A 272238-nucleotide genomic window follows, 5' to 3' on the forward strand; every position below is an offset into this window, starting at 1 on the left:
TTAACAGCTAGCACTTTTAAAAGAGCAGTTCTGGTCAACTTCAAAGGGTACTGGGGTACATACAGGTAGAGCCCCCTGCATCTGCTGAACTGGTGATGAAGACTTTGTTTCAAAACATTTGGTTGTGTTATGATATTCATCTATCAATCACTTTGGTTATGCTGAGATGAATAATTGATTGGCTTGCATTATCTATTCCTACAAGATTGAACTATCACACATATTAAGATTACATGTTTTTATTTTATTTCCCAGTTTGCTGTGGCAGCTGTATAAGTACTTGTTGGAATATAAATTCTTGTTATGGATTGCACTGTGGACAGTTCTTAAGAAGAAGGAAGGCAAAGATGATCTGTTCCATCTTCTTTTGCTGAGTGTGAATACCTTGTGATCACAAGCTAGAACAGTGAGGATCTTGGGGGCCCAGTTGTTCTTATTGGCTTAGAGTGCCTCTGGAAACAGGCCTCTTAGCACTATCACACTAAAGATAGTGTCCAGCTGTTTTGTATTTTTGACCATAATTTTTTTTCTGGTTAAGAAGTAAAAAGCAGTGAGAAAACATGAGACGGTTCTAATTTCAAGACAACGTCATCTGGACTTTCAGTAAATTTCCACACATGAGGCAACAGGATACTTGCCTTCTAAAAGTCTCACCTGGAAGCATCCTTAAGTTTTTAGTTCAAGTGGAGTGAGAACCCTGCAAGTGTTCTGATGTCATATCCCTGATGATCTCACACTAGACCAGTGATTCTCAAACTTGAGTCCTCAGATGTTCTTGAACTGCAACTCCCAGAAATCCTGGCAAGCACAGCTAGTGGTGAAGGCTTTTGCAGCACAAGAACATCTGGGGACCCCAGTTTGAGAACCACTGCACTAGATCAGAATACACTGACGAAGTGTTCACATGAATCTTGATTGCTAGTAGGAACTGGAATGAGGTACAAAGGCTTCTGTAGGCAAATCTCTTCTGCTTTACACAATGGAAATATGTTTTGTGTGTTGCCTTGATTCTCTTCACCAGCAAAAAGCCAGCATAGAAAGAAAGAAAGAAAGAAAGAAAGAAAGAAAGAAAGAAAACTTCTTTCTCACCTTCAGTCCCTCGAATATCAAATGCTTTTGTCTTTTGTTGCAGATAGTACTGTCCAGACAGTAACATAAAGGACAATGACAGCTGTTTTTTATTTTTAACATCTAGCTTTATGCCCTACTTGTGAATGAATTCCCCATTCTTAGGATGTGACTGTTGGTTAGGCATAATTAATAGCCTCTTTGAAAAGTGTTTCATTGATGAAAAAGACTGCACTGTACACAGAACTCTTTCATTATATTACAGCCACCTCCCTCCTGTATAACCTGCATTAGAATGCTGTAGCAGTTGCTACACCACCTGTACTGAGACTCTTCCTCTCCCTATCAGCATTTATTTGTTTAAACCCCTTGTATAATTTCACAATTTCTTGTACAATTCTAACACTAGTCTTCATATGGATGATAAAAAGTATTCCATATCAAACGCTAAGTTGTGCAATGCTTCAACATAAAGGAAAGCCTTATTTTTAAGTAAGTAAGTAAGTAAGTAAGTAAGTAAGTAAACAAACAAACAAACAAACAAACAAACAAACAAACAAACAAACAAACCATTTATAACAGTATGTGTTCTGTGAGGGTTGCTATAAAAAAGATAAGGGAAACTGTGCATCAGAATGATGTCTAAGTTCATATAATGACTTGTGCTTTTTTGGGAATGTCTACTGCTCAGAAACATTTGTTTTGAGATAAATTATATGTTCGAAACTAAACTTCAATGGATAAGATGAAACTTAATCCTATAATGGTCCAGCCACAGCGGGCAATATTACTAATCAAAAGGCTCTGTGGAGTATCTACCTTTTCCTCCTTATTCAGTATTTTGTGCTACAAAAAACATGCAAAAAATAGTGGGAAAGCCTAGAATGTGTGAGTCCCCTGCAAAAGTCTGTGAATGAGACAGAATGAATGCAGAATAAAACCTTTATCTGGAGGTACCATAGATAAATGTATACATAGAATTGCAGCTGTAGTCTGGTATAAACACCTCCATCCTCACCTCCCCCCTATAGTCACTAATTAGAATGATCATACTTTAGGATGGCTTTCAGATTAATGAGGTGAGTTACATATCTTTGCCTATTCATTTTCTCACACCAGTACTTGGAAAAGTTACTTTTTTCCTTTTCAATATGGTGATTTATTGTGTTTTTGAAAGCTATCTTGGGTCGTTTTGTTGGGAGAAAGGTACAAAGAAAATGGATGAAATGTATTCAAATGATTACATTGCCTGCAAAAATTGGTGCAAATTGAGATTTTATAATTTTATTACTTTTATAAACAGAAGCTTTATTAATACACACTATGCCTTTAGTTTTAAGATAGGGGTCAGCTGAAGACATCTGCACGGTTTCCTCTTGCTTTGCTTTCTGTTCGCCCATGTCTGCTTGGAAGGGCTCTTTGAAGGTCCCCTTTCCTTCCAGGGAATATATATCTTGTCTCTTTTCCTTCATAGCTTCTTGGCCGGTTTAAAACAGATCGCTGTCTTCAGGTAGGTGAAAGAAAGAAAGCCAAAACCGACAGCGTCATCCACTTCTGTCGGGAAGCAGCAAGGCTAGGCAAGCTTCCGGAAACGCTCTTGCCAGACAAAATCAGGAGCTAGCTCCCAACTTCAAATGTCCCCCCCAGGTTGCACACTGTGTCAAGGGAGGTGGGTAATGATAAGCTCGGGGATGTTACTTTTTGGGACTACGACTCCCAGAATACAATTCCGCCCCTCCCCCAGCAGCCTCTCTGACCATGCGGGGATGCTAGCAGTTTGAAGTTCTGGGAACAAACAGGTCGTGATGCCAGCAATGCCACCCGTCAAAGAGGGACGGTGGTGTGACGATCTGCAGGAAACTTTGACTCTCCGAGGATGGTCTCCACTTGCTTGTTTATGGCAAGGGGCTCAGCTTTCAAACGTTCACTTCGTGCCTTGTACCCTCCTCCCGCTCCATTGGCCCTCCCCACACCTTCAATTAATTCTAGTTACAAAGTACTGCCTTTATTGTACCATGGAGCCGAGGGCTCCCCCTCCCGTGGGAAAAGTCACACCTCCTTAACAGCTTCTGATACCATGCAAATGAAGGAGAAGTCCAGGAAACGCTTTCATGTGGGACCTGTCCAGCCCACTGGCCCATTAATTACACACGTTTCATTTGTTTGAGAGCAATGCCAGTTGGGGGTGGGAGGGCAAGCCAGGCAGGGAAGTCCTCGACTTTGCTGATGGTTTCGGCTGGCTTTTCTGAAGACCCTCCTCTCACACACCCTTTTTGAAGCTAAGATGGAACTCTGCAAAAAAAAAAAAAAAAAAAAATCCCTAATAGAAAGGCCAAATATTAATTCTCTCTCTCCATTAACCTGCATCAAAGTGGCCCAGCTCATGGACCCTGGTCCTTATATTGGCAGCTGCTGAATGCTCCCAACATGTGCCCTCAGCACCTGTCAAGACAGGGCCGCCAACCTGTTCTCACAAATGATCTCCACTGCCATTACGATGGCTGCTCTGGAAATGTAGGCAAAAGGAGCAAGCCACTCCGCCTGAAATGGACAACAGCTGATGAACAGAAAACCACAAGCCACCTCCAATGGCACCTATTTTTTCAGGATGGCTCCAAGTTGTGGAGCCATCCTGAAGCCATCTTTTAAGAAGTCACTTTCAGGGAAAAGAAAGGAATTGGGCCAAAACCTGGAAATGTTACCTTTTTTGGACCAGTAGGTACTGAATTTCCTAGCCAGCATTGCCAATGGCTGTGCTGACTAAAGAATGCTTGATGTCATTCAGAATGGGAACATTTTCAAGCTCTAAATTTAGCTTTAAATGGACTTCATCAAACTTTTAATACCCCATATGATTGCATCCAGATTAGACTATTATCCATGTGTGGACATTTATTCACAAATGTGCAATTTTGTGAAGAAAGTCCAGGTGGCATCATTCTCCATTTGAAATTCCCCTGTATTTCCTCATCAACCCTTCTGTATTTTTACCTCTAAGGGAAAAAAAACAATGAGGATGAAAAGGAAGAGTAAAGCTTCCTTTAAGCCCTGACTAGCCCAGTCCAAGATCCCCTGCTATTACTGTAATTTCATAACCCAGTCCAAATTCCCCCATGTCCTTTGGATTCAATATCTGGAAATACTATTGTGCACTACAACTGCCAGAATCCCCCCATCAGCCTTGCTAGGAGCCGTTCTGGCCAGAGGATTCTGGGAGTTGTAGTCTCAGAAAACAATATTCTGTTACCAATATACTGCAAGGAACATTAGGAAGAGGCATTCTGTGGCTGAACACTGTATCATTGGTGTGTTGCTGTCCCCAGGGGTGGAGTGAGAGGTTACTAGGACAGCTGCGACAAGCCTGGTCTGCTTCTTGGTGCACTAGTGAGTCAAGTAGTGAAAATTTAGATCAGTGGGAGAAAAGGTATCCCAATGTGTGAATCCAAAGTCTGCATTTAGAGAAGTTCCTTTGTTGTACTGAAGCTGTCAGAATCCTACCAGCCAACAGGACCCTTGGGGTTGTAGCTATTCTGGAGCCACAAGATTAAAGAAAATGAACAGTTTAACCAAGGCTAGTCATTTCTATGCTCACAATCACTCTCAAGGTCTGTTCCTTGGCATACACAAACGAAAAGAAAGAGCAAGTAGCAACAGGATGCCTGGAGGCATTCGGGATGCACCTTGGTTCTTCTCTGGAAGGGTTTGGACCACCTGGCCAGGCTGCAAAACTCAGCAGCCCATGGGACCGGACACTACACATTGGAAATGCTTGTGTCAGACTACACAAGGTTGTTATTTTCCACTTTGCCTTCTCTGCTTTTCCCACATCATAGCCTAGTGTATTGTTCTCCCTTCCGCCTTTCTCGCCTGCTTAGCTCCTTCAAAGTAAAAATGACCTGATATATATTTAGATCCCTTTCCCCTTTTTGCAGGAGGAGCTATTCAAAACTGGGGGTTTGACTGATGGGGGGGGAGGTGAAACATGTGGGTGTTTTCACAGCCACTTTGTAACATGCTTCCAGTGCAAATTAAAAGTGCCATGCCACCATAATCTAATTAATTAGCATGAATCACACCTTCTTCTCACTGTGATAAAGGCTAAGATGAAGTGAGAGGAAGCTGGGCTTCCTCCCTTCCAAGCAGTCAATTTGCTTGTCGGGCAATAGAGTTGCAATTCCCACTTCTTTGTTATATAGAGTCCAGAGGTCCTCCCTGCAGGTTGCACTTCCATAACAGGACTTTGTACTTTTTCCTGAAAAATGATTTCTTCCCATCCCCAACTCCAATTAGTGCCTCAGTTGCCACAGTGACTCCCAGTTTCAGGAGTGCTGCAGACCTGCGCTCTTGGTAGTGCTTCCCAGCGTAGTGTTGTGTTCCCCTTCAAATGTAATCATTCCTCGCTGGTATTCTCTGCCTGTGCTGGACTACCATTTCTACTGCCCCATTGGGAATGATGGCGGTTGTCGTCCCGCATATCTGGAGAATGCCTGACGTTCAGGAATGCTGTTCTACATTATATCATCAGTAAGAATGGTTCTGCTCCATTTATAAACAAGTGTGAGATGAAGGTTCTTTACCTTCTGTAGTTTCAAGAAAGAATTACCACTTCTTCACCTTCGTTCATGCAGAACTATGTGTCACAACCCAACATGAATTACCAACACTGATAGACGATCCTATACAGTAGCTAGTCCAAACTAAGAGTAGAACTATTGAATTAATTGTTATGTGCCAGCAACTTGCTTCCAGGTTATGGCCCCCCAACAGATCTTTTGAGGTATGTGTGATGTTCAAGGAGTAGTTTGCCATTGACGTCCCACATGTAAGTTTTAATGGCAGAGTGGGAATTTGAACTCAGGCCTGCTGAGTCCTAGTCCTAGTGCTATTACTGTAATTTCATTGCTATAACAGATTGGGTTTCTATTGAATCAATTGCTGAATGCAGTCCCAAAGACTTACATTGGAAGTGGCTCTCAAGAGGTTCTCTCATGACAAATCATTTCCTAAACCGGATTTGTCAGTATGTCCCAGTAGGCTTTTCCTACTAAGCATATCCTCAGGCAGAAGAAAGGGGAGTACTCCAGGTAGCAGGCTTTGAGTTACATGGAAGGGTGGCAAATTGATAACAATTTACTTATAATTGTGATTATATTTGTTGTACTTTTTCTTTCCAGGAATAGAAAGAGCCCTTGTGGAATTTTCAGCTCAATATGCCAAAATAATTTGGCTGGTTTCAGTTAGTATGCAGCTTAAATTGGATGTTTAGAATGCCATTTGCTGTATCACCTCAGGCAGCAACTTGTTTTCAAATGGTGCTCTAGTGACTTACAAAGAGTGTTGTGAGTATTTTGCACTGCTTCCCTGGGAAGCAAGGGCAAAAGGCCTGAGGGCAAGCAGGGGATGCTAGCTTCCAGTATTAAAGAAGATGGTTTTGGTTTAGGCAGAAGCTAGGGTAGTAGGAGGTAAGGGCTGTATCACCTCTATAGAGGCCTAGATAGCTGTACTAGTAAGCAGATAAAAACTTTTTTATTTAAATTGTTAAGTTTCTTTAAAGTCAGATGTTGCTTTGTATTCCCGGATATCTTAATCAATCACTATCAATTACAGACTTCTGTGAGCAATAATGAAAAATGAAAAAAGTAATTCTGTAGTAGCTTTGAGATGGCCAGATTTATTTTAGCAGGAACATTGATGGGTTGTGATCCACTTTCTCCATTCACTATGTTTGAAAGTACATGCTGGTCATCACAGCTTAATGTGTTTGAGATCTGTGTGAAGATCATGTTGATTTATGAGCTGTTTGGGCACTGGATATATGTCGTATTTGCCAGCCACCTGGCAAAGAGGTGAAACCAGCAGAGGTAGAATACCTAGAACATTCCCCATCCAGATGCCTAGGCCAGGAACAACACCAGAGCTGGAGAGAGTTACATTTTTGGGTGACTCCCTTAACCCCTGAGCCAGGAATCTGAGAGTTATAGCCCTCAAAATAATTTCTCCAGCCTCTGGCCAATGATGAAAAAGTTCCCAATACATTTTCATAAATTTTATTTTGAACTTTAGGCAAAATTACACACACAGTAATTGAAAATTATTTGAGGTGATTCTGGGGACAAGTACGGGACCCAGAAGGGGAGAGATGCATTCTTTACCACTCTTTTAACAATCCACAGTAAAGCAATCACATACAGGGATTCATCTTTCATCTTTAAGGCATGGGTTTGCCGCTTACAGTCCACATAAAGTGACACCCAACTGGGAGAGAGAGACCGTTTGCTAATAGCTTGTGAACTTCCCTTTATTGCCCCTTATCAATGCCTTGCCTGCTAATTTCAACACAAGGTGAATTGCTGAAGCACCCGGGTCTCTGTGAAGCAACCCCTTAAAATCAGTAGTTACCACAATTAACAACCAGTTTGGCTTCAGTTCGGCCTGTTAACTATCAGGCCATCAAGAGCTGGTAATGATTGATTCCTCGGCACTTGCAGGCCAAAGACCTGGGACATGAAACTACTGTACTTTAGGCTGCTCCTCTGTGAAGGGCAGTTGGCTCAAAGATAAACATTGCAGGGCTGGGGGGCTGGGGGGGGCATAAGCGATTACATGAGGATCAAAATGTTACCTGACCATCCAAAATCACCTTGGGTGAACCCAGAAAAATGTGTAAGTCTTCTGTTGCCGTTTCTGGCTGTCCAGGGATCCCCACCACCCACTCTACTGCACAACTTTGGAGACGTCCTTTTACGAGTTTTCATTCCGTCACCTTTTTCCCCTCATGATTTTTACCACTAGTTAACAACTCCTCCCTCTGCTCCCCCCCTCCCCTGCTATTGCTGCTGTTCAGTGATTTCTGCTCACTGTATTCGTGTAAGCCTTTCATGCTTCTACTATTCGGGGCATTTCAATGGCTTTAAACAATCATTTAAACTGTTGGCTGCATGTTATAGGGAATGCTGTTGTTGAGTGAGAAAAACAACCTGTTCGTTTTGAAAAAAATTACAATCAAAATTCAACATCTGTCTGCAACAGAAAAATCCTGCAAGTCAGTAAAACACAAACTTGGGCGGCGGTGGTTAGTTCGCTGAATGAACATTACACTGGACAGGGCCAAAGAGACTGGAGATTGGAATGACCCACTGCTGTGTGCTGGCACAGAAACCCCAGAAGGAAGATACCATTCCATTGATTCATTTATTATGCTCATTTTCCCCCTTTCCTTCCAGAAGCTCAAGATATTGTATGATTCCTCACCCTCTTTTATCCCCATGAAAACATCTGTGGGTTCAGTTAGGCCAGAGTGCAGTACTGGCTGGGGAATTCTGGGCACTGCACTCCAAAGCAGTAATGTTTTCAAGCTCCGGGAGAGACTGAGAGAAAGATTGGGATAAAATAGGGTCCTTTGGTGAGGTCCAGGGATGATTAGAGGTTTGAACCCAGGTTTCCCCAATCCGAATCCAACAATCTAATCATCATTCTGCCATATTGGCTCTCAATTTACATTGCAGTGTGATGTTGGGCTGTTGCGGGGTAAAAAAAAAATCCCTCCAGTTTTGCAAGGCATACGGTTTCTACATACATTTGGAAAAACCTGGAAATGGTCAGATGTCTGGTTCAGCTGAATGCTGATGAAGCGTGAATGTTTCTCCAGTCTTTGTACTTCTGGGATCTGCAAATCTAGGCAGTGCTCTTAAAAGCTGTAGTGGTCATGTAGCTTTCTAAACTCTGAGAAACAATATGAAATAATACACAACAATATCACAGTCTTACGCTTACACATACAGTCCAACACCTACCCGCTAACTGAAGATTTTGTTGATTTGGCTTTGTAATGACTTCCACTGGTACTTTCCCTCAGCCACTGGCCGATTGAGTGGGGTTTTTAAGCAAATTGTTGTGCCTTCCTGCTTTTTTTTTTTTTTGGTGTTGTTTTTGTTTATGGTTTTTTACTATGGTGTTTCTTTGATCCTTTTTGGAATTTGCATGCTTATTGTTTTTAGCCTTAAAATTGTCTTTTTAACTATGTAAGCTGTCTTGGGTCCTTTTTAAGGAGAAAGGTGGGGTAAAAATGTTTTAAATAAATAAATCCTTTTTTTCCCCATTTGAGGTCTCACTTTTTATACAGTGATTGCATAAAAGGGATCTATCAATAAACTTGCCTTAACTTACAAAATTTAGATTGAATTTGTCCAAACTTTGTCAACCACTGAAAACATGAAAGAAGACAGAGCAACAGTTTAACAAACAATAAATATACTCTATGTCCCAGGCTATTCCTTGTATGAAAGCTACAGCTTCAGCCTTGCATTGTTCATACCTGGACATGCTATGGGAGGGGTGAGGGAATACAACATTGTGACTGAAAACAGGCAAAGATTCCTGAAGATCTTAAGAATAAATGTGATTGTAGGATAAGGTTATTTATATTCCAAAGTGTGTCTTGATCCAAGTGATGCAGAGATATTGGAAGAAATGAGTTCTATTCTGTATTTAAACATACAATGCTTCTTTTAACATTCCAAAACAAAAGAAGGTGGATGAAGGTAGCGACAAGTCTTCTGGTCAGCAGTTAATCTGTCCAAACCTGTTTCTTTTTCCTGGTCTCAAGCTCCACATTGTATTTTACAGAGTGACTGCTTAGCTCTCCAGCATTGTTTCTGGGACTTAAAGGCTTTCCCTTACACATATGATCAAAGCTGTTGGTTCAAGCTGTAGCATGTAAAAGAGAGGAATGAAGCTGACACCTGCTTGAAAACATTTAGAAGACTCAGGGGGATGCACTACATTGGTGAAATATCCTCAACTTTGTGTGTATTAGCGCACAAACTCGAACAGAGAAATTCTAAGAGATAAAAGATGCTTAGGGTGATCTGGACAAATCCAACAATTTTGTCTTGTCTCATGCATTGCATGTCCCAAATACTGTTTTTGTGAGTAAAATGTGAAGATACAGAACTCTGTCTGGGAGAGGGGGAGCAGGGATAAAGCTGTTATACAGTTAGTGGCTTTATTTTGGGGTCAGAAACGTTGCATATCTGAGGGCTGTTTTACACATTACATGGCAACAAACCCAACAAGAGACTTACAGCCAGTCCTGGCTCCCTTAAAAGTCCACTGTATAAACAACATGTTCCAAACATGTGCTAGCACATTCACATGTTGTATTGTTAAGTCAGAATGTAAATCCTCATAGATATGCAACTAATAAATTGATATGTGTAAAGTGACTCCAACTTTCTGTATTTCTAATGCAATGTATCTGATGTTCTGGATACTAAATGGAATTCATTCCACAGCTGATCCTATTGGATTCCAATTTTCAACTTGTGCTCAGAAAGCTGTGTCTTGACTGCAGCAATATGGCTGAGAAACTTGCGCTAAATGGAATTATTGGGAACAAATTCCTTTTAGTTGAATTGGACTTGCCTCTAAGTACACCTGTTTGATATCAGGATGGACTAATAAGAACTGTATATCTTCTACAATGTCTAATTAGAGCCATTTACAGACAGTCTCACATGAACATTGTGCCCATAGTTTGTCATTCAAAAAAAGCAGCTTTTGTGTGAATTAATGTCACGGTCACATATCAGTCTTGATAAATTATGCAGTGTAACAAATGTAAAAGGAATGCATAATCAGAAAACAACATGAGAAATCTACAGGTTTCCAAAAAATGAGTTACTTTTTTGGACTACAAACCCCAAGATCCTTGGGAGCTATAGTCCACAACAGCAATTTTCCAAGCTCTGTATTGAACTAATCTCTTCCCCTGCTCCTCTTCTAAGAACTGGCTTCCTAGAAAAGGGGAATGTAGAACTGGATGGTATCCATTTGGATTTCGGCAAAATACTTGATAGTGCAACAGAAAATATTGCTCAATTTAAAAAAAATGTTTTGCTAAGAGGCAAACTTTCTCGTATAAGAAATCAGCTGAGTCTCTTGAGGGATCAGTCTTTGGGTCTGTTATAGTCAGTAATAATATTCTGGGGGAGGAAAGTGGGTTGATGAAATCTGCAGATAACTAGAAAGCTTTGCTATGCATGTAGGGGATGACCAGGAAATTATGCAGTATGTATCAGATGATCTCACAGAACTGGAGAAACAAAAATGGAATGCCATTAGGGGGGAAAAAGAGCCAGGTGTCAACACCTGGTGGTGGTGGAGGTGCATCAGCTAAAAACGGTGGAGGAGAAAAATGATTTTGTGGGGACTAGTTGTCCAGATGATTTCTACGAAGAGGCAAGCATGGCTGCAAAAGGGACAGACCAGATTCCTTTTGGGGTCTATGGAGTCCTTTTGGTTATAAAGGATGAATTCAAGGAGCAAACAAGGGGAAGTCAATACCTCATAAGAAGAATGTTAGTGTTTTTTTTAAAAAAAACACCTTTTACTCTTATGATTCTTCTTTCCTGTCCAAAATGGGATACAGAAATTCCGTGGCTGAGATCCTGTTGTGCTGCCAGGCAAAAGATGTAACTTTTGGAGTGGAATTGCCTCACGTTTAGATATCTCTGTAGGCATTGTCTGTTGCATGCCTGAACAACATTCTGTGGCTTATTGGTAGCCTCCCTAGAGTGTCCTAGGCACCTTAAAGGCTAGCAAGATTTATTTGGCATAAGCTTTCACAACTTGCAGTACATCTTTTTCAAAGCTTGGGCAAATATCTCCCACTGAACTTCTGCTGAGAGACCTTGGGAATGTGTTGCTTGCATGAGTGTTGTCATTGTGAAAACAGTGATCTGTGTGGGGGGAAAAACAACTCCTCTCCACTTGCACAATGCAGTTGTGTAAATATAGTACAATGCAGGCCATGGAGCACATCTGAAGAAGCTGGTCAGATTCTATAAATGCTTATTATCAAATAAAGCTTGTTAGCCTTTAAGTTGCTGCAAGAGTCTTCCTTGGTTTTGCTACCACATGCTAACATGGCTACCCTGTTGGATTTGTACACCTCTACTATCCAGACTAAAAACACCCATTCTAACACAACTTTCTAATCACATTGAAGGCAGTATTCTCCTCCGCTCATCTTTCTTCTCAGTTCAGTGCTGAGAGATCCTTTGATCTTAGGTAGCTCATGAAATTACAATCCCCCCCTGCTGAAATTAAACAAGAAGATAAGATGTTGTCATTATATTATTAGAGTAATACAAAAGATCATTTAGTTATTTAGATCAGAAAGGGGTACAAGAACTGATATCTAAAAATTAGACATTAATACTTATGGATTAAAAATAGAAAACAAGGGAATTGATGGCTAGAGTCATGTTATTTATGGTCACAGTTGTAACAAAACTGAGGTAAATATCAGTGGCAAATCTAGCAAATTGAGGGGTCAATGTAGGCATTTGTAGTGATACAAAGAGCAAAAGCCTATGCTCACTTTTTAATTTGCAGCAATTTGCTACTGGCATGTATCTCATTGCTTTAAACTGGTGTGACAATGCAGTCAGATTCCAGCTGATACGTTTGGAATAACTTCCTAAAATTTAATCACATTAGTCTATGGCAGCAAAATCAACAGAGTCTTGTGTTCCAGAACCTCTTACATTTATGTAAACCTGGAGATCACAGTTGTGAGAATTCTGTCTTCTGTGAACTGAAATGACCAGCTTTTTTCTTTTGAATAAAAATTATTTTTTTAAAAAACTGAAATGAACATGTTTATTTTTCTCTTTTTAAATAAATTTAGTAAAGTTCATCTGAGAGAATCTTTCAATATGCGTGCTTGTACTAATTGTTAGAACTAGTATGGTACAGAGAGAAAAAGATAACTGAATTTAGAATAAACAGAAGTAGATTTTGTAGGTTTGTCCTTGGATAACATTATATCTAATCTATGCTCAATATTTCCAGTCTTTTTGATGCCTTTTCCAGTTGCGCCCTCTCACTTCATCTGTAAGAATTAAATAGATTTATAATAATCTGGAATAGAAAATGTGGATACTTTTGAAGATCTTTTACATATATTGGGGTACTGTATATCCAAAGTTTTGTCTGCCTACTTGGCAATTGAATTCCCCCTGCCAGTGGAATGATTTCCTATCTTTCATGTAGTCTCTTGGTCTCCCCCCAAATCTGCTTCAAAGAATTGGAAGACCCTCCAGAACAAATTTGGAGCCCATGCAATAGGAAGTAATGGAAGGCGAAATCCTACTCTGTACAGTATATGGAATTCTGCTCTTGTGATGTTGGATGTTAGCTATTATAATTGCACCATTTGTCATACTAGATTGTGGAAACAATATGCCTATGTATCTGCTCAACTAGGAACAATTTATTTGTTCCCCCCCCAAAAAAACCCCCACACCTGAATCAAAATGCAGATTAGTAAAATCTACAATAACTCACCACACTAGATGGAATCTAGTTTGTTACAGGATATTGTACAATTGTGCTGACATAGCATTGCTGGGTGTGATGACCAAGCAAACCTTGACTGTACAATTGGCCATGCAGTTCCTGTTAAATGGATTCATAGTTAGCACTTCCACCTTGGCACTCTTGTAGCTTCCAGGGTCATAATACTGAGTTACACCTGTGTTGCTATGCAACAGGATTCTGGCTTCCTTGTCTTCATCCTAACTCATATTGAAATAATGAGGTAACATTTCCAACTGCCTGAAAGCAGAGCATATAACAGAACCCAAGCACTGTAAAATTGCCTGTAAGCAGTAGTTCTATAATGAAGTTGTCTGTTGTAAAATGCAATAAGATGTCAGAGTATAATCACAGTAAACTAGGCTACTTTTATAGCACTTCAATCTGGATGTTGTATGATTTCCAACAAAACAGGGATACTGGGGTTGTTCTGGCTCTCATCTTAGTCTAAGAGATGTCACCATTTTATTCAACACGTAGTCGGTTTACAAAGCATATTGCTAGGCTTTTGCACTGTTCTGCTAGCATGAGTCTGCAATTGTTTGGCTTCAGTGGTCTTTTTATCAGTTTGTAGAATGCACTAAAGTGAATGCAATGGTTTACAGAGCTCCACTGCACAAGAAACAGCAGTAAAAGCAGGGAATGTAGGTGCTGTAAAGAAGACAAGAATCTTGGGACGAGCTGAACTAACTTCCAAAGACTGGACATCAGTTTTCAACCCCTTCCATGATTAACTGATCTAATAAGGGATCTGCCATTCAGAACAGGGAACTTAGCATCCTCTAGCAGCAGTTGTTAAATACTGTACCACTGGCACAAATTCCAGAGAAGGAGAGAGACAGCATGGGTAAGATGATATGACCTCTGCAGGTAAGAGTTTGCAAGCGTCTTAGTTTCAAAGAGATCTGTGAACCAGCAAAGAATGCAAACCCTCGCCATAGTAGTCTGTCCAATAAAAAGTATCGCTTTCCATCCTTTGTATCTTGAAGTTCCACTGACCAAGTGGAAGCACCCTGAACGAAAGAGAATAGTTCGAGAAAGAGAGGAGGCAGAACCAGCAAACCTGGCTTCAAGAGGCTAGGCAGCCTTCAAGTTCGTAGCTGCATCAAGCTAATTACATTCAAATTTGGAAATAAAATAACATAAAAGTATCTGAAATGTATTTCATGTTGAGACCATGCAGGAACAATGACCTTCTTTTTAAATTCATGTGATAACTGGTAACCTTGTTATTTCCCCCCTCCATTATATTAATGTTTACCTATCAATCTTATGCATTCAATTTGTATTTTCGGCCCTCTTCCCTACCCCACCAAATCATAGAAAATCTGTTATAAAAGGATATACAGAATAGCTGTGCCATGTATTTTGATGGGCGATGCTAGGAGGTGCCCATGTAGAAGCACCCTTTCAATTATGGCAACCTTTTTCTGACTTGTCCTACGTCTGTCCTATATCTGGAGTCCTGTGTTCCCAAGCTGCACACTTGCAAACTTTCCTTGCTATGTAGAAGAGGTTCTGATGCCTCTATATGAATATATTTAAATTAACATATATCCTATAGGACTGCTAAACTTAATAAATGAGCTGTGGAAATATGGAACTTATTGCCTGCTTCATAAGTTCTTCAAGTTAATCTCACATCTTGATTTTTTTTAAAAATAATGCTTCGATTACTATTCTTTTGTGCTGTTATGCTTGTTTGTATCTTCTTACCTGAGATGCCAAATACTATTTTATGATTGATTTAACCTATGTTCATGCATATAACCTGATCCGCTACAAAGCAATAAAGAATTCGTATTTTAAAAACCACACCATATACTCATGTTCATTTCTTTCAGTGTGGCAAATTATGAATTTTATTTTATTTTTTATTTTATTTATTTATTTATTTATTTATTTATTTATTTATTTATTTATTTATTTATTTATTTATTTATTTATTTATTTATTTATTTATTTATTTAATTTATACCCCGCTTATCTGGCCCACCAGGCTGTTGTGCCTCTGAATACTCTGCAAAAAGGAGAAAATCAAAGGACAATGATTTCCCCCAGCATAGGAATGCAATAACATACTGGGGTGGAGAGTGGGCCATCTTTCACCTGTTGAATTTCTCCTTGTCACATATCTGTGAAGGATACAGGAATCCTACAGAGGAAGGGTGGAGTTCTCTCTAAGAATGTGTGAGCCACTCTTAAGATCAGTGTGTCAATTTATTTAAATGCATGCACATTCAAACTTTGCCCACCAGTACAGAAATTAGTATCAAGTTCTCTGTACTGACGTCTAATATATTTATAATCTCAACAAACAATAGAGTAATAACTTCAGGCCAGACAGGCCCCTCGAGAACAGATTATATTTAAATTTTATATATACCTATTTATGTCTATCTAGGGACGTGGTGGCGCTGCGTGCTAAACCGCAGAAGCCTGTGCTGCAGGGTCAGAAGATCAAGCAGTCGTAAGATCGAATCCACGCGACGGAGTGAGCACCCGTCACTTGTCCCAGCTCCCGCCAACCTAGCGGTTCGAAAGCATGCAAATGCAAGTAGATAAATAGGGACCACCTCGGTGGGAAGGTAACAGCGTTCCGTGTCTAAGTCGCACTGGCCATGTGACCACAGAAGATTGTCTTTGGACAAAACGCTGGCTCTATGGCTTGGAAACGGGGATGAGCACCGTCCCCTACAGTCGAACACGACTAGACAAAAATTGTCAAGGGGAACCTTTACCTTTACCTTTATGTCTATCTAGAAAATAAAATATGCTTCATGGCAGTTCTTCATAGCAATAAATCTTTGATTTCTTCAGAATGTATGTGTATGAGGGAGAGTGTGAGCAAGCATATGCAGTACACACACATGCAGTCTAATCAGAGTTCCTCAGTTTTGGCTGGTGCTAAGAAGTAGCAGAAAAGGCCTAGTGAGCCTGGTGACTTTTAACTAAAAACCATTTTTTGTATATACAGCTGCGGTGAAATAGTGGGGAGCAAGCACAGCATGAAAAATTCAGCTGAAAGATCAGAAATTGGGCTAAACTCTCCTGGTAGTTTGCAAATTCCTGTAAGTGATAAACCTGGAGATTGAGCTACTGAAAACTAGATGCCTCTAGTGGGGTTCTTTAGGAACAATCTGAAGATAGAAATTAGGAATCAGCACCAAACATTCTTGAAACTCAGAGGTTCTGGGAATTTGCCACCAGGAGGCTATGGGTGAAGGGAATGTACTACTAAGTGGATGAAGGATTGTTCCCCCTCTTTCTTCAAACCACAATAGTGAATCTAACCCACTAAGGAATAACAAGGACAATGGGTTTGTCCACTTCACTTGTGCTCTGGCATCCAAGGGGACTTTGTCATTAGTTTGCTTAGTTAAAAAAAAAAAAGATAGCGATCTGCTGATGAGTAGGTGGCTATCTGTAGGTCTACTTTCTGAGGCACTAACACTGCTTTGTGCTTGTCCTTTTGCTGTGTGTTTTCCGAAGTTACTGCTTTTTTTTAAAAAAAGGATCCTGTTCCCCATTCCAGGTCTATGGGTGCATAATATGAATAACTTTCTTCACCATATAAGACCACTACACTTTGCAGAGGCAATTTTTTGGTAGGGAAAAGCTTGTACAATTCAGCCGTCTTGGGTCCCACTTGTCAGGAGAAAGGTGGCCTATAAAACAGACAGGCAGACAGGCAGACAGATATTTTAAAGGATATTTTCAAAAACTTTCTTGTGAAGCCAAAATGTTTTTCTCCATCTGTTCTAAGCCTCTTAGCCTACTGTTCTCTATATGTGGAGTGCTTTCGGATGTTACACAATGTCCCTTACCCACTGACAGAATTTGACAGGGGGTCTAGACATCATTGTCATCTTCCATTTGCAACCTTCATGTGTTTTTCTTCATCTTTCCTCTCACTACAGAAGAAGCTTGAGGGGTGGAGGGATCAATATCGGATGTGTTTGTTTTGCTCATCTTTGTGTTGTAACATTCCCCCCTTTCACTTGAAGGCTTTTATATACTCCTAGAAACCCAGCTCTCATTTTATTTTTGGATAATAGGAAGGTTGGCAATCTATTGTGAACATTGGGATAAGTTTTGGAATGAAAATGTAATTTTGAGGTGTTTCCTCCACCCCCACTTATTTCACCTACCCTTTGGAAGGACTACTTTTTATTGAATGTGGAACTTCCTTATATGGGAGGCTAGGCTGCTTCCCTCTCTGATGTTGCAAAGACCTTTCCCTTCAGACTGGCCTTTGACAAAGGCTGCAGACAACAGAGATTTGAATGGGGGATGATGCTCTCTCTTTCTACTCTTGGTTTAAAATAGTTTTGAGCTAGTAATCATAACATTAATAGTAACAATAGTATTGATTGCTAGTATTCTTTAATTACATTTCAAATTTTCCTGTATTTTCAGTTGCACTACAATCATTTTATAAGTTGCCTTGGATCCCTGCACTAGATCAAAGGTGGGCAAAGAATGAAATTATATTAAATGAATGCATAAATAAAAATCCATCTTTCTTTGAAGCCAATCGATCTTGAGTTTTAAAATTTACTTGGGGAATCATTGCCTGTTTTTATGGACATGACAGAAGATTTGATGCTAAAGCTGTTTTTCCTCTTTCTTCAAATCCCATGCCATGTTGTACAAACCCTCATGCTACTGTTCCTTCTCTCGCTGCCTGTATATGCTGGAAACTTCCATTTTGGATGCACCTGTAGACAGGGAATTCAGTGAGATGAGGAACTCATTCCTATGACAAATAATCAGAAGTATCAGCTGCAGTCATCCTTAGAATTAATCACACTTTGGAAAATTTACTGTTTTGGACTACAACTCCCCAAACCCCTTAGTCAGCATGGATGATCCCAGAAACCCCTAAAAGTGACTTTTTCAAGCTTTCATTATTTTGCACAGAATTGGAAGGTGGTGGCGAATCATGTATGGGAAATGAGAGCATTGTCTATTGGATAAAGAGAGGAGCCAATCATATTCGTATTTTGTGTTCTTTGCCAGCAGAGGGAGCACTGCATCATTGACAAACCTCATTATCCAAACCAAAGCTTATGATAAAACTGGAAAGTAAAAGCTGACAATGGAACACCTAGACTGTTAGTAGAAGACCACCATAAAAACCCTTGGGTTTCTGCTGTGCACTATTGAACTAAAGAACAATGGGGCACAAGGTTGAATATGCACAAAGAAGTAATATGTAGAGTGTGAACCACAATCGATAGAACAGAAAGCCAATCCATCATCAGTTCCTGCATTTGCCTTAGAATAACCCTAAAGTGCCCTAACTCCATAGAGACTTCCAAGAAACCACCAAGTTCAAAGATCAATGGGTCATTTAAAAAGACACAAACAAACATTGTGAAAAAGGGAAAAAGCAACAGCAAAGCTATAACAGATGCAGATTAATTTCCATTGCTTTAGGGTAGTGCTGTCCAACAGCCTTTGGTACACATTATTAGCAGTTTCCCCTTCCACCACCGCTATTTTTGAACTGTATAGACCATATCTTACCTAAGTATCCAGAATGACGAGATTAAAGACCAGCGCTGTTAGAAACCAATCTGGATGGATTTGCCCCCTATTCTGTTCCCACATCATCTCAGGTTTGAATTTGGTGTATTCTTGTGCCAAATTTAGGGTTGTTTTAGACTAGAGTGGAGGGCTGAGCAATTCTGGATTTATTACAAGTCAAATGTTATTCCATTTGCTACTTCAGACTTAAACTCAATTTTAGAAATTAGAACAGACAAATAAAAACCATGCAAGGGTGCATACAGCCTACTCAGGCTTCTCATGGGCTGTACTGCTTATGAGATACTGGGAATTGTAAATAAAAATATTTCCCAAACTCTGTCCTTCAGTGTCTTGAGTTTTGCTGACAGGACTCATCCATAGAGCAGGATGGTCTCTAGTTGTCTTTGTGTTCTTCTGAGTGATTTTGGTGATTGTTGTTGTTGCAGATTTGAAAAGATCATCTTGATATTTGTGCCCACACACAGATGATGTACTGAGAGGCACTAGTTTGCTATGGTACCACCTGTCCAAACATGGAATTGCTTCCTGATTTTCACTCTCAACATGGATTGCTCTTCCCTTTTGCCTTTCTTCCCTTCCCTTCCTCTGTCTACTTCATTCTCTCGTACCTTTCCTTGTTTTATTAGTCCACACAGCATGGTGGGGTGGAGAATGGCCAGCATAAAAATGTGCATACAGAAATATCATCAAATATTGTGTGTGTGTGTGTGTGTGTGTGTGTGTGTGTGTGTGTGTGTGTGTGTGTGTGTGTGTGTGTGTGTGTGTGTGTGTGTGTGTGTGTGTGTGTGTGTGTGTGTGTGTTTTTTCAGAGAGGATAGTCTCCCAGTTTGTGCTTTCAGCTATTTGTCTTCTAGGTCCTCAACAACTGGTACAGTGCTGTTTTGGACTGGCTTATCTCCTGAAAGCACAGTGCAGTCTCTTTTGTATTTTCCTCCCTTCTCTGTAAAACAGGTGCAGGAGCTGTATTGGTGCTCAAATAAAAAGAGAAAAATTTTGCTGTCTAGTCACATTCCAAGTTCCATCATGATACTGTATTGTTCAATGTGAAAACAGGTATGGGGACTGAGCGCTTGGATTTGATCATCAACTGATTACATGCACTAGCTTTAATTACAGTATCTCAGTCTTTGGAGCAATATAGTCTGTCCCACCTCCCATATACTGATGTTTGAATTGGAAACATACATGGCTTATTTGGTATATTAACTGTTAAGATCTTGTGTGTTGCTGCGTTCTTATTATAGAACTGCAATATTTACTGATCTCTTTTTATTGGTATTTTTTATATTATTACTAGACTTATTGTTATATTGGATTGTTGGGATAAGGATAAGGTTTGTATTGTAAATTGGTTTGGGCTTTCCTGGGGAAAATATGCTGTGTGAAGGGCACTAGGAGCTGGTGACTCTGATCTTGTGGCAGCAGGGAATCCATTTTGAGTTTCATTCCAATTGCTGAACTGTATCCTCTGATATCCTGAGAAATCTATATATGGGACAGGAAGCAACAGTAAAAAAAAAAAGACCCTGATTTTGGGAAAGTGTGAAGGCAAGAGGAGAAGGGGAGAAGGGGACAGAGATAGTTGGATGAGATGGTTGGACAGAGCCACCAAAGTTGCCAACATGAGTTTGACCGAACTCCGGGAGGCAGTGGAAGACAGGAAGGCCTGGCGTGCTCTGGTCCATGGTGTCACGACGAGTTGGATAACAAAATCCTCAGAATATATTCAGCATCTTGGATAGTTTCTTTAAAGTTTGGACTAAACCTTGGAGCCATCTATGGTGAGTGTTGATTGGGAACCTACTATATTTAGTCACATCAGCATATCATTTGACCCTTGTTTCCTGATCAATCTCCCCCTAAATATGTAAATAAAATATCAACAAGATATAGTCACTCAAAGGGACAATCCTGCCTGTTTCACTCTGATAGGCTGGACATTCATAGTTTCTCAAGTACTATGATTGTGGTTTATGATATCATAATATTAGCTTGTCCTGATGATAACAGTATGGGAAAACCAAGGCAGAATGTGGAAAAGTTGTTAGGGCTAAAATTCCCAGAAATTGCATCTGCATAATGAATGGCTATGCTGCATGGTCATAGAGTTATAATCCAAAACAAAATAACTCTTTGAAACTCTTCTTAAGTGCCATCCAATAAGTTCCAACCTAAAGAATGCCCAGTAGGGTTTCAGAGGTATGTGAGACAAGCATTTTAGAGGTGCTTTTATCACCCCCACTGCCCAGTGAGTTCCCATGGCCAAGTATTGATTTAAATCAAAGGCTTCTGAGTCCCAATTTAACTCTCTATTCACTACACTTACACTGGGTCTGTTGAAACTCTTAGTCAAGGACAATTACTTTTTAGAATAACAGATAGTTCAGTCTGAAATGCTAAAAAACAAAGACTAAAGGTACCAATATATTCAGATTTTTAAAAACAAAAAGCGGCATCAACATGTTACTTCATTCATTTGCTAATAAATAAATAATAAAAGTAAGTCCTCTTTATGTACTATAAGACAATATATCATTTGATGACATGGCCTGCCTCTTGTTTCAAATACAGGAAAAACTATCTCTGGAAGGTATGTGTGATCTGTGAGACAGACAAAGAGTAAGTGCCAGATGAGAGAGGCTCACTAAACTTTCTCTGTTATCTGTTTTCTTTTTTCTTCCCCTATTTATACCCTAAATATTTCTCACATTTTATTATATGTTTTAGAAGCAATTCTGTCATTAAAGAGGAAGATAGAAAGTACAGTATTGCTGGAATCACAGACCTGCAAGGATAGACAGAAGTGCTTTAAGAGATAATAATCTCATCCGTCCCAAATTTTACTCCACAATTAAGATTAGTTATACTGTGTTATTCTTAGGAGATATTTTTTTCACACTTCAATTCCAGTTCACTTCTGTATGTAAAACCTGGGGTGGGAGATGTCACATCTTGTCCTTTGCCGCAGGTAGCGACGTCTCTTGGCCTGTCCATGCTCCATTTAAATGAACTATGAAGCCCTTCTCTGTAGAAAAAACTTTGTGTTTGCATCTAAGACCTTTCTGCTGCCTTCTGCCTATGATTTCTCATTGCTAATTCAGGATAACTATGATGCAAACATGTGCTTTTTACAAGACAGTAATCAAACAGCTTCATTTTAATTATGGATTGCAAACATTTTTATATCATTTTTTTAGCCCGAAGTTAATGAATTAATAGTCCCATGTGCTGATTAACCATGTAAGGCTGCTAGTCATTATTACAAAGGCGTGAAATTCAGCCAGGCAGTATGGAAAGCGGCAGACGGATAATTTTCCATCCTGACTTTTGAAAGGGAGGTTCACTTTCTTCAAGATAAGATGAGCTGAAGTGAGCTGGAATGCCTCACTAACCTCCTGAGTCCATCATAGTGATAACAGCTGTTGTGCTGGAAATCTAATGCCAAGGAAAGAGTTAAATGCTGGCCAATGGGCAATATCAGTGACATGCTTCTGAACTGAGCATGCTCCTGGAGTGAGACTGTGGACTGGTGTTCCTCAATGAATAGGGGCCACTCCAAGGGAGTTTTCCCTTGAATAGAATGGGGTCAGGGAGCCGCTTTGGGGAACAATGGTTACCACCGGCAAGCTGAATTTCTTACAATCACACACCATACCCCCTGATCAAATAGCTCCTTTGTCAGCCTGATATAAAAACATGTCATACAATGATGATCTGGAAGAATGACATGGGCTCGCCTTTCATGGAGATCAGAAGGGCTTGTTGTGGACAAAAGGGAGCCCCTGTCAGAGTCAAGAAAAGGGGGGAAAGAAACAGAGAATAAAAGCGGAGTGAGTGGAAACAAATAGTAACAGCAACAGCAGCATCGGAGGCAGCGGCAACAACAACAAGAGAAAAAAGGAATGGGTTGGGAAGCCGTGTCCTGATGGTTTTGCTGCAAGGTGCTCTTGAGGATTGTGGGAAGCACCTCAACAGTCCTACCAAATTTGCCTTGGTGTAAATGCAAGATCCCAGTGGCTCTGTCCTTGGGATTCCATTGTCATTCTGCACTGGGACAGAAGAAATTGCTGGATGGGGAAAAGGTCAACGGGCCCAGCAGGCCTGCCCCATCCTGATTTTTAAACTCTGGATGTTCACAAATCTAGTAAACAGCGTTCAAAAAGGAACAATGAGAAAATATGAGAAAAAAGTGAGAAAAAGATTGGAGAATGAGAAAAGAGGGGGGGGGGAAGCAGAAATCCACATAAGGAAGAATGTATATTGCTAGGATAAAAAATAAACAAATATTTCAAAGACCACTATTAAATACAAATGAATAAAATTAATTTGGGGGGGGAGTGGATAGTGAAGCAAACAAGTGGGTAAGAAACCATGGAAGCTCCATTGCAGGAATCTTTAAACAATGTAAGTTAGATGGCAATAGAGGGTACAAATTAATTAGAACAAGTTGGGAGTGACCATATAAACCTACTGGTTACATATATTGTTTCTTTGCGCTTTGTACAATATCTGGTCGTTATAATTCAAAATCTTGTGGCTATGTAGAGAGTTTGTTCTTCCCTTTAAAGCAAAGACATATTTGTTACCTTGTCACAGTCTAATTGCATGGTTTCCCTTGGCCAGCATAATCGCAGAGGTCAATTCAATTCTCTTTTTATCTTTTTAAACTTTTTTTTTTTTTTTTGCAAATACAAGGAAGAGAGAAAAAGAACGGGGGAGAATGGAAGAAGAAGAAAAAGCCAGTACATGATTACATTACTGAGGCCTGAACAATCATGAATTAAGTTTATAGACTGAAGCAAGTGTCCAAGAAATGTCCACATGAGGAAGACCATTCTATAGGATATATAGTCTAATGTAGATAGAACAGTGAGATCTCCTTGAATGATAGCTGAAGAATACTCGCGTACCTTTCCAAGCTTATGAAGCCTAAGTCACTTTGCACGTACAAGGGCTCAAGAAAATCTCTTTACGCTATCTCTTTATTATACACCACATTTTAGGAATGTAATTTAGCTATGCATTAACATCAAATATTTTTCCTAAAAAATTAGCATGAAGATCAGAACTAGTCTAACAAAGACTGATGCTTGGAGAAGAATGATGTACCAGCTGATGATGAGAAATACTTCTATGGCAGACCTTGAAGAACTCCTCTCAGTCAGAGTAGTCTTGTCAGATCCTTAAGAGGATGCCTCAGGAGTTCTATATATCTCTGTAGGACTCAGGTATCCTCTTAAGGATCTGACAGTCCGGGCTACATGGAGGAACATCTGAAGGTCTAATAGAAAGCAATGTCTTATTTTGTCCCAGTATCTACACTCTTCTTCTCATATCCACCCATACCTGTGATGCTACTCTCTCCCTTACATTCTACTATGATTCCTACGTCTATCAAACTATGCTGCCTTTTCTTTACTATCCATGCAGTGCTAAGATAGTAAAGATGTGCAAAAATATTTCTTAGAGCTGTCTCATGATTGTAGAATGTTTATCAAATGAAGACCCACCTATCTGGATTAACAAAACATTTTAAATTGGAGATTTTTTGTGGGGGGAGCTGTTTTCATAGTATGTTATTGGCTCTTTAGCTCTACTAATGTAACTGGATGTTGTATGGTGGTTGTGCTTACAGTGCTAAGATTTTAGAATGTGGCAGACTAGGAAGTATTGGGTGAATAGAAAATAACAAGACAAACCTTTTTAAGACAGTCTTACTTCAAAGACTTTCCAAGGTCTTTATCAAAAGGAGAAGGGTCCAAATAATAGTTACCTGCTGTGAACTGTAACAAAACTTTTCTTTGCATGTTAAAAGAAGAGATTAGCAAAAAGAAATGACTAGCATCACAGGTATCATGTTACTAAGTTATACCTAGCTGCAGGCGGACAAATTCCTTCATTTCCAAATTAGCACAGACATAATGACATTGGTTGTGTTTCAGTTTCTACAGCCTGAGGATGTATACAAGATCCTTAACAGCAGAAGGTCAACCATGTGCATGTTGGATTTTTGCCCTTCCTAGCTGATTAAGGCAGCCAGGAGAGGTCTGATGAAGTGGTTGCAGAGTGGTAAATGCATCTTTGAGAACATGGTGTTATACCAGGTAGCCCTAAGGTTGATTTTGTAAGTAAAAAAACCCTCCCTAGATCTCACCATGATGAATAATTTCCCACTAAGCTCCAAGATGCCATTCTTGGGCAAAGTTCTTGCAATGAGAGCTCCAGTGGTTCTTGAACAAAATGGGTCATCTAGGACCATTTCAATCCTGCTTCAAGCCTGGGTTTGAAATTGAGACAGCTTTGGTCACTCTGGTAGAGAATATATACTAGGGATTAAACAGGGGAGCATAAACTTGTTGGCTTTGTTGGAACTCTACGTGACCTTTGATACCACTAACCATGCTATTCTTCTCGATGACATGACAGGGATGAGCTCGGCAGATCATCTCTGCGAATTGTTCTGATCCCTTCTTGAGGTTCAATTCTAGGAGATAATGCAAGAGATTCTTGTGCCATGAAAATCAGAATGACAGTCAGCTCAACTTTGCACCTGGATGTTCAGGTGACAGCTATAACCAGGTCCCTTAGAGCAGTGCAATTGCATTTATTTTTGATATCTGGCCGTGGTGATATACAGTCAACCCTTGACTTACAAACTTAATCCGTTCTGGAAGAAGGTTTGTAGGTCAAAAAGTTTGTAAGTCAAATCAGCATTTCCCATAGGAATGCATTGAAAACCAATTAATCCGTTCCGACTGTTTTTGGTTCTTAGGTCGAGGGATGGTAAACCCCCCCCCCCAGCATGGCACAGAACCCAGCAACCATTCCTCCAGCACAAAAAGACTCTGGATCCACATTTTAAGCACAGGCACAGACAATTTAAAACAATGCAAGACCCATAAGAGCATGGAAACATAACCCCCCACAGCAAGGCATAGCAATCCAGCAACCATTCCTCCAGCACAAAAATGCCTGCCTTCCTGAACAAACAGCACATGCACTCAAAGAATATTTTAACCACAGGTACAGACATTTTAAAACACTGCAAGACCCCCCCACCTAGCCCTACCCCCCACCAAACTGCAAAAACCCTGTACAGTACATACAGTAAAGTAAAAATATACAGTGTACTCACCCAGAAGAGGCAGTCGTTCTGCTTAAAAAAGAATGTCAAAAAGCAAAAATTCAAAAAATAGCCAATTAATAAAAATACAGTCCAGGCAATACCAGGCAGTCTGAAGACTGTCTCCCAATCCACTCTCTAAATGCTGGGAAGAGCAAGGAAGCAGACAGGCACCCTCTTCACTGGCCAACGGTTAACTGAAAGTTCAAATTTCGCACTTTCCCCACCTCCCACGCATTTTTTCAGTTCCTAACTGAAATCTAAGTTCGCAAGTCAAGTCAATATTTTCCTATGACAGTGGTTCATAAGTCAAAATGGTCGTAACTGAGGCTGTTCATAAGTCAAGGGTTGACTGTACACCTTAGTTATAGTCTATCCTGATTGGATTACTGCAATGAGGTCAGCTTGGAAATATCTTTGCAGAGACTTTAGAAATTGCAGTTCATCCAGAATGTGGCAGTATTCACTCTACAAAGGCTGGTCTGGTTACTGATCTGTTTTCAAATTCAAAATATTGAACACCATGTAGCTTAGACTGAAAGACACCTTAGGAATGTTTTCCTCCTCTATCAGCAAGGTCATGCTCTCAGATCTGAAAGAGATCCTTCTCTGTCTTGCAGTTATGGCAGAAAGATAATGCCTGGGCACCAAAGCAAGGGTCTTCTCAGTAACCACACCTAAAATGTCCACATCTTTGCCCAGCTGGGTGGAGTAGCGCCTTCTTTGACAACATTTTGTTGCATGGCAAAGACCTTCCTTGTTACATGAATTCAACTGATGCTTGATTATACTGATTTGGTTTAACTATACCATGGTTTTGTGATTTTACTGCATCTTCTGTAAACCTCATAGCATTTCATGCAGAGTTCAGAAAGCTGCTTTTTTGGATTACAGCTCCCAGGATTCCTTATCTGGTGGTGGTGGGATTGTAGGAGTAGTGCCCATGATGGCTGGGGGATTCCAAGAGTTGTTATAAGGTGGTGGCTGGAGTTGCATGATTCCACGCAGTGCATAGATTCCATTTGTTTATTCCAATGAACAAATAAAGCTGGAACTAAACTTCATGTCTCTTTCACCGAGAGTCAACTGTCCCCACAGTGGTGGTTAATCTGGAACTAACCACAGTGTAGGATATCATATTTTACCCATATTGTCCAAATAACATGTCTTTTAAAGATGTAGTCGTTAACAGTTGCATTTTCCTAGCATTTTGAGTGACCGTGGAAAGCCTTAATGTAACATGTTAAACTGTTTACTTTATATGGTGGTGTGTCATTGCGGTGGTTAAATGAACTCAAATAATGGCATGAGCCACAATAACAATACATGTGAGTTTAAATGTTGGCAGTACCAAACTACTTAAGTCAAAATTTAGATCCCCTCCCATTAAACCAAGGATGTTTCAGCAACGATGGTAAGACCAAATATTAGTTGTGTAGTGGACTCTTAAGCATGTTTATACCAATGACAAACCCTCACTGGGGCTGTACTCCCTATTAAGTATTGTTTCAACTGGGCTGTTAGACTACAACACTACACCCAGTTGCATTCTCTGTTTGTTTTTTGTTTTTGTTTTTTGGGTAGTAACTCTGAAACTAATTTTCTGGTAACTGTGATTTGCGGGTCCCATACCACAATAGGTGCCTTGGTGTCATGTATTATATTGATGCAAAAGCACCTAGATACCATGGTGATGAGTACATTAGAAATCCTTAAAACAGCTGCATTCTGATTCTATAAATGGCACCCATCCATGCACACTCTGGGCATTTTGAACTGATGGGGCACTTGAGCCCCATGAAAAAGACCCCGTGTTTTTACAAGAAACAGAAGCTGCTGGACACTTCATTGCTATGGGGATATAACTAAACTGGGCTTGTTTAAGGCAGAGGGCATAAACTAAGAGGAACAACAACAACAACAAAAGACACAAGGGAAGGGGACCGAAAAAGGGAGCTGCATTGATTTCAGTCTGTTCAGGTCTAGCTGGAAAACACAATACAGTGAAACGGTCCCTTGATCGGCAAGTCTCTTTAGTGAGGTTTTTCCCAGGGTTTGAAGTGGAATGGGGAGGGATGGTGAGAGAGAGAGAGAGAGAGAGAGAGAGAGAGAGAGAGGTGTACCTCTTAGACGGAAAGTCATACCTTTCTTCTGGAAAGGGACATTTACATCAGTCTCCTAACATTAAAGGTGCTGCCCCAGGTTGTAATTCAGCAGGGGGCAGGGTAAGCAAAGATCTCCATCTTTTCTTTTTGCACGTAGTGCATACATCTTTGTCAAGATCTGATGCCTGTGATCAAAGTTACCTTGACCCATTAGAGTCCTATAATTGTGGCCATGGATATGCAGGACATATACAGGTGGGGGTGGGTGGGGTGGATTGTGAAGGCAATTTTTGGATCAGTAATTAAATTTTGTCTTGAGCCTGTACATTTGTCTCCAATTACAATGCCTCTGTTTCCTTTGTTTCTCTTTACAATGGTATTTCTTTTGTCTTTTTGTTCAAAGGGTGAAAAGTTGGTTATTGTCGGCAGTGCAATACTGCCAACAATATTTGTACAGTACTTGCACCTGGATGTAATGCTATTGGTGCTGGATTTGTATAATCACAAACACAGAACTATGGAAAATGTACACGTTTTGTTCATCCAGAAAAGTCCAACACTCAGTAAAAAGCTTTCTTCAATAATTATAGAAGAAACATTGGTTTCAAGGAGACACAACTTTAGTATTGTGGAATTCCATCCCATGGTAATAATTCCTACAGCTTCTTCTCTTCTTTGGTGAAGCTTTACAACTTGCCCTTCTGTTTTCCTCCTTCCTCGTTTCCCACCTCAAGCCTTGCTTCTTCATTGAAGGTTATGCATGAAGCCATCTAGAATCCATCTACTGTGAGCATTTGTTCAATATTCCTTGTAGCCATGATACTGGTACTGCATCCAGGTGTCCACATAACACTGAGCTGACACTGGGGTCTATTGTTTAGTTTAAACTTGTACAGTATATGGGTTATATTAGTGTAGAGTCTTTTTGCTTCATCTATGTTAATATTCTGTAATATGTTATTTATAGTCATTATATTTTTATTGTAAGATTGTAAAGGAGTTTTGTAACTGTTTCGCTTAGGGGCCTTTCTATTTTGTAGTGTTTCTTCTGCTTCTCAGGGGCTGGTTGTTTTTTTCCATCTATTTATTTATCTATTCCTTTATTTATTTATTTTTGAGGACTAGACTTGTTCCCTGTTGGATGCAGTAGTAATGGGGAGAGGGAAATACAGTGCTGGGGGATAGCTGGCATTGTAGGACAGCCCACCCTCAATATCTGCTATCAATTCTGAGCTCTAGCTTTCCCTCCTCCCATCATGTATGAGGTCACAAGTGCAGTCTAATTCCTTCTGCTCTGACCCTTTTGTTATTGAATGCCAAGTTGGTCCAGAATAAATCCCAGCTGATCTATGATCTAATTGTGGATGCAAGACCTGACCTGGTGTGTATAATGGAGATCTGTATGGGTTGAAGGTGAGGTTGCTCTCCCTCAAATTTGCCCCTACGTATTCCATCCAACATCAGGGCAGAGTGGAAGGACAGGGAGGAGGTGTAACCACTGTGTTCCAAAATTCCATCAAGGCTAGCAGAATTGCCACTTTGGCTTGTGCTGGGTTGGAGTGCCTCTACCAGCCTGTGGGCCAAGGGAACAGAATGGGGATAGCACTGGTGTATCATTCTCCCCACAACCCCATGCTCTCCCTACTGAGGCTGATGGAGTCTATCTTTACTGCCCTGTAATGCTTCTCTAAGCTTCTACTCCTGGGGGACTTCAACATACATGCACGCTGGTGATCCAGCCTCAGACTTCATGGATACTATGACTTCCATGGGGCTATCTCAATTTGTAACTGGCCCTACACATGCTGTGGGTCATATACATGATCTGATATTTCTAGCTGGCTGAGGTGAGGAAGATCTGAGGGTTTCAGGTTCAACATATTCTGCTCTGTCATGGTCAGATCATTATTTGCTGAAATTTACAATAATGAACATCCCCATCCCCTAATCTGGGGAGATGGGACCTTCTAGGATGGTACGCCCATGGAGGCTATTGGATCCAGTGAGATTCTAAGATGCCTTGTGGGGGTTTCTGGCTGACATGGCTCATTGCTTGTGTTGAAACCTAGGTCACCAAATGGCATTCACCAACAGCCTGGGTGAATGACAGAATCTCACCCAAAAGCCTTCTTCATTTCAGGACTCACTCCTCACTTTGGTTCACAGATGAGCTGGAGTCCTTGAAACAAGTGAAGAGAAGGCTCGAGAATAGCTGGAGGAAAGCTCTTACAGATTTTTCTTGGCTTCAGTAAATAAGATGTCCAGCAAATATTGTATTGCAATTCAATATGCAAAAAAAGTTGACAATACCAGGTTGATAAGTGAGGCAGGTAACCCTCAGGTGGTGTTTTATTTGATGTTCTGCGACTTCACACGGGCTGGACATCATCTGGGTCCTCAACCAGATGTGGTGACCTGTAACTAGCTTGCAGCCTTTTTTTGATCCAAGATTGAGGCCATTCATAGGGACTGCATAGGGACGAGTCACATCAAGATGTCCAATGCACCATCTTGTCTGATTATAAAGGACTGATTTCAATATGTGTTACCTGATGATGTGGATGAGTCATAAGGGTTGTAAGTTGGAAGAGTTGTAAGTTGGATGAGTGGTAAGGTCACCACCTCTCAGTTAGACCCATGTTCCCCCTGCCTTTTGTAATCCGCCAAGGAGATAATGGTAGAATGGGCCAATCAGATCATAAATTACTCCTTATGAGTGGGATATATGCCCCCCCCCATTTGAAGGACACAATCATCCAGCTGATTCTTTAAAAGTCCAACTTGGCAATGGACAATTTAAACAACTTTTGTCCTGTCACCAACGTACTGTTCATGGAGAAACTGATTGAGAGGGTAGTAGCTGACCAGCTGCATACATTCTTGCAGGACACTGATATTCTTGATCCATTTCAGTTGGAGCTTAGGCTGCAGCTACACCATTAGGCTGAGATAGTTCTGCCCCCCCCCATAAAATTGCCTGTTAAGGGAGGATGACTGTGAGAGTGCAATCCTGTTGGTCTCCCTGGATTGCTCAGTGGCCTTTGATACCATTGACCATGGTATCCTTTTGGATCAGCTAGCAAGGTTGGAGACTGGAAGTTAGTGTCATGCTATCTCTGGTCCTTCCTTGAGAACTGTCTCCAGCTTGGAGATGCTGTTTCAACTCCATGGATTCTACAATGTGGAGTCCCACAGGAGTCAATCATCTCCTCAATGCTGTTCAACATCTAGTTTATTAGTTCTCTGGGAGAGGTATCTGGAGATTTGGAGGACATTGTCATCAATATGCTGATGACACACAGGTCTATCTCTCCTTTTCCTCTTTGGCAGGGGAAGCTGTGCAGACCCCAGAACATTGCCTGGACTTGGTTATGGACTGAATGACGGCAGACAGCTGAGGTTGAATCCTGACAAGATGGAGATCTTGTTGTTAGAAGGTGGCCTTGGTTGTCTGGAGGGGAGTCTTTGACTTGCTCTAGAAGGGGTTACACTCTCCCTGAAAATCAGGTTTGTGATTTGGGTGTGCTTCTGGACCTGGCCCTTTTGATGGAGAAACAGATCTCAGCTGTGGCCAGGTCTGCCTTCTTCCACCTTAGGCAGATTGCAAATCTGCAGCCTTATCTAGTTTGGAAGTCCCTGATAATGCTAGTTCAAACATTGTTAATGTTGAGGAATCCCCCTTTCCCTATACCTCATCCACACATCTCATTTCTTTATTTCTTATCCTCAATATACAGTACTTTGATGAGGTGATTATATTGTGTTGTTGTCCTCTGCTAACCCTTCCACTAGTCCTCTTGAATAGGAAAAGGTTGAATACAGATTATCACATATGTCGGTATGAATGTCATATCAAGTAAGTTATTGTTTTAAACACCATTCCTTTGCTCATCTTAAGTATTTTTTAAAAGGCAGGCTAAAAATGCAAAAAAAAAAAACCAACAACAACAACAAAAAAACCCAAACAAATATTATGTGTGCTAGAATTCATCTGTCTCTCTCTCTGTCTGTATATATATCTCTCTAATATAATGTATTAAGATGGGATCAAGAGTTATGAGCAAACTCTAATTTTTATTCAGTTAACACCAGAATGTAGTTTACTTGGAAACATGTTGAACACAAGAGTAGAAACTCCAACATGTTCTAGAGATTCAGGTAAGAAAGAGACCATAGGCAACTTGATGGTTTGACGTCGTGTAGGAGAGCTCTACACAGCCTTCAAGAATTTGGCACTTTCTCTCTTATATGAACATCTCTGTTCCAGCAGAGAGACTTCATGTAGTTGTGGATGGGCACGGGAAAGGGGCCTCATCAGCCTCTTCCAGAGTTTGTAATCTGCCATGCTGTGCACACATGCATGTCCACAGGTTATAGGAACTGCCTGTCCATACTCTAGGCAGCAGACGTTAAAGCCATCAGGAATGTTTAGAGTACTCACAGTCCCCAAGGAAAACATACTCCATTTAGGGATAAAGGTTCTTTTCTGATCTGATCTAAGCAAACAAACACACACAAACATTGATTATTTCTTCCATGGGAAGAAGAAAGCTGGATAAGGACTGCTAGTAATATATACAGGCAATTACTGAAAAATCAGACTAGCTTGAACAAATGCCAAAGACAAAGGCTATTTTCAAAGTAGATTCCACAATGAATTCATTTTTATTTATTTATTTATTTGATTTATATCCCGCCCATCTGGTCTGGTCGACCACTCTGGGCGGCTTCCAATAAGGTGTATATGATAAAACATAAGGATTTTACAAACAGTTAATTTTAATTCAGTTAATCATAGAGAAGAAATGCAGTTGATTTTGCTACTCCCCATTCCAAAATTATAACATGTCTAAGAATATATTGTTTTCCATAAAAAACAAACTTCACTTTGTCAAACTGCCAAGGAACATGGCTAAACCAAACTCCTTTTTTGACACCTGACATCTGAACATCACTTGTACAGACACGTTGCTGTTCATTTATATCCCAGTTTTTTTCATCAGAGAAACCCCAAAGTTGTTGTGCTCAAATATTGTTCATTTAACAGGTATAGGTTCCCCCCCTCCACTCCTGGAATTATTAACCTTATTATTATTTTTTTACATATTGCACGTGTATCCTATCTGATTTTCTGAACTATACAGACTTGCTTATGATAGTAAACAATTTAAACAAACAATAAACAATCAAATCTAGATAAAGTTAAATGCAAGATTAATGAATGTTCAAATTGGAAACCATGTGTTATAGTATCAGGGTTCAAGTTAAGAGCTAGCTTCCAATGGAGAGAGAGTAAAATAAAATTTTGAGTTCATATATTGAATCAATCAGTTTATAAAAGACAGAGATTGCACTATATACATTTACTAATAGTAAGTCACAATTGACTAACTGGGATTTTTTTCAGAGTAGATATGTATAGGACTGTACTGTTGGAAACTCTCAGCCTATCTGTCTGTCCCCCTCTCCCAAATGAATTTTAGTGAATGGAACACGTGTCAGCCTCCTTCACCAGTAAAAGTTATCTTGGAGAATAGACACAAGTGCACTGAGCAGAGAAAATACAGAAAATGCTAGCTTTCAGTGCCAAATCAATTCTTTGTTCCTCCTACAAATATTTGTCAATAAATCCTGCAACCCATAAGGTTGTTGCTTACAATTATACTTCTGTGTTTGAAGAAGTAGCGCCCAACAAAAGTATCCGAGACAAATAACAGTGAAAGGCCAGTAGCTTTTGGAAAGACAGAACAAAATCAGACTGTGGACTGTTTCTTTGACTCTTGCCTCTGTATAAATAAGAGGTAGGCTCAAGCAGTCTTTCTATGAAGTTCTAATTGTTCATGACAAAAGCTTTCGGCAAACCCCAAGGGGGAAAAAAGCCAAAGAAAAAAGAACCCATAAAGAATGTTTCACAGAAATGGGCCCCAATTCTGCTACTAAAGGAGTAGATGGGAGTTTTGCTATTGATTTCTAGAAAAGCAAGGTCAGGCTTCAAGTGTGAAAGGGGAAAAAAACCTTCTCCCAAAATAAATATCTTTGTAAGAGCCCACTAAAAAGACCCAGGATTCAAACACATTCCTTCTGGAGATCAAGGATGTCCGGCCTTTGAAGCCTGAAGGGTTGGGGCGTTTCGCAGTCTGTGTGGCAGTCACACTGTGGCATTAGAAATTGTGCATTTGGAATTGTAAAGCATTTTAAATGGAATCTTTCAGAATTCCACAGCTGGCTGGTGAGTGACAGCCTGATATAGCCTGGGGCAGGGAGAGAGAGAGATGACATGGCTTGGATTAAAGTTAAAATGATCCCCCTGTGAATAGATACTTAAGAACATTTTGGTAAAAAGAAACAATAAAACAAAATTCAATTAATGGGCAGAATTTAGGTTTGTGTTGTAATTAAGGTGCCCAATCTAGGAACAAACTAAGCTAGAAGGTTTGAATCAAAGCCAATGTTAATAACATAGACAATTTCCTGTGCAAATTTGCTTACTCAGACATAAGTACTGTTACAATCTCTTACATTTACTCCCAGGTAAGTCTATATAGGATTGTAGCCCTAAATAACAACAGTTAGGTTGCAATGCCATGCACGCTTACCCAGGACCACACTTACCAATGGTGTAGATATGTCTGGCTCATCCTTGCTCTGCTTGGTACCCTATCAGTTAAACTGGCTGGAGAGTCTGCATCTCAGAAGTCAGACTCATTCATATGGTTTTACTTGTACCATCATTTGGAACACCGTTTTAAGTGCACTGTATTTGGCAGACAAGGAGCATCAAACCACTGACAATCCAAGCTCATGCCCTTAAACTGTGTCTCCTCTTTGCTCCTCACCTTCAAAAGAAGTGAATGCCACTTGCCTATTATCACAAAGAGGTATATGGGGAAACGATCTGAGTAACTGGGCAGCTAAAGGTCCTGGGATGTGAGAAGTATTACTGAATCTTATCTCATATAGACTCTTGTACAAGACAAACAGAAAAAACTAGCAATATATTTTGTTAATCTAAATGCTGTCACTGCAGGAATATTACAGATTACAGATTTTGTGCATTTTTCATCACATGGCCAGAGTTCTACAGCCTTTTATTCTTGAAGCAATGAAATACAGTATAAGTAAATAATATATGTCTTGCCCTATTAAAACCTTTACATTTCTGTGCAGTTGTGCAGGATCTCTGCAGATCAGTTTCAACATCCACTCCACTTTTTTTGGTAGCAATAAATAATTATTTCCAATATCAGATGTGCCAAACAGCTTTGATACTCTGCTTTGTCTTGGCTTACTTCTGTGAAGAAATAAAACCTATGAAGCATGATTTAGAGAAGACTGCACCCCAAACTGAATGAAACCTTTTTGATCCCCCTTAATCCCTTGATAATTTTTTGTGCTTCTCTTCTAGAAAAGCAATTTTGCTAATCACCTTTGTGCCAATGCCTACATTCCTGACAATAGCGTGAACAACTTCCATCAAAGTCTTTGATGTGGGAAAGACACACACGCACGCTCTCTCTCTCACACACACATACACATATGCATGCGCGCGCGCATACACATAATCTGAAAACAATTCCATTCCTTGCCACTCAATGGAGAGCCTTTTACTTTAATAGAGAGCTGATTCTGTGGAAGTTTCTAATCCTTTCTGCCAAAGAAGAGAGTAAGAGAGAGAGAGAGAGAGAGAGACTAGGCCAGGTAGCCCACCTTATTCAGGAGTTAAAATAACATGGTTTTGCTCTCAGAGAAAATCAAAACAACTCAAGATCAAAACCAGATTCCTCCAACCCTAACGGGACAGCCTCTCTACTCAGATAACTCTTGATCTAAGTGTGTAACAAGTAACTGGCTTTAATCCCTCAAAGTGATGGCGTTACAGATAAGTACCTTGCTAGTATCAGAGGTGTCTTGAATTTCAGAAATATACAAAAGTGTTAGCTGGAAAGGAAAACAAAATAGAAAAATCTCATCCGCATGACCTGTGTCTTTTGCTGAAAAGGTACAAAGCTCTAGCAACATAAAAAGGAAGCTTTTGAAAAGGGGAATGGAGATAAAAACTTGCAGTTGAGCAAAAAAAAAAGGAGAGAGAGAATAGGTTGTTCTTGAACATCCTAGTATTTCACATGCCTTGCAGGTCATGTTGTGCAGTGTACTAAGGCAGTGTATTTATAAATGTTATGTAGACAGAGAAATACTATTATGTGTGCCTTTTCATGTACACTGTATTTAGAATTTTGAAGAAAAACACTCCTTGAACATGGTGTGGTCTTTACTTGATTGCACAACATAAGAAGCAGAATGAAGAAAAAAACACCCCACAAAGGAAACACCACAGAAGTATCTAAAGACAGAGACCGGAGAGGCAGGAAATAGATAACAAAGAATGTAAAGTTATTTATATAATATTTTTAACATGGGGGAAAGGGCAGCATATAAATAACAGGAACAAACAAACAAAGTCAAGGAGTGTATTCCAGAATTTGGAATTTTCATCACAGAGAATAAGCTACTTGCAGTTCTTATCCCACTATGGGGCATATAATAACAGAGTTAGATAGTTATGTGCTGTCAAGTTGGAACTGACTTATAATAACCCTAGTAGGGTTTTCAAGATAAATGAGATATTTATCAAATCATATAATTTAAAGAATGGTTTTTACTAGTTCTATTCCCCCAGTGAGCTTCTATGACCAAGTGCGGATTCAAATTCTGATCTCCTGAATCCCAATCCATCACACTATCCACTACACCATGTTGTTGTTGTTGTTTTAATTGTTTAGTCGTGTCCGACTCTTCATGACCCCATGGACCAGAGCACGGCAGGCCCTCCTACCCTCCACTGCCTCCCGTAGTTGTGTCAATTTCATGTTGGTTGCTTCACAGACACTGTCCAGCCATCTCATCCTCGGTCGTCCCCTTCTCCTCTTGCCGTCACATTTTCCTAACATCAAGGTCTTTTCCAAGCAGTCTTCTCATCAGATGGCCAAAGTACTGGAGCCTCAGCTTCAGGATCTGTCCTTCCAGTGAGCACTCAGGGTTGATTTCTTTTAGAGTAGATAGGTTTGTTCTCCTTGCAGTCCAGGGGACTCTCAAGAGCCTCCTCCAACACCACAATTCAAAGGCATCAATTTTTCAGTGGTCTGCTTTCTTTATGGTCCAGCTCTCACTTCCATATGTCACGACAGGAAAAACCATAGCTTTGACTATTTGGACTTTTGTTGGCAAGGTGATGTCTCTGCTCCTTAAGACGCTGTCAAGGTTTGCCATCGCTTTCCTCCCAAGAAGCAGGCGTCTTTTAATTTCGTGGCTGCTGTCTCCATCTGCAGTGATCATCGAGCCCAAGAAAGTAAAATCTGTCACTGCCTCCATATCTTCCCCTTCTATTTCCCAGGAGGTGATGTGACCAGTGGCCGTGATCTGACTTTTTTTAATGTTGAGTTTCAGGCCATTTTTTGCACTCTCTTTTTTCACCCTCATTACAAGGTTCTTTAATTCCTCCTCACTTTCTGCCATCAGAGTGGTATCATCTGCATATTGGAGGTTGTTGATATTTCTTCTGGCAATCTTGATTCCGGCTTGGGATTCCTCCAGTCCAGCCTTCTGCATGATGTATTCTGCATATAAGTTAAATAAGCCGAGCAACAATATACAGCCTTGTTGTACTCCTTTCCCAATTTTGAACCAATCAGTTGTTCAATATCCAGTTGCTTCCTGTCCCACATATAGGTTCCTCAGGAGATAGACAAGGTGGTCAGGCACTCCCATTTCTTTAAGGACTTGCGATAGTTTGTTGTGGTCCACACAGTCAAAGGCTTTTGCATAGTCAATGAAGCAGAAGTAGATATTTTTCTGGAACTCTCTGGGTTTTTCCATAATCCAGCGCATGTTAGCAATTTGGTCTCTAGTTCCTCTGCCCCTTCGGAATCCATCTTGTACTTCTGGGACTTCTCGGTCCACATACTGCTAAAGCCTACTTTGTAGGATTTTGAGCATAACCTTGCTAGCGTGTGAAATGAGTGCAATTGTATGGTAGTTGGAGCATTCTTTGGCACTGCCTTTCTTTGGGATTGGGATGTAGACTGATCTTTTCCAATCCCATGGCCACTGTTGAGTTTTTCAAACTCGCTGGCATATTGAATGTAGCACCTTAGCACTGTCATCTTTTAAGATTTTAAATAGTTGAACTGGAATGCCATCAGCTCTTCTGGCCTTGTTGTTAGCCAGGCTTTCTAAGGCCCACTTGACTTCACTCTCCAGGATGTCTGGCTCAAGGTCAGCAACCACATTATCTGGGTTGTCTGGGATATCCAAATCTTTCTGATATAATTCCTCTGTGTATTCTTGCACATCGACGTTATGTCTTCTGCTTCTGTTAGGTCCCTCCCATTTTTGTCCTTTATCATGTCCATCTTTGCACAAGATGTTCCTCTAATATCTCCAATTTTCCTGAAACAGATCTCTGGTTTTTCCTTTTCTATTATTTTCCTCTATTTCTTTGCATTGTTAATTTAAGAAGGCCCTCTTGTCTCTCCTTGCTATTCTCTGGAAGTCTGAATTCAAGTTTCTGTAACTGTCCCTATCTTTCTTGCATTTTGTTTCCCTTCTTTTCTCGGCTATTTCTAAGGCCTCGTTGGACAGCCACTTTGCTTTTTTGCATTTCCTATTCTTGGGATGGTTTTTGTTGCTGCCTCCTGTACAATATTATGAGCCTCTATCCAAAGTTCTTCAGGCACTCTGTCCACCAAATCTAGTTCCTTAAATTTGTTCTTCACTTCCACTATGTATTCATAAGGGATTTGGTTTAGATTATACCTGAGTAGCCCAGTGGTTTCCTACTCTCTTCAGTTTAAGCTTGAATTTGCTATGAGAAGCTGATGATCAGAGCCACAATCAGCTCCAGGTTTTGTTTTTGCTGACTGTATAGAGCTTCTCCATCTTTGGCTACAGAGAATATAATCAATCTGATTTCGATATTGCCCATCTGGTGATTTCCACGTATAGAGTCGCCTCTTGTGTTGTTGGAAAAGAGTCTTTGTGATGACCAGCTTGTTCTCTTGACAAAACTCTTTTAGCCTTTGCCCTGCTTTGTTTTGAACTCCAAGGCCAAACTTCCCTGTTCCTTTTATCTCTTGACTCCCTACTTTAGCATTCCAATCCCCTAGAATGAGAAGAACATTTTTCTTTGGTGTCAGTTCTAGAAGGTGTTGTAAGTCTTCATAGAATTGGTTAATTTCATCCTTTTCAGCATTGGTGGTTGGTGCATAAACTTGGATTACTGTGATGTTGAAAGGTCTGCCTTGGATTCTTATTGAAATCATTGTATCATTTTTGAGATTGTATCCCAGTACAGCTTTTCCCACTCTTTTGTTGACTATGAGGGCTACTCCATTTCTTCTACAGCACGGGGTCTCAAACTCATTTTACCTGGAAGCCACTGGAGACAGAGTCTAGCTGAGGCTGGGCCACATCAGATTTTCCGCCAAACGGAGCAAAAGCCCAAGGAAGACACCCAGGAGTTTCCTTAGCCCGGCTGGGGCTCCGAGGAGGAGGAGGAGGGGCATGCAAACTCTCGTCACTGACTATGAGGGCTACTCCATTCCTTCTACAGGCTTCTTGCCCACAATAGTACATATGGTAATCATCTGAATTGAATTCGCCCATTCCTGTCCATTTTAGTTCACTGACGCCCAGGATGTCAATGTTTATTCTTGCCATCTTCTGTTTGACCACATCCAGCTTACCAAGGTTCATAGATCTTACATTTTAGGTTCCTATGCAGTATTTTTCTTTGCAGCATTGGACTTTCTTTTCACTTCCAGGTGCGTCCACAGGTGAACAGCCTTTCAGCTTTGGCCCAACCACTTCATTAACTCTGGAGCTACTTGTACCTGTCCTCCGCTCTTCCTCAGTAGCATGTTGGGCACCTTCCGACCTGAGGGTCCCATCTTCCAGCGTCATATCTTTTAGCCTTTTATTTCTGTTCATGGGGATATTCTTGGCAAAGATACTGGAGTGGCGTTGCCAATTCCTACTCCAGGTGGATTGTGTTTAGTCGGAACTCTCCACTATGACCTGTCCGTCTTGGGTGGCCCTGCACGGCACAGCCCATAGCTTCTCTGAATTACTCAAGCCCCTTTGCCACGACAAGGCAGCAATCCATGAAGGGGGTCCATTACACCATACTGGATATGAATAATAACAAAACTATTACCTTATTATTGTGCCTTGGTGTGGAGTAACTTTGGTACTTTTCCACTGTTGTTTCTAATGCTTTCATTGTTTTTTATGATATTTTTAGCCATCTTGAGTGTTATTGTTACTGGAAAGAAGGGATTCAAATGTAAACAATCAATAAATTTAAGAAATAATGATAGTATGTAATTCTTTTTCTAGGTAGTGGTTACAGCCTCAGTAATGCTGAAAAACAGACATAATGTTTCAAGCACTATTCTATAAGCTATCACATATAGAGTTTTTTAAAAAATTGAATTATAATATAACCACTTTTGGACACAAACCTAATTAGACAAGATGGCTGAGGGCAGGCAGAACAGACTTTAAATCATCTGAGGCTGTGTTGAATCTAAATCTCTCTCAGTCAAGGCATACTGGAAATGACTCAGGACTACCCTGTGCTGTTTGATATATAATGGTTGTGAAACTTAGAGTTTTCTGAGAGGCTTCTGCCCATTCCAAATCCAACACAGCTAGTGTATCTTTGAGCTTGGATTGTGCTGCCTGTTGCTTTTGAAAATGGGAAATTAGAGTCACATTTAAACAACAGGATTATAACAGTAACTATTTTTTCTGAGTCTTATAATGTCAACTAATTATTTGCCAAGCAAAAGCAAAACGAAGAAGAAGAAGAAGAAGAACATTGTGGCATCTTAATTTAACGTAAGTTTTGCATGGACTTGTCCACGAAAGTTTACATTAAAATATAGCAGTCAGTCTTTTCTATCTGAGAGCGAGTAGTTATCAAAACACTCTTAACATGATCAGATAAATCTAACCCAATCAAACAAGGGGCAGAAATTTGATTTGTGATGACTACCTTCCACATTCCATTCCACCCTTGATATTTCATGTGCACTTTAGCCATGGGTAGAGTAATTAATTCAGTCTCTGTGATGGACAGCTCACATGTCACTCCGGTCCGTCAAATTAGAGTTCTGGTGTGGGAGCCTATGATAGGACAGGAGGGGTGGAACCAACGGAACTACAGGAAAAAAAGACAGTTTGGGACAGTTAGGGCAGTTGGAGAGTTAGAGAGAAGAGACAGAAATACATAGAGGGATTGAAAGCATTAAGATAGACAGGTTAGGATTAGGACAAGGACTTCCAAAGTTGGTGTATTTGAGAACTGAAGGAGTTAAAAGATAAAAAATTAAACTGAATATTGTAGCACAGTGATTAAAGTGAATCTATATAAGTAAACATATCTAAAGTCCAAAGAACGTTTAATGAATGAATAATACAAGACCATCCATGATTTTCCTTATGTGATTTACCTATTAACCTATAAATAAACATTGTTATATTTGACAGCATTGATCCATTATTCATATTTGGTACAGACAGGAGAATATCCTCTGATGGCAGCATAACAAGGAAGAAAACAAAAAGTCATGCCCAAAGGCGAACCTGGGTGTTAGGGAAAACAAACAGGGGAGCTGGGGGTGTGCGACAGCCCCTATCACTTTTATGGTTATTTGTTCATTTTTCATGATATCTTCCTGAGGGACAATATCAGAATGACACAAGGTTACCTGAGAGCATGAGTCTCTCAAAGCTAGATATTTCGTATTTTTTATATAAATAGTTTCTCCAGAGCAACAAAACAGCTCCTGGTTGCTTTCAATAAAATAACATTGTACCACATTTGCTAAAGGCAGCTGTTCTTCCTGGCTCTCTGTTCTAGCAGTCACTGCACCATTTTCAACTGCCTCAGCGTTCCTCTCTGCTGTTGTATACAGTACACTTTCTTCGGCAAGCTTCCCCTTCATTTTGTTGACTAAATTCTTTATTCTGATGTCTGACATTGAGAAATTAAGTGTCCTTTTTCTCCACACCCATAACAAGTTTTTGGGGCTCTTTGTTCAAAGAAAGGGGGCTTGTCTCCCTTCCCTTCACTGCTTTTATACCTCTGTTGATTTTGCCCTGAGGGTTTGCCCCTAAAATGGCTTCCAGTTGCCTGTTTGTTTCTGGGGTAATCCCTGGGCTCTTTCTTTCTATCCTCCCAACTTCTACCACCAAATTCTACCTCTGAAAATTTGGGGTTTTTGCTTGCTGTACTGTTTTAGGCTGTTTATCTCTGACCAAATATCTTAGTTCTCCAGGGAAAACAGAACAGAATTGTTCTAGTCCTATAATATTTTTCATATCCTCTAAAGTTTCAACATTAGCTTGTTCTAGCCATTTTTCCAAACATCTGACCAGATTTGCTCCTAACTGAGAATATGATTCCTCAGGTTTTTTTTCCCCAGTGCTCTAAATTTCCTTCTGAGATGCTCAGCATTGATTCCAAATCTTGCAAAAACCAATTTTCTGAATGCCTCAAATTCTCTTGCTTGATCTTGTGGCATTTGAGAATAAATCTGAGCTAGTTCCCCACTTATTTGCATTAGAATAACCATTTCCTCTTCTCCTCTCACGTTATAATCCCAGCATGCTCTCTCAAATAGGATTAAGAATGATTCGGGGCAATCACCCTTTCTAAATTGAGGGAATTTCTTAATGTTCACTTTTGAGATCCCCTCAGCCAAATGATTACCGTTGTTACAGTTTAGAGATGCCAATTCTAATCTTTTCATTTCTAATTGGTATTCCATTTCTTTTGCTCTCATTTCAGCTTCCGCTCTGAGCTGTAATTGTCTTTCCTCAGCTCTGGCTTTTTCCCTTTCCCTTTCAAAATCTAACTCCTTTTTTTGGCTTCAGCCTCAGCCCTAATCCTTATTTCTAACTGTCTGGCTTCCTCAGCTCTGCCTTTTTCTCTTAACTCTAATTCTTTTAATTTAAATTCCTGCTGCATCTTTCAAATTCTTGTGAGGTTAACCCAGTTTCTCCCCCTGAGGTTTCCTCCTGCTGCTCTATCATTTCAAGAGAGCTCTCCTCTTTGTGAGGTAAACTTTGCACATCAGATTCCTCCAGGGCTAACTTTTCCCCACTCTTAGAAGGCATGTTTCTATGTGTTTCTTTGGACAAGTTGGCTGGTGTTTTTTTTCAGAGGCAGCCAGGCAAGCCTCAGTTTAAAATCTTTTTTCCTTTTCTGTGTTAGAGAGAGATTGAGACACTGTAGCTCTCCTCCGGCAGCTTTGGTTGGCTACTTTATTTCTTTAGGCACCTAGCCTCTCTGTTCCTGTGTCTGAGACTCTGTTTCTTTTAGCCTCCAGACACCCAGTTGATTTAGAAATATTTTTCTTCTCTAAGCCTCAGTTATTTTCAGCCACCTCAGCTATTTCTCTTGACCCTGGCTTCCACTTAGGTCCTCCCAATGCTCCCTTTTCTCAGAGCTTTGGGATCTAAAGCTAGCCCCTAGGTCCTTCCTTTCTAAGCGTGAGGTAAACTTTTAAACCCAGACTTCTCTTCAGTCTTTTCCCTGCCTTAGCCTTTGCTAAGGTCTGTGATCTGGAGTCCCTCTCCAAGCTGCTCACCAAGAGCTCTAGGGTTCCCTACTCCCTCTCCACAGCCTTTGACTATGAGGTCCCTCAGACTCAGAAGACTTCTCTTCATGTAGGCTCACTGGAATTCCTTCATTTTGAATCCCACCACTGCTGCCACTTTTGTTGCGCACCCCCAGTGTCCTGTTTGTTTTCACACTCACAGGTCCACCTTCAGACACGACTTGTTCTTTTTACCCTTTTACGCTGCCACCAGAGGGTATTACCCTCACTGTACCAATTATGAATCTCAGATTATTGCTGCCAAATACAACAAGGTTTATTTATGGTTTGGTAGGTAAATCACAGAAGATAATCAAGGAGGTTTTTTAAATTATTCATTCAATAAATGTGGATTTGATTACATGTAAGCTTGCTTGTATTCCTTCACTTTAATCAAGGTCTCAATATATTCTGACTGTCTATGTAGTTCTTATTACTTTTAACTCTTGTATATTCTCTAACACACCAACTTGCCAATCTCTTGTCTAAACACTTCACAATCTTCTCCCTAACTGATTCTCTGTCTCCCACAGTTCTGTTGACTCCACCCCTCCTGTCCTGTCATAGGCTCCTGCACTAGAGCTCTAAAATGACTGACAGGAGTGATGTGTGGGCTATCCGCCACAGGGTTGCTGTAACCCAGTTCTGAATTAGCAACACACAGCAACAATTATTTGTTAAAAGTAACTTTCTAAGCCCTGTATCCATGTAACTAGATCACAGATGTGTGTGTGAGAGAGATATGCACTGCATTGTAAAATAAATGGAACATTTGTGCCTACAAAATAATCTGATTTATAGCACACCTTAACTTCCCAGTGGGGCTTATTAAGATCTCAAATCTCTTTGCAATATGTATTAGGAAATGAGAGTTATAAAGCTACATGAGGATGAGACCATAATGCTCAGAGTAAGACAAAGACACAGAAGCCAGAGGTATTCAATTTAGTTTTGCAGGAGTGGGAAGGCAATTTCTGAAAGGAAGGGAGCAAAGTAATGCAACAAGACACACACTGCCATAACCCCACACATTGGCTAACAGCGGAGGAGACAACAAGGGATGAGAGTGTTACAGGGAGACCTCAGCATGTCAGGGCATATCCTGACAGGCTGTGTAGTTCCCACTTACCCTGCATATCCTGTTGTTATGTTAGGTCACAAAGCCTGACACTTGAAGACCTTTCGTAAGAGTCCTATAGGGCTTTACAGACCTCCAGAAAAAAAGTAAGAAGCCTGTGTTTGTCACAACTGATATTATACCTGCTAGGTTTCTTTTTGAGTGATCCAGATACTGTAAATATTTTGCACATTGTACAATTAACTCTCTTATTTTAGTTTCTTGCCCCATGTAGACAAACTGATGTCCAGAAGAACCTTATATTTAACAAGCAGATGCAAGCAGATATATATATGTGTGTGTAATAGTATTTCCATCTATTGAATATCCAAAAATTGTAACTAGAAAAACTTAATGATAATTAATAAAGTGTTTCAAAATGAAGCAACAAGCACTTAAAAAGCATGAGGAAATTTATCTTTTCCTATGGGTGCCATAAGCTAGTTCTCAAAAATCCAGGCAAATTTATTTGCATATCAAGTCAACCTTTTTGCCATCCAGATATTTAACTGTAAAGGAAGCCACAACCTTAAGTTTGTAAGAGCTGGGTAGGGCTGTTAATGACATTTCGGAGGTCACTCATTCATGTAGTCGCCGTGATTCAGAGGCAACCTGAAAGCACATAAATAAAAATATCTGTGTTAAGATGTAAATTTATACACCATACAAATTGAAAGATATTTCCATACGATGCATATTAAACACATTAATTGTTGCTTTGTTTTCTTATTGTTTCAAATGTTGCATCATGTCCACAGTAGCAGCTGGTTTCAGAGAGCCAGTTTAGTGTAATGCTTAGATGGCTGGACTTTGAACAGGAAGACCTATATTCAATGTTTCTCAGGGAAACCTATTATACAGAGTTGATTCTGGAATAAATTGGGGAGATGGGAACCAGGTAAAGCAGCCACATATATTGTACCTGCTGCTTTTATGAGAGAAATCACAAGTAGGGAGGCTTTGTTGTTGTTTGGGGAAGAGAACACAATTTTGGTATTGTGTTCTCTTCTCCATTAAACAATAACAACAAAGCCTCCCTAATTGTGATTTCTCTCATAAAAGGAGCAGGTACATAAAAATAAGGAATAAAAACATTTTGCCAGTCATTTGGACTTCTGGTGATATTCTCATGAAATGACTCTAAAAAAAGCATCTCAGCATGACCCTTCAGGAGCTCAACAAAATCTGGGAATGTTCAGTGTCTTCTAAGATCCATGGAGTGTTGAATTTCCTTGTGAAAGTAAAGTGGAAAATAACAGGTGCAGGAAGAAAAGAATTTGGACTACTGTACTCAAGTCCCTTTCTTCTGGCTGGAACTCTTAACAGGTGCACTCCTGTTAAGAAAACCCAAAGGAAGCCATGTGGTCATTACACAATACAAGAGTAGAAGAATGTGAGATCTTTATTAGACCACTAATTGAAGTAAACAATTAATGCAATTTTTCATGGATTAAAAATCCTTTCTTCAGGCATGCACCAATGTGGACAGTGCAGAAAATTTTAATTGAATGTCCCAAAAATTCATGATGAAGCGTTAAGCCACACCCCCAAAGCTTCCCTGTAACCAGCTTAAAACTTACCTTAAGAAGATGCCTAGCAAACTTTTGCCGTAGAGTTTTCGGACATTCATTTGTAATTTTTCTGCACTGTCCACAAGTTACTGGTGCATGCTTGAAGAAGGTATTTTTAATCCACAAACACTTGCATTAATTGTTAAATTTTTAGTGGTCTAATAGAAGTGTCCATTCTTCTATGTTTATATCCTGTTAAGGACAGCACAATATTTTGATATTGTGCTCTCTTCCCCATTAAACAACAACAAAGCCTCCCTACTTGTGATTTCTCACATAAAAGCAAATAATTCACATTCAGCAGTTTCAGATGTTATATGTCACACCCACTCCCTACCTGAATTCTCATTGAATTTTACAATAATTATCTTCTGCTTTCGACTCTTCTACATTTTCCCACTGCTGCTGGGTTTCTTCTTTTGCTTACTGCAGAAAACCCTTTAAGGAGCAAAAATGTACAGTTGTGCCCCGCTTGACGATTACCCCACTTGACGCTGAAATTGCTTAACGATTCCTTTTTTGCGATCGCTATAGCAATTGCAAAATGGTGATTCAATGGTTTTTTTCATTTTACAATGATTGGTTCCCTGCTTTGGGAACCGTTTTTTTGCTGGACGATGATTGAAAATAGCTGATCAGCGGGTCACAAAATGGCTCCACGCTGTTTTCAGGACTGATTCTTCGCTTTACAGCCATTGCAAAATGGCTGCCCTATGGAGGATCTTCGCAAAACGAGCAGGCATTTCCCCCATTGAAACACGTTGAACTGGTTTTCAATGCATTTCAATGTTTTTTTTTTTTGTTTGACGACGATTTTGCTTAACACCGATTTGAATGAAACGGATTATCGGCGTCAAGTGAGGCACCACTGTATTTAGCTATGCATTGCATTCTGTCATATGAATCCTGCATGTGAAACATTCTTTGTCTCTCTGGAAATACAATACAATCCACCCTCAACTTAAAAACAGCTCTGATAGAAAAATATTGACTTGACTTGCAAACTTAGATTCAAGTTACGAACCGAAAAAATGCACAGGAGGTGGGGAAAGTGCAAAATTTGAACTTTCAGTTAACCGGTAGCCAGTGAAGAGGGTGCCTGTCTGCTTCCTCACTCTTCCCACCGTTTTGAGAGTGGATTTGGAGACAGTCTTCAGAATGCCTGATACTGCCTGGTATTGCCTGGTACAGTGCTGCACGGAATGTACCGGTATTTTCATTTTTTGGCTTTTTTTTTTTTTAAAAAATATTTTTCGATTTTTAAAAGGTGTTCCCTCCCTCCTTTCCTGTCCCCTTTCCCCCCAAAAGGTGCTTGTCTTGGCTTTAAAAGGTGCTTTTCAAGGTGTTCTGTTGAAAAGGTGTCTGTTCCCTCCTTCCCTCCCTCTTTTCTTTCTTTTTTTTTAAAACCCAAGTCATCTTAGGTTAAAAGGAAAAAAAAGAAAACATTTCTGCCCGTAGTGGTAGGAACGGATTAACCGGCTTTGCATTAGTTCCTATGGGAACTAATGAATCAAGTTACAAACCGCCCCTTCGACCTAAGAACCAAAAACAGCCGGAACTGATTAATTGGTTTTAAATGCATGCCTATTGGAAATGCTGATTCGACGTATGAACTTTTCGAGTTACAAACTTCCTTCCAGAACGGATTAAGTTTGTAAGTCGAGGGTTGACTGTATTGCAATCAGGCAGACCATCAGAGGCAAACTGTGCCTTTCTCCCTTGAAATTGGGGTAATCAGTACATAAGCCATGGGTACCTTTGGTGCCCATCTAAACTGATACAAATCCATTTCTCTGTCGAAATAGTTTACCTGTCCTTGTGTCTAGGCATAGCAAAATTTGATTCTTGCTCTCACTTATATCTATTAGTGCCTTTGCTCTCTGCAGAGAAGCCAATAGCAGCCAATGATTTCAATAAATCAATGCCATGCCATGTTGAGTACTTTGTAAATCTTTGTATAATAATAGGTTGAAATATTTTTCCATGTATAAGACTATAATTTTGTCTAAAATCTTTAGACTAAAAATTGAGGGTCGTCTTATACATGAAAGTAAGTTGAGGAGAGAACAGAAACAAGTGGAGGGGAAAGTAGGGATCAAAGCGATCCTGCAATGCTTTGATTCCTTTCCCCCTACACTTGCTAAGCCCCCACTTAGATTTCTTAAATTTGGATTAGAAAAGTGGGGGGGGGGGACGTCTTATACATGGGGGCATCTTATACACAGAAAAATATGGTACTTGCTACTTGGATGAGTAACAAAACCTTTCAACCTAATAAGGAAGAAGTCCAGTTGCCATGACTCAACTTCCAGATAACCTCATCTGGATGACTCAGAATCTTCACAGATATACTTGCTTTTGATTTGTGAAAGCTGGCTGGATAGCTCAGCGGCTTAGGTATCTGACTGCAGAGCCACAGAGATTGTGCCTCCTGGGAGAACAGCCAGCCAGTATAGTGATGGGCAAGCTGCACAGTACCAGGATGCCCCCAGAAGAGGGGAATGGTAGACCAATGTTGTGCATCCTCTACCAAGAAAATCCTGGGAAGTTGCAATCAACTTTATGGCACATGATTATTATTTTTTATTATTATTGGTTTCTGAACAGTAAATTTCACTAGTTTGATATTGTGGCAGCAAAAGCATATATACTGCAAACCTGTTCTTATGCCAGTCCTTATGTAGCTAACATAAGATGATTCACACACATGTATGAGATATCGAGAGGATTGGAACCTAATGTATGAGTGCAAAGGAATATGTGGAACTGTGTTTGTTTGCTAGAGGAAAAAACAGCATTCAAATTCTTTGACAGTGGAAGACCTTATAGAAATGGCTGGCAGGATCTATGAAGAGCCATATATTAATATATTTAGGCATGTCCTAGACCTGTCCCAGTCGGGCTTCAGGATGTGCCACGGTACAGAAACGGCATTGGTTGCCCTGGTAGATTACCTATCGAGGGAGGCTGACAGGGGGAAAACGTTTCTGTTGGTCCTCCTCGACATCTCAGCCGCCTTTGATACCGTCGACCATGGTATCCTCCTGAGGAGGCTCTCCGAGCTGGGAATTGATGGCCTGGCATTGGCCGCTTCTGATCCTACTTGGAGGACCGCCCTCAGAGAGTTCAGATTGGGGAAGGGATTTGGCCCCATGGAGCCTCAATTGCGGAGTTCCATAGGGCTCGACCCTCTCCCCAATGCTGTTTAATATCTATATGAGGCCGCTGGGTGAGGTTATCAGGGGGTGTGGAGCATCGTGCTATCAGTATGCTGATGACACTCAGCTCTACATATCCTTTTTTCCCCCAACTACAGCGGATGCTGTTCTGTCCCTTCAGTTCTGTCTGGAGTCTGTACAGTGGTGCCTCGCATAGCGAGGTTAATCCATTCCGGATTAACCCTCGCTATGTGAAAACATCGCTGAACGGATCAAGAAAACCCATTGGAACGCATTAAACATCGTTTAATGCGTTCCAAATGGGCCGAAAACTCACCATTCAGCGGTTTTCCTATGGCTGGCAGCCATTTTCGTGCCCTCCCCTTGCTTACCGAGGGCGCGAAAACGCTGCGCGCGGCCATTTCGGGGCTTCCGGTGGCCATTTTGGAGCTGCTGAACAGCTGATCCGCGGGGCGCAGAGCGAAGGTCAGTAAGCATAATGCTTACCGACCTTCGCTATGCAAGTTTCGCCCATTGGGGCCATCACTTTGCGATCGCAGTTGCAATCGAAAAAACCCCCTCGCTATGCGGATTCGTCGTTCTACGGTGTGCTCGTTAAGCGAGGCACCACTGTACTGCAATGGATGCAGGAAAACGGGCCGAGGCTGAACCCGGACAAGACGGAGGTCCTGAGGGTGGGTGGACCCACCTTCAGCGATTTGGGAAACTCCCTCTCTTTTGGGGGGGTGACTCTCACTGCAAAGAATGAGGTTCACAGCTTGGGGATACATCTGGACCCAGTGCTCATCATGGAAACTCAGGTGGCGTCAGTGGTCCACACCGCCTATTTCCATCTTTGGCGGATTGCCTGGCTGCGTCCCTTTCTTGACATGGTGGTACTCACCACCTTGGCCCATGTCCTCATAATCTTGAGATTAGACCACTGTAATGTGCTCTACATGCGGCTACCTTTGAGATTGATGCGGAAACTCCAAATGATGCAGAACGCAGTGGCCAGACTTAGTGGGGTTAGGAAACATCAACATATTACTCCCACTCTGGCTGCCCATTCGATTCCACGTTGATTTCAAAGTTTTAATGATCACATACAAAGCCCTAAACGGTTTAGGACTGCAATACTTTGCGGAACACCTCCTCGCACCTAGTTCTACTCCTACCACCCGATCTAGCCAGGAGGGGCGACTGAGGAGTCTAACATCGAGGGAGGCCTGGAAAAAAAAAGACACTGGGCCTTCTCAGCAGTGGCTGTGGAACAAACTCCGCCCCCCCCCGAGATCCGTTTGGCTCCCTCGCTGGGCATTTTTAAAAACCAACTCAAGACCTGGTTATATAGACAGGCCTTCCCTCCGGACATTATTTAACTTACAGTACCTCTTCTTTTCCTTATTTTTAACTACCGTCTATTGTATACATGTAAATGTTGAAAATTGTCAATGTATATTAACTGTTTTTACTCTGTGTTTTGTGAGCCGCCCAGAGTAGACTATGTCTAAATGGGTGGCATATATGCTTAATAAATAAATAAAAATAAAATAAAAATGTTTGCACCACATCATGTGCTTGTAAGTTTATGTACTATATTTCAGTAGGAAGCCAGTCGGAAAAATCAATCTTTAGCTTAGATTTCTCATGATCTTATAACTAATATTTATCTTGTACTGTATGTACACCCATTTTGCCATATTTTTTTTCCATGATGTACCAATATTTTGATTTTCATGGAGACCTCATGGATGGAAACAAATTCATCATTTTTTCACTTGCTCTATATAAGCATTTGCATTTCTTGGATGTTTGTGTTTGAGCAGACCATATTCCCTAAATATACAGAGAAGAGAATTAACCTGTGTGGTACTGGGCTTCATTACTACTACGTTTATTGACTCCATTTGTTGTGAATTTATGTATATACCACACAGGTTAATTCTTTTCTCATTCCACACTAACTTTTCTGTAATATTGAATTAATTAGTTAAAGAATAAGTATTTTTCACAGCTGCAATTCAAATACATTAAATTGTTAGAACTGGCTAAGTGAACACATACAGTATGTTAAGTCTCATTGATTCAGCAACTGGATTTAACCCATTGTCCAGTATCCTGTTGAGGATTCTGGCATGTTCAACTAATGATGTACAAGTGGTTGTGATATTTAATATCTGTTGCATGACTGGTTGTGCAAATGATTGAGCATTGCTGTTCCACAACCTGCTGTGCAAGATATCTTGCAAATAGTGCAACATCAGTTGTGCCAGCAAAATTTTTTAACAGGTTTCTGGCCTCAGTGTTCATAAAATGATGCCTCTGATCTAGGTGGGTAAGTTTCATTGTTGAAGCATTCGCATCACAAATTTCTGATGTCTGCTAAGTTTGTTTATTATGAATGTGTAGTGTTTTGACTATACTGTACATCAACTAAAACGTAGGCCATACATTATTGTAGGCTATCATTTTTAAAAACTCTCCACTAAATGGAACTGGGAATCTACACTCTGTGGACTCATGTGATCTGTGGAAATAATAGTATCTATTCTACTGGTTCCTTTGTTCATGTATGAGTAAGGCTGAGTGTGACAGAGGGTTTAACTTCTTTCACCTGGCAACTGTCTTAAACTTTAAGATGCAATGGGTTATTCTAATAGAGAGAGAATACATCTTCATTTCACAGAAGAGTCTCATGTTTCAGACTGTCAGAATTTCAGAAAGGTAAAAAAAAATGTAATAGGTCATCACTTTGTCAACTGATGCTTTTTGTAGCAGCAACAGCAAAAGTCAACACCGTTATCCTAACAAAAGTTTCATCTGTTGGGTTTTCTGTCCTTTAGTGATCTGCTTTTAATAAAATAACTTTCAGATCCAACTATAAATCGCTTGTGGTCTGAAAAACCTTACTGAGCAGTTGCTTCAATGAAAGTAAACATGGTAAGGATTGTGCTGTTAAAATATCAGAGCTGGAGGCAAGGTAACAAAATGATCAGAGCACTGTACCAGACTCGGACAATTTACTCATTGACACATTCTTTTAGTCTGACCGATATTACAAAGAATTGTTTGGAAAATAAAGAGGAGGAGCCATGAATTGTCCTGAACTAACCAGAGAAAAGGTGTGATATAAATTAATAAATACTTATAAGTATTTGATACTTCAAAGTACATACATTATTTTAAAAAATAGCAGTTAAACGGTTTTGCACTGAGTGTTGCCTTCAAAGGAACGTTTGCGGATCGTAACTTGCTGAGATGTCCTCTGTGGAGAGAAACCGACGTCCCTCCAGAGGGGACAGTTTCTTTCCCCCATCCTGATCTCCTCGCAGAACCGATGCATGCCTTCCCAAAGGCCGCTCTCCGGAGGGCGGGACGCGCCCATGTGACTGACCGACCGGGCGGGTGCGCAGGTCGGCGGGCAGGAAGAACGACTGCCCCCTGCGTAGCGGCGGCCTACCCGGGCCCAGTGGCGGCGGCTCTGTTGTTGAGTTTGTCGCTACCGGGCCCGGGCAGGCGAGGAGGGGTAGAGAGGGAGGTTGCCTCTCCATGGGGAGGCCGGGCAGCCCCCCGCAGGCCGAGACTCGCTGCCCGCTGTGGGCGCTGCCGGAGGAACTGCTGCTGCTCATCTGCTCGTACCTGGACGCGCGGGCCTTGGGCCGCTTGGGCCAGACCTGCCGCCGCCTTTGCCGCTTCACCTCCCGGGATGTGCTCTGGAGGCGCTTCGCCCGTTCCTGCCTCAATGCAGGCTTCAGCGCGCTCGGCGCCGACCTGTAAGCGCTCAGGGAAGGCGCGGTTGGGGAAAACGCGGGGCTTCGCGGCCTAGCCGGACGCTAAGAGTAACGTCACACCCGCCTCTGGAAGGAGGAGGAGGAGGCGGCGGCGAGAAAGAAAGGAGGGAGGGAGGGAAGAAGAGAGGGAAAGGTCCCTGTTGACTCCCTAGCTACCCGCCTGCCCGCCCGAGGAGTCTGCAGGGCCTCGCGGAGGGCGGAGATCGCAGCCTAGGGTCCCCAGTTAGTTCCAGGACCTGAATGAAGCCCAGTTCGTCTATCCCGGTACATTGTTAGCTAGGGGTTGAGAAAAGAGACCCATGACCCGATAAACTAGCATCAGAGCGACCTGTGTGTCTTTCCAGTGTTAGTCCACAGCTTTGGACCAGGCATTCAGCATGGGGGTTGTCTGTGCTTCCTTGTTGCTTCATATTGGTTTTCTCCTCTCCTTCGATTAAAAAGAGAGGACCATTTTTTGCTTTAAAAAAAAACTCGCATGTGTTCTCTCACTCCCTGCTTCGGTTCCCAGAGCCAAGGTGTGAACATTCATCTTGTAACCACAGGATGCTGTATTCTTGTGCAACCCTATGCACTTGTATGTCAAAGTTTGATCGAACTGGGTGTGAGTTAGTTTTGAGTAGTCAGCAGGGCCATGATAATGTTTTACTGATGTCCTCTGTACCAGTTGGCCTTACCACATTTAGTATATCCCATCATAAAACATGCTGGACTCTTGGTTTACATATTAATTGTATAACTTGAACTGCGGAATGTAGTTGCAAAGAAAATACAGTAAGCTAGAAGATGGAGTTGCTTTCACTGGTGTTGGTCCTTCATGTGCATGAATGGTCACATTTGTGATGTGGTGAGATATTAATTATTTGTTGCAACTGGCACATGTGGTGAAGTGAATTTTGTCCCAACCCTGGGGTTTTTTTTTTGGTTCCTGATGAAATAGCTAAAATCCTGTTGCACAACTACCCCTGCAGGATGTCTATGATGTCATCAGCAGAGGGCAATTTTTGGAAATAAAATACTTCCTTCTTTTGTCCTGCAGCTCCTCTGGCTCTCCTAATAATCTGTTTCATAGTTTAGAAGTTGTGGGAGCCAGGGGATAGGAGGAAGAAAATTACAGCTACTAGAATGTCATAACTGGTGAGATTGAATTTCTTTAATTCAGTTCCCATGGCATCCAAATAATAAAAAGGATTAGTTGGGAGCTGTGCACGTAGTGGGAAGCTTTTAATTCCTGCAAATTACTTCCTGCTGATTCCACTGGTTGCGTGGATAGGATTTCAGCCATTGTCTCACAAAAATGGCTTCATGGTGTAGCTCAAGTGTACTGGAACTTCCATCAGCCCAATCCAGCATAACCAGTAATGAGGAATGTTGGGAGTTTCAGGCCAACAACATCTGAAGGACAGTATTTTGACTACCCTGGTACAGCTTGATGCTGTAAAGATACAGCATAGGATCTCTGGTTTATATACTAGTTGGTTGACTGTGTGGTAGTGGCCCTGGAATAAATGGTAATTTCTTCAGATTTTTATTTTTAGTCACAGGTTTTAGCACCTATCAGGCTCAGAAGCTATTGGTTGTTGTGGGCTTTTCAGGCTCTTTGGCCGTGTTCTGAAGGTTGTTCTTCCTAACGTTTTGCCAGTCTGTGTGGCCAATATCTTCAGAGGACAGCACTCTGTGCTCTGGTGTGGTTTGCTTGGGAGTGGAGTGTTTATGGCTGTGAGATAGGCTTTTTTCTTTTCAGGAGATGGGTGATTAGTGTGTCTTGTTGTGGGTGTATTGTTGTGATAAGGAGGAGAGATTATCTGTCACTGTGATTGATGGGTGTCATTAGCTGGTCTTTTGTGTGTAGTGATCCCTGGTCCTTGTGGCTGGGTAGGGTTCGTTGACCTTTTGCACACTGTATTTTTCAGAGATGGGAGCCAAGTTTTGTTGAGTTTCAAACTTTCCTCTTTTTTGTTGAAGTTCTGCTGGTGCCTGTGGATTTCAATGGCTTCCCTGTGCAGTCTGACATAATGATTGCTGGTGTTGTCCAGTATTTCAGTATTTTGAAATAGAATTTCATGTCCAGCTTGTTTTAGGGCATGTTCAGCTACTGCAGATTTTTCTGGTTGGTGTAGTTTGCAGTGTCTCTCATGTTCTTTGATTCTGGTGTGGTTCCAATATATACCGGGCCACAACTGCAAGGTATCCGGTATGCTCCTGCAATGGTGAAGGGGTCCCTTCTGCCCTTTGGTGACTGTAACATTTGTTGTATTTTTGTGGTGGGCTTGAATACTGTTTGTAGGTTGTGTTTTTTCAAAAGTTTCCCCATGCGGTCCATGACCCCTTTAATGTATGGCTGAAATCAAAATTCATGAAAAATAATCCATATGCTCCTAAATTTCTGTTAATTTGGTAACAACACCAAAACTCATTACAAGTTGAAAATTCTACTGTAGCAAGTAAACCAAATACTATATGTAGTTATAACATGTTTAAATAGAAAGCACATTACCCTCCTTTAAATGGTATATCGGCACTGTCCGCCAGTGATTAAACAGTTTCTCACTTAATCAGGATTCAAAACTAGTTATGAATATTCTTAATGGAGAAAACTACTTAGCTGCTGGTCTAAACCGGAATCATAAGGACTGACATCATTAATCCAAGGTAGTTGCAAGCAGCAGTCTTTCCAATTGTACTCCCCTATGAGATCTTATAACTGGTGGTACCACAAATGGACCAAGCCTCATCTGCATATAAGTCTTTCCGGCAGTCCAGGGTATCTGTAAAGCTCTCCTCCAGCACCATATTTCAAATACAGTAAATCAATTTTCTTCCTATCAGCCTTTTTCACTCTCCATCTTTCACACTGGTTGTTGTCGTTCAGTCGTGTCTGACTCTTCGTGACCCCATGGACCAGAGCACGCCAGGCCCTCTATCTTCCACTGCCTCCCGTAGTTGTGTCAATTTCATGTTGGTTGCTTCGCGGACACTGTCCAGCCATCTCATCCTCTGTCGTCCCCTTCTCCTCTTGCCGTCACACTTTCCTAACATCAAGGTCTTTTCCAAGGAGTCTTCTCTTCTCATGAGATGGCCAAAGTACTGGAGCCTCAGCTTCAGGATCTGTCCTTCCAGTGAGTACTCAGGGTTGATTTCCTTTAGAATTGATAGGTTAGTTCTCCTTGCAGTCCAGGAGACTCTCAAGAGCCTCCTCCAGCACCACAATTCAAAGGCATCAATTCTTCGGCGGTCTGCTTTCTTTATGGTCCAGCTCTCACTTCCATACATCACGACAGGAAAAACCATAGCTTTGACTATTCGGACTTTTGTTGGCAAGGTGATGTCTCTGCTTTTTAGGATGCTGTCAAGGTTTGCCATCGCTTTCCTCGCAAGAAGGAGGCGTCTTTTAATTTCGTGGCTGCTGTCTCCATCTGCAGTGATCATGGAGCCCAAGAAAAGTAAAATCTGTCACTGCCTCCATATCTTCCCCTTCAATTTCCCAGGAGGTGATGAGACCAGTGGCCATGATCTTAGTTTTTTTGATGTTGAGTTTCAGGCCGTTTTTTGCACTCTCCTCTTTCACCCTCATTACAAGGTTTTTAATTCCTCCTCACTTTCTGCCACACTGGTACATACTCTGTTTTCCCGAAAATCAGACCTAACCTGAAAATAAGCGCTAGTATGATTTTTCAGGATGCTCATAATATAAGTACTACCCCCAAAATAAGCCCCGGTTAAGTGAAACCCCACTCTCCACCATTGTGTAGCAACCAGAAGATGACATGTCTGTATTTGAATCAATGTAGATTGTTGCACATGAAAAAAAATAAATCATCCCCTGCAAAAAAGCCCTAAGAAAAAATTAATATAAGACCCTGTCTTATTTTCGGGGAAACACGGTAGTAATTTTGAATGGAAGAATGATCTTCGCCTTGGTCTCCAGTGACACAGCCTTACACTTGATGATCTTTTCTAATTCTTTCATTGCTGCCCTTCTGAGTCTCAGTCTTCTGATTTCTTGGCTGCAATCTCCATTTGGATTGATGATTGAATCAATGTATATAAAATCTGTAACAATTTCAGATTCTTCATTGTCAGCATTAAAGTGTAGTTTCAGTACTCATAATTTTTGTCTTTTTAATGTTCAACTGCATGCGTCCTTTGTCACTTTTTTCTTTCATTTTCATTAGAAGTTGTTTCAAGTCATTGCTGCTTTCTGCCAGTAAGACAGTGTCATCTGCATATCTTAAATTATTGAGATTTGTTCCACCAATTTTCAGTCCTTCATCTAAATCTGGTCCAGCATTCTGTATGATATGTTCTGTTTATAGACTGAACAGCTACAGAGAAAAAAATGCACCTTTGTCTGATACTTTTGCCTATATGAGCAAATTACTCTGTCTCTCTATTTGTCCTTGCAGTAGCTTCTTGTGTGCTGACATACACCCAAGATTTAATGGATCTTCTGGAAGAGATCTCTTGTTTTTCCTCTTTTGTAGTTCTCTATTTTTTTTTTTTGCACTGGTCGTTATAATACAGTGGTGCCTCGACTTACGAATGTCCTGACATAACAACCGTTTCGAGTTACGACCAGCTCCGGCCACAAAAATTTGCTTCGTCTTGCAGCCGGAGCTTTGCGTTACAACCAAAAAAAGGCAGGGAATTCAAATTGCTAACCGTTGGTGGCGAATAGGCTGCATCTTTGTAGCTCTTTCACCCCAACGGTTAGAGTAAGTGCGATCAGAGGAGGCTTTGGACTGCCTGGAAAGGTAAGGTGATACTTTCTGTTTTAAAAAACTATTCTGGGTGGGTTTTGCAGCGTGGTTCTGGTCTGGGTGGTGGGATTATGTTTCTGTGCTGTGATGGGTCCTGGAGGGGTTGTTTTTTGTTTTTTTTCCACCGTTTCTGATGGGTCTTGTGGGGTTTGTTTGCTTTTTGGGTTTCCCCCCCTCATTTCCGATGCATCTTGGGGAGTTTGTTTGCTTTTGGTTTTTCCCCTTCAATTTCTGATGGGTCTTGTGGGGTTTGTTTGGCATTTCCGATGGGTTTTGTATGGTTTGCTTGCTTTTTGCTTTGCTTTTTATTTGCATTTCCGATGGGTCTTGCATGGTTTTCTTGCTTTCTGCTTTGCTTTTTCTGCATTTCTAAGGGGTCTTGCATGGTTTGCTTGCTTTCTGCTTTGCTTTTTCTGTATTTCCAAGGGGTCTTACATGGTTTGCTTGCTTTCTGCTTTGCTTTTTTTGTATTTCCGATGGGTCTTGCATGGTTTGTTTGTTTTCTGCTTTGCTTTTTCAGCATTTCCGATGGGTTTTGCACAGTTTGCTTACTTTCTGCTTTGCTTTTTCTGCATTTCTGATGGGTCTTGCACAGTTTGCTTGCTTTTTGCTTTGCTTTTTTTGCATACCTGAAGGGTCTTGCATGGTTTGTTTACTTTTCTTCCCCCTCCCTCGACCCGAACAGATTAATCGCATTTCTCATGGGTCTTGCAATGTTTTTGCTTTTTGTTGTTGTTGTTTTTGGTGATTTTTTTTGGCTGGAACGGATTAATTGCATTTCAATGCATTCCTATGGGAAATGGTGTTTTGACTTACGACCATTTCGAGTTACGACCGGAGTTCCGGAACCAATTAAGTTCGTAAATCAATGCACCATTGTAGTTCTCTTAATCTCTGTGTGAAAGATGCTGAAAACCTGCATTCAAGATTCTGAACCTGTTTCTGTCTCCTTGTACTTTCTCTTCTCACCTATCCTTCACAATTTCAGGCCTTTTCCCCATCATCCATTTACTACAAGAATTACTTTTCCCATTCTTCCCTAATAATATTTCAGTTTCAATCCACATTTTTTCTGGTTCTTGGTTAATTCAGTTTACAATACAGTAATAACTCAAAGCCAACATGAATTTGTCAAGAACAAATCCTGCCAAACTAATTTGATTTCGCTTTTTGAAAAGGTAACCTCCCTGATAGACAGAGGTAATGCTGTAGACATAGTATACCTTGACTTCAGCAAAGCTTTCGACAAAGTTCCCTGTGATATCCTGATTAGCAAGCTAACGAGGTGTGGGCTGGATAGATCAAGTGTCAGGTGGATATACAATTGGCTACAGAATTGTACTCAGATGGTGATGATTAATTTTATATTTATTTATTTATTTATTGGACTTATATACCGCCCCATAGCGCTACAAGCACTCTCCGGGCGGTTTACAATTTTAATTATACAGGCTACACATTGCCCCCCCAGCAAGCTGGGTACTCATTTTACCGACCTCGGAAGGATGGAAGGCTGAGTCAACCTTGAGCCGGCTACCTGGGATTTGAACCCCAGGTCGTGAGCACAGTCCTTCTTAATGGGTCCTTCTCTAACTGGGAGGCGTTTACAAGTGGGGAACCCCAAGGCGCAGTCCTGGGCCTGGTGCTCTTCAATATTTTTATTAATGACCTGGATGAGGGAGTTCAGGGAATGCTTGTCAAATTTGCAGATGATACCAAATTGGACGGAATAGCTAATACCCTAGAAGACAGAAACAAAATTAAAAATGACCTTGCAACACTGGGCCGAAAGCAACAGAATGAAATTCAACAGGGAAAAATGCAAAGTCCTGCACCTCGGAAAAAGAAACCAATTGCACAGTTACAAGATGGGGGATACCTGGCTCAGCAAAACTACGAGCAAGGAGGATCTTGGAATTGTAGATCACAAGCTAAATATGAGCAAACAGTGTGATGTGACTATCAAAAAGGCAAATGCTATTTTAGGCTGCATTAATAGAAGTATAGTTTCCAAATCCTGCGAGGTGCTAGTCCCCCTCTATTCAGCACTGGTTGGGCCTCACCTTGAGTATTGTGTCCAGTTCTGGACACCACACTTCGAAAAGGATGCTAACAAATTGGAACAAGTTCAGAGGAGGGTGACAAAGATGATCTGGGGGCTGGAAACTTAAATAATTACCTGGCAGATATGCTTTGATTGTATTCCTGCACTGAGCAGGGGGTTGGATTTGATGGCCTTGTACACCCCTTCCAACTTCACTTTTCTATGATTGTATGAATGCGTGCATAAAAGCTTTCCGTTTCATCTTCTTCATCATTTGTAGTGGGAGTCTAGACTTGAATGATGGTCATGTTGATAGTTTTCCATGGAGTTTGATATTTAATGAGATTTTGCAGCCTGTAACTGCCTGTGTTTCACCTTGCCTCAGTATTCTTCTGAGTTTGTCATTTCCAGATTAAAATACTCTGCAGTTGTCTGACTGACTGTTGCCTTTTCCAGTCCACATTAATGTGCTGACATCAAGCACTTTGATGTGAAAATGGTTCATTTGTTGCTTTACAGTTTCCAGTTTGCCTTGATTCATGCTTCTCATGTTCTATGTGGTTTCTTTAAGACTAGCAGATTTATTTCACTGTGAGCTTTCATGGATTATAGTTCTTCATTGTGTGTAGTACAGTGTTGAGATCACAGTTTTATATTTATTGTGTACACAGTTGATTAACTGTGCTTCTGATTAAGGATGAGCTCCAACCATTGTTTTGGTGGTTTGTGCTGGTTCATTTATTGGCTGAACACATGTTCTGTGCTTCAGAGTCCAGCCTCCTCCAGTGGGTGCTGACTCAGTTTGAAGCACTGATAAACGAACCAGCGTGAACCACTGAATTGACAGTGGGCAGTAGGCAGGGCTTCATTTAACTGGGGCTTATTTTTGGAATAGGGCTTATATTATGAGCATCCTGAAAAATCATACTAGGATTTATTTTCAGGTTAGGTCTTATTTTCAGGGAAACAAGGTATTTACTGTTGTTAGTTGCCTTGGTGGAATGGTGAAATACAAAATAATCAAACAGTATATTTGACTAGAAATTTAAAGTCTACCTTAGCCAAGGACTTCTAAGTGTCCTTGACTAAAGAATTGTTTAACTTTTTATTGTCTTTTGAAATGAGAATTATAACTCCTTATAATTTTATAGACTAGTTAGGTAGATGAATAAAACAAATTTATCTCAGTAGTAGATATTTTTACAGTATTTATATTAAATCATATCATATTCAATAAGACTAGGAACTTAGAACATTTCAAACACCTGCCTAAATATGTTTATTTTCCTGAAAGTCTTGGAGAAGTGCACAGTGGCTACAGGCCTTTTGGGATCTACTCAGCATATTTGCAAAGATGAAAAATGATTTCATAGTGTTGGGTTAAAGCATGAGCAATATGCCTGTGGTTTCCTGCCTTTTAAAATTGAAATTAATTGTGTGCTGTGAAATCAGTTCTGATTTATGGTGATCCTTTTCAGGGTTTTCTAGGTAGAGAGTACTCAGAATTGGTTTTCCGTTCCTTCTTCCTACCCTTTATATAACAATTAAAACTTCCTTTTCCTACTGAAGAATTTTTGTCTAACCATTGTCCTTTTGTGGCTGAAGGTTGTCTTTTTTGTGGTCATGCATTGATGGCTTCTGAGTTTTTAAAAATGTCAAAGAAAGAAGTTTTCTATTCTCCTTATCCTTTGAATTCCTTTGGCATTGATATAGAATGCTGTGTGCAGGTGTGTATTGATGATGGGCTACATCAGTCAAGGTATTGTATCTTTAGCATCATCTTGCATGAACCACAAAATGCTCAGAAAAATGGGGTGCACATCTTTTAATGTTCATACTAGTTTTGAATTTTCTATTAAATGTTAGTTTTACAGTGTTTGACTTAGAGCACCTGTGATCTAAGACCACTATGTTTAAGGCCAAGTTTTGGAATGATATTTGTTTTTGTTTTCAGAAATTAGCAAAATAGTTTGTTCTGTGGGTTTTGTGAATTGATAAAAACAGAGTTTAAAAGCGCAGGAAAGGTTGATCACCTGTAGGAACAGGAAATGGTCATTTGATGTTAATATAATTTGCCCAAATGTAAATTGCAGCAGGCGAATAAGCCTTATCTTACCATATGTGGTTTGTGTGTGCATGCAATTTCTGTTTTTTAAAAAAGTTGTCCTCCAGTAAAATAAGAAAAAACTCTTTTCAAATCTTGTACTCCTTATAGTTGTTTCTCTTGCTGTCACTAGCAACAAGATCTCTTTCTTCCATGAAGGCCAACACAGTCTTCGCTTTTGGGATTTAATGGCCAGCAATGTGGTGGTTAACTTAAACTCTGTTTTAGCCATTGTAAAGTTGTTTCTTGTCTTCCATCTGGCCAAATCCTCTCTTTTAAATGGGTGTGTTCCAAAATAAAATATATCATGTACTCCATAGAAAACTGTTGCTATAAGAACATAAGAAGAGCCCTGCTGGATCAGGCCAAGGGCCCATCAGGTTCAGCTTCCTGTATCTCACAGTAACCCCACCAGATTCCTTTGGAAGCACATGAGACAACTAGATACAGTACCTGTCTCCTGATACCTCTCCCCTGCACCTGGCTGCAAAAATGGCCAATGGTATTTAAGTCTGCATTAACAGAAGTATGGTCTCCAGATCCTGTGAGGTACAGTGGACCTTCTACTTACATACGGTTCCACTTACAGACTTTTCGAGTTACAAACTTCTCTGGCCGCAAAATTTAGGTTCAACTTACAGCCGGAGAATTGACCTACAGACCAGAAAAAAACCAAAATGGAACAAAAACGGCCAGTTACGGATTAATCGGTATTAAATGCATTGTAGGTCAATGGAGCCTCGACCTATAGACTTTTCGACCTGCAGCCACCGTTCCAATACGGATTAATTCTGTAAGTCGAGGGTCCACTTTACTAGCTTCTATTCGACACTGGTTAGGCCTCATCTAGAGTACTATATCCAGTTCTAGACACTGCTAAGAGGAATGCCACCTCACTGGAGCATGTTCAGAGGAGGGTAACAAAGATGATCAGTGAACTGGAAGCCAAGGCCTATGAGGAAAGACTGAAAGAACTGGACATGTTTAGCCTTGAGAAAAGAAGACTGTTTAGTCTTCTGACTGTGTTGCTCTCAGTTTAACTGATAGACTCAACCACCTTACCCTGTTAAGGGGTGTGTCCCAAGAAGGCTCTCTATATGTGTACATCAGCATAAAACTCCTTGGAATGGCAATGTTCCAACAAACCAATTAAAAAGTTCAAGTAAAAATATACTGGTTGCCCACCTCTCCCTATACCTAGGACCTATGGCTCTAAGTCAAACAGAGCGTTTTTCAAACCTGATCTAAATTTGTCCAGTTCTGGTCTCACATGAAGGTGCAGGGACAGAGAATTCCACAGCTTTGGAGCCTAGTGGGAAATGTCTGAAGCCTGGAATTTGCCATCTTAGCCCAAGTTTGAAAGTGAATGCCTTGATACTAACATGCTTTTCTGTATATACATTTCGTTATTTTGATGAGACTTGCCTGAAAGAGGAAGAGGTGTAACCAAAGTATCTAGCATTCAATTACAGTGGGGTCTTGACTTGAGAACTTAATCCGTATTGGAAGGCGTTTCTCAAGTCAAAAAGTTCTTAGGTCAAATCTTCATTTCCCATAGGAATGCATTGAAAACCATTTGATCCGTATCTGCTCTTTTCCGACCATAGAAACTAATGGGAAGCTGCTATTCTGCCTTCGACCACTAGAGGGGGATATTTTGTTTCTTTTTTTCTTAGGTCAAGAAAGGTTCAGGGAAGGCAGGGAAAATACAGTCCAGGCAGTACCAGGCAGTCTGAAGACTGTCTCCCAATCCACTCTCTAAACGCTGGGAGGAGTGAGGAAGCAGACAGGCACTCTTTTCACTGGCCAACAGTTAACTGAAAGTTCAAATTTTGCACTTTCCCTGCCTCCCACGTGGTTTTTTTTTCAGCTTGTAACTCAAATCTAAGTATGTAAGTCAAGTCAATATTTTCCTATGAGAGTGGTTCTTAAGTCAAAATGTTCTTAACTTGAGCCGTTCTTAAGTCAAGACCCCACTGTATCAGGCTGCATATGTTTTAAATTCCTCTTGGCATTATCCATGAACCCTTATGAAATCTCAATATTCCAGAATTTAAGTAATAGCTATGAAGTAAGATTTTAAAGTAAAGATTTATAAAGTAAGGAAATGATTGGGAGAGTATTTCCATTATGTGATGATAGTATCTGGTGATTGGCTTAGAAATAATAAAATAAATGAAAATAAATCTTCCACTTTACCCTCAAAACCTTTTAGGGCTATGTTGGACTATCCAAGAAGCTTATTTAAGACTCATACAGAATATATGTAGAAACAGAGGTGCTACTCACTAATCGTGCAGATTATGTACTATTTATATAATAATAATAGCTATGTTCCATCAAATACATTCCAGTTTAGCCGCAGTAACTTTGACTTAGGGGGTATTCCTCTTGGAGCTGAGTAAATTGGCCATCAGTAAAAACACATGCCCCCTCTTGGATGCACATCTTAACATGGTGAAAGGGCTTGTGTCAGGAAAGCTGAGATCTATACTGGGATCTAATGGTGAGATTCCATTATGAGTTTAGACTCCAAGGAGAGTCAGCCATGGAATCAACATTCCCTCTAGTTCTCCATAGCTCTCTGTGGAGGCTCTGCCTCCTGCGGGTAGAGTACCAGCAGGAAATGGGCGGATGCATTGGCTTGGCTGCACGTGCCTGAAGGAGCAGCACACTCCCGTGCACCCATGCAGCTTAGAGAGGGAATATTGCATGGATTGGTGAAAGTACCCAACCTGTGTAGGAATTAATGGTCACATTCAGCAGAAGAAAATTCATAGTTCTGGTGATAATGCACTGTGGAGAAACTCTTGACAAATAACTGCCAGCCAGCAGCAGTAGTGGAAGGTGACACTGGTAGAGGATCTTTTAAAGAGAGATGTTGGTTGCATTCCTGGACATTCCACAAACACATCGAGGACCTCATTAATGAGTAGCAATTTACCACGAAGAATTAGGAAAACTCTTACACAAGCACAAATCAGCAAGAGGATTTAGGATGCTATGTATTTTAGTATTGCCTGATTCGATGGTTTACCCTGACTGTGGGATATAAGGAAGGGTGGGATATAAAGATACAAATCAATTCTTGTAGCAGAGTATGTAGAATAATATTTAAGCTGACTCTAGGGCTTTTTGAGTTAAACTAGAAATTAATCATTGGCCCAAGATGGTCTTCTGAAACTCAATATTTAAAGGAGAAATACTTCCTCCTACTTTTATTAGATGTATTCCCATCTCCAGTATACAGCAAGAATAGGACTTAAAGCACAGAGACCACAAAATAATTCCCAAGGCACTCTTCTGATTGTGTATTTGTATGGGGAAGAGATTTCTAGTTGATGGGAAATGTGTGTTTTTGTTTAAAGTGGGTCACATGTCCAGGAATGCAGTCAACTTATAATGGTGACAAAGTGTGGAAAGGGAGGGCAACTGTGAAGGAAAAAAAAGAGCCTTAGGCAATGGAAAGAGACCTGGAAGCATTAGAGTCTGGCTAGGCCTCAGGGTTCTGCCATGCGTTAACAGCCACAAGAGACCTTTGTTTAAAGACAGATATATTTTCTCCTTTGCTGTCCTTTGTTAATTTTGAAAAAAACAATGATTGTTCTTGAGAGAAGAGATGGATGGGTAAGAGGGATGCTTATTTTCCTGGATTCACTTGTTTCTCCTTTCTTAGCAGTATATGTTTTCAGGTTGCTTTGCATTTTTATAGTTGTACATTTTACCTTGCCAGGGAAATCCCAGTTCTGCCTTTAATCAGAGAATAAGACTTTGGAATCTTAGCAGAGCAAACCTTCCTCCCCAAAAACTGTAGTTCTAAATAAACATATTGTAAGGAAGAAGTCCCACTGAATTCTCTTGAGGCTTAATTTCTCAGTCAACATCCATTGAATTGTGTAACAAGTGTCAAAACCTAATTAATGTGTCAAAACAAAATGAATGTTAAAACTTTTCTAGTCAACAATATTATGATGGGGGTTAATTGGCTTGTCTGAAATCCTATAATGTAAAATTATTATTATTTTATTTTTAAAAAACTGATTATTTGCAAGACAGTCCTGGATTAATCATTCTGGTTTGAAAAATGAAGAGTTTCACATCCACTACTGGCCAGTGATACCCCTCTGGTATAATTTCTTTTAGCACTGCTTGTTTCAAATCAGCCCTTTACTGGAGGTCTCTGCCCATTGTTTTAAATATCTTCTGTGCCTCATGGTTTCTTAGTACCATCTATGGTCTTATGAAAGGAGTTTTCTTCTTTGTCAGCCATCACAGCTAATGGGAACCGAACCATCTTCTATTCACTCTCATGTTTGATGGATGGATTTGTTAGCAAATTGCAGACTTCTTCCATTCACCTGACACTTTCTTGTTTAGGAATAACATCCTGTTCATGTTCTCCATTGCTGTCTGTAAGGATCACCTTACTATCATTACCCTTGTTTTTTGTTAGAGACAGAACTAGCCGCAGTCTTGCATTTCCAATGTGAGAAGAAATACAATGTTATGCAATAGAAAGACAGTTCATATAGGTATTTTTCCTTTTGCAGATAATCAAACACTGTCAAAGTCAAAGAGTTAGGTGTACTTCAGTGCCATAGGCTTTGATGCAACTTGAGTGCGCATAGTTGGCCTGGAATGCACTTCAGTTAAGTGCACAGGGCTTGGACATGCTGTTTGCTACTGTGCCTTTGCTTCAAGGAAGAAATAGACCATAAGGATTTTAACAAGAGAGTTTTTTTTTAACTTAACCTGCCTGTGTATCAGAATTGGTTTAGATTAGTATTTCCTTAATGTTGCTAATCTGGAAGACTTGGCAGTAAAAATGCTTTGGTTACCTCTAATATTTTTCTCTCTTCAAAGCCAACCTCATGGTGAATAATCTGATATATTTTGTATAGCAGCACCAAATATATGGTATAGAGTGACATAAGGGAAAACTGAAGTCTCTGCAGCATGTAGCTTACAATTAAAATTCAAACAGTAGAGGAGACCACAATTAGCAGAGAGGACAGGATAAAGAAAAGGTAACAAAAGTTGGACTTTGAACAAATACTGTACAGTTACACCTGTATAAGATATCCCAGGTTTGAAATTGAGCTCAGTTTGTTTGCTAAATAGTAAAAAGTGAATTGTTACCTTGTTTACTCAGAAATAGGGCTGCCTTTAAAAAATCCCTTTGGTACACATGCAAAAAGGGAGCATGGTGGCGCTGCGGGTTAAACCGCAAAGTCTCTGGGCTGCAAGGTCGAAAGATCAGCAGTTCGAATCCACGTGGCGGAGTGAGCTCCCATCGCTTGTCCCAGCTCCTGTCAACCTAGCAGTTTGAAAGCATATAAAAATGCGAGTAGATAAATAGGTACCACCACGATGGGAAGGTAACAAAATTCTGTGTTTAGTTGCTCTGGCTACGTGACCACGGAAACTGTTTACGGACAAACGCTGGCACTACGGCTCGGAAATGGGGATGAGCACCACCCCTTAGGGTCGGACATGACTGGACATTTGTCAAGGGGAACCTTACACATGCAAAACAGGGTGCTCAAAGGATGCAGATACAGTATGTACTTGCTTCAAAATGTCAGGAGAAAGTAGGATATGGTGAGCATGCAGGCTTGTGAAAGGGGAGGTGAAGCATTCAGTGCTCACCCAGCTATGGCACACTTATTATATGAGTGGAATATGACAAGACTGAATATTTATAAAGTACTGGACTGCCTGAAAAGTGGACATTTAGTAGTGAGTTTCTGATTTTGGCTAGCAGTGAAAATCTTAATGATTGGCATCACTAGTAACTCTTTGTCTGAAGCACCCCAGTGTGCACATGAATACTATGTGTGCTAGTGTTCTTGAGCTATAGATGCAGCAAATATAAGCAGAAAGGTTTGGGGACCACAAAGGGGGCAGGTACCATCTTTCTTCTTCTTGTAGGTTATGGGACACTGATGGAATCACAGGATTCCTATTTGTCATGCCTCATGGAGTTCTTCCCAACTCATTTTTCTCTGTTCACTTTTTGTCTGCAGAGTGGTTGTCATCCCGGTGAAGGAGAGGGTAAAGGTTTCTCAGAACTGGAGGCATGGTCGCTGTCGGAGAATCCCACTCCTCAGATGGAAACGCAAGCAAGTAGCCCTTTCTCTTTCCTTTAGCTCCTGGGTCTCCAGCTGAAGTTGTTTTTCTGCTTGAGGAGTTTATCCTATTCTTGGTCTCTGTTGGACTGTAATGTCTGTGGAGGACATTTTGGATGATGTTATTTGTACCCTGGTAGCATCTGCCAGTCCTGTAAAATGGACTGTTTTCCCCCCTCAGATTGTGTACAGCGTGACAGCTGAGAGAGCTGTTGGATACTGCTAATAATGAGCTGTCCCTCGTAAAGACTCAATTATTTTATGATTTTTTTAAAAAAAACAATAGTCTTTTCATTCTTATTCTTCTTATTCTGTGCTTTTCCACAATACTCCTTTATTGTCCTCCATTTGATTCTAAGTTTAATTTGCAAAAATATGAACACCAGCAAGGCTCCTAGCTTCCCCTTTAGCAGTGCCTGCTTTTGGATCACATCTTACTACAATATTTTGCAAATCTAGTCTACTGAGACTCATTTTCTTCCATGTCTCTAGCAAACGTAGGCATGCTCAGTCTCTGAAATATTCTCTTTAAATGTGCCAAACAAGGGCATAAGTACCTGCCTACAGGAAGACTGCCCCCTATCATGCATTGATTGGATAGGCGTTAGTACTGTGTAATCATAACATGCAGTTTACAAAGAGGTAAAAAGGGAAGATGGGATGTTCAAAACAACCAAGAATGCAGGGCTAGGACCTCTAGTATCTAATTAGGGGATGCTCAGGATTTAGTTTGACTCACGTTTTGATCTGAACATATTTGTCTAATGTGTGTTAGGGATGAGACTTCCATGTTTTAACAAACGAGAAAAACACGTAAGAGGCTCTTTTTTTCATTTTGATGTTCTTTTGTTGATTCTCAAAACAAAGCCTCACAAACATGAACATTTGATGTTAAGAGAAGAGAGCTACAAACAAAATTGTTCCCCCCGTTTCCCTTTTGGCTAACTTTTCTTTCATGCCTTGTTTGTCAAATTGCCTAGGAGATTTTTCTAATAGCATTGCAAAGACTGCTGTCAACAGCCAGCCAGGAGGGAATGAGTGGGAAATTTGAAGCTGTAAATTGTTGGAACCCAGTTGTAGTGCTCTTTCTTAGTTTTGCTCTTTCCTTGTGAGGGTGTGGTCTCCAAGTACCCTCCATATTCTGCTCTTAGCTGCTTGTGCCATTCTGTCTTGGAATTCCTCTCCTTTCTCCCCCTTCCCTCCATCGATTTTTGCCAATTATTTAACCTATTCCTTTAGGTTATAGTGGAATCTCTACTTACGAACGTCCCTACCTACGAACACTCCAACTTACGAACAGCTCCATTCGCAAAATTTTGCTTATATTTGTGAACGGAGCTTCAAGATACAAACAAAAAAAGGCAAGGGAAAAGGGCGGGAAATTTAAATTTGCTAACCATTGGTGGCGAAGAGGCTTTCGCCCCAATGGTTAGGAAAAGGGAGGCTCGGCCTCCCGGGGGTCCCCCACCGCCACGATTGCCGCCTTCAGAGGCCTTCCGGGGGACCCCCGCTGTCACAATCGCCACCATCGGAGACGTCCTGGGGCCTCCCCGCTGCTGCGATCACCGCCTTCAGAGGCCTCTGAGGGCTTCCCCGATGCAGGCTTTCCCGAGGTAGATCGGGCCTACTAGAGGAAGCCCTGGTCTACAAGGCTTCCCCTGGTAGGCTTGGTCTACCAGGGCTTCCCCGGTAGGCCCGGTCTACCTCAGGAAAGCCTGCATTGGGGTGGGGAAGCCCTTGGAGGCCTCCAAAGGCGGCGATCGCGGTGGCGGGAGACCCCCGGGAGGCTTCGGATGGGTAAGGTGCTGACACTGGGCAGCCTGCCTATGTCAGTATGCCTTTTTGGGATTACGGTGGTGCCTCGCTAGACAGTTACCCCACATTACAGTTTTTTCCCTAGACATTGGCTTTTTGCGATCGCTATAGCGATTCACAAAACAGTGATTCCTATGGGGGAATTTTGCTGGACAGTGTTTGGTCCCTGCTTCACAAACCAATTTTTGCTAGACGACAATTTTGACAGGTCCCTCCGCGCTCACAAAACAGGTGTTTTCAGGACCCAAGCTTCGCAAGACAGCAATATAACAGCTGATCGGCAGTTTGCAAAGGGGCTTTCTTATGGCTGATCATCGCTAGACAACGACGATTCTTCCCCATTGGAACGCATTAAACAGGTTTTAATGCATTCCAATGGGGAAATGCTTTTTGCTAGACAATGATTTCGCTAAACAGCGATTTCAGTGGAATGGATTATCATCATCTAGCAAGGCACCACTGTATTATTATTATTTTTAATTTGAGGATTTTTTGGAGGGGGGCATTTTTGTTCCTTCCATTTTTTGGATTAACTTTGCTGCCTGCTTTCTGCTGTGCTATTCAAGAGAGAAAGAGGAAGATCTCAAGTGGGATATCTTCTAATCATTTTGGTTTTGAGGAGGCGGTTTGATGGTATTTTTTGTCTTTAATTGCTTGCTTGCTTTTCTTAGTTTTTAAGAGAGGGGGCTGTTTATGTCTGAGTGTTTTATTTTGCTGTGTGTATGTGTGTGTGTGTGTATGAGAGAGAGAGAGATTTCCCTGTTTAATTGATCTTTAAGTTTTTAATATTTGGTTAATTTACAATGTATTTAATTTGTTAAGATTGTATATTTTAGTGTTCTTTTTGGAACTGTTTTATTTGGTGATGTTGGTCATTGCTTGTACTGTTGCCTGCTTTTGGAGAAGGCTAATTCTGTATTGCCCTGCCTCTACTCTTTGGGTTTGTTTTTGCATGTTTTTTAGGGCTTTTTGGGGGCTAGTGCCAAAAAACATGAATAGGGAAAAACAAAATGACCCAAAAGATATGGCCTTTTCACATAAAATGAACTGCCTTGCAAAATCATAACAAATGTATATGTTTAGAATGTAATACTTTGAAAGAAAATAAATTTTTAAATATATGTTGTGTTCAACAGTAGATCAAAATATGTATTTAAGAGTTTTCACACATTAGAAAAAAGTCAATTGATTTGATGAAACTGATTTTTGAATAAACACTTGGGAAAGTGACACAGAGCTAAAATAGATTGATTTGTTGTTTTTTAGTCATTAAGTCGTGTCCAACTATTCATGACCCAATGGACCAGAGCACTCCAGGCCCTTCTACCAATTACCAATTACCCTCCGACCTATACCAATTCCTGTTTCTAAAGTGTAAAAATATTTTATTTTCCAGTTTAATGCCTTGGATGCAATTAGATGGCAGCTACCTCTACCTGTCCCAGGCAGAAGACATCCATGTATATTGGCTCCATTCCAGTGGTACCAGCTTGCAACGCAGTCCTCAGACAGTATTTTCTGGCCATCAAGAGGATGTGTGCCGCTTTGTGATTGCTAATGGCCATGTTGTCAGTGGAGGAGGGTAAGCTTTTGTTGTAGTGAATGAGGATGGATGAGCTGGTTTATAGGTGCCCTTGAACAAGAGGTGGGAGAATTGACTTTCTGGAACTCAGACATTGTTTGATTTGCCTTTATGTTAGTAGGTTTCTGCTTGAGGAACATAGAGTAAATTGTTGGCAAAATGAAAGGGGAAAAAGAAAATGAAGAAAAGAGAAATGAAAAAAAAGTCAAAATAATGTGGTGCGTTAGCTGATTTCTTTCAGCATGAACTTTTATGAATCAAAATCCATTTCTTAAGGCACAAGGAGTGCAGATGGTATGGTTGATGGAGAGGATTTCAATCCACAACAGCTCACACTGAAATAAATCTGTTAGTTCTTTCTCCTTTTTTTCTTGCTTCTCTTTTAATTTTTGTAAATGTGCTAGGTCAAAGAAACAAGGCTAATTCTTTGGAAATAGGGGGAATTGGTCCCATGTGGTCAGGGTTGCATTCCTTTGTGTCCAAAATGTGTCTTGGCACAAAATCCAGCTTCCGTTGAACTTGAACTTTGATTTGCAAAAAGAATAGGTTTCATGGCTGCATAGCTTAGCTTGACAGTGGAAAGCAATGAATACGTTTGTTGTTTAGTCGTTAAGTCGTGTCCTACTCTTTGTCACCCCATAGATGAGAGCACGCCAGGCCCGCCTGTCTTCCACTGCCTCCCGGAGTTTGGTCAAATTCATGTTGTTAGCTTCGATGACACTGTCCAACCATCTCGTCCTCTGTCGTCCCCTTCTCCTCTTTCCTTCACACTTTCCTAACATCAGGGTCTTTTCCAGGGAGTCTTCTCTTCTCATGAGATGGCCAAACTATTGGAGCCTCAGCTTCAGGATCTGTCCTTCCAGTGAGCACTCAGGGTTGATTTCCTTCGAAATTGATAGGTTTGTTCTCTTTGCAGTCCAGGGGACTCTTAAGAGTCTCCTCCAGCACCACAGTTCAAAAGCATCAATTCTTCAGTGGTCAGCCTTCTTTATGGTCCAGCTCTCACTTCCATACATCACTACTGGTAAAACCATCGCTTTGACTATGTGGACCTTTGTTTGCAAGGTGATGTCTCTGCTTTTTAAGATGCTGTTGAGGTTTCTCATTGCTTTCCTCCCAAGAAGCAGGCATCTTAATTTTGTGGCTGCTGTCCCCATCTGCAATGATCATGGAGCCCAAGAAAATAAAATCTGTCACTGCCTCCATATCTTCCCCTTCTATTTGCCAGGAGGTGATGAGACCAGTGGCCATGATTTTAGTTTTTTTTTATGTTGAGCTTCAGGCCATTTTTGGCGCTCTCCTCTTTCACCCCAATTAAAAGGTTCTTTAATTCCTCCTCACTTTCTGCCATCAGAGTGGTATCATCTGCATATCGGAGGTTGTTGATATTTTTTCTTGCCAGAATGAGTACTACAGTCCCCTAATTCACAGATGGCTGAAACAGATTTTCAGAGCCTGGAAATACAGGTTAAATGACCTTCATAGCTCCTTAGCTGTTTTTGTTGTTAGCAAAGCATAATCATTTATGCAGAATAATAAAATGTAAAATAAATTACGCAGAAATAAATATTCTTCAAGTTTGGTGAATTTACATAACTTACCCAGATAGTGGAATCTGCTTTTTTTGTTGTAAAATTTGGATTATCTCAAGACACATATTTTTTTCTCTTTTTTCATCATGGAATATATATGGTCCTCCCCATGTTCATCCAGTTTCAAGATCATCCTCAAGGCTGTTGAACCAGATGCATGCATTTGCCAGGATCCGATGCTTTGAATCCATTCTTCCTGTTTAAATATAACTTTTGAAAGAAGCTGCACATGCCCTGTTTTGCACAATCTTCATTGGGAATTTATTGTAAAATTTACATTGAACTTGGAGAATCCTTAATTATTAATATCTTTGACATAGGAAATAAATGGCAAGTTTCATCTATGTGTGAGTTTCTATTATTGTTGCTGTGGCTAGGTTTTCTCAAAGTTTATTAGTTTTCATTTATTTTCACAGGTAAAAGTTGTCCTGGTTGTATGTGCTCAATTTTATGACGATGAAGTGTGGATATGTTAACTATGTTTAAAAATGGAAATTACTACTGTACTAGTATAATAACATAGCAAATTTAAAACAAAGAGAGCTTTTCATATATTGTTGAACTATAGGTTGTATAAGTCCATGCCACCATAACCACTGGCAAAAGATGCTTGGAGCTGTAATCTTAACATTTAAACGGCCATAGTTGCACAATCCTTAATTGGAATAATTGGAAGTGGAATTATGTAATTTGGCTCTTCCATAACAGAACACGTCCTGTTCAGATATGACTAGTTATCCTGCTGTATGCTGGTGCGTTATGTGTCTTACGTTGTTGTTCAGAAGATATGCACTTTTATGCATTGGGTTTACTTTCCAGAGACGGTGTTATTGCTCTTCATAAACTCAATGGCTCCTTAAGCTTCAAGTTCCTGGGGCATGAACAGGAAGTAAACTGTGTGGACTATCAAGGAGGCATTGTTGTCAGTGGTTCGCGAGATAGAACAGCAAAGGTGAGCTCATGTCTTGCTTCACAACTATGATTGGATGCAGAAAGAAATGTGGAAGATGGACAAGGAGAGCATTGTTCTCATTCCCCATTTTTTTGTTAGTTTTCTCTTATCAGTAGAAATGTGGCCTGTAAAGACTGATGGACAAACAGAAAGACATAACAAATCAAAACAAAAAACTGTTCAACTATATGCCAAATTCTGGATTATTCAAATTCTGTTTTATTCAAATTAATCCCAAATGTTTCAGTTATGTATCACAAAATTGACTGCCCATGGACTAGTTGCATTTATGTTGTGATGCAGATGTGATATAGGCTGAAATCTAGTAGCAAGCCACAACTAGATTATGCTTAATGAATCAGTGAGGATTTGATGAGTCACTTTTTTGGGTTTTTTATTGACTTACCATTGGGCTGGAAAATTTAGGACAGAACAAAATCATAGTACTCTGTAAGAGCCTGTTGACGTTATCCATTAAGTATTGTAGACATGGATATTTATTGGTTCTTCAGCTGCATATGCTGTAATGTGAGCCAAAAACCCATGGGGAGGTTGAGTATTTGTGTGGCTGCTCCATTCCCTCTTCCTTCTAAACTCCTAGATGGCTTATTGTTACTGGAATCTTTCAAATGCCAGGAGCACGTCACCTTTGGGGATGCTTAACATTGCATTCGGGCAGGCAGCTAACTCTTACAGACATCTTCAGCTCTGGGTGTTTTCAGAACCTTAAGCATGTGAAGAGCTATTCACCATTCCTCAAGCCGTTGGCCTCTCATAGCTGCATTTACAGCCACATTACTTCTCAAAGAACACTGGTAGTTTACAATACTTATGTGGAAGAAAAATGTATAGGAAGCAGTGCTCAGACCAGATATTTCTAGACCAGTGCAAGATCAGACATAGGCGCCAAAGACCAACAAGTTCTGAGTTTCAGGCTTGTCTACTAATGAATGATTTCTCACTCCCATTTAATTGTTTTCAGTACTTAATGAATGATCATTCAGTTGCTTTTCTGCCACAAGTGATGAGTGGTGTTTTCAGCATATCAGAGCTAATCTGGGCCACAGCTATCCCCTTAGTGACAAGAGGCTGTTCAATGATAGGGTCAGAGCTGCTGGTGGACTGTGACTTTAATCTCTGAAGAAAGACCAAAAGAATATGCATACGCAAGTTAGAGTTATAGCTTTCATTGTGGGAGGCATCTTTTCTTAAGAGTGTCAAAAGGAAAATGTGAAGTTCTTCCAGACATGTCAATTCATGTGTGATTCAGCTCAGAGATGGAGTACTAGGTTGCCTCTTCTGCAGAGTGTTCATATGCACATGAATCAGTTGGACTTGCAGCGCTGTAAAACAGACATGGAGAAAAAATATTTTTCGCAAGCTTTTATATTTGTGTCTATGTCTCTCTCTGTCTGTTTATCTATGTTTATGTGTATGTATATGTCTAGGGCCACACTTGGAAATATGAAAGGTTCTCCTGAAATATTTAGTGTGATGATAGGACAACTAACATATTGCACTGATCATCTTGTTGCCCTTCCTAATCTTGATTTAAAGTTTGGTGCAGCCATACCTTTTGGGCTGCTCTCCTGTTAGGAGTTGAGTGTTTTTTAATGCAGCAGTTGCCTCCCAACCAGCCAGACCAGTAATAGTTCATTGACAGGTTTCTTTTGGGATGTTGACCAAAGGATCCTCTGTCTCTTGGTATAACATTTTGCAAAAGATACATTTCTTCTTTCTACTGTTAACTGACTTTTAGCAGAATCCCTTTCAAACCATAATATCTTCAGATACTTTTTAAAAGGCTGGAATTTGAATTTCTGGGGATAATATAGAACTACAATTGAGCTTGGTGGCAGAGTCAGTGAAAGAAGAAATGCACAGACATGTTCCAACTCACAAAAACACGAATTTGTAACATAGTTAACTAGTAACAGAAATCTGTCCAGTCTGTTTGCTTTATGTGCATAAACTGCTTTTAATCTTTTGATATAAGTAAACAGTGATTTCATAAATAAATTTATTTTCTACTGGTGACTGGCTTGACATCATCACTCCATGTTTGTTTGTAGAGCAAAATCTGTGCCCCTCCCTCCATATTCCATTGTTGTTAAGTGCTACCACATCACATCTGATTGGTGGTCAACCTAATAGGGATTTCAAGGTATGTGAGATTGTCAAGGAGTGTTTTAACATTGATACTACTTCCATCAAATTTTCATGCCCAAGCAGGCATTTGAACCCAGGTCTCTTGAGTCCCAGTCAGACACACCATTCATGACACCACATTGACTCTCCAGAATTCTGTCCATGCAAACTACGGACATAATGGTTTGTTGTGGACACTTGTAGGTCACTAGGTAAGATTCCTGGTGAAAGCTGTGAAATACAAGAATAGCAAATTCCTTAAATCGTTGGAAATCCCTTTTTGATGGCTGCTGCTTTGAATGCTAGCTTCTGGGGGCCTATAATAGGTGTATCTGTCCTGCCATAGACAGTATTGGAGGCATCTCGTGACCTTGAAAACAAATGCCTCAAAGTCAAAGTAAATTGTGCTTTAGTTGAGTGCACTGTTACAACGGGTTTTTTTTTTTAAAAGCAGAAATGGAGTCTGGCTCACATAACACTTTTCCAGTCTGATCCTTATGAGCAGGGAATTGCTTTTATTTTTACCAAGTGACATTTTCCTTGTGTTGACTCCTAGGTGGAAGGGAATCCCTAGTAGATCTTTAATGGGAGCTATAAGTACATTGGGTGCTTTGGAAGGATAGTGAGTGTTGATTACAGCTGAGCTTTGAGTAGCTGCTAATGCACATTCCTCATTGATAGGCAACAGATAGCATGCTCCCAGCAATATTTTTAACCTGTATGAGATAGGGGTGCATTAAAAGAGCTCAGCTTTTCTGTTGCTTTTGCTGACACAAGGTGCCACATTCCCCACTGACACTGAATAGCTGGCAATCCTGAGCATTATCAACAAACAAACAAATGCAACCCTCCCAGCTTTGAATTCCCTTAAGTCATTGGTTGATAGCTCAGGAGGGAACTAGAGGCTTGCATCTTAAGGTTCACAAAATGGGAGATTAATTCATTGTAGTGTATGTGTGGATGAAAGAAGTGTTGGAATCTCAAAAGGCTTGAGCAACATGAGCTTAAACATAGTTATTAGTTTGGAAACAGATTTCTGAGAACACACAGGCAAGCTACTTTAGGCTGATAGTAAGCACTATGTATTGTTTTAGAGTAAGTGCTATTGGAGGATGAATCTGTATTAAGGGATTGATGCATATTTTAACTTTTGGTATGAAAAGTTACACTGCACAGGAAACAAACCCCGTTCTTTATGTGGTTCTGTTGTTTCAAATTGTGGAAGAAGGGTTTAGGAGTGTCTCATCAAATAAAGATGCACAGAGTCAAGCAGAGAGAAAATATGTATTTCTTCTGACACGTGCATGCTCAATATAACTTGAAAAGATACATTTCAAATGGGTATTCTCGGCCCCAGTTTGTGAACTGCAACTAATTTGGACAGACACTATTAGTAATCTTGCCTCTTTGTGTCACTGCTATGGATATATACATCTGTTGCTATGGATATATACAGTATTTTGTAGATATATATATTGCAAAAACCTTGCAATCAAAACACTGTACAGTGGTGCCCCGCTTGACGACGATAATGTGTTCCAGCAAAATTGCTGTTAAGCGAAATCGTCAAGCAAAAAAACCCCCACCCATTGAAATGCATTGAAAACTGGTCAATGCGTTCCAATGGGGGAAATACCTGATCGTGCAGTGAAGATCCTCCATAGGGCAGCCATTTTCCACTCCCTGTCTTGAGAAATGAGGTCAGCAAAATAGCGGGGAGCCATTTTGAGATCCGCCAATCAGCTGTTTTTAAATAGTTGTTAAGCGAAAAATCGGTTCCCGAAGCAGGGAACCGATCATTGTGAAGTGAAAAAAACCCATACAAACATCGTTAAAATACTCACTGTCAAGCGATTTTGTTGTCTAACGGGGTAATCGTCAAGTGGGGCACCACTGTACCTAGGCTGTGTGATTTGCAGTCATTCTGTTGATGTTAGATTGTGCACGAAAGGTATTAAGGGAGGATTATTTACAACTGCGATTAATATTAATATCTCCATTTTGTACCTTTAATACTGTTTTCATTCTTTTCCTTCTCTTTCTTTCCTAGGTTTGGACCCTGTCACCAGGTAGAGCTGGGCAGTGTCTGCACACAATACAGACTGAAGATCGGGTTTGGTCCATTGCCATTAGTCCATTATCAAGGTAACAAATGTCATCTTAAAGTTGTGTTTGATGTGGACATTTCGTGTTCAATTTATCTTTTTATAATTTGTAATTTTAAAAAAATGTTTTTTAAATTATTTTTTTAAAATGTAAAGTTTCCTGTTATGCATGCAGGCACTGGCAGGGTATAAGAGCAATTGAGACAGTAATCTTCTCTACTCAATCCATGATCCACTACTACAAGTTGGCAAGCATTCTGAATCTAAAAAGGAAACTTCTGAATTTGTGATGCATTGTGAGCTGTGTGAGGATTAGATAAAGTATTGCAAATCTTTAAAATGTTGAACCAAACTCAACGTTCAGTCTTTCTTCTCACTGGAAACTATTCAGAACCATCTTTTTTAAAATGCCTACTTCAGGAGCTGTCTTGTATTGATTTTTTTAAAAAAACTATGTAACTATAGGAGCAAATGAGCAGTGGAAGAAAGGAGGGCCTGCCATGCTCTGGTCCATGGGGTCACGAAGAGTCGGACACAACTAAATGACTAAACAACGACGATAGGAACAAATAATTTGTATATTTTAGGAAAAGGTCCATTCTTGCAGTTTGGAAGAAATATGTCATGAGAAATATATGTATGCATATGTAGCAGATCTAAGTGTAAAAAGGTATATCCTTATGGGTGTGTGTGTCAGTTTTCTTCATGTTCATTGACTTTGAATCTTCTGCTTGATCTTCTGCATAGAATTTTGCAGTAGGGCATTGCACACCTCAAAGCTACTTAACTGCAATTAATGGCCCGTGATTGAATTTAGGAAGAGTTGTGTCACTCATCACTAATGGCATCGCAGAGTGCAACCAGTTAGTGCTACTTGTGCAACCACATTGCGGTTGTGGTCTGTAGGATCTTACATTTTCTGAACTACATAATACTGTGCTTTGCTCAGAAAATGTAGATTAAATAAGGCTTACAGTGAAGTTTAACCCTCTCAGGTTGGTCATTTCAAAATTCTAGTAACATGGAAATTGCAAATGAGTGCTAATAAGACCACATGCAAGCCACTTCCTGTTGTGAAGTTAGTATGTGTGATAGCTTATGTAAATGTAAAAAAAATCCAGTATGTGAATAAAAACAAAGATACAACCAACAGCAAAGTATGTGCATAACAACTCCAGTATTAATATAGAAAATCCATAGATAAGTGAGATCTTCTAGTTAACTTGCAGCAATTTAATTAATAATAATAATAATAATAATAATAATAATAATAATAATAATAATAATAATAATAATAATAATAATAATAATAATAATAATAATAATAATAATAATAATAATATGCTGTCAAGTCAGTTCTGGCTTATGGTACCCCCTTTCAGGCTTTTCTAGGAAAAGAGTACTCAGAAGTGATTTACCATTCTCTTTTTCTAGGGGCACCCTGGGTCTGTGCAACTTGCCCAAGGCTACACAGGCTGGCTTTTCGGAGATGCACAGTGGGGAACTGAACTCCCAACCTATGGCTCCACAGCCAGATACATAACACATTGAGCTATACAGCCAGCTCACTGCGCTAACTCACTCAGCTGTCTAGTCATCAACTTATGGAGGGCTAGTGGCATAGGAGAAATTTGCCCCTTTTAGAGTTCCATGCTCTCATACCTCAGAGTTGTAACAAAGAGACCCAGTTTTTAAAACTTGAGACTATCCTCATAGCATTTGACCTCTGACTATTATAGATCCAGAGATTACCTGAAAAGTCATTCCATGTTGATGCATCTCCTGTATAAGAATTATTTGGGTAAGAGAACTGTAGTGTCTGTCCCCTGGCAGAACTTAAAGGATAAATAAAAGGATATTTTGTTTATACTGTACTGAAACTCAGTGTTTGATTCTCTTTTCGAATATTACATAACTTTTCTTGCAGTTGGTGTAAAATGTAAATTACATTTCTGCATTCTGTGGAGCACTCAGTTTCTTTAAATATGCTGAAAAGAGTTGCCTAAACACACAAGAATGTATTTTGGGCTCTTGGGAATCCATGTTTGTGTATTTAGATGCACAGCTATTGAAAAGGGATGGTACCTGGAGAAACTTTAACTGCCCTGATTGAATTATGACGTGTGTGTGCACATTATTGTTCTGCCAGTATTAAGAACTCAAAGTTTACAAATTTATTACTCTTATAGCTTCCTTAAAACTAAATTATCTAATTTTGAGCAGTATGTTGAAGGATTCTAAATAGTCTTATGTTTAGTATGTTTAAAGAACATACTGAATATTTATTTCAATATGTTTAATGAATTATAGCACATTGTAATAAGATAATTGTATTTTGAATATACTTATTTTCAGTTCTGAATTTTAGCAAGCTTTAAATGAAGAATTTTCCTGTAACAGACTTGCCTCAAAATTTGGAGCAAATCCTAACTTTTAAGAAGTTTTTGCAACCTTACAATAGATTGGTGGTGAAAATTCGAGAGTTTAAGTACCTTAGGTTATACATTTGGCCTGTTGCAGTGACTGGTGCTGATTCTCCTCTATCTTGGCCTTGTTGTTTTTCCCCAAATTACATCAGTGGTTTGAATTAGTGGGCACAAGAGAGAAGCTTTTTTGGCCTTCCACCTACTCAGTGTACATCATCTGACTTTCTTTTCTTGCTAGTGCTAACCAGTGGGCACAGCTGTTTGAAAGCACTTTTGCATTTTTTTAACCAATATAAAAGGACCTTCAGTTTGCTTGCTTAGAGCTCTTCCCCTTGTAGTTTTGGAGATATGCACTGGATGTGCTGCAGTGACTAGGAGAGCCCTTGTTTAATACACTGTTTTGTCCTTCTAAGTGATGACCTGCAGGGCTGGCCTCTTGTCAGAACACTGACTTCTCTCCCTGGAGTGAATGCACACTCTCTGTCACAATATTTACCTAGCGTCTTTTCCCCCCACTGGGTGATAAATGGAAGCTTGCAGAGTGGCTTCTCCATCAGCAACCAGGTTTGTATCATTCCCGTTTTACGAGACTGCTGATCCCACTGCATCTCTCTTTCTTCCCCACCCCCAAGTATTAGAGCCGATTAGCCACGTCATTAATTCTTCAATTTGACGGCTGATATAGCAAGGCCTGAAACACACTGCTGACCCCATATAATAGAACTTCAGCTCTTTAACATATTAATGATGGGAGAAGTTAATTAAAATTCCACAGAGTGAAGGTGTCAGCTAACCTATAAACCTGTCGCTTCCAAGAAAATGTTGCTGCGAACCTAGAAGAAATGGTCTGAGGGCAAGAGGGGGCATTTGCAAGTGCAGGATGAGATTCTCCGCCCACATCAAGCAAAACTGATAGTTTGATCTTTCTTTGAGCAGAGTTAGCTTCAAGGTGGCTCAGTATTGCCAATGTTGGGATCCTGTTCTCCTTTTGTTCTTAGCAGACAGTTTTAGGAGACTTCATTGTTGTCTTTCTAATGGAACAGAGCGCTGTAGTTCAGTAATATTTGCTAGCAAGATTCTCATTTTTTCCTTCACAATAAAATATATGTTTGGTCCATCGGGCTTTTCTTTTACAGTCTTCTTGAGGTTTTAGGGCTTGTGAAACAGTTGCCTCTCTCTGTTCAGTTAGGAGGTCTAGTATTTGTATACAGGAATTGTGAAAACAGGAGTGTGTCCTTATAATAATGAAATGTTTAAGACAAAAGTGTTTTCGGTCATGCGTTCTGCACTGATACCAGCACTGCCTCCTCTGAAAATTTGTTTTCTGTATGTTAAGCCCTTTCCTCCACTGAGTTAAATGACTCCTTCTATCCACTTTTATCTTCAGAATAGACCTGTGAGGTAGTTTAGGTAGTGTGAGAGCAGTGGCTTAGGAATAGTAATTGAATTGCATGGCTCAGTTGGCTACTAGAACTTAGATCTCTCTTGTCCCAATCCATCTCGGTAACTACTATGCTGCACTGGCCACTGAGCTGAGGCTGGAGATCCAGGCACTGAATCTGATGGGATTATATGTACATTTAACCTTCCATGTCCTGTACAGGATCATCTTTGCTTGTTCCTTGGCCTGCTTATGATAACCTGTTATCCAACTGATGACAAGGTGCATTTTTCTGTTCTGTGAAGGCTGTTTTGCATCATGGAAAGGTCTGCCATATACAGCAAGTAGAAGTGGCTGTTCTTTTAATCCCTTGTAGCCCACCCCATGTTTCTGTGGCACTGCTAAATACATAATGTCACTGTGATGATAGAAAAGTTTCTACCTGCTTCCTCTGCTTCTCTAGTGAAGGAACTTGAAGTGGTGCATGTGTTACATGAAGGGAGGTTTAACTTGTCACTGATGGTGGCAAATGCATTGTCAAGATCCCAGTCTGATTTGCAAGGCTGAGGTTCAGTTCGTAGTTTTTACTGTTCCCCAGAATGGACCTGTTGAACTTTGCAGGCTTGTTTTCTGCAGAACCTTGTTTAATTATTTATTGTCTCTGACAGCGTATTTTTTTCCATGAAAGGAACAAGATAGTTATAAATGTTTGCTTTTCCAATATTTCAAGCAGTATCTTTAGAATTTTGGCACTGTGGATTCTTAAACACTTCATGACACTGATTCTCCTTTTTTTAAAAAAAAAATCAGTACAAATACATGCACTTTTAATTATACCAACAAATTTGGCAAGTCAGAGGGGGAGGTTTCTTTAAGTAAAGTTCCCTCTCTTGGTTAATGTAGGAGAATTTTAAAGAGGAGATCGCTTTTTAAAGTACCTTAGTCTGGAAACTAGCTGCTCTATTAAGTTCTTCTTTTCAGTTCCATAAGTTTATCTGGAATAAAGAATTTTAGTTAGTTGCACAAGCAAAGGGACTTCTTAACTATGCAAGTGAAAAACTTACCTCTTCTAGCCTTTTACACAGGGAAGGAGAAAATGCCCATGTAGTTTCTTGTGTCACCTTGATTACAGTTCAGGGGTCCCACTGCCATAGAACTGTGGGTTTCCATTTCCAGTCACTGATCTTTTTCCTCTATTTTTCAAACTTCCAAAGAGAGAGAGAGAGATGAAGAAGGTAATTTTCCTGGGCCATGGCCACTGTTTACTTTTGCCTGGCTGTGCAGTATGCCTTTGTTTTTCCACCTTTGATCAGTGTTCTGCCAGCAGATAATTTAGCAATTGCATCCCAGGATGGAAGTGTGGAGTTAATGTTAAAATTAGTTTTTTTTTAAAAAAACTTCTAACTGATGAAGCAGGGACAGCAAGAGGGGAGGCAACAGGGTCATAAATTCTAGTGATGGTATATCTTCTTCTTCCAAAAGCAAAAGAAAAAAAAAGTAACTCTCTGATGTCCCTAGAGCACTTTCATTAACATTTAAATTGAGGGTTTGTTTTTCAGGGACTAGGCCTTTCATGGCCTGACTCGTGCAAGCTGCTGTACCAAGTCGGCTACAATGATAATCACTGCTTTTTTCCTCATCTTTTTTTGGGGAGGGCAGTGACCTGACAAATGTTCAAAGAGAATCCGCCACCAGTCTCTGCACAGGTACTGAGGCAGCAGGATGCGAACTTGTTTCCTACAATTAGAGAGTTCTCAGATATATATATATATTTTTTGGTCTCTTGCCTCTCCCTTCTACTCCCTTCAAAGACTTCTTTGGAGCCCTCTTGATATGTGATTGCCTCAGGTGCAACCAGCACTGGACACTACTTGTCCTTTAAACAAGTATCTGTAACGATGAAGGGTGTTTAAAGAAAGTGAAAAACAAGTTTTAATATTTTTCAACAATACTACTGACCTGTCTCTGTCTCACTTCTCTCTGACAGTAGTGCTACTTCGAAATTATTGTGTTGAAACTGTTGTGACAATGAACTTGTGAAGGTAGGAGGGCATTGTCTATTAAAGTGAGACGAAGAAATGAATGATATTTTAGTAATTCTTTAGTTTATTTCCAGGAGAGGACTAAAATTGTTATGGCTGGTGAAAAGTAACTCACAGGGTTTGCATTGGGATCATTTTAGAAGTAAGGTCTTGTCCAGATGATTGTGTAACATGGACCCCAGAAGATGGAGGCATGGATCCCATTTCATCAATGGGTTCACATCCTGCCCTACAACAAGTAGCTATCTGTCTGGTTAGCTTTTGCACCTGTAAAGTAAGAATTGCTCCCTCATAGGCTAAGAGCTCCTCAAAAGTTTACACATTTCAAGTGCTACATAACTGATTATTTTAGAAGACTTTAAAAAGAAAAATCCTGTTCTTTGAAGAGACTTTGGATTTTACATGTCTATTATGCATCTCAGAGCCATTTCACATGGGGGTGGTGAAAATCAAGGGGTCCACATAGAATCATAGAATAGTGAAGTTCGAAGGGGCCTACAAGGCCACCAAGTCCAACCCCCTGCTCAATGCATGAATACAAATCAAATGATGCCATATGTGGCTCCCCAGGCCAGATTTTTGTGTCCAAAGACTCCCAAAATGTTCCTTTATCTGTCGCCTCCCAGGGTAGTATGCTTTCCTCTGCTATATATATATATGTGGTGACATGGCTCCCAGGACTTTCTTGTGTTATCTGCAGGTATTGCAGATTTATTCAGGAAGTTTTCACTTGAACAAAGTATTGTCTGGTTTCTGACTGCTAGTTGATCCAGATGGAAGCCAAGAAATCTTAGTCCAAGTGAAGACATCAGTTAAACCATTGAAGGTAAAAAAAAAGTTCCTTCAGTTTTACATAAAAAGAAAGTCTATGAACAGACGTTGACCACCAAATATGTTTAAACACAGTGACAGCCATGTAGTTTTTATTGTTTTAGTGGTGGATTTTGACATATCCCCCCCTCCCCGTGTCTTTCTTTTTAGAGGCGGTAGTGCAGGGATGCAGCCCTTGGTTGCTAATCAGAGTGAAATTTGGTCTAGGTGAGATTCCTCACCGCTGCTGTAATAGAAGTAGCAGTATAGTGACAGGGCCAGAAGCTGCTTGAGGGGAGATAACTCTATGCACATCCCCCATGTGGATTTACAGCAGAAATATGGCAGAAGATTGCAGAAATAGTTGAATGCTAAGCTTTGAATATGGAACTGATTCTAGTGGAAGGCATGATGCAGCTCTATAAGATTTAGCATCTAACTTGTTTCTAAGCACAGCCTAGGTACTCTTCCAGGCTTTTGTGGCTATCTAATACCAATTGCCTTTTAAAGTAGCATCATTTAGTAAGCAGTGTAATGTGGCTGTACTGTTTTGGTAACCCACATGTTGTGTCAGTTCCAAGAAACCTGATCAGACGTGCAGACACTTACAGTAACAAGGAGGTGAAAGCTGCCAGCCTGTGTCCCTGCAGGTGCAAACTGGATTGAGTTGCAGGTCTGCCATTAAAACTATCCTGTCTGGTGATTAATGTAGGACACAGGGCACACAGTTTATTATTCTAGTATTGTGAAAAGCTATACCGAAAGGCTAAATCGGTCTTGCAAATCTCAGAATATTCCTGCTCTTTTCAGAGTACCAAATATTTGTCTTCCTGAGTAAGTCTTGATGAAGATCCTTGTCTTCATTTGGCTCTTGCTGCATTTAGTATTTGTTCCTCAACTTTAGCAATAGAAAACTGGGGTTGGCTTATATCAACTGCATGTTTGTAGCAGTTTTCCCAGGCTTACATGCTATTGCTTCTAGGCAGGTCTGCAGCCATGGATGGCCCACGATCATGTGGGAAGGAGGAGGGACATGAGGTGGTACTTTGCTGTGGACTTTATCATCCGTGAAGCTGCTCCTGCTCCTGGGAAAGGCAGTATTGCTGTAACATCTGCTCCACTCTGTTTGTGGCATGCCCCCATTTCCTTAAATGGTTTATGAAGGTCCAGTGAATCTTTGATTAGATGTAGGTCAAAATTTTCTACATAGTGCCCTTAGTAAGTGGGGATGATTGACAGATAGCCTTGGCAGAAAGGGCGGCCCATCCCTTTCATCTCCTCTAGTGTTGCTTAGAGACAACGGCCTCAGCATATTTTCCTTGTTGTTCCTTCTTTGAAAACAGCCTGGTATCTCTACTAGGTACCTGTGACATGGGGGTCTTGATTGGGGTCTCATAAAGGGCCTTGCCAGTGTGTCTAAAGGCCAAGAAGACAAAAGCGATCAGTGGGTGGGGGTCTCAGCTGACCGCCAAAGAAGGGAGGGGAGTGTCCTAGAGTCAGTGAAGGGAGAAGCAGCCCCTGTTGGGAGCTCTTCGAGAGGGGAGGGGGAGAGGAGTGGCCCATTTTTGTCCCAAACTCATCAAGCACATCTGCAGAATTGTCCCAGCTGCTGCCTCCCAGTTTCAAAAGAAAATGATCGTTTGATAAACCGGCATGATTTACCGCTTTCTCACAAGGGAGGGAGGCCCACCTTTGACCTCTATGATTTCACATCAGACCCAGCTTTTCTTTTCCTTTCCAGTTCTTGGAGAAACTTTGAAATGCATCCCTTGCTTTCTCTCTCTGTCCCTTCACTCTTCTCTGCCCCCTTTTTCTCTTGCTTTGTTGGGGGGGGGCAGGGACTGAACAGGGGTGAGGCTTTGGACTTTAGGCAAGTAATTAGTAAAATCTTCCTGCGGCACAATAAGTCCACAGCGCCCATCCTGTATATTCCCACCATTTACTTGCTTATGGGCATCCGGGAGAACAGGTGGCATTCTTACTCTAGCATATCTTGGGCTGGCACCCTCCGAGTCTCTGTGCCTGTTAACCATAGGAATGCAAATGAATATATTAAAATAGTTTCACACAATGCATGCATTTTCCAGTGGGAAAAGGCATTTCTTCGATGAAAGGCGGTGGGCCCCATTGGAACGCTTGTTCCCACTCGGGTGTTTGTTCACATGGACTAGATAGCAAAGGGGGTGGGTGGATTTCCCCTGAAAAGAGCGACCCTTTATGTTTCCTATCCATTCCCCATGATTTAGGGGAAAGTCTACATTGGGCTTTGGGAAAGAGATAATCTTCATTGCTTTGATGAATTTCCTTTTGGGCAAGAGGAAAAGGCAAATCAAAATAGTTAAAACAGTTCATAAAACTATAGTTTGGTGGGCACAACTGTCTAGTACTAAGACAGTTTGATATATCTTATGGTGGAGTTCTTGAACCTGAATAGCTTTTGATAGTCCAGGGCATATTAATAGGACAGGAAATCTGCTCAGACCTTTCCATACCCTTCAGAACTGTTCCTGGATGGTTTATGCAGCATGTATCCGCAAATATGTAGCAATCATGCATATGTATTGGTTGCTATAATAATTAAAATATACCTGCTCACAATGAACTTTTTGAACTACGTGGATTCAGATTTCAGATATGAACATAATGTTTCTGTTATCTTTAAACATCATTTAATACAAAGTGATTTTAAGGGAATTATAGCACTGCTGAAATTACCCGGTTTCCCCAAAAATAAGACCTAATCTGAAAATAAGCCCTAGTAAGATTTTAAGGATACTCGTAATATAAGCCCTAGCCCAAAAATAAGCCCCAGTTAAGTGAAACCCCACCCTCCACCATTGTGCAGCAACCAGAAGAAGGTGACATGACTGTATTTGAATAAATGTAGATTGTTGTGCATGAAAAAAGATAAAACATCTCCTGAAAATAAGCCCTAATGCATTTTTGGGAGCAAAAATTAATATAAGACCCTGTCTTATTTTCGGGGAAACATGGTAGTTTTCAAAAAACACAACGTTAGTGGGGTTTTTTCTACAACCAGTCCTTGTATGGGACTTCCTAAACATCTTAAATACAATCAACTTAATATGGCACTGGAAGTATTTGCTTTTAGACCTGGGTCGATTCAGCTATTTGCCTTATGTAGATGTGGATGTTCCTCTTGAGAGACTGCTTAGTTGACAGAGCGAAAATTAGAGCAAACACTGCTTGCTTGTTCCTAATTCGCTTACCATGTTTTTGCTGGCTGAAGAGAAACAGTTTGGGGTGAGTAAAGCTATTGGCATAGGACTGTATTTAACTTTCTTTGGACCTTGAAGAGAAACACTTCTGCAGAAAGGAAAACAGGATCGTAATTTAGAAACTTCTATAAAAGGGTATAGATGTGGTTTCTTTTTCCTTCAGTAAGTACATTTTTTTTTTTAAAAAACCACACACACATAGCCCTAGGCCAGTGGTGGCGAACCTTTTTGATCCCAAGTGCCCACACTGAAAAAAAAAACCACACCCCAACCCAGCGAGTGGCAGGTTGTGGCAGTGGAAGTGGCGGTGGAAGGGGGAATCCTGGGCATGGAGGTGCCTCCAGACCCCACTCTGGATCTACCTCCAGTCATGCCCAACCCCGCCACTGCCTATAGTTCAACCGTTCCCCGCCGCCAGTGCCAGCTGCTCCGCAACCTGGCTGCTCCGCATCCTCTTGGGGTGCTAGCACTGTGGCTGCAGCTGCCTCCTCAGGTTTGGCTGCCTGGGGTAGCGATCCAGTGAATTATGGCTTGCATGCCCACAAGGAGCGCTCTGCGTGCCATCTGTGCCATGCGTGCCATAGGTTCGCCATCACTGCCCTAGGCTGTAGTGGAATAGTGATGCAGCACATAAATTCTACATCGAAGTCTGAGACCGTGACAGAGCTTCTTGACCATGAGGAGTTTCCATGAGACCACCTTAGCATTCTTTAGTGTGAGGGTTAATATTTTGCCATGTCAGTTTCTTGTTCAGGTGGTATTATATTAAGCAATCCCACTGTCTGTCATACCATTTTGCAGTGCAGTGAATAACTGTGTGCCATCATCCCTTGTGTGTGTCCTTCTTAAGCTTATTCCAGTTTGTAAGTGTAAGAAGGACATATAACCATAGTATCTAATTTGTGTACTTACCTTGACACTCCAACTCTTGAAAAACATAGGCATGCTTGAAACTTCACATCTTAAAAAAAGAAAAAAAAATTGAGCAAGTAAATTAGCACAGTCTATTGTGTGTGCAGAATTTAGTTTTCTTCCCCCAAAATGTGATTATTTGATGAAAGATGATGAAAACTCTGTATATTATTGAAAGTATTGTTTTTTAAAAAAAATCTAATATTCAGGGTTAGCCTTCCCCAGAGTTAAGGTTTTCATACTGATATGCATATATCATAAAACAGAAAGGCTGACTTTTTCCTGAAGGAAGATCCCATAATATTTGGAAATATGTATGTTTTCATGTGACTGTTCAACTGAATCATACTGTCTTTTCTGCTCTGAAAAGTAGAGAAACTCTAGAGTAGCAACATTTTATTGTTATTGTTATTCTTAATGATAATTATGATTTTTCCCATTTTCTCCCCTCTGTCCCTCCATCAGGCAGGAGAAAAATAGCTTTGGGTTTTGTTCAGGACAGAGGTTAGAAAGGTTGCAGGGGGCACATAGCCCTCTCATAGGGGTGTCTTGTCAGGGCACAGCATGAAGGGCACAAACAGATCATAACCTTTAAATGAAAATGCAATGGAGGGGAGAGATGAAAGCATTGAAACAAATTAGATACATCTATAGGGGGTGCTCAACTGGAGAAAATTAGCATTTCTTCCTAATTGGAGTGCAGGGCATTCCATTACATGGATTCATTACCAGGGGGAGAGGTGCTCGGCCTCTTCACAGAATGGCTTTTAAAACAAAAAGGAAAAGAAAACCCATCCTTTTTTGTTTATATATCTATAAATGTTTTAAAATAATGGCTAGAAAGCTACAGAGATGATATCTGTCCTGTGTTCATAGATGTTTTCATCTGTGGAGACAAATCTGAACCTTCTATAAGTGTGGAAAGGAGATACTTATGTATTTTTCACATATAGCTTCTCATTCTGCTTGTATAGATGGATAGGTGTCCACATTAGTATAGTTGTTTATTTGTGGTCCAAATCAGTTTTATATGTATTTGGTCCTATATATGTCTGTGTTCCTCTTCTGTATGTTCAAGTGAATATAAAATACTTTATCCATTTCCCCCTTAAATACTTGGTTTTGTATGATTTTCTCCAAATATTAATTTTAGTATGCATTTTTGAGCAGAGAGTAGCCCTGAACAATTTGGAGAAGTGCACAGTGCTAGGGATAACTAACTTTCCAAACTGAATATTAGTGTGGGAAAGCACAAATTAGGTCAGGTCATTTAAAAAGGCAAACAGAAGAAAGTTCCTCAGCATCCCTTATTGACACTAGATTACCTTTGAGTGACAGCTGCTTGTTAAGTAAAGGGCATTTGAACAGGTAACAAATAGCAAGTATGAAAATGTTTGCTGCCAAATCTGCTATGTATTTAGAATGGTCTTGTATCTTCCACCTGTCTAAATACAGTTATCATATATCTGAAGTCCAGCAGAGTTATTGATTGCAAATACCCATTGTGCAGAACTGTTCTAAGTGTACATTTTAAGCTTTACAATGCAGAGTGGATGGTCAGTTTCCTGTACTGGTACACTTTTTCATCAGGAAGATGTTGTGTGGATTTTATATGCTAGCACATGTTAGGATGTGACCCGATTGAAAATGTCTTGTGTTTCCATTCCTTCTTCTTTTCTAGCACAGCTAAGGGAAGGGAATTAGAAGCTCTGATTTTGGCTAACCACAATTTGGTGTAGCATTAAAACCCTAAACTGTAGTTAATCTTAGTCTTAATGAATTGATTGTTTGAAGAAGAAAAAAAGCTTCATAACTAATGGTCTAATATTGGCTTGCAGAAACAAACCACCATTAAGATTAATAACAGTTATAAATATTTTAAATAAATAAAAATAACAAATTGCAGTTGACCAAATCAGCCAAAATGTCTGAACTTTTTCTCACAATTCTGTCACAGGACACCCAAGTCTCGCTTTGGCTTATTTTTGTTATGCCAAGCTATAGATTGGGGCAGGGAGCAGAAACCTAGTGCCCTAGCTATTCTGTAGCTGAACCCCCATACTTCCTGAACCCTAGGCATACTGTTTGGATTTGTGGATATTATACTTTAAAACATTTAGAGAGTATCAGGTGGCCCATTTGTGGTGTTGGGTAACTTCTCTGCTTGGTCTTCATCATCAGCAAAAACAATAAAATCAATGTAACATAAAAACATCTAGTAATCTTGTTCTACCATGTTCCATCTTATCAATAGAAATTGTATAATCTGTAAAATTCATTTTTCCCTTCTCCCAACATTGTCTCTTGCTGTCATTTTCTGTACCTTCATGGTAGTGGTTCAGTGTTTGAGAGAGAAAATAAAAAGTTCCAAGGGCAAGCTCAGGATTAGTTGCATAAACAGATACAATTAATGAGTCACAAAAACTGCTTTTTTAATCCCTGTTTTTAAATTGTGTCTGAAAAGGACCCACTAAAAGTCAAGTAAGCAGAGTTTCTTCTGTACTGGTTTAGTGTAATAAGAGAATACTTGATTCTGACTTAGATGAGAGGTGGTAAAATACAGTTAATGTTTACTCTGTGAGCCAGAAAGTCTTAAATTCAAATCTTACCTCAGCTATTAACTTGCTAGGTGGATTAAGCCAAGCTACCATTCCCTCAACTTCCCAGTGACAGTATGGGAGCAATAATGCTAGCTTACTGTAGAATTGTATTACTCTAAAATCGTAACTATTATTTAGACATGTGGAAATTTTAAAACTCATGCTTAAACCTGAGAAACTGGCCATTAAAAAAACACTATTGAATGGTGAGTCTGTAGTTCCGTTCATAGAGTTTGTCGATTATAATTTCAATGAATGTGTATCCTACTGTTCATTAGGAACAACCAAACAGGTTCATAAGGTAACATCAAAATACATTGAAGTAAAAGTAATAAGTGAAAACAATTATATAATGCAGGGTAGGATCCAATACTGGACTACTGATGGTGAAATGGTAGAATTAAGCAGTCTGCCTCCCCACTGCAGCCCTTCCCTTGCCCCCAAAACTGATTTACGGGATCTGAGAAACCCACTGGACTGAATTTTCAGGTGATAATGAGGGCTGCTAGGAGGAAGAGAAGAAAGAAAGATGTTCTATTGCAATGGTCACCATAACATTGGATTTAGCTTGTAATCCAAAAATAACTGAAGGTAGCTAGCAATACCAGCCGTCAGGAAAAGGACCAAGCAAAGAGATTATCAGCAGGAGCTCTCTACATTGCACAGCCCACCTGCATGTTGGATACCAGAATAGAGAAGGACAATGGAGACTATGAAATTCTTCCTTGTGGCCTCTCTGTATCACAGAAATGGGTTTTTAGTTATTTGCAGAGGCTTATTTAGGACATTCCAGAGCCGACCAAAGTTTTTGATGGGAAAACTACATCTCAAGCAGTCTAGCTCCTGTGTGTCTTGTCAGTTTCTCTTTTACTGGCACTGCCACAATATCATTTTGGTATATTTTCAGTTTGCCTTTTCATGTGCTGAGGAGCTTGCATTGAGATATCTCAATCTGTTAAAATCAGACACCTAGAGAAGCAAAGCCAGTTTTTCTACCAGTTCATTTCCCTCTTTTTATGTAGAAATTGTGGGGCCAGATGTGTATGTGTGTGCATACATGTATATAAATATGTCTTAGCATCCCCTTTGTCTAGTTAACAAACTCTTGCCCCCTTCACTGTTCTGTAAGGTGGCAATGGCAGACAAAGGGGATGCTAAGACATATTTATATAAATGTATATATGGAGCCATTGCCACCTTACATTGCCATCTTACAGGCACCGTATACTGCCATTGCCACTATATATTTATTTATTTAGCTTTTGCAGTTGTTAAAATATAAGTAAAGGAAGATTGTTCCATGGTTGATGGGTACATGCTGCCTAATTGGAAAGAGGGAGCCCATTTCCTCTAAGGAGCACAGGCTGTGCAAGGGTGATGAATGGGTTGGAGATTTATTAGTATATGGTTGGAGACTTAAAAACCAGCACCAGCAGCTTGTTTCTTTCAGAAAAGAAGCAGGATCCAGTGCCTGTTGCCCCTCCTTTATTCTAAAAAGAGGGTGAAGAAAGAAAAGAGGATAATTGGAAGGAGCTGCTTGTTTGAACATAACTGCAAGGTTACTTTAATTCTTGGACTCTCGTATTGTGAGACTGATTCTGAAATTTCAAAGTGAAGGGCATCTATTTGGTGTCACACCTGTTGCTTGCATTATAGTTTGTTTCCGAAAGTCCAACCATCTAGTAGCAGTAAAAGAAGCAAGCATCTGCCTCCAGCTTTCAATCTGTGTTTTTGTGATTTTTTCCCTTCTCTCCTCATAGACCAGCATCACACTAAATCATGATGTGTTTAGAAAAATTTGTTCTATGACTGAATTGAATGTCAGTGCTTTTCACATGTCTCCAAATCATTTGACTATACCAGTAATTATGGGATTGCCGCAGGCCATTCTGTTACTCTTCTAGGAAGGGAATCAGTTTCATAAACTTTATATTGTGGTGCACCAATCTTTTGCTCCTTGTTCTGAAACTCTGGTCTTATGCAGAATAGATTTTCTGGAGACTGGCTATAGAAGGATATGTTCTTCTTTTTTTTTTTTTTACTTATTTCTTATATAGCTTTGCCTCCAGAGAAAAGCAGTTTATTCAGAATTCACGAGGAATTGGAAAGATATTATTCATCTTTGCACACTTCTATACATTGCGTTTTTATCTTGTGTTTCCTGGGCCTTGGCAGTACACATAGCGAGACACTGTGAGGATTCAAATCTGTTTGGCTTCAGTAAAATTGCTATGTTGTCTACTTTTGACTGATACTTGTAATGATGTGTTGCTACTTGTTCTACAGTAATTGGATCTAGTTTATTTGTTAGTTGATTGTCAGATTTCTGTACTGTATTAGGAAAGAAAATAATAAGTTGATTAGCATAGATTGCATGTTGCTGAACACAATATTTTTCTGCCAAGATTCAGGCACATAGAGAATTTTAGTTATCACTGCCTGCTTGAACTGCTACAGATTTTTGTATCACACCTCACATAGCATTTTAGTTTAGAAGGGTCCATTATGTTTCAATTCTTCATTGTAAATAATTTGCATGGCACTTTGCAGGCTCATATCTGCTCTGACATGGATGCTGTAGTTCAGGGGCCCCCAACTCCCGGTCTGTGGCCTGGTGCTGGTCCATGGCCTGGGCCGGACCAGGCCGCAGGGACAGATCTCCCACCTGCCCCCACATGCACTCCCCCCCCCGCACAGCCCCTTCACACATGTGCAAGCGCCCCCACCCCTTCGCATTTGCACATGACTGTCCCCGAGCGCCCCTGCCCTTTGCACATGCGCATGAGTGTGTGCGTGCCCACACAAACGCCCCCGCTCTGCGCATGCGAGCACGCGTTGGGGGTGTCCCACCTTCCCCAATCGGTCTGCGAGGTGAAAACAGTTGGGGACCCCTGCTGTAGTTGATACATGTAACTGTGAATGTAACTTTGGCCTCTACTTGTCTTGTGTTAATGGATAAGTTCCACTTTTTAAAACCTGAAGATGTAGACATGACCCTTGGTGAAGTGAGAGCTACACACACCATTTTTGGACTCATCTTTTCTGGCATATAACAGCTGCCAGAGAAGGACTGGCTAAGTGAGTAGGAGTTGTGAGTGCCTCCCTGCAGCACAGAATGATCCTGGCATGCTTAAAGAAGGCAGTAGTAAGACTTGTTGAAAAAGCCCTCCTTGAATCTCATGGTCCCGAATAATTACCAGCCAGTATGTAGTGTTCCATTCTTGGGTGATGGATGTATTGGAGTGTGTTGTGGCTTCTCAGCTCCACAGGTTCCTGGCTGACTGGAACTGAAAAATTCATTTCAGTCTTGCCTCAGTCCTGGTTATGGGACTGACACTGCTTTAGTTGTCTTGATGGATGGCATGGATGGCCTATGGTGGGAACTTGACAGGGGAGTATATTCCCGTTGGTTCTGCTAAACCTCTCATCTGCTTCTGATACCATCAACCATGGTATCCATCTAGTCTGTCTCTCTAGAATGGGACTTGGAGGCACTATTTTACAGTGGCTTCAGTCCTTCCTGGAGGGGAGAAGCTGGTGCTAGGGAGTCCTATTTGACAACCTGAATGTTGGCATTCTGTGTTCCTCAATGTTCTGTTTTGTCCCCCATGCTGTTTAACATCCACATGAAACCATTGGGGGAGTTTGGAGGTTCAGTGCCATCAGTATGTAGATTATATCCAACTTTATGTCGTCTTTCCATCTAAATCCAAGGAAGCTGTTTTGGTTCTAAATCAGGGTCTTGTGTCAGTAATGGCCTTGATGGGGGTAAATAAACTGAAACTTAATCCAGACAAGAAAGAGATGCTCGTGGTCAGAACAGAAAATAGGGATTCAGTCTATGTTGGATAAGGGTTACATTCCTCCAGAAAACACAGGTGTGTAACTTGGGTGTGGTTCTGGATGCCCAGGTGTCGGCAGTGGCAAGGAGTCATTTGCACAGTTAAAACCAGTGCTCCAGTTGCACCTGTTCTTGGAGATGGCCACTGTGATACACGCCTTAGTTACGTCGTTGTTGGATTACTGTAACACACTCCATGTGGAAAGTGTTTGGAAACTTCAGTGGGTCTAAAATGTTGTAGCCAGAGTGCTCTGCATTCAAGGCAATTCCTGTAGCCTACTGTTCCTCATGATTTTTCCGTTCACATCTCTGATCAGACATGCAGAATATGAAAGTTTCATTACATGGTATGGGAACAAATTTCCATCATGTGCCAGGAGTAAATGCAATCGTGCACACCAAGGAATGCAAACCAGCATTTCATTAATGAGTAGGAAGTTCCCACCAAAACTTACACAGCTTTCCTTGTGAAAGCAAAAATCAGTGATAGAATTTTAGCCACTCTCACTGCAAAAGCATAATTTCTAAGCAGTTTGTTGGAATGTGCTGCTCATAAAACTGTGACATCCTTTTGGGACAGTTTTGTTTATTGATCGATTGACTGACTGACTGACTGACTGACTGATAGATAATATTTATACACCACCTTTCTCCTGAAAAGGACCCAAGGCAGCTTGCAAAAAATTAATAAATAAAAAATTAAACAATATTAAAAGCTAAGAAGAATAATTTATTGGACTATTTTAAAAGAATTAACCAACTATGCCATTAAAACTAGTAGATAAAAACAGTTCTAAAAACATATTTTAAACAATGAAAATACAACAGTCCCATTTTAAGAACCTCTTCCTAGGCAGCTAGTCACTAAGAAAAAGCCTGCCTGAAGTGGAAGGTCTTGTCCTGCTTGCAGAAAGGCAGCAAAGATGGAGCCAGCCTGGCCTCCCATAGGAAGGGAGAAGCAATAGAAAAGACCCTTTTTCTTGTCCCTGCCAAATGTGCCTGTGAGGCTGGTGGGATCAAGACAAAGGGTTCTCTTATGATCTTAAAACCCAGGGAGATGTAGTCTTTGAAATAGCTTGGACTGAAGCCATTTGGGCTTTATAAGTCATAACCAACACTTTGAATTGTGCCCAGAAATGGACCAGCAGCTGGTGGAGCAGGTATAATGGGAGTTATGTGATCCCTGTAACCAGCTTACTTAACATTATTTCAGGAATGGTCCTCTACCCCCCCTCCAAATCTTTTAAGGTATATAAAGTAAGTGACCATCAGTACTACACAAGATAGCAGATCTTGCATTGGTATAATATGGAGCTAGTTGGTTGGATAGCTCAGTTAGTTAAGTATCTGGTTGGGGGTTCAATTCTCCTCTGTGCTTCCAGAAAGAAGAGCCATCCTATGTGGCCTTGGGCAAGCTGCAGTGTCCCAGGATACCTCCAAAAGAAGGGCATAGTAAATGACTTCTGAGTATTCTCTACCTAGAAAATTCTGAAAAGGGTCACCAGACCTCAGAACTGACTTGACGGCACACAATTATTATTATCAATGAGTAGCTAGGGCACTGTGGCATGACTATACCCATTTTTAAACTACGGTAATACTGTAGTAATTTATTGCCGCAATTAGTGCTTTAGTTTTAAAAAAAACTTCAACAAGGAGTTTTTCCTTACTCAATAAGCAACTCCTTAATATACTGAGAATTTTATCTCCATGCACAGTTTTATCTGAATTCTTACTAGACAAGGTTATCTGAAAGATAAGATGAAGCGAGAAAGATCTTTTTAAAATGTAAAAATAAATAACTTCTTTGGGAATGAGAATCTAACCAAATGCTTGTTTATTTTGGTTAAACTGTTGCCCCGAAGAGGCTGAAGCAATGTTTGTGGCTTAAGGGGCCTTGGATCCTCACTTAATAATATACTTGGCCTGAATGGTACAAACCTTTTGGATCTGCTCATCTCTGGTTTTCTTCCTCCTTCTGCTGCACTAAAATAGAGCCAGTTGCACTTTTGTAATTGAAAACTCACCTGGGGTTTGTCCTTTGAAAACAAAACACTGTTGAATCTGATCCAGAGCTGTCCTATATTTCCTCACCTCCAAGAGGTACAGAAAAAGTGCACATACATTTAGATGGGTAAAGGCAGAGTAGGAGTTCTTTTTAGAACCTGCAGATAAAATTAGAAACTCTTACACTGTCTACCTAGTTTATGTAACCTTTTGAATATAACAATAACCAGTGCGGTACAGTGGATAGAATGATGGGACTGGAACTCAGGAGTCCTGGGTTTGAATCCCTGCTCAGCCATGGAAACTCACTGGAGGTATGAAATTGGTAAAACTACTCCTTAAATATCTCACTTACCTTGAAAGCCCTAAGTCAGTTCGGACTTGATAGCACATAACAATGAATGTAATGGTTATGCTATATAATGGCAATACCACGCTGGTCAAGATCCTGGAGCTTAGTAAATCACACTAGAGTAGGTCAGTTGATTCAGAGGGAATTTGGTGAGTCCTCTCCTCTGTTCCATTGATTCAAATTGGCCGGCTCTTACTGTGATTCACAAGTTAATGCTAGAGCAGGCCCTCTACAAATGAATGGAACTTACAGAGGAGTTGACTCACCAAATCCCCATTGCTTCAGTGGGCCTACTTTAGTGCATTTTGTTACTTTAAGCAGCAGGATTTTGGCCAGTGTTTAATAACTTGTATGTCCCATTCCACTTTCAATGGCTTAATGACTGTTAAATCCTGACCTTGTGAGGAGTAACTCAATACTGGGAAGAAATCACTAGCTGAACACCATTGATGGAGTGCTCCTGTCACTTCAGTCAGTTGTATAAGCCATTTTGCCTAGGAAAGATAGGTAAAGGTAAAGGTTCCCCTTGACATTTAGTCCAGTCGTGTCAGATGTTACCTGTCTGTCATGGGTTTGGAGGGAAAGTTCCATCCTATGGGGAGTGGAAGGCGGGACATCAGGAGGAGGGGCTGTACTGTATATATATGTGATGCCTGTGTGGTGAGAGAGAGACACTGTGAGACACTGGGATGTGACGAAGCAGCAGCTGGGAAGAAGAAGCTGTTGTGGGAGTCTGTGGGTCAGACAGGGTACTTCTGTGTGTCAGAGTACCAACCTGATAGGTTCAGGTGTCTGTTGGTTAGCCAGAACTGATAGGTTCAGGGTCTGTGCTTCAAGTTAAGGGTTCTGTGTGAACCAAACTGTATGCTTGTATGAGTGAGAATAAGCCACGTTACTTTATCTTATTCACCTGATTGTTTATTTTTCCATGTGTGTATTTAAATAAACCTTATTCCTTATTTGTTTGAAAATCCATCCCTGGTCTGTGTGACTTCTTAAAGGGAATGGTTGGTGGCAGCTTAGTGTAACTGTGTGACATATCCCAGTAGGTCTGGGTTTGTCACATTGATTGGTGTCCAGCGTGTGGGATACGACTGGTCCAGTTGTCCAGTGGTCCAGCAAAGCCTTGGCAAGTGTGCCCAGAGCAAGGGGGGTCTAGTCAGGGACAGTCTGAGGCGCGTAGGTAATCTTCTAGGTGTACCTCACGGGGAGGTGCGCTAGTAGAAGAACGTGCCAACTGGGGAGACTTAGATTAAGGTGCTCTGAGGCAGCCTAGTTTTGGCGGGAAAACGCTGAGGCAAAACTGCGTAGCAACAGCGAGCTAGCTTGCCAGCTGAGAGGCCCAGCAGAGGGGGGTAGGCTCTGACTCGATACTGTTGCAACTTTAGTGCTGAAGAACAGCAGCCTAGGGAGAGCTGGTTCTGAGGCAAGAAGGAAAAAAAGTGGTCGTTTTATTTTGAGGCTTGACTTTTTAAAGCAGCCTGTTCTGGGGGGGGGGATTATGCCCTTGACTCGAAGCCAAGTGGCAGACATGAGTGAAGTGAAAGACCCCCAGATTGACCAAGGTTCTGAGGATGAATTTGGCTCAGTGCAAGGTGACAGCACAGGAGAGCAAGACCCAGAACTCAGAAAATTGATCCTAGCCCAACAGCATGAACTGAGGGTGAGGGAAATGGAGGAAAGGTTAGAGAGAGCGAGAATGGAGAGGGAAGAAAGAATGGAGAGAGAGAGAATGGCGTTTGAATTAAGAAAACTGGAACTGATGAACCAGAACAATAATAATAATAGGGATTCTGAGGGAGGCCAATTGTCTAAGGCTGACCTGAAGAAATTCCCTGTGTACCACAAGGGAGATTGTCCTGAGGTGTTCTTTTCCTTAGTGGAAAGAGCGTTTGTGGACTTCTCAGTGAGGGAAACTGAGAAGATGACCATCATGCGGTCTTTAATCAGTGGTAGCCTGGCTGAGGTTTATGCCGAGATGCCTGAGGAACTGATGAAGGATTTTGTAGAGTTTAAAAAACTGGTGTTTGCCAGACATGGGATAAATGCAGAGCAGCTGAGACAAAAATTCAGGTCCCTCACTAAAAAACCAGAACAGACTTTTACCCAAGTGGGGGCCCAATTGGTGAGGCTGCTTGAGAAATGGCTATCGCAGGAGGGAATAGAGACCTATGAGCAGCTTAAAGACTTGATAGCCCTGGAACAGTTCTATTCAGTCCTGCAGGGGGAATTGAAATTCCAGGTGAGGGAAAGGAAACCGAAATCTGTGGCAGCAGCCGCAGAGATCGCAGATTTTATTTCCCAAATAAGAAAGCCCTTGGGTGAGGGGAAATCTGTAGGTAAACCCAAAGAAACCTACAGCAAGTACTCTCAGGGACCAGGGAAAAGCCAGCAAGGGGGAGGGGCCCATGGTGAAGGGAAGCCCTCAGACATGAAACAAAGACCTCAGATTTTGGAGGGAAAACCAAAACAAGATGAGAGAGAATCAAAATACACCAGAAAATGCTATTTCTGTCAGGGAAAGGGTCATCTAATCTCAGATTGTGAGAAATTAAAGCAGCTAAAAGGAATGGTGCCTCAGAATTCTAGTGGGACCAAGCCAAAAGCTGTGTTCTGTGTCCAGAAAGAGCAAGGCTCAGTCTCACTGAGGGAGCCGGTTGCCATGACTACTCAGTCTGGAACAGCTACCTCTGCTGATCAGGCTGAGGAAAATGGTCCTCTTATAGAGGTAAAGCGCTGCTTGCTGATAAAAACAGATTCTCAGTTGTTTGAGACAGCAGGGGTGGACGTAGGAATACTTGACCGTCAGTATAGGGGGCTGCGGGACACTTGTTCCCAGGTAACCCTGTGCCATCCAGATATTATTCCTAGGGAGTTTATAATCCCAAATGAGAGCATGAAGGTGGCAGGGATTGAGGGGCAGGTAATCTCCCTGCCAGTAGCAGAGGTACCTGTCAACTTTCAAGGCTGGAGGGGAGCTTGGCGGCTAGCGATTTCATCGACTCTGCCAGCAGCCGTGCTCGTGGGAAATGACCTGGCTGAACATGTGAAACGGGTGCTAGTGATTACACGCTCACAAACCACCACAGGGACAGTTCAGGGGGGTAATGATGAGCCAGAGACGGAAGCAGAGGGGAGTTCAGAAGCTGTGGTGGAAACCTTAACCACAGACAGCAGATTTGGACAGGAGCAAAAGGCAGACGCCACTCTCCAAAAATGTTTTGAACAGGTGACTGACGCCCAGCTAACACCTGAAACCCCAGTGAGATTTCTGGAGAAAAAGGGGATTTTATATAGAGAGACCCTGAGGAATATCTCAAAAGGGGGAGATGGGATCAGAAGTCAGCTGGTGGTACCTGAAAAGTATCGCCCCATGATCTTACAAAGGGGTCACTCTGACATGTCTGCTGCACACTTAGGGGTGAAAGGGCCCCTTGATTTGATCAAGCAAGATTGGGAGCAGATCACCCAGGATGACCCACAAGACGTTGTGACTTACATAGACACCTTAATGAATGACCTAAGGAGAAATCTAGAGCTGGCAGCAGAAAACCTGCAAGCTCAGAAGGTCAGACAGAAAACATGGTATGACCACAAAGCTAGAGAGAGGCACTTTGACCCAGGGGAGGAAGTGCTTTGGCTTAGGCCCTGCAGAGAGAATAAACTGCAGCTCAAATGGGCAGGACCATATAGGGTCATTTCCAAGATGTCAGACCTGAACTACCTAATAGAGCAGGAGGAGAACCAAGCAAGGAGGGTGGTTCATGTGAATGCCCTAAAACCCTACTACAGAGGGGAACAGAGGGTTCTATTCACGATAAAAGCAGCTGAGAGCAAGGAAGCTGAGTTACCCTTCTGGGAGGGTAGAGGGGAAGTAAAATACAACCCAGAGGAGGTAAAGATCAGTCCTGCACTCACCCAAGACCAGCAGCAAGAACTAGAAATGCTGCTTAGTAAATATCAACAGGTGTTTTCCAACAAGCCGGGGATAGTGAAGGGAGTGATGCATCGGATCCACACAGGGGATGCACCCCCGCAGGCAGTATCCCCATACCGAGTAACGGGACCCTATAGGGACAAGGTGCGGAAGGAGCTGGACGAGATGCTTAGGGAGAACATAATCGTCCCCTCTTCTAGTCCTTGGTCCTCTCCGATAGTCCTTGTGGACAAGCCTGATGGGAGCATTAGGTTTTGTGTTGATTACAGGAAATTAAACCGTGTAACCACTCCTGATGCCTACCCAATGCCCAGGCTAGACAACCTGATTGAAACCATAGGGGGTTGTCGGTTCATCTCATCATTGGACCTGGTAAAGGGATATTGGCAATTAAGAATTGATCCCAGGGATCAAGAAAAAACTGCCTTTTGCAGCCCTTTTGGTCTCTATGAGTTTCGAGTCCTGAGCTTTGGTCTCAGAAATGCACCAGCCACATTCCAAAGGCTGATGGACCAGACCTTGGCAGGGCTCAGTGACTTTACAGTGGCCTACATTGACGACATAGGGATCTTCAGTAATACCTGGGAAGATCACCTGATACACCTGGAGTTAGTGCTGCAGAGGTTAAGTGCAGCAGGGCTAACAGTAAAGGCCAGCAAGTGTCAGCTGGGTAGCCCAGAAATAAAATACTTGGGTCACATGGTAGGGGGAGGAATGATAAAACCCCTGGAGGCCAAAATAGAAGCTGTTCGTGATTGGCCTAGACCCAACACCAAGAAAAAGGTCAAATCATTTCTTGGGTTGGTGGGCTACTACAGAAAGTTCATCCCGAGGTTTAGCGAGATTGCGGCTCCGCTGACCGATCTGACGAAGAAGAAGGCTGATGACCGCATCCCGTGGACCAGCGACTGTGAGGCGGCGTTCCAGAGGTTGAAGGAGGCGTTAATCAACTATCCTGTCCTGCGGGCTCCAGACTTCGACCGGGAGTTCATCATCTACACCGATGCGTCTAACAGCGGCGTAGGAGCAGTTCTGTGCCAGGAGGATGAGAATGGTGACCAACATCCAGTGTCCTACCTGAGTAGGAAACTTCAAAAAGGTGAGAGACATTTGGCAACTGTGGAGAAGGAGTGTTTGGCCATAGTCTACGCGATCCAGAAGGCCAAGCCTTACATCTGGGGAAGACATTTTATTCTGTGTACTGACCATTCACCATTGCAATGGTTAAAGACAATGAAAACCCACAATAGCAAACTTATGAGGTGGGCTTTAAATCTACAGGACTATGACTTTGAAGTGAAGGTGGTCAGAGGGTCAGTGAACTGTGTTGCTGACGCCTTATCAAGAAGACCTGAAGAATGAAGACGGCGAAAGAACATGGACTATATGTATATAATGATGACAAAAAGTAAAATGTACCTGGTTTTGAATTGGTTTGTATGAATAAAGGTAAATTGATGTAATGTTAATGGTAAATGTTTAAATGCATAATTGCTATGGTTTAACTTAGAGTGTAAGGATGAGTAAGTATTATATGGTATGTATAACTGTTGTTGTGTATTTTATACAGGTTGTTTTTTTGGTGAAAAGCACGTTAGCTTTCCCCCTACAAAACAACTTATAAAGAGGGGAGGTGTTACATACAGCACTGATGTTACCTGTCTGTCATGGGTTTGGAGGGAAAGTTCCATCCTATGGGGAGTGGAAGGCGGGACATCAGGAGGAGGGGCTGTACTGTATATATATGTGATGCCTGTGTGGTGAGAGAGAGACACTGTGAGACACTGGGATGTGACGAAGCAGCAGCTGGGAAGAAGAAGCTGTTGTGGGAGTCTGTGGGTCAGACAGGGTACTTCTGTGTGTCAGAGTACCAACCTGATAGGTTCAGGTGTCTGTTGGTTAGCCAGAACTGATAGGTTCAGGGTCTGTGCTTCAAGTTAAGGGTTCTGTGTGAACCAAACTGTATGCTTGTATGAGTGAGAATAAGCCACGTTACTTTATCTTATTCACCTGATTGTTTATTTTTCCATGTGTGTATTTAAATAAACCTTATTCCTTATTTGTTTGAAAATCCATCCCTGGTCTGTGTGACTTCTTAAAGGGAATGGTTGGTGGCAGCTTAGTGTAACTGTGTGACATATCCCAGTAGGTCTGGGTTTGTCACACTGAACACCATTGATGGAGTGCTCCTGTCACTTCAGTCAGTTGTATAAGCCATTTTGCCTAGGAAAGATAGGTAAAGGTAAAGGTTCCCCTTGACATTTAGTCCAGTCGTGTCAGACTCCAGGGCGCAGTGCTCGTCTCAGTTTCCAAGCCGTAGAGCCAGCGTTTGTCCATAGACAGTTTCTGTGGTCACGTGGCCAGCGCGACTAGACATGGAATGCCATTTCCTCCCCACCGTGGTGGTACCTATTTATCTACTCGCATTTTTATATGGTTTCAAACTGCTAGGTTGGCAGGAGCTGGGACAAGCGATGGGAGCTCACTCAGTTGCGTGGATTCGATCTTATGACTGCTGGTCTTCTGACCTTGCAGCACAGAGGCTTCTGCGGTTTAACCCACAGCGCCACCACACCCCTAGGAAAGATAGCCCAGTACAAATTAAATTAAATTAAATTAAATTATTCATACTAAATGTATATGTGAGAATCAGTGGGGTGTAGTGGATAGAGAAGTGGAGTCCGGAGATATGGATTCAAATCCCTATTTAGCCATGAAAATTCACAAGGTGGTAATAGTGGTAGTGGTAAAACTACTTCTTAAATATCTCACATAGTTTAAAAATGCTATTGCGTTGAGTTCAGTTTTTAGGATCACCATAAATCAGATGTAACTTGATAGTGCGAAGGCTAATTATATACATCTTGCATATGAGGTTTTTTTTTAATATTTAGGTTTTACAAAGAACTTTAAGAACAAGTATTAGTATGACAGAAGAGAAGGAGATGGGCCAGTGTTAAAAGAAGTTATGGCAAGGTGATTATTAAGAGTAGGGCCAAGAAGGGGGATTGAAACCAAGAGGAAGGGGGACAAAGCTGAGCAGAACACTTGACATTCTTTCGTCTCATTACTGGAAATCTTGCTCTGAGTATTTGAATTTTTTTAAAGAATTGGCTGTATGTTTCTTTAGTATTGCTGCAAATAGGAGAATAGGAGAATAGGAGAAACATTTCTTTTAAAATCATGTCAAAATTACGAGTCTCAGTATGTTTAATTCCCTCATTTTGTTCCTTTATATTGGCTATAAGCTATAAATTACATATGCCCCAAACAGAGGCAAACTACCAAATTAGATTGCTGTGTTACACTTTCATATATTCATATATTTATATTCAAGGGAATATGAATCCAAAATTTCAGATTGAATTTGTGAGTGTGTTGCATTTTTTAAATAGTCAAACTATTCTTCTGCATGAATTGACTTCTGCTTGGAGTGCAAGATATGAATGAATGAATGAATGAATGAATGAATGAATGAATGAATGAATGAATTTGATCCATGTTGACTTGCAACTGGAAATAGTGGTCTGCTCCCCCCACTAGAATTAGTTTATTCTAAATCGTGCCTTGGAAGGACCAGGTAATTAATGCACCTTCATAGTGGAGACCAAGAATTCCCAGCAGAGCCCAGTTTCATTCCTTTTAATCTTTTGGAGTGGTGAGTAAGGGGAGTGTCTGGAGCTCAGCATAAAAGCCAGGAGAGACTGTGGTGCTACCTGTGCTTTGGCCTCTGCAGAGAGAGCTCTCTGGGTAAAGGTGCCGCTTCTCCTCACTCCCTTTCTCAAACTGGACCCCCAAGAAGCTTTTGTCTGCGTACTCCATGCACGTCTGGGCCTGCTATTCCCACATGGGGCACTCTCCCTTGGCAAAGTCCCACCATTCAGCAATGGTGGCTGAAAGAACCTGGGCTAATTATGCAGGGCTGGAAATTACCACTTTGCTGTGTGCTCCTGCTGCTGGGTCTGTTTGTTCATGAGCTGTGTTTAGTGGGAACAAAGCCCCCCCCCCCCCGCTGAGCAAGTCCAGACCCAAGTGTGAAGCTACAGGTAGAAGCTTAAAATAAAGGGGGTAATTACCAATGTCTCCAGGTGAAAGCCCCATTAAACTTCAATAGCCCAGTATAGCCTGGGGTGTGGAATAGGGGAGAATCCCTCTACCCAAATAAACGATCCCCCCCCAGGCAATTAAGGGAAAATAATTTCTCCCAGTGAAGGGAGTAGTGAGCTGCTGCTTAGGAATTGTGGCTTTTCTCTCTCCCTTGTTTGTCATTGGGTAGGGAAACAAAAATGCCTTCATTGAGTAGGGAGGGAAGATTCCCACATATAGACCCTAACCTCCCTTCTTGTTAATGACTTGAATGTACCTAGCAGGGAGCTAGGGAGAGAGAGAACAAATAACCCACAAAAAAGGAATAGTTGGAGCTTTACACCTGAGCAAGCTTTGAAAAAAAAAACTAGCCATGCTATTCATTGCCTCTGTAAGGTGCATGTGTGTGTGTGGGCAGTGGGACCCATCTGAGCAGTAGAACGGGAATTGTGTTCTTTGTCCATAAAACCATTGAAGCCTTGGAACAATTCGCATTCCCCTCTCTTGTCTACTGGGTAGCTGCTGGAACTGCTGTAAATGTGAGTGGAGACAAAGGATTTTTTGTGTGACATATTCAATCCTACCTAATGGCCAGAATGAACTTTTCTGTAACTTTTGCCACCGAGTGGAGAGCATGTCAGGCCGTCTATATTTTATCCAGACATTCCTTTCCTTCAGGTTTCCTTATAAACTGTGTATGGAGGAGTTGGTTTTTTGGGGTGGGGTGGGGGGGTTGGAGAGTACATGTGTAGTAAAAAAAAGATGACAACTCAGTCTTTGTAATTAAGGCTATAATGAAGACTGTTCGGTATTGTAGACTCTAATGGCCTGTTTCTCAGAAACTAACATGCAGACAGATATAAGAGTAGTATCTTGGACCATAGTTTGAAATTTCTGTAGTAGATAAGATGAGATACTGGACTGTCAGTATTTAGAATATTCTAACAATTTTGAACAATCATTCTTATAAAGGGGAATTATATCACTGGCCTCGCTTTCAGCAATCAGGCTTTTAACATATTTTCTCTCTGTTTTAATATGAGCAAGGTGCAAACACTTCTATGTATTCCTTCCTCATCTCACCATAATTGTGTTTATGTTGAGCTGCTTTGCTTCTGGAAATGACTGTACAGTATTTGAAGGCATCATGAATGGACATCAAGTTCATGCATACCCCTTTTGTCTCCTCCTCTGGTGCAGCCATGAGGAAATGTTATTATCAGCTTTTGTTTTAAACAAACTGTTTTTAATTTCATTTGAACCAGAGTAATTGTTAGCAGGTTTAAACCATTACTTATTTGAACAAATTAAAGCATAGCTTCTAAGTGACTGTACCAATTTGAACAAACAACTGTTAAAAAAACATAAACAGATCTTACAGATGGCTTTCTGTCTGCATTAGATAAAGGAGGAAACCAGGAGTCTGAACCTAAGATCAGGCCTAGCTACATTTAATTAAGTCAATGTCTGAACCCAAACCAGCCTACAAACAATGGCTTTTTGAAACCTGTCAAACTAGGATTGAGAGACGTGGTTTAAACTTGCTTACAAACCAGTGTTTCTGCTAACTGTGGTTTACTGTTGTTTCTGAACTCTCAGACCAAATTTAGGGCCATTCGTTCACTCAAGACATTGCTGCACTATAGAAATGGAAGTGAGTTTATAAAACTGAGTTCTAAACAGATGTGAAAGAAAAGCAGACAAGCTGTTTCCAATTACTGTATAGCTTTCTTACGTGTATGAAAGTTTAAACTAAAGTGTGGATTCTTAATTGTGGTTACCATAGCGCATAGTTTTGTATCACAGGACTAGAATGAATTTCTGTAGGCATGTATGGAAAATAGACCAGTATGTTTAATCCTACAACTCAAGAGTAAATGCAAGAGCACTGTGCAGTTTACTGTGATTTATCTTTTTTTTGGCAATTGAAATATGGTTTTCCAGCAACAATTTCTGAGTCTTTTATATGTTATTTTTTTTAAAGTCATAAGTTCAACAGGCAATAAGCTAGGGTGGTTTTTAAGAGATGTATGCATGCATCAGACTGTGTAAGGCCAGTTTGTTCTGGTTTTCCACCTCATTTATATCATTTTACTGCATAGAATTCAAACCTAGTCTCAGAATTGAATGCTCAAGTCTTCAAGATACTAAGTAAAAGCCTAGTTTCATGATATTTCTCCCATCCATTAATTCATTGGAAATGTATTTAAAATATTTTCTTTAGCCAAGCGGTAGGTTGCTGGCCCTTGCACAACAAACCACCTATAGTTTCTTAAGACTTTATTACTAAGTAAAAGGTCTGTAACAAAAATGGCTGTAGAAATGTGCTTATGTAAAATGACAGTTTTTATGCAAGGTCCCACAGTGGCCTTTACCAAGATTTAAACTTAGGTTGTTTGGGAATACAGTAGGATCCCCATTGCCGCAGGATCTGTATCCCTGGTTTCACTTAACCTGTGATTTATCATAGCTCTCTATACAACATATAAGAAGATGGGCCTTGTGGACTTTGTCCCACCTCCTTGTATGTTGTATATAGGGTTTGCTACGATCAGTGGTTTGAGGCGGTTGCAGTAGATCATGAAATGGATCCTCTGTGGATATGGATGTCCTACTGTACTAAAGCAGCTGCACAGAAAGACTTGGTTCAAAAGTAACACTAAACCATAGTTTAGTGCTAAGTCAAAGATTCCTATGCCTGCTCCAATCCTTGTTCTTTGCATGCTCTGCCTTTCTTTGGAGGTACTGTAATAGCTAACCATAGGTTGCCGTTATAACAAAACAGGGTAAAACAGGATTGCAAATACAATTGAAACCATGAATGCCAGATATGCAGTCCAATTATAGTTTTTGAAGTCATGGGCCAGGGCGTGGACTCACCTCCCTCTATTACCATCTCCACTCAAGAACTGGAGGTTGATCATGACTTTGTGTACCTTGGCTCAATGATTGGTGTCGAGCTGGATAAACACATTGGCAAAGCAGCTACCATGTTCTCTAGACTCACAAAGAGAGTATGGCTTAATAAGAAGCTGATGGCATATACCAAGATCCAGGTCTATAGAGCCTGTGTCCTGAGTACACTCCTGTACTGCAGTGAGTCCTGGACCCTTTGTGTATAGCAGGAGAGGAAGCTGAACACGTTCCATATGTGTTGTCTTGGATGCATTTTTGGTATCACCTGCCAGGACAAATTCACAAATAGAGTAGTCCTAGAACGAACTGGAATTTTTAGCATGTATACAATACTGAAACAGTGATGTCTGTGTTGGCTTGGGCATGTTGTGAGAATGACTGATGGCTGGATTCCAAAAGATCTCCTGTATGGAGAATTAGTGCAGGGAAATCACCCCAGAGGGAGACCATAGCTGTGATAGAAGGATATCTGCAAGCGGGATCTGAAGGGCTTAGGAATGGACCTCAACAGAAGGGACATCCTGACGTCTGAGCTTTCAGCCTGGAGGCAGGTGGTGCATCATGGCCTCTCCCATTTTGAAAAGACCCTTGTCCAGCAGGCCGAGGCAAAGAGGCAGTCCTGAAACCAGCAAAATCAGGGAGTTGGACAAAAGACAGACTGTATTTGTCTTCAGTGTGGAAGGGACTGTCACTCTCGAATTGGCCTTCTCAGCCTCACTAGACTCTGTTCCAAGTCCTCCATACAGAGCATGTTACCATAGTCTCTTGAGACTGAAGAATGCCTACACACACAGTCTGACAAACTATGGTTTGCCATTAAATAAAAATCTATATTATAGAGGATCAAAAAGATTCCGGGAAGGAATAACAGCAGATAATGCTGTATGTACATATTGTCCCAAATCATGGTTTGGCATTATGACTGAAATGGCTTGTTGTCTATACCTTGCAATTAAAAAAAACAAATAAAATAACTCAACTATAGACATCTGGATACTTTGGCCTCCATGACCCCATCTTGAACTGTTTGGGCCTCATGGCTAACTACAAGTGTTAGAATTAAAAGGATTGCTTGAGACCTATTGTTATTGATGACATATACAGTTGACATAACAAATTCTCTTGTTATGTAGCAAATGTTATACCTGTCCAGCATGCTGGCATCCTCTTCCCTCTTCCATGAAATGCTGAAGTAGGTAAAGGTGGTAGGAAAGCTAGTTATAGAAATGTCTGCCTGGAAATGTTTTAAGTATTCTAGCTGTACTGCCTGGGATTTTGTATACAAAAACAGACTAGAGCTTGATCTCCTGCATTTCTTACCAGACTAAATAATGGAGAAGGGAAAATACTTTGGAGGACTAATTTGAAAACATTATGTGGATGCTTATATGAACTGTTTCTGTCTGTTTGGGTTGTATTTTATATTCAGAAAACAGTTCTTGGCTTAGTAGAAGATATGGCATTTAGAACTTGCTGGATTTTTAAATAAGTTCAGAACTGGGAATTTACTTCTGCATTTAATTACTGTGATTTCTGTTCCTCAGGAATTGATTCTGTGATACTTAAAATCTGCACAACAGAAAATAGATTTAACAAAAAAAAAAAATCCAGCCATGGAGAGATCATCACACATTTCTCACCTTTGGACCCACATAAAAACCTAATGCGGTCTGCTTGATAAATGTGAGCAGTTTTTCTGACCCTGGATTCTGCTTGATCTGTTTAAAATAAGGCTAGACAAACATTTCATAACTTTTACCTTCTGATCCCCCCCCCCCGAATCTCTAGAAGTCAGGTCTAATTTTTAAGCATTTGAGTACTTGGTCTCCTCAGAGTCCCCCTCTCAAACTCTGTTTAAAAAGTTCTAGTGGGACAAATTCAATACATACCAATATTTGTATCAGAGGCAGAAGGTGATTATTTGGACCAGTAACTCATACTTTGAAAGAGTGAGGCAGCTGGGGCCTGAACCTCAGCCCTCAGTGTGAGGTATCTCTGTTCTAACCTCTCTTTAGAAATATGGCTTTTCCTACATCTCACAATGCTCTTCTCAGTGTGAAATGCAAATATCCACTTCCTATGGGCTAATTTTTCAACCAGGGTGGGAGACAGCACATACATGAATTATTGGTATCCTTCTGTGCCTCTGTTGTTGGTACTCCATACCAGGTCCTTCTGGGAGGGGGAATACTGTAAATCCTAGAAACAGACTATCTCCATGACCAACATTTGTTCTCTTCTAAACATTGAATGTATCCATGAGAGCACCTAGGGAGACCAGGCCAAGTCCTTCTGTAACTTCTCTGTGTACAATTTATGATGCATGCCTGAAGAGCATTTACTTTTAGGCTGACTGAGGTCTATGAAAATAGCACCATAGTGCTATTTAGATCTCTGTGTGTAAAGACTTTCAGAGAGCAGTGGCTAATAAGCTCATTGTCCATAGCTCTACTAATGCAATGGACTTGCCCATTTGCCTCCCCTTTTGAGAAATAAATTAACATTTAAAAACCCTCAGCACCTGAAGCTGCAGAGCCCAGTTAGTCTTCACTAGATAGTAAAAGGAGATGTAGTTTGGATTATGGAGTTCACTAGCAAAACTGGGGAAGATGAAGAATTGCATGGAAAGGAAAAGCCAAGGCAAGGGGGGGGGGCAGCATCTGGCTCTTCAGGTGTTGTCGGACAGCAATTCTCATCAGCTATAGCCAGCAACACAAGCAGTGAAGGATGATGGTAGTGGTAGTCAAACAGTATCTTGAGGGCTAAAGGTTATTCATCCTTTAGCAAAGGGCTTCAATTGCAAAATGTTGACAGAATAGCAGAGAAAGAGGAGTTGGAGCAAAAGTGAGTTAAACAGATTGAGGGCTACGGGCAGAGTTGAAAGATTCTGGAACAGAGCTGGGAAAGCAGTTAGGATTAAATTGAAACCAAGAATTAGCCCTGCTGGTCTCCGTTGGTTAGTACCTTTATTAGGGGCAACCAACATTCCACAAAAGTGTGCAGCCTTTTGAGTTCTCCAGAACTCAACAGGCTACGTATGAAAGCTATGATCTGGGGAAGGAAACAGAAAAGTCCAAAAATCTGGCCTATAGGAAATTTGGTTCTATAGGAAAATAGTCCGAAGATGGGAATTGCAGTCTGAATGATTCATTGATGTTGTAAACATAAGGTAACATCTGGCCATGAGTATTGGCATGAAGAGTCAATGATTGCACTCCATTTCTGTTTGTTAAATTTGTATCTCTGTCTTCCTCTTAGGAATTCAAAGTGATATGTTAGGTAGTATACGCTGCTGTCATATATGCACTGGCAACTAACCTCTAGATCAAATGGCTGTTTGCTCCATATCAGACTGAATCTGGTGACAACTCAATTGGTTAAAAATTCAGCACCGTGGCTGCACCATAGTTTGGACTTCCTTATACTGTATGGATGTTCAGTAGTGTTGGTATGGTGTGGGTCTAGGCTATCTTAAAAAGTATATTAAGATCTTTACTATGCATAAAGATCTTGCTTGTTTTCTTGTTATAAACAAGGCTGATGTCTAGCTGGAATGAGGCTTTCTTGGTTTGTTTGGAATCTTCTGTCTTGTGATGTCCAGCTCTTGTTCTGTTGCTGGTTTTTTAAAAGGAATCCCAGTGTTTTATTTCATCAGGCTTTGAAGGAACATGTCATTTTCATTCGGGTGTGTTGTGATGTGTTGATATTTTGATCTGCTGTTTATTTTATGTGGGTGGGGAGGACAGATTTTGCATGTATGAAAATTACCATTTTGTAGTGGAGAATTTGCATTTTATTTTAATTGGGGGAAGAGTCCATCAACCAGCAAAAGATATGGATCTGCATTCTGAAAGAGCATGCATTCTGAAAGTGAGTCTAGGGATTTCAGAATCCATCTCTAGGGATTTCAGCATTTATTAATATCAGGGCAGTTTAGAAAGGATGTGTCGGGTATTCTGTACATCTTGGTGTGAAAATTCTAAGGACTGTTTCATACATTTCACTCAGGGGTTGGGAGACTTATTTCAGCATTTCCAGCAGCATTAATTCAAGATGTGGGGCACCTCACCTACACTCCATCATTTCTTGTGGCTGTCTGGAGCTAGTATGGACAGCGTAATCATCCTGCATTTATCATTAGGGAAAATGGTAAAATGGTTTGCTGTTGCCTGAGGTACCTCTTATGCCACCATCTGTGTCCTACAGGAACCCTAGGGAGTCTTGACTTTTGGTCATAGGTTACTGCTTTATTTCATAAAAGGTTGGATTTCTTGCACAGTAAACCTTATCTATCCTGACTCGCATTAGTTTATTATCCTGGTTCTTGGGTCATTTGCTACCTCACTATTCTAATTGGACATGCCAGGAATCAGCCTGAGATCTTCTGTATGCAATCTTGTATTCTATTACAGTTCTCCCTTCAGCAACAACAATGCTTTGGCAGCACATATACAGAGTGATACAGAGAAGATTAGCATGGCCCCTGTACGACATGCAAATTTGTGAAGTGTTCCATATTTTTCAAGTGCTGGATAGCTCAGAGGTTTAGGTCTCCAGCTGCAGAGCCAAAGGTTGGGAGTTCGATTCCCCATTGGGCCTCCTTGACAGGGGCTGGACTCGATGATCCATAGGGCCCCTTCTGTCTCTGCAGTTCTAAAATGATGATGATGAAAAGAAGATGAAATAAGAACCGGGGTTAAGGGCAGCAGACCCCCGTGTAGTTCAAAATCCATATATAGTTCTTATGCCCTTCAAAACATAACTACAGTGCTTAAACAATTGATTTCCAGAGAGAGGAAGAGAGAGAGAGAACAGATTAGTTTACCATGTTAACTGTGCAGCATGTCCCAATACCCTCCCGAGCTGCCATGTAACACTACCATGCCAGAAGAGGTGGCTGCCTGGGCTACCGCCATTGGATCAGGCGCTGCAACACCACCACTAACAGGGGTCTCAGTAAGTCTCATACCCACCTTTCTCAGGCCACTTCCTGGAGACAAATAGTAACACTGAGTGACTGAGTGACTGAGTGACTGAGTGACTGACTGACTGACTGACTGACTGACTGACTGTATGTATGTATGTATGTATGTATGTATGTATGTATGTATGTATGTATGTATGTATGTATGTATGTATGTATTTATGTATGTATGTATGTATGTATGTATGTATGTATGTATGTATGTATGTATGTATGTTTCCCCCAAAATAAGACAGGGTCTTATATTAATTTTTGCTCCTTATTTTCATGGGATGTTTCAATTTTTTCCATGTACAACAATCTACATTTATTCAAATATAGTCATGACATCTTCTGGCGGCTGCACAATGGCGGAGGGCAGGGTTTCACTTAACTAGGGCTTATTTTGGGGTAGGGCTTATATGATGGGCATCTTGAAAAATCATACTAGGGTTTATTTTCAAGTTAGGTCATTTTCGGGAAACAGGGTCGGTCGGTCGGTCGGTCGGTCGGTCGGTCGGTCGGTCGGTCGGTCGGTCGGTCGGTCGGTCGGTCGGTCGGTCGGTCGGTCGGTCGGTCGGTCTGTCTGTCTGTCTTTATTTATTTATTTATTTATTTATTTATTTATTTATTTATTTATTTATTTATTTATAAAAATCTGCATATAAAATGTGCTGCTTGGACCTATGCAATTCAAGGTAGAAGTGTACTTTGCTATGATACAGTTTAAAATTAGTGAGTGTCACAAAAAGCACATATAATGACCAGTGTCTCATTTAAAACTTGCTTTGTGAACTGTCTTAAGCATGTGAAAGGGCTGTGTACCAACCAGAGCTCTTCCTGCTTAGTCCACAAATTGATGGAGTGTAAATATCACATATGTATCCATTAGTTTTTGTATGCGAGTGTATCCAAAGCAGGTGTTTGATAGATTTGCTGTATAACTAAAATAAAATAAAAATAGCTGGTGAGTGCAAATGCAAAGAAAACCTGGGATGCGTGTGTATGTATCTGTGTGTGCTTTAGCCTCCTTGTTCCAAAGTTTGCCTGCTGTTCTCCCTCTTTGTATTATCATTCCATGGGGTTGGGAATACCATGATTGCCTCCTAGTGTCTAGTTTGACTATTTGTTTGACTCCTGTCGGACTCTTATGTAATGTTTATGCATATAGCAGAATGATATAGACCCAGGAGCAGTGATATAGACCCAGGAGCATTAGAATGGACTGCAGTAGTTTAGGTTTGAAACAGGGTAGGGATTACATTTCTAAATACTTCAGATTCCTTACATATGGGAAAAAAATCCATTCTGACATGATGTGTCCTTTGTTTATATTTGTTGGTAGTGTATGTATGCATTTTAAAAAACAACCTGTATACTCTACTGGCAGCATGTCCATTCTATCCCTGTTAATTCTGACATGTCTGTATTTTGGGAAGGTGTTGTTTGTTGTAGCTGGTTAAAACTTAATTGTTATTTTATAAATAACACTGTTTCTGTGTTTACTGTAATTCTTTAGAGTCCATGTCTCATGCCTTCTTGCCATCTCTTACTGTTTTTTTTCAGTTCATGATCTTATGTGAGAATGTGGAAAGCTGGACTTGGTCAAAGGTAGCTAGATTGGTGACAGTTTCATTTGTCACATGTGTAAAGAAGTATTTTCAGGAAAATGAGCTTAGTTTTCTCACTGGTCAACCATCTTTGGGTATTTGTACATAGTTGGAAATGCTTCATGATTGTAGACACGGCTTGAGACCATCTGCTGTGAAGTGCCCACCTTTCTCCTGCTCTTTGCAATGTTGCTACTGTTGGGGGCCCTCCTCCCATCACGTTCCAGCAAGGGGGACGCTGCAAGTTTGTGTGACCTTAGCACTAAATTCAGACAGCAGGATTTACTTTCTATAATGATGTCAACTGATTAGGTTAGCGGGGCTGGTGCAGCCACGATAAGACGTGACATGTTCTAATGATTCACTTTAACAGGGGCACAGGAGCAGTGAGGAGGAAGAGGCAGGAAAAGCAGGGGGCCCATAGGTGCCGACAAAGACTTTGACCTTTGCTGCTATAATATCAGTGTTTCACAGGCCAGGCGGTTCGGTAACCCACTTCCAGACCATCAAAAATTGATTTAATTGCAATTTCCCCCCCAATTTGGAGCGCTGGAGCTTGACTAATTGGAGTAATAGAGAGTAATAAGGCTCTGATTAAAAAAAAGCTTTCCTCTGCCTCCTTTTGTATCCTGTGTCATTGCCTGTCAGAGGTCAGGGAGCTTGCATATTCTATTAGGCGGAGTTGCCTTCATTTGGACAAATTAGTTTACCCAACAGTAATTAAAATGCCAATGTGGGTCGGGAAGAGCTGAATGCAGTTGATGGGCACATTGGTGAAGGATTTGACAGCTTTGGTGGCCGCCCTTGCCAGAGCGTGTTGGTGTGGACTCAAAAGCTGCAGAGGTTTGGGTCTATGTGGCTAGCACAGCTCTGTGGTTGAAAGAAGCTCCAGCAAAATGACCTTCTCTTTGGTCTGTCTTCTCTACGTGCTCAGTTCGTCTTGTTTTTCCTTCATGACACTTGGGCTCATTCTTCCCTCATCTCCAGACTTTCTGTCCCAACCAGACTGCCCCCAGCTCCTCTGCTATATCCTGTAATTTCCCACTTGCAGTACTGGGAGTGGTGTCTTTGTTTCTCGGTTTGATGATTCTCCATGTAGAATAATTTCCAAAATGTGGTAATAACATCCAGTTTAAAGGCTATAGGAATGGGAGGAAAGGCAGAGATGCAAGCTTATATTTGTCAGCCAGATTCTGGAGTCCAGCATGTAAATAGTGGTGCTGGTCTCAAAGGAAGCTATTGGTTTATAGAGTAAATCTGGGTAACATGGAAAGGATAGAGAAAATGTTTAATTTGGTAAATCTGTAGGGAAGAGACATAACAGCACAATATACACTAGTTCTGAAATAAATGTCAGTCTGGAAGTCAGGTGTAACTATCTGCTGTGAGCATACTCTTTTGACGCTGCTTTAGTTTAAACTGATTTTGATATGTGATTGAGTCAGTGAAATTTTTCATGTTGCTATGCTTCAAATTTAGTTGTTGTACCTTCCAGCAGGCGAGGAATGCCTTCACTTGATAAAGCTGCTACGTACCAAACTGGATTATTTTAGTGCCATTCCAAAGTAATTTAAAGGTATGGTTGAGGTGTAGTATGCAAAGATATATGGCATGTAGCAGCTGCTTCATGTGAATAGCCTGACACAAGGCAGGAGTTTCCACACTTCTGGGCTTTGTCTGCATTAATGCTTAGAACAAGAGTGGGGAGTGTGTGGCCCTCCAGATGGTGTTGGGTTGCAACTTCCATCAGCTATAGTAATCAGAGCCAGTGGGATCATGGAAGTTATGGTTCATAGACATCAATACATCCATATCTTAGAAGAAATAGATGTAGCAACTCCCTTCTAGCAAGTGCTGAAAACATTTCACCTGCTTTTTTTTTTTGACAAATCTTGCGTACTTGTAGTATATTGCATATCTAGGATTATATATACGGAGTAGAATCCATTGGTGCTCTTGTTGCTGTTGGGTGCATAACCAGACACTTCATAAATTAGCTGCAAATTCCATGAACCTTATGTGAACACCAGTAGGATACTGGCTACTGTGTCAAAATGTCTCACCAGTGTATCAAGGTAGTCCAAATTCTGTGCTCAAAATTTCAGTATGTTTTCTTAAAAAATTCAAATTTAGATCTTCAGAGAATTTGTAATTGTTTGTCATGTGCTGGAGGACAATGGAGGGATGGGGGGGAGAGAGAGAGACAAAGAGAAGTAGCCGTAGGAATATGACGAACACTACTTTCACCATTTGAAGATTTCTATATTCAGTTTTTAGGCTGTGCCAAATATCTAATAAAACTCTTTGTCAACTCTTGGGATAGAACTACAGGTTCTAAAAATGAGGTTTCTAAAAATGAGCAGATTCCTGTGATTTCTTGTTTTAGTTATCAAATTTATGAGATTATCCACATGTATGATAATCATATAGATGTGCAGTTTATGTCCAGATCTTTTGTTTTCTTTTGGCTGATGCTAAGAGCCTTATATACTATTCATTTAATGACACATTTTTCTTTTCATTCCATTTAAACACTTCAAAAACTTTACTTTGTTCCATTCCTATCATAGTCCTGTATGGTCACTATTGTTTCATCACATTGTAGACAGGGCGGGAGCAGGTTGTGGCTGAGAAAAGTAGCTTACCAAAGATAGATACTGTAGTTGCTATTTAATGTTATGGCATGTGCTGTCAAGTTGGACCACCCTATAGTGATCCTAATAGGGCTTTCAAGGTAATGGAGATGATTAAGAATGGTTGTAACAGACCTTCCCTGTACTGAGTTTTGGTAACCAATAACGATGATGATGATGATGATGATGATGATGATGATGATGATGATGATGATGATGATGATGATGATGATGATGATGATGATGATGATAGTGTGCTGTCAAGTCAATACTGACTTTTGGTGACCCTTTCTAGGGTTTTCCAAGTAGAGAATAGACAGAAGTGGTTTGCCATTCCCTTTTTCTGGGGGCATCCTGGGACTCTGCAACTTGCTCATGACTACACAGGCTGGCTCTTCACCCAGAAGGCACAGTGGGGAATTGAACTCCCAACCTTCTGGCTCCACAGGCAGATACCTAGACCACTGAGCTATTGTGCTGCACAAAGTTATAATTCCTTTTTCTGCTAGTTCTTTATCCTGTAGGTTTCTTCTACAAAGAGGCGCCACACTCCTTTGTTAGAAAATGGAGCTTAATAATGGAGGTGCACCAGACTGCTACTCTGGAATGATGTTTCAGAAATTTAACCCTATAGATGTTCCCATTATTCCCCACAACAATAGTAGTAAAATCATTTTAATATTGAAATGACATAAAAAAATACTTCATTTTTTTGTTGTCAGCATTAGAAATATTCCAATTATAAGAACTACAGATTCTCTTCTTGAATAAGATGGCAGTTTGAATTGGTGAGTTAGGATCTAAGTAGCTGGAGGGAACTGATGCTAAGCTAAGGAAGAATTTGGAAGCTGACTGCAGAGAAATTTCTAATCCCTACCACAGACTGACGTGGAGGCTGTACAGGCAGAATGACAGGGATTAGTGCTGGTGGTCTCCACCTACTTCTCTTTTCCTATTGACATACCTTGATGCTAATTTGAACCTGTGCAGTCTCTGGAGGGATGCTGCATACCTTCTTCTGAAAGATGTGTGTGTGTGTCTATATAGAACAAGGGAGTGGGGGCAGAGAGAAAGAAAGAAAGAAAGAAAGAAAGAAAAATCTTAAAAACCCAATTGCCCACTTCAGTGATTTCCAAGCTGCTATTATGTTTCTAACCACGGTAATTGGCTTTACCATTTATTAATGGCTTATGGTAAAGTGAAGGGGGGTGGGAAGAGACAAAACCCAGCGTCAACCTTTGTAGTTCTGGGCTCCATTGACTGCAAGACTACTTGCTGACTTGGGAGTCACTTGATGTGCCGCTCTATACTTAAGAGCTCCTCCATATTCTGACATCTCATATTTCATATAGTTCATGAGGTATGGAGTGGATCCTTGTCTCTAGTATCAGGTAGGGAACCTGAGCATCCAGTTTGTTTGGGTAAGAGAACATGTTGCTGGTAAATGCATAGTCACAGGGAGAAATCAACCACCACCAGTTTTGCTGTTCCTCAGTTTTAAATTGACACAACTGAAAATAGCATATTGTGTTAAGAAATGTTCCATTAGCTAGAATTTTATTAGTTACACTAGAATTATGCCATTGGAAGAAATCCTAGCTGAAAATAGCAGCATGTTAAGAAGTCAGTATAGGTATTTGGAGTTGCCCAACCTTTGTGTGACTTGGTGCGCAACAACATGACTTCTTAACTTGTAGCAATTAACTGGCTCTCTTTTTCTCTCTCTCGGTTTGTTTATACGCTCATTTTAGAGCAGGCTGGATTGGACAAAATAGGGTCACTAGGATGTCTGGTATGCCATGTGTTCTGATCCTTACATCCATATGGCATATGTATCTTAAAAGATCCCTCTCCCCCAGCCCTTGGCTACTTTAAGGCCAGTTGCCAAGAGAGAGAGAGAGAGACAGGAATTTTCTGCTGTTAATTAATGATTATTGAATGAGCTTGACTGTCCAATAATTATGCTAATATTATAAATCTTACTATTGAAGCAGTATAAACCATTTTAAACAATGATGCAAATTAGAGGAAGTTTCAATATTGTTTGTGGCTGCATGGATAATCTTGATGGATTTTGCAGGCACTTGCTTCATCCATTGCTTCATCTAAAGAAAAAAAAGGGATATAATGATCAAATGTTCCTGTTGGCCCTTTGTGACATCTTGCATATCACATTTTTGTGTGAACAACTGATTTTATGATATTTGTGTTGTTATACTAGAGCCTATATAAACAGAGCACATGTGTTCCAGTGCCTTGGCTTAGATTGCTGAACCATCAGAGACATAACTCAGGCTGGGTGCTTTTACTTGCCTGTTGTGCTGGGGAAAGAGGACATAGAATCTCTGTGTAATGATCTCTCAAGTCCCAGCAACTGCCCTCTACCTAGTTCATCTCCTTTACTAATGATACAAGAAAGAAGTCTGATGTTTGTTTTCTCCTTTGACAGTTCATTTGTGACCGGAACAGCATGCTGTGGACATACCTCACCCTTGAGAATCTGGGATTTTGCAAGGTAAGCATCCCAACAGATGTAGTAGAGAGTGATAAATAAGAAAATCTGTGAATGAAAAGAATGCCTCTGGAAACCTGTGACTTGGCAGTCAATGTTTGCAAAATAAAAGTAGGTGAGACCTGAAATAATCTAGTTCAATTCTGTAAATGGAATGCCCAGTGTAAATCCTTAATTACTGAGGTGCTCTTAACATATCCACCTAATTTACTGAATAAATGTCTATATTGTCCTGGACAGTTTCCTCCACTGACTAGGTGTTCTTTGTAATTTAGAGATGTTTCCTAAATTTGACTCAAATACATCTTCTCACAACTTAAGCCTATTTTCTCTTTTGCTCTAATGGGAAGGAAGGCCAAATGACTTCATGGGTATCTTTGTCTTCCTCTCAAAGATCATGCAATGTAGTCATGGATTTTCTTAGCTGGAGATGTGAGTTGATTGTTCCTCTTTTGATATATGTGAGAACCTGATGGTTCTATCAGTCATTGGTGGTAATAATGGTCCAGTGTAACATAATTTGGGGGCCAAACTAGATTGTTGAAAAGGCTTAGACAAATAAAAGTTTTTCAACTGGTACTGAAAAGAGAATGAAGACTGCCTGGTGACTTTCCTTGGGGTAAAAATACCAAAAGTAAGGATCACAGATTAAAAGTCCTTGTGTTTGATTATTGCTTGTCCTACTTTAGATGGTGGAAGGACTTGAAACAGGAACTCAGACACTGATAATGTTCAGATCCATGTCAGTCTTCTTGCCTCAAGCGGTTTTGAACTTTATAGGGCTGTGCCTGGGAATTCTCTGTGGGAGAGTTTTGTAGAATTACAGAAGCCTACAAAGTTAGAGCAACAACATTGATTGAACTCTGGTCCGTTATTACTATTTCTGTTACATGCCTTGTGCATACATAAATGTACAAAATTATCCTGACATCAAAGAAATAGGGCCAATGGAGTGATAATTGAAAGAAACATGGTTCATCTTTATTAAGCCTGTTATCCAGTGAGACTTATAAGAAAGGAAATTCCAAGGAGATTATTATATCTTACAAAACCTTTCCATATATAGGGCGTGATTCGTTATTGTATAAAGGTCAAAATCCTCTTGTGTAGTTACACCAGCATAACACAAATAGCATAAATTTGGGAGGCTAATTCTCTCAAGTGAAGAAATCACCATAAGCATTCCCTGTTTGGTGTTGAGTCACACAACTCAGTGCACAACAGATAATATCTACAGTGTTGTTGTTGTTTTTACCTTGAGGCAATTTACTTCCTAAAGTTATGCCATTTAGTTAGGATGGCATAACTATGAAAGAGGATTTTGACCTGTGTTTATTTTCCTGAGAATGTGTATAATTTTGTGAAAACTTTCTTTTTCTAAGGAGACTTGCTTACCTTCAGTTGTTTTTGAACAGCTATAATCTCTCTCTCTCCTCACTCTTTCCCAACTATTGACTTGTCTCCTTCTCTGTAATTACTGATATGTAAAGGGTTGCCATCCTTAACTTTCTGTTCCTGCCAAAGTACAAGGCTGTTGGAATAATTTCATTAGCCAATGGTCTGATTTTTTCCCCTTGAAATAAGACTAGAGCAGGGGTGGCAAACCTTTGGCATTTCAGATGTTTTGGACTTCAACTCCCAGAATCCCTGGCCTGTATAGCGATGGATAAAGGACTGGAAGTCGTCGTCCAAAACATCTGGAGTGCCAAAGGTTCACCATCCCTGTACTAGAGTCTACATGCACCAACTTCTCATCTTTACTTATAACTCTACATATTTTGAATATACTGTATTGGCTGAAATTCTCTTGATTAGTATAGTAAGTTGTAACTAGAGAAAGACCATTCAATCAATGGGGAATTTGGTGAGTCAATTTCTTTGTAAGTTCCATTGATTCAATAGGCCTATTCTAATTGTGACTAACTATGCTAACCAGCAGGGTTTCATCTGTTATATTGTTTAGTTACTGGGCTGTTTAAATTGTAATTAATAAATAATTCAGATGTTTGGGGGACTTTTTTCCTTCTGTTAGCGTTACATTTCTTTGTAAAGTGTGAATGGACTGGGATGTGTAGGTTGGAGTCTAGTGCTGTCTGTGTAATATTACAATTTGTATGTGTGTGTGTTCTGTGCCATCAAGTCAGAACTGGCTTACAGCAACTCTAATAGGATTTTCAAGGTAAGTGAAATTTATCAGTTCCACTCCCCCAATGAGTTTCTGTGGCCAGCTAGGGATTCAAACCCTGTCTTCCAGAGTCCTAGCCCATCATTCTATCCACTGCACCACACCGTGAATCTCTTTGTATAGTGAACTATATTTTGAGTTTTAATAACTGACAAAATTTCTGTATTCTGCCAGGAAATTTTGCAGCAGTACTTGGATGTCCACAGAAAGCTTTCTGCATAGCAGTGTTCATATATGAGATTTTTATAATGTCTTGACAAATTGGTTTTATAATGATTTGACAAAATGGTTAGCTAATTGACAATCTCAGAGTTTGGAAGATTACATGTAATGTGGTTCCTGCCTTTAGACTAAAAGCTGAATGAAACTCAGTTTGGATTCACCTCTCTTACAGCCACACCCCTTCTTGTCAGTGAACTTGTCCTGGATTACCTCAAATAGAAGTAGCTCTCAGGAGCAAGTGGGTGTGGCTGTATCACCTTTCCCGCCTTTCCCAAGGAAGCCTCCAAAGATGATAAAGCTATGTATAAAATAGGATTAAGGTAATGAACAGGCAGGATGGAGTTTGATCTTTCAATAAGGCAAAAGCCTGACTGACAGGCAAAGCTAAAGCCTGGAGCCATGCAACCCATGAGATGCTACCTTACAGTGGCTGCTGAGTGTCACGGATTCCTCCCTTTTCACTTGTCACAGTGGAATGCAGTGTGCCACTGGGCTGTCCCTCCCATGCGTGGGCAGGAGTGGGCATTACACTGTTCAGGTGACTTACAGAAACATGTGAACTGGAAGTCCGTACTTGATGGGCCACTTTCAAATGAGAAGTAGGGATTGCAGATAATTGGGCAGTTACAGAAGTAAAGGATTAGAAAGAAGAGTGTGTGTGTGTGTGTGTGTGTGCCTGTGCATATACACTCACCTGTCTACACCATATACAGTTTATACTTTTCAAAATTCTTCCTGTGTTCCTTTCTTCACTCAAGAGTTAATGCACATTTTGTGTTCTCTTATGAGACCACCTTTCAGTCTTCATATTGTCCAGAGATGTCACTCCTGTGAATAGCAGTAAGCATTTGCCCCATACAGCTCTAAACCCAGTTACTGAACTCAGTTACTGAACTTTTATCTCCTTGCCTTTCAGTTGTTTTATCATGCAGTGGATGAGACAGGAACTAAGTCCTAACTAACTTAGCAATTCCCAGAATTAAAGCATTTGCAGGATCAAAGGGGAATATTATCTGACCACTTCCATATCTGGGGAACATTTAGACCAAAGTATTTTGTGTATGTCCTGGAGTAGACTCTTCAATGTTTTATTTCAAGACTTCATTCTTCTGGCTCATGTGCCAGGTATTTTCTGGTTCTCCCTTCTTTCTTACTTAGCTGATCTTTCCCACGCGTCTTATCCTTCAGCTCCCAAACCTTCTCTTCCTTTTTTCTTCTACTCCCTTAGCTCTTATGCGCTGTCACCTTTTAACACATTTCTCCTTATTTACTTTTTGTCATATGCCAGATACATAGTCCTGTTTGCATGTTAACGTTGGGATTTAGAAATGATAACTATTACATGGAACATGGGCATCTCCCTTGTGGAGATCGGTTTATTGTACCCACCTTCTGTGCTTTAGCAGTTTTATATTCCTGATACAAAAGTAATTTTGACCATATCAGTTGCTCTATTCAGAACATACATTATTCTACTTTCCCTGCAGAGGCTTGCAGGTTGTGCAGTGTGATCTAAATGCAGAATATTGGAGAAATCCAAGAACTGTAAGAAAGGCATATTTGAGGCATCAATAGGTCAATATACAGTACGTGTATGCATGCACACATACATACTTGTCTCATCTCCATATTTTCTCTCTTCCTCCTTTGGTCAAATGTTGGATGTACAGTTGGTTAGATAGATTGATGTCTCACTAATTCCATGATTGCTTTTGCTATTTACCTTTCACTTGAATCATGGTGGTCCTTTAGGTGCTATTTTCCCAGACAGACATTGAGTGTCCCCCTCCTTCTGATCCATTGGTTCCAGGAACTGAAGCATGCTGCGGAATTGCAGCAAACTTTGTGACTTTACTTGGTTAATAGTGGAATGACCTTTGCTTCTCATACCTTCTGTTTCTATCACTTTGGATGTGTGAAAAGCTGTGTTACACTGTTTGAACACCAAACACCAAAGAATCTTAAGTGAACTTACATGGACTCCTGGGGGATGGGAAACAGATGCTCTTTCTGAAAATTGCTATTTCCTTCCGTGTACACTTTACCATCTTTAGAGAAATGTGGAGCTTTGCTCAAGCTTTACTCTGCCAATATTTTGCCACTATCTTCTTAGGAAAACCTTTGCTATTGTTGCTTGATCAGAGTCCATTATACAGACAGTTTCTTGTCTGTTCAAAAGAAATAGAAAACAGGGAATCCACCCCACCCACCCAGTTTTGGAAAATGTGTTTAGATAGCTGTTTGTATTTGTATCAGATCTGTTTACATCCAGCCAGTCCATTGCTATGAGATTCCCAGATACTGCAGCAACTTTAGCATGTCTACACGAGATTAAGAAAGTTCTAATTATGTTACAGACAGAAAAATCCTGAAAAGGAGAACAACAACTATTGGGTACACTCAGTGTATTCTGGAAGAAAACAAACTAATAAGAGTGTCAATAATAAAAAATGTGGCTGGAAGAGAATAGAGTTCATGGATCTTGTTGCGTGTGATATAATAACACCTAGTGTTATATCAAGAAGTATAAGTTACAATAAAGTAAAATAAGAATATACATATTAATGATGGAGTTTTTGTGTTTTGTCTTCTTTCAAGTATTCTGTGATGGCAGAGCTGGCTTTTCCTGGTCACTGGACTGGATAGACCATTTTTCTGATCCTTGGAGGAATGTCATATGTTCTAACATGCACCTTGACCCCATAACTCAAGATAGACTCTGTGAACCCAAGGTTTTAGGTAAATTATTGTAAATTAGCTGTATTTAGATAAACAGTCATTCTCTTCCTCCTTTCTAGCTTTATCTTAAAAGTGTTTTGACCACTTTTTTTAAAAAAAGAGAGCCCTCTAATTTTTCTTCTTTAGTTCTCTATCTTAACTCTTTGAAATTGGCTTCATGCCATTTCTGACACCAAACCTACACCTTTGCCTTTCCCCACTTCTTATTCCTTTATAGCAACAGATGTTGAAATTTTGTATCCCTTTTATCTGCCCCCTTTTAACCTCTTCCTGTAATTAGGTTCCCCTTGTTAGCAGTACAAAGTGGGCTGATCTGCTACCTGCCCTGCCTTTTGAGCTATTGTGACTGAACACATGTGGTTTTGGGCTGTTTGAAAAAGTCTCTTCCCCTTTAGGTAATAGTGGTGGGTGGATGGATAAAGATTGTGACTTCTTTTTTGGGTTTGTGTGTGCTCTTTTTCTTTGTCAAAGGAGGAAGATGGGGATAGAGATCAACATAGGATGAGAAAGCCACAGACCTTTGCCTCTGATCTTCTTGGTATTTTCTCCCTTTTCACTTTGGTATCATTTCTTTCTCCTCCAGATAGATATTTTGGGAAAGTCCCTTTTGCTGTCTTTAGGAAATTGATCTAGTTCACATAAGTAGTTAGAAAATCTCTTTACGTTTTTGTGTATATGTGTGCACATACATGAATTAAGTATGAGCAACACACAAGACAAAAATGCTAACATGTTAAATGCATATGTGACTGCAGTTGGATGTTGTATGCACTTTCACAAAGGAGAATTCTTGAAAATATGTAACAGTAGAGACATCTCTGCTGTAAGAGATCTGCATGCTACACATAAATCTGGGAATTTTGCAGATCTCTGTATCAAAAGATGCACATGTTTGTCTTTTCTATGTCATGTCAAAAGCATGAAAAGATGTTGTATGGATCATGTAGTTTATCACCGTGTGGTGTAAAATGCAAAGGTGTTCTTAGGCAAGCTTCCAGTGTCGCTTGTATAAGACAATAAGGTACATTTCTTTATGTGAACAAGACTAGTTTTGTGGTTGTGACCCTTTTGATCTCATAACGTTAGGTGGGAACCTTGTGTCTTCAGCTGCTTCTTTCTATTTTTGATTTCTGCTCTGATCAGTTTAGGATTCCCTTTAAAAATGCCTCTGTTTAGCCTTCTTCAGATACAATACCCATTTAAAAACAAACAAACCTGAGATTACTACTACTCCTCTTTTTTCCCACCTCTTCAGACAGGCTTTTTCTCAGTAACTGGCTGCCTAAGAATTGGGAAGGAACATGGTGGTGCTACAAGTTAAACCGCAGAAACCTCTATGCTGCAAGGTCAGAAGACCAGCAGACATAAGATCGAATCCATGTGACGGAGTGCGCTCCTGTTGCTTGTCCCAGCTCCTGCCAACCTAGCAGTTTGAAAGCATGTAAAAATGCGAGTAGATAAATAGGGACCACCTCGGTGGGAAGGTAACAGCGTTCCGTGTCGAGTTGCGCTGGCCACGTGACCATGGAAACTGTCTTCGGACAAAATGCTAGCTCTGTGGCTTGAAAACGGAATGAGCACCATGCCCTAGATTTGGACACGACTAGACTAAATGTCAAGGGGAACCTTTACTTTAAGAATTGGAGGCTGCTTTAAAAAAGTTTTTAATAATCTGAGCTACCTTGGATCTTTTTGAGGAGAAAGGGTGAGCATAAATATATATTTAAAATAAATATTTTCTTTTTAGTGCAGAGAAAAAGGTATGGAGAAATTTGCCCAGTCTCACCACCATACCTGGAAAAAGGAAAAATTATCAGGCTGGATGAAATGAATTTATTTTTGCTTACAGTTCATTGTTTTGCTCTTTTATGTGTAGTTACATATAGTGTAGAACTGCATCCAGATCTCCATGCCTGTCTTCTTTAGAGGATAGAAGATAAAGGAATAAAGAAAGGTGACTAGAAATGAAAGCCACAGAAAGTAAAGAATGTTCTCAAAAGCTCTTGAGGCAAGGGAAAGTCCTCTCAGTTAACAGCAGGTCCAGAGCTGGCTAGATAGCTCAGTGAATTGGTTGCACAGCCAGAAGCTGGGAGTTCAAATCCCTGTGTGGCCTTGGGCAAGCTGTCCAGTCCCAGGTTGCCTCCAAAAGAAGGCAGTGGTAAACCACTTCTGAATTTCTCTACCTAGAGAACTCTCAAAATGGTCACCATCGGTCAGAACTGACTTGATGGCACATGTTTATTATATTATTATACAGAGCATGGTCTCCACTGACACTCAGTGAAATGAGAAACATGCAAGGTTGTATTTTCTAACATCCTTCCTCAAACATGCATTCAGAAAGCCTGAAGTCCCATGTTGTCTTGCAGAGCACTGTAGTCCTTCACTAATAGCTTGGTCAGGATACTTGCTGTCATTTCTGCAGTAGTAGAACTGTCAGTATTTGAAATTTTGTATTTCATAGGAATTTAAAAGGATTGTACAGGGGGAAAAAACCTTAAAAGTGTAGTTAATACTATAGCTTGGAACTGCTATTAGGAGTCATTTCATAGCACTTTAAAGTTTACTAAATCAGGCGGTGCATCATGGCCTCTCCCATTTTGAAGAGACACTTGTCCAGCAGGCCGAGGCAAAGAGGCAGTCCCGGAACCAGCAAAATCAGGGAGCTGGACAGGATGCAGATGGTATTTGTGGAAAGGATTGTCACTCTTGAATTGGCCTTCTCAGTCACACTAGACGCTGTTCCAAGTCCTCCATACAGAGCACATTACCATAGTCTCTCGAGACTGAAGGATGCCTAATCTAATCTAAAGTGTACCAAAACAATTGGCTATGGGGCGGATCAAGGTTGCAAAATTTGTAAACAGTTTTCTGCCAACTAAATGTTTATATATCTTTCATTGAAATTGAGCACCATCATTTGAGAAATGAAAAATCCTCAATATATAGGTTTTAAAACTTAGTGTTTTTGATAGAGGCAAAAAAAGGTTGCAGTTTTGTAAAGTTTAGGGATAGTCAAAATAAAGACCTTATGTGAATGAATGATTGCCATTTTATGGAAACTGAATAGGAACAAAATGAATGGAGATTTGTATTGGGCTAGAATACATTGAAATTCCTATAATTGAAAATCCTAAATTAGTGAAACAGAGATAAGAGGAAATTAACAATTGGTAAGAGTTATAAATATGAAGATGTAGGACACACAAAAACATGTGTCAGGGTATTCATTCATAACAAGATGGCTTCGTGTTATGCTGCACAAGCTGAATATCAACAGTGCTGATATAATGGGGCAGAGAAGCAACAATACCAGAAAATCAACAATGGATTTTTTTTTTACACAGACTTTAACAGTCAGGTTGGATGAGAGCTTTATTTAATTTTTTTTCTCTGTGTCTAAGTATGCCAAAAGGCTGATTAATGTGTTTTGGTTTCATAGATTTTTAATTTCAAGAACTTCAATATTTTGAGAGATCCATTCTCTTTTGCTCTTTAAAGCTGCCTTTATAGACTAAAGGCATTTGTATTTTAAGAATGTAATCTAAAATATTCTTTTTGATATTTTATTTTACAGTATTTATCCTCCCATGGTTTTGGCTGTATTTAGCTCCTGTATTTTAACAATTCAAGTATAATTTAAGTTCAGTTCTCATTCATGCCTACAGCTTTGTTCATAGTTGTAAGGATGATTTTTAAGCAACATACCCATTACTTCTCAGAAAGTTACAAGTTTTCAGTAACTTTTGGATTTTTTAATCTAGAATCTACATAAATAAATAAAGCTGGCTATATGGAGAATCTAAATTGCCTGGGATTGTTGCAACAATGAAAACACTTATATATTGATATTCAGATGAACAGTGATATGATTATCTGTGATTTTTTGATTTCATTCTGGGATTAACCCTTAATAGGGCTAAATGCCAACTGTAACCAACAGTAGGCTTCTTAGTTTTTCCCAGTGAGTTTATGTATCTCTGTAGGACCCATGGGGGAATCAAGCAACCTGTTTGGGTTGCTGACAGAGGTGAAGATTTCATTGAAGGCTTCTCTGTGCTTCTGCAGAAACCGTTAGATCATTAGTATTGTAGTGTCGACTTCCTCATCTTCACCCTGCTTCACCTCAAAGACTGACTTGTGTGTGAAGGCTTTCTTGCCTGATGATAGCCTGATAAGGGTCCACATTTCATTATTTTGTACTGCTTTTGTCTCTTTCTCTGTAACTCCTTTCCATCTGGCAGTTTCAACTAGTGGTATCTGTTATACAGTGGTGCCTTGACTTACAAACTTAATCCGTATTGGAACGGTGGCCATAAGTCAAAATATTCGTAAGTCAAAGCACCATTTCCTATAGGAATGAATTGAAAACTGATTTATCCGTTCCGGCTGTTTTTTTGTCCTTATGTCAAGGCATGGTTCGTATATCAAAGCAATAATTCCCATAGGAACTAATGCAAAGCTGGTTAATCTGTACTCTACCACTAGGGGGAGAATTTTTTTCTTTTCTTTTTTTTTCTTTTGACCTAAGATGAACTTCGGTCAGAAAAAGGGCAGGAAAGGAGGGAGGGGGGAAGGGAACACCTTCTAAACAGAACACCTTTAAAAACAAGCACATTTAAACCAAACCAAGCGCCTTTTAGGATAAAAAAAAAAGGGCTGGTAAGGAGAGAGGAAGAACACCTTTTAAACAGAACACCTTTAAAAACAAAACAAGCACCTTTTAGGTTTAAAAAAGGTTTAAAAAAGGATTGCACTAACAATCAGCAAGCATTCTTCCAGCACAGAACTCCTCATCACAAAAAGAGAGCTGGGAGTTGGGAGAGACTTGAGTCTACACACCATTTTAAAGCCTGCTTGCACCAACAATCAGCAACCATTATTCCAGCACAGAACTCCTCATGGGGGAGGGGGAGACTTGAGTCTAAACTGCATTTTACAGCCTGCTTGCATCAACAATCAGCAAGCATTATTCTAGCACAGAACTCCTCGTCACAAAAAGAGAGCAAAGAGAGAAGATGATTGGGGGGTGGAGAGAGAGACTTGAGTCTAAACTGCATTTTACAGCCTGCTTGCATCAACAGTCAGCAAGCATTATTCCAGCACAGAACTCCTCGTCACAAAAAGAGAGCATAGAGAGAAAGAGAGAAGACAATGGGGGGGGGGGGAGAGACTTGCATTTTAGACCCCAGCAACTAGCAAAAATGTTTGGAAAAGCATTTCCGATTTTAAAGGCAAATGACTACAATACACTCCATTTTAGACCCCAGCAGCTAGCAAAAACCTTTGCAAATTTTTTCCCCCAAGATGCAAAAAAACCTGTAGTAAATGCAGTGTACTCACCCAGAACAGGCAGTCTCTCTGTTTTAAAAAATAAAGTCAAAAATCCAAAAAAAAGAGAGCAAAAAATAAAGTCCATACAGTACAGTACTGTACCAGGCAGTACAGTACCAGGCAGTACAAGGCAGTCCGAAGTCTCTCTCCACACTCTCTAACTGCTGGAATGAGCGAGGTAGCATACAAGCAGCCTCTTCGCTGGCCAACGGTTAACTGAACGTTCAAATTTTGAGCTTTCCCCGCCTCCACTGCAATTTTTTTTCATTCATAAGTCAAAGCTCCATTCGTAACTCAAAGCAATATTTAGCGTCCGGAGCTGTTCGTAAGTCAAATTGTTTGTAGGTCAGGGTGTTCGTAAGTCACGGCACCACTGTATCTCCTTGAAGGTTGCTGACTCATTCATTAGTGTTGATCTTGTGAGGTAGGACAGCTATCCAGATTATAACATTTTGCTGGATTGTGATGAATGTCTGGGGACTGGATCTGTAATTTGGTGTGGCATTGATGCTCCTTCCAGCCCAATAGCCTCAACATCTCCATCTTTTCCCCCTTTTTATGGTGTACCACTTTATTCTTCTGTATCATCTTGTTCCTTCTCAGCTTGTGAAGGCCTTGGCTTTGCTGTGTCTAAGGGGAACTCAATGTATTGTCTTTGCACCTCTAAGTTATCTAACACAGTCCCTCTTTTGCTTTGTTCATTTAAGTGGACCACTTGTCTCGTGCTGACTTGATCTGTTCTCAAGTTCATTTATTTAAATCAGCTTGCTTGCAGAGGCAATCAAAATAGTCTGCTGTTCTAGAATCTCTTCTTCCTTTGGTATATGGCATAGACTATGCTTCCAAAAATTCTAATGTGCTGCATATTTGGCAAGCTGCTGTACCATAACAGAAATAGGGTCCTTAAGATGCCCTTGGTTGGCAACCTATTCTTGAGATACATTTCAGCCATGATTGCAGGGCAGTTCTGCATCTGCAAGCATGCAAATTCAGTATACCTCTTGAGCATCTTATGTACCTCACTCTTCTTCTTCAGTAGATAGGTGACATAACATCATTCACAAAGAATATATCTATTTTTCCTAATAATGGTACATCAAGTGGTCCACAACGGTCACTGTTAGAGATGAGATATTCTTGTGTCCCTGTGTTGGGAGGCAGGGAAGCACCGGCTGGGCTACTTCCACAAATGGTGTGACACAAACCTTGATGGCTGTGCACGTTGTGCGGGAAGCAGTAAGTGGACCAGCTGGTTCTGGGGGGAGGATCCATTTTCCCCAGGTACCTGTGGTGCTGATATTTGTATTCATATCCTGTATCTAGTCACTTCCCTTTCTCTGGTTATATTTGGAGAGATTAGTCTAACGTTAATGTTGGATATGCTTTCTAGAGGTAGGTGAATCATCAGTTTTGTTGTCTTTGTTTTGTGTTTGTGAGGGAACAGTGTGCAGGCATTTGTTGTGTTGTCAGACTCTCATAATTTGAATACATTTTATACTGTTGTATAGTGATGAACTGTTTGCCAAACTTTTCTTGTTCCCTTTGTTAACTGCTTCTTTATTATCTTCTTACCGTATGGTTATCTCCTCCTCCTCTTCTCCTAATGAAAGCTGGACATCATGCTGGCTATACTTTACTGTAGCTGCAGCATCTCTAAATACTGTAGTGATCTTGTGTTGCATCCAAAACAGTTTTCACAGTTCTTCAACCAGGAGGTTCTTCTTCCTATACTTCCACCACTTATTTTTCTCCAAATGATCAGCTCTATGAATCTTTGATTTTGTATTTACTTACATGACTGAAATATTTCAGTTTTATGTGTTTTATGTTTTCTTGGTCTTGGTAATTTCATAATCCGTACATTTCATATCACTTTTTAAAACATTTAATCTGAAAACAGAATTTATATTACCACTGTTTTTGAAACTATCTAGTAGTGTGTGGCCACAGAGGAAGTTAGAAGGATGAAGGATTAATTCTGAAGAGGAGACAGGGAATAGGAGTCAGCAGAAGGAAAAAGAGAATTAAAAGTGTTTTTGGACCAATTACTGAAACTGTACCTAAAGCCATAGTTACAAAAAGCGTTACCCCCTTCCATATAGACCAGAACTGTACAAATTGCAATTTTCAGCTAATCATGTTTAGTGCTCAAAGCATTCCAGATTGTATACTGCATGTGGATGAGTGTGCAGATTGCACACATTGTGCAACTTTCATGCTGTGCAATTTAAGTGCAATTTATACCTCAGTCCCAAGCACCTTCATTGAGATGCAGATTGTACTGATTTCAATAGAACATATTTCCAAGTAAATGTGGTTAAGACCAGAGCTTTCATGTGTTCTGGGTGGACCTGAGCTTCTTGTGTCCTTAACTGTTCTTACAGCATTAGGAATTCTTCTGATACAGGTAAAGCACAGCATTTATCTTTGCCTCTTTCTTGAACTCATGACTTTTGACCTCTTTTAGACTCTCTCCCCTCTGTTTGCATGGTATCTCTGCAATGTTCAGTAACAAAATCCTCCAGTATATCTTCTGCTCTGATCAGTTTCAAGCTCATGTGCTGTGAGACAGTTTTACTTTTCTCTAGGTGGCAAGAATCAGAAGACACGATAAAGAATTAAAGTACCTAAATTTGAGATGGGGACACACACAGCGTGCTCTCGTCCTCTCGTTTGGGCTAGCTCATTTAAACAGATGGCTTTGTTTTGATTAAGAATCTCCATTTTTCTCCACTCTTTCTTCTTCTTCTCTTTTTTTGTCTGATGGCTGAAGGAGACCTCCAAAGTGCTGTCTGTTCAAAAAGAAGCTATACAGTGGCTTATTCCCACACAACTCCCTGCCGGTTCTCCTTGCTGCTCCCCCCCCCCAATTTGAGAGAATGTCTCCCACCTTCAAGACATTCTTCACATTCTTTGCAGAGAAAGGGGGTTAAACGTCTGAATTTGGGGGTCACCATGTTATACAAATTGCAATCTAATCGTTTTTACAAGAACACACGTGTGCTAAGAAAAAGAACCCCGAACAAGAAAGACAAGGAGACAGACAGCTTGCTTTGTCCTTTCTCCCCCGAATGTTATGTGCCATTGTCATATTGTCGTGTCTCTCTCCCCTCTTTGCCTCTGGGAGAGAGAGAGATTTGGTTTGATAGTTAAATTGGCCCGTAAAGCAGAAGGGCTTGGTGCCATTTCTGTTTGTTTTCCCAAATAAAAGCCCCCGAGGGGTCTCTTTTGCACCGTTGTGGATTCATTTGAGGAAACTGGCTTTTTCCCATAGCTGCATGTCAGTTTATCCTCTGAACTTAACCTTATGACAACCCAGACAACAAAAACTTTCAGGGTCCCAGGGCCAGGAAAGGTAAAGAAATTGTATCTCTTTATTGGGCCCTTCAAAGTGTGTGTGGGCTAATTCAGAGTCACACACAAAACAAGAGCTTTTTCCATTGCTGCCACCACTCTCATTGCCACCCGGCTCCAGCTGGCAAAGGAGCATTTTAAATAAGGGGCAGTCCAGGGCTTCTAAGAAAACAAATCTGTCAGACGAAACTTGTTATTGTTGCACCCCAGAGTGACTTTCATTCTAGTTTATTCATATGTGGCCCAATAATACTTCCTGGTTCTTTATTGATAAACCCGTAGCTGTGAATTCATCAAATGAACAGACTGCTTATATATTTGCATTTGCTTCTTGCCTGGTACACACTTTATTCCTGTTATATTTATTACAGCATTATGAACAAATGATCACTCCGCTTTACACACTGGTGTGTATCAAGCTAGAGACATAGCTTTGAACGAAACTTTGGATGCCCTGGTCACTATAGATGCGGTTTTGCATGGTTTTTATTGATACCTTATGAATTGTAGTCCCATTTCAATGTTAAGCATCATTATCTTTGTGTTCAAAAAACTGTCTTGGGGAAGGAACCTTGTGAATTTAGTTTTTGTTAAAATTAAAACTACTGTACACATTTACTTTTGCTTCCCTAATTGGGAAGGCAGTGTTCATCAATAAGGATGGATTTCAGTGATTAGGTTAGGTCTGTGCTAATTCCCCCCCCCCCGTCATTGTGGATGATTGCAAGTGGATGATATACACATATAATATTATGAATGACTTTGCTTTAACATGTATCCATGTAAATAGAGGCATGTTTCATTTTCATGTAGAAACAGCTTAGGACAGTGAAGCATCTTCTTCTTGTGAAACCTGGCTGAGGGAGAATTACAGGGAAGCTTGAAGGTGTAGTGCAGTTAATTCACTTGGGTCAATTTGAGCAGGTAGAAAAAATCCAGGACTTGTCAGGATGTCCTTGCTCATACTTAAGGAAACAACTTTTCAGTTGTTCCTACTTTTGGAGAAGCCACCTAGAGTGGTCATTTGACCAGATAGGCAGGGTATAAATAAATTAAATAAATTAAATCAATCAATCAATCAATCAATCAATCAATCAATAAAGTGTTCTTTGCATCTTTGCAAGCAGGTCAGTGAGAGTCAGCATTTCATGGATTAAACTGGAGATTATAATGATTGCATGATCTTTGGAAAACCAAATCTGGATCTTTGAAGATCCACATTGAAACCCTCAATCAGTGCTGATACTGATAGTACCAAGTGTATGCATATCTGGCCTGCTTTCATTCATCCAGTCATCCAGTCATTTTATCTTTCAGTGAAGGAACACAAGGCCACTTACAAGATACAGAGGTGCCTTGACTTACAAACTTAATTGGTTCCGGAACTCTGGTAGTAAGTCGAAGCACCATTTCCCATAGGAATGCACTGAAATGCAATTAATACATTCCAGCCAAAGGGAAAAAAATCACAAAAAACCCAAACAAACACTGCAAGACCCATCGGAAATACGATTAATCCGTTGTGGCCGAGGGGGGTGGTGGAAGAAAAGAAAACAAACACTGCAAGACCCATCGGAAATGGGGGGAAAAAACACCAAAAAGCAAACAAACCCCACAAGATCCATTGGAAATTGGAAAAAACAACAACCAAAAAAACAAACCCTGCAAGACCCATCACAGCATAAAAACATAATCCCACCACCCAGCCCAGAACCACTCTGCAAAACCCACCCAGAACAGTTTTTAAAAAGTAGAAAGCAGCACCTTACCTTACCAGGTAGTCCGAAACCTCCTCCGATCGCACTCACTCTAACCATTGGGTCAAAAGAGCTACAAAGAAGCAGCCTCTTCCCCTACCACGGTTAGCAATTTGAATTCCCCGCCTTTTTTCCCTGCCCTTTTCTGTTCGTAACTGGAAGCTCCAGCTGCAAGTCGAAGCAAAATTTTGCAGCCGGAGCTGGTCGTAACTCGAAATGGTTGTATGTCAGGATGTTCATAAGTCAAGGCACCACTGTATTTAAGACACAAATAAAAAAAGATTTCTGTGAGCATGGTATGTCAAAAGAAAAATACTTTTACATTGTTGCTTTCTGGGAAGAGAAGGGGAAAAAGGCAAATTGACTGTTCGAACTCATATTTTCATAATTGTTTATAGCTATCCATATTTTAAGGTGAGATGATCCCATATAATTTGCATGCTGGTTATAAGCAAAAGATGAGCTAGTAATCATCAATTACTTTTATTTGTGCAGAGTTGCCTATGACTGACAAGTGGTCAAATACCCATCTTCAAATATTTGAAGTGCTGTCATGTGGAAGATAAAGTAAACTTTTTTTCAGAGAGTAGGACCTGATATAACAGATTCAAATTATAAGAAAGAAGATTTTGTCTAAAAGTTAGGAATAACGTCTTAACAGTAAGAGCTATTTAACAGTGGAAGGGACTAGCTGTAAAGGTGGTGCACTCCCCCTCATAGGTTTTTGAACCAAGGTTGGATGCCACCCTTGAACTCTGGATTTCTTCCTTTGGTGGAGTGAAACAGCTGGCAAAATCTTTCTTCTCAGATCACTATGTGTATTCAGCACTCCAAACTGTTGAGCAGGCAGTCTTCAGTTTAACAAGATGATGACTGTGCACTTGAAAGGGCCTTGGGTGGTAGCGAGAGGTACAGGAGCCTTTTTTCAACTTGTTGGTTGGTGTCCAAATGTCCTTATGTAGAGCTATGGACAGAAAGAACCTTTTAATGAAAAGTTTGTAGCAGATTGAACCCTAAACTCCTTGCTATGCGAGTTTTGGTAATAGCCAAATAGGACTGTGCGGTACCTCTTCATCCTCTATAGAGTTGGTAGGACAGCTAGATGGGAAAGGGAGGTGATGATGGAATGGACGAATTACTTGAACCAGGGAAAAGTTGCTGCCACATGCATACCTATGAGTAAGGGTTCTTCCTTGAATGGATTACTCAAACAAATAGTTAGGGAATAACTTATTACCTTGAACGAGTTCACATATCCAGGGCCAGGTGAACTACATCCAGGAGTGTTGAAGGAACTGGCTGGAGAACTGTCAAAACCACTGTCCATTTTTTCTTGAAATCGTGGGACATGGGTGAGGTACCAGATGATCAGATGAGGGCTAATATTGTCCCCATTTTCAAAAAGAGCAAAAAAAGGTGGACTCTGGGAACTACAGACCAGTCAGCCTGACATAAATTCCAGGGGAAATTCTGGAACAGATTATAACGTGGTCACTATGTAAGCATCTAGAAAACAATGCAGTAATAACTAGAAGCCAATATGGATTTGTCAAGAACAAATTCTGTCAGCTAATATGATTTCATTTTTTGATTGAGTACTGTAACCTCCCTAATAGAGGGAATGCTGTAGACATAGTATATCTTGACTTCAGCAACGCTTTTGACAAAGTATCCCATGATATTTTGATTAGCAAGCTAACTATGTGTGGACTCAATAGAAGAACTATGGACACACGATTGGCTACAGAATCGTACTTAGAGGGTGATGATTAATGCCTCCTTCTCAGACTGGGAGGAGGTAACAAGTGGAATACCCCAGGGCTCAGTCCTAGGCCCAGTGCTCTTCAACATTTTTATTAATGAACTGGATCAGGAGGTGCAGGGAATGCTTATCAAATTTGTAGTTGACACAAAATTGGGTAGAATAGCTAATACTCTAGAAGAGAGCATTTTTTTAAAAAAAATGATCTAGATATGCTTGAGCACTGGGCTGAAAAGAACAGAATGAAATTCAGCAGGGATAAATGCAAAGCACTGCACTTGGAATAAGAAACTAAACACACAGTTACAGTTATACCTAGCTCAGCAATACTATAGGTGAGAAGGATTTTGGAGTCATAAATCATAAGCCGAATATGAGCCAACAGTGTGATGTGGCTACAAAAAAGGCAAATGCTATTTTAGGCTGTACAGTATTAGTAGAAGTATAGTTTCCAAATCTCACGAGATACTCATTCCACTCTATTTGGCACTGTTTAGGCCTCATTTTTTCTCAGTCAACCCAGAGTGCAGGACATGCAACAATGGGCTCAAGTTACAGGAAGCCAGAATTTAGTTGAATATCAGGGAAAAAATCCTTATTGTTAGAGCAGTACGGCAATGGAACTAATTACCTTGGGAGGTGATGAGTGCTCCAACACTGAAGGCATTCAAGAGAAATTTAGAGAACCACCTGGCAGATATCCTTTGGTATGTATTTCTGCTCTGAGCAGGGGGTTGGACTCTATGGCCTTATAGGTCCCTTCCAAATTCACGATTCTATGATCCTTAACAGAATGAATTTATTTTTTTAAATAAATCAGACCCAGTTCTATTGGCTCCTATACCCAGCGTTTGTTTTTGCTCTACAGTATCTTAAGATCTTGTATGACAAATGGGTAAGAAGTCTGAAGAAAAGGTGCCTTCTGGTGCTGGCCAATTATGGTGTTGTTGTTAATCCTTCATTTTATTATTTTCAAAGTTCTTTGATTCTTTCATTTTTTTGAAAAAAAATGTTTTTTCAAAAGATGAGAGCGGTTATCCCTGCTGAATTTGAAACCAGGACTCAGCCTACATTACACAGGTGGGAAAGGGGTATAATTATTTAAAAGGTCAGGCATGGCTTGTCTTCAGTGCAAGGCGAGGGATTATAGAATTGTAACTTTTCATCTCATATAGAGGCCAGAGGCTTCTTTGTATGTAGTGGTTATATATATATATATTGGGACACTGATATGCTTGCTGGAGGAATCTCCATGCATCCACCATTTCTACCTTCTGTGGCGACACATTGAATGAAAGCAACACCTTTCTGTACTATCTATATGCAAATCAATTGCTACATGAAGCAGCAAGTCTACATGCATTCTTAAAACAGATGCCATACCATTGCTTGTTTATATGAAGAAGCTTGTAGAAGGTGTCTAGAACTTGTAAGTATTTGTAGCATCTGGGTGCTCTCTCTCTCTCTCTTCCTTGCCATGGAGATCCGTTAATTCCCCCACATCTCCAGTTGGCTAACTTCAAGCTTGCAGGGTCTACTTTGTGTTTTTGTGAGATTCACAAACTAGGGCCATGAGCAAATTAAAGGGGAAAGAAGTATTTTAATAAAATGTCAGGTGTGGGGCCATCTGCAAGGTAACCCACCATCTTTAAACACACCCTTTTGATCTCTTTCACTCTTTAGCCTATTTTGGTTAGTGTTGAATACTTCTTTGTTACAGCTTTACTTTTCTTTGTTCCCTTCCTTGTGATGTGTGGTATAGCGTATGGATAGTTGTAGTGGCCAGTTAGCTGAGAAGTTTGAGTTGAGCGTATGTATAGAATAGAGTCTTTTCTTGACTGAAGTGCATTGGCTTTAAGACATCTTTCTTTCTGTAATCCATGTGTGTTTTTTTGAGTGTGTGTGCGCGTGGGTGTAAACAAATAGTTGACAAATGTGAATAGCAGAGTAAACCCCATACAATATGAACAATAAAGATAATTCTATAGCAGGATGAAGCTGTAGTCTTTTTGCTGTTGCTGAGCTCTATGTCCTATCATCCACAGCCAACACAACAGATAGTCAAGGATGATGGACATTGTAATTCAACATCTGGAGGATGATGGGCTCTCTACCATTGTCCTGTACATTTTGCTACAGCTTCACCCTACTATAGAATTGTTTTTATTGGTCATACTGTATGAGGTTTACTCTGCTATTCACATTTGTCAACTACCTGTACAGGTATTTGTTTTAGTTTATGCAAGTGGGAAAGTTTCCTGATTGTATTCCTAAGAGAAGATAACTCTGATGCAGCCCAGTAATGATTCTGGAAACATTTCTGAAACAACTGTTTCCTGTCATAGAATCATAGAAAAGTGAAGTTATAAGGGGCATACAAGGCCATCAAGTCCAACCCCCTGTTCAATTCAGGAATCAAAGCATGTCTCCCAAGTGATTTTTTTTTTCTTAAATGCCTCTAGTGTTGGACCACTCACCAACTCCTGAGGTAGCTGGTTCCACTGTTGTATCGCTCTAACAGTTAAGAAGCTTTTCCTGATATTCAACTGAAATCTGGCTTCCTTTAACTTGAGCCCATTGCTGCGTGTCGTGCATGCTGGGATGATCGAGAACAGATCTCGCCCCTCCTCTGAGTGGTCCTAACCGACTAGATAGGCGGGATATAAATCAAATCAAATCAAATCAAATCAAATCAAATCAATAAATAAATAAATAAATAAATAAATAAATAAATAAATAAATAAATAAATAAATAAATAAATATGATAGCCTTTCAGATATTTGAAAAGTGCCATTCTATCACCCCTCAGTCTTCTTTTCTCAAGGCTAAACATGCCCAGTTCTTTCAGCCTTTCCTCACAGGGCTTGGTTTCCAGCCCCCTGATCATCCTTGTCACCTTCCTCTGAACTTATTCCAATTTCTTAGCATCCTTCTTGAAGTGTGGTGTTGAGAACTGGACACAATACTCAAGGTGAGATCTAACCAGTGCTGAATAGAGGGGGACTAGCACCTCGCGGGATTTGGAAACTATACTTCTATTAATGCAGCCTAAAATAGCATTTGCCTTTTTTTGTAGCCACATGACATTGTTTGCTCATATTTAGCTTGTGATCTATGACAATTCCAAGATCCTTATCGCTCATAGTTTTGCTGAGCCAGGTATCCCCCATCTTGTAACTGTGCGATTGGTTTCTTTTTCCGAGGAGCAGGACTTTGCACTTAATCCCTGCTGAATTTCATTCTGTTGCTTTCGGTCCAGTGCTCCATCCTATCAAGGTCATTTTAAATTTTGTTTCTGTCTTCTAGGGTATTAGCTATTCTGTCCAATTTCTATCATGTGCACATTTGACAAGCATTCCCTGAACTCCCTCATCCAGGTCATTAATAAAAATATTGAAGAGCACCAAGCCCAAGACTCAACTTTGGGGTACCCCCACTAGTTACCTCCTCCCAGTCTGAGAAGGACCCATTAATCATCATCCTCTGAGTATGATTCTGTAGCCAATTGTGTATCCACCTGACACTACCTATCCAGCCCACACTTAGTTACCTTGCTAATCAGGATGTCATGGGGCTCTTTCTGCAGCTGTAGTGCAGTTAATTCACTTGGGTCAATTTGAGCAGGTAGAAAAAATTCAGGACTTGTCAGGATGTCCTTGCTCATACTTAAGGAAACAACTTTTCAGTTGTTCCTACTTTTGGAGAAGCCACCTAGAGTGGTCATTTGACCAGATAGGCAGGGTATAAATAAATTAAATAAATTAAATAAATTAAATAAATTAAATAAATAAATAAATAAATAAATAAATAAATAAATAAATAAATAAATAAATAAATAAATAAATAAATAAATAAATAAATAAATAAATAAAGTGTTCTTTGCATCTTTGCAAGCAGGTCAGTGAGAGTCAGCATTTCATGGATTAAACTGGAGATTATAATGATTGCATGATCTTTGGAAAACAAAATCTGGATCTTTGAAGATCCACATTGAAACCCTCAATCAGTGCTGATACTGATAGTACCAAGTGTATGCATATCTGGCCTGCATTACTAGGCATGGCACTTATTGCTTCTACTGATTCCAAGCCCCTTCCAGTAACTACTAGCCATTGGAGGGCCTAGTTCTTGGCAAGGAGTCCTGCTTTCTCTAGCTGTGTGGGAGTCCTCCCTCTCACTTCTGTTCTGATCCTATCAATGTCTTCACCTTCTTGCGCAGGGTTTTATGAAGCAGGCAGACTGTCACACTCTTTCCTCCTAAGGGTTAATGTGTTAAGAGCTTGTCTAGCAATTCCTGCTTTGAGAAACACAATATAAGTGCAATAACACAGCACCCCTGGATTCAGGTTTTGGGGGCAGGGATGAGGATTAATTCCCGCACTTGATGTTAATGCTTGTCCGAGGAGTTTGCCTTGGGGGGAGTATTGCTAGGGCCGACTGGTCTTGTTAAATGGTTGCTAAGGCCCTGGCATTGTGGCCCAATGGAGTGGCCCACAGTCACGGTCACGGAGGGAATTACACAGCCACAAAGAAATTGTTATTCTCCGTAATCTGCTCTTTGGAGAGTGACTGGGGGAGATGGGCCGGCCCCAGCATGCCGCCGGTGCTGTGATCATGGAAGCGTGTTGGCTCTGGCCAGTGGGGCAGGGCTCACCTTCAGATCTGGGGGACACCAGTGATGCTGGTGCTAATCTGCTTTCTCAGCAATTTTGTTCCTCTGACACAACGGTGTTTACTTGTTTGAACATCTCCCGAGACTCTATTTTGCCTATTGTGTGGTCTTTATCCTCCCCACCCCCATGGGGCTTTAGCCCAGATTACAGATGGAATTAAGGCCTCTGGCTCGGGTGCCCCAGAAAGACTGATACGGGATCAAGGAGCAGAAAGTAACAAAATAACTGGAAGGCAGGGGGGGAGGTGCTAGTTGCTTTAGGGAGTGGAAGCCGTATTGTCGTCCCATGAAGCGAGAGCCAGTGCAAGAGTCTGAAAAGCAGGCGTTCAGTGCTTTGTGTCCAGTTCTGATTAGACCGTTAGGGAGGAGGAGAAGGGCTGGGAACATGTGGGTCTTTAGTGGCTGAATGGGCTTCATTGGTTGCTGTTGTCTGAGTGGTAGTGAGAACTGTGGCAGCCTGGCGTTCTCTTGTAAGGGAGTTGGGGGGGAGGGAGGACAGATGGGGTATGTTGACCCTCAATTAGGAGCATGTATTAATTAATCAGAGAGCTCTGGGCTAGACAACCTTGTAGTTGTAATGAAGGAAGGGGACTGCTTAATTCTCTTTATTCACAGTCTTTTATTCATTAGATTCTTTTGCTTTTCGTGCCCACTGTCTTTTGATAAAGTTTCTTTCTCATTCCATGCCTATTTGTGTCCTCTGTGCAGGAGTTCACAGCCTTTTTGGATATGAAGGCCACATATACATGTATGTTTGTGGATGCACACTCAATCTTAGTACACTCCCATCCCACTGGAGTCCCCACTGAGATCACCTGGTTCTACTGGTTGGATAAATAGCAGTTGAGGAAGCCAGGGACCATCCTTCCTACTCATCGACTGGGCTTTGGGGAGAATTGGGTGGGCTCCTGCCAGCCTTAGGTAGCAGCTACGTGCCTTAGGTTGCACACTCCTGCTCCATAGGGGAAAATGTTTATAATCTTTCTGGAAGCCATGGCTCTCCCCATTCCTGCAGTTAGTGGTATTTTTCTGTTAATGTAAGGTGGGCTGGGTTTTGGGGAAGGGTCTGGAAATTTCTACAACCATTGTGATTGGGTGTCTGCAAAAGCAGGCTAGATTGTCACTCTGGAGCCATGCAGATGTTGATGTACTGCAACTTCTGTCCCTCTGAGCCAGTGTAGTCAATTGAGAGAGGAGCTGAGTGTCTAAGAATATCTGGAGATTGTCCACCCCGTTCTAGAGTTAACTACTGTGTAGTCTGGTTCAAACAATGGGAAGGAATTCAGTTTCTCTTTCAGTCTTGGTTATGTGGGGCAAGAGATGCAGCTTAAATATACCTCTAAGACTCCTTTCAAGATGTAGGTATACCATTTTCCCTCTCCGTCCTAATAGCTAAGGAAGCTGGCTTGAAAGATAAGGAACTATAGGATCTCTTGCAGTGCAAGGAAGGTCTGAATAGTTCTCTTGAACGTGATCATTTGTAATGCATGGAGCTCACAGCTAAGCAGGCAAAGGTACACAGTTTTCAGTACTAAATGCAGTGATTAGTGCTGTAACCTTCTGAGCTACTTGTTAGCTAAGACCTCTGTCGTCCAAATTAATTTTGGGTATTTTTACATAGCCTACTGTTCTATGGCAATGGTTTAGCACATTGTAGCTGAACATAGCAGCAGAGTACAGTGGACCCTCGACTTACAGACGGCTCGACTTACAGACTTTTCGAGTTACAGACTTCCCTGGCTGCAAAATTTAGATTCGACTTGCAGCCAGATAATTGACTTACAGACCAGAAAAAAGCCAAAATGGAATAAAGATGGAACAAAAACGTCCAGTTACGGATTAATCGGTTTTCAATGCATTGTAGGTCAATGGAGATTCGACCTACAGACTTTTCGACCTGCAGCCACCGTTCCAATACGGATTAATTCCGTAAGTAGAGGGTCCACTGTACTTAGAAAATAGTGTTTTGTCTCAAAGAGAGAACTATACTTCAACCAATGTATTTGTCTCGTCTTCTCATTTTTAAAGTTACAACAACTATAATCTTCATAGTTCATGTGGCTTCTGTACCTAGTATGTGATTTATATGTAAGGATAAGTTATATCTGCTTTACAGAGAACACATGAATTCTTATTAATGCTAGAGAGAGAGAGAGATCTGAGTAATAGCTTTTATACTTTCAGTCCAGCATGTTTTTCACTGATCTATTCTTATGTTAAAAATGAAGCCTAATATGATACTGTGTGATTGTGAATATTAAACATCATTATGTAAGTCTGTGCTTGATCTCCTTTTCAGTGGACAGCTGGTCACTTGCCTTGGAACAGATTTTCATCGAGGAGCTGGAGTCCTGGATGTTTTCTATGAAACACCTTTCACCTTGCTGTCTTGTGGTTATGATACCTATATCCGATACTGGGACTTAAGGACAAGCACAAGGTTAGTCCTGGAGCTTGCTTATTTAAGTTGGCTGGAAAATGTCTCTTGCTAGCTTTATGGATGGTTTGTTTTGGTAATCAGAACTGGCTGTAAGAATTAGTGAACCAGTACCTGATGAACAGTTTTTTAAAGCTTTCTTGTTACTTTCTTTTCCCCCACCCTCAAGGGAATGTGTCAAGAAATGGGAAGAGCCACATGACAGTGCTCTGTACTGCATTAGGAGTGATGGAAATCACATGGTTGCCAGTGGCTCTTCTTACTATGGTGTGGTCCGTCTCTGGGATAAACGGCAAACCAGGTGCTTGCAGGTGAGTGAGTGAGTGAGTGAGTGAGTGAGTGAGTGAGTGAGTGTGTGTGTGTGTGTGTGTGTGTGTGTGTGTGAGAGAGAGAGAGAGAGAGAGAGAGAGAGAGAGAGAGACTTGCTTATTGCTGATTACTTGTGTCATATGGAAAGAAGTGGGTAGGGCTTCCTATTTTGGCTGGAGACCTTGCAGTTACAAACCCTAACATAATTTAGGTTGTTGAAAAGATATATTTTTGGGAAGGGATGAATATATGTAACTTCAGCTCCAGAAGGGTGAAATACAAATGTAAGTACCACCTGGTTCCCATCCTTACAGGGCCAAAACAAGGTTTTGGATGTACCTTATTGTTGTGTTTCCATGATAGAGAATTATCTCTGCCTGTAATTTCATGAGACCAGATGAATAGGAGTTATTGTCCAATGAGAACTTCATATGAAAGCTTTGGGTATGTAGGGATGGGAAATGCCAGATGTTTTGACTTCTACCATTTTTTTTTGCCAGTTGGCTGTGTGGGCTCGCCCAATGAGAAATGTAAGCCAAAACATCTGAAGGGTCAGTTTCACCACCAGTGATCTGTGTAGCAGAGATTTGTCAAGCTGTTGCTGATACAATAAGTTAATCTTGTTCATTAGGAACCTAGCAGTGCCCTATCTGTTGTCTTAGTTCAGTTCTGCTACCCTATTACAGTGGGGTAAATTTATGGAGCTGACAGATGTCCAGTGGGATACTGTATGACTGGTATCCAGTCACAGGCTTTTACTACTGAACATTATAAATTGCTTATTTAGACAAATTATATTATTTTGCAGAATTTCTCCCTGTCATCACCTGTAAGCAGTCCTGTGTATTGCCTACGCTTCAGCACCACTCATCTATATGCTACCTTGGCATCTGCACTGTATGCTCTTGATTTCACCACATCTTGACAGTTGGCTTGGATTGCAGCTGTGCTACCTAGCTCAAGAAATATCAAGAAGAAATAACGTCCTTGAGATAAGTAGCAGCCTGAAAGTCACAAAGTGCTAAGAACTACCCCATCTAGAAGAATTCATCATCCTTCTGGTTCCAGTTAAAGCCAGTGTTTGATTCCAACTCTTCATTTTGGGGTTCTGTGTTACCTTTTCAATTTCTGTGAAGGCATAATTCCATAAACTTGAGAAGATCTGTATTCCTTTTCAATACTACTGTAGATTCTGTTTTGGCCCCTACATGCAGCAAATCCAACTGTGCTGGAAGTGGCTGTACCTGGGACAGGGAAGCGTGGAATAGCCTTTTACTTCAGCTTTACTGATGCTTATCACTGCCTTACAAATGAATGTTGGACAGAAGATGGCAGTTTCAGCTGAATCTGTGCAAGTTGTACCAAATTGTACAATTGGGATCTGGCAACATACAAAGAGTCCTTCACTGGACAGCTACTGACAGATCAATGTGCTGAATAAAATTTTGAACAGGGATGTATGATGCCTGTGGTGTCAGTCCCGTCAATTTCAAAATCAGTACTTGACTAGTGGTAGTATATTATATCAAATGAGTTGTTTATCCACAAAGGCAAAACACTCCTCATATAATTGTGGCACTCAGGTAAGCGTTGAAATAACTCCTTTAATAAACTGAAAACAAACATTTGATACTCATTGCAAGCAGAGAATATGGTTAACATAACCTACAAGTAGTGATGAAGGATCAGACCAGTGGATAATCTCTTCCTAGTACTCAGTGCAATATTGAGGCATAGATGCTTCTAAGAGAGCTTGTGACTAGAGATGGGAGTATCCGTATTCATATATGAATACGAATATCCCTGCACAGGTGGCATTAACGAGGATCCAGCCCCACAGGGCAAGATAGTTCGCTCACTTATCTGCCGCAGACAGCGCAATTCTACGAATGGCTGCACGCACGCGATCGTGCGCTGCAGAGCCATTCACAGAATCGTGCCATCCAGCCCTATGGGGCTGGACCCTCATTAATACCACCTGTGCGGGGATATTCACATTCGTATACAAATGCCCTCATCTCTACTTGTGACTCATATCGAACATCTCTATGTATATGTTCTGTATATATATCTTTTGTCAATTGGACACTGCCTTCCATAAAGGCATAGTCTTTCTTAAAGCTATCATTTCTTCTCACAAGAAATTCAGCTGGTGTTTACTGTATGACATTATAGAAAACCCACGGCCAGTAAGAAAGAAGTTGAAGGCATTAGTGTACTTGGGAAACCCAAGGTTTGCAGAAGTACCAATGAAACAAAATAGAACCAAATTAACTTAGTAGCCATTTCTGTTCAGGGCAGGGAATGAACTGGAATATTCTGGAAAACATCATACTCCATTGGCTAGAATCCTCCACAGGAGCACTCTACACTGCAACATTTTGTCGTAGGTTCTACATGTTTGGCACATTCACCACTATAATACTGTGTAACAGTGAATCCCATAAAGATAGGAAATGACTGTCCTTTTAAAATTGAATAGGAGAACACTAAATACATCTATATGCATTAGTGTCTGGCAGCAAATTGTAGGTACAGTGGGGTCTCTACTTAAGAACGTCCCTACTTAAGAACAATCCAACTTAAGAACAGCTCCATTTGCTAAATTTTGCTTCTACTTGAGAACAGAAATCCAAGATAACAGGAAAAAAAAACTTTCCTGCTCTTTTTTTAACCTTAGGTCATCTTACGTTAAAAAAAAATTCTCCCCCTAGTGGTAGAGTACATATTAACCAGCTTTGCATTAGTTCCTATGGGAACTAATGCTTCAATGTACGAATGCACCTCTACATAACAAAAAAACAGCCAGAACGGATTAATTGGTTTTCAGTCCATTCCTATGGGAAATTTTGCTTCAACTTAAGAATGTTTCAACTTAAGAACACCATTCCAAAACGGATTAAGTTCTTAAGTAGAGGTTCCACTCTAGTTTCTATGGACGGAAAAGAGCAGATACGGATTAAATGGTTTTCCATGCATTCCTATGGGAAATGCATATTCAACATAAGAACTTTTCAAGTTGAGAACCACCTTCCAATACGGATTAAGTTCTTAAGTAGAGACCCCACTGTATGTATAATTTTTGCATTCTAGTGCATGTTTTTTTTAAGTCTTCTTAGTTACTACTCACACATGAAGTTGCATGATGGACACTAAGAATATTTCTAGGCAAACATGCAGATATGTTTTGTATATTTTCCATATATGTGGAATAGGGAAATTGGCACAAAATGCAGGAAATGTTTTATTGTTTAAAAATAAACAGGCCACCCAAAATGTGATACATATGACAGTAAGATATGAAAATGAAGAATAACCCCTCAGAAAATCCTTCTCTAGAGCAAAGGGAGTAACAGGAATAAAATCCATTATGCTTTGTCTGAAATAGGAGGGCCAGTGAAGCTCTTTCAGGCAACATGGGAAATTGATACTGCATTTTAGACCACATAGGACATTACAATTCTAAACATCCATATGATAGTTGTGGAGTTCTTCTTTGGCTTTTGGACTTGCCATAAGATTATCTTGAAATGCTCTGAAATAAAGTTTGACCCATCTTTTTTCTGCAAGCTACCATATAATTGAAAACAAGAAATCTCATAAACATCAAGTTTTCAGATCTTTGAATTAATTCGGATAGAAAGGTGCTTGTGGATCATATAGATAAATGAGAGATTTTTTTCACCTAGAAGGGCAGAAAGCATGATTCCTAAGAGACTGATGCTCCTGAGTTGGGCTGTCATAAGGCTTCTGGAGAGCCTTAGAACATCTAGGAATGTTGCTTTTCCAAAATACACTAACTAAGCTCACCAAATCTTTCCCAAACACATTTAACACATAAATAATGGAAGTCACAAAATATGGATGGGCAAAATATTCTGCAACTGTTGTCTATTGCGTCTTGCAGTCCCCATCTTCATCATTTGCTGCTTTGATCTTCTTCAGCTCTTTCTGTAGCTCCTCTTCTGCTGTCATAATCTCTGTTGGTTTCTGATACTATGGAAGGGGGGAAAACCTATATTTATTTTTAGTACAATTAGAGTTGTCACTAATATGCAGTGCCTTGTCTGCTAAAGCAGGCAGTAACCAAGGTAAAGCCATGAGTGCCATGAAATTCTCAGAAGTACATTTTTAATACTAAAAGATAAGTACATTTTTACCACATAAAATGTAATGGCACATTGATCAAATGGTCCCTCTCTCAATTGTATGTATTTAAATACATTATTATTTATGAATGTTAGTTTTGGAACTTGCCTTATTGTTTAAGCTTAGGTAGAGTACTGGACATTACAGTAGTCAATGGCAAACCACACACTTAAATTATGTGGGCAGTTTAGATGCATTGTGTCTCCCCATACCCACAACTTGACATGTTCTAAGGATTTGGATTTCTACACTAAAAACCATGGCTTCATGACAGATTTGATGTTCTAAAAAGAGGTAACTGATGGGGAGGAATGTGTGTGCAGCCTATAGGGTTCAATGCCCTCTTGAAGAGTGCTATCATGTCTCCCCTCAGTCTTCTTTTCATTAAGCTAAACATACTGAGTTCTTCTAGTCATTCTTCATAGGATTTAGCCTCCAGTCCCCTTATCATCTTTGCTGCTCTTCTCTGCACCTGTTCCAGGGCCTCAGCATCTTTTTTTTATTGTGACCAGAACTGGACACAGCAAGTGTGGCCTCACCAACATGGTATAGAGTGGTATTATCACTTCCCGTGATCTTGATGCTATCCCCCTGTTGATGCAGCCTAGGACTGTGTTGGCTTTCTTGGCAGCTGCTAACGCATCCTTAGGCTGTGGTCCACCAAAATGACTAAATCCCTCTCACAAGTACTACTGTTGAGCCAGGTACCACCTATCCTGTACCTGTGCATCTGGTTTTTCCTGCCTAAGTGTGGGACCTTACTTTTCTCACCACTGAAATAGGGTGTCTGAAGAATGAAGTTTATCCCCTTAAATACTTTGTTGCCTGTTAAGTAGTTGGAGTATGGTGAATTCACTTGCAATACATGCCCCCCAGAGCCCACAAGATCTTAGAAGCTGCCAAGAAACTAGTCATATGGTTTTCCTACGAGCCAACCTATAAGGACTTCTTTACTTTAATGACATTCCTCCAATAAATTAGCTTAATAGTTTTCCACAGAAGAGAACGTCCAGGCTGTTTACACGTAACTATGGTTCTCTGAGTGGTCATTTGTGTACCCACACAACTCACATTCCTCTGCATTGGTGATGTCCCATATTTGGTTGCTCCACTGCTTTGGCAGTCAAGGCATTTAGAAAGAAAGGCAGGAGCCACACTCTTGAACATGTGCTGTAAGACCGGAGTGGGGTTTCTCACCTAAAGTGCAGTTTGCTCTAGAATATTCAGACTGACACTCTGCACACACATGACCTCCATGCATGAGTACATGGATAACCACTCAACAAATACAGCTACAGGTCAGCACTCTTCCTTCTTGACAAAGGTAGCAATGCCTAAAAAGAAGGCTGGAAGAAGGGATGTGTTAATATTGACAGAATTGTCTTAAGGACACTTACCGTGATGATCAGTGTGTTGTTGGAATAAGTAAAACTCAGAGCAGCAGTATCCAAGGGCAGCTGGAACCTGTCAAGATCGGGAATGGAGAACTTCTTATAATACCTGCATGCAAGAGAGGAATGTAATGGCAAGATCAATTTCTGTTGTAAGTTCTGATAATAAATTTTAATTGTATGTTTAAAAAACAGTATAAACCGAATTTTTAGGAAGTTTATGATGCCCATTTTTGCACTTTCCAAAACTATTAACTGTTTAAAAGAACATTTTCACTGAACTAAAGGATGCTCCTGGCTAAAGTGGGCAAAATATTTTAATTTTATTTTAGTACTGAATGTGAGTACAGTGGTGCCCCAACTTACAAACATCCCGACTTAGGACCATTTTGAGTTACGACCAGCTCTGGCCGCAAAATGTTGCTTCAACTTGCAGCCGGAGCTTCCACTTACGAACAGAAAAAGGCAGGGAAAAAAGCAGGAAATTCAAATTGCTAACCATTGGTAGATGAAGAGGCTGCTTCTTTGTAGCTCAATGGTTAGAGTGAGTGCGATTGGAGGAGGCTTCGGACTGCCTGGTAAGGTAAGGTGCTGCTTTCTGCTTTTTAAAAACTGTTCTGGGTGGGTTTTGCCGTGTGGTTTTGGGCTGGGGGGGTTATGTTTTTGTGCTGTGTTGGGTCTTGGGGGGGTTTTGTTGGTTTTTTGGTATTTTTCCCCATTCTCATGGGTCTTGTGGGGGTTGTTTGATTTTTGGGGATTTCCCCCCATTTCCAATGGGTCTTGGGGGGGTTGCTTGCTTTGGGGGTTTTCCCCCCATTTCCGATGGGTCTTGCATGCTTCGCTTGCTTTTCTTCCCCCTTCCCCCTCGGCTGGGACAGATTAATCACGTTTCCAATGGGTCTTGCAGTGATTTGTGTATGTGTGTGTGATTTTTTTCCTTCGACCGGAACGGATTAATGGCATTTCAATGCATTTCAAAGGGAAATGGTGCTCTGACTTATGACCATTTCGAGTTACGACCGGAGTTCCGGAACCAATTAAGTTCGTAAGTCGAGGCACCACTGTACAGAGAATAACTGTGGTGTCATTCCCTGCCGGATGAAAGATGACACCTGCAACATCGTATGTTCAGCATCTCAATGTGTATAAACCATGCCTTTATTTAGAATTTCTCATAAACACTTCATTTTATTTTGATAAATCAACAGTTTATAGCAGTATCAATCAAAATTCATGGACTTAATCAAGGGATAGCTCTCAAACCTGACTGTAGTCAATATTTTTTATTCATAAAGGAAAATGGCAAGACAAGTACCATAACAATGTAAATGGCAGTTTAACATTGGGCAACCTGGGTTTCCGTTGTCTCATTTATCTTCATCAGTTATCAGACACCCAAGGAAATGGTCTTTTGCCAAACACAATCTAATCACTGGAAGAACATTATTCTTAGGTCCCTACTTCAGCATTGCCACTATTTAGCCCCTTTGTTACTTAGAATTCTTCCCCTGTGAAATTCCCTCACTCACTGACATGTTTCTCATGCTCCAAAGGAGAATTTATTTCCTTGTAACAGTCCCATGAGCAGTCTTTCTCATTAAGCTAGTTTTTCTTGGAGGTTGACTGCTTGAACCAGTGCAGCACAAAACTTTATTTTCCAAGCTATAACGAAAATGCATACAAAGGCCAACTAGGCCTGGCTGTTTGGCTTGCTAGCTAGGAATGTTTGTTACCGCAGGGCTTGGAGGCTTCTGCATGTATTTGGGAAAGGTGGCAGACATGGATAATAATAGGGGTGTCAAAGGTTAAACAGCAAAGATTAGATGAACACAAAGACATGTTAAGGAAGTGTTAACTTCTTACTGATTGAGACAATAAAAAAGCAGGTCCCAAAAAAGCCCAGTGTTTCAAAGAGCCTATGAAGCCCTCCCAGAGAACACGAACTCCCCCCCCCCCTTTTCCCCAGGGCTGAAGCAGTGGGAAAATACCTGGTCGGGTCTCCAACTAAAATCTGTGAAAGATCAAAGGAAAACAATCTACTACTCTGCGCCCTTCCAGTGTAATGTTAACTGCTACCTCGCCCTGCAATAATTGAATTGGCTGTGGCCAAAGAGGCTTTGCCTGTTTGTTTGGAAAGTTTGCTTTAATGGATTTGTTTTACAGCAAGAGGACTGGAGCAAATTCCACTTGAGCAGCCTTTTGCTGTGACTGAAGGGGACAACAATGAATGAGTTGGAAGGGGCTGCAATATTTTCTTTTTAACATCCCTTGCGGCAGCTTTGTGCTGGCTGGGCTCTTGTGCCTTTAACAGCTGTGTAGGAGACATTCAATAAGTTCAGCTTTCTCCCTTACTGCATCTCAATGGCAGTGGTTTCATCTGTTGAGTTTCAGCCGGTCATACAACTATAAAATGCATTCCCTATCTTCCTCCAAACTTTTAAGTGTAGTCCCTTAAAATTTCACTTTAAGTCAATGCAAAGAAACATTATTTAATATGGCCACAAGGACTGGCATGTGTCATACAAGAGTTTATATCTAGCCTAAACAAAAGTACACTTTCTGTTAAAGTACCAAAAGCAGAAAAACTGTATGAAAGGCTAATTATATACTGGCAACACTTCGGCCCTTCTATGTGAGAACTACACTGCTAGCTAAAGAAAGACGAATTTCATTGCCATTTATTTTATTTCCTTCCAACTATTCAGTCCAAGGAATTGTGACACCTACATAGCTGCAATAAAGTTACACCAGGTAGTAAAAACAGAAATATTAAAATGATATGTTAAAGAGCAGGAACAGACCACAGTGGCAGCTATAAGTAATTCTAGAAGCTTTGGAAATAGCTTTACCTGCATTCTAAAAAGAAGTGTGTGGATGGGTGTAGTTGGTAGAACTTCCTGGAGATCTTACGTTAAAAAAAAGGTGCCAAAGAGAATGGCTTCCAATCCCATTTCTGGTGCTAACTATATTTAGAACAGGCCACCCCTTAGTTCATGTTGTGGATGCTGGACCAATTCATCTTTTACTCTCCCAATATTGCCTTGCATGTTAAACTGGGGCATTCACTCATGAATAATTCAGTTTAGGCACTCCTACTGTATATCTTGCTTCATTGTTTTGTTCTTAACTGTATTACAGATGCAAGATCCATGACAGTTTCCTTGCTGAACTGCACTGTAATTGGAATATGTTGCTGAGTATAATGTTTCAGACTACTGTTGCTTTAGTCTTGGAACTGCTTCTCAGATTTTACCTCCTACTTTAAGTCGCAAAATCAGAACAACTTTCTATCCATTACAGCACTATGTTTCTAATTATGTATCCAGAATACAAGTACATAAGAGCAACATGTTGCAGCAGCAGCAGCAGCTGAACTTTTCTTTTGCAAAGTAAATGAATGAAATCAACTTCAGAAATCTTGTGTAAGACATGCTACTCCCACTGAGCAATGGAATCACATCTTACACCTATATTTTCTCATACACAATAGAAAACAACCAAGTAGTTTAAAAACAGCATATGCAATAAAACTTGTAATGAATGCTGTACATGCCACGTAACAAAACAGCATAAGCCCAGAAATTTAAAAAAAAAAACAAAAACCCAAGAACAATTGGAACAGTCATAATAAGAAACAACAATGGTAAAGGACAGAGCACTGCAGATCTCTGCCTTGTTAAGTTTCACAGGTTCTAAGGTTTGTGATATTTCTTTTTGAGTTACAAAATACTATTGGGTAGCTTTGTCAAACTTGCTTTCTGGAGAAGGCTCAAGGTACTATCTTACATATTCTTTGTATATCTTTGAAAAGGGGGATACATGGTTTTTCCACTTTCCCCACCTTGCTTAAGTAGTCAGGGGGTACTCTAGAAACTGGACAAAATAAACAACCTAAACCTATGCAGAGTTATTCTCTTAAACCCAGTGCTTGAAATGTTCACAGCATCCCTCATTTTTCTAGCAGCCCACAAGCAGGGCATGAGGGAAACAGCTCTCCTTGGTTTTCTGCATTTTATTCAGAGACACTTCAATTTTAAACACAGATATTCTGTTCAGCTATCGTGTGCAATAACTACTGATAGATCTATTCTCCATGAATGTGTCTAATCCTCCTTGAAAGCCACCCAGGCCAATGCCCATCAACCCATTTTCTGGTAGCAAATTCCACAAGCTATTTACGTGTTGTGTGAAGTACTACTTTCTTTTGTGTGTCCTAAATCTACTGCTAATCAATTTCACTGGGTGACTGACCCTGAATTCTAGTGTTATGAGATTCTGGAAAAAGCCGAGGATATTCAAGGGCTGCTCAAATCAACAAGTACTTAAGCATCTCCATACCTATCAAGAGGAGGCCACTGAGCCACAGGAACCTGATCCTGCACCTGCCAATAGCAGGGAGATAGCAAAGATGTTAAGTGGATGGGCCCACAGGGTTAATGTAGTCTGGCCTTCATTGTGAAGTGTCTGACAAGTCCTGACCACATCCTTGGGTTTTTTTAACCATCACTGATTAATAGTGCTCTTTGCCCTCAGAAGAACTTTAGCTAGCCTTAAAATAAATGGCCAAACAGAAATGAGCAGCTCTTTGCCAACAGCACCATCTCTAGGTAACATTTAGGGATTGCACAAAATGAGTTAAGATCTGTAAGGAAAAACAAATACTAAAAAAATACCACAAGAGGGTATTTCTCTATTTCTTCTTCATCATAAATTGAGGGCTGAAATGTGTTTACTTCAGTTTATAACTGTGATCAACTAGGAAAGACAGGAGTGGTAGGATTTTCTAAGGAGAAGCACACACTGTTGTCTCCGGACACTAGTTATTTGAACTCACAGACTGCACCAACTTCATCCACCCTAAGCAAACTCTGTGCTTACTGACTTCTTATTTGTTGTGTGGATAACACAGTAGCGCTGATCCTTTTCCACTGAAACACTGTATACTTCCTTGGGATATGGCAAGTTCCGGATCCGCCACTGGAAACTGCCCTTTGTATCTTTTCGTATAAAGATGGGCTAGAGGAAATAAAATGTTAAGTCAGTATGCTTCTACTCAGGTGGAATAGAGAGCAACTGTAAACAGCATGATTGAGGATTCTTGGCTTTAATTCATCAATTCAGCATGCTTTCTTACAGTAGCATAAGTGGGGATTCCTGGCTTTACACAACCAACACTTCATCTCCTTTGTTAGGTTTAAATAACAATATTGAGGTTGAGTTCCAAAATCTGTACTGGTGCTGTACCTTTATTATGATTTTGTGTCATCAAATTGATACCAATGGTGACCCTTTCCAGAATTTCCTACATACATATAAAGTACTCAGAAGTGATTTATAGTTTGCCCAAGGCTTACAGAGGCTGGCTTTTCTCCATAGTGGGGGACTGAACTCCCAATCCCCAGCTCCACAGCCAGGCACTCCAACTCAGTGAACTGTTCAGCCAGCTACACCTTTATTAAGCCCATTCATAAAGTAAGTGTGCAATCTTCTGAGGATTCTTCTTTAGTCAAGATTATAAACATTTTTAAAAAGCAAAAGCAGGGATGATTCATGTTCAAGCTATGGAATCAAAGTTTTTATCTAAAAATGAATGTGGGAATCACCTTGGGTTCAGCCCCTACCATGTGTATACTATTATCCATGTTTATCACAATTACTATGTTTGCCAGTATTGGTACCTTCCATTTCAATCATTTCAAGCCATTCAGGGTACACAAAAGGAATGCTGAAGTACAAGAATGGGAAAAGAGAAGACAATAACAAGAATTTGGCAGAAGGGAAAAATTTAAATTGAAGCAAAAGCGGTGATATGAACAAAACTGGTCTGTCACAGAAAGGCATTTTCAATAAGAGATGACAAGACGCTGGTTCTTAAACTTCAACACTGTGCCAGAGCATTGCTTACTTCATGCTGAGCGGTAAGGCTAGTACAGAGTACCTCCAGAATTTCCCAAAGTCTGCTTATCAGAGAAAACTGTATGTACTAGGGAAGGGCCACCAGAGAGTGGTACAGCAGAAGCCTTGTATGGCTCTTTTTATTAAATGATCTCAGAAATGCTGAGAAAGGCTCCACACTGAGCAAGCACATGCCAGCACAACATTGCACAACACCTTCATCTACAAATATAATGCCTCTTGCCTTGGAAGCCTTTTGGTAGTTAGTAAAGATACCTTGTTTCAGCAGCTTTTACCAACCAAGTTTGTTCCATTTAAATATTGTTTTATTTTTGCCTTTATATTTTTACTGAATGCATAGTTTTATATTGAATTATAATTTATATTATAGTTTTAAATTATTGTAAAGCAAACATTCTCAGACAGAGGAATTTTAATCTTCTGAATTAAAGCTCTCAGAATACCCCAGCCAACATGGTCAGATTTTAAACCTCTAGTCATTTTGAATTACTAGAACCAAAGGATGTAATTTTTAAATAAACAAACAGTATTGGGACAGGAAAAATACTCTGATTTGATATAAAACAGCTTCATATATTCATAGTACTCAAGTCATTGCACAGACTTGCCAAAAAGTCATTAAGTAATCTAACAGAGTGCAACATAAAGTTTCGTAACCCCGGGAATATTCTCAAAGAAATAACATTTGTGTGGTTCCTTTTTTCCCTGTTACAGAAATTATGATATCCCAAAGCATGAATGAGTTACTACATGCTACCTTGAACTTTTCTCGCTTAAGAATCCAAACTGCTCTGTTCTAACACACAACAGTGTACTCCAGAAAATGAGACCTACCCTACATTCTAGATCTGCCTAATCTAAGCAGGGCCAAGCCTCACTTACATTTGTACTACTCTCCTTTATCAGGTCACGATCCAGTGCTTCTGATGCATGCAAGTTTGGCTCTCCCACTTCTAACTGCCAGTGACCATAAGCACCCAGGGTATTCTTCTGTCTCCATTTTCTTACTGTACAGAAAGGAAGAGAGAGACAGCAGTAACACTTTAAATGGTTCTTCCAGAAAAACATACTCAACAATTTTTTGTGAGACTGAATTTTTTGCTAGCATACTTCTTAACATATCAAGAAGTAGCAGCAGATGCTGTATGGCTAGAAATTTTCACATCTAAGTAATGAACTAGAACTTTGTTGGGTAGCGAAGTCAGTTTCATTGAAGATTTTAAATCAGAGATATTTCCAATCCCCCAAATACTCATAACACATGATTTAGCAAGTTCAGACTACTTGTACTGTATTTTGGTTTAAATTTACACTTCCCCCATTATGTCTCTCTCCTGTTTGTAAAGCAAAGTTTATCCTAAGCCCTCTCTCTGCACTAATCCCATGAAAGAGCAACCAAAGGGTGAAAGGAGCAGCTGGCTGTACCACAGGCCTCCCCCAAGGTTGCACAGCTCCCCAATCCTATCTCAAATATCCACAAGGAACATGGCAACCACATTCACGTCAAATGAAGTCAGTGTGAAACAGGTTCTAACTCACACAGACACAAAAGGTTTTTCTGGCTCATAAATATGATTTCAAGGGTGGGGAGGTGTAGCGCCAGAGAGCCATATGGATCCTAGGAGTGAGGCCAACATAATTAGGGTTCCAAGCTGCATGGAAATCTGGGTACAAAAAATCCTTTGCGCAGGATTTTAACCATTATGCCATAAATACATTTCATTAAACAATGGCTCTTCAGAAGGGAATTGTTCAACAGCAATATGTAAAGCAGTGTGATGATCTTCTGCCCACATCATTCAAATAGGACCCACAAAAACATTATACAAAAGCATATTTTCCTCAAGTGTACATTTACTTCCTCACTTGAGTGACAATTCTACTCTGCCTGTCTTGCAGTAGAAATATTACTGTTGGGCAATATGTCCCAACCACCCTAAAGTGAACCACGCTGTAATTCAAAGTATTTATATTTGCTATGACCAACACAAAACACCTACTCATCTGCACTATGTGCAACAGCTAATAAAGGTGCTATTCCTCCTTGTGTACTTTAGACCTTTTCCATTTAACCCAATTCCTGCATCAAGCAGGGGGCTGGACTTGATGGCCTTATAGGCCCCTTCCAACTTCACTATTCTATGATTCTATGACCAATTTTAAACTTTAATCAGAGAAAAGAGGTGTGGCTTACAAAGCAGCTGGTTAGTCTTCATGTCATACTCCTCTGCCATCTCCTTCCCATCGTCGAATAAGTAATGGACTTTTCGTTTACCTAAATAGAGCAGAGTGAGCGAGTCCGGATTAAAACAAAACGAAACACTGAGATGAACCGCAACCCATACCACCCCCTTGCCCCTAAATGCACACACCCTGTACTTGGCAGATCACGATAAATATGGACCACGGCATCCGTTACTTGTAACTTTCGCAGCCCTCCCCTTTCATAGCTTTCAACCAACAATGTCTTGCCGGAAGGAAGCACCCGTGCCTGGCACGTTTGCGCAGGCTAACATCTTGCTTTTAAGGCGACCTCTCCTGAAACCTATTTCAGAAAGTCTGACTCGTAAAGGTACGTAAGATCGGAGGTTGACGCATTCCAAGCTCAGGCAAATGCGCTTTCCATTAAGAACCAAAGCCTTCCACGCCGATTTATTAAGACGACTGCTACCCCACCCTTCCGACCGTTTTTGGAGGCAGCCTCGCTCGGGCTGACTCCCATCGGAGCGCCGCCTACATCGTCCAGGAGAGCGGCGCTGCCCTGAGGCACTTTCACCGCGGCCAGCTTTGAACCACCGAAAGGACCAGCCATCGTCCCCCCCTCCCCAATCTCAGGCTCTCCCCGGCCCGGCGTCCTCCTCTCCCCAATTCGTCACGAATCCAGCCTCCCTCGCTCGTCCCTCCGGATCAGAGCTGTCCCCGGCTTGGGTGCCCCGCTCGCTTCCCAATTACCGTCGCTGATGAGCGCGGTTTTGCGCGCCGCGCGTAACTTTTCCGGCCAGCTCTGCCCGGCCATGTTATCCCTGAACTCATCTCCAAGGCGACCGCTCTACACTTCCGGCTTTCCCGACCTGACAAGGAAGAAAAACACGCGCGCATGCGCCTCTTGCCGCTCCGTTGTTGAGCCCCCGCTTTTCCCTTCCCCGGTAAGTGGAAGTAACACCAAACAGAGCCGCCTTCCCCCCCCCCCCCCCGCTGCCCGGCCATCTCCCCTCACCTCAGGCTTTGCGCAAGGCGGCGAGTACGTGGCTGGCGTTTCGCGTCGCAGCCTTTTCCCACCACCACCACCCTGGGGTTCATCGCAGCTGCTGAGGAGGCCCCAAAGAGGAAGCGCAACTTGGTTGGGTCGAAGCTGACAGCAGTGAGCGTGGAGGTGGCTCCTGCCGCTACTCGCTTGCTTGCCTTCTCCTTTTTTTGGCTGGCCAACAGGTGTGAGGAGCCTTGAGTTCACCTGCCTGTGTGGTGACTGGTGGCTCCCCTTAGGGTGGATGCTGTTACAAGAGCATGTGGAACTGGGAGCTGGGGTGAGTGGCAGGATCAGGTCCAAAAGTGGGCTTTGATACATACAAACGGGTAGGCAGACAAACAGTTGTCCTCTCAGATGGTGCTGTATCCCCATCCTGCTCATTCTACAACTCGAATGAGGACTGGAAAAATATACCTCCCCCCAAGTTAAAAGTATTCCTAAATGCTACTCCAGCTCTTTGTACCTTGTTTTGAATGTGGGACATAGACTTACATACTGTAGTTGTATTTCTTGTCTTCATTCTTTCCTCCCACTCCAGTATGCACACAGTGTGTGAGACTGGAATACAGCGGGAAGAGAATATGAGGAGGCCTCTGCCTCTGGTTAGGAGGCAAGAAGGACTCTTTTGTGATATCTTTTGCTATACTAGATAAGGCAGTCTCTCTCTCTCTCTCTCTCTCTCTCTCTCTCTCTCTCTCTCTCTCTCTCTCTCTCTCTCTCTCTTTCCAGTGCTAGTGCAAGATCTCCCATCACAGGCATAGAAGGAAGCTACATCTATGCCCCTTCCCTACGCTCTTGGCTGTGTGGAAAAGAGGAGGGCAACCAATGGTGGTGCCTTCTTTCTCAAAATTGCTCCCTGCTTGCCTTTCTATTATGGCCCCTTCTGGCTGCCTTGGAGAATAATGCCTGGCTCCTGGGGATCTCTGGATCAAGAGCTTGTTGGAGACCTCTACCTAGACAGCATTGTAAAATAGAGCAGTCTGTCCCCTCAGCAAAAACTGTAACTCATGATTTGGTGTTCCCTCAAGTATACTGTTGCAGCCTTCTCTTCTCTGATCTTCAGTTGTCTTATTTTGGTTAACACATTTGTCCATCTTCTGAAATGAATTCGCATCTCTTGTTGCTCTAATAACATTATACTACTTAGATCTCTAGACTAGTTTTCTGTCTGCTGTATTCAGCAGAGGCTTTTATTTTACCTTCAAAGTTCTTTGTGGTCTTGCCAGCCTTTATCTCTCTCTGTGTGGGTTGGATAAAGGAGGCACAGTGGTTTCCACTTCTATATGCATGAGTGGCTTCAGAAAGTGTTACTGGGAGAATCAGTACGGTGATACGGTGGAGCCCTGCAAGGTTCCATTTTATCCTCCTTGCTTCTTGAGCTGCTAGTTGAGAGAATCTGGGAATTTTCAGTGAGTTCTCAGGAGTATGATGGCAACACTCATCTTTATTTCTGCATTTCATCTGAGACTTATCTGATGTTGTGCTAACTGGAGAACCAGTGACTGGATTCAGTAAATGCCTCGAAGAGGTTCAATAGAGTAAGAGTGACTCCTAATAAGGCAGAGGGCCTGTATCTTGGTCTTTTGTCTGTGAACTCAGTGTTCAGCCTTTTCTAGGTGAGGCTACACTCCCTCTGAATTGGTACAATGTGTAACTTGGAAGTACCCCATAGTGCAGTGTCACCTCTTGAACCTCCTGGTGGACTGAATGGTCAGTAGTGCCTTTTATTAGCTTTGTCTGGTTTGCCAACAATGACATTTCCTGAAACCAGATAATTTCCTATAGCGCTCCATACCCTGGTAAATATGAACTTGGATTGGAACATTGTGTTGTACATGGGGTTGCCCTTGAATTTCACACAAAAGCTTCAGATACTGAAGAAAGGTGTGGACAGGATTTTTACATGGATAGCCAGATGAAGCCATATCACACAAATTCTGACTTCACTGGCTGCCTCTTCAGAACCCAATTCAGAATGCCAGTGCTTCCCTTTAAAGCTCTAAATAGCTTGGGAACCAAGAAGTACAGTACAGTGGTGCCTTGACTTATGAACTTAATCCATTCCAAAAGATGGTCGTAAGTCGAAGCAAAATTTCCCATTGAAATGCATTGAAACACGATTAATCTGTTCCGGCTGTTTTTGGTTTTACCTTGAGGCGGCAATTGCAAGTCAAAGCATTCATTCCCATAGGAACGAATGCAAAAGCAGCTAACCCGTCCACTACCACTAGGGAGATAATTTTTCTTCTTTTAACCTAAGATGAGCTTAGGTTTTAAAAAATAGCAGGAAAGGAGGGAGGGAACAATGGAGAAAAGAGGAAAGAAAGAAGGTCATCATTGGAGTACACAGACCCCCTCAGACAAAAGTTTGTGCTGGTAAGCACAAAAAGAGAGGAGAAAGAGAGAGAAGAGAATTTGGGGGTGGGGGCTTGAGTCTAAACCACATTTTACATCATTCCAGCAACCAGAGCCCCTCAGAGAAAATTTTCTGATTTTAAAACAAAAAGACTTTGGAGTCATGTTTTAAACCCACACATTTTAAAACAAAAGAGAGGTCACAGTACACAAACCCTAGGAGCCACAGAATGCAAACAAACAAATAAACCCAGCAACCATTATTCCAGCAAGCAGACCTCTCAGTCTAATTTTACATTTTAAAATTAGTCTAGTTTTCACATTTAATTTTAATATTACAGTCTAATTTTCACATTTTAAACAAACACTGCAAGAGCACAGAAACATAACCCCCCAGCCCAAAACCACACTGCAAAACCCACCCAGAACAGGCAGTTTTTAAAAAGCAGAAAGCAGCACCTTACCTTACCAGGCAGTCCAAAGCCTCTCAGCAAAGGCACACACGCTCACTTAGAACTAGAAGCCACGCAGTCCAAAGCCTTCTCCGATTGCATACTCTCTAACCGCTGGGCGAAAGAACTACAAAGAAACAGCATCTTTGCCATCAACTGTTAGCAGTTTGAATTCCCTGCTTTTTTCCGATCATAACTCGAAGCTCTGGTCGCAAGTTGAAGCAAAATTATGCGGCTGGAGCTTGTCATAACTCGAAATGGTTGTAATTCGGGACGTTCGTAAGTTGAGGCACCACTGTATATGAAAACAAGGTTGAGAGCCTTCTCCATTGTGGTGCTTGGATTGTGGAAGTGAAATGTAGGAAATAATTGTTTTAAATAAGTAAGTAAATTCTTGCTCTTTCTACTGTCTTCTCCAGAACGGCTGCTTACTTCTGCCCAGGGAGGAGGCATCCATGTTCCATGGAGCCCCAGGGAATTGTTAAAGCTTTCCCCAAAAGAAAAAAGCCAGGAGATGATTCACAGAAGACAGTGCCTCCAAAGGTATTGAAAGAAGAAGCCAGGGTCAAGAAAAGTGAGTTTCTGATTTCGTTCTTTAGCTCTGTGACCACTGGTTACTATGAGTTATTTTACTATAGGTAATTTGCCTGGGACAACATGCTTAATTGTCAAGGATAATTTCCACACTGAGGCAGAACAAGGCCCATGATAATCAACAGCTGTACTTGACAGGTATGTGCAAAATGCTGAATCATGCAGTCTGGGATGATGCAATGTCCACACTGATTGGTTGTATGTGAATGTGCATGTGTATAACTATGTGGACATGTTGAGAAGATGTACAGATCTCTTCTATGAATGTCATGCTGTCATGCTGCTGGTTTGTACTGCTGAACTTCTGTATATGCTGTAAATACACTTGGTGTTGGAAGAAGCTGTCTTTGTGTGAATCAGTTGGACTGCCTGGACTGGGACAAAAATTCTGCTAACTTACACCAACATTAATCCAGTAAGAGCTGTTTGACACTGAAATGAGTTACTCTAAAGGTGGTAGACTGTTTCACTGGATACTTTCAAATAGATTGGATGGTTGTCTGTCAGGGATCCTTTAGCTGTGGATTTCCTGATTCAACAGGGGGTCGAACCCAATTACCCTTGAGGTTCCTTTTGTCCTGAAAGTCCTGGAAAAAAACCCAAGTCAAATCCTGGAAGAGTCCAATCATATGGAAATTTTGTGCTTTCATACCTTGACTGTGTACTAAAAAACAGGCATACTCCTTCACACTTGCTGTGTTTACAAGCAGGGAACACCAGACCCTGCTTCATTGAGCATTTGTGTTTGATGTCTTTCATTAGCAGGGTGGTTGGAGCCCATCACAGCCTATATTCTGCAAGCTGGAATTGGCCGGACCAGGGCTGAGATCTTCCACAAGCAAATAATCCAGAACGGGGGAAGTGTCTGCAACCAACTTTCTCCAGATGTGACACATATTATAGTGGATGAAGGCATGGACTGTGACCGGGCCTTCCGAATCCTCAAACTGTCGAAATTACCCCATGGACTGCAACTGGTGAAGGCATCTTGGATGAGTTTGTGTATTTCATCACAGCAGATACTGGACACTACTGGCTATAGCCTCTTCATCCCAGAGAGGTAGAGACTTCTGTCATAAAGGAGGCAAAGTGGTTTCCCATCCCTGTTGGCAAAGTTTACATGCTTTTGAACTACACATTTTATCTAAAGGCGTACCATTTCCAAGCTCTGGGCAGGGGCAGAATTGGGACAGGAGCCGATAGTATGCACAAAACTGAGGCAGAGATCCCTTGAACTTGCAAGATAGCCCTCCCCCATAGCCTCATGTGCCATTCGGACTGAATCCAACCATCAAAATATGAGAGCCATTTGCTATTAAACTTTTGTATAATTTGGTAACTAGAACAGACTACCTAACTTGGTAAAAATAAGTATGGCAAACAAGGTAAGATATTTTCTGCAGCCTACTTTGTCTTTAATGATTTGGAGATAGGATTTTCCCCAGGACAGTTGCTCAAAAATGTGCTGTTCTTCCTGAAATTGAGAGTTGGACAGTAATGATATCAAGCCAGAGATTTAATGTATGAACTCTGCCATCCACTTGTCCTGTTTTTTCCAGATTGTTGATAGGGTAGGATGGAGGGCATGCTTTCAAATCAGTGATTATGATTTGTTGATCCTTCACAGGTATTTGGATGCAACAGACCTTTCAAAAAGGCAATCACAATATGTGGATGAAGAGAAGGTCCAACTTCAAAAAGGGAGTCCTATCGCAGAGCTGGAGGCTGAATCACAGGCAGGGACCAACTCTCCCAGCAGGGCAAGAAACTCCTCAGGACAGCAGGAAGTCAAAGGAGTGTGCTCGGTTAGTGGTATCCCACTTTTGAGCATTTTGTTTGATGTTATGTCAAGATCTACTGATGAAGTTTACCATTACCAAGCTAAAAAACACCATCAGTACTTGAGACTGGCGAGAACCACTGTGGCTGTTTAACTCTATAGATAAAGCTATTTTTTCCTTCTTTTGAAAGTGGTGCATTTCTCTACATTAAACAAAAATGTAGGTGTATTTTAGGAGTTGGACTCAAAGCATGTATCTTCTTTAATTTTCCCAAAATCTGTCAATTAATAATTCATTACTATCTCCTTCCACAGAATCTTAAGGTTCTGGTAGAAATGTACACTCCCTAAGAGGCTGCCACATCCAGTTACTTCAAATTTCATTCCTTCTCATTCTGAAACATTATAAAAATCAAACAGGAAAGTATCAATGTTACACTGTGTCAGTGTCTCAAAGTCTCTAACTCCAGCATATTGATCCTATCATGCAATGGGCCTAAGGTGCTGTTTAATTTTTTAGGTTTTCCATACTTTATGTTCTCTATTGATCTGTATAATCCACAGTATGTCTGTTCTGGTACATTGTTGTCTTCTTGCTTCTATGAGATCCAGAAGTAAAAACAAAAACAACAACAACAACAAAAAACAGTGTCATTGCACTCCTCTTCACCACCATTCAAACTCATGTACACATAGGTTGTGATAGTCCATAGCATTTGGATCACCTGGAATTGCTAGCTATGTTTCCTTATTCTTGGGTGCCAGATGGGGTGAGTTAGAAGCTACATATATAGATGCAAACTCCCATGCCTAGATACAGGGTTGGGAGCAGAGGAGTCTGACCTCACCTTCATGCTGTGGTCCTTTTCAGGACCAATGAGTTGATGGCAAGGTACTACTCAAGATTGCTTTTCTAGGAGGAGCTTCGCTTCCGCCCTGCCCCACCCCCAGCAACCCTGGTTAGGATCATTGCTTTCCCATTATCATTAGGAGCAGGGAAGCAATAATTCCATTTGTTTTGGGGACACTGAGGAAGGGAAGAAAACCTAAATCTTCTCATTACCTTGATCAGATTGACTGTGAGGAAATACAGTTGGGGCTTCCCCAGGTTTCTGTAGGCTATCTGTACATAAAAACATCCTGTAAGCCAGGGGTCATCAACCCCCGGTCCGCGGCCCTGTGCCGGTCCGTGGGCTTGCTGGAACTGGGCCACCAATACAGATCTCCTCCCCCTTGCATGCACATGTGGGGACGTGTCACGCTCGCTGCTACCATGTCACTGAACAAGGAAGTAGATCAACTGAAGCCATTACATTAGACTAGTGTAACCCCGCCCCAGAGAGGCGACTGCATCTCCCACCATGCCATGTGACAGCATGCGCCGTTGTGAGGGCAAGGAGACGGAGGCGTGTCATGTGATATAAAAAGGGGGGGACACGCTGTACCAGCCACCCTATTGTTATTGCTGCGCCAAGCCTTGAGGGGCAGGTGGTGTGTCTGGTTAGGTCTTGTTGCCTGCCAGAGTTCAGACAGTTCTATTAAAATGTCACCTTAAATAACAGGGTAGGCAAAGACGGGGCAGGGGAGAAGCAGCCCTCAGAATTTGGGGTGGGGGGCTGATAGTGAGGATGCACCTTTTCCCCTCCTGCTGATGCCAGGATGGCGAGCCCAGATCAGAAGTCTCCCAACGTCCTACAGAACCTGTGCTGTCGCATCCTGGGGAAAGGCAAAGGTAACCCCAGGGATCGCCTCCTCAGAGCCTGCTAGGAAGGGCTGCTTGGCTACCAAGCAAAAGACTGGAGAGAAGAGCCAGGCGGGGGGCGGGAAAGAGGAGGAGGGTTGGAGGAAGGGCTGCTTTGCTGCTGCCGGAGCCACTCGTTGCTCTTCAGGCAGAGCAAGCCGGGGGGGGGAATCCCTTCCTCCCACCCACATTCCTGGTAGCAAGGTTGGTCGGTCGGTTGATCAGTCATGAGACTATCGGGGAGACTACCTGGGTGGCTGTCTGGTCCCTCCCCACCATCTCTCCCACCAGAAGTGGTGCCCACCAGTTCCAGTGCCGTGGGAGAGACAGGACTCTTGGAGGGCATATCTTGCAAGTGTGGAGTTGGGAGGTCTAGTTTCATGCTCCCCTTCCTGCGAGCATGTGAGCACAACACACCCTTCCACAAGCGTGACACGCCCTTGCGCAAGCATGACATGCCCACCTGCGAGCATGGTGGTGCCATGGCCCCCCAACCGGTCTGCGCATGGAACCTGCACCCCCCAAACGGTCTGCGATCCCAAAAAGGTTGGGGACTGCTGCTGTAAGCTCTGTGTGGCTCATGTGTGTTATAGATTACAACTGTATTTTGAGAGGCAAAAAGTTGGGTATGCTATTCATGTCTGAATATGCTGTATGTGGAAAGTATAGAGTCACCATAAGCTGAATTGACTTGATGGCATGTAATGATGATGATGATGCTACAAACAATGTAATGATACTTGTTTTTAAATCTGGGTCCATCTTGCTGTGAGTAATTTGAGGATTATGTGGACTGTTTAAAAAAAAGCAAAAAGCAAAGCGTTCTGCTTATATACCACCCCATAGTGCTTAAATCATTCTCTGGGTGGTTTACAAGTTAATTCTGCAGGCTACATGTTGCCCCTGACCCCCATTAAGCTGGGTACTCATTTTACTGACCTCGGAAAGATAGAAGGCTGAGTCAACCTTGAGCCGGCTACCTGGAATTGAACCCCAGGTTGTGAGTGCAATTTTGGCTGCAGTACAGCAGTTTAACTAATATTCCACAAGGCTGCCTAAATGTTTAGCATTTAAAGTCTCCCATCTTGGTGCATAATAAACCGGTGCCTGGGAATTGCTTAGATAAATAATGGCTGTGTTTCATTTGTCCTGTTCTGCCTCTTTCCAAAGGGGGTCTCAGATGATGAAGGAAGTGAAGGCGAAGAACATGTGATTGCCCTGGGTGAGTTAGAAGCACTGCAATCAGGCCAAGACCTGAACACTTTGCCAGGAAGTTCGTCCGTGGTGTGTCCCATTGGCAAGTGGGTTTGTGCTCAGTCCTCTGAAAGCAAGAAAGTGAATCATAATCAGTGCCTCACAGAGAAGTTGGGACTGCTGGAAAAAGCCTACTCTGTCCAAGGAGACAAATGGCGGGCTCTAAGTTACTCCAAAGCTATCAATGCACTCAAGAGCTATTCCAAACCAGTCACCTCTTATCAGGTAAATTCAAAAGGTTTCTTCTCAAGCAACTACTTTTCCTGTTATATTTCTATCTTCTGTAAATTATTTGTTGTTTGCCAGTCTGTGGAGCAGTTGATCACCTCATCTGCCTCACATTATTATCTCCTGATTGTTGTATCACACACAACCTTTGGGAGTGGCTGGTACTTTGATTGGACCAGCTTGTTATGGGAACAAAGTTACTTATCACTTGCTTACCACTGTGATTCCCTTGCTGTTTGGACTCCTTACTAGATGGAGTCTATGAGTGCAGAATTACCAAACTCTTGTGCAACACCTTGTTTTTAAAGACAAGAGTGCAGACAAACTGCTTTCAAGGCAAGGCAAAAGATTTGTTGTCATAGAGAGTACAGGGCACAAGATTTTATATGCATAAATCTAATAGGATATTAAATCCACGTTAGAAATGAAGCTTCTTCAGAGAGTGTCTGTCTCAGAAAAACCTGGCAGCAGCCCAAGAATAAAGAAAGGTGTCATCTAGAAACTGAAACTAGAGGTGTCCAAAGTAAAAAATACAGAAATTTTCCAAAATAACTCAGCCTTCCTACTTTTCTTCTAACCAGCTTTTGTGTTGGTGCTTTTTCAAAAGGAAGCCTGTATGATTCCTGGAATTGGGAAGAAGATGGCAGAAAAAATTGTGGAGATCCTGGAGAGTGGGCACCTCCGAAAGCTTGAACACATCAGCAACAATGTGTCAGTGCTGGAAACATTCTGCAATATTTGGGGAGCAGGAGTAAAGACTGCTCAGATATGGTACCAGCAGGTAATTTTAGCAATGAATTCTGTGGTGTTGGCACTGCAATTTCTTAGTATGGTTTGTACTGTAGCAGTGATACAAGATAGCTAACGTGTTTTTATATAGTTTGGGTTACTGAAACTGGCAAGGAAAAGAAATGGGAACTTTATAGATGTTCTTTGAATTGCTACTTAGTTACTTAGAGTTATCTCACCAGGGAGGTCAGAATATTTAAATAAATTGGGATTAAGCAGCAAGTCTCAGGGTGGGGTGAAAGAGATGGCAGGCAGCGTGATAATTTTGGTGCTTGTTTGGGGAAGGGAGTGAAATTAAATCTGATAGCCACCATATCTTGACTACGAGTTAATAAAACCAGTTGTATCTTAAGGTTACTATGGTGTTTTATTAGTATGAAAATAATTGTAGTACTTACAAGGTCTATGATAAACCTGTAACAGAAGTATAACATGGATAATGATGTAATGTGCAATCAAATCTGCTTTGCTTCATTTCATTTTGTTTTCAATTCCCAATAATTGCTTTGTGTCACTGCCAATTGACTCACCTTTGGCCCCTTCAGAGTTTCTTGCAAAGAGCTGTTCCATGACACTATTTGGTTCACTTTTGCCATTCTCTTCTAGCAGCATCGTCATTACCTGTTTTTGTAGGCTTTGCAGCATTTCTGTGGTTTCCCAGTGAAGGTGTTAACTCTCTGCCACCACTAGAAGTAATCTGCAATGACTCGGCTGAAGATGGGATATTAATCCAAGGAATTTGTCATGATTCCTTCCTCTTGTCCCACAGTACTAGTTGAAAAACACTCGGCATAGTAGACGTAATGGCCTTAGCAAGGTCTACTGAAAAAAAGATTTCTCTCTCTGAGTGTCCTGTGTGTTCTGGGCAGGGCTTTCGAACTCTGGATGACATCCGCACTAAGGCCTCTCTCACAAACCAGCAGGCCATTGGTTTGAAGCACTACAAGGACTTCATGGAACGCATGCTAAGGGAGGAAGCTGCTGAAATAGAGCAGACTGTGAGTATCCTCTGAGAACTATGTACAGGGTGTGGCTCTGGTTTTGAACAGGGATGGGTGATTTGGGACAATAAAATTTAAAACAAGATACATGGAGTGTGCCTTATTTTCCAGCTGAATTGGACTCCCAGAAGTGCAATTCAGCTTGAAAACAAGTTCTGGACTTCCCCATCTTCCCCATGCCTTCTTTTAAAGCTAAATCATACAGAGTTTGCCCTGCAAATATTTTGGCAGCTCAGTAGCATACTCCATGCTGGAGGTAAGATAGAGAAACTGGCCCTCTCATCCCACTGGTTGTTTATCCCTGTCTGAGAAAGTTAGTGATAATCCTCATCAATCTCAGTAGGGATTTATTGGTTTGAAAAAACCAATCGATCTTGTTGTGTTCATGAATTAAAACTGTTCAGTTTTTCTAAGATTTTCTAAGTGGCATCCTTTTCCTTTATATATTTGATGTGAGCAAGTATGTGAATCTCAGCATTGCCCCTTGTGGCGGGGAAGGGAGGTTTTGGTAGCTTTCCAAGGAAGTCTTTCCCCCTTCCCTTTATGGCCAACATTGTGCCCCAGGCTGACAGGTTAGTAAGAAAGGTTTGAGTTGCAGTCTCATGGACCCAAGTCACATAAAGCTTTTTCATTGCTTCTCCTGTGTGCTGACATTGATTGCCATGGTAGCACTGGGCAGCATGACATTGTCATTCAGTCACAGTGCCTGCCCCTGAAGAATGCCTGGTTGCCAGGTAGGGCATTGCCCCTTACATGGGATTAAACTTCTTTTGGGAGCCCCTGCCGTTGGGGGTGGGCCTTTTGTGGGTTTGATGGGATTACCCATCTCTTGCCCATTTAGGGCTGGGGTGGGGTGGGGTGGAGTGACTGGGAAGAGGCAACAGAATGAGGGGATTAGCTGCTGTCTGTCCAAGATCCAAGACACTGTGCTGCTTTGAGGAAAACTTAATTGAGGATGCAAAAAGAGCAGATCTGCATTAGAAAAACCATGAGGGCTATTCTCAAATGTTGCAGGGCAAAGGTTAATGGGCTTATCCCTCACTAATGAAGGATGATCCTGGAAACTGACAAGGGGTCCTTGCCCTCCAAAGTGCCTTCCCACCCCACCCACTGTGCCACCTCTATGTTCTAAACTAACAATCACATCTTTGTTTAGTAATGTGGATGATTGGCACCATAATACCCATAATCCTGCATACCAAAATGACCTTCAGTTGAGGCTTTAATGAAGCCATAAGAGGTTTGTCAATGTAGGAAAATAGATGAATGAGGAACTCTTCTTTGTCTTCTAGCCAGTAGGTTACGAGTTCCAGTTCCTGGCCTGTCTCCACTGCTAGGGCTTCTTGCTCAGATTGCAGCAGAAGAGGGCCAGAGCTGCCAGCCAGACTTAGGCACAACAACAGCTTGGAAATGTTTCCTTTTAAAAAATCTACGAGTCCCAGAATTCCTCCAGGTAGCCATGCAGAAATTCTAGGAGCTGTAGTTTACCAGAGTAGTGATCCCAAGTTCCAGAAAAGAGAGTCCAAATTATTGATTCATTCCTGATTAGTTTGAGTCCTGATCATCCAGGGGACTGATCCTGTGCTGTTGTGCCATTCATGTTGCTCCTGCCCTGATCTTCTTCCTGTCTAGAGAATAATTACCTGCTCTAACTCCAGCCTCCTCACAGATTTCCTGCTCCAACAGGGGATAGGACATACTCCCCCTCCCCCCCCAATTAAACAGGATAGTACTGTCCCATGTTTTAAGAAGACTATTCTCATCAGGCTGCAATTCACCAAGAAAGCAGATGAATTCTCAGAAGGGAACATAGGAAGCTGCCTTACTCTGAGTCAGAGCATTAGTCCATCTGCCCAGCATCCCTGACTCTGAAATAAGCAGCTCTCATTTCAGGCAGGATTCTTTTCTAGCCTGCTATGGAGATCCCTGGTCTCTCATCAAAATACTAATGAAGGCAATTTCACTTAGCTTACAAACTGAGATGAGGCTGGGTGTGTCCAGGTGGCATACAATACCACCGAGATAGGTAAAGCTAGGACTATGACTCTTGCAATTGGGCACTCCTAAGAATCTTAGCATTTACATATATCACATGTGGATCTGAAAATAGGCTTGTAGGCGTGGGTGTATCTTTTGTGAACTGACCAAACCAGAGTAGGGTTCAGTAGAATTGTCTCTGAGCAAGGGACAAATCTCTGAGCTCTTTGCCCTTCATGCATAAGACCAGGATAAACAATAAATGCAATAGAATTCAGTTTTATTTGTATGACTGATGCATGCAGTGGAATTTAGCCTTCAGAATTTGGTTTCAGTGGTTTTCAAAATGTATATTTATTTATAGCACCAAATGTGCACAGTGCTGAGCAGCTGAATTATCACACTACATTGCAATGGACTCCTAGTCATGATGGTTGTGTATCCCCTCTGTGTCAGAGGCAGCAACACAAATGAAACTGATCATATTCTGCTGGCAGATTTTCCAGGGATGACGGTTGGGCACAGTGCGAATAGAACGTTGGACTAGATAGGCCTTTGATCCAATAAAACTCCTCTTCTTAAAACAACTTCCTATTAAAATCTGTGTCTCCATTCAGTCCTTTGCTTTCTCTTTGTTTTGGAGGTCAGAGATGCAGCTCATTCTATCCAGCCTGGATTAATTTGTGTAGCATGTGGCTCATACCGGCGGGGAAAGGCCACCTGTGGGGACGTGGATGTGCTGGTGACTCACCCTGATGGACATTCCCACCAAGGTGTATTTGGAAAGCTGCTTGAGGTCCTTCGGAAAAAGGGTATGTAGGTATCTGTGAGGCTGCAAAATAGGGATCTGAATAAGGATGGGGTAGGGTTTGTATTCCTGAATACTTTAATCCTTGGGAATGATGTGAAATAGCAGAAATAAACATCCATAGAAGACTGTGTAACAATCCTAATAGCTGGTTCTGTTCATTGTGACCCTAAAGTCTCCAATATTTGATAGTTTGCTGCAAGGAACGATCTGCTTTCCATTCTAGACATAGCTGGAATAGGTATTGGGTTCCATGCATCAAAAACCATAAGCAGATGGTTTATTTTGTCCACTCTGGTTTAGCAGTGTGCATTCTTCTGATTCTTGAAATTCTTGTGTATAAACATCAGTACCCTGAATTTCATCTAGTCTTAGCTTCTAATGTTCTGTAAACAGGCAACCCATAAGCAAATGAATAAAATTAGGGCTGCAGTACCTACTCAGTTTCATTTTGTTCTGCACCTTTGGACCAAGATTCACAGACATCTGAAATGATCTTTCTATCCAAATATTTGGACTAACATCTTCCTCTTTCCCTTTCCCAAGTCCTGGTGTTGCTATTTCCCTCTCAGAAAGTCTCTCTTGGAGGACTGTATTGCTGGTGATCATGACTGATGAATGGTGATCAGGGTGGATTTGATTTAAATCACCCCTCAGAAAGACCTGATTTAATCTTGTGACTTTCTTCACATAGAAAATTTCTGTCAATGCTTCTAAGAATTTCCAAAATTGTGTAAATGTGTGTGTGTGGGGGGGGAATTTTATAAAAGCTCAAGGAATAACTTTAGAGCTGAAAGATAGGGTTGATCAGATTACAGTATTTAAATTTTTTTTCATCTTCATGTACTGTATTGCTGTTGAATTTCCAGAGACACAAATGCAATATGAGAACTGCATATTTTTCTGATGGTATCTATAGACCAAATACTAGGGAAGACAGAATAGTTGACCAAAATTATCTGCACAGAAGCCTATAAAATCTCAAAAATTGGGCCCCAGTCTAAGAACTGTTTGGTCCTTTTTGCAAAATCTAGGAAGCAATATACAGTATTCATCTTAATCATCATTATCACGTACCGTCAGTTCTGACTTATAGCAACCCTTTTCAGGGTTTTCCAGGTAAAGAATATTTAGAAGTGGCTTAGCATTCCCTTCTTCTGAGGGCACCTTGGGACTGTGTAGCTTGCCTAAGGTTACACAGGTTAGCTCTATTTGCAGAAGACACAATGGAGAATCAAATTCCCAGCCTCTGGCTCAGCAGCCAGATACCTAACTATCCTGATCTATCCAGCCAGTAAATATGAATATACTGTGTCACAATATAGAATTAGTAATTAGAACCTGTATAACATATTGTGATGTTTAAGCCATAACACATTTAAATTAAACTATCTTCATCTGAGGCTTTTAAAAAGAAATATTTTAACTATGCAAATTTTAAAAATCTGATCTAAATATAAAATACAATTTTTAAAAAATATATTATTTTTATTCACCCTGATATAGATCACTGCATTATCTTGAACTGTCCTGGTAATATCTCTCTGGAGAAAGCCAATCAGTTATTGTGATCTCTCTCTCTCCCCTCTTGTGACTTGATCCCTTTCCTTGTTATATCCAGGCTTTCTCACAGATGACTTGGTAAGTCAAGAAGATAATGGGAACCAGAAGAAATACCTGGGGGTGTGCCATCTGCCAGGTCCAGAACGACTCCACCGCCGCCTTGACATCATTGTGGTACCTTATAGCGAGTTTGCTTGTGCCCTGCTTTACTTCACAGGCTCAGCCCATTTCAATCGCTCCATGAGAGCCTTTGCCAAGACCAAGGGCATGAGTCTGTCTGAGCATGCCCTCAGCACTGGTGTGGTGCGTGGAGCTGGTGGCCTCAAAGTAGTGCCCGGCCTCGCTTTATCCACTCCCACTGAAAAGGATGTCTTCATGCATCTGGGCTTGCCTTACCGGGAACCTCATGAACGGGACTGGTGACAGACTGGGAAGGAGCAGCTGCTTTTTTGAGCATATGGTTATTTTCTGTGTTGCTGGGTTCCGGGACTGCAAGAAATCCAAGATCTTGAATGTATTTTACGGGGTTTGACGTGTCGTGATGAGGGGAGCACTACGGAGAAATAACCTACTTCAGTCGTTGGTTAGAAGAACAAATGAGCATGTGATTGTAATGCATTTTGCACATTGAAAATCCCATTCAAAGCTCCAACAGGAGGGAGAGTATGAAATGCAGATGTTGAAGGATGAATTTTTAAAAGAATGAATTTTAAAAAACCTTTTTACAAAAATATTGTCCTTATGGTACTGTGAAGGCTGCAGACACCTCCCAGTGGAAATTAGTGCTTCTCCTTTAAAGGCTGTACCTTTGCTACCTCAAGGCCTGCTGCAAGGGTGGAGAACATTCTTTCTGCTGAAAGCCAGATACCCTCAGGGGTACCCTCTCCAGGCTGACTGTGGAAGAGACAGAGCAAAAAAAAGGGAGTCTGGAACCATCCCTTTTCTCTCTTTATTCCTGCCTTCTTTCTACTCTCCCCGTTTACTGTCTCTTTCCTTCTTGTCTATAGTGCTACTGGGGAATAAGAGATGATTTCCCCCAGAAATCTGAACTGATCACCAACAGGGAGCTTTTGACTACAAGCTGCATAGTGGCCTCCAGGCCATTTTTTTTTTTGCTTCCTTAGAAAAAAAGTCTTGCAGTAATGTGTGTATAAAACAGGAACATCATTCCATTGGGGATATGATGCTACTTTCAAAAGAAAACAGGGTCCTTTTGAACCACACAGCTTTTAGCAAAAAAGACAGAATAGAGCTTGTTTTTTTTAAATTAGAAGTGACTTGCAGTGAATTCTAGTTTCCTTTGATAGGGCTTGCCCACTACTGGTTTAGCATTTCTAATTAAAAAGCCCTCAAATATGATAAAGAGGTTGAGAGTCTGATTCCCCACTGTGCCTCTTGTGAGTAGAAACAGTCTGTGTGGCCTTGGACAGGCTGCACATTCTCAGGGCACCCCCAGAAGAAGGGAATGGAAAACCACTTCTGAGTATTCTCTACCTGGAAAATCCCGAAAAGGGTCACCAGGTCAGAACTGACTTGATGGCATACTATTTATTATTAATATGATAAAGAGTACCAATGGCATAGATTTATTTATATGCAAAATATGTATTAGCCATAAAGATTGGTATAGGTTCTGGATCTGGGACTTCCTATAAATACATCCATGAGGAGGTTACAGGAGAAGATACCTTTAAACTCAGCAGCTAATAGGGACAGATAACCAGAGACTGGGAGGTCAAACTTTTGGACTACAGCTCCCAGATTCCTACCCACCTGCCTAGCCATTTTGGCTGAGGGATTCTGGGAGTTATAGTCCCCATAAAGTAACGTTTCCAAGCTCTTCAGATAACTTTATGAGGTGGACACACTACAGCAGAGCAGGTTTTGGATGCTTTCCTAACACTTGGGAGAATTGGACTATGATAAAAAATTGAGAAGTCTGTTTTTCTGACTGTAGAAAAGAAATTGAAAGGCATTTGTCCAAACTGTTTCTGATATAGTTTGCAGGAAATTTGAAAATTCTGTGCCAGTGCAAATGCCATCTGGTACTAATTAGTTACATATATTAACTGGACACTGACACACTCTTTTCAGATTCTGCTCAGACATGTGTGTCACATTGAGATTCCTCATGTAATACCTGTACATGTCAGGCCTATGGCTTACAGCTTTCACAGAGCTAACTCTTATCTTCATGAGGTTAGAAATGTGCTTGTTGATTTATTTTTAAATGAAGCTGTTGTTCTTAGGATTCTGGATGTTGCTTTAGAACATAAGAAGAGCCCTGCTGGATCAGGCCAAGGGCCCATCTAGTCCAGCTTCCTGTACCTCACGGTGGCCCCATCAGATGCCTCTGGGAGCACACGAGACAACCAGATACCTGTCTCCTGATGCCCCTCCCCTGCATCTGGCCTTTGGAGATCCCTTCCTTTTAAGCCTGGAGATGATGCATCCGCATCATAGCTTGTAAGCTTTAGTACCTCATTCTTCATATGTGTGTGGTATAATTAGTAAGCAGATAATGGAAATGGGTGGTAAACATGGGAATGAGAGATGGCATCTTATGTCAGACCCAACTGTTTGCCAGCACACCCCATATTGTCTAGTTCAGCCATTCTCTACATGAGCCATATGGCCCCCTGGGGCCTTGGCACATTTGAAAGAAGTCACAGATTGAAAAAAGCGAGAATTTTCTGAAAGATATATATTTATGTTGTATCTTATGTAAACTAATCCCATGAACCAGAAAGGCTGAGGATTTAAGGCCTGGGACTTTCTCCATGCCAAATGTATCCTTTGCTATTTGAGCTGTAGCAGCTCTTCATTTCCTTGTGTTTCACTTCTGATACTGTGAACCCAGGTTATCTCTTTATTTTCTGGATATTTTAATAATTTGGGCTATACATTGCCCCTGCAGAAAGCATGACAACTAGAAATGTTGTTGGAGCATTAAAAACTGAATGGCATGGCAATGCATCTCACATTAAGTAGTTGTTGCTTCCCCACAGCCACATAGGTTCCTTATACCATCTTGGGCATGTCTGCTATATATCAGCTGGGAATCTAAATGACAAAAAATTCTTTGTGCTCTGTGTCCTTTGGAAATAAATACTATTATGAGCTCTAAAAGACAGTAACGCCTGCTAACTTGCTTTAATGTCGTCTTTTATGAATAAGGTCCTTAACAGGTATAATGATGGGGGTAATTGCATCAGTCTCCATATTAACTATGAGTAAGTACTCTCTGGATGCTATGTCATGCTGCCATCTTGTAAAGGGTTTTTGAAAAGGCAGGTGTAGAGAAGAACCTGATGCGACCATTTAGAAAAATGGCCTGGCTTGGCTCTGAAGAGCTATTTTCCCAGGGAAGAGGCTACTGAGGAGTTTCTTTGATCTGTCAAGGAGATGGAAAACAAGGGCTTTTTGTGTGTGTTGTAATTAGACTAATCAAATTTAGTGCTGGTTTGCAGTTTGATTCTGTGGGTGAGTCTTCTGGGGGTTGAGGATACTGAATTGTGTAATAGTCACACCATCATTACTTTTAATGTGAACAATCACTTGGAAATATTGCCTGTGTTTTGAATTGCATGCTATCTTAGCTGGTGCAGTGGTTTTAGAAGACAGTTTCCACTGAAAACATTGGTTGCAATAGGAATTGGAAGGCAATCTCCTGCCCTATCAAAATCCAAGACTAGATGATCTCACTGACTTTTTAACCCTCTTTGCTCCATCCACCCCCTTTCCCCTTCATCTGAGTTCAGAAGGGACAAGTCTTTCTCCGCCCTTTGTCAGTAATTCTGTGTTGGTGGCAGGGAGCCACAATTCACACCTAGGCACTAACCACAGCTCTAAACCATCAAAGCCTCCAGTGCCTGCAGAGAAGGGATTTTTACAAGTAATGGGATGGGCAGTTGGGTGACCAGGTGTCAAGTCAAGTGATGATGGAGGCAATGGTGTGCCCGAAGGTTCCCTAGACCTCCATAGAGCCTCTGCCCCTCTATTTTATGAGGGGTATCAATTCATCTTTGATGGTTGTAATCCTCTTTTATAATGGACTCCAAGAGATTTGTCCTATGATGAGGGAAGAAGGGAGATCTGCTCTCTGTGAGAAAATTCACAGTGCCAAATCACACATAGTTGTCAAGTCATTAGCCACTAGCTGTATTTTTCTATCATCAGTCTCTCTTTTCCCCAGCCCTTCAATGGGCAGTTCCTTGTGCGTACTAGAGTAGCCCAAGGGGTATCTTACTGGCTGAACTGGTTGCAGAGGAGGTGTTGTAGGTGAGGAGGACACCTTTCATCTTTTTTAATACACTCTACATTTAACAGTTTGATTCCTATGATCAGTGCTTGCTGTAGCCCCTTCTAAGCTCAACATCTCTGCCATCAGGGTTCTGTAGTGCCTAGAATGTCACTGCCTATTGTGTACATCCAACTCTTCTTGAACTATCAGAAGAATATGACAAGTGTGGAACATGGAACCAAAAGCCACTTCAGCAGCAAGGTTTCTCAGCAAGGCCACCTATTAATCCATCCTCTTCTGTTCTTCTTTTCCAGTTGACCATCTGTCTTTGGTTCTTATTAAGAAAGTTGTAGAATACTTTATGGGGTTAATCACGAAGTTATGAGATGAGAGATTAAAAATTACCATTCAGTATTGCCCATAAACCACTTTTGACGTCATAGCAGGTTATGTTATAGCTAAGCTTTGCTTTACTCCCCAGCTCTTTCCCCTTCAAAACAAAGTAAGCTGGGAGCACCCCAGATGTCCAGCTAGTGGAAACCTACATTGGAGCTTCAGCAGTAGATGTTTGCTCCAGATTAGTTCTGTTGATATTAATCAAGAAGGAATGGAGGTATGTGTATCCTGCTTTAGAAAATCCCTGTTGAGTTAAATCTAATGACAAACCACTTATTCCAAGATAATATTAATGGATTTAATTTAATGCTAAAATATAGAACAAGGATGGATAACCTATGGCTCTTCAAATACATGTGAATGATCACTCCCATCATCCTTCACCATTGGCCAGGTTGGCAGGGGCTGATGGGAATTTGGAGGGCTACACCTTCCTCAGCCCTGATGTAACATTTACATTACACTGCATTACTGTTATGTGCCGTCATATTGTTTCTGACTTTTCATGACCCTAATAGGTTTTTAGAGGTGTATGGGATGTTCAAGATTTACCATTTCCTTCCCCCTGGGAGGCTGCATGTGGATTTGAATCCAGGCCTCTTGAGTCTCCTTCCAACATTCTGTCCATTACAACACATTGGTTTTGCATTAAATTACATTGTGACAAAGGGGCTGAGTTTGTCCTGAGAGGTTTGGCATTTTTCTGTGGTGGAACACGGTACTACATACAAGTGAAAGAATACTCAAATTGGAGAAATTAGACTAGAGCTTAGATTCGTTGCTCAGCCATGAAGTACACAATATGTGATTTAGTTCAGTGCCATCCTATGGTTGAACCAGTCTTGTGGGAGAGAGGGGCCACCATAGGTTATCCTGAGCATCTTGGAAGAAGGGCAGGGGGAGCAAATGTAATAATACTCTACGGAGCAGGCAGAAGATATATTGGACCTACTGTTTAGCCCCTGGGTAATTTGAAGTTGATTGACTATGTATCTGACTGCCAATAGTTTTAAAATAAAAACTATTTTAAACTTAAAACTGAAAGTTTTAAAATACCTCTACCATGTCTCATTTGATGCTGATCATATAAATCTCCACTTCACCTATTATTTCCTTACCTGCTAAATATGAGTGGTTCTTGCCTAGGTCTTTCACCAGGTGTTTCTCATCCACTTTTGAAGTTTCCTGTTGCTGTGTTAGAACCACTAAGTGGGTCAAATATAAATTTGCATTTGTATATACAATGTACAATTCATGAAGTCCAGCACCAACACCTTGGCATCTGGCTATTGTTAGCAGACCTTAGGGTTCTATTTAAAAACAACAAAGAAAAAAAACAACAACAAAGAAGATCCCAGAAGCTGAACTCTCATTATCCCTCTTACAGGGTAGTCTCAGAAAGCCCATATCCTTTTGTTCAAGCCAGATCCAGTGGGGGATCCTGGCAGTAAAAGATGGCATTTTTGCCACTTCCTTCTGTGGTTTCTCCTATTCTCAAAAAGACATCTGGAGCAGATTTTCAAGGGGCATACAGAATGAGGCTGCGGAGGAAGAGGAAATTGGTGAAAATTGCTGCCTTTCTTCTATTAGCAGGAGCATTCCAGTGACACAACTCTACTAGTGGCGCATCTAGTGGATTGAGTGGCTTAATAGTTGGTATGTTTATCTTTGCATATGACATTTTTACTCTTAAGAATGGAAATGCCCTGGATGATCTCTATTGTGACTTCCATTGCATAGGTCAATGTACAATAATATTGCCTTCCAAAAGAATCTCTTTCATGGCTGGCAGCTGAACATGTAAACAAATGATAAGAAATAGAAAGACAATTGAGAAGAAAACGACAACTGGAGTTCTGAAGTGTGGAGAGAGCAAATTGGTACCTGGCTAATTTAGTTCACTAGCACTTTACACCCATAGTATTTTGCCTACCCAGTAAAATGCTACTCAGGCAATTTACTGTTCCCACAAGCGCAGAGACCCATTTAGTCAAAATAACAGCTGTTACCTGCTATAGGAACAACTTGCCAGTCTCATAAATTATGAGAACTGTATTTTGCAACCCTGGTAAAAGCAACAGAGATTTCCATTGAAAAGAATCGGATGATTTATAGAGATCAGTAACTTGCTGCACTAGGAAAATTAAGTTGTTTACAGTTGAAATTATAAACAGCTGAGTAAAATATAAATACAGGGAGGGAAAGGGATGCCACACGCACTGGATACCAACAACACTGATACGGGGCAACAGACATCAAAGAGCAGCAACATGTAGCAGCAACAGCTCTCAGCAGCACTTAACAGCAGACAAAAACAAGATGACTTTTCCTCCATAGATTCAAACTGGCTTGGTTGGGTGAGCATTTAGAATATTTTTCTGTGTGTATCCTTACAATATGCTTAAAGACTAAGATAAAAGAAGAACTTCAATATTTTAAGAGAGGTATTTTCTGCTTTTCAGTGTGCTTTTTAAGGCTATAAGTTCCTGTATTTTTAGAATGTATAGTCCTGCAGTTTTGAAACATTGTAATATTAGTTCTGCCTACACTTTAAATTTTGCTTTTGAGTGTACAGTACTTTTATTTGCAACTTCTCATAGTTGTAAAAATTTTTGGATGGCAGTCAAAGCTGCAGCTTTTCACAATTTGCAAGGATAGATTTATATTTAAACATTTGTGCCTACAGTTTTTCCATAGGATTTTCTCAACAGCTTTGATGTATTTTTGCACATATGGAATATAGAAGCAATGTAGATGAATAAAGCTTCTAGATTTAGACATGCTGATGTTGCCTGGAGTCATTGTAGCAATGAAAAAACATATACCTTGATGCCCAGATGAATTTTGATATGATTGGAAATGGTTATCTAGTTTCATTCTACCCCTTTTTTTCTGGGATAAGTGCCAGATTTGATGAACACAGGCTTCTGATTTTTCCCTAGAGATCTATAAAGTTCTGTATGGCTCTTAGAGGATGTTCGGGCATCCTCTGGCCTGACGGCATTTCTGAAGTTCTGCTGCTGCTGTAAAAAACCCTGGCTCACTGAGTACAGCAAAACCAAAATATTATTGTACCTTTAACTAATAATTCTACCCAGTTAAGTAGTGGGCTATTGTCCTGTGTCAGAGTTGGCATGATTGGACTCTTGCTTTACCTCCACCACCAAGAGCATTGGTTCTTGCCACTGCTCTTTGATGTTGCCTGCTTCCCTTCTCCTTTCTTCCCCTGACTTAGAGACGATAAGTGAACTAACATTGATGATGATAAATAGAAACAGTGTGTTCCTCTTTACTTGCTTAGCAGCCATCTCCCTCATAAAGAAATACTACTGTAGCAGCATATGCATGGATGTGGGAAGAAAAAAAAATGCCATCTGGGAGAGTCTACAAGTTGTAGTTCAAAAAGTAACTTTTCCAAGCAAGACCCTTCCCTCTACCTCCCCCAATCTCACCTCACACTTTGTTCAGTTATATTATGTGCCATCGAGCGGATTCTGACTTACATGACTTACATGAACCGTTCTCAAGGTTTTCTAGGTAGAGAGTACTCAGAAGTGGTCTACCATTCTCTTCTGGGAGCATTCCGGGACTCTGCAGCTTGCCCAAGCCTACATAGGCTGGCTGTTCTCCCAAGAGTCACAGTGGGGAATTGAACTCCTAACCTTGATGCCAATGTCACTGAGCTGGCCAGACCACCTACACTATTATATTTACAGCAGATGTTGTTCTGGGCTGAGGCTAGGAGACTGCAGGCAGAGGGAGCAACTTTAAGGATCTTTTTCTTTCCAGTTTCCCTAGCAGAAAATAATCCATTGAAACAGAAGCCTTTGATCTCTGGGCTCTCATAAATAACTTTGAAGCATAAGCTTGAATGTTCTCAAATTGCATCTTTAATTAAACAGTGTAGAGTTAATACATGTTTAATCATATTAAAAGCTTTATAGTAAACTAGTTTTTTTTAAAATGAAAGGAAGGTATAGCTGTATTTTTTCCATTTTTCACATCACCACTGACAACAGATTTTTTAAAAGGCATTGATAAATGCTATAGTTTTTATATTTCCAATAGTGCCTTCACTGCAGTAAGAGATTATTACACTGTGTTGTAAGACAAATTAGTATAATCATCTCAGTTTATTATACATGTCATAATCTTACATAATCCCCTGAGGTCATCCAGCTAGTTCATGGATAAACGAAGAATCAATGGGAAAGGAACATTCAGGCTATAAATCCGCATACCAGTTCCATAAATTGTGAATTTAAAATTACAGTTTAAAAAAGTTATAACAACAAGCTAAACTAATTTGTATCACTATGATGTTATGTTGGGAGCAGGAAATGCCAAGTGAATTGTATCTGTACATTGTACTTTATGCCAATAGCTTCTCGCATTGACATCACAATATTACCTAGGCCTTTGTGAACGCCTGTATCTTCCCCTTTACCCTTGGCAGCTGTCAGTTTCCCTTTGTGCCATTGTTTACATTACACGTGGTGTAAGGGAGTCCTCTTGTGGGCAGAATCTGGAATGACAGCAGTCATGTCACAAAAAGTAGTTATTTTAATAATGGGACATCTGTGCTAGAGTGACCAATCAAAAACTGTTATGTGTCTATTCCACCTTTTCCTGTCAATTAATTTGTTTGTAGAAAAAACGCAACAGAAATATTAATTGGAAAACAAGGAAAGGGTACAAGTTGAAGATACTGCCTGAATCTCTCCTAATATCAAGGTGTCATCAATTCTACCTGTTACCACTTCTGCATTGGATGCTGTCCGGATGCTGGAGCGTTGCCTAGTTGCAATACTGGAATGGACTAGGGCTAACAAGTTCAAACTGGACCCAGAAAAAACAGAGATTTTGCTCCGGGGGGGGGGGGAACCTCTGATAAGTTTGGTCCCTAGGCTAGATGGTACTCCCCTCCAGTTTAGAGACCAAGTGTGTAATTTGGGCATTCTTCTGGACCCAGCTCTTTCTTGGGAGTCCCAGGTTGCAGCCATGTCCAAATCAGCCTTTAACCAGCTTAAGCTAATTGCCCAACTTCGCCCCTACCTAGACGAGGACTCCCTCAGGACTTTGGAGCAGGCCCTGATCATCTCCCAGATCAACTACTGCAATGCCCTCTACGTGGGGTTCCCCTTGAACCTGATCCAGAGACTTCAGGAGGTCCAGAATGTGGCAGCCAGACTTGATTGGTGCAAGTAAATATGACCACATCACTCCAGTTCTGGCTCGCCTCCATTGGTTGCTCCTTAATGTCATCTGCCTGACCCACAAAATCATCCCGATTGAGGCTCCTCCGGGTGGCCACCCCAGGGCGGCCCATAAATCCTCTACAAGAGGTAGGGCTTTCTTTGCAGTGGCTCCAACTTTATAGAACAGCTTCCAGGGGAGCTCCGCCTAGCCCCCTCCCTGCGGACTTTTAGGAAGCAGTTAAAGACACTGCTTTTCAGGGAAACTTTCCACACCAATGCCAGCTAACCACCTTCCTCCCCTTTGTTTTTCTTCCCCCCTTCTTCCCTCCCCTCTTTTCCTCCATCCACTCTGAAATTAGTCGGTGCCATCTGTTTTTTTTGAAAGATTATTGCTATCAGTTTTAATATTTCTATTTTCATTTTTGTTTTGCTATTTTATGAGCTGTTACCTGCCCAGAATAGTGCTATGACACTAATGGGAGTGGGATACAAATTGAATGAATGAATGAATGAATGAATGAATGAATGAATGAATGAATGAATGAATGAAATGTCATATATAATGTATGCCAATTGCAAGATGAAAGTCTCATCAGGAATCACTTTCTATCTCATTCCCAAAGCAAGATCACGTGGGAGTTTATGTGATGCTTTGCTCCTGTGGAGCCAGAAAGTCTGAGAGTAGGATAATGACCATGGCTTACAAACTCATAGGAATCCCCATCAATGAACCTGTACAAAGATTTTGAAGGGGGCATCTAAATTCTGGTCCGTAACCAACTCTTCTTTTGATTTCTTACTTCTTCTACTTAGGTAGTGTGCTGAAGGGGCAGTGAGTGGGTGAGCTGATTAGACTTAAGCAGACAATGGAGAAAAATGTACCCAGTGATGTTGAAGCCAACTTCCCTGGGCCCTTGGCTTTGGAATATGGACGTATTTATCACTCCTGCACAGTTGCATCTAAGATTGTTGTAAACTTTTTCCAGCTGGCTTTTTGGAAATTATATCTCCTATGGAATTGTATAATTTATGCCCCGCCACCTGTACAAAAAAAGGTCTAACAAATAGCTGAGATAACACTATTGAAATAGCCTACTTCTGGTCAAAAACAGTCTAATTATCTTAACACTTTAATTTATTTTTAATTCTGCCTATATTTCATATACATTCATAATTTTGAATTGTGCAGTGCTCTGATAAAGAAATAAAGAAATAATCATTCCTGCATTCCATTATTCAAGTCTGTTTTTCTGTAAGATAGGAATTGCTATTTTATAAATTTAAACTTTTAAGATTAGTATTAGTTTATATGTTTTGTGCTGTTGATTCAGTTTGCATTTTATTGTACAATATTATGTTTTTATGTTGCAAATAGGACTGAGCGGTGGGTTGAAGCAAATCATAAATTCTGAAGCTAGGCAGTCTGGTTTTGATTAACCTCATTTTGGATGAGGTTCCAGTTGAAGTGGAATGAATAGATTCAGTTCTAGGGTCAAGCAAACCAAATTTATAAATTGATTTGGGACCAGGGTCCCAAATCAAATTGGATGGGCACAGATAAATTCAGCCTAGTTTTTATGAGTGCAAAAAGAAAACATTTTCCATAGGTGACTAGGACACAAACCCCTGTCTGAAGTTAAGCCAGTTTTCTCCCTTTTTTGTCTATTGTGTCTCCATAGTGTATGTACATCAGTGCAAAAACAAAAAAAATTAACAGCCATTTTGGTTTTCTGATGCATTGACATCACAAGTTTATGACTCAATTTGGATCTAAGCCATGAGGGGATCAGATGATGAACACATCACTCCAGATAAAATCTGGATATGTTAAGAAGCCCCAAACTGGTCTACAAAACTCAACTGAAGATCTACAAACAACCCTAGTTATTGCTGCAGAGTTTTTAATTTCTGGTTACATTCCTCTAGCTTCACAGCAGAAGTGCATGGATTCACAGAACAGAATAGCTTCAAGTTCCCTGAGTTCGTCCACCACATTTCTCAATAACTCAGTGACACATTAGTAAGAGAAAGAACAAAAGGTTTCATTACTTGCAATTGAACAAATCCAAACAGCAAACTGACAAACATGACTGCTTTCAGTCACAGACTTCAACAGATTCTAGAGAAGGAAAAAGCACAGCAGAAAGGTGTAGCACTCTTTAAATTAGAGGCAGGCAGGGAAGAAGCTATTGTTAATGCTGGACAGATCAACAGTCACCCCAGTCCAGAAAGGTCCATCCCAGCCAAACCTACTAAAGGCAGCATGCACGGTTGTAAAAAAAAACTCTGAATATTTCCAAACCACTTTGTATGGTATTTGTCTTAAGGCAGTATGAAAACAAAAGTGATACAATAAATGTAAACAATTGTATATGTATATGTGAAGTATGTGTATAATACAAATAATACAGTCCAAATTCTTCACTTAGTGCCTGAAATGTTTTCTTCACCAATGACTGATGAAAAGATCGCAGGTTTTTTCAGACTCAGTCTTGGCAATTGTCAGGCATACCTTTTTAACTGCAAGCCTGAATGAGGTTCTCCTTTTGGCTGTTCAGAGAATCTTCATCTTTGATGTGTATCTAAGCAAAAATTAAACATAACCTGGGTTTAAGCCTTGTTTTAAATTCAACATCTGGTCACATTAGATTTTTTTTTAAAACATTTTCACAGCCTTCCTATCTTGCTTTTCTTTGTCTTAGGGTTCTTGTACTTTCTTTCTAATACTATTTTATGCACCTCTTTTTGCTCTAATTTCCCTATGATCCTTGGAATCTTTACTCTGTCAGCACAAATCTTCATATAAAGACTTGAATGAGCATGATTTAAAGGATGGGCAAATATATTAAACAAATAAAAGGTTTTTTGAGGGCACTGTAGAGAACAAAAGGCAAAGAGGCACGCACCTTCCACTGGCACACTTTGCAGTAGAGTTTTCGTGCGTGTGTTTTCACTCCTAAATGCAGGGATGACTGTAGCTGATCCTTCCCAATGCCTTTTGTACTCAGTTTGAATAAGCTGGTTTAGTTTGAAGGGGACTTATGTGGCCCACATGTCATTCCAGAAAAGTCGGCTGAAAACAATGTTCCTCTCAGCAGGTATATACTGGAATTGGAATTGGAAATAGTTAAAGAAGCAGAAGAGTTGCATTAAACCTGGCTTAATCTACACTTCTGGTCTTAAACCCAAATCCAGTGGGGGATCCTGGTGACAGAGGCTGGGCACTTTTTGCCAATTTCTTCAGCAGTGCCTCCTATTCTCAGCTCAAAGAGGCTTCTGGAGCAACTTTTCAAGGGGCATACAGTATGAGGCTGTGAATGAAGAGGAAACTGGTGGAAATGGTGCCCTTTTATTACTAGGAGCATCCGAGTGATGCTAGTCTGCCCGTGGCGCATCTAATGGATTGGGTGGCTTAATGGATGCTGTATTTTTCTTTGCATATGGCATTTTTAATCTTAAGGATGGAATTGCCCTGGATGATCTCTGTTGTGACTTCTATTGCATGGCTATGACCCTGCTGTTTTTCAGCCAAAGTGTTAATTTTTACCAATGCAGTCTGCCACATTTTGGTTCTATAACTGCACTTATGTCTCTTACTGCATTGCCAAGATGTGAAATTTTCTACTTATAGAGTGTTAAAATAATCAAAGGGATGTAGGGGGGAAAAAGCAATTCTGAAAGTGTACAATGTGCTTTAAAAATGAGGTTTGAACAGCAGTTTACTTTAAAAAAAACCTTGGGACCAGGTTCAATATACAATAACGTTGCCTTGCAAAAGAATCTCTTTCATAACTGACAGCTGAACATGTAAACAAATGATAAGAAACAGAAAGACAGTTGAGAAGAAAACAACTCTTAGAGTCCTGAAGTGTGGAGAGAACAAATTAGTAGCTGACCAACTTAGCCCACCTGTATCTTCTATCCATAGCATTTTGCCTACCCAGTAAAATGCTCCTCAAGCAATTTACTGTTCCCCCAAGTGCAGAGACCTATTTAGTCAAAATACCAGCTGTTACCTGCTGTAGGGGCAACTTGCCAGCCTCATAAATTACAAGAATCGTATCTTCCCACCCCAGTAAAAGCAACAGAAACTGTAATTGAAATAAAAAGTCCATTTATAGAGACCAGTAATGTGCTGTACGAGGAAAATTCAGTTGTTGTTCTGTGTTTTTTGGGCTCTTTGGCCATGTTCTGAAGGTTGTTCTTCCTAACGTTTCACCAGTCTCAGTGGTCGGCATCTTCAGAGGACAGGAGTAGCACTCTGTGCTCTGGTGCAGTTTGTTTGGGAGTTGAGTATTTATGGCTGTGGGGTCAGCTTTTGTCTTTTTGGGGAGATGGGTGATTATGGTGATCGGTGTGTTTTTGTTGTGGGTGTATTGTTGTGATAAGGAGGAGAGATTATCTGTCACTGCTTGATGGGTGTCGTTAGCTGGTCTTTTGTGTGTAGTGATCACTGGTCCTTGTGGCTGGGTAGAGTTCATTGACCTTTTGCATGATGTATTTTTCAGTGCTGGGAGCCAAGTTTTGTTGAGTTTCAATCTTCTTTTTTGTTGAAGTTCTGCTGGTGCTTGTGGATTTCAATGGCTTCCCTGTGCAGTCTAATGTAATGATTGCTGGTGTTGTCCAGTATTTCAGTATTTTGAAATAGAATTTCATGTCCAGCTTGTTTTAGGGCATGTTCAGCTACAGCTGATTTTTCTGGTTGTTTTAGTCTACAGTTTCTCTCATGTTCTTTGATTCCAGATGCTTCATTTTGTGGTTCTAATATATACCTGGCCACAACTGCAAGGTATCTGGTATACTCCTGCAGTGGTGAAGGGGTCCTTTCTGTCTTTTGCTGACCGTAACATTGTTGTATTTTTATGGTGGGCTTGAATACTGTTTGTAGGTTGAGGTTTTTCAAAGGTTTCCCCATGCGGTCTGTGACCCCTTTGATGTATGGCAGAAATACTTTATTTGTGGGTGGCTGTTTTTCTTCTTCAGTTTGGTGTTTTCTTGGTTTGATGGCTCTTGTGATTTCATTTTTGGAGTAACCATTTGCCTGTAGGGCCCAATTCAAATGGTTGAGTTCGGTGCTGAGAAACTGAGCTTCACAGTTCTAATTTGCACAGTCTACCTGTGTTTTGATTATGCCTCCTTTTTGCTGTGGGTGATGGTTGGAGTTTTTGTGTAGGTACAGCTCTGTGTGTGGGGGTTTTCTGTAGACCTTGTGTCCCAATAGGAGGTCAGTTTTGTGTACGACCATGACATCTAAGAACGAGAGTTGGCCCTCTATTTCTTTTTCCATGGTGAATTGTATATTTGGGTGGATGCTGTTGAGATGGTTTAGAAATTCTTCCAGTTTTTCTTCACCATGGTTCCAAATTGCGAAGGTGTCATCCACATATCGGAACCAGACTCATCTTTAACAAATTAGCTCTTTACCCTCTTCCCACATCTTTCAACTTCGCTGTTTTTTGCCTGTGAATCCACTCATTTGGGCCCATATCAGTTCATTGGATGCTTCTGCCTGCCACCCTGCCTTTCCATCTGAGGGTGTTTAGTGCTATAAAGTAGAGCTATAACTTCCTGTGCCTCCAGTACACTGTTGCTCCTAAAGCATCCTCCAAACCACATTTGCCTTTCTGGTAGCAGTAATGCCTGGCTGACTCATGTTCACTTTATGACTTTCTATAGCCCCCAGATTCCCTGCCCCTTCTTGTAATCAGTTCATCTTGTACAACATCTCCTTCTGCTGAGATAAAGCTAGATGAGCAAAATATCACATCTGAGACGCAGATAGTCAGGAAAACATCCTAGGAACGGGATTTGGTAATACACAGTGTAGCCAGGCATGGCTGCTGTATTTAGATTATGTCACACCAAGAAAATGTTTTCATACCAAGGAAATTATTTTATATCAAGACAATAAAAGAAAAAGAAAAAAAACTCACATTTTTTGCCATGAAGTCTCTTGAACCTGGGGTAGTTTAGAACCTGTGCTAATTCATTATCCTGTGAACTATGTCTCTGTGCATAAGGAGGCTGCGTCTAAATCAGTGACATGCTTTCTAGCTCAAATGGAGATGGATGTACCTCTGATGCTGGCCTACTTGGTATCCACATGTTTCCTTGCCCATAGGTGGAATGACACAAATGTTTATTATTTAATATACACAGAGGGATGTACTATCTTGGAATGGCACACACTGTTGTGTGAGAATTATGTTACCATAAGAGTATGGATTGACTCAATAAAGGAAGCCACAACCTTCAGTTTGCAAGACTTGAACAACAGTCTTAATGACAGGTCCTTTCGGAGGTCATTCATAGGGCTGCCACGTGTCAGAAGTGAATTAATGGCATTTAACAACAACAATAACACCATGCAACTTTGCCCTTGCCAAGAAAAAAAAAATCCTCTGGAGATTCTTTGTTTGCCCTTTGATTTTGGAGCAGACTAGTAATAATGACTAATTTTAAGACTAGGGAATGATGCTTGGAAAAACTGAAGGCAGCCAAAAAAAGAGGAAGACTAAATATGAAATGGATTGATTCAACAATGGAAACAGTGGCCTTGAGTTTACAAGTGCTGAGCACTGTGGCTAATATGACATTTTGGCCGTCACTCATTCATAGGGCTGCCACGAGTCAAAGGCAGCTTGGAACAACTGGACAGCTTGGAACAACAGTAATAGTACTGATGAAAATGTAGATGTCAATGGCCTGAATTGAAAGCGGTAAGGGAAAAGAAGTTATCAGGTGACTGCCCATCCCCACCACCCTTAAAAGTTCAGCCTGGTCTTTCTCTACAGTAGGGCTATCAGAATACAGAAGACTTGAGCACTTAAACAGCTTTTGGACAGTAGTAAGGACAGATGGCTAGATGGGACCTGGGGAAGATGCTGAAGACCCTTTCATTGCCCCTTCACACAAAGCTGCATGGTGGGGCAGTTCTGATAAATGGTGTGGTGGGTGGCAAGTATGCTGTGTCAAGCTCTGTGGCAGGGAAAGTACAGCTTTGCACGTGGACCACAACTAATTGCCCCTTGGGCCTTTGGAGCCAGAGGCTGAGAATTCGCTGGTCTGCCTGTGGATTCAGAAAGAGACTGGCTTAAGATGCTCACTGGACAGCTTCCTAGGCTGGGCTCTTTTTTTCTTTCTTTTTCCTTTTCCTCCCCATGAAGCTCCAACTGACTGGAGTCTGATGATCCTGAAAATTAAAATTCATCTAAATGGAAGAAACTGCCAAAGAAAATGGGAATTGGAGTAGATTAGCCATTCTTAGGTCACTAGTTCCAAATAACACTTCTGTTTCCTCCTGTCTAGACATTCATCAAGATTTTGCTTGCATCTTAAGTACCCTTACACTAACTATGCACTGGAGGAAGTGGATTGAGTGTCCACAAAACATAGGAACAAATCTGTAACATTTAAAGGTGCCACACAACCCTTTATTTTGCTTACATGATACAATCAAATCTGGATATACTTAATTAAACACGTGTGTGCATTTTATCTGCATACCACAAGGTTCCACTTAGTAAATGACAATCTTCCTTCTTTCTATCCATCTTACCTTCCTCTTTTTTTTTTTTTTTTTTGGGTAGTCCTAGGACGCTTTCGCTAAGCATCCCTCCACCCCATCCAGAGGGCCTTCTGCCTTCCCGAAGGCCGGCAGCCTCCAATGGACCACAACTCCCACCAGCCCACCTAGCATTTTGGGGCTGTAGTCCAGCCTCCCTGGAGGGCGCCGGATTGGCAACGACTGCCTTCGCCCTGTAGACTGACTGGAGGCTCTGCGGGGCAGACCCTCCCCGGCCTTGGGCGCGGCACCCGCTAGTCCGTCAGCAGCTCCGCCGTGCCCGGGCGGGCTCATCTGGGCTTCCAGGACCCGCGACGGCCAGCGACTCCACTCGGGGGTCGTCCCGTTTTCAAGCGGCGCCCACTTTCGCCACGAATGCAGCGCTGGCGCTTCTTCTCCGCAGCAGCTACATCTCTCGCCGGAGCCGGACAGCCATCAATAGCGTTCGGTTAATTAATTTGATGGGAACAGCGGGGAGCGCCGTTTGCACTTAGTGAAGTTCCCAGAAAACTTCCAAGCTCATCTCTGTAATTGGCCTCATAAATTTGAGGAAAGAGAGAGCTCAGCAAAGCAGGCGGGCAAGCGGCGAGGCGGGGGGAGCCGCGCGCCGCGGCGGCCTTAGTTAATTTTATTGGAGAAATCCATCTTCCCTTCCCCTGCCGGTTCCTCTCCCTCCTGATTTGCCTAATCATGATAAACTCCGCTTCATATGTGCGCCTCCTGTACAGCCATTCGCTGCTTTAAAATATTGACTCATGAATATTAAGCACCCTCATTAACATGCAAAACCAGCGGACACCATCCCTTCTGCCTATCGGAGCACTTGTAATTAAAAACTGAGCCCCTGCGAGGGGACTTTTGACACAGCGAAGCGGAGAGCTTGCGCGAGGCGGAGGGGCTCCGAAGCTGCGGGGCCCGGAGGTGGCCGGCTGGGGAGGAGGCGGGCGAGCCAGCCTGACAGGCACCGCTCACCCCCCCTCCCGTGCGTCCCGGAGCGGAGGCTGGTGGCCGGCCGAGCCTGGAGCCCCTGGCAGTGGAGAAGAAAGGGCTGCTTTGCGCTGGGCGAACAGACTGACTCGTTTGTAAACCTAGGCCTTCTCCAACTGGGTGCTGATAAGGACAGTGGCCATATCCAGCCTCCCTGGGATAAGCAGAGGGCGTAAATACAGGCCATTAGTCAACAAACAAGGAGCGGGTCTTTTGTAAAGCGAATGGATGTTCATGGCTCGTTCGAGGCTAAACTACCCTCAAATACTTTGCAGTAGAAGAGGGACAATCTGCAGCAATAACCGGCTTCTGCAGAAATCAGTTTCTCTCCCAGCTTCCGAGAGCATCAAGCGCAACTCAAGAGGGTATAGAGATGCCTGCTGGGGATGGGGGATGATATAACGGAGCCTGTGGATTGGAAAGTATCAGGGCTTCGACCTGGTTGGCTTGCTAGGAATGATAGGCCTTGTACTCCACAAGGCATCGGGAGGGAAGGTGCCAGACACATTAGGAGGGGCTGCCTTGGTAAGTATGGTGTTCATGAAGCGTAAGTGTTATGAAGCCTAATGAGTTGCTTCACACCAGGTCAAATTATTTGTCCATCTGCCAGAATTGTCTTCTCTGACCAGCAGAAGCTTTCCAGGAAGACAAGCAGAGGTTTTATTTATCTTTTGCTACCAGGCACTTCTAATCAGGGACTGAAGTGGATCCACCTTGCTTCCAGGCCATTTACCACTGAGCAAATGTGGAACTAGGTTAGGATTGCCAGCCATTCATAATTTTAGGGGACTGTTTGTATTTTAGCATGCATAAATTATATCTGGTGAAATAGACCAGCATTTGTTTCCTGGTAGCTTCAGCCCATCTTGCTTCATGCCTTGTAGCAACCTAATTTTCCATATGCTCAGAATATGTGCTAAAACACCAATTGTTTTTCAGTCAAATCAGACACCCTGAGATAAGGTGTGTTAATTGGTGATTTGGGGACCAGCCAGAATCCCAGTGAGCTTGCAGTTGTTGAGTCCTGAAGAAGACAGAATGCCACTGGTGCTTTAGAAGGTTTATTGTACAGATGGCTGACAGAGATGCACCAGGGTATGATAGAACAGAAGGCGAGGGTGCAGATCCTGTCACAGGCTGGTAAGCCTCACTCTCCAAGTCTACCTGGGTGTGGTCCCTATTGAGACATGGGTGATTGGCCTTCCCTTCCATGGCAGAGGGGCTACTGCAACCTGGACAGCCTAAGTGTGTCGATGCCCTAGCTTTTCTAAACAGAAACTGGCAGAAGGAAGAATGGAATAGCCATCCACACCCTTCCAGGGAAAGAAGGGTGTTACGAGCAGCAGAAACTCCTGTGACCGGTTCAGCATGATATCATTTTGGTAAGATCACCTGATCTTAGAACAGAAGGCTTGCTAGTACAGGACATAAAGGTATCATTTCTTTCTATGCTCATGGCTCCCGGCTCCCACTAAACTGTTGACATGGCATTCATGAAATTGTGAATAAATGTCTTTTACACAGCAAATTTCCAAACCGATAATAAGTTGTGAACTTATAGAATGAATACGGAGAGTGACACATCCTCCATGTTTCCTCATCTAAGGCCGGAGGAGGTTGTGTGGGGAAATTTCCTATCTTTGGGGTGTGCCACGGAGGCATAATAATTCAGTCCTGCAATCTGTTTCAGACACTTGCTTGTTTTGCATTTGGCTCGTACCCAAGAACTTTCCTCTGTCTCTCCAGCCCTTCTGCTTTCTGTTCCTGGCTCTGACAGTGCACCTGCCCTAATGATCAATGATTTTTCATTTTGCTGGGAAAGTGGCAGAAACAACAGAGTTTAACAAACTCGTTGCCTTTCCAGTCCAGACAATAACTCAGTGCTTTGTCATCACAGGAAATGGGGGCCATGATGCGGGCGCTGATGATGGCTGCCGCAATATTTCCTATGGTTCCCTTGTCTCATAGCAAATCTGTTACTGGGGTATAATTCACCTATTTAGGCCATGGCTCAATAATAAAGCCGAACAGCTTTATGCATCTGCCAACTCTCTGTGCGTGTGTGAGTGTGTCTGCATTCACATGTCCGCATCTGGAAGGGCAGATGACTAGCAACAAACCACCTCACATAAAGTAAGCTCTAAGTGGTTTTTCTTCCTGTTACAATTTGAACGTTCATAAACAGAGCCCTCCTGCCTCTAATTTATGCCACCAAATTTACAGCTGCCTGTAAAAGTAACACTGAATCAATTTGAATTGTTTGGTGTAGAAGAAAGCAGAAATGGAAAAGATGTTTCCTTCCTTCTTCCTTTTTGTTTCTTTCCCTTCCTTCTAAATCGGTGGATCAAGGTCAATTATTTCTTTTCTCTAATGAAATTCAGACCAACTCCTAATTTGTAGTAGATGAATTAGGTCAAACATTCAAGTTGCCCTCCTTTAATTTAATGCTTCTTTATTAATTTCATGTTGTTCTTAGAAAACCAGGGGCTTGGGAATCTTAGAGGCACTCTCTCTGAGAGAATGTGGGTTCCTGTTGCAGCCATAAAAGAGGCCATAATGATGCTCCTCTTGAGAAAACCCACTTTTGATTCTAGCACGATAAATGGCTATCATCCTCTGCCAAATGTACTCTATTTAGGCTGGTGTATTTCAGCTCCAGGTACTCCTGGATGGAAGCAATTACTTTGATCCATTCCAGTTGGGATTCTGGAGTGGTTGTGGAAGTGCAACCACCTTGGTCATCAAGGAGGATGCTCTTTGCTAAGAGGTGGAAGGAAAGAAATGCAGCTCTATTTATTAACCCCAATCCCTCAGACTCCTGCAGTGCTGCTGAGAACGGAGCCTTTTTTTGGTGAACTTGAGGCTGCTAGGGATGTTGTTTGGCTACTTCTGGAGGATCAGTCTCAGAAGGTGATTTTGGGGGACTGCTGTTGCAACTTGGGGCCTTTGTGGCAGGTCATCTTACGTTCTGTGCTGTTTAATATTTATGTCCATTTATTTCCTTCTTCTGAGCCTGCAGAGGCAGTGGAAGTCCAAAACTCGTGTTTGAGGCCATCCCAGAAGCCTCTATAGTGCTGAACAAACTAACTTTTCATTTAGATGAAACAGAAAGACTACAGGATGTGGATGCCATTGACCTGGACTTTAGTGAATCATGTGAACTGAATGGACCAGGTACCCTACTGGGGTTGGGGGTGGGGTATGTTAATCCAGCAGGCTAATTGCCTTAGATATTCTGGTGGAGGAAAAAGCAGGAATGCTTTTAACCACCGTTGGCTGGTTCACTAGTTATGGCTTCTTCTTAGCCTCAGTTGCATCCCTACTTGCAACCCAATGAACTAGTTCAACTGAGAGAGAATCACAGCAGGAGCAAGGTGACTTCCAAGGCATATGCTGCTACATGAGCCCATTTGTCACTCCCTCTAGTTTTTTCAAAACTGTTTTTTTTTTTTTTGCCTAACTGATTTGAGGGTGGTAGCAACTAAATGGAGACTCATCTCTGCTTGGCCTTTGAAAGTGTGATTCTCCATTTTAATCTAGCATTTTCCTCCACCCCACCCCAAGTGATGGAGATCTCTGAGGGGTGGCCACCAGGCATCACAAAAAGCTCACCCCGCACAAGTCTGATACCCATATTATAGTTTAGGACCTCGATACTTGGCAGAATGCTTACTCCCAACTAGTTCTACCAGTGTCACCCGCGCGAGCCAGGAGGTGAGGCTGAGGAGCCTGACGCTGAGGGAGGCCTGGAAGAAAAGAACTAGAAACTGGGCCTTCTTGGCGGTGGCTCCTCGCCTCTGGAATAACCTACCTCCGGAGATTCGCGCTGTACCCTCGCTGACTACTTTTAAGAACCAACTAAAAACGTGGATGTATAGGCAGGCCTTCCCTTCCAGTTAATTCCAGTCCTCTTTCCTTTTTTATTCTTTTTCTCTTTATTTGATTTATTTTATATTTTTCCCATCTTGCAGAATCATTTAATTAATTAATTATTATAAATTTTTCTTGAACTTGTTATCCTTTATGTTGTAAGCCACCTAGAGTGGTCGAAATAACTAGATAGGCGGGGTATAAATACAATAAATGAATGAATGAATGAATGAATGAATGAATGAATGAATGAATGAATGAATGAATGAATAAATAAATAAATAAATAAATAAATGAATGAATAAATAAATAAATAAATAAATAAATAAATAAATAAATAAATAAATAAATAAATAAATAAATAAATAAATAAATAAATAAATAAATAAATAAATAAATATAGTGATATTCTCCAAATGGGGCTGCCTTTAAAACAGAACTTGCAAAAGTTACTTTTTGAAGTACTGCTCTCTGAATCTCTCAGACAACATGGCAGAAGAGACTAAAATTCCAGAAATATGTAGGAAGAAGGTACTTTAAAATTTGCACTGAAACACTCCTAATAGAGAAAAGTAACATCACTTTATCCTATGGAAATAAATGCATACATCCCACAAAAGTAAATGTATAGGAGTGTGCAGTTCCAAAATGTGCATAAAAATGTGCCTGTTTTGGTGTGAACTTCTTTTCCAGTAATTTTCATGTCAGTGTAGAAATGAGACTGAATGGATTTAGATGCATACATCCAACAACCTGGCTGGACATGGACTGGACACAACTGCCATCCTACCTGCACCAATAGCAAGAAGACTGAGTCTTCTAAGACTGCTTTCGGACATCACTACATTGCAATTTCCTTCAAATCTATCTGGTGTAGGCAATGGTGAGGGGTGAGAGGAACTGTAGTTCAACATCCAGGGAGCCACATAATCTCCTCCCTTAGAGGAGAAACTCTAAGCTGCTTGCTGATCCCTCTCTGGAAAGACACAATGCAATCTTGAGATTATTGACTCTCAAACCAGATGTACGGACGTCCTATTTTCTTCCTCGAAAATTGAATCCTGAAATGCTTAAGACAGAGTCCTATTGCCAATCCCAATTTAGAAGAGACCCATTGAATCAATTGTTGAATAGTAAGTCTCAGTTCCCCCAGATTCTGCAGTCTACTCTACTTGAGACTAGCCATAGGACACTGGTCTCTGTGTGTAATGCTTGCAGAAAACAACCAGTTACCACTCTGCCTGCATGTGCTGCCAAAGAGATTTTTTTATCCAGCTTGGATGGCCACCAGAGGGAACTGGAGGACAAGGCAACACTGAGCCAGCAGCCAGCAATGTCAGCAACCTGTCCATCCCATTGTGAGAACAAATCCTGATTATCCTTCAGTGTTCCATATTATAGAACCCGAGGGCCATTGTTTAGATGAGAAACAGGTTGAGGTGAGAAAGAGAAAACACCACGCACAGGGTTAGATTAATGCATCGATTTCTTTGTTCTTTCTACTGTGCATTTTAGGAATGTGAAGGGAAGAAAGCATGCACAATTTCTCAGATTTAAAGATTAATTTAGCCCAGAGTTGAGGAACCTTCGGCCTTCCAGATGTTTTCAGCTCCCAACATCTACCATCCCTTACCATTGGCCATGGGGGATGGGGCTGATGTTATGCCAAAACATCAAGAAATTCAAGGGTTCCACAGGCAGGGTTTAGTCTAGGGCGAGGATATACGATACAGTTCTTAAACCTAGAGGTTCAGCCTTACTGTTTTTGTTGGGTTTACATCCCACTACATGGTCAGTCCTAGCTTGCTCTCTGTGGCTCTCTGGGAAGCCCCTGCCCGTGGTGTAAGTGAAGCGACTGCCCCAGAGGACAAGGTGCTGAGGGAGACTTCGTGACAGTCCCTTGGCCATTTCCATGCCTTGGAGGATAGAACTGTGTGTGCCACATTGCCTGTCCTGCACCCTCTAACCTGCCCTCAAGCATGGTAGATAGCCTTGCCCCACTGAAGAAGGGGCAAGAGAATTTGTATTGTTTAGATCCGTACCCTCAGCTTCCTTCAACCCCATATTTGACAGCTGGGCTGTGAAATTCACAAGCAGTGAATACGGCCTTCTTTTTTTGAGCTCCACCTTCTGTGAACTCCACTTGCTTTTTCATGTGACAGTTCGATACAATGAACGGCAATCACGTCTTGCACTTACCCTCCATTCTTGCAATGAAGTGGTGCCACTAGGCAACCCATGTCTTAGGCATTCCTCTAACTACAATGCAACACCATAGCCAGAAATTGATCAGCTCTGCATATCAAAGAATGGGAAATGCAATGTGATCATCCCCAGATGGTGGTGAGGAGGGAGGGGGAGCAGCAACGGAAGTGCCCAAGATGGAGGCAAGAAGAACGTCATCCTGTGTCCTTTTTCTGTGTTTATCTGACCCTCTCTCTCCCCCCCTCCCTCTCTCCCCCCTGCCCCCCCAATACCTTCTGTGATAGGTGCTCTTATCTGCAGTGACCTTGCACTCTAGCTGATGTATAATAACGAAGGTCAGCCTGTAGGTGAATTTGGAGTCAATAGGAGCTGAAAGGATGTAAAGAAAGTGTGCAACATGCATGTTCCTGTCCATGTTTCCGCAGAAACACCCTTTCTTGACACTGACTACCTATGCTGGTCACGTGTGTGTGTGTGTGTGTGTGTGTGTGTGTGTGTGTGTGTGTGTGTGTGTGTGTGTGTGTGTGTGTGTGTGTGAGAGAGAGAGAGAGAGAGAGAGAGAGAGAGAGAGAGAGAGAGAGAGAGAGAGAGAGAGAGAGAGAGAGAGAGAGAGAGATCCAAAGCATCGGGAGGGGCGAATATTTCCCAGCCTGCTAGGCCTATGGAGCAGTGCTGGTTTGTGGACAACACTTGTTCATCCAGAGTATTTTATGAGATTTTATTTTTAGTATTCTTTATTTAATTTGAAGATGACTTTTTAAACTACAAGTCCTAGAATTCTCTGACCATCATGATTGCTGGCTAGCATTTTAAATTCTTGTTGTAGCCCAGGATAAATGCAGGTTGTGTGTATGTGTGTGCTATCTTGGCAGCTATAATGGCCATCTGATGTCATCTTAGTACCTTCATAGTTTAGGTACTATTGTTACTAATTACATAAAGAAAAGTATTATTTTTAAAAAATCTGGCTGATATGAGATGTTGGCCTGTAGTGACTAATTAGAAGTCTCTCTGGTACCTATCTTTCTTTTTGTGTCATTCCTCATGATGCTCACTCAGACTTAGTGCTAAGACAAGATTAGCTTGGGAACAAATTAGATTTTCTTTGCCCATTCCAGACATAATTATATTACATCCCTTTCTCTTTCCATTTCTCAGCAGGCAGTATCTTCTCTTTCCAAGTCTTATGGTTGGCCAGCTTTCAACGCAATCATCTTCCTAAACACAGGACAAAGGGGACATGGCATTGCTTTGTTTGGCTGGGATCTATCCAGGGGCTCAGGTCTTCGAACAGAAAAAAGAAACCATGCCAAAGCATTCCTGAGTGGCACATGCTATAATCTGAGTCTTTATGGCTGCAAAGAGACTTGAAAGGGTGGCAGCCATCGCTGGTGAAATCCGTGAAGCCCAAGGAAGATGCAGTGAGATGTATGTGATCAAGAAAGGAAGCTTTGTCGCATAATTCCATGCTCTTCCCTTATGTCTTCAAGCTGGATTTAAAATCCCTCGGTCTAAGTTTCCTTCCAGATTTGCAGTTCTAAGATTATTAGTGAGCGGAACACCGATCACTGTGGGTTTTTCTCTAGGAAGGGACAATTACCACCTAGTTTTCCAAGCAACACTAAGCAAGTTCAGCTTATGTCTACTCTGCCTTCACTTGCTCAAAATATGTAGGAAAAAAGGTGCTGGGCACCTTTAAAACCCAATTAAAAACATGGCTGTTTATTCAGGCCTTCCCTCCAGCCAACTCTTGATTTTTTCTTACTTTTCCTTTTTATTTTTACTGCTGTTCTTGTTTGATTATTATGTATTTGTCTATGTTTTATTATTTGATTTTATATTTGGAAGCTGCCTAGAGTGGTCCGGTGGGCCAGATAGGCGGGGTATAAATTAAATAAATAAATAAATAAATAAATAAATAAATAAATAAAGAAAGAAAGAAAGAAAGAAAGAAAGAAAGAAAGAAAGAAAGAAAGAAAGAAAGAAAGAAAGAAAAAGGAACAGTCTGGCACATCAAGTGAGAATGCCTGGTTGTCAAAAGTGTATAATGCAATTCCAGGTTCCAAATGAAGAATAGTTATTTAGATTAAAACTGGGGGGGGGGGGGGAAGAGAAATTGGATTGGTAGCATCAAAAGAAATGAAACTCTCTTTTTATAAGATGTTCTGTGTAACTCCTTTGATTCCTTTTTTAATCACATGTTAACACACTCTGTAATTTCTGTCATCTTTGACTATGCATTGAAGGCCAGATAGCTGTGGTTTGAATGGATGTTGAATTTATGTAGATTTCCTAACATCAGGGACAGTGATTCCATGAATGTTCAGGAAGTGAGGCAAACAGCTGGATATAGACTACAGATCTTTGATTGTTTAACCACTTCAGGAACTGTGGCAAGTGCACAACCACACCTCCTTTTTCCTGCTGTTGTGTTGTGCTTTCCAGAGTATGAGAAGGAAGCAAGTAACAAACAGAGTCCAGTGCTGGTATGAGCTGCTTGGGTCTTTGTTCAAAAACTGAGAAAAAAAGACCCCACCCCAAGGCAACAAACCCTCCAGCCATTCATATAATTAAGATAAGAAGCAATACACATTCTCTCTCCCCACTATATGAGTACTGAGTTAAAATGCTGCTCATTCCATGTAAGAAAAAGCACCCATTGCTTGGCAGTCATTTCATTAGCAGCAAAGGAACATTACTATAGTCTCATTAGCATAAGCACAACCTTGACACAAGTAATGCTGTTACTTGTATTTCTGAGCTCAGGATGCTACACCACAGGATAATAAGGTGTTCAAAGATGGTGAATATTGACTGTAAAAAAGAAATACGCTTTTGCAGATTTAATACTAATAGAGGCATAATACAATACCTATCTGCAGAGGCTCATTATCAGTAGTAAGCTAATTACCTGCAGTTGAAGATGAGTGGCATCAATTGAAATGGATGCAAACAAATGAGATGAGAATGCTGATGTGTTAGATTTTGGCTGTTTCTTTGAAGGGGTGGTTTCCAAGTCAGCTACTGAATATGAACAACTCCTTCTGCAAATTGGTGGCAAAACCATGACGATGAACTGGCAATTGCTCTGCCTGGATTCACCAGATCATATAGCAGTTCTAGTAGGTGGCAGTTTTCAGATGCACTGGCAGCAAAGCCAAAGTATAATAATAATAATAATAATAATAATAATAATAATAATAATAATAATAATAATAATAATAATAATAATAATAATAATAATAATAATAATAATAATAATAATAATAATAATAATAATAATAGTGTTTTGACAAGTCAATTCTAACTCATGGCAACCCTTTTCAGGGTTTTCTAGACAGAGGGTACTGAGAAGTAGTTTGTCATTCCCTCCTTCTGGGGGGGTGTCCTGGGACTCTGCAGCTTGCCCATGACTACACAGACAGGTTTTTCTCCTAGCAGGCACAGAGGAGAATTGAACTCCCAATGTCTGTCTCCATAGCCAGATACCTTAGCCCTCAGTATAGTTCTTAAAAATTATTTTGGTTTGGTTCACTGTCACCTGAATATCATTGGCGTTCTACCAATCAATGTTCTTGCTTTAGCAGGTCTCCTCTAAACTGGCGGGAAACCTGCATCAGTCATTGAAAGAGGGTGTGATCTATTATTACTAGAACCAGTGAATCTGTGGCAAACAGCATGATGTAGAGTGTTAGGCTATGACTCAGGAGGCCTAGGTTCAAATCCTTAGTTTGCCATGGAATTCAGTGGATACCGTAGGTCAGGTCAGTCCCATTTGCTCAGCCTGACCTCTTTCACAGGGTCACTCCAAGGATAAAATGGACAGGAGGACAGCCACACATGCTGCTTTGAGCTCCTTAGAAGAAACATGGATGCAAATATAATAAACAAACCAGCAGCAGAATAGTCAATGCAGAAAACGCAATCTGATGCATCTAGAGAGAGAGGGCTGTTCTAACTCATTCATCACTCAGCAGAGATGGAAGTGGATGATTCACCTGTGCCATCCAGAAGCACAACTTAGGTAGAAATCCTGTTGATATCTTCTGCACAACTAAGGACAGTCGCACAGTGGTTTCCTGCCTTCACTGGCACACCCACACAATCAGTTCGGTGTCTGATTTTGAAACCAACACGAAACCAAGCATGCAAAGGGAAGCCTGCCTGAAGGTGGGGCAACATCTACATGATTTCCCTTATATGATAATGTATGTGAATAGGATTCTGGCTCTTATGATTGGCCTGAGCCTTAGGCAGCATTCTGATGTGAGGAAGGAATTGGGAACTAGGAAATGACAGTAGTTAGGAGTAAAGGACAAACCAGGAGGCAACGGAAAGATCAGGACCAAAGAACAACCAAAGATGGAGGAATGTACCAGAGGTCCAGAGGCTGAGATGAATTAAAACTAAATTGGCTACTACTTACGAAAAGTAACCCATTAAGTGTTCTCATCTCTCATCCTCCCTTGCCCCCAATCTCGGGTGATAATGTATTAATTGCACAGCACATGCCTTTGTAACTGCATTTTAAAACATATTTTACAATTTAAAAATGGAATAATTGGCCCAAGGGCTTCCATGGCACGAGAAACATATCTCTCCACTGTTTAAAAGCAGTGGTTTCCAACTTTGGGTCACCCAGGTGTTCTTGGACTGCAGTTCCTGAGGAGATCTTTGATCCTGGAGTGTGGGCATACATCCTGTGGGCTGCATGTCGCCCAACCCTCTTTTATATGTGGATATTGTTGTCTTAAAATGATTGTCCTTTGTATACACACCTCTCTGTCTCTAACTTTCAAACAAACATGAGGTTCTACTGTAAGGTAGGCAAGGGTTTCTGCACACCTTGTTTTAAAGGAAAATGCATGGGTTTTTATTGTTTCTGCTATCTTCCTGCTATTTGGCATCTGCCACTAACTGTGCACTCAAGGCGGGGGGAAAGTGAGGGGACCGGAAGCATACCCTCCTTGAGCTGCTTGTTACTAAACCCTGCTCTGGCCACAGTACCAAATTAGCTCTCAAAGTCAGTAAAGGCTTATTGTACATGGTGATGGCACATTTCTGTCTATCCATCATTAACAAGCCTTTCTACAATTTGGGAGAAAAGTTTCTAAAAGAAGAACAATCCATGTAAAGTATGAACAAGTGACCTAGCCAGCTGAGGTCTCCAGCATCATGAATGTGTATGACTAGCCCATGGCAAGGCTTTTAGATTTTGACAGGCCAAATCATAAAAACAGATGAATCCCTGTTACTTCCCTCTCCATCTTTAACTACCTATCTGCTCCACAAATTCTATGAATGAGAAAGAGGATAAGTCTAAGCAAAAGCATCTAATGAAAATACTTCTAGTACCACAACAAATTTTCACATCAAATGTTTTCACTGTGAAAATAGGATATTTCTTCCTTCTCCTTTTCGCTATTTTTTGTCTAGCGCTTTAATGAATTTAAAGAAACGATTCTAATAAACATTATAAGTATTCCACAAACACATGCAGAAAAAATGTTATATGTACTTTGCATTGTTGGTTGCTTGCTGCTAACAATATGACTGAGGCCACACTGTTAAGAAAGGTGGGTTTATTTAATGGTTCATCCCAATATTCTTACCTATGTAAACACCCACACTGCACCCGGCTGCTATTAGATCTATTTATACAAACAACAGTACAGATTTTATTTCCAATACAGATTATTTCCAATACAGATTTTATCTGTGTTTTGCACCAGGCGGTTCCTTGAAGTTCACTGGTGATACTGTGGAGAAGGCAATGGCAAACCTATGACCAGATGTGGCTGCTCAGTCCCGAGTGTGCAGCTAGCACATTCTGACTCCTTCCAACCCCCCCAACCCATCCCTAAAACCCACCAAAATGTTTAGTCTAAAAAATGTCAAACTGCACAGCCAGAAGTACTGAAAGACACAATTTGCCATCTAAATGTAGCAACACTACCCCCCCCCCCCCTGGCCAACATATTCTTGGTCAGAAAAGAAATGTCAGTTTGAAAGGCTTTTTGTCTCTGTGCTTTAAATATATAGCTGGGTTGATTACCTTAAAGAATGCAACCAATAAACATCTGATCTCAGTGGTGTGTTTGTCTACAGGGCCCAGGAGATAACAGAAACAGGCCTGTGTCTATAGCGTTCGTTTAGTCGTGTCCGGCTCTTCGTGACCCCATGGACCAGAGCACGCCAGGCCCTCCTGTCTTCCACTGCCTCCCGGAGTTCTGTCAATTTCATGTTGGTTGCTTCGCAGACACTGTCCAGCCATCTCATCCATGTCTATAGCGCAAACGCCCAATTGTCGACTAGCCCAGATGATCCTTTCCCTTCCCATGTTTCTCTCCAGATCCCAGCATACGATTCTTCATGGCTACTTCTTCTTGCCTTTTGTACCGCAAACACCCTCCTGCTGTTCCCCATCCACCCCACCCCACTCATTGCAATGGATGGTGGAGAGACCCTGATTTGATTAAGCCCTTCACCTGATGGAGGCAGAGTGAGCCAGATGCAGTGGGAGCTGCCAGAACAAGGCTGAGGCAGGGGCCTATTAGACAAATACATTTCCCAGGCCCATCTGTGACATCCTTCTGTCCACCTTGCTGATTCTCTGCTTCCCACAGGCACCCTGCAGTTCAGAAGCCCACCTGGAACTGGGAATCTCTCCAGCCTGGGTTTCTGATAAGTCTGGTGTGTGTGTGTGTGTGTGTGTGTGTCTGATCCTGTTCCTTCAAGGTGATCTGACTCAATTAGTGCCATCTTGGCAGGGAAGGCTGGGCACGTGTGTGCACGTGAGAGAAAGCTTTCTGGGTCTCCTCTTCACTCTCTCTTTTCTGCCTTAATTGGAACCCTCTGAGACCAGGCAAAATCGCATTAGCACCAGGCCCCGGCACGCAAAGCCATCCATCTTTTTTTATTACAGCGTAATGGGGCTGCTCGCGAGGCGGCGTTCGATTTGTCACAGGCCTCGTTCGCTGATAACGGGCATTTGTCATCACTTTCTGCCTGTGTTAATGTCATCATCGGCGAGCTGACAGCTCGGCCCGTCGAGGGAGCACCGGCGACACAGCACATCCGTCAAGCTAATATTTCCATGGCTGTGGGGACCGGGCGAGCCATGGACACACATTAAAGCACCGAGGAGAGAGGACGGGAGACAGAAAACGCCATTGTCATTAATTAAAATGTTAGGGTGGATGTGCAGATGTGGGTGCCTCTTGCTGTCAGCTTGAGTGTGCCACAGTGAGTATGACGGCAATGCCGTCGGTGGGTGGGTACATGCTGGCTTAGGGTTGCAAGTGTCCCATTTCCCCCCCACACACACACACACACATTAACCAGCACCAAGTCAGATCATGAAGTGCATTTAAAAGCTATTTGGAATTGGGGAATCCAGAGCATGGTGAGTAAGGAGGTCATTGTTAATAAGTGAGGGAAGGAGAGAGAAGGAAGGCTGTGAGCAAGTCAGAGCCTGTGTGCCTTTCCTCTCCGTCCCTGGAGTGTGTTTGTTCCTCTAGCATGTTACTGTCGGTCATTCACAGACAGTCTTGTGTCAGGCATTTTGTAGCCTTGACTTAGTTCATACCCACCGCTGACTGAAGACTACCAGTGAGATTTGGGGTGAGTACAGGGCAAAAAAGACTTGTATACCAGGAAGTTGGGATATGGGTGTCATCTCAGTCCGAAGCAAGGTGACTCTGAGGTTCAAGAGGGGATATTTTAGTAGAACAGCTGTATGAAAGGGATGGGTGCACTCTGAGGAATGTACTGAAGGAATAACTATTCTGTCCAAGCAAAGACTCATGGAGCTGCTCTATGGTAGGTAAAGTGGTAATTTTACAATGCAGGCCGTCATTAGGACTGACCCCAAGTCACCTGCCCAGAGATTTAAAAAAAAAATGCAGGCAGTGGTTTTTATTTGCACCAGAAGTGCTTTTTTGAAATGCTGATGGATTTCAACTGCACATTCAACCTCACATACTCATTGCTTATGTGAGATCAACCCCCCCACAATAACAACTGGAGAAGTTTGCAGCAATATATTGTTCATGGGAATGTTTCTCCCTTCCCCTAGTGGGAACACTGCACCTAAGCTTATAGGGAACTGGAAAGCCTGAAAGGAAGAGGCAGATGACATCATCAACCCTGCCAATCAACTGGAGAAGTTTGCAGCAATATATTGTTCATGGGAATGTTTCTCCCTTCCCCTAGTGGGAACACTGCACCTAAGCTTATAGGGAACTGGAAAGCCTGAAAGGAAGAGGCAGATGACATCATCAACCCTGCCAATCAAAAAGTGCAGGTGCTTTGGTCCTGCAAGCCCTAGGTAGACTACACCAGGTGAATTGCAAATGATGCAGTCTGCTACACCCTGGTTTTAATTTTATAGTCCATCCATTATATTCACTGAAGTCTCTCTGTCACCTGCTTTATCTGATACACTAGCCTATTTTACTGAATTGTTGTTAGGGCTATTGAGATAATAAATGTGAAATTCTTTGAGCAGTTAACAGCAAGGCTGAATAAATCATCTTAAATAGGATCTGGCTAAGAGACTGGGAATAATGAATTACAAGTAATGCAGTGACTCTAGTTACTTCTGTGGATTGTATATTAACAAGTTGGGCTAAAAAGTTCACTTTATTAGGAAGTAATGTTTGTAATTACTTTCAAAAGTTATTTTCAAAGAGCTTATATGGCATTTTGACAGGAATGTTTAAAGTTTCATACCATTATCTTAATTGTAAGCCCACCTCCTTAATGCAAAACGATAGAAAAGTAACAAGCAGCACAAGTAAAACCTTCTGTGCTAATGTTGCATTGAATAATAAACACTGCAAAGAGTAACAGAAATTGATTGTTTTAAATAGTAAGCTGGGAGAGGTATGCTGTCAAAATTAGAGATAGTCAGGGTTAAAAGAGTCCTGAAATGAGGGCAGTGAAATTTAATTTGATCAATTAGATGCATATCCTGAGTTTCTCCCCAAAATGGGACAAAAAGAAGCTGGAGTGTAGCACTGGAGAGATGGCTATACAGAAATTGGTCCATTTTCTGGATGGTTCATTTATAACCAGTGGTCCTATTGCCTGCTACCTCATTAAACCAGAGTATGGAAATTGCCACTCACTATTATTTCAGGGGGCACCATGTAATGCTTATTAGATACAGCTGGAAAAAAATGCAGATGAACTTAGGGTAAACCAAGGACAAAGGAGACATTTACAAAACAGATCTCAACAGTGGCTCTCAAAAGCAGATGTACACGAGATGTATGTAAAGCTTGCTCTATCAGGATAGAGCCAGAGGTGCTGAGGGACAACAACAGAGCTGCCACATTCTCAGGAGTGATCATTTGTCATGGACGAAATTTCCTTTACCAACTGGGCATCTTGTATTTTTTTTACTCTGTGCTGCCATTTCTGTCAACTGGTCCAACAATAAAGTACAGGGCCCTGCCTAAGGCCACAGAATCTTTGTATACACTAATCAATTTCAGTCATTTAAAATGAAATATAAATGGTCTGTAACCTTTAGTTTAGAGCTAAGTTTTAACAAAGTGAGTGAGGAATACCAAGTCTCCTTAAAACTGGCCAGACTTGCCATGGCTGAGAAGCTGATCTGAGGGCTGGTTGGTGCAATCTGGTGAGTGCCTGTGTTTTTTCTTAGCACCAGGGCCTGCCCAAGACATTTTGATGCCTGAGCCAAAGGACAAGATGGCAGCCTAGGGACGTGAGGAATGCTTACTGAATTCTTCACTCTCACTTGTTTAGGTTATCTCAACGCAATAAGCAATTTTGAAGCTCAGCAAGATTATTCACCTTCAAAATGAGAACAAGGGAACAAATACTTTTTCCTTGTGGTTTCTGCAATCTATACAAAGTATTGCTGCACAAAACTAGCTCCTTCCTGCTTTCTGAGGCGAAGAATACATATCCACGTACAGAGAGAGCACAAGCAGAGGAGAACTGGCTGATTGTTCAAAAAGATCCCAACAACCCATTCAATTTATTTATTTATTTACTGTACTTACTGTACTTACTTACTTACTTACTTACTTACTTACTTACTTACTTACTTACTTACTTACTTACTTACTTACTTACTTACTTACTTAACTTATTTAACTTATTTTTTTAAAAAACTGAAACTATAAATTAAATTCAATTAAATCCTAAAAACTCTAATCCAGTCTCTCAGAAAACATAGTCACGGGAAAAAAAAGTACATTTTCTTTGAATGCTGTGGTTTTACATTTCAGGATATAATAAAAATCATCTGGTCCTTAGCAGGTCCGAAAATTAGATAAATACAAATTCAGATGAAGAGCAACACATGACATATTACTCTGTGTCATGATTTCTTTCACAAAAATAAAGCCAGAAGTGGAGAAGCCATGTGTGAAAAACTAAGTACACCTTATGATTCAATAGCTTGTAGAACTATCTTTGGAAGTAATAACTTGAAGTGATTGTTTTCTGTATGACTTTATCAGTCTCTCACATAGTTGTGGAGGAATTTTGGCCCACTCTTCTTTACAACATTCCTTCAATTATTTGAGGTTTGTGGGCATTTGTTTATGCACAGCTCTCTTAAGGTCCTGCCACACCATTTCAATTGGTTAGAGGTCTAGACTTTGATTGGGCCATTGCCACACCTTGATTATTTTCTTTTTCAGTCATTCTGTTGTAGATTTGCTGGTGTGCTTGGAATCATGGTCTTGTTTTTGTTGTTGTTTAGTCGTTAAGTCCAACTCTTCATGACCCCATGGACCAGAGCCTGCCATGCCCTCCTGTCTTCCACTGCCTCCCGGAGTTGGGTCAAATTCATGTTGGTAGCTTTGATGACACTGTCCAACCAACTCGTCCTCTGTCATCCCCTTCTCCTCTTGCCTTCACACTTTCCCATCATCAGGGGCTTTTCCAGGGGGGTTTGATCTCACATAAGCAATGAGTATGTGGGGTTGATCTTGAATGGGCAGTTGAAATCCATCAGCATTTCAAAAAAGCACTTCTGGTGCAAATAAAAACCACTGCCTGCATTTTTAAAAAATCTCTGGACTGGTGACTTGGGGTCAGTCCTAATGACGGCCTGCATTGTAAAATTACCACTTTACCTACCACAGAGCAGCTCCATGAGTCTTTGCTTGGACAGAATAGCTATTTCTTTGGTACATTCCTCAGAGTGCACGCATCTCTTTCATACAGCTGTTCCACTTAAAGTATCCCCTCTTGAACCTCAAATTCACCTTGCTTCCAGCTGAGATGACACTGATATCCCAACTTCCTGGTATACAAGTCTTTTTTTGCCCTGAAAATTAGGCAGGGCCTGAAAATTAGGTAAATGCAACCCCAGATGAACAACAGCAAATGACATATTACACTGTGTCGTGATTTATTTAATAAAAATTAAGCCAAAATGGAGAAGCCATGTGTGAAGATCTAAGGACACCCTTACTGCTTCTATAGGAATTAAGAGGCTATGTAGCAGCCAGGTGCTGCTAACCAAAGGCCCTTGAGTAACTGATCATCAGCAAATGTGACTAAATCTATAAAAGCAGAAGTTTTAGCAGTTTGTTGGTATGGAACATTCAGATGTGTGTAATTTTAATCTTTTTTCTGTTTTCATTTTTTAATCTAATTGTATTTTAAATCATATATTCTTTAATTTAGCTTTTAATATTTAACTTATTGTGTTTTTAAATTGCGTGAATTTTAATGTTTTGAGCCACTTTCCCTTGTTGGGAAAACTAATAAAGAAATAAACACAATGCCAAGGAGGAAACACATCAGCAACAATCATCCAGAAGCAATTGTTACTGCCCATAAGTCTGGGAAGGCTTATCAGACCATTTCCAAACAATTTAAAGCCCATCATTCTTCAGTGAGGTCAATTATTTACAAGTGGAAAACATTCAAGATAGTTGCCATTCCTAGGAGTGGATGTCCAAGCAAATTTACCCCAAGGTTAGACCATCTAATGCACAGAGAAACTGCCAAAAACCCAAGAGCTACATCTCAGATCCCATAGGCCTCAGTTAACATATAAAATGTTAAAGTTCATGACAGTACAATTAGAAAAAGACTGAAGAAGTATGGTTGGTTTGAAAAGGTTGCCAGAAGAAAGCCTTTTCTCTCCAAAAAAGAAGATGGCAGCATGGCTTAGATTTGCAAAGTTGCATCTGGACAAACCACAAGCCATCTGGAACAATGTCCTTTGGACAGACAAGACCAAAGTGGAGATGTTGCACAGCACCACATTTGGCAAAAACCAAAAACAGCATATCAGCACAGACACCGCATACCAGCTGTCAAGTACGGTGGTGGAGAAGTGGTGATTTGGGCTTGTTTTGCAGCCTCAAGACCTGGGCACTTTCCAGTCATTGAGCTGACCATGAACACCTCTGTATATCAAAGTATTCTAGAGTCAGATGTGAGGCCATCTGTCCAATAGCTAAAGCTTGGTTGAAATTGGGTTATGGAACAGGACCATGCTGGAAGAAATATCAACAACCTCAGATATGCAGATGATACCACTCTGGTGGCAGAAAGCGACGAAGAATTAAAGAACCTTTTAATGAGGGTGAAAGAGGAGAGTGCAAAAAATGGTCTGAAGCTCAACATCAAAAAAAAAAAAAAAAAAAAAAACTAAGATCCTGGCCACTGGTCCCATCACCTCCTGGCAAATAGAAAGGGAAGATATGGAGGCAGTGACAGATTTTACTTTCTTGGGCTCCATGATCACTGCAGATGGGGAAAGCAGCCATGAAATTAAAAGACGCCTGCTTCTTGGGAGGAAAGTGATGACAGCATCTTAAAAAACAGAGAAATCACCTTGCCAACGAAAGTCCGCATAGTCAAAGCTATGGTTTTTCCAGTAGTGATGTATGGAAGTGAGAGCTGGACCACAAAGAAAGCTGACCGCCGAAGAATTGATGCTTTTGAATTGTGGTGTTGGAGGAGGCTCTTGAGAGTCCCCTAGACTGCAAGGAGAACAAACCTATCCATTTTGAAGGAAATCAACCCTGAGTGCTCAGATCCTGAAGCTGACAGATCCTGAAGCTGAGGCTCCAATACTTTGGCCATCTCATGAGAAAAGAAGACTCCTTGGAAAAGACCTTGATGTTAGGAAAGTGTGGAGGCAAGAGGAGAAGGGGACGACAGAGGATGAGATGGTTGGACGATGTCATCGAAGCTACCAGAATGAATTTTACACAACTCCGGGAGGCAGTGGAAGACAGGAGGGCCTGGCGTGCTCTGGTCCATGGGGTCACCAAGAGTCGGACACGACTAAACGATGATTTAATATTAGCACTCCATGAAGGTCTCTTTGGAACACTACTCCAATCTATATGGCAAGCCCATCACCACTTGAGACACTTGAAGAAGATAAGTGGTAAAATAGCTTAGGTTGGTTTAACTGAAGCCAAATCAAGATTATCTGGAGATGCTCAGGAACTGTTTTTTACTGCCAGATCTGAGGAACAAGGTTTATAGTGCAGGAAGCCCAATTTGGATTATATGGATTATGGGAAGGACATACTTCTGATCGAGTAGGCGACTGTCAATGAGAGCTTAGGCAGTAAGAAAGATGCTAGGCCATTTTCCCCCTAATGTTATGACTCTTCAGTCTTCTATGGCAATGTTATGATCTCATGAACCATCACATTAACTCATAATATGAGCTGGTTTCTCTTAGATGCTGCTCTCATTACCTAAATTGTTTCTTGGCTATTGAAAAAATAGATAGAAACTTGTATTCAACCTACTACAGTAGTTTGTTTGTTTGTTTGTTTATTACTAGTGGAAACCACTACTCTGGCTGGTTTACAGCAAGAAGGGTATAACCCAACCACCCAACCCTGACCAAAGAGATAACAAGCTTAAATAGATTTTTTTTTAAAAAAATGACAATATTTCCTATGGCAACAGCAAAACAAACACTGCAAAATTAAGCACCATGGGCAAAAAAATTTCTATTATAGGGGAAGGATGTTCTTCAAAGCCTCTTAGAATACCCACCAAGAAGCCCTGGTTTTCTGGATCTCCCTCGGGGTAGGCACTCTCAGCAGTAATGCCTTCTGAGTTGCACTTCTGGGTTGTTTGCAGTGCTGGCTAGGGGATTTTGGGAGCTGAGGTCTGAAAAAAAAAAGAGATTAATATTTCCAGTCTCTGGTCCAGAAGCAGTGCGGCCTTGGATACTTTTTGTGATGGACTAAAAGGGAATCATTTCCTCTTTGTGTGGTGTGCAGAAACATGAGGCTACCCACAGCTGGAAACCAACTAAATATGTGAGCCCTTCGTGACCTGAGATAAGTGAGACAGTCCCATGAATCTCCACAGAGGTCTTCTGTAAGTTTGCCTCAGAACAACCCAGATAATGTGGATGCTGACCTTCAACCAGACATCCTGGAGAGTGAAGTCAAGTGGGCCTTAGAAAGCCTGGCTAACAACAAGGCCAGAGGAGATAATGGCAGTCCAATTGAACTATTTAAAATCTTAAAAGATGACACTGTTAAGGTGCTACACTCAATATGCCATCAAGTTTGGAAAACTCAGCAGTAGCCAGATGATTGGAAAAGATCAGTCTACATCCCAATCCCAAAGAAGGGCAGTGCCAAAGAATGCTCCAACTACAGTACAGTTGCACTCATTTCACACACTAGCAAGGTTATGCTCAAAATCCTACAAGGTAGGCTTCTGCAGTATGTGGACCGAGAACTCCCAGAAGTACAAGCTGGATTTCGAAAGGGCAGAGGAACTAGAGACCAAATTGCTAGCATGTGCTGGATTATGAAGAAAGCCAGAAAGTTCCAGAAAACATCTACTTCTGCTTCATTGACTACACAAAATCCTTTGACTGTGTGGACCACAACAAACTATGGCAGGTTCTTAAAGAAATGGGAGTGCCTGGCCACCTTATCTATCTCCTGAGAAATCTATATGTGGGACAGGAAGCAACAGTTAGAACTGGATATGGAACAGCTGATTGGTTCAAAATTGGGAAAGGAGTACGACAAGGCTGTATATTTTCTCCCTGCTTATTTAACTTATTTACAGAATAATCATGCGAAGGGCAGGACTGGATGAATCCAAATCCAGAATTAAGATTGCCAGAAGAAATATCAACAACCTCAGATACGCAGATGATACCTCTCTGATGACAGACAGTGAGGAGGAATTAAAGAACCTCTTAATGAGGGTGAAAGAGGAGAGCACCAAAAATGGTCTGAAGCTGAACATTAAAAAAAAACTAAGATCATGGCCACTGATCCCATCACCTCCTGGGAAACAGAAGGGGAAGATATGGAGGCAGTGACAGAAGCGATGACAAACCTTGAGAGCATCCTAAAAAGCAGAGACATCACCTTGCCGACAAAGGTCTGCATAGTCAAAGCTATGGTTTTTCCAGTAGTGATGTATGGAAGTAAGAGCTGGACCATAAAGAAGGCTGACTGCCGGAGAATTGATGCTTTTGAATTCTGGTGCTGGAGGAAACTATTGAGATTCCCATGGACTGCAAGGAGATCAAACGTATCCATTCTGAAGGAAATCAACCCTGAGTGCTCACTGGAAGAACAGATCCTGAAGCTGAGGCTCCAATACTTTGGCCATCTCATGAGGAGAGAAGACTCCCTGGAAAAGCCCCTGATGTTGGGAAAGTGCGAAGACAAGAGGAGAAGGGAACGATAGAGGACGAGATGGTTGGACAGTGTCACTGACGCGACCAAAATGAATTTGAGCCAACTCTGGGAGGCAGTGGAAGACAGGAGGGCGTGGCGTGTTCTGATCCATGGGGTCACGAAGAGTCAGACACAACAACTAAACAACAGTAAGGGAGAGGTGAGGATAGTTGGTTGTGAGGTATGGATGCTATACTATTCTTATATGTGTGTTTCACTTAAACCACCTGGAACATATCTTGAACATACCTATTTGATCAATGAAGATAGTTACTGATGCAGATCACAAGTGTTTCCATGGTCATTCTCATACTTGGTGCAGCCAAATTATCACCTGGTGGCCAATCTTATGTTGATGGGCTTTTCTGCACCAAAGCATGTTGGTGCTTGGACTACAGGTGTTCAATTTGACATTGGGATGGTTCTCAAAGTCCTACTAGCTTGATAGAACATGCCAGGCTGACAACCTCTTGACACAGCCTTCAAGAAAAGAGGGTCGTCTCTTCATAGAGTAGTCAGCAGAGACAGACTTAGTGTGTTTCACTTTCAGGAGTTAGTATTATGATGTGAAAGGATTAATGAATTGTAGAAAGGCAGTTCAGCCGAAAGAGCAATGTTATTAGAACAGATGATGGAAATACAATGAAGGCATTTTGTTGAAAGAAAAGTAAAAACAGTATTATTTAAAGCCACCTTTTATTAGTGCTTTACTTCCAGAGACGTTCAAATCTGTTTTAATTTCTATTTAAATATATGTTTTAGCTAGGGACAGAGTTTTATCTGTTTATCATATTTATTGTATTTTGTTTCTTTTATCATATGTGATTTTAATGTACTGAGAATTGCCCAAAGTGTGTGTGTTTACTATGGAATGGTTATACTTGTTGATAGATAGATAGATAGATAGATAGATAGATAGATAGATAGATAGATAGATAGATAGATAGATAGATAGATAGATAGATAGATAGATAGATAGATAGATAGATAGATAGATAGATAGATAGACAGACAGATAGATAGACGGACGGACGGACGGACGGACGGACGGACGGACGGACGGACGGACGCAGATATAGGAATGGCTGCCAAGACATCAGGATCTGGAAATAAAAGGTTTGACCCAGAGATAATCAATCTAGAGAAGACAAATTGAAATCATTAAGGTTTAAGTTAGTAATTACTAACTTGTAGGTTGGCTTGAAACAGAACAAATTCTGGATCTAACCTCATAGAACCACCACATTTGTCTCAAGTGCACTTTTAAGTAAAGTAAATAACATATTCACAATTTTACTGTTAACTGTAGAGGTGTGTTAAACACTACCAAATAATGCACATGGTGCACATAAGACTGCAAAGGTGCAACTGAGGGCACCGATTGTATTTAGTGGAGCTGTATCCTATTTCTCGCACTGACAGAATCTTGAAAAGACTTTGCAGTGTGCCTTTCTGTATGTTTACACTAGTTTGCAAACCAATGCCTTTCTTTCAATTGTCTTAGCAAGAGGAATGGTGAATGTGTGGCCCTCCGAATGTTGCTGAACTACAGTCCACTTCATGTGTGACTTTGGGCTAAATTGATCAGGAGAGAAACTGAAGTCCAAATATCTGAGCATCCATAATTTCCATATTATTGCCCTGTGGCCTGTCATGGCATATTAAAGTAATTCAAATATTTTAGTGAACACATCAGTATTGTGCAGTCTTGCAAGCTGTTGGTACCAGGGTGGTTTCTTCACCCCAGTCAGCCAAATAACATGGACAAATGGTGCAAAATATCACAAAATGCATGTTATGCAACCACATGTTAACAATTTTGGTGGTCTCCCAGAAACGTCTCTTTTCTCTGTTGCTGATAGAGATGGAGGGAAAATGTTATACTTCACTATTAATGTTTTAAAAGCAAAAGAGTTGTACATTTCTGCCTTTTGAGAGACCATAGTGTATATTTGGCAATGCTAGGTCTTCAGTTAACAACCTCAGCCATTTTGTTTGTTTCCTCAGTATTCAGACCAAAGCCCTGTTCTTGACCCCCAAACTCCCAGAATAATCAATCTGTCTCTTCTCATTGACTGTTTGATCTTCACAATTTAGTATAAGAGACAGAATAACACACCAATTCATAAATTGAAAGGTAATTGTGCATCTCCTCAGCAAAGTCCATCTGTGGAAAAGCAGAGGGGGAGAGTTCCAGAGCTGGGAGGGAAGCAGCCTTAGTCCCCTCCTCTACCTTGTCTGGTTGCTAATGAGTCCTCCCCCCCTTCCCTTCCCCCACAACCAAATCCATAGAGATAGTAAGTGCTGCATATCCCCAGATGGGGAGTGTAAATGCTTGTTCTTTGTAAATGAAGAACATAATTAACATTAAATTAAGGTAATACAAATGAAGACAACCCAGAGCCTGACAGGATGAGTGTTTGGGGAGGCAGTACAGAAAAGTGATTCATATTTTTAATTTACTGTGCAAATAGACTAGCAGGGCTTGGGGGAAGGGGGAAGGGCCATCTAAGTGGAGTGGGGATTCCCCCCACCCCCACCCCACTGTTGTTTTGCTGTGCTTTAAGCACACAAGGACTATTAAAGTCAACTGCCCATATAATGGGACATCTCCTACATGACTGAGCTCCAAGAGGCAGCTTGGTGTAGCAATAAATCCTTTTAGTGTTGTCTGCCCAGAACACAACTGTGGGGAGGGGGCAGCAAAAGATCATGAGGTAAATGCACCTTCTTCCACCACAGGAGGTCCAGAGGAAAGTGCCTTCAGCTCTGCCCATCCACTGGAATAGAGGAAGAGAATTTCTTCAGCATTACAAATCCTTATACAGCTCACAGGTAATGACTCAAAAATGAGATGGCTCCAGATGTTCTTGGAAGTTGAAGCGGGTCTACCCCTAGCCTGCATGGAGGTTTCTCTAACTGCAGGTTTCTGTTGCCTGCCTAGCGTCAACATAAAGAGTGTCACAAAAATCCCAGGCCCGAAACCAAAAAAAGCAGCAGCAGGGGTTTCAAAATGCTCAGTAAACAAAAACAGTGACAGTTTATAAGGCCCAGCTCTTTATCTCTTGCTTACCAATACTTGGCACTGTCCCTGTTTCTGCTGAAGCAACATCATCAACAATTCTTTCTCTGTTCAAAAGGTGCCTGAAAAAAGGCTCTTAGCCCTCAGTGGTGAGCACCCTAAGTCCGTGCTTGATTGCCAGTATTGTTGGGAATATTCAGATACAACTGACAGACTAGAGACTTATTCCACATACTGTACAGCTTCTAGGCCCGAAGATTTAGACCAGGGCTGGGGAATTGGTGACTCCCCAGATGTTGCTGGAGAACAATTCCCATCAGCTGCAGCTCCCCCCCCCCAGTTTCCCACACTGACGAGAAATTAACTAACTGCTGCTGTTGTGCTGACCTCCCATGCTTATTTATATTTTGCTGTTATAAAAATGAAAAGTTCTACCTAAGCTAATAATGCGTGATTAAACTGCACAACATAGACCAGTAAAATACTAATAGATACAGCTGTTAGGCAGAGGATATGGTTACTGTCATTCACAGCTCGACATGTTTTAGGGTCAGTGTTTCAGACCACATGCTAGGGTTTGTTGTTGAGGGGATTCTGGGAATAGTAGTCCAAGATAATCTAAGATGTCTGTGTTACCTAATGTTTTATAGTATATGGAGTGGTCTAGTGGACAGTGATGGACTAGGAATTAAGCTTTTAAATCCCTGCTGAGCCATGGAAGTTCACTGGGGATGTGGAACTGGTTAATACTAATACTAATACTAATACTAATACTAATACTAATACTAATACTACTACTACTACTACTACTACTACTACTACTACTACTACTACTACTACTACTACTACTACTACTACTACTACTAATAATAATAATAATAATAATAATAATAATAATAATAATAATAATAATAATAATAATAATAATAATAATAATAATAATAATAATAATAATAAAATAGTCTGTCCTCAAGTCAGTTCTGAGTTATGGTGACCCTTTCCAGGGTTTTCTAGGTAGAGAGTGTTCAGAAGTGGTTTGCAATTCCCTTCTTCTGGGGACATCCTGGGACAGTGCAGCTTTCACAGGGCCACACAGACTGTGCCTTCTGGGGCGCACAGTGGGGACTTGAACTCCCAGCCTCTGGCTCTGCAGCCAGATAACTAATTCACTGAAATATTCAGCTGGCTGGAACTGGTAAAACCACTCCTTTAAACCACTCTTGCATTGAATGTCCTATTAGGTCCATCGTAGGTTAGTTCTGATTTGATGGCATGTAATAACAACATAGGGCTAATACCTCCCCCTGCCATTGATAAGAATAAAAGAAGATGCTTGGTAGATAAGACCGAAGTCCCATTTAGTCCAGCTTGGCCTGGCCAAAGGTATTTTGGTGACAGCAAAAATGGTGCCCCTTCCCCAGTCCCCATATTGCATTAACAACTGGCTCTAATTTTAACATCCTCCACAGCATCTGAGGGCAGAGGGTCACAGTAGATCTGGTGCACACAAAGAGTGAGTTGGGAGAACATATCCATCATAACTGTTCAAGAACTGAGCAGTGTTTGTTTGAAAATCTTCAAGGCCAGACATTTGTAAGCTGATGGATGTGACATAGCAAACTTTCTGAAGCTACCCAGGTGTTAGTGTTTGAATGAGAGGCTGCCTAGGAAAACTGCATGCATTGGTTTGAATTCCATTATGGGAGGGAGATGCTAATAACATTGCTCATATTATTAATGCCAATAATAATAACTTTTATTGCTAATAATAAGCACAAGTTTTTAAAAAATGCTTTCTGGGTCAATGCCTAGTGCTACTGGCAGAAGTGTCCAGTATCCTGTTGGGTAAATATGAAGCCAAACGGAAATGGCATAGTTGTCCTGCTCACTCTAACAGGCTCCTCATCATGTGCCTATTCTCTGCCTGTTGTGAGACTGATTGTGTAACACAAAGTCAAGCCAGCCATGGCAGGAGTGCTCTGCACTTAGGCAACAATATACCAGCCGGTTTTTTCTTTGGAGACACATGTGAAAATATTTTTAAAATATAATTTCCTTTGGGAAACCTAAAGTTCAGACAGATTTCTACTACTTTATTTTCCTATAATGTGTGGAATATTCTTTTTTTCCCCTGAGGGTGGGGGGAGGAAGAAGTGTTCCATTTTTTGTATGTGCCTGTTTTTGCACCAGAAAGAAATTCTAGTGCTTCTTGAATAATGGTTTCTTGATCATCTCCTGCAACATTCACAGCCATACATCAACCTTCCCATAGAACAAGGTCTCAAAACTCAAAGTAAAACAAGGAGCAGCACAGTTCCCATGCCTTTTTATCGTAGAAAAAATTCTTTTAATTTGTTTCACTTCAAAGTATTTGGATGAGGCTTTTTTATTTTTAACTCTGAAGGGCAGCTGCACTCAGTGAATGAATATATAGTTTGCATTTTTATGTTTCTCCTTACAAGATTGTGAATCCTTATTCTTTGGATCTGATAAAAGACCACAAAACATTCTTCTGCCTTGGATGTTTAGTGTAGTTTCTGCGTCTTCGCTACAGTTCAAAACATGAAACTCTTATAGAAGATTGAGAAGTGGGGTCTGAGAGTTCCCCAAATTCCTTCATTCTAAATCTGTCACCGTAAACTAGCAAATTACAAATTCTTCTACATTAGAATATTCATTTTGTCCACCAGGAAGGATGAACAGCATAATGTCTTTATGTTTTAATCCCTTTATTGTTGAAATGTTGCTCTGTTTCTACAAATTTCAGTTTTGCCCTTTTGCAGTTGTCGTTTTCTTAGGAAGATCTTGGTTTCCAAACACAGATGGCATGAATTGGATAACTTTGCCTTTAGTCACTTTGCCAAAAAATGGAAGTTCCAGGCATATGGAAGAATAGTTTACCATTACTATAACACATATTTGCTTGCTTGCTTCTTTGATCTTCATGAAGACCTACAACTTTCACTATAATTTCCCACCACTGATCCTATGAATAGTTTATTGAATTCATGGAGTAGAGAAGACTTTCTGGAATTCATCATTTGTGTAGTACAAGTTTCGCATGTCCTAATAACGTCCTTGATTTTGAGAACATAGGTAGAACTTTGCCTAACTCTATTGTTATTGCAGACTCATTTTCAGATTACCTCCATGGGCTAAATGGATCAATGTTATTTGTAGCGGTGTTGGAATAACCAAGTCATCCATCTCCATTATCCTTTCATCAATGAGATAAAATTCACTGGTTACTTGTCTTCAAGGGAGATAGTGCTCAAGTGTTATCGTCATGCATGACCATGCTTTTATTATATAAGCATGGTGGTTAATAGGTTCACATTTCTGGACTCTCTCTGTTCAGAAAGAGGCAACACTCCATCAGCAGATGTGGGAATTTGATTCTTTAAAACTGTCTTTGCACATTTATCCTGTGGGTGGGCGGGGAGAGAGGGAGAACTGGAACTTCTGTACACAGATGTTGAATGTTGTTGAAATGTTCCTGATACCACCATCACGTGCTGCAACAGCTTTGATCTATATTAATTATCATTTTGTGTATGCAATGCTTGACGTATAGCCAAAAACACATGTATGATTTATTGAAATAGTGAAGCAGTGAAGACAATCCAAATGTCATCCTTTTAAACAGAAACAAATATTCTGGGGGGGGGGGGTGTGATAAGGGCCATGTAATTGTGAGAAATTGTAACAAAAGCAGCCTGGTGATATGCAGAAGAAATATTCAGAGCAGTAACGACAAAGGCGTCCTATAAAATAGAGCAATATTTCATTGATGCTGGGTGAATTATGGCAGTCTGCTGCTGTTTTGGATTTTATATGCCTGAGATCTATGTTCATGCAGAGGTTTCCATTTTGTTTTCTTATCAAAACAAAGGGGGGAAGAATCTATTTAGGTTTCTTAAAAGGCTCTTTCATGTCAGCACTGAACAGCTTCTGCACCTCTTCCTTTAACATTTGCTGCAAAGCTTTTAGGTTTTACAGATATTGAATTAAACTTTACCTGAATTTTGTGTTTGAAATGCTTAACAATAGCCAAAGTGTCTGGGGCGGGGGCGGGGAGAGAGTGCAGAATCTGAAAATTAGGAAATTATACTACATGTCATTTGTTTTTTAAAAAGTATCTCTACTTATCAGGGTCCAAAATTGTGTAGTGCTTTCATTGGTGGTTCCGCCCCATTAAAGAAGCTGCTACAAACACTTTACCTTCTACTTTGTGGCCCAAACTGACTTTTAAATATCATTTGATGACACTGTAACTCTTTAGGTTTAATAGACAGAGCTTCCAGTTTGAAAAAAGTGGCATAACAAATATTGTACCTAATATATTTAAGCAAGACATATGGTGTAAGGAGATCCACAGTTAGTTAGCATTCTGGGTTCATGTCCATTTTTTAAATCAGAAAATATGAAGATATTTGAGGGATCATGGTTACACTTAAACTACAGTACTTCCAATTGTGTATGTATAGCAGAGCAGAGCCTTCACCATAAATTTCCTTCTTCTCCCCCTCCCCCCGGCATTAATTGTATGCCGTCTTCCAAGCAAGACCTGAACCTGGAAAGGGTATCTCATTAAATTACAACTCCTAAAATCCTTCAATGCTGGTTCTGGGTACTAGGAGATGTAGCTCCAGTCTCTGAGCTCTGAGCAGAACTCCCTGGAAAATCAGTGTTGTGGGCTAGATCCTTTCAATTATAACAGTAGTACTGTAAGTTCTGAAGAAGTGGCCTGCCAAATGTATGCCAAATAACACATGTAAGTTGTCAAGGTGCCATGAGTCTTAGGGCCTGCCCAAATGGGTATATAAGCTATTTGGATACCTTTTGGTGCAGTTTATTTCCAATCAAATTATGGTGACCACATGCATTTTGACTTAGATTGCTTGATTCTTTCATTTTTACAGCTGTCTTGCTCCTTCCTAGTGCCAGTGCTATGGCTTCTGGTTTTTTGGCACGATTCAGTGTGCTCCTAGTTTGTTATGTTATGTGGTTGGTTAGTTCACACCCAAATAGAACTGTTGGTGGTATCATCTGAAATGACAGCCCTGTGATATATCAGGAGAATTGTGACATTTTAGTGGATGACTGGAAGCCCCCTCCTTTATTTTAATTTTCTCTATTGCTTTATTTTTTTTAAAAAAATTCCCTATTGATGCAGTGCTATTCTAGAGACAAACGAGATATATTGGTGGTATTATATGTACCATATTAGGTAGATGCATTGCTGTTTTGCTGTGTCACTTACTTTATTGAACACACACACACAAAAAGGGAAGTTGCCATGGCCTACTGAATGATGGCTGCAGGAACAGGCAGGGAAGTGGTTTCAGTTGTTGCTGGAGGTAGATGTTTGGAAAGTAAATACAGCGATGCCTCGCTAGACAGTTACCCCACATGACAATTTTTTCGCTAGACATTGATTCGCAAAACAGTGATTCCTATGGGGGAATTTTGCTGGACAATGTTTGGTCCCTGCTTCGCAAACCCTAACCCTTAAAATGACTCCAAAAAATCAGATGCAAGGCAACAGAAAACCAATCTACTCTAAAAGCAGGTAACAGTATATGTGAAAGAAAAAGCATTATCAGACCTATAAAGGCACTAGTTACCACATTTGTCATTATTTTCATCTTTATCATAATCATCATCAAAGTCACAGCCCCCCACAGAAGCAAACAAAACAGTCCAACACCTCCTCCTCATCAAAATGTACTGATTTAACAGATTAAATACAGAAGGGCTGAAATTCTGTAGAACAACTTTACTTCACATAAAGCCGATGACAGTGTCAGCCATAGTGGTTTTTGGAAATTAAAAATTTCTTATTTCTTCCCCAAAGTTTCCGAGACTGGATCGGTTTTGCCCTAGGCAAGCCATTGGAGTCTGCAGGACAGGTGGAAATTCTTCAATTTCTGAAAGTCAGTGCTATAATAATTATTTTTTAAAGGAAAGATTTCCACCCATCCCATCGTGCCCCCATGGCTTCCCCATGACTAAAGGGATCACAAAGGAGCCTTGTAAACTTCAGACATGATTGGAAACATTTAATTTCTGGGTGGGGGAAACTATTGTGGCTGATGACATTATCAGCTTTAAACCATGTAAAATTTGCCCAACAAGATTTTGCCAAAATTTTAACCTGCTTTAAAGCTACCTAACTCACTGCAACTGGATAAAGCTGCTACTGTGGTGGCTCATGTCGGGGGTGGGGGTGATGATCATAGCGAGTTAATCCTAACCTGATTATTATTCCTGATTTTTACAGTTCTAGGTCTCTTAGGACCTTGTACCTTCCCTCTTTTGCATGCATCAACAGAAGCATAGAATGTATGACTGCGTAAACAAAGGATGAAGCAGTCAGAAGGCTGCCAGGAACATACATCTCTTCCCCCTCCCTTGGCATCTTTCATTGTGCTCACTTTGGGGGCAGAGTTTCCCATTCATGGAAGTTTCCATGTTACTAAACGGTAGCAGAGAGAATGCTGGGCTCACTCTGGCAAAAATCAATAAATGAATAAATAAATAAATACAGGCAGCAAAGAGGCCTGAAATGATTCTCGTTTGCTGGGAATGAGAGACACCAAGTGTAATTTAGGGTTTGATATTATGAAAGCCTTGCTGCTCTAAAGCAGCAGGACGCTCAGCGGCTCATTAATAAAGGATAAACTTGGAGTCTATTTACAAGGCACTTTTTGGGATTATTTACACTCCATTATACATACATAATGTTGCACATATTTACCGCTTGGTGGTGAACAGAGAAATTTGGAGGGGGGGGACCTCTTGCCCCACCCCTTCTTCTTTGAGTGATTATGTTCCAAAGAGGAAGGCTGGATCTTCAAGGAAGTATGTAGCAAGAAATGCTCTTGGACTACTTTCTAAGCCTATATAAATAGGAAGCAAGCAACCTGGCTAGACCCCAGTATAGCCTGTGCCATTCTCCAAACAGTTGGCTCTGAAGTGTACGTTCTCCTTCTCCCATCTAATCATTTGGTTTTTGACTTCAAGAAACATGATGGAATTATCACACATACTGAATATATAGACGTGGAAGAAGTCAAAACTTGATTGAAAAATCAAGAACATTCTATAAGGGGCAGTTATCTACTACTGTTAAAAATGAATGAATGAATGAATAAGTATTTCTGTCACAGCCAAACCTTAGATGTCTAAAACAGGGCATGTAGACTAAGGGGATGGTGGGGAGGTATACTGTAGAATTATTTTTAATATATTAATTAATCTGAATTAATTAAATATGCCTGCGTGTTCTAAACAAGGGGTACCATTTTCAGTCACTAGGTGGCAAATGTCCCTAACTATTTATTTATTTATTATTTATTTATTTAATTTATATGCCGCCCACTCTACCCAGAGGTCTCTGGGCAGCTTACAATAATTAAAATAATAACGAGCACATAGGTTTATGCTTGTTGCCATATAAAGACAAGAAGAGAGTGTCAGAAGCATGGAGTCATACATAGAGCTTGGAAATGTCAATTTTGGAGACTATAGGGGTCATAACAGTTGGGAGATGGTTTGATTTGTAGCTCAAAAAGTAACTTTTCCAAGTTCTGATTATATGCTTGTCCTTTCCCACACATGAGTGGTGTGGGCATATTGCTTCCTCCCAGCTATCTACAGTTGCATCATGGGAAGTTTCATGACCATTAAAACCAACAGCCTTGGCTTGAATCACATAGAGTAGACACAGTGTGCCCAATTCTGAAAGGTGTGTAACTTGCTTTGAAGGCCTTGGTGTATGAAACTAAGTAAACATTATCCTAGACTTACTTGTGTTATGACTGTGTCTGAATTTATTGCAAGGCAGTGTCACTAGTAATGCATATCCTTGATATATGTATTGTTGTAGGAAGGTAGAGGGTGATAACATGCACCACTTGGCAAAGCTTGGGTAAATTACATTTTTTTGTAGGGGGGGAACTCCCAGAATCCCTAACCCACCACAGCCACACATGGCCCCAATCTCAACCAATGTATAAGAATTCTGGTGTCATTTGTGTAGCAAGTTAGTTACAACTTCATGCCCTCGTTCATCAATATATTTGGAAAAGTACAGGTGTGGTCATGCATGCAGTAATGCAAAACCTGCCAAAATCCAGCCAGATGGCAATAGCGCTTAAGTATGACTACAAGACAACTCACGTTGTCCTTTAAGCCACGACAGCTTCAGCTGTACCAATAGGCAGATTGTGGCTACTGTGTCATGTGACAGATGCTGTGGCAAGGTGCAGGAGCACCTCTCCGCCCTCCTCTCCATGGTGTTACTCTTGAGACCTCTGGCCTTTCCTTTGTCATCAAGGACTTAACGGTATGAGCCACATAGTCTGTCCTCCATTCTCTAAACTAGATTGATTGTGGTGATGGAGGTTTATCATCCTGCTGGTGTTAAAGCAAGACTCAGAGGCCTGCTCCTTCAGCATTTTTTGAAATTATGGAAGGAGGCACCATGTTAGCTTTTGTACAGGCAGTAACACGTCTTGAACAGCCATGGGCTATGGACAATCCCACCTGATAGGTTATGTTGCTACATGGAAGTATGATCAGTATCAGTACCTGATGTGGCAGGAAAGCACCTTAGGATTACAAAGGCGGACATTAGGTCCCAAACCCACTGTCAACTATTCCTATGTTCAAGAGCGCCAATGACAAATGTACACTTACAACAAAACCTATCATTCAGCAGCTGGTTGCATGTTTTGACCCTAATTATCTTAACTCAAAAGTTTAAAAGCCCAGAGAATGTAGTAGTATTTGCTTCCTGCAGGCAGATTTTAAGGTTAGGATTGTAGCCCAAACTGTTCAGATTTATGCTGCCCAGTTTTAATACAGTATAAACATCCACTTGAGATTACTGACCAACAGGGACATCTAGTGGTCACTCATTAGAACACTTTCCTGTCAACAAACAAATCAAAGAATTTTTCTTTCTACCTGTCTTTTCCCTTCCAAAGATTCAAACCTTATTTGTTCTACCTGATGTGAAACCTAAATCTGTTTGTTCTTAAGTAAGTCTGTCATATGAATATGATGCCTATATTGGCCATTTATAAATTTTAAAAGTTTTCCACAACATTTTCCAGGGTAAAAACATTTTCATGTCTCCTAGAATTAAAACAAATGGTTTGTAACATGGAATAGACACATATAAAAGCATATGAAGTTAAGGAACAATTGTTAAAGCAAGATAAAGCATGTCATATAAAAAGCAGTAATTTAATTTATTTTTTTAATAAATATTTTTTTTCTGAGTGTATTTAAAAGCCAGTAAAGTTAGGCGTTAATATATTTTCTTCTATTGGGGCAATCTTCAAGGAACCTGTGGCCACTGCCAACAAGGCCCTGCTGCTCCTATCTACCAGTGTTGATGGCAAGGCGAGAACAAGGTTACTGGATACCAATCTCAAGACCTACAAGGATTCCTGTGATTACAGGAGGTCCTTCAAATAATCATCTTCCCAAAAACCACTTAAGACTTCAAAATAAATTTTGATTTGAGTATACAACTCATTGTCTGACTTAGGATGCAAATGTGCCTATAAGTGTGCATTCTTCTCTAAACTGTAAACCATGTTGGATAGATTCTATTTTTCCTCCTTTGGCTTGTGTTTTGGGGCCAAACTAGAGATCATGGTAGGCATCATGTGGCTAGGTCTTTTTTTTTTTTTTTGTACTTCTGGTACTTCTTGTACACACCAACTATGTTGTGCATTTGTAAAAATTGTTTGCATGTACACCATTGTGTTACCCATCCTTAGGTTTCATTGCACCGATGCTTAGGTGCAATTATAATATGTACATGTGGCTGTGAGATGTTGGGAGTTCTTACTCAAAATTCTGCACAGCATCATTTGGGGAAGACTAAACTAACTCATTATTGTATATATGGTAGTGCCTCTCCATGTGGTTTCTAGCAGTAGTCTCTCCCTACTTCCAGTCTGATATGGAGATTCCAAGGATTGAACTGGGGACTTGCTGCACACCAAGCTTGGGTTCTACCACCTATTGCTCCTCCATAAGTGCAGATGATAAATTGTCAAATAACAATCTTGTCGAACAACTTTCTACCATATTCTTGTTTCCCAAATATAGATAGATCCCCCAAGCAGCTTGTGATTGGGTTAGGGAGGATGTAGCCCTGACATCTGGGGGTGCAGTTGCCCCTGCCATAGCTGCCTTCAGCCAAAGTATAGAGTAAGTAAAATAGAGATTTGTGCTGTTTCCTTCCTTAGCTGCTATGTGTGCACACATACGAGTGTATAGTTTCCTTGACCTTGCAGTTACCTTGAGAATGGGTGTAGATGCAATTATTTTGCAGGAAGAAGCAGATGTAAATGCCGATTTCTTTGTTGCCTGTTTGAAACAGTACTTTGTTGTGCATGCATAAATGTTGCTGAGTGCAATACCACAGCTGCATATTTCAATCTTCTTGCTCATTCAGCAAATAATTCCATGACATAATGAGCATTTATTTTATTTTTGGTTTTTACTGACATCTCAATTTCCTTGCCTTTTTTAAAAGGGCAAACTTGGCATAATTTTATGTAGGATTCATGCGTGTCACTGCACTCTTCCTAAAATACAGTGCAGATTTGGTGTTGTCTATGCTGTGACTGTAAGGGACGTGGTGGCGCTGTGGGCTAAACTGCAGAAGCCTGTGCTACGGGATCAGAAGACCAAGCAGTTGTAAGATCGAATCCACATGATGGAGTGAGCGCCCGTCGCTTGTCCCAGCTCCCGCCAACATAGCGGTTCGGAAGCATGCAAATGCAAGTAGATAAATAGGGACCACCTCAGTGGGAAGGTAACAGCGTTCTGTGTCTAAGTCGCACTGGCCATGTGACCACGGAAGATTGTCTTTGGACAAACGCTGGCTCTATGGCTTGGAAACGGGGATGAGCACCGCCCCCTAGAGTCGAACACGACTGGACAAAAATTGTCAAGGGGAACCTTTACCTTTACCTTTTTTATGCTGTGACTGTACTGTTTGGTAACAGTGCGCTTTTTTATTTTTGATCTTTGAATGGGGTCTAAAGCCCAGTGCTGGCCTAGCTGCAAGCACAGACAATCTAGAAGACATTTGGTAGATCTTACCAGAACCTTAGAAAAATACTTTGCTGTAAAGAGGATGAGGTCTATCCATGACATGCATTATAAATAGTTTGGTTTGCATTGACCGGTTTCCTGAGATAGTTGTCAGACAGAGTGTCTGTATGTTTGATTGAAGGGCCCCACAAATACCTGGAACAGTAGGTAGCTGTTAAGAAGAGGGTAGCCCCTGTAGGACTGAATCATATGGCTCTTCCCCAAGTTTCCCACAAGTACCTTTTGTACTGTTGGCTGTACCAAAACAAACAAAAGGCATCAAGAAAAGATAATCAATATTTTCTTTCTCCCTTTGCTCAGACAGAAGAATTTGTGACAGGAGGGTACAGTGGGAAAAGGCATCATAATAATATGCATGGAAGAATAATCATGGGTTGGATTCTGACCCTGACAGTTCCAGGGAGCTGTTCTCCAGAGCACCATAGCCATTGAACTTGATCATCTTGACAGAATCGGTCAGGTGAGAGAGGAAGGTGTGGCGAGAAGCAAAGATCTGGCTGATTTCCATAAATGTTTTGTTTTTGGTCTCAGGGATGATGAAATAGACATACAATGCGACCAAAAGGCAAACACCACTGAAGACCAGGTAGCAGAAGGCACCTGCGGACATCTGAGGATAGAAACAGAATAGTGTTGAGAGAACCAGAAAGAAACATGCTCAGTATTTCAAAGGCTGCCTTATAGTGAGTCAAAATACTGAACCCTCTAGTTTAGGATTATCTACAGAGACTGCTGCATGATATTGCAGGGTTTTATTCTAGCCAAGCCAAGAGATGGTACAAGTTGGTACCTTCTGCAAGCAAAACACCTTGACTTGCCATGGAGATGGCCTTTCATCCTTGGTCTTCATGTATTTCCCTTCTGGCAGTGAGAGAATTACATAATCCCAAAAGGCAGAATGAGAAAACTCATTCTATGCCTGGAATGAGCAGAGAAAAGTTATTTTGTTTGAATTGTAACTCCCAGAAGCTCCCAGTCATTCTGGTTGAGAAATTCAGAGAGTTGTAGTTGAAACAAGTACATTTTCTAAGCTCTGGAAATGAATCTAGTTTTACAGACATGCACCCGAACACAGGCCTGTACTGTGGAGAGGTCCTTTGGGGAGTACTAGCTGTCTCTTCTGGCCTGGCAGGAGGACACCTGCAGCCTTCACCTCCTCCAGGATGGCTTTACAAACATAGTTTATCAAAGAGAAAGCCCAATATTTTTAAAATGCATCGCTTCCATGTCTTGACTGACTGTGAAAGTCAGTCCCAAACAGGTTGCTTGATGGAGCCAGTTCTCTGTTTGGTATAGCCTTGTGATGTGATTAGGGACTCTTCTGTCAAGACCAGCTGGGTTTTGCTGCAAATTCTCTCCACTGCAATTTGAGGATTGCTAACAGAACTTGGACTCTAAAGCTTCGAGGCCTGATACAAGTTAGAGTAGCAGGTTTGGAATAAAATACAGACACACAAAGGTGCACACACACACATATCCCCATTCAGTGCTATGGCTTCTTTCTATACAAATGTTGATGCTGGTATATAAACATGAGTTTTTCAGTAGTACATGCAATGTGATGCTTTCCAGGTATTACAGGATTCCAGGTCCACATAGCTCCAGCCAGGATCGTCATCAACCAGGCATGGTAAGAGTTCTAATCTAATAACACTGAAAGACACCAGATTGCCAGTCCTGTGTTGTGGCTCTTCCCATTCACAAGGCTAGGATATGATTACTCCACAGAAAGAAATACAGTAACTCATTCAGTACCTGAGAACCTATTTCCTTGCTTCTAATGGTAGCTTCTTTCTAGATTACCCAGGAAAATACAGAAATACCCAGGAAAATCCATCTTTCCTCTATGTTGTGCCCAAAACCACCCTGAGAGGCTATACTGCGGTGCAGACCTAGAATGGCCATACATTTTTAGGGAGAACAGTCCTGCTTTTGAAGGCCCATCAGAGACATTTCTCTCTCTTTTTAATGGTGTCCTCCATTTGAAGCTATCCAGCCAAAGTCTTAATACGAAGATAATGGATCATAAGGATGGCACTCGGGGGCTCTGAAGTTGCCCTTCTATGGCAAGAACCTGAGCAGCAGATCCAGCAGGTACAAAGACCACATGATTACAATCGTACCTTACAAAGTGAGAAGCATTAAAATGTTGCTTAGATTGTGAACATCATTTCTGATTTTGTATCTGTTCCTATCTATTAGCATATGGAGTTTTATGCAGCCCATGCCCTCCTTTTTCTTCCTTTTTTTTGAGATGAGTAAGTGCAGGCCTATAAAACGATATGTATGTTTCAAGAAAACCTTCATCCCTCTTGAGGGGTCCTCAGCTCTACCACCCTCTGAAAGAAAGAACCCATCATACCTGCAGGAAGGGAAATACAAAGCCGACAGTGAAGTTTGAGAGCCAGTTGAGGGACCCACCCACAATGTATGCAGGGGGTCGATGGGACTGCTTGAAGAGCTCGGCTGTCATCAAAAATGGGACCCCAGCTGTAGGGGAAAGACAGTGCTTAGAACCACAGGGATCAAGCCAGGCTTTTTGTGGGAGATCCTGTCATGGGTGTGGGGAGACTGTCGCTATATACAATCAAAGCTGCATGCTGACAGTAGTTGTTCAGTTCACTGGAGGCTGCTAACTCTTGATTTTGTGGGGGCAGTGAATCCATTCTGAGTTGTACCCTGAACTTTAATGGCATTATCCAAAGGGCTAAGCTATTTGAAAGGTATGGCTTGAATAATTCCTATATAGGTAAAGGTAAAGGTTCCCCTTGACAATTTTTAGAGTCGTGTCTGACTCTAGGGGGCGGTGCTCATCCCCATTTCCAAGCCATAGAGCCAGCGTTTGTCTGAAGACAATCTTCCATGGTCACATGGCCAGTGCGACTTAGACACGGAACGCTGTTACCTTTCCACTGAGGTGGTCCTTATTTATCTACTCGCATTTGCATGCTTTCGAACCGCTAGGTTGGCGGGAGATGGGACAAGCGACAGGCGCTCACTCCGTCGCATGGATTCGATCTTACAGCTGAAGATCTACAGACCTTACAGCACATAGGCTTCTGCGGTTTAACCCGCAGCGCCACCACGTCCCTCAACTCCTATATAGGTCAGGCTAAAATTTATAAAAGAGAACTCCTTGCGTGCCAACAATTGTCAGATTGTCAGATAGAGAGCTTTTCATGTAGTTTGCAAAGTAGCTTGCTTTGTTTTGCAACTGGGTTTCAGATATAAACAAGGGCTTTGGTTGCAAGTAGGTGTGCTCAGTCATGAAGGTCTACCTGAAGTATATCTTTGAAACACTAATGGAGTTCTAGCTTCTAGTGATGGACAATCTGTAACTTACAATTTAGCTAGCCCTCAATCTGCTGTTGCTTTCTCACCATTTTTTTTCCAAGTTCTGCACAGGATTTATTCTATCTCTGTGGTTCAAATAAATCAAGATAACATAGTGGAGATGATACTGACACAGAACACATCAGATTTGGCTACATGCTGATGTCAGCAAGATCATGTAAAAGTGGACTCCTCTAATCAAGCTCTAGGTGCTCTACAATGCACATGTTTATTCAAGCACACATCTCATTAAGTCAAATGTGGTGTCGGTAGACAGCACTTGCACATGCACACTTTAGTGTGCCTTTGAATGCATTCCAGAATACACATCCAAACCTGAATATTCTCCCTCTGTAGTATACTGTTCTGAGTAGGATGCACACTTGAGCATGCATTCTTGATCTGAAATTTTCACACCCTTTGAGTCTTTTCTCCAAACTGTTGAAAAGTCTTCCAGGAGCAGTGAACACAAAACCCCCCTGTTCAGCTCTGCTCCACTTAAATACGTATAACATCATGCTGATAAGGGAGATTTCTTTAATGGAAGAACCTGTCCTACACAGGACCCAAGACCTGTGTCTCTGGAATAGGGATTTTTCACTCTGAATGATACTATTTGCCCTAGTGCCCCAACATATGCCCACTTTCTGATGTGGTAAGTGAAGTAGCATATCATTCTTCCAGGAGTATGCCAAACTGCTTCCTAAAACTATTTTTTAGAAATTGTTTTTTTTAAAAAAACCACCCAAGGACACCCCTCCTCTGACTGAACATTGCTCACAGATCACCAGGAGTGGGAAGAGAGAGATTTTTATTTTAAAAGTGAGATTCATCATTGTTTGTGAACAATGAGCCATTAAAATCCTAATTAAAGATGTAATTACAGCGAATAAATTCTGGGCCGACAATGAGTTATGGATCTGTTGGCGGCTGCACTAATACATCAATTGGGTAAACCAGCAGCCGCCTCGTCCATCATATTTAGAGAGCTGTGCTTTCACCTCTCCGTTAGCAGCAGGCAGAGGAATTGCCTCTGCAACACAGAGTAAGACAGTGGAAGAACTTCAGGATTCCAAAAAGCAGTTCACATCTCACTACATTTAAGGTAGGATGGATGGCCTGAGATTCAACTTTCTCTTATGAGCCCTCTTATCACAACATTTTGGGTGCTCAAAAACTTTGCAGGCAAGTCTATGGCACTATATGGTGTAGTGCTTAGAGCGCCGGAGTTGAGGCTGACGTCCCCACTAAGCCATAAAACTGACTGGGTTCCCTTGGGCCAGAATGTCTCAGCCTGACCATACAGAGTTGTTGATAAGATAAAATGGGGAGGGGGGAACCTGTATATACTGGATCTCATAGGAAGAAAGGCAGGAGGTACAAATAAGTAAATACATTTTCATAACTTCAACAATTATGTAAAAAAGCAAGAATCCTGAGGGCAATTGACTGCAAGAAGACTTAACACCTTTCACTGTATCTATTACAGCTCAAATAATCCTCTAGGTTGTCAGCTTACTTCACCATGCACCCTCCATCAAGATCCTATTCTTGGGATACTGAACTCCTATAGGACTTTGACCAGATAGTTGCAGTTCCAGTCCTTGCGCTGTTCTGCTAGTGTCCAGTAACGCTGAAATGGAGCTTTGTTACTGTTATTTCCCGAATTGCCCTCAAAGGAAACCCACCTGGTCCCATGCAGAATCCTGCGATGATCCCAATAACACACGCCACACTGACATAGCGCATCCAGGTCACAGTTCCCTGTGGGAAGGACATTTAGGTTGTGGAGAAAGTTACTTCAAATTGTAATAGAGTATTCTCATGTACAACACCCAAATTCCACCACTGCTCATACCTGCACCTTACAACTCTGTCTGCAGACTGCTAGCTCTCCAAATCCTAGCTTCCTTCTTTGATTGTGCACCTCCATTTCTAGGAGCGACCATGCACAGCAGTCAGTTGCCCCAGTGATGGCCTTCTCTGTTCTCTTATCCTGCTTCTGAACAGCTAGTTAATTTCATTTTCACACAGTTTGATTGGTATTTCAGAGAAGGTAGGATTGTCTTTCATCTCCTAAAGTAAGAATACATCTCACCAGGACTGCTGGATAGCTCAATGATTTAGGTATTGGAAGTTTGATTCCCCACCTGTGCTTCCTTGACAGGGGCTGGATTCAATTATCCATAGGGTCCCTTCCAGCTCTGCTGTTTTAAGACGATGATAGTGAGGACTGGTAGTCAGCCAGGACTGGTGATGACAGATGACACCTTAGTCCCTGCTACTCTCAGAGCCCCAGTGCTTCAAGCTCTGTTTCCCTATACCATTGGTTATCATCTTATTGGATCTTAATTCTTACTGCTCTACTAAAGAATCCAAGTCCTATCATAAGGGAGGAAAAGTCAACTTTTTCTAAGAAGGATGTTTAGGGATGTGCATTGGCCTCCCAACCCATGCCTGAATAATGGCACAAAGACTTCAGCCTTCTGTTCTCTGTGCCCATATAGAGATGCTCCAATCATCCTTTTCTGGATCCATTAGAGTATCTGTGTGTCTCCAGTTCCCCATGAAAAAGTTTCGTGGAAAGGAGGAGAGATAATTGGGAAGGCTGGGTCACAGATTGGATGGTACCATTGCACCGGGCTACAGAATTTTGGGAGATCCCAAGATACAGTCAGGACAGAAGGCCCTCAGGCCAAGGCAATGGCAGTCTGCAGAGCTGGGTGCCCTGTTTGACTTCTAATTTTCCCTCCCTTTTTCCAGTTACCAGGAGAAAGCCCAGATCTTGCAAAAAAAGGAGATCCACTTCCTAAGGCTACAAGGAAGGGAACATGTGAATCACTTTAAAAGAGTTATGGGCACAGTACTTTTGATACTTTCTAGGGCAAGACACAGAATCTGTAGGCAAGGAAAGTGTGAGGAAGGTTCATTTGTAAGATGAAGACCATGCTCTTTTTACCCATTGCCACCAATTCCTCATCTTCCTTAATTTATGTTTCTCTTTCCCCACTTACAGTTACAATGCATTAATGTGAACAAGGGAGATCTATGAAGTGGTGCTGCTCCACCCCATTTAATGCTTCTGACATCTTTGTTTGGCCATGTGGTTGCCCCAGAAATGCATAAGAACTTCTGATTCAGTTTGTGTATATGCCTCTGTCTGAAGAAAATATCAATCCCTACTCAAATTCACATGATTTATAGCAGGGGTGGGCAACTTCAGAGGGCCCAAGAATCCTTGTTCATACGGGCTGGCTGCTCAGAGCCACACTTCCAAAGGGTGATTGCTCAAAATGGCTAATTATTAAATTTTCTTTGGAGAGAGGTAGATTTTTCTAATGGATCACTGTACCTTCACACTTCAAAAATAAAATCTTTTGAGGTTCCTGCCTACTATTCAAAGGGTTTTTCCCCCCTGAGAAAGAAAAAAAAGTGTGTGCGTGTCACATGCTTGGAGGAGACAGAAGTGACGGGGGCACAAAAATGGTAATGGGGGCTGTTTGCATCCTAAGGGACATTAGTTGCCCACCTGGGCTCTCTTGATTTAGCAGTTTGCCACTGACTTCTTGGGGCAAAGTGTGATTTTTTTTAAAACCATTTTTTTTCTGGGGAGCACTGGAAGGATGTTGGAAGGCATAAGGAAAGAGTTGTGGGCTGAATGCACCATGTGAGCTGCATTTTACTCATCCCTGGCTTATGGGCCTTCTCCTATCCTATTGCTCATTTACGGCAATTTAGTATGTTGGAGAAAGTCTGGGCATCCAAAGTTATTATTTACATGCCAAAAGGTTACAGACGAATCATGCATGGCAGTTAAGATCGGTAAGAGCTGGTATATCCCAGTTGCAGGAGGGCATGGGGCTTGAGGGAGACAGAGTTTAAAAAAATTGCTATGAACACCCTGTGTCCCATCTGAACCAGTTCTGTGTGCCACTGCACTACATTACCCTGGGTGAAGGTGGGATGGATAACCCCACGTCCGTAAAGAAACTGTTGTTCCATTGCTGATGCCGTAGCCTGAAGCTAATGTATAAAATCCAATAATCTGTGAGGGGGGGCACTGCTAAGAGGTTGTTACCCATCCGACCCATGTCCTTCCTACCTGCAACAACAGGGAGAGGGTGATGCCTGAAGAGCAAATGCCCATGAAGCAGAAACCAACTATGATGAGAGGACGACGTCCCAGCTTCTCAATGGTGAAGCACTGCAAATGGGAAGTGACCAAGGAAAGGTGTTACACAAGGGACTGAATGCTAATGCATGTGCTATGAATAAATAGACAGGCAGGCAGACACCCCCTCATGCCCCCCCACCCCACCCTCACACGTTTATTAGGCTATAATGCACAAAGTATGGAGTGTAGTCTCACATAATGGTCCTTGCCATCAAACCTCCTTTTCAAAAACCAGGCTTCCTCCTTGATCAAAATATGGAAAATCAGTGTGTGCTTCTCTTTACCTCAGAAATGGGAGGAAAGTGCCATTTGGGGGCCTTTAAAACAAGCAAACAAACAGGAAATGTGGGTTTTATATTTCTGCCACCAAATATCTATGCCATAGAAAGGCATCAGTGACACAGAAGAGCAGAGTGAGGCAGGCTAACCTCTTTCCATTGCCATTACAATGAGGCTGTAATGTGTCATCTAAAAATGCTGGGTTTTGTCTCCCAAGTGAAGAAGAGAGTGGACAGGCAACGAGCATCACCTTTCCTGAATTACATATGCCTAGATGTAAGGGATTGGTCCTAGGAGCACACACTCAGGTTTTACTCTTTGCTTCCGGAAAAGGCTTTCATGTACTCGTAATGTGTTAGAGATGGGATATCAAGAAATAGAATGGCTCTGCTCAGCTCTGGGAACAGAGAGGGAGGGATGGAAAACTGTTTCTTGAAAGCTGATGGAAAGTGACCCAGATCCCATCATTCAGAGAGTTATCCTTGGATAAGGAATTCATTCCAACAGATTAGATGTGGCTGAGGACTCTAGCTTTGCTTTGGCTATGGAAACACAGTGAGGGGAGCTGGAGGAAGGGAAAGAGGGTGTCCTGGGACCCAGGAGTCTGCCATTGGCAGGAAGGGGGGGAAAAGAAGCTGCCAGAAGGAAACCAAAGCAGCAAGATTTCTGACAGCAGAACAAATGCCTGTAATTTTATAACCAACCACAGTGCATCCATTGGGGGCCGTTTTTGTCGGCACTCAGGAGCAATCAGGTTGATGGAGTGATGAGCTTACTGGAGTTAGGCATTGCTGATGGGCAGCAGAGGCATTTAGTGGGCGGAGAGCTATGTGTTTGTGTAATCGGGAGAGGCACAGGTCTGACATGGACAGCCTAGGCTGATCTCTGGCTGGGAAGTTGACCCAGCTGTGCAGAAATTGGGAACTAAAAAGACTGTGATGTGTGGAGTGAACACCTGTTACAAGAAGGTAGTTTCAAGATGCAGTAAGGAGAGGATTTTTCTATAAGGCACATTGTGGGTCTATAAAAAAAAACAAAAAAAACCAACAAAAAAAACCCCCACTCACAAAACAAACAGCAAAATTCCATATTGGCCATGCCAGCAAACCTGTTGATGAGAACGTTCTTGACAACTCTTATACCTCTCAGAAGCTTTTGATTAACCTGGCTGTGGCCTGTGCAAACACATGGGCAGGGCAGACTCTACAATGAGGAAGAATGGGACAACCGCCTCAGGATGCTACATGCCAGGTGTTATTCCTGGCCTCCATGCCTGATCCTCTCTGCCATGCAACTTGCCCTACTTCCTTAAATTAACCTGGTGCCTCAGTTGTATAGTTAGGTTCTTTCCATAGCTGAAATAAAACTGAACTTCCTCCACCCAACCAGTTTATTTATGGGGGAGAGGGGGAACATCATTATTCCTCAGGCCGTGAGATTTCTGAGGCTAGCTCCATGAATGGGCTAGTCAGAAGAGTGGGGTGGTGGTGGTCTGTGGTCCATGTAAGGGTCTTTCACTCCTGACTTTGGGCACCAATACAGAAGAGCCCTTTGGAATACTCTCTCGAGGCAAATCAGCAATGTAACACAGACCTGCTTTCTAGTAGGAAGCAAGCTGTTTGCTTGTTAATGACACTGAAGATACTGGTCCTTCTGTGTTATTGACAAGCCATTCTTCCTCACAGATAGGGGGTGCCTTCTATTCTTTTAATGATAAAGCACATGCCTTCAGGGATGTAGAGGTGATTGGTAATTATTATGTTCCCTAAATTTAAAATAAAATTCTGAAATTGCTTCTATGACTGTTGGGGGTTCCCAGTTCCAAATAGAAACATCCCGCTCCTTTGCATATACTGTATTTCTTTTGAATATGGAGATTCATTCTAAGAACACTCTCCTATGTCTACTTAGACGGTGATCCCACTGTGTCCCATAGGAAGAGTGCCCAAGCCACTTGATTGGGTGGGATAAAATTTTTTTTAAAAAGTGCCTGTTTAGCATTCATAAGATTGCTTGCACACTGAAGTAACTGTGCAAGCATATACAAACCAAAACAACAACAACAAACAAAACATAAAACAAACAAGCTCCCCCCTCAAAAACCCCAGCCTTCAAGCTTGTCTAGACAAAAAAAAAAAACCCCAAACAAACAAGAAATAAACAACAACAGCAAAACCATTGTGGCAGCTTCAAAACAAACTGTTATATTTCAATGTGAGCTCCTGTGGATACATCTACTTCTTTAGATCTATTAGAATGAAGAAAAACCACAAGTAACAGGGCTGATCCATTTCCCGTGCCTGTACATAACTTTTAGGTTTGCTTCAGTCTAGTATGTCTGAAGAAGTGGACGTCTCCATGAAAGATCACAGTGAAATATAACAGGATTAAAGATGTCACAGCTTTATTGTTTTTGTTGTTACTGTTGTTCTGGATAACCTTGAAGGCTAAGTCACACGTGACCCATTTGAGGAGGAACTGAATGGAACAAAGCTCTCTCCTGCCTATTATCCTACTTGGTGTGTCTTTCTTGTCCTCTTCTCTCCTCTTCACCTTCTTCTAGCGGAGAATGGTCAAACTGTACGTTACAGATAATTATCACCAAGTTTGAAATCATATTAGTGTTCCAGAAATGTAATTTAGGCAGATTTTCATATCTGAGAAATTAGAATTGCAAATGAATTCCATGTTCAACTCTATAAGACTATTCACGAAACAAAGCAAGCTCATCTGAAAACTCGTGAGGTGAAAAAATATATTCCTGTGACAATCAGATGCTTTCAGTTGTTAAGGATTGGCTTGTTATAACAACATGTTATCCATAATGTATACAGCTCAGCTCTTGGCTGCTTCCCTTCTCTCTTTGCCTTTTCTGTTGCTGACACTAGGAGAGCCTTGCCATCTGCTCATTCTTCAGGAGAAGCCCAGAAGGAAAAAAAACTAGGGCGGGAAGGAAGGTACCTTTTGCCTGTAATATGATGGGTGCTGAAAGCAAATGAAACATTTTCTTCAAGGGCATAGTGAGGGAAGGCAAGGGAGGGGAGGAGGATGGTGCTAGGATCAGGTGGTAGTAACAAGTAACCCCATAGGCAGAGGTAGGGAAGAGAGATGTGGCCTTTCCAGTCAACCTAGTCCAAGGTGAGAAATGATCGCAGCTGCAATTCCCCCCCCACCACCAAGCATCCCTCTTCTCAGTCATGGGTGCTTCCTAATGAAATACTAGCTGTCAGTTTGTCTGTCTTGTAATGCTCAGCTGTGTTAAGGAACAAACCCCCTTTTCTTGTTCGTTTCAAAATTAGACTCTGTACATGCATCATGCCCAAGGGCTGCTGCTTGAAAGGCATGCAAATAGACATCCTGTTTTTGAAGCAACCTTCTTTTTCTCTGCAAAGCTCCTATTGACTGTGAACTGGTCACCAGATCACCCAGGCAAGCAGCGTCATTTGGTTCAACTGTTCCTTGAAGCATTTTATGTGGCTGTTACGCACCTTCATTCTAAGCTCAAACCAAAGCATATTCTCTCCACCATAGTTTACAAACATGCACACTTCCCTTCCCAAAACTCCCTCTCCACACAGACAGACAAACATCACAGATCACATCCATACCACTGGATGACGTGAGCAGATCTGGGGTGTCACGACAGGGCAGCAAAGGTTGTATTATATTTTCACAGGGTGAGCAGGGGAGGTGTTTTGGGGAGGTTGGGTCACATGCACCAGCACACGATTGCTGACAGATCAACCTTCACTGGGGGGGGGGGGATGGAGGTGGCATTAGAGATGACCCTGTCAAGTATGCATTATCTATCAAGTATGTTTTCAAAACTTAAAAGCATGCGTCTTAGGAAATGTTGTCATAACACTTACTCTCTGTATATATTATGTGATGCCAACTCAGAAGCTACCTATAGCGACCCTAACAGGGCTTTCAAAGTAAGTGAGATATTGAAGGAGTAGTTTTACCAGCTGGTTTTCATGGCCATGTAGGGATTTGAACCCAGGTCTCCTGAGTCCTAGACTGTCACACTATTCACTGTTCCACACTGGGAATTCTTAACTGACTGACCCAAGCTTAAACATTTTCCCAACCTTCAGGAGACAAAAGACCAAGGAAAAGTGTCCATGCAGACCAAATTGCAGACCAACACAATAAATGAGGCAATAGAAAACATTTACTGCTTTTACAAGATACTGTATATGCCTTTACTTATATCTTCCTTTTGTGGAGGGTGGGATTTGAGTTATAAAGCTTGAGTCCTGCATAAAGCTGATGGCATTAGCTGCTGCACTGATTTTTGGGTTGGTTAAAATTAAACATTTATGACTCACCCACCCTTGCAAAGGTCTTGAGGATTCTACAGAATCTTTTTCTTCGTGGGGAAGACTGGGGTGGGGGACACAGGAGAAGTCTTTAATGTCTGAAAATTGCTCCTGCCTGGATGATGTTAGTGGTGGCAATCTTCAGGAATTAATTATCCCTTCCTCCATTCCACAGCCTCCCCCTGACAGAAAGGATTTCACGGATGCCTTGGGATTCTGTTGGAGGAGGGATTGGAAATGTTTCATTTCCAAAAAAAATATCACTGTGGCTGATCAGGGTTTAGCCGCACGAACTGGGTTTCAGCCAATTAGTAAATGCTTTAAGCTAAAGGATTTTTTTCCCTTTTTTTAATCTACTGTTCTCTGTGGCTGTCAGTTCTTGCTTTGCTACCATACCAACCCCAAGATTTCTACACACCCCTAATCAACCATGAATCCTTTCTGACCAGTGGAAGTCTTTTTGGCTGAAAATCTCATTGAGATGAAAACTGAGCAAAGATGGAGTGGGTTCCTGACTTCACAGCAACTCTCTTTCTCCTGTTTCGATAAACATTATGCCTAATTGTGGAACCTTTCCTTTTCATTAGAGAGTGGTAGAGAGTACCGTGAAGAAGCCCAGGGTATGCTTTTGGCACCTGGTCGTAAGGCAGGAGGTTACTGGCCATCTCTCAAAAAATTCACTGCTGTAGCCAAAAGTGGAGCAGCAGAACCACCCATTCAGGACAGGACATGCACAATCCAGAACTGTCTGCACTTACACCTATTAAACCAGCAATGACCTCAATTGCACCAGTGCCCACTGTAGTGTAGGGTATCTCGGGGTCAGGAATGCCAGCATTCTCAAAAATGGCATTTGTGTAGAACCAGATCTGTCAAGGAAAAAGAGAAGTCATGAAAATAAGTCACCTTAGCTTGTACACCTTTCCTAGCCCTTTTGAGGTCCGTTCAGGAGACGTTTATTCTAGTTCAAGAAAAATAAGGAAAAAGCCGCATGGTCGTGATTGTGAAAAGCAGAAATGAAGCCCAGATTAGACATAATATCCTCTGTTTTAAGAGAAGGGCCATACATTTCATATTGTTAGCCAAAACAACTTGCATATTGCACTGTCTCCAGCTAAAAAGCAAACCTGGCTTCAACATCATCAGCCATGTGGATTTGGGACATTAATAACAGCATATAAATTGGAACTACCCACAATAACTTGATGCACAGCCTTGAAGATGTTGTATCATCAAAATCTCGCTGTTTATTTTTTTCTGTTTTTTTAAATGTTCTTAATAGTTGATTAAAAGTATCTCCTGTTTCTGTATTTGTATTTTTTTTTTACTAGATGGCTATTAAATGTTGGCCAATCAGCAATGTCACATGCGAATTTATACACATGGAATTGTGGAAGGAGAAAGCCTTTTTCACGGACTCACAAGCCTTCTTGCTTGTTTGCTTGAATACTAATCAATCAAAGGGCTTTATTTTCCTGGGGCTAGGAGAAACCCTCCTTTCTTCCTCATTCTTTTCCCACATGTTTGATCTATTACCTCCCAAGACATCTGAGAGACAGGTTGCATTCTTGCATCCTGCAGATCTTCTCATGTCACGTGGGATGAGAAAACAAACTTTTTGCTGCTTTTCTTCTCCTATTTTTCTTCTCATAACTTTGGAGTTGCTCTGTGCCTTCTATATCTATAAAATTTTGTGAATAAACACCTTTCTCTCTCTTTTTAAAACCTAAAGATAGCCTCCTGAGTGTTATTTCTATAAAGTGCTGGCCTGGGGAGAGGGGTAGAATTACAGTAGAACTATAGAGGGAGATTTCTCTAGCTAATTCTAACATTAAATAGCTGGGCTTCTGCTGTACATTTTATCGGGGACTTAATAAATCCCCACAAGTCTGTGGGGCTGATACAGAGTTTGTGTGTATATGGCCCATAGATTTGGTCTGTCAACTCTCAGTATAGACCAGTGGGACCTAATCAATATAGATTGAAAGTCTGTGTTCCGTACAGAATTAGATTGTCAAATAGGAATAGTGACCTACCACATAGGGTCATTGGGAAAATACCAAGCCTCTTGAATTTAGGACATACAATGCATTAATGTGGATATGCATAAACCTTCCCTCTTGCAACTCATGCCTTTTGGTGACTCTGATTCCTTTTGTTCCACATATGGAAGATGCCACAGAATGGGGGGGGGGGGGGGAAAGTGAGATAACAGCTCTGAGTGTAAACAGAAGAGCAAAGGAAGAATGGTTTTATAACACTTTTGATGCCCACCCAGCATGCCTGGCAATGTGGAAGACGGGGAATAGCACAGAACTAGTCTAGCTAGGCTAATGACCCTGGAGATTATGACCCAACATAGCAGTCCTTACTGCATCAATTCCTGAGAGCTGCATGCCCACGTTGATCACCACGACGGAGACCACTTGCCAGCGCACAGAGCGATCTAGCAACAGTTGCCATACAGACACAGTTTCCACTGAAGCAAGTGAGCGCTTCTCCTCCTGCATTTCTTCAATCACATCCCGAACATCATATTTCCCAAGAAACCAGCGCAGTGCTGTAGAGGGTAGGAAAAACACTCTGGTCAGGGATGGGCAGCTGCTACCCATAAGCAATATGTGTGACTATATTCTAGTTACCTTACCAGAAATATCTTCAAGTGGTCAAATGCAAAATTTCTATACTGCAATGTCATCTCTCTCTTTGGATTTTAGATGTAAGGAGTGAGTGTGCAGATCCGTGTAGAATTCTGTGGTTAAAAACATGTGTTCTACGAAGTGACGTTCTTACTTCCAGGTGGTACTAACTGTGTCAGAGCTAGCTTCATTCCACTAAGCCACTGAGACAAATAATGACCTCTGAAGGGATGACTTCAACATTAGGGCTTTGCTTGAGAGGCCTCCCCCTCATTAAAAATGCTAAGGTATTCCATCACATTGCCAACAAAAGTCCGAATAGTCAAAGCTATGGTTTTTCCTGTTGTGATGTATGGAAGTGAGAGCTGGACCATAAAGAAAGCTGACCGCCGAAGAATTGATGCCTCTGAATTGTGGTGCTGGAGGAGGCTCTTGAGAGTCCCCTGGACTGCAAGGAGAACAAACCTATCAATTCTAAAGGAAATCAACCCTGAGTGCTCCCTGAAAGGACAGATCCTGAAGCTGAGGCTCCAGTACTTTGGCCATCTCATGAGAAGAGAAGACTCCCTGGAAAAGACCCTGATGTTGGGAAAGTGTGAAGGCAAGAGGAGAAGGGGACGACAGAGGATGAGATGGCTGGACAGTGTCACCGAAGCAACCAAAATGAATCTGACCCAACTCCGGGAGGCAGTGGAAGACAGGAGGGCCTGGCGTGCTCTGGTCCATGGGGTCACGAAGAGTCGGACACGACTAAATGACTAAACAAAACAAATTCCATCACTACTTGACCACAATGACCAAATTTGTCAACCAAGCTATAGCTGACTTTAGTCGAGGAAGAGGCCCAGCTGCTGAAAACCAGGCAAGAATAAGAAATGCTTTGATTTGCTTTAGTGTTGCTCAATTAACTTTGGTACACTTTGAATTGCATGGTGATGGTTTAAATAGGAGCAGAGGGAACCTCAAAGGCAAAAGCAAGAAATGAAGCCAAATTATAGCTGCTTTTAACTGATGGGTGCACATGCTATCCTATAAGGTTTTCAAAATTATTAGGGCCCGGTACTCCCATTCATGTTCATTTAACTCCAAGTATGATAACAAATCACTAAAATGGGTGACCCATGTTCAGGCTAGTTACTCTCAGACAAGTATGAAAAAGTGATCCTTGGAGCATGCAAGTGGAAGTGAAGAACAGATTTAAGAAACTAGATTTTGGTGGACAGAGTGCCTGAAGAACTATGGATGGAGGCTTGTAACATTGAACAGGAGGCAGCAACAAAAATCATCCCAAAGAAAAGGAAATGGAAGAAAGCAAAGTGGCTGTCCAACGAGACCTTAAAAATAGCAGCGAAGAGAAGGGAAACAAAATGCAAGGGAAATAGGGGAAGTTACAGAAAATGGAATGCAGACTTCCAAAGAATAGCAAGGAGAGACAAGAGAGCCTTCTTAAATGAACAGTGCAAAGAAATAGAGGAAAAGAATAGAAAGGGAAAAATCAGAGATCTGTTCAAGAAAATTGGAGATATTAAAGGAACATTTTGTGCAAAGATGGACGTGATAAAAGACAAAAATGGTAGCGACCTCACAGACGCAGAAGACATCAAGAAGAGGTAGCAAGAATACACAGAGGAATTATACCAGAAATATCTGGATGTCCCGGACAACCCAGATAGTGTGGTTGCTAACCTTGAGCCAGATATCCTGGAGCGAAGTCAAGTGGGCCTTAGAAAGCATGGCTAACAACAAGGCCAGTGGAGGTGATGGCAGTCCAGTTGAACTATTTAAAATCTTAAAAGATGATGCTGTTAAGGTGCTACACTCAATATCCCAGTGAGTTTGGAAAACTCAGCAGTGGCCAGAGGACTGGAAAAGATCATTCTACATCCCAATCCCAAAGAAGTGCAATGCCAAAGAATGCTCCAACTACTGTACAATCACACTCATTTCACATGCTAGCAAGGTTATGCTCAAAATCCTCCAAGGTAGGCTTCACCAGTATGTGGACTGAGAACTCCCAGAAGTACAAGCTGGATTTCAAAGGGGCAGAGGAACTAGAGACCAAATTGCTAATATGCACTGGAGTATGGAGAAAGCCAGAGAGTTCCAGAAAAAACATCTACTTCTGCTTCATTGACTACGCAAAAGCCTTTGACTGTGTGTACCACAACAAACTATGACAAGTTTTTAAAGAAATAGGAGTGCCTTGATCACCTTATCTATCTCCTGCGAAATCTATATGTGGGAGAGGATGCAACAGTTAGAACTGGATATGGAACAACTGACTGGTTCTAAATTGGGAAAGGAGTACGACAAGGCTGTATATTGTCTCCATGCTTATTTAACTTATAAGCAGAATACATCATGCGAAAGGCTGGACTGGAGGAATCCCAAGCCGGAATTAAGATTGCCAAAAGAAATATCAACAACCTCCGATATGCAGATGATACCACTCTGATGGCAGAAAGTGAGGAGGAATTAAAGAACCTCTTAATGAGGGTGAAAGATGATAGTGCTAAAAACGGTCTGAAGCTCAACATCAAAAAAACTAAGACCATGGCCACTGCACCCATCACCTCCTGGCAAATAGAAGGGGGAGATATGGAGGCAGTGGCAGATTTTACTCTCTTGGGCTCCATGATCACTGCAGATGGGGACAGCAGCCACAAAACTAAAAGATGCCTGCTTATTGGGAGGAAAGTGATGACAAATCTAGACAGCATCTTAAAAAGCAGAGACATCACCTTGCCAACAAAGGTCTGCATCGTCAAAACTATGGTTTTTCCCGTAGCGATGTATGGAAGTGAGAGCTGGACCATAAAGAAGGCTGACCGCCGAAGAATAGATGCTTTTGAATTATGGTGCTGGAGGAGACTCTTGAGAGGCTGCAAGGAGAACAAACCTATCCATTTTGAAGGAAATCAACCCTGAGTGCTGACTGGAAGGACAGATCCTGAAGCTGAGGCTCCAATACTTTGGCCATCCAATGAGAAGAGAAGACTCTCTGGAAAAGACCCTGAGGTTGGGAAAGTGTGAGGGCAAGAGGAGAAAGGGACAACAGAAGATGAGATGGTTGGACAGTGTCATCGAAGCTACCAGAATGAATTTGACACAACTCCAGGAGGCAGTGGAAGACAGGAGTGCCTGGCGTGCTCTGGTCCATGGGGTCACGAAGGGTTGGACACAACTTAACAACTGAACAACAACAAATACAAATACTAAAAAAGATCAAACAAATACCATACTAAGAAACAGTAAATGAAACCAACACCAAGACACAATCAAAGTAGTAGGGTACAACGAACAATTTTACAACCCTCACTCAGGCAGGCAGTCACTCAGGGTAAGGTTGCCTGAAGAGAATTGTCTTTGCCTGCTTGTGGAAGGACAGCAAAGGTGGGGCTGGCCTGGTCTCTTATGTAAAGGAGTTCCAAAGTCTGGAAGCAGCAACAGAAAAGGCCCCTTCTGTGTCCCTACCAAGTACACCTGTGAAGGTGGCAGTACCAAAAGAAAGGCCTCTTCTTATGGTAACACTTGAGCAGGCTTCTAAAGGGAGATGTGGGCCTTGAGATAGCTTTAGTGCAATATGTTTTGTAATTGTTTATTGGCAGATAAACAGGACTTAAATTGTGCATGTATTGCTGAGAAAATTAGGAAGTGGGAGGCAAAGTGGGTCAGGTCAGTCTTAAACATTGTCTGTAAGATTACCCTGAAATGTCTGAGTGAAGGAAGCAGAATCTCTCTCTCTCTCTCTCTCTTTTAACCAGCTGGGCATTAGAGTTGGTAGTACAGATAGGTTTTTGTCCTTATTTCTTGAGCTGAAAATTGGGAGTCCTTTGGAGAATGTGGGAACTCACTGCGTCCTGGATTTGGGCATGGTCGGACCGATGTGGCTTACTAAGAACCCTTCTTATTATTGTTGAGCCCATGTAGCATTGTACTCACCATCAGTAGCTCCATGGACATCATTCTTCTCAATAAGTAAATAACGGGGGCTTTCTGGAAACCAGTTCAGCAGCAAGAGCTGCACAAAGGAAGGTACAACCACCACTGAGAGGGAAAGAGGCCAGTAGGAATCCTAGAAAGAGAGAGTCCCAAAAGGCAGCAACAATGTTTTTGTAGACAGTTCCTGACAAAAGGGTTACATGTAATAGGCAGGGCATGGAAACACGAGTTAGCCTCTAGTGTAGGAGTTAGGCTGTTGTACTACGGCTCAGGAGACCCAGGTTCAAATGCCCATTTAAACTGATTGGGTGACCTTAGGCTAGTCACACATTTTCAACGTGGTGAGGATAAAGTAAGAAGATGATTGCTTCTGTATAGTGCCTTGAGATCATTGGAGGAAAGGTGAGATGTAAATGTAAATCATCGTCATCATCATGAAAAAGAAATACATAAGTAAGTAAATAAATAATAAAACAATCATTTTATCATTATATATTTTTTCTATAGCCCCTATCTTTATCCTTGAGGATTCTGAGAAGTCAGATACTGAGACCCAAACTACAGAAACAGGAAGATAATTTGTAAAAGGGTGGTTTATGGTCCAAGTGCAGGGTGCATAACTTCAAAATGTCAGGGCGTGTTCTTACCCCACTTTGCTGCTCAAGGCAAGGCTTGCCTATGGAAGTACTTCTAAACACAAATGTGGGAAAGGAATATGGCTATTCGGGTATCCCAGAATTAGCAGCAGGGCAGAGTGAATGGATAGATACGGGAGTCACCTCAGTAACAGGCTCCATTCCTACTTTAAATAAGAATGCTCTCCTTCTTCCTCCAGCATGATCCTTGATGGTGTAGTTTTTTCCCTCTCTCCCTTAGTTAAAAATAATTGCTGTACAGTATGTGTCTCATGACTGGTATGCGTTTCCTATCTGATTTCCACCAAGAAGTTTGAGATTTGGAGAACAGAAGGTTAAGATGATTTCAGTGAGTGCTAACAGTTCCTTAAATGTCAGAACTGAAACATATCAGAAACAATTTTGTTAGGTCAAACAGAGGCACAGGGAGAAAATGAATCAAAAGAACAGAAAACTCATTTGGATAGTAAAACTTATTCTGGGGGAAATGAGTCAGCCTCTCTTCCTCCCTACCCGAGGAGCTGATTAAAGTGATTGCGAGTGTGCCTGTGTTTGTGTGACTTGGAGGGGAAGGGAAAGAGAGAAGGAAAGAGGGAGTGTGTTTTATGTGAGTGACTGAGGGTGTGTGACAGGAGACAAATGAAGAAACTTTCCCTGTAGCAGTACCTCAGTTGTGGAACTCCTTTCCAAGGGAAGTTAAATTGAGCTTCCCATGGGCAGCTCTGCCTTTGACTTCTATGACTGTTTTTTTTAAAAAACAAAACAGAACAAAACAAAAACAAAGCAAAAACAGTTTTTTAGGGATATACTTCGATCTGCTTTTATGGAATGTTTTAAATCCATTTTTAATATTTTAGATCCATTTAAAATCAGTTTAATCTACTGTAAATTGTTTTAGCAGATCTGCCAGGCAGAAGGGCAAGAAATTAATGCTTTAAATTAATAAATAAAATACAGTAGTTATAGAAGCTGCCATTTTGAGGACACTAAACCAGATAATTGATAGTTTGAGAAACAGCTAGGAACAATCAGCTAAAAGCACCTGAATGTGCAAAGTACCTTTTTCTGAAGCTCCAATACAGCTTTTTGGGTGTTTTGTGGAAATGACACCATTTGCCTCCATTTATGTTCAATGTGTATATAGGGAAATAAAGTCAGGTATTGGAGAAACATCTTCCATTTTCAGCCACTTCTTCCAGAAGAACCAAAACTGGGCAAAAAGTACGGCCTCCAGAGCTTTCTTCACTCAGGGAAGCATGAAGGATTTGACAGCATGTTGGGGTTCAAACTAGTCCACCTGCCCTTTCCAACCAAATTGGATACAAAGAGGTACACCTCTTACCCTTACCGGGTCCCAGGCCATTCTGTGTAGGGAGCAGAATGAACACTTACCTCCCCCAGCAGTTCTGGAAGGCCCAAGACTTGTGCAGAGAAGACCCCCAGGCAGATGAAGATACTTGGTACAAGGCCCAGGAATCCACGCAGGTTTTTGGGAGCAATTTCTCCCAGATACATGGGCACCACACTAAGACAGATGCCTAACAGGAAGAAGGAAAGAAAGGATTTAAAAATCAGCAGCAGCCCATATGGCCTGGTGGGTTCAGAATTCCAGAAGGTCAGGGAAATGCTCTGGTACAGCATCCTCAGAACCGAGGACAGGCTTAATATCTTAATAATGATTATACATGAATCTCTAAAGTAGGCTATATTAGTCCATTGAAACAAAGAGATTGTGCAATGTAAGGGCACCTTAATAATTAGCTCATTGTGGCATTTCATATTGTGGTAAATTGCTTTGTTGAGAGCATGCAGAAAAGTTATGTGGGCCATGGCATGCATTCGCAGAAAAGGGAAAGAAAACCCAAAAGATGGTTGTTGTAGGTTTTTCAGGCTGTTCGGCCGTGTTCTAGAGGTTTTCTTCCTAATGTTTCATCAGTCTCTGTGACTGGCATCTTCAGAGGACAGGAGTTAGAACTGTATGTTCTGGTGTAGTGTGTGGGATAGTTGAGTATTTGTAGCTGTGGGATCAGCTTTTTGTCCTTTTCAGGAGATTGGGTGATTATGGTGATTAGGGTGTTTTTTTTTTGTTATGGGTGTATTGTTGTGATAAGGGGGGGAGATGATCTGTCACTGTGATTGATGGGTGTTGTTAGCTAGTGTTTTATGTGCACTGGTCCTTGTGGCTGGGTAGAGTTCGTTGACCTTTTTGCAGGCTGTATTTTTCAGTGCTGAGAGCCAGGCTTTGTTGAGTTTTAGACTTTCTTCTTTTTTGTTGAAACTCTGCTGGTGTTTGTGGATTTTAATGGCTTCCCTGTGTAGTCTAACATAATGATTGCTGGTGTTGTTCAGTACTCCTGTGTTTTGAAATAGGATTTCATGTTTAGCTTGTTTCAGAGCATGTTCAGCTACTGCCGATTTTTCCAGTTGTTTTAGTCTACAGTGTCTTTCACGTTCTTTGATTCTAATGTGGATGCTATAACTGGACACAACTGCAAGGTATCCGGTATACTCCTGTAGTAGTGAGGGGGTCCCTTTTGTCTTTTGCTGACTGTAACATTTGTTGTATTTTTGTGGTGGATCTGAATACTGTTTGTAGGTTGTGTTTTTTCAAAAGTTTCCTCATGCGGTCCATGGCCCCTTTGATGTATGGCAGAAATACTTTATTTGTGGGTGCCTGTTTTTCTTCTTCAGTTCGAAAGCCTTCGAGAATACAAAACCAAAAAGAACTGACCATTTTCATCGAGACGAATTTTGCAAGATTTCGTATGCTTTAAAACCAGGAACAAACTTCTGGGCATACACAAGACCTGGAGCATGGTGTCTGTCTGTCTGTCTGTCTGTCTGTCTGTCTGTCTCTCTCTCTCTCTCTCTCTTTGTGTGTGTGTGTGTATGAGAGAGAGATAGAGAGAGATAGTATATTAATCTCTATTTTTTCTGTATTCAAGTATTTATTTTTTTATTTTTATTTTTATTTAGTGTGGTGGAAGAATGTTCAGACTTCACTCATCACCACACTAGACACAGATTAGCATGTTGTTAGCATATTTTCCCCTGGAATGTAATTCCTTCAAAGCCCTGTGATTGAAGAATGAACTTGCAAATGAAGCCTCCTGACAACCAGTCATAAAACCAAAGTAAGCAAATGTGCAACATGCTCAGAATTGGAAATATGGGTCTTTCACCTCTGAAGGGAGCTACATTTCAAATGATGTCCTAACCGTATTGTACAGTTTCAGAGAAGAGTTTCACAGTAGAGTTAGAAGGACTTGTCACTGAATAGACATGCCTATGACTGAGCAGTCATGTTAACCCCCATTTGCAGTCTGAGGGTAAAAACCAGAAACAGATTTGTCACCTCATCATTTTTTGTGAAAATTATACATTGGTGCCATCTCATGCCTCACATCAATTCATCAAGGCCCAACACAGTGTGAGAAAGAAGGTCAGGGTATAATGGTATCTCCTACCAGAATGAACACCAGTGATGAAACGTCCAAAGATGACCATTTCAGGTGATTCCAGGTAGCGACTTAACCCCATTAATATGCCAGCCAGGAGGACAAGGAGATTGCTACGGACCAAGGTGCCATTCCTGTTAATTAACACAGATGTTTGGATTTCAGATCATTCCAAATCTTCCTTGTGGCCCAAGCACTCTCTTTTCTAGTTAAGTCTAGTACTTAGGTACCAATTCACCGAAGTGTCAAGTCAAATAAGTGTTTCTTTCTTTACTATAGTAGTGCATTGAGAGTTACTGCCTCTCTTGATTGTCATTAGAAATGCTTTATTGTATCCTAACACAGCCTCTCTCCAGATGTGTTGACTACTAGTCCCATTCTCTCCATCCAGTATAGACAATGAATTTAGGGAAGGTCATCCTAGTGCATGTAAATCAGAGATGAATTGATTAGCCAAATGGGACATAGCTCATTAAGCACCTACATTGCTGGTTGGGTCTCTATAATATCTTGTGTTTCAATTGAGATGGACCTCCTTGCTTGAATATACAGAAAATTACTGTTAATGGTACAATCCAGATTTGCCATGTAGCCACCAAGTCAAATTAACTTCTAGACATGAATTGTAGGGTGGATGAGTTATGAGAAGCATAAGTTTATCCTGACTGACTGACTGACTGATCCAGATGTATTTACCTATGTCCGTTACTTATATTCACCACTATTTTACAAAATAAAAGTAGAATAAAAGTTCCCCAAGCAATTCAGAAACAATAAGAATGTTACTGTCTTATTTCTGAAAAATATTAAGAGAAGCAATTAGAAAAAAGTAAGAGACAGAAGAAGCAAATGTTACTAAAAATAAAATAAATCAAGAGAGACACCCCCCCCCCAAAAAAAACCCCAGCTAACCCTAAACTCTCTTCCTCTTTCTGCCCAGTGTTCTGGCAGAAAAAAACAAGTATATCTTTTCTACATGTGTCGAAAGACAGAACCAAAAAGGAATTTAAATTAACATTAGATGTTGATACATACCAATTATCAGCAGCTGTGAGGCACCAGTTTTACCACTGTGGGCTGTCACAGAAAGGGCTGCTGAACATTTAATGGACAACTAGCTATCTAGCCAGTGCTTGTCTGAGGGAGACCCTTTTTTTCTTTCCCTTTGCTCTTTAAGTCTTACAACTCCACACCCATTTCTGTCTTAATCCATGGGTATTCTTGCTTGTAGAATGGTCTCCAAATATTTTGGTTAAAAGATTCCTTATTGGCCCCCTTCTTAGCAGACACTCACTGCTGACCTTCCTCACTACTGTTGCAACTTTCTACTTCTTTGCTTTCTCCCATTGGACCCAATCCATACAGCCACTAAAAGGGAGAGGGCACTCCCTCTGCTTCTACCTCCCAGCTACTTCTCTTTTCTCCTGTTTCTGGTCATTTGCTTAGATGAAATACTGTAAGTGAATATGGAGCAGCAGCCAGGCTCAAGAGTGGTCAATCCAGGAGGATCTTGGGTAGATTTTCCCACTCTGATGGCCTTCAGAAGTGCTGGACTACAACTCCAGTTGTTTTGACTATGTGATGGTCATTAGCACATTGGGTGAGGATTATAATAATTGCAGTTTAATGCTACTTGAGGGCATTGGGTTGGGGAAGGCTGCTTTAAAGGTTCCCAGTGAACATGAGCCAAAGGTATGATGAACCTTGATTGCAGTCCTGATGCCAGTCCGCTTGCTCCCCCTGCTCCAGATTCTAGGTATAACATGAATTTCAGAGCGATGTCAACGCTTCCCCTTCTATGCTAAAACCTGGAGAATCACCTGCTGCCTTAGGACTCTTCTTACCTTCCATACAAAGTGACCAGAATTCCAACTGGGAATGACCCCACCAGGCCTCCCAAGGCAAAAACCGAGACAGTCAGTGAGTACATGAGCGTGAGTGGCCCTTGAGCCAGGCCTCTTCCATATCGGTGATACCATGTTGCATTATAAAAGGATTTGATATGCTGCAAAGGAGAAAGATACACAGCAGAGTGAGGGGATGAGTCTTCTAGGTCCACATTTATCGTGATCAGATTCTATCCATAGCTGGAGCCTTAACAAATCTTTGGAATGGAGCATGGCAACCAAAGTTAAGTAGTAGGGAGGAACAGGAGCAGTTCGGGTCAATAAGGCATACCAGTCCAGAAAGTGAAGACAGAGCCCTTCTCTTGGGAATGTTGGGGCATATTAATTTTGGAGGTGAGGGATTGTGTGAGCACGCACTTCCCACCCTCATCTTACCATGGCTGGAGAATTCACCACAGCCAGATTGTAGCCATAGAGCATGGAGGATCCAAATGATGCCAGGATTGTGACAGCAAGCAGAGGGAACGTGAGGTGCTAAGAGGGATGAAAATGCATGTCAAACAAGGGCATATGAAAATCCATCAGAATGCATCACAAAAATCTCATTTCGATACAAATGAGAAGAACTCTCCATCCTCACTTAATTGTGTTTCTTCCAGTTCCATCTGGATTCCCATCTCATCTCTTGTTTGTATCAGTTTGGAAGATTTGGGGTTTGTGCTCTCTCATGGAAATGTTCCTGCATTTCCTCTAATCTATGCATTTTTACACGATTTCCCTAACATGCAGATTTTCTCCAGGTCACGTAGAGTCGGACACGACTAAACAACTAAACAACAACAATGCTAAAATCAATGAATAGACAAAGTTAGCTTATATCACTGAAAGACAATATTAAAAGATAGTATTACACTTCCAGTTGTCTTGGATTCTCTGCTGCAGTGAACCAAGAAGCAGCAAAAGGGTCATTACAAGAGTAGTTAGAGGACTGGAAAACTAAAGCAACCTGCAGTCCAGTTCTAAGCCTTCTAAGTTTAAAATGAACTTTCCTCTAATGTTAAGGAATCTGCACTTAGTAAGATTTATGGAAGAATTTCTTCGTAATGTGAAGGCCTCACTCACATAATCTCTTATGAGCAGAACCAACCTGGAGGTGAAGTGTAGGAGGAACTAACAAGCTTTAATAGCAGTGACAGCTTGTCAGGTACTGGAGTGGAGGATGCTAGATGGTAAAGTGGATTCTGCACTTCTAAAACACAGCATAGGACTTATTAGCCCAGCATAGAAGCTATTGTCCTTTGAATGGTCACAGGCCAAAACTACGCCCAAAGCAGATGTAGGTTTGTATCATCAGCAAGCCATGCTAGGTGCTGCTATTCAACGGTCAACTATCTGCATGGTGTTAAAAACCCTCATGCTATTTTACAGAAATCAGAATTGCATGCCACACAAAGTATGAAAAGAAAAAGGGGAAACAACTCTTTTTTTCATTGTGGAACAAAAGCAAGAAGCTATACTTTGGTATTTAACAACTCTGTATGTATCTTTGGTTAAGCCATGTAATTAAACAGGGAAACATTAAACATGTGTTCTCTGGCTGTAAGTATCCTTTAGGAACAGAGAATCACCAGGAGAAAAAAACTGGGCTTCCAGGACAACAAAAAGACCTATTCAGGCATTTCTGTCCCTATATTAATCTACATATGAACATCAAGGGAATGCCCAGCCTCATCTTGCCAACTCCTTGATGTTTTTCCTCATGTGGAAAGTGACACATCTGATGGAAAGAAGGCCTTGTTCACATGTAGGATTTCCATATAAGCCTGTGGCTTGGAGAATCAGGGATCTTTCTTTGTGTGGAAAGTCTACAGTGAAGAGAACACTCTTCTCTTTCCATGTGAGAAAAGCAGAGGAGGATGCTTAAATGTTAATTGAAATGAGGACATTATACATAGGACTATACACAATTGACAAAAGATGTCCCACCCCTTGAAAATTGGAATCAATCTATATGACAGAGGAAGGACAGATAAAAACACAAATCAGAGGAGCTTTTGATAAGACAAATGCTTCATAATTGATGTAGATTTATGGCTGTTGGATACAGTTCAATTATTATGCCTCTGAGCAAATCTCAGAACATGAAGGAAATCTTTTAGACCAGTTTATAGTAAATTAAAGGCAACAGGACAACAATTTGCTACCAAGGAATATGAGAAGGGAAGGAAGTAGTTTCTGTTTAGTGGCAAAAAAAATAAAATAAAATTCTAGCCCCATGCCATATCCAATAGGTGTTGTTTAATTTCACTGCTAGGAGCTACACTGTAGTGCAGAATGAGATACCCCAAAGTGCTTGGAAAAGTTACTTTTTGAAGGACTACAACATCCAGAATCCTCTAGACCACTGGTTCTTAACCTTGGGTTACTCAGGAGTTTTGGACTGCAACTCTCAGAAGCCTTCACCACCAACTGTGCTGGCTGGGGTTTCTGGGAGTTGCAGTTCAAAAACATCCGAGTAACAAAGGTTAAGAACCACTGCTCTAGACAACATGGTTGTGGGAGAGTCTGGGAGGTATATTCCGAGAAAGTAACTTCCCTAGTCTTGATTCCTAATAAATACAGATAAATTGCCCATTAAACTTAATAAGACATACATTTCAGTAAACAGTTTAAATGACATTACCATTCTTCCAAGACAGTCAAAAGTACAACCAATCTTTCCAAAATAATTTTATTGTTTTCTTATCATCATCTGAAGCTCCCTTCCAGAAATCCACAAATACTAAACTGTACCAAGATACAATACGTTTTGGTCCTTTTTTGTACAATTGATATGTTGTACACTCTGTTTGCAGGCAGTTCTGCAAAAGTGCCTCATTTGTTTGAAAACAAGTTGGAAACAGATATTCTCCAAGTTGCAACATTTATAGGGAACTAGGAGAGGAAAATCACTGGTGAACCCAAATAAATGTTATTTTCTTAGAGACAATGGGATAAAACAGTGACAGCCTCTTGTCTTCTGTCTCTGATTTCACAAAGGCCAGAGACTTACTAGAAAGAAAGGAGAGAAAAAAAGCTGGAAATCCAGGCCAGAGAACGCTTCAAACAGACCCTGCGTGGTGTGTGCAGAATCTAGGGAAAACCCAACCAACCAGGCAAAGTGGCAGTCCTAATTCTGACAGTCTAATTTATGAAGAAATGAATTCCACAATATTCAGACACCGCAGCCTCAGACTAGGTTTTTGTTTTTCATATACAGATGGGTTGCTGAAATAGGTTTACACATGCACATGCACATAACTGGATGAGAGCACCTAGCATAGATTATCCAAAACAGACCAGGCAGATGGTTGCAGCACTCCTTTTAAAAAATCGAGCATCCTGTCCAATTAAGGATGAAGAAATGGCTAGAAGCCTGTAGTTGTTACTAGATGAAAGGCAAAATGCTACTTTGATCACAACATAAGCTGGAAAAGTTCCTTTTTTGGACTATAGATTCCATAATTCTCCAGTCACCGTGGCCAGTAGCCATGCTGGCAGAGGGAAGCTATGGGTCCCAAAAGGAATGTTTATAGCCTGTGAGTCAGAGAAACCTATTGGTGACAGTGTCCCTCTCCTCCAGTGGTTGGTAGCAGCCGGTTGTAGGTGGAAACTAGCTATGAGCAGGACGTAGAAGTCAGTATTCATACACCCATGCACGCATAGGCAGGTACAAAAGCACTCCCATACACAGAGAGACACAGAAGGGAGAGAGAGGCAAGTACTGACTGAGATAGTCTCTTACTCCCATCCTATTACTGTAATTCACAGCTGAGGAGGAGAAAAATACATCCTGTTCCCACATTAGAGATGTTTCTAATTTCTTCTGCAGCTGGTGATACTCTTTATGACCAAAGGTGGTCAGTGGACTTATTCAAGCATCTTGATTCTCTCATCCCAATCATGACAGACTTGCCAGTAAACTTGAGGTCAACACATGTGGGGCCCTCAATCTTCTGCTTCAGGAAAGGAGGAAAGGAGGAGTTATCTGCCAAAGGGAGCCTACATTGAGGGAGCACACAGTGGAAATGCCTCATTTGCCCTCATGGACAGCTAGCCACTGCCCTTTTCAGACCTGGGTCAAAGGACAACATTCAACATATATTCAAAGTGGGCCAACATATGGATTCCTCTCTGGACACAAAGAAAAAGGGATCATCCAGATTTGGAAGAAACCAGGGCATTAGGTGAATATGTTGAGTGTAAAAGCATTGTTTGCAAGAAAGCCACAGTGCCCTGTCCACTACACCTGCATGCTACCAGTCCTGGATGGCTTTAATGTGTCAAAGTCTAGCCCTCTAATGGGCAGTGAGGTTACCAGTTGCCAGTGGCCTTTCAAAGGGTGTACAGATACAGCAACATGAGAGCAACATGGCTGGACTCCACAGTATAGCACATGGCTTTGTCAGGAGCGGAACAAGAACCATCTATTTTCTCCCTCTTGCTGGCCATCCTTCTTGGAGATTCTGGAAGGTGCACTTCAAAAAGGTAAAATTGTGACACTCAAGACTTATCAACAGTCCAGACCAAATGGAGCCCAGTTGCTAAACTGGAACTGGTCAAACATTTATTCTCAGTCATTGCTTCTTCTCTAACTCCTTCTAGCAGTTTAGGAAATTTCTTTCAAGTTCAGTACTTTTACTTCAGAAATATATGTTCATTCAATTCTAGAGGAAAATAACTAGGATTGCTTTCCTAAACTTTGGAGGTGAGCTGATGACGATATGGCAATTCCTGATCCATAATGATATATGCAAATTGAAAATCACCCACTGCCTAGAAAACCATTGGCAAGCGAAACAGAAACTACATGGCCAGAGGGTAGTCAAAGAAAGTGTAAAAAGAAAGTGCAAAAGCAGGACTGCAGCTGAATACTGTATTTAAGAAGACAAAAAAAAATTTATTAAAAAAGTAAAAATAAAAAAAGACTACAGAAGAACTACACAACTTTAACGTTGACAGTGAAGAAGTTGTTAAAAATTTTGCATACCTTGGTTCAATCATCAATCCAAATAGAGACTGAGACTCAAGAGGGCAGCAATCAAGAAATGAGAAAAGATAATCAGGTATAAGAGTGTGTCTCTAGACACCAAGAACAAGATCATCCACGCTCTTGTATTTCTGCTCACCATGTATGGGTGTGAAAGCTTGACTGTAAAGAAAGCTGACAGGAAAAAAATTGTTTAGTTTCAAATATGGTGCTGAAGCAGAGCTTTGTGGATTCCCTGGACTGCCAGAAAGATGAACAAGTGGATCCTAGCTCAAACCAAGCCTAAGCTATCTCTGGAGGCAAAAACTTTGAAGCTGAGGCTGTTCTACTTTGGGCACATCATGAGAAGGCAAGATTCTCTGGAAAAGACAATAATGCTGGGAAAGACTGAACACAGCAAGAAAAGAGGAAGGTGGATTGACTGTATAAAAGGAGCCTTAGGCTTGAGTTTACAAGAGCTGAGCAGGGCTGTTGAGCACAGGATGTTCTGGAGTTCTGGAGAGCTCTCATTCATACTCACCATAAGTAAGAAGTGACTTGATGACATGTAACAAGAACAAAAAATGCAGAACAGGAATGAATAGCCATCACTGAGCTTCATTGCAACAGAACTGTGAAACAGAGTGAAATTAGATTTGAAAATTACTATGGCTGAAGATTTTGTCTCCAAAGGAAATAGAAAGCAACAACTTATGCCTTTCTCTCAATTTCATGGCATCTGCTTCTGGAAATATTATGAGCTAGGAATCTTGGAAATACCCATTTGGTCCAAATGCCCACACCTTTTGCTTCTCATTCCTTAGCCCAGCATGCAAGTCAGAGACCCAGGAAAGTGGGGACTTGTCCCTCTACACAGGCCAGAGCACAGTAGCCAGGAATAGAGCCCTGGCTGGCGTTCACAAGTCGGATGCAATTAAAATCCCAGCTAATCACTTGAGGAATGTAAGGCACTGCAGCAGACCAAGCTTGAGGCAGATACCTCTCAATTTGTGACGTACAGAAGGCTTGACAAGTTACTTACCCCAGTGATCTTCCTGTGGAAGACAAAGGGGGGGCTGTTGTCCATTTGGGCAAAGTAGCCCCACCGTTTAATGTCCAGACAGTACAATACAAAAAATAAAAAAGACCCTTTGCCAAATGACAGGCAGCAGAAAAATCCACCAACACTGGGGTTAAGGCAAAGAGAGAGTTTGTTGGTGAGAGAGATGCAAAATGCAGAATAAAAGCTCTCCTTAGTTAAGCCCTTAGAGGCAGCATGCAATCACATGATGGTTAATGTGATATGCTTTGCTTGTTTGAGGAACGGATTCATGGACAAGAAGCTGGAGCTGCTAGGACCCTCTCAAACTGGCAGCTGCCCAGGGCATTATTAACCCCGTCCATGCTTGGATAGCATGATGTGTGTGATTTGTCCTGCTCTCCCTTCTACTGGTACTCAGAGGCTGAGCATGCGCTTGCTGCTTGCACCTCCCCTTTGTGCTGAGCTCCTGCACATAGAAGTGGCCAGGCATGTGTAAAACTGTGCTGCTGCCAAATCTGAGATAAGCGAAGTTGTACATGTGAATCTGGAGTTCTTGCTGCACTGAATCCACTGGAGAACTGAGGTGAAGGATAAGTCCAGTCAGCTACTCCTGGGTGAAACTTTCTGGATCTGTATCCATAATGTTAGCTCTGCCCAGAATTGTTTTGGCTCTTGGTGTACGTATGGCAACGTCATCAAAACTGTTTGAAGAAAAAAAAAAAAACTGGACAAGCCTAATGCACTTTATCATAACACTAATCTGGATTAATTCCCCTAATTACACCATTTCCAAACCTTCTGCCCTTCTCCCAGTGCATTCATCTGGATAATATGTCTCCTTTCAACCCTTTTGGGAAGATTATTTCAAACAGTTCTTTTGGAGTTTGATAATTCTTAAAACCTTTCCAAGTTCCTTTGGATCCCATCAGGCTGTCAAAGGAAGATGTGATAGTAGCGACGGGGTCCACACACCACAGTAGACCAGGGTCCTAGGTGAAGTCTGGTTATTGCTCATGAGCAGAGTGCTGCTAAATAAACCACAGACCTTCTGCACACACAGTCATTGCAGTCTGATTTTCAAGGAGAGACAGGCTGCTGGATTCATACATCATCATCGATGGATGGTGTTTGGTTTCTTGAGCTGATGTTACTTGTAAAAGAAATAATCATGCAGCACATACCAGCACAGTTATGCAGCACATACCATTCATGGGGTTGGACTCGATGGCCTTATAGGCCCCTTTCAACATCATTATTCTATAGTTCTATGATTCACAGTTAGCCAGAATTCCCAAAAATGTGCCATGCAGTCTATGCTGAAGGTGGAATTAGCTCCTATAAACAATCTCCACAATACAATACTGTCTCTCTTGTTCTTGGCATCCCTCTTTTGTCACTCTGTCTCCTCTCAGAATAAAATCACACTGTATTTAACCAAACATGGAGGTTCTTGTCATTATATGGAAGTGCAAGGCCTTTTTTTGGTGTGACTAAATCATCTTCATGCACACAATGCATTCTTGTAACTGGGCAGCTACCTATGTACGCTTTTTGTGTTGCCAGCAGCAATTATCCCATGAAGGAAATGGGTGAAGTCGTCTTAGGGTTGTGGTGGGAGGGACTTAGTGGCCACAGCCGCTCCTGACGTTTTTAAGGATTAGCTGTAAAATCAGGGGGGTGGGGGTGGGAAGGGTTTACTATTTCAAACATTGGCAAACTTCAAATTGGTGTCAGGTGGAGATTTACTGATGTGAACTAAAGCAGTCCATAGGCAGCAACACTCAGTGATCTGGAGAAGCAGCAGAACTGACAAAGCTGATGGAACAACTGTATTAGACTTTATATATACATATGGTGAGTAAATGCTCCATCTTTTAAAGCTGTCAGTTCCCTTTTTGGAAGTGTGAGGTGATGCCTTTTCTCGTTGTTGCTCTTCTAGTATATGATACCTTGTAAGCACATTTATTAGAAAGGTTGGGAGGCAGAGGAGGTACGAACGCCAGGGTTGATCCTTCCTTCATTTCCATCTGTTTTCTTACCCAGAAGAGCCATTTCCTCTTTCCTTCCCCGCCACCCCGTCACAGCTTTGCATATGCCTGTATTTGAGGGCGTTCTCTGTTGTGTTAAATTCTTCTTTCATGGTAATTGTCTACTCATGTTACTCATACATATACTTCTTATTCAGACTTTTCCCACAGATACAGTAAATACATGGAGAGGTTGTGAGAGTGCAGGGCAATGACACCTTTATTCTTGCCCCCTTCACACAGGCAATGGATGCAGGTGTGGCTTATTTTAAAATCTAAAAAAATGTCGCTGTTAAGGTGCTACACTCAATATGTCAGAAAGTTTGGAAAACTCAGCAGTGGCCAGAGGACTGGAAAAGATCATTCTACATCCCAATCTCAAAGAAGTGCAGTGCCAAAGAACGCTCTAACTACCGTACAATTGCACACATTTCACACACTAGCAAGGTTACACTCAAAATCCTCCAAAGTAGGCTTCACCAATATGTGGACCGAGAAGTCCCAGAAGTACAAGTTGGATTTCGAAGGGGCAGAGGAACTAGACACCAAATTGCGAACATGTGTTGGATTATGGAGAAAGCCAGAGAGTTTCAGAAAAACATCTACTTCTGCTACATTGACTACACAAAAGCCTTTGACTGCGTGGACCACAACAAACTATGGCAAGTTCTTAAAGAAATGAGAGTGCCTGACCACCTTATCTATCCTGAGAAATCTGTATGTGGGAGAGGAAGCAACAGTTAGAACTGGATATGGAACAACTGATTGGTTCAAAATTGGGAAAGAAGTATGACAAGGCTGTATATTGTATCCCTGCTTATTTAACTTATGTGCAGAATACATCATGCAAAAGGCTGGACTGGAGGAATCCCAAGCTGGAATTAAGATTGCCAGAAGAAATATCAACAACCTCAGATATGCAGACAATGCCACTCTGATGGCAGAAAGTGAGGAGGAATTAGGTAAAGGTAAAGGTTCCCCTTGACAATTTTTGTCCAGTCGTGTTCGACTCTAGGGGGCGGTGCTCATCCCCGTTTCCAAGCCACAGAGCCAGCGTTTTGTCCGAAGACAATCTTTCCGTGGTCACATGGCCAGTGCGACTTAGACACGGAACGCTGTTACCTTCCCACCGAGGTGGTCCCTATTTATCTACTTGCATTTGCATGCTTTCTAACCGCTAGTGGGAGCTGAGACAAGCGACGGGAGTTCGCTCCATTGCGTGGATTCGATCTTACGACTGCTGGTCTTCTGACCCTGCAGCACAGGCTTCTGCGATTTATCCCACAGCGCCACCACGTCCCTGTGGAGGAGGAATTAAAGAACCTAATAATGAGGGTGAAAGAGCAGAGTGCAAAAAAAAAAAAGGTCTGAAGCTCAACATAAAAAAAAAAAACAACTAAGACCATGGCCACTGGACCCATCACTTCCTGGCAAATAGTAGGGGAAGATAGGGAGCCAGTGACAGATTTTACTTTCTTGGGCTCCATGATCACTGCAGATTGGGACAGCAGCCATGAAATTAAAAGACGCCTTGCTCCTTGGGAGGAAAGCACTCTTCAGGGTGTTTGTGTAATATTTGTGAAAGACTTGGTGCTTATGCAAGTATTTGACAAGGGAGCTCTTGTCTCACTAAACCTTTGGCATGTAAATCTGTGTTTCCTGCAGGGTGTACCACTCTGTGTTCAGCCAGTAGCATTACCCACCAGTTCCAGAAGAAAACAAAATTCTCTCACTTTTCTTACATTACACGGGATTATAGTGTATGGAATAAAATGGGGTATTCTTTGGCATCTTTAAAAATGACTTTCTGGCTGATGACCAAGTGATGTTTGGGAATTGAGGAGGTTACTGACTTCCAATCTTTTCATCCTCCCGAAGTCTTAGACTGAGCTACTTTAGGAAAAGAAGAAGGCATAAGGGAAAGATGAGAACTATGGCGCAGGAGGGAAACGTATTTGATTTAGTAGACCCACTTTTTTTCAGGACAAAATTCTTTACCATACTTTCCAAGAGTGCTAGAAGAGTTGGCTGTAGGGTGAGCAATGCTGAGCCCACAGGCATTTACTTTGTGCTTCAAGGCTAAGGCTGCTTCTTCTTGGGGAAGTGTGACTGGGTAAGATGCTTGAATTCATGGGATGCAAGACTGAAACCGCACAACAAGAACACTTGTAACAGTCATAAGCAGAATACAGTAGTTCTGTTTTGTCAGAAGGTGAAGGAGGGAGATGAGTGTGCAGAAACTGGGAATTGTGTCTAGCTGGAAGATTGCCATGAAATCAATTGGTTTCATGCCAGTTTGTTGACCCTATCACTCCAATTTTAACAGGTACCTTTTATGTATGTATGTATGTATGTATGTATGTATGTATGTATGTATGTATGTATGTATGTATGTATGTATGTATGTATGTATGTATGTATGTATGTATGTATGTATGTATGTATGTATGTATGTATTACTGCAATGAATGCTTCTGGGTGGTTTACAGCATACTAAAATAACACCCAACAGTGGCAGATTTATAAATAAGGAAATAAAAAATAGAACATTAAAACGGTGCAGCAATCCCAAGAGGCATAAATTCTAGCTAAAAGATGAAACCATGGCATGAAATCAAGCAGGGTTGCCATGAGAGCCCTCTCTGGAAAGCAATGTGTTCAGGAGGCATTTAAATGTAGGGAAGGAGGGGGCCAGGTGCAGCTCCACAGGGAGCTGGTTCCAGAGTGCAGGTGCCACAGCAAAGAAGGCCCGGCCTCTGGAAGACGATTTCCGAGCATCCTACAGAGTGGCCACGGGTAGGAGAGATGCAAGAACTTGTAAAAATGCTAGACTGGGGTGCATTATGTATCTGGGGCACACAACCTTTCTATTTCCACCCTGATAGATTTCCATGGGCTACAGCCACCATCCCTTTTTTTTCCAACCAGGCAGTCAGTAACCAAGTAACTTCTTTTTTATAAAAAGCTCCTCCCCCCCGTGCAGGAATGTGCACAATCACACCCCTGCAAGCTTCTGGGGGTGCAGCTCTCCATATGTTGGCTTTTTCATGGGGAGTCCTCTGGGAGCCATATTAGGGGTCTTGGCACATGGCATCTCAGGCAGGATCTTCAGAGTTGGCTGATAGTTTCTAAAGAAGACTGTAAGAGGTTGCTGAAGAAAGAGGATTATAAAACAGACACAGTTCTTTACGAGTGTGGAGAAGAACAGGAAGCATCACTCCTATTGCTAATCAGGTTCTATTTTTAGGGCGTAGGAGTACAATGAAGAAAAGGCATGTGGTCACGTGGATTGGAATGGCCTGCAGATATATGGCCTATGGAATGGACCTGTGGAATAGCCTGCCTTTTGAATGGCATAGAGGAAATCTTTGATTTGTTTCATAAACAACACAATTTAGTATTTCCCACTGGCAAAAAGGGCAGAGGATTTCTCCCAGCCTCAACCTTTGCAAGATGGAATGAGCAAAAAGATAGATATCAGATTACCGGGGCAACAAAGCTCTGGAAGACAATGGAACAGTATGGACAAGCTACAAGTCTGGATCCTTTCAGTGGCTCCAGGCCAAGAGTAAAATCCGATAAGATGCTATAATCACATCACATGGTGCTGCAGGACAAAAGGATGATTTAGTTTCTGGGAATAAAGAAAGGTGGTTTAATGCACTTCTCCCATCTTGCCATCTACCAATAAAGAAAGGAATTTTAGGGGTGAAAGTAAGGAAGCCAACCGGAATGCAGGAAAATTAGGGCATGGTAACCGGAATAAAAATCAATTGCTGCTTGGAAGAAAGAGACTGAGAGTAACACTCAGATGCAGATGATTTTCAGTTCACATTTTTCACTTAATTTTTACTTTTGCAGATCTCAACTGCTTTGGAGAGTTTGGGCCATAGTTTGTCTTGATTTTGGGAGAATTTTCAATTTTTACAATAAAAATTTCTACACTTCACTGTCTTTTATTCAATGCCCCTGCCCCATATAGATGTGACTTCATTTTTTCTTTCTGTTTTTTCCCATCTGGATTTTCCTGTATCAATTTTCCTGCACATTTTCCTGAGTCTTCAAGAACTTGTTCCTTGGAACAGATAGTTTCCTGGGCACATGTTGTTGATCATGTGACATTGCACACCTGGCAATGACCTTTAAAACCTCTGCAAATATTCAGCTCCCCTCCCAGGAAGCATTTTTTTGTAAACAATGACAACGATTGGTGGCTAAATAAATCCCAGGCTATAGATAACATTGCAACTGATCAGTTGAGATGAAAATATAGCTGGGAATTACAGCAGCTACAACACAATTATTGCAGTGTTTTACATTTGATAATGGCCTAAGAAACCTTGGTTTATATTGCATCCATTAAGATGAGTTTTAAACATATGTATATATTTTATCACAGCTCAGCTGTCTCTCTCTGGATTCTTCCTCTGTAATGTTCTTCTCCAGAATGACAACTTTTCCACAGGTCCATTCCATAGGCCATATATCTGCAGGCCATTCCAATCCACGTGACCACATGCCTTTTCTTCATTGTACTCCTACGCCCTAAAAATAGAACCTGATTAGCAATAGGAGTGATGCTTCCTGTTCTTCTCCACACTCGTAAAGAACTGTGTCTGTTTTATAATCCTCTTTCTTGTGCAGAGGTAAATTATAATGTCCAGGTAAATTATAATGATTTAATTTAATGATTTAATTCCTGATGACTGATTTTTGGGGGGATAAGTAGCTATATCTCTTTCTTAATCTTTAGACCAAAGTCTGGTGAGCATAATGAGCTTCAATTAGGGGGTTGTGGAAGGTTAGGGGCAAATATACTGTTTCAGAAAAAGCGCACTGTGGCTAATTTTTGCATAATTATAATTTCATCTGATATTTTAATACAGGTTGTTCTGATTTACATTTTTCATTTCATCATTGCATTGTATTGTTAGAAATTCATTGATTTTCCTCTGATTCCTTTTATACTGTGCCTTTATTTCATGGATCTTATTCCCTGTTTATCTGCTCTGATTTAGATATTTTTTCAAATTAATTGCACCTGTGAATAGTCTTAGATCTTCTCTGGTTGTATCTTTCACCCACTGGGGCAAATAATGGGCTTCTTTTTCACCTATGTCAGTGTACACTGTGCCCTTTTAATATGTATTATGAGGGATATGATGCTAGCTGCCCCAAATGTTCTTGAAGTTGCCTGTTGTTGGACAACTGATATATTTATAAACTATACTGTGGACAAAGAAAACAAGCAGCAATCCTTCTGGAAAGGGGGCATGGTTTTATATTTTGACAGAAGCTTGTCTTCCATATTACTGGTGAAGAAACTATTCTTTCTCTTCAGGCCCACACAGGTAACTGACCACTGTTCCGTTCAGGCATCATCTTGTACAATACCTCTGTTCCCAAGCTACATGATTCTTGCATCTTTGTTCAATTTTGGAAGTTGCCTTTAACTTTTCTAATGTTAATTTCCGCAGTGTGATGACACTGCATCACACTAAACTGAATTATGCAGGCTTAAAAGTAATATTTCATGCCAGTATCACTGCCGTCACTAAGGAACAGATTGTTAATCCCCAATACATCATTTCTCCACATGGCCATGATTGTATGCATCTATGCAAATTATATTACACATCTATTTCTAAAGAACTTACTGTTCATAGCCTTTCTTCCCTGTGTTGAGTAACACAAACTGTCTCATGGAGAAAGCTATTCTGAAAAACAGCTGATGGAAGCAGCTTAATATGGGACTTCCTACAGCTATGCACTGTTATGGCTTGGAGATGTTCACAATATTGGAATTGCAATATAACTGCAAAGGTCACCCAACTGCATGCTGGTGGATTGTTCAGAAGAGATTTGGAAGGCTGTCAAAAGAGCAAGATGATTCTTTGCTTGATGGTGATGGTGAGGAGCTAATGACTCCTCACATAAGCCATCAGGGTAAAATCAGAGGTGCCTGTATCTTCCCTACACTTTTGCCTCAACTCTAGGCCCCTGACATAAGTGCAGGAATGGAGACACTGTCCAAGCTAATAGGCAATGTTTCTAAAGGTTTCCTCACTTGATGATTCAACCTGTTAAGGGTGCACTCAGATGATGATTTAACATTTTTTGAAGTACATACAGCCTGATCTGTTTTGATTTTTTGTCAGCAACCAGATAACAGACACAGGATTGGGAACCAGCCCAACTGTACTCCATACCATCCAGTTATTTTTGGTCCACTGGCTGGGCAGTACTCCTTTTTTGGATCAGGACCAGATCACATTTGTACAAAAGGGTTGCTTTAAAGATTGCTCCCAGTGAATTGACCCCTAGCATAATCCAGTGTGATCTTTATATCACTGGCTGATCACATCCTAAATGGAACTGCAGACCACATAACAGGTCCTTTGGCTTCTGGGAAATGGTTTCGTGCTAAATCTGTTAATAATTGCTGGTTTAAAATCTCACTGGAATGTATTCATTCTCCCACTTTCTACTTAACTTCCTTGGTTTTACATCAAAACAATGCATCATATTTCCTTTAGTCACAGAAAACCCATGCATAATTTGCAGAAATTTCCAGAGTTGGAAGGACTTGGTTACTTACTTTAACTATGGTTCTTTGAATGGTGATCCGTGTATCCACACAAAAAAAGGTTTGTGCGTGCATGAACACTGTTTTGGAAAGTTCCAGGGCCTCAAAAATGAAAGTGTACCTCTGCCTATGTCACATAAGTGCAGCCCTGCTCTCCTCAGTCCCAGTTGTGTGCTGCAAGAAAAGAAGGGAGAAACAAGAGAGGAGGTGGGTGGATTGCATCGATACATGGATCACAACTCATAGTTACGGCAAGTAACTAAGTCTTCTTCTCTTCTTCTTCTTCTTCATGGTGTCCATGTATGCACACAAAAAGGGGTGACTGGCAAGCTAAGGTTTGGAGGTGGGAGTTACACCAGAACAGAAGATAGAACAGCCCATCCAAAGGCAGCACCTTTCTAGGCTCTGAGGTCTCGTCTATAATGGGTGACAAATGTCAATGGTCTAAACCATGTTGCCCATGGCAGATTTCCTGTATGCCCACTCCATGTAAAAATACAGTGGAGGAGGAGATTCCCCTTGTGGAATCGATATGGAAAGCCAGAGACAAGGGTTTATTTGCTGGTTTGTAGGTCAGAGCAATAGCATGAGAGATCCATTTAGAGAAGCGTTGAGAGAAGACAGGGTGTCCCTTTTTCTGCCCTGTCCTGTCCTGTCGTGGTAGCACACAAAAAGCCTGTTGGTGTGTCTAAAGTCTTTTGTCCTGTCCAGGTAGAAGGCCAAGGCTCTCCTGATGTCCAGGGAATGGAGTGAGCTTTCCAAGTCATTCTGCGGTGAAGGATAAAAGGTAGGAAAAATAGGTTGCGACATGTGGAAATGGGAAGCCATTTTGGGGAGGAAAGTAATGTCTGTGTTGAGGGCCACTTTATCTTGGGAAAAGATCACATATGGGAGATTGCAGGGTAAGGCAGTCAGTTCAGTGGCCAGGCGGTGAGATGTAAGGGCCACCAGGAGCACCATCTTAAAGAGTTAGTAGTTGAGGATCCACCATTGCCAGGGGCTCGAATGGGTGCTTGGTAAGCTGAGAGCGAGCCAGGGAGAGAGACCAAGGATCATGCAGAATCCGAAAATGAGTTCTGGAGGCCCTTTAAAACTTTTTGATGGTTGGATGTTTGAAGAGCTGGGAAGATGGGTGGCCAGCTGGCTGGTGTGACACAATGGCCGTGAGATAGACCTTGATAGAGGAGATGGAAAGTCCCTGTTGCTTAAGTCCCTGTTGTAGCACGAAGATTAATACAGTAGATAGACGAGTTGGAGAATCCAGTATATTTTGAGAGGACACGTAAAACTGAAGTTTCCTCCATTTATACTGGAAGGGGATCTTGCTTGTTTTAGGATATTGGTGAGGAGGGGGATATCCTCCAAGCAGTGAGCTTCGGGTAAGTGATGTTGAGGTGAAGGACTATGCTGTGGTGGTGAGAGAGAAGTCATGGTGAAGAGGCAGTCTCCTTCTGTCTGTTGCCATCAGGAGGAGAGTTGCAAACCACTGGTGATGTGGCCACCACAATGAACAGAATCACATCAGAAGGGTCATGCAGGATCTTCATGACTGTCCACTGGATAAGTCGGAAAGGAGGAAACATGAAGAGAAAGTTGTGAGTCCAGTCTACAGTGAAGGGGTCCCCTAGGGAGCGTTTGCCCCAGCTGCCCGAGAACAGTAGAGGGCACATTTCAGATTGCTGGCGGTGGGAAAAATATCCACAGCAGGTTTGCCCTAACGGGAGATGAGCAGATTGTAAACTTTGTGGGAGTGTTCCCACTTGTGTGTCTGGGTCATTATTCAACTGAAGCAATCTGCTATCTCATTGTCTGTGCCTAAGACATGAGTCGCTATTGGAAAGATCCTGTGGGCAATGCACCACTCCCATAGAAGACTTGACAGATTGAAGATGCTTAGAGACGTTGTGCCTCCCTGTTTGTTTAGCTAATACATTGCCAATGTATTGTCTGTGGCAATTTGGATGGTGTGGCCTTGGATCATTTTCAAGGCCCCCAAAGAGCCTTGAAAACAGCCAGAAGTTCGAGAAAATTGATGTGATGAGTGGACCATTGTGCCTGTACTTCTCTGGTGACAGCGTGTTCTCCATCCCATCATGCCTTTGTGGGTGACTATGAGACGGGAAGGATGCGGCTAGTGGAAAGGGACTCCCTGCTGGAGGTGGTGCCAAAGCATCCACCAGAGGTGTCAAGAAGTGCCCCAATGTAGTGAATGTGATGGGATGAGATGGAATTTTGCAATTTTTACTTGCAGCCTGAGACTCAACAATAGGCATAGGGTAAAACTGATGTAGGGACATGGTGGCACTGTGGGTTAAACCGCAGAAGCCTCTGTGCTGAAAGGTCGGAAGACCAGCAGTCGTAAGATCAAATCCACATGACGGAGTGAGCTCCCATCACTTGTCCCAGCTCCTGCCAACCTAGCATTCGAAAGCATGCAAAATGCAAGTAGATAAATAGGTACCACCTCGATGGGAAGGTTAAACGGCGTTCCCATGCTGGCCACGTGACAAAGGAAACTGTCTTCGGACAAGCGCTGGCTCTACGGCTTGAAAAACAGGATGAGCACCGCCCCCTAGAGTCGGACACGACTGGACTGAAAATGTCAAGGGGAACCTTTACCTTTACCATCATTATAGCCTGGTAGTTTGCTACGTGAATGTGGAGTGTTGCAGACGAGTAGACCTTGTGGGCTAAGAGGGCCAGCTTATGGCTTTCACTATTGTTTGGAGTATCAAGAGGGAGCCCTTGGATCTCATCTGAGCTGTCTGGACAATGACAGTTAGGTGGAGAGTGCTTAAAGAGAAATTTAGCTTTGTCCTGTTGGATCCTGTAGAAATTCTCAATCCTGTGATATGTTGGTGGGACTGAGGAAAGTTTATGCCATGATTGGTTAATAAGGTCAATGAAGGTTTCAAGCATTGCCATTTCTATGGGGATATTGGTTTTCTTGTGAACTCTGACAAAAATGGAGTGTTTTGCTGGTGGTAGAGGTTGGCTCCGGATAGGTTACTGTAGATCTGAGGTAGCTACAGTGTGGTCAGCATTGTGGATCTCTCCAAACTGGGAGAATGGGTGGCAAGATGGCAAATGCGTTTCAATATAAAAAACTGTAAAGTAATGCACATTGGTGCACCAAATCTAAAGTTTATTTATCAGCTAGTGGATTCTGAGCTGTCCATGATGGATAAGGAAAGAGATCTTGGTGTGCTGGTGGACAGCTCGATTGAACGTGTCAACCCAGTGTGTGGCAGCAGTGAAGAAGACCAATTTTATGCTAGGTATCATTAAAAAGGGGATTGAAAATAAAAAGCCAGCATTATAATCCCACTGTACAAAATGCTGGTAAGGCAGAACCTGGAGTATTGCATACAGTTCTGGACAACACACCTCAAAAAAGACATAGCGGAACTAGAAAAAGTGCAGAAGACAGCAACTGATTACTGGGCTGGGGCACCTCCCTTATGAGGAAAGGCTACAGAGTCTGAGGCTGTTTAGTCTAGAGAAAAGGTGCCTGAGGGTGAACATGATTGAGATGTATAAAATTATGCAGGGGATGGATCATTTGGATAGAGAGAAGCTCTTTTCCC

At 41.3% G+C, this 272238-nt stretch overlaps 4 protein-coding genes, 3 long non-coding RNA genes and 1 pseudogene across 18 annotated transcripts; 4 read left to right on the forward strand and 4 right to left on the reverse strand.

Moving 5' to 3' along the window:
* Positions 1-32864: 32864 nt before the first annotated feature.
* LOC140705980 (uncharacterized) lies at positions 32865-53054 on the reverse strand. Of its 2 annotated transcripts, XR_013543087.1 has the most exons (5): positions 52921-53054; positions 45541-45624; positions 41288-41452; positions 40445-40552; positions 32865-35524 (listed from the first exon to the last, which is right to left on the reverse strand). It is a non-coding gene; the product is annotated as an uncharacterized LOC140705980 (long non-coding RNA). The 2 variants fall into 2 exon arrangements; XR_013543086.1 differs by having other exon boundaries at positions 32865-40552.
* Positions 53055-53149: 95 nt separating this feature from the next.
* Positions 53150-151533, forward strand: FBXW4 (F-box and WD repeat domain containing 4). The gene is made up of 9 exons (XM_020790850.3): positions 53150-53517; positions 68467-68562; positions 71780-71965; positions 74377-74509; positions 78708-78802; positions 120967-121032; positions 145355-145495; positions 145662-145803; positions 146610-151533. The coding sequence occupies exons 1-9, from the start codon at positions 53294-53296 to the stop codon at positions 146724-146726; spliced, it is 1200 nt and encodes a 399-aa protein (XP_020646509.2). The 5' UTR covers positions 53150-53293; the 3' UTR covers positions 146727-151533.
* On the forward strand, positions 113744-113833 carry LOC140706250 (U6 spliceosomal RNA; annotated as a pseudogene).
* On the reverse strand, positions 149033-160499 carry DPCD (deleted in primary ciliary dyskinesia homolog (mouse)). 3 transcript variants are annotated; one of them, XM_078389443.1, is made up of 6 exons: positions 160475-160499; positions 159452-159532; positions 158140-158264; positions 156224-156357; positions 151348-151450; positions 149033-149797 (listed from the first exon to the last, which is right to left on the reverse strand). In XM_078389443.1, exons 2-6 carry the CDS (start codon positions 159489-159491, stop codon positions 149693-149695), a joined length of 507 nt encoding a protein of 168 aa, XP_078245569.1. In that variant the 5' UTR covers positions 159492-159532; positions 160475-160499; the 3' UTR covers positions 149033-149692. The 3 variants fall into 3 exon arrangements, with proteins under 3 accessions (XP_078245569.1, XP_020646451.1, XP_020646452.1); XM_020790792.3 differs by lacking the exon at positions 160475-160499 and adding an exon at positions 160210-160329; XM_020790793.3 differs by lacking the exon at positions 160475-160499 and adding an exon at positions 159630-160032.
* POLL (DNA polymerase lambda) lies at positions 160278-186947 on the forward strand. 8 transcript variants are annotated; one of them, XM_078389441.1, is made up of 9 exons: positions 160278-160403; positions 163731-163885; positions 164671-164965; positions 165533-165710; positions 168597-168905; positions 169516-169689; positions 170567-170695; positions 173319-173487; positions 175105-178179. In XM_078389441.1, exons 2-9 carry the CDS (start codon positions 163774-163776, stop codon positions 175467-175469), a joined length of 1731 nt encoding a protein of 576 aa, XP_078245567.1. In that variant the 5' UTR covers positions 160278-160403; positions 163731-163773; the 3' UTR covers positions 175470-178179. The 8 variants fall into 8 exon arrangements, with proteins under 8 accessions (XP_078245567.1, XP_020646445.3, XP_020646449.3 ...); XM_020790786.3 differs by having other exon boundaries at positions 160279-160403; positions 164668-164965; XM_020790790.3 differs by lacking the exon at positions 160278-160403 and adding an exon at positions 160555-160686 and having other exon boundaries at positions 164668-164965.
* LOC140705981 (uncharacterized) lies at positions 185303-193219 on the reverse strand. Its single transcript, XR_012085650.2, has 2 exons — positions 191990-193219; positions 185303-187465 (listed from the first exon to the last, which is right to left on the reverse strand). It is a non-coding gene; the product is annotated as an uncharacterized LOC140705981 (long non-coding RNA).
* Positions 193111-205851, forward strand: LOC140705979 (uncharacterized). The gene is made up of 2 exons (XR_012085647.2): positions 193111-193959; positions 200668-205851. It is a non-coding gene; the product is annotated as an uncharacterized LOC140705979 (long non-coding RNA).
* A 23766-nt stretch (positions 205852-229617) lies between these two features.
* Positions 229618-271972, reverse strand: LOC110077616 (solute carrier family 2, facilitated glucose transporter member 9). Of its 2 annotated transcripts, XM_078389445.1 has the most exons (13): positions 260039-271972; positions 259538-259628; positions 254424-254522; positions 253986-254146; positions 252151-252275; positions 250076-250221; positions 248049-248181; positions 243840-244027; positions 242226-242336; positions 236795-236896; positions 234381-234456; positions 231722-231849; positions 229618-229969 (listed from the first exon to the last, which is right to left on the reverse strand). In XM_078389445.1, the coding sequence occupies exons 2-13, from the start codon at positions 259616-259618 to the stop codon at positions 229727-229729; spliced, it is 1593 nt and encodes a 530-aa protein (XP_078245571.1). In that variant the 5' UTR covers positions 259619-259628; positions 260039-271972; the 3' UTR covers positions 229618-229726. The 2 variants fall into 2 exon arrangements, with proteins under 2 accessions (XP_078245571.1, XP_020646519.3); XM_020790860.3 differs by lacking the exon at positions 259538-259628.
* Positions 271973-272238: the final 266 nt, after the last annotated feature.

Source organism: Pogona vitticeps, chromosome 3, assembly GCF_051106095.1.
Source record: "Pogona vitticeps strain Pit_001003342236 chromosome 3, PviZW2.1, whole genome shotgun sequence".
NCBI lineage: Eukaryota > Metazoa > Chordata > Lepidosauria > Squamata > Agamidae > Pogona > Pogona vitticeps.

Coding starts and splice junctions, on each gene's coding strand:
- FBXW4 (XM_020790850.3), top strand. CDS start 53,294: ATGGGGAGGCCGGGCAGCCCCCCGCAGGCCGAGACTCGCTGCCCGCTG. Junction 68,563..71,779: donor CTCCTCAGATGGAAACGCAA/GCAAGTAGCCCT, acceptor TTTATTTTCCAG/TTTAATGCCTTGGATGCAAT. Junction 71,966..74,376: donor CATGTTGTCAGTGGAGGAGG/GTAAGCTTTTGT, acceptor TTTACTTTCCAG/AGACGGTGTTATTGCTCTTC.
- DPCD (XM_020790792.3), bottom strand. CDS start 160,273: ATGGCCGGGCAGAGCTGGCCGGAAAAGTTACGCGCGGCGCGCAAAACC. Junction 159,533..160,209: donor AACCGCGCTCATCAGCGACG/GTAATTGGGAAG, acceptor TGCTCTATTTAG/GTAAACGAAAAGTCCATTAC. Junction 151,451..156,223: donor ATCCACACAACAAATAAGAA/GTCAGTAAGCAC, acceptor TCTTGCATGCAG/GTATTATAAGAAGTTCTCCA.
- POLL (XM_020790784.3), top strand. CDS start 160,762: ATGTGGAACTGGGAGCTGGG. Junction 168,906..169,515: donor AACCAGTCACCTCTTATCAG/GTAAATTCAAAA, acceptor CTTTTTCAAAAG/GAAGCCTGTATGATTCCTGG. Junction 169,690..170,566: donor CTCAGATATGGTACCAGCAG/GTAATTTTAGCA, acceptor TGTTCTGGGCAG/GGCTTTCGAACTCTGGATGA.
- LOC110077616 (XM_078389445.1), bottom strand. CDS start 259,618: ATGAAGCTCAGTGATGGCTATTCATTCCTGTTCTGCATTTTTTGTTCT. Junction 254,523..259,537: donor CAAGTCACTTCTTACTTATG/GTGAGTATGAAT, acceptor CATCCCTCTTAG/CACCTCACGTTCCCTCTGCT. Junction 254,147..254,423: donor TGGTGAATTCTCCAGCCATG/GTAAGATGAGGG, acceptor TCTCCTTTGCAG/CATATCAAATCCTTTTATAA.